General features: G+C 37.5%; 7 protein-coding genes across 10 annotated transcripts; 4 read left to right on the top strand and 3 right to left on the bottom strand.

The window, feature by feature from the left end:
* The first annotated feature begins 1,744 nt into the window (after positions 1-1,744).
* Positions 1,745-11,048, top strand: LOC140136373 (uncharacterized). Its single transcript, XM_072158099.1, has 4 exons — positions 1,745-1,748; positions 5,067-5,213; positions 6,970-7,175; positions 8,242-11,048. The coding sequence occupies exons 1-4, from the start codon at positions 1,745-1,747 to the stop codon at positions 8,497-8,499; spliced, it is 615 nt and encodes a 204-aa protein (XP_072014200.1). The 3' UTR covers positions 8,500-11,048.
* A 16,305-nt stretch (positions 11,049-27,353) lies between these two features.
* Positions 27,354-54,473, bottom strand: LOC140135681 (RING finger and SPRY domain-containing protein 1-like). Its single transcript, XM_072157268.1, has 14 exons — positions 54,318-54,473; positions 49,593-50,236; positions 48,399-48,451; positions 45,160-45,272; positions 43,766-43,951; positions 40,851-40,917; positions 39,802-39,933; positions 38,909-39,024; positions 35,580-35,723; positions 34,622-34,733; positions 33,897-33,999; positions 33,107-33,259; positions 29,460-29,564; positions 27,354-27,748 (listed from the first exon to the last, which is right to left on the bottom strand). Exons 2-14 carry the CDS (start codon positions 50,150-50,152, stop codon positions 27,565-27,567), a joined length of 2,028 nt encoding a protein of 675 aa, XP_072013369.1. The 5' UTR covers positions 50,153-50,236; positions 54,318-54,473; the 3' UTR covers positions 27,354-27,564.
* Positions 54,474-57,951: 3,478 nt separating this feature from the next.
* On the top strand, positions 57,952-60,527 carry LOC140136519 (cilia- and flagella-associated protein 90-like). The gene is made up of 3 exons (XM_072158227.1): positions 57,952-58,194; positions 59,501-59,617; positions 60,126-60,527. The coding sequence occupies exons 1-3, from the start codon at positions 58,042-58,044 to the stop codon at positions 60,282-60,284; spliced, it is 429 nt and encodes a 142-aa protein (XP_072014328.1). The 5' UTR covers positions 57,952-58,041; the 3' UTR covers positions 60,285-60,527.
* Positions 60,528-69,172: 8,645 nt separating this feature from the next.
* LOC140172480 (uncharacterized) lies at positions 69,173-102,227 on the bottom strand. Its single transcript, XM_072195627.1, has 4 exons — positions 102,185-102,227; positions 82,625-82,720; positions 75,988-81,550; positions 69,173-74,013 (listed from the first exon to the last, which is right to left on the bottom strand). The coding sequence occupies exons 3-4, from the start codon at positions 81,542-81,544 to the stop codon at positions 73,082-73,084; spliced, it is 6,489 nt and encodes a 2,162-aa protein (XP_072051728.1). The 5' UTR covers positions 81,545-81,550; positions 82,625-82,720; positions 102,185-102,227; the 3' UTR covers positions 69,173-73,081.
* Positions 102,228-105,575: 3,348 nt separating this feature from the next.
* LOC140135679 (F-box only protein 31-like) lies at positions 105,576-120,582 on the top strand. The gene is made up of 9 exons (XM_072157266.1): positions 105,576-105,842; positions 108,261-108,329; positions 110,558-110,634; positions 111,591-111,761; positions 113,099-113,185; positions 114,427-114,557; positions 115,717-115,870; positions 117,416-117,663; positions 118,871-120,582. Exons 1-9 carry the CDS (start codon positions 105,692-105,694, stop codon positions 119,022-119,024), a joined length of 1,242 nt encoding a protein of 413 aa, XP_072013367.1. The 5' UTR covers positions 105,576-105,691; the 3' UTR covers positions 119,025-120,582.
* Positions 120,583-132,710: 12,128 nt separating this feature from the next.
* LOC140135680 (uncharacterized) lies at positions 132,711-181,153 on the bottom strand. Its single transcript, XM_072157267.1, has 5 exons — positions 180,734-181,153; positions 139,066-139,264; positions 137,125-137,371; positions 135,441-135,555; positions 132,711-132,941 (listed from the first exon to the last, which is right to left on the bottom strand). Exons 2-5 carry the CDS (start codon positions 139,241-139,243, stop codon positions 132,726-132,728), a joined length of 756 nt encoding a protein of 251 aa, XP_072013368.1. The 5' UTR covers positions 139,244-139,264; positions 180,734-181,153; the 3' UTR covers positions 132,711-132,725.
* On the top strand, positions 144,839-270,109 carry LOC140135678 (serine/threonine-protein phosphatase 4 regulatory subunit 1-like). 4 transcript variants are annotated; one of them, XM_072157263.1, is made up of 19 exons: positions 144,839-144,887; positions 144,975-145,019; positions 196,838-196,952; positions 224,292-224,398; positions 225,936-226,078; positions 230,741-230,887; positions 238,529-238,633; positions 250,675-250,740; positions 253,948-254,106; positions 254,909-255,868; positions 256,578-256,763; positions 258,055-258,216; positions 259,112-259,212; positions 261,287-261,407; positions 262,400-262,515; positions 263,613-263,773; positions 265,534-265,667; positions 266,425-266,496; positions 267,139-270,109. In XM_072157263.1, the coding sequence occupies exons 1-19, from the start codon at positions 144,881-144,883 to the stop codon at positions 267,151-267,153; spliced, it is 2,922 nt and encodes a 973-aa protein (XP_072013364.1). In that variant the 5' UTR covers positions 144,839-144,880; the 3' UTR covers positions 267,154-270,109. The 4 variants fall into 4 exon arrangements, with proteins under 4 accessions (XP_072013364.1, XP_072013363.1, XP_072013365.1 ...); XM_072157262.1 differs by lacking the exons at positions 144,839-144,887; positions 144,975-145,019 and adding an exon at positions 181,426-181,803; XM_072157264.1 differs by lacking the exons at positions 144,839-144,887; positions 144,975-145,019; positions 266,425-266,496 and adding an exon at positions 181,426-181,803.
* The last annotated feature ends 18,249 nt before the right edge of the window (positions 270,110-288,358 follow it).

Below are 288,358 nucleotides of genomic sequence, written 5' to 3'. Positions count from 1 at the left end.
TACATAAGTTTAGTCATGGATAATGAAGCTCACTGTGATTCACTGACCCCGTGCCTAATTCTCACTATGCTATCGCTTCTATTCGTCTCGGCAGAAATTAATGACTTGGGTAAAAATTGAAAATTAATGAAATAGTAAAGAAATGAGTCTACTGTTCATTTCAAATATGTTTACAGTCCATCACGAAGTTTATACAACAATTAAATCGACCACAATGCAATGTGACAGGTAACCTGGTCTCCACACGAGAAGGAATCACTCGGAGGTAATTCAGGGGATCAGAACCCTGGAAGGGCATTGGGCTATTCTATTTAATATCCACACCACCCCTGTGGAAGATTTTGGAAATATCTTCCACAGGGGGCGTAAGGATTTCAAATGCAACTGGCACATTAGGCGGTTCCATTTGAATTTTATACACCACTGAGAAAGATTCAACATGAATCTTCCACTGATGGGAGAGTGAGTTTCAAATGGAGCTGCTAATGTGTTAATTCCATTTGAAATCCATACTCCCCCTGTGGAAGATATATTCAAAATCTTCCACAGGGGTGGTGTGGATTTGAAATGGAATAGCCCATTCCAGGGCTAGGGCCGGGCAGCGAACTATTTTACCGTAGTTAACATTTGAATAGGGAGCCCGTTTAAGCAACTGTATACGTGGTGTCCCGCCTATTAGGGTTAGGGTTAGGGTTAGGGTTAGGGTTAGGGTTAGGGTCTTAGGGTTAGGGTTAGGGTTCAATATTGATCGGAGATAGGGCCTATATACGTATTAACTAGTAATATAGTATATCGTGTATATACGCTTTATTCCGTAATCAACAAGTATGATAGAAAGACGGCTTTCTGGCAGAACTACTCGTAGCATAGTGGTATAGCGTCTGACTATGGATCGCTAGGTTGTTGGTTCGAACCCCGGTCAATCCTTGGTAGAATTTTAAATATAATATAGTTCGTTTCGGGCACATGCTAAAAATGGTTGACGGGGATGTGCAACCACATCGGACTGCCATTTATATTTTATTAGCTCCGTGTTTTACTGCCAACGTCACCAATATAAGCGCCCATTTTTCACGATTTTGAACAAATTTCTGACGAAAATGTTATTAGTTTTTCTGAATTTTGATCAGAATTTTTGAAAATGTTGTATAAAATTTTTTTAAATTTTGACCCAAATTTGTTCCGTATCTCACAGAAAGATGATTTTCTTTGGTAAAAAATTTCCGTCTTACGGAAGGGCACCCCGCTTTTTTGGGGCCGAACTTCTTGCCCAAGATGACCCTTTTTTTTGTGTGTCAAATTTCTCACCAAAAGAACCCTAGTTTTGAACTGGTCAGCACATCAATTCCAAAGTTGAATACCTCCGTCCCCTCCCGGGGGTTCAGTAAGGGGTTTCGCCAGTGTGGACACTTAAAGGGTTTTTTTTCGGATAGGGGGGGGGCTACTCTAGATGTTTGACCCACCTCAAATCCTAAAGATATATCTAGGGGTTTTGATGAACCTAGCAAACTTTGAATTTATCGTCTGCAAGCTGTATTATTTTGAGGATTTCATTCACAGATTCACTCTATATTAAGGTTCAACTCCTTGAGGGTTGGTACATATATGTCTGAACATACCTACTGTTTAAAAGATATCCATCCCGGGTCAAATTTTACGGTATGATAGTTCTTAAATAATCATTTTGGTAAAAAGTTGATAGTTTTCTATACAATTTTTGGTCCATTCATCATTTAATTCAAAAATGCGTATGTGGGAAGGTGTATTGTGTTTGGTAAATTCTTCGTGATCACACACCATGGCGTCTTCGTTTCACGCATGGTGCATGAACTTGAAAGTTGTAAACAAAAAAAATGTTATGAATAGGATTTTGGAGAGAAAAATTAGTTTTTAATGAAAAACATACTGAAAAAAGTGTGAAAATCTACATCAGGAACTAATGAAGCGATAGACTTGCTTGTATTCTCGCAATTTCATGTAGAAGTTTCAAGTATTTTCTTGAAAATTAATAAACTCTAAATTTGACAATTTGAGTGTCCGATTTAAGCACATGATGTGTAATACCTTAAAGCCATATACAATCTTATATAAATGTGAAATTGGTTATTTTTTTCGAACCTGGTTTTGTTTTTGGCATATTTGTAACAATTAAACATGTCCCAACTTACACCTAAATGGAATCAGCCAAATTTGTTGCGTTTGTAGGTCAACAGAGCAATTTTGACATAAAGTCATTATGACTTTACTGAAATCCACCATAGTTAAACAGTCACAATATATTCACTTGATCTTAAAATGGATAGAAATCATTCCCGGCAGTTATTACTAATATTATTTCAGCAGTTTGGGTAAAGAATATAACAAATTTGACGGAAATCGTATATTATGGCTTTAAACCAGGACCGTACATAGCAATGGAAGCTCACACCTCAAACATTCCTCCTATTTATGTTTGCACTTAAATGACTACATCAGCACTTTTGACTTAGAAGTAAAAAGTGTGTATAAAATTAAAGTTTTTCATATAATTGCAATGCTTATGTGTAGACTACATATTGTTGGTCGAAAATATATTGTTGAAACGCTTTGATTTTTTGCACTAAGTTCATTCTACAAATCATATACTAGTACTTTGAAAATGTGTTTGATTTATTGTGAGTTCTGTACGTTTTAAAAAAGTGTTGTTTCAGCACTCTCAACAACATAACTCAAGAACCACAGGAACTACAAAGGTATTTGAATTCTTCTACACACTCGCTTTGAACATGATGGAATGATCAATGCAATTTGCCAAAGCTCACTACCGGGGTACCATTTGCAACATGATGTGAACTAGCAAATGGCAACAGTTTAAAATAGCTGCTTACCTTAATGGCCATGCATGCATGTTTTGGTGGGAATGGGGAGAGGGGGTATACTTAAGCACCGTTTAGTGTTTATAAAGTCTATTCAGTTCACTAAACACATCTAAGTTCTTAGGAACATAATGAGCTCGAATTTTTCTGAAGCTTGATGGGGTAACCTTAACTCTCTTCACGCGGGTGTCGACTGCAGACGACAAGTTTTAAAAAATTCAAAATTCAAAATTTCAGAAATGTAAATTTTCATGACCATATTTGGAATCAGCATGAAAAATGCATTAAAATGAGTACAAACAAGCCTAGTATTGATTCAGTAGTTCTTAAGATAGCTCTTGATATTTTGAGAAAATATTTCAAAACTTGAATTTTTTCCATTGAAGCGCATTGCTAGCACGCAGAGCATTAAATTATGCATGTAGGCCTATGGAGTGAGACTGTCAATAGGATATCATACACAGCTCTGTGTAAAGTGTGGTGTGATCATCTGTGATGTGAGGGCAGGCTGTACTTCTGCCTTGAGTGATTTCAAATTTATCTCAATATAGGTAGGCCTACTTACGTTTTATCCTCCAGCTCATTTTGCCGAGCTGAAACAGTAATTGGTGGTTACGTGGTTTCTGGCAGACTGATAGTGATAGGCCTATTACTGCGGATAGTGATATCGCCTGATAGTGATAGTGATAGTGATAGTGATAGTGATAGGCTAGTGATAGACAAGTACTTTCATGTCATATTAGCTCATTAACTATATTGATTATTAAGAAAAACAAGAATACAAAGAATATAAGAATTATTAAGAAGTACTAATAAGCATATAGGCTATTTGCCGCCTTTTGTTTTCACGCGAAACACCCAGCAAACACAAAATGTTTTTAAAACGTTTTAAACAGGTTATATTTGGGGTTTGGGTTTGGTAAAAACGTTTTAATAACATTTAATGTCGTGTTATATAAAGGTCATGAAAATGAAAACACAGTACAAAAAATGTTTTTTAATGTTTTTAAAATTTTATTGACAAAAAATTTCTGCAAACGTTTCTGTCAAATATTTTGTCAACACTTAAATAACGATATGTTAGACTGTTTGCAGTAAGTTATCCAAAAATGTTTTTTAAGGTTATGAAAATGTTTTATAATCTTTATATAACCCGGCATTTAAACGTTTTCTGGCAACCTTTTCTAACCTTTTGCGAATGATATCGAAAACGTTTTGTGTTTGCTGCATGCTGGGCATGGAAACACTCAAGTTAAAATAATGCTATCTTCAAACTAGAAACGGCACCGTACAATGAACTGCAATAGCGCCCCAATATTAATGCTAATGTGCTAAAAATTGGGTATCATTGATTGATGATGAAAAATAACTTTTTGTGCAAAAATGTGCAAAATTTGGTGAAAAATTTTCATTTTAAAGCTAAAATTGCTTCAAACATGTAGACCTATACCGAAATCGCTGCAAAGGTACCCCTAAACCGTGGCACATCGCTGTATACCTTCAACCAAATTTATTCTTTTCTAAAATGCTGAAATAATATAATTAATATTAGTAATTTTTGGTAAAACAAACTGTTGATATTTTGTGACTAGTGCCTGGCAAATTTTCATTCATGTGACTGGCAACTGTAAAAAAATATATTTTTTACAATTTTCTTAGTATCATTTTTTTAAGATTTTGAGAAACTACCTGTCAAAGTTTACAAGGTTTTAACTGGCAATTTTAATATATCTTCACTATGGCTCAAGGACCACAATGGAAATAAGTGTACTTTTACTTTTTGTGATTTTATCCTTGGCATAATCCTGAATAAAGTGAAGTAAAATTAAATGAAATGAAATAAAACTAAACTACAAAATGGTGATAATAACGAGTTTTCGAGTTCGGACACACAAATATAGCCAAAGAATGTTTTATTAGCTTTAACATTAGTGTAAGTAAAGTGTATAAGAATAATTATAAGTAATAAGCATTTATTTGCCGCCTTATGTTTTCAAGCGAAACATGGAAGTACTGAAGTTAAAATACTGCTATCTTCAGAAGATAGCAACAAAAAATAAAGCTGGAAACTAGAAATGGCACCGTACGATGAACTGCAATAGCGCCCCCAATATTAATGCTAATGAAAACAATGCTGATGACACACCCAATGATAGATGTAGCCGAAAAATATAAGCTTATCAAGTTCAACACAATGCATACTCTCCTAAGAATCAACTTGGCTGTCTGTCTTTTTTGTAAGTCAGATCGTGGGTCTGGTCGGAAGCACAACCGTGTTAACACCAGAACGAGATGATGACTTTGAGGAGTGGCTACGTATACTTAACCTCAACGCTTCTGATGAAGTCAATCGACCAGGTAAAGTTGTCATGTTGTCTTGTGCAAGGTTGCCGAATTTGGCATCAACCTTGTTGTTTACATAATACATATTGCATGATTGTCAGAATTGGAGTCGAGTCACTAAACCAGACTGTCAACTGTCACGCATTGGGCGTGCCACTCACGCATTCGGACACTTTTTCACGCCAAGTTTATTAAAAGGTAGAATTGTGTCGGGCATTGCTCGAGAAACACTAGCAGTGACTAGCCACGAATTTGCGATAGAGACTATGCTCGAACAAGTCGGGCAAGCCCAAGCCTTGCCAATGCCAATTAATGAACTATCTATAAGAGTACAACTCCACCTTCACTTATTTATGAAATCAAATATTGTTATAAAATAATTAAATGCCCGCTCTAGTCAACGGTCAATAGTTCAAACTAAATTAAGAAAATAAAAGATAATTAATAATTAAAAGTCACCTCGTCCCTTTTTCAAAAACTTTAACAGGAAACTAATAATCAAGTGCGAAGGGCCTTATATACCTCATAGATTCCTGTCATCTGTCATGGTTGAATATGCAGTCATCAGTCTCTCCCGGCACTCACAGCAGTGACACATGGATGTGTTACTGGTGCAAGTGACATGTTTACATGATGTTACCTGCAGCAGTGACATCTGAACAGTCTCTGCAATTCACACCTATTGGAGCTAAATAACAATATGTATCATATCAGTAAGTGACTGTTGTGTGTCTGGATGAAGAGAATAGTATTTCCCCAAGTAAACATGGGACACTGACAAAGGTCAGATGGACTTGTGGTTTGTAAAGTGTTGAAATCAGTCATAATTGGGTGTGATAATGCTCCTCTTTGGGGGTCTATTACATCATTTAGAAATCAAATGATTGCAATTGTATCTGGATAATCTGTTACTTTGATACTTAAAGATCATGTTTACATAGTTAATTTCTATGCCCTCCCCCATGGCGCCGACACTGTTTATTGGATGCCTTCACTCTCATCCATATCTACTGTTTGGTGACCATCTCCGATCACTATCATTTGCAGTTTATCTGTAAGATGCCATCGCTCTCATACACCTCACTGTCTGCTAGTATTGTTAGTATGACCATCTCTCAAACACTAGTAGTATCGCTTGAGTTTGTCATCACTTGTTTGACCCATTTGGAGTTTGGAGCAAGGTTTTAGCCAGCCATGCATCTGCCGGTCTTAATGCCCGTCTTTAAGACGGGCTAATCTAATTTTAGTATATTTAATGGATTTAACAAATGTGATAGCTCAGATGATTTTAAGGGTATATGAATTTGGGACTAATTCAAAATGACATGTTAAGGCCAATAGACAAGTTGTTTTATATTAGATTGTCAAATTTTGGTATAGATTGGACGGGTGGTTTCTGATTTCTGGCTAAGACTCTGGTATGGTGCAGAGCTTTTTAATTCTGCTTTGGAAAGAGTCCAATGCCAGGCTGCGAGATTCTGTAAGAAGGATTACACCAGGGAACCTGGGTCTATGACCAAGATTTATAATGAACTTAACTGGAATACATTGGAAGAAAGAAAAACAGAGAAGTGGGCCATGGCTCACAACCTTTTACAAGATCGTCAATAAGCTCATCGATGTTCAGATGGATGAGGCCAAAAAAATGATTTGCTAACTTTGCTTGTCCTCCACAACTTTTTCAGAGTTGGGTTGATCTGTCGGGAAAACCAAGACTCTGAAAAAGGTAACTTTTTAAGCAAATGATAATTGTGTATTTTTTTAACTACAGCTATCCAGTACCCAGCAGCACTAGGAGCTATCATCGTATCTGTCCTCCTACCAGGCCTCGTCATCTTTACTCTCATTTTCATTGCTTGCTTCTTCTGTTGTTATTGGCGTAAAATTCCATTTCTAAGAAGACAGTTTTCCAAGTCTACACAAGGCAGAGCCAAACCTAAGAAAGTACCAGCATCAGCTTATCCTCATCAACAAATGGTAGGCTTATGTATTTATCGTATAGTGCGACAAAAAAAACACCCTGTTCTACGGGCGGACTGATCTCTCATGGAGGGTCAGTTTCTTTAAATCTGTGTCGGTCAAGCGCATAGGACAGAGTTGTTGTTTTTGTCACATAACCACCCTGAATACTAACAAAATACTGTACAACACAAAGCGAATGCAAGCTCAAGCATCCCATGTAATGCAGTTGCGCAATCATCTGAGCACACAGTACATACAATAAAAAATAGTGGTCAGGCCAGTGCAACTCTCATGGCTTGCTATCCCCAATCTTCTCCTCCGTACCAGAGGGGGTATGCTTCAAAATTGACCTGCAGCAAACAACTTTTCTTTCTTCTGTCTTTTCTTTCCCTTCGCCAAAAAGCAGAAAAGGCATTGGGATTAAGCTAGCAAAGCGTTATTCATTTGACATGATCAAGGAGTCTCAATGTCGCTGATATTGATTTTTGAGTTATTGATCAAAACATGTTATCCCATTTCAAATTCACACAGACTGTGTTTAAGATACAGGTCATGTCTTCCATAGGGGGTATATTGATTTCAACTGGATGGCTCAATTTGTGAGCTCCTTCCCTGGATCCATTTAGCCCAGATTTTGCATTTTGGGGAATTTATTTTTGGTAAATTATATGAGATGTAAATTCAACCATTTCTTGGCAAAAGTTAATTCATGTTGACTAAACAAATGTAAGCAATAGGAGTGATTTTTCAGTTCAATTTTTATTTGCAAGAGCAGGGTGTTTTTGTCACCTTAGTAGTGGTAATGGATTGGGCAGGAAAAACCTCATGTGTGTCATTGACCCCTGAACATAATTATTTAAAGCCAAACTGCCTATGTAACCTGTATGTTGTCATTGACCCCTTAACACGTTTAAAGCCAAACTGCCTATGTAACCTGTTGGCAGTTTTGTTTTAAACATGTTCAGGGGCCACAAGCACATTGGAGGTTTTTCCTGCCCAACATTCGGTCATGTACAATAAAGAATAAGATAAAAAGCTAACAACACTAATTTCTGCAAACTTCCTTTTTTTCATCCCCTAGGTTCAATACACACCAGGTCAACCAGGAGATAATCCAGATTCTGGTAAGATCCAACCACTGCAATCAGAAGTCAGGATTCACGTAGAACCAGCAACAGAGACGGATAACAAAGATGAGGAACCATCAGGAGATTCAAACTATGCTTCACAAGAAGCAGAAGATGCAGACTCAAAAGAAAAACAACCTGAACCAGATTCAAAAGAACCAGAACCGGATTCAAAAGAACCTGAACCTGATTCAGTATTATTAAACCAGTAGTAGTGTAATGTAGTCTTAATGCTCTGCTTGCTTGCCAAATATGCTTCGACATAAAAGTTTTGAGATATCTTTTCAAAATATCAAGAGCTATCTCAAGAACCACTGAACCAGTACTAGGCTTGTTTGTACTCATTTTAATGCATTTTTCATGCTGATTCCAAATATATGGTCATGAAAATTTACAATTTTAATTTTACAATTAAAATTGAAATTTGTCATCTGTAGTCAAGAGAGATAAGCTGAGATTATACTCAGTCTGTGAGCAATGAGGATAAATTTTTGTATAAGTGAGGTGCATACATGTAGCACACTTTCCGGCTGAGTTTTGAAATTAATCACTCAAATATCATGCTTGTTGCTCACTGATTGAGTGTAGATTCAGCTTGTCATCTGAATTACACAGAAAAAATATTGACTTCAAATTCAGACATTGTTACTAAAAATAGATGTATGGCTAATATTGTCCGATTTTGTGTCAGTGCATTGTGTGTGTGTCATGGCGTAAATATCACAAGTTTACCTAAGTGACGCAACTGATATGGAGAATTTACAGTGTAGTCATTTGGAAGCAGTTCAGTTGGCATATTTCGTACTGTAATTGTAACATTGGTATGATAAAAATTGTCAAGTTGCTGCTCTAGAGGCGGTGATGAAGCAAGGCTGAAAATGTGAGGTCTGCCACCAAAATCTGGGGTTCAGTCAAAACACAAAATTGGTATGATGATATACAGGAAAAATAAACAGCAAATTAGTCAAAAGGTGGCATGACTATGGCAGCCCCTGCTTGCTATAATCCTGGCTTTGGAAATATGCATCTGATGGTGTACAGGTTTAGGTTGGGTAGGACAGACCCTAGCAAGTGTTTGAACATTGTAAATTTGTTTCAAAGTTGTCTTCATCTGTAGTTCCCTGTTCACCCATGAAAAGGAATTTATGGGATTGGCAAAAATGATGAATCATTTTGAAAAGTGCAATATTGCTATTTGTTGTAAAAAGATAACGAAAATCATGTGTATAGATGCAAAGGGATTAGGTCTTCCAGTTGAAACCACACACCCACTATGGAAGACACATGACCTTAATGTCATGTTTTCCATAGGGTGTGTATGGGTTTCAATTGGAATTGCCCATTGTGGCATTGATACTTTCTAGAGAGATGATAAGCTGTAAATTGCCAAGAAATAACTTATGTACAAATGTACATACTATTATTATACAGGGTGTCATGAATTCAGTTGGTATTTATTATATGATAAGTCAACAGTGGACCATTGATTTTAAAGAAAGAGAAAGAATCATTAACATGCCAACAGCTAATTACAGAGGCCACATACATCTCATAATGCATCCAATATGAGGATTGACACTGTGTCATAAATTACATCAAGCATGCATATAAGAGGCCTTTTTTGAAACTCGGCAGATGATGGTGATGATTTTGTTTCGACAAAAATGGGAAATGGCCAGATATTAAAAAAATTAAATGAAAGTCCTTTGGATATATTGCGCAGTGAAATGCCCAGTGTGGTGCTTAATAGGTGCTGAGGTCATAACGCATGATTTAATTGCCACGTACGCTTTGCAAAAGCCTTCTGGCGCATTGCTAGAAAAACGGAGAAAAGCGAGAGAAACAAAAATGCACCTTTTGTGCATGCGTTTGCAGGAGAACCTCGTTTTGGTGGCAAGCTGACAGATCTGTGCAACAGGTCATGTTGCAATCCTTTCGCACTTGTCAAAAAGCAACCTCGCATAAAAGAACCAGGTTGTGATACGCTAATGATATGACATTTTAAGAACAGAGTCAACATTAGGTTTCACTGCCTGAATAGAGTTGATCATGTCTCACCCCCTTTTTCAACCAATTCGACGGTAATAACTCTATAGTGACTCAAGTAGTGAGGGATCAACATTTAACCACAAATTGCCTCAGGTAAAACTCACTTCCTGGGAACTAAATACCACACAAGATCATTTTTATGTAACTCATTGACCCATTTGTGTCATGCTGTGTCTAGCTGTAATGACAGCCTAGTGATCTGGTCAACTCATTGACAGATACCAACCTCAAGAGGGAATTCAATTTTTGATCAATTCTCTTCAGGTAGTGAAACCTAATGATCATCTGCCAATCAAGACTTGATGACTTTCCTATTGACATATTGCTTGGAGAGGAAAATACTTTGACAAAAATACCTACAGTATTTTTGTATCGGGTTCTGCTGAACTACAAGTGTGAAAGGATTATGACAGGAACGAGGCCTTGTCTTTTGAGGCGAGTGAGAGCGATCACCTGCCATCACTCGCCTAAAATCAAGCTAAGGAGAGCTTTTTATCACTCGCCTACATTTGGTGTAATACTAATACAAGTGAGATTAAAATCACTCGCCTACAGCTCACCTGACAAGTGATTTGTCACTCGCCAGCAATTTTCAAAAGACAAGGCCTGTTAATCATGTGCAAGTCCTACAAAAGGACCTTGATGTTACTTATTGTATTCTAACATTTTGCTGCTGCATCCATGTCGCTGACACTCATATATTAAAATATATTTTCATATAGTTATAATGTACATTGGAACTGTTTCATGTTGAAGTATTTTACTGTGATATGAATGGTGTATCATTTTAAAGATAGTTTTATCAGATGTACATATATGTTGTATTTAATGTATCAGGTCGGAGAAATTGTTGTACATACATATGACCAGTCACATCAAATGGGGGGAATACTATAGTATTCGGCAAGATCTTTCAGTGGTGTCTGACTGCTCCTGCTGATTATCGCGTAAAAAGAACTAGGTCACATGTTGCTACGCAGCTAATGAGGTGCCAATGTGATAATGACATGATTCAATTAGCCAATCAGAACCCCTCTTCCATGCCAAATTGGCAGACTGCTGAAGAACTTTGCTGAAAACTATAATAAAATCTGAATGCCTTGATCAATTTTGACAAGTGATATCTCCTAAAATTCTACTTTTACAAAAAAGTGTTATCTCATTTTCCTGCAAAGTCCGCCCTTATTTAATGTGATTGGTCAGAAGCATTGATTGAATTTGAGCGCCACGCATCACAGTTTCAGATCAAGCATTTACATTCTGTATAAGTTAGAAGTTACCCTGCTGAAGTATTTTTTGTAAAGTGTTGCTCCCACTTTGTTATTATCTTGTCTTATCAGATGCATTGGTATTAGTACTATTGAAATAATCAGTGATTTAAGGTGGTACTACACGCCCCTGGCCAATTTTGTGCATGTGCCTATATTTGCATTTTTCTCAACAATTATAGCACATTGGTGACAAGTAAGATATGTATATTATAGGGGCAAAGACTACAACTACTGCATTGAAAATTTTATTTCAGCACAGACAACAGTTGTGGAGTTACAGTAAAAAATGAGGGAAAACCAGTATTTGATCAATAAATCAATAACTACTTGTCTTGAGTCACTGAAATTCCAGTGTAGTAACTGGATTTCTTGCCCCTATAATATACATAACTTTTGTTACCAGTGTTTTATTAGTTTTTGAGAAAAATGCAAAAAAAGTCACAAATTTATCAAGGGGTGTAGTACCACCTTAACTGCATGGAGAAATAAAGAAATTAGGAGAGGGATCACGGAGCATGAAACCATGCATACATTATTATACATAATTGATAATTAACTTATTAAATATTGGGTACTAGTACCAGCCAGTTAATGAGTTTGAATTTGGACTATCCTGGATCTGCCAGTTATATATCGGTACTTCTGTGATACCAGCAACCAAAAAAGCTATCTATGTACTGTGCGTAATATATATTGTTGATTTGATCTAGTTTTATACTTATGATATACAAGTAGACCTATGGGTTAAACTTACAAGACAAATGTATGCTCTATTTATTTGACACTAACCAAATATTTTATGTTATTTAAATTATATTCAACATTATTTAAGAATTTTTGTACTAAGGGAACAAACCAAAAGATCGATGACATCCTATAAACGTAACTAGTTTTGTTTCTCCGCCGACCCCTCCCTCCCTGCCAGAAATGTAATAAAGAAATGTTGAAAATTTTGACATAATAATAATAACGACATATTCTTCAGACTGATGTTTTTGTACAAACGTAATCGAGTATTTTTACCCCCTCCCTCCTAAATGAAACTAGTTTCGTTTATATGACGTCATTGATCTTTTGGTTTGTTCCCTAATGTGTAAGTAGTTATTGTTAATATTTTTGTTTGTTATATTTACACTCTTTATAGTTAGTATAATGAAATATATTTTTTTATCAATTGCTGTTAAAGGCAATATTTGTTGGAAAAGTACTTTCCCATTTCCAACTTCCAAGATGGACGTTTTCAAGTCATCGTAGGAAACATTCAGAAAACCAGGTCACATGCTCCGGGTGTGTTTGCAACATAATACATTTATGCGAGTGTCCTTACTCTTGTGTTAATTCATATAAGCATCCGCAGCCTCAGGTGACCAGTATTACGCAAAGTACTATTTTTCACCCTGATGTGGCAGTGATGTCAGTGCGCATTTCATTGGGTGCAGCTTCAAATCGCTAGCATTTGCTCAAAGTAGCTAGCATTTGCTACACATGCATGAAAAACAGGTGCCCAAACGCATTGGTGTCGCTACCACATCAGGGCAAAAAATGTATGGCATAAAATGCTGTGCTCAACATCTTTGTGCTGACCTGCAAATATTATTATATAATGAAGTGGGTCATCATAAACCAACGGCAGCTGACTGCGACATGAAAACGTGTGTCCTGCAAAGAATGAGAATTATCACAGAGTTTTGTTGTAGAAATTAGTACTACTAGACATAGCCAATGTTTTATGAATTATATAATTAATATTTTCCTCCCTAAGTATCAGGGTAGAAGTTTGTATCTATTGTGCAATAGCATGCCAAAGTTGAAGAGCACCTTTTTTCAAAACTTACTCAGTCCACCAATACCATGTTCATCATATTTTCTAATGTGGAGTTGCAATTAAACAGCATTGCAAGTAATACTGAGTTGGTTGACCGAGCAAGGTTTGGAAATCACTCTTCAATTGTGGTCATGCGCAACTTTTATATAATTTGCAACTTTTATAAAATTAAGTTATCTAGTAAGTACTACCTAGCTATTCAATATGGCCAAAATTAATCAAAAGTACTAAGTTTTGCACCAAGTGCATTTTTTCAATTTTAATAGATATTTAAAAGAGTCTAACACTGGCTATAACAGTTGAAATCCATGTACCCCCTATGGAAGACATGACCTTAATCTCCCATACAGGGAGTGTGAATTTCAAATGGGTGTTACCTGAATGGGTGACTCCATTTAAAATACATGTATATCCCCCTATGTGGGAGATTAATATCATGTCTCCCATAGGTGGTGTATGTATTTTTAAAAACTAAAATAACACATTTGGCCATTATCAAGTAGTAAACCAAACAGTACAATGTTATGTACTAACAGAGTAAATTGCTTTAAACTTCCATCATCAATCAAGTACTAAATTTTCAAATTAACCAAAAATATACCAAAATTGGTAAAAATTAAGATAGGAACATTATTGTATGTTATGTATGTATATCAGATGTCAAGTCATTCATGAGGGGGTTTGCTCAAAGAAATCTTTTTATGGCTGAATCAAGTTTAGACAATCTTGTATTATATACTACATGTCACAGAATACAGTAAATCCATACACTCCCTATGGAAGACATGACTTTATCTCCCATGTCAAATGGGGATTTCAGCTGGATTAGCCCAATCATAGAGTCAAGCTGTATACTCTCATAACAATTTTGCTTATTCTATAAGCTTCACCTGTTACAGTTAGTCAAATATGAGATTGCCCAAATTTAAAATAAGTAAATACAAATTTATGTACTTGGTGTAGGGGTGTACGTGTAAATTAGTTTTACATCAATTTTCGTGAATGAAATCAGGAGAACTAAAATTCAAAAGAGATAAGTTGGACTGAATTTTTCTGTTATATGAAAATTCCACTGCCAACTGCAAAGTCAGTGATGACCTTATAACTTAAGAGCTACATTGTGGGAGTAAATAAATATCCATAAAAAGTTACATTGTGGGCATAAATGTACCTTAATTTGAATGATACAGCAGCCAACAGCTGTACAAGATCCAACTGTGATCGTATTTCAAAATACAATGCGAGTGCACAACCTTGCATACTTAATGAAAATACTGACCAATCACAAGTGAGTTGGATTCATTTTTGCATTACGCACACACGGGCTTTCATTACACAGTGTAAACTGACAATCTGCACGCTGTTGGCAGCTCTGTTCATTCATATGTGACACAATCTGGTCCATGGGGGAAAAGGCGGCAGATTTGAAACTGAGATAAAGGTCAAAATATGGAGTTAAAAAACGATAAAATACATAAGAAAATAGACATCAAAAAACTTCATAACTTTAGAACCAAGTATGCTAGACCTTTGGTGTTTACAGTTAATGATAGCTTATTGTATGTATGATGTAATAATTACAGTAACTCAATTTTCAAAAATGCCTCATTTTGGCCCACATGGACCAGATTGTGTCACATATGAAATTTTTACTATAGATAATATGTAGTGATATGCTTTCTTTGTTATGACAGGCTGTGCCCTTTTGAGGTCTTGCCCATCTTTTTCATGGTGTCAATATCATATTGAACATATCCCACATTATTGTATCTAAATTTGCCAAATAGGTCTACATTGTATCTACAGGTCCATATTCCAGGAAGAAAAAAAACATACACTTTTTCCTACCAAAACCATACATGGCATATATGGAAATTTGGATCAAAGATGTAAAACAAGCCCAGGGGCCACCTCATCAATTTTCCCCTTAAATCCAAGGTGGCAACCAAAATCCCATTAACCCTTAAAAAATCATCCTGGGATGGACCTATATGACTACCATGTCTTATAAGATTTTCATATATTTTTAGAAATTGTACAAGCCAAATTTGTGTTTCTCTGTTATGTATGTATTATTTAGATGCTTAGAATCTATGCATATATTTGCATATTTGATGCGATCAAGCAAACAGGAGTCTACTGTCAGCTCATATCAAATTCCACATTTTCACATTTCTATTAGAATATAGTTTGCTGTCACTAAAAACGCCCGTTTCTATCACCTTATATTTTCTTAATGTTTAGTCATCATAAAAAAGGTGGATTTACACATGCAGGTTTCGTAGAATTTGTGAATTTCCATTTGCCTTTCGGGTATGTCGACATCAAAATTCACTTGCCCGACTTAGCCTAATATTTTACCTGCCCTGCAAGGTATGAATTTCTTTTTTGGGGCACATTTACTGCCTGTTGCTGAAAGTTGGTGGTACATGTAACAGAGTGCTGTGGGTGATATAATAGTACTTTCACATGGTTTGTTTTACTAATGAAATTCTGCAATGGCAAAATGTTGGAATTTGCTTTTCTTCTTCTTGGAAGTTCTTGATTAGCATTAGTATTTATTGAAAATTGTGAAAGTGCATAATTCTAATTGTATCAGTCATTTTAAATCCAGTTGTCCACCGAGCACGTCTGTCTGTTTTGGTTACCTGGCTTCTAATTTAGGTTACAAGTCCTGTGCATTTTTTTTTGATTTGTTCGGGTTTTGACAACCCTGGATAACCCAAGAAAGCCTCTTTTGAAGCTTATTTCCATTGGGGTCCATTTGAACACCGGGACGGGTTGTGAACAGTCAGGGGTTAACACCCTACTCTTTTCTAAACTGGCTGCGAGATACATGTACAGGTATGGCTCTCTGTACACGGGACCGACGGCTTAACGTCCCCTCCGAAGGACTGAGTACTTTCATGATTCATTTACCCAATTCTAAATGAACCACGGGGAGAGCCGAAGTCTGAATTTAATCTACAGAAGTTGCCAATAAATTTCAGACTTTTTTTTTCCAAGTCAATATCCCAGCAAATCGCCACCATGAATCGAACCGGGACCTCATGCACTAAAGGCAAGTACCTAACCATTGCGCCACGCTCTGGGCATTCTGTGAGCTTTACATATCTGCAAACTAGAATCCAACTTGTTTTGCTTGATCACATCACATATAGTTTAATTACAGCATTATTTAGTTTGATATTTTTGTATTCAATATTTATGGAGTCAGGATGCCAATGTCATAAACACAAAATTATAGTCCACAAATCCCAAGTCTTATTTTGAGAAGTTATACATGTGTGGATTTTATTGAGAGTATGTATTTGTATTTATTGTACTGTATAAACCATTTCTATAACTGACACTTGTCTGCCACTGATGGGGTGCGCATCAATATCACATAAAGAAGGGTATCGCATGATTCAGACCTGCCAACCTACCGAGGTCAGAATGAGGGACATTGAGACCAAAACCTTGTACATGTACACAACCAGGTACCGACAAATTCAAAGACTTGGGGTGTGCAATACTTTCAGAATTCAGAGAAGGTTTTGCAGGTCTGAATTTATCATAAGAGACTAAAAAGAATGCTATAGCAAATTTTAAAGTGACATTTTCATCATTTTCTGCTGTTCTTACATTTAAATTTGCCATCACTGAAATTGTCAGAAAACAAGACTGTCCCTCATTTTCACTTTGGTAAACCCCAAATGAGGGACAGTCCCTCAAAATGAGGGACAGTTGGCAGGTCTGATGATTTATTAAATAATGAAAGCGAGGTCAAGAAGGGCATGATATCAATGATCACTCCATCAGTGACAGGAAAGTGCCAGTTATAGGAATGGTCTACAATTATTGCGTCATATTTGAAATGGTTTATTTTGTAATTGCATAATAAATTAACAGAACTGGCTGACATACCAGTTGAATGTGACATAATATGTGGTACAGAGATGTTGAATTTTGTTTTCTTTGTTCTTTTCAATGCCTCACAGTGTCATCGCCCCGATATCTTCATGGCAGAAATCGCCATGGTAGGTTGAATCCACAGCCACGCATGGCCATTTTGTTCCGACCTGTTTAAATTGTTTTGAGATGCATAATGAGCAAAGGGACATCTGACTAAGGCTACTGACAATTGCCTGGTAATTGACCTCTCTGTGTGAGTGAGCATGTATACGCCATGAGGTCATCTGCTTTTAGACTGCCTCCACGAGTGAGTGCAGCTAGCCTACGCTGCGCTATAGTTCGGCACATATAAAATCAGAATTTTTAATACGCACGCTTCTTTCTCAATACGCAAGCTAATGACTATCACATCCTTTCAACACATATGTTCAAATGCAAGGAAAAAAAATTGGCTTCTTTAGAATAAAAAAATTACGGGAGATATTCATAATTTTCTACCCCGATATCCAAAGATTTATCGTCTGAATATCAAATCGTGCATAGCACATTCACATGTATCAATCCCGTGTATTCATTTTAGTGTCTCTGCTGTACAATGTAATTATTAACCAGGCAATGTCGGTGTGTGCCTGTGTCAGGGATGTAAGTAGGCCTGAAGAAAAAAAAACCCTGAAAAAATCTGTAATTCCAGATTAATCTGCTGTGTGTCTTATTCAAACTAGGTGAACCAAGACGCAATTCTCCCATGATGCCCAGAGCTAGGTGCACTGATAGCCAGGTATTACCCTGATTGGAACTGACTGCAAAATGTTTGACTTGCTTGCAGTACCATTCATTGATTCACTGCACAAAATATTTGGCCAGAAGGCTCTATATATTGGGAACTTGGAAATAGTTCAGTTTTATCATAACTGACAGGTTGCAATTTCTTGCGTTGTGGTGTGTGCGTTATGTGGTGTGTACACATGACAGAGTATTCCAAATCACATCGCAAGAGAGTTATTTTGAATAGCATTGGTTAGATGGGCACAAGTACTATGCGGAGAGCCCGACTTATGTATACGTACTGTTTGTTCGGCTTTCATGTTTGGCATTTGTAGTTTATTGGCATACACAGGCTTGTTCCAAAAGAGCAAAAATCTGAAATTTACCTAGGGTGCTGTGGTCAAGTAATTCAATGATGGTACTTCACTTTGTGGACATATCCAGCTAAGGCAGAGAAGATCTTACCCTTCTCAGAATCCTTTGCAACATGACACTCCTATTACTTCAGTTTGTACCCCAGGCTTTGTACAGGTTGCCTTTGTTTTTCATTTTGAAAATATACTGCCTAAACATGGTTTGATAGACAAGAAGTAAAGATATTTTGCAAGACCTGGATGTGCTCTGTTCATTGAGGTACATTTTGTCATTATCAACCCATGTTGCACTAGATATCAAATTAGTACAGAAAATTGAAATGGGAGAAATGCATGATGGGAAGTGTAGTGCATGCAGATTTTTGAATAGAGAACAAGGGATCAATGCTTTGCCTATAGAGGGCAGCATATCAATTTTCTAATGATTATCACCGTCAACCGTATTGCAATGCACCGTTAGCTAACCCTGTATGCTGCCCTCTTTTTAATTACTTATTACGCTGTTATCATCCGATCTCCATTAAAAAATTTGATATGCTGCCCTCTATTATGTACAGCATCGTTCATCACTAGCACTTTTGTTCGCCTCGCCATGTTAATATTCAAGGTGCAGCAATACTCAATTCTGAGGGATGCACTATATCTAATGAAGATGAAGATGAAGATGAAGATCCCTTGTTCTCTAAATAAAAAATAATTCATGCGTAACATGAATTTACCGGATTCGGCCGTCTGCAGAATTCATGACGATTTAATAAACAACATTCAACAGCTTGTAGGCACAATAAAATAAATTTATTTATCATAATCTTATTCACCATCATACATACATCTGTATTATGTTGTCTTTCTCATTAAATATCTGGGCTTCATTAATACCGTCTTCGACCTAATAAGCACGGCGACGCTCAAAGTAAAACATTTCAAGGGGGCCCTTATTATTTACCACATTGAAACTTAACTTGAAAATTTCAAGAAAAAACAAAAACTATGTATATATATCACAATTATTGTTTCCCAATGCTGAAAAGATTTTCAATTTGCATTTTTGCCCATTTTATTGCTAAATATCCACTGAGTGAACGGTGCTTAAATACACTTGTAAGTCCACAAGGGTGTTAATTTATAGGGCCGTGCACTAATTAGGTCGAAAACGATAAATAGCTTGGTTTTACATTGGATTATGTTCTTAAAATAAAATGCAATTACTGTATAAGTGGTCATTTTCGTGTTCAGATATGTTCGCGATTTCCGACACAGAACACTTTGATGCGTGTTGATATTTTCGCAAAATTCACACCTTACCATGTTTACTCATATGACAAAATTCATATTTGTGTGATGTTAAATTTGCAATATAACCTCTATTTGTGCAATTTGCAAAACTAAAACCCTGCAAAAATGACCACTCATACAGTACTGTATCATTTTACTGTGGTTATGGGTGTTTACGATGTTCCAACAACTTGTATACCAATAGAGGCCTTGCATGTGACGTATCATCCCGTAAATATGGCGGACTACTCAAATGCATTCAACAAAAGCATGATTGCAATCTACTGTGACAGTTCGTCTCACACACATAACCCTGCACTACGATCAAATAGGTTGATGACATTTGATTGAATGGACTGCACTCCGCCATAACTACGGTGAAGGACACCGGTTCAAATCCTTTGTTTGGAGCCAATTGATAATTTGATGCAGGGCCTCTATAGGTTATTCCAGCTGAAATATATACACTCCATATGGCATACATGACCTTAATATTCCACACAGGGGGTGTGAATTTTAAATGGAGTTACCTGAATGGGTGACTACATTTGAAATCTACACCCCCTGTGTGGGAGATTTAAAGCCATGTCGTCCATGGGAGAATATGGATGTCAACTGGCATAGCCCAATCTTAAAATAAGTTTCAGTGTTGCAATAAATATCTCACCATTATATAAATATTGTACATAAACCTGGATATCATTGGATATAAACAGAGAGCTTACAAATTTGCATTCTGTGGATTGTTGGGAAGGATGATTAATAACAAAATTACCATTCTCAACAGAAGTGCAGAAATTTAAATTTAGATGGCATATGCCGGGGTAGTAGTGTACCACAGGGGGCATGGGGGGCCAAATGCACCCCCAGTCAAAGATATTACTCACCCACAGTTACCCTCCCAAATAAAAAATGTACAATTTTCACTCAATTTTGCAGAAATTTCATGATATTTGACCCCCTAAAATTAATCACCTCCCCTAATGCTGCCCCCCCCCACCTCAAAAATGTTTCTGATGCCACCACTAGTATTGCCAGTGGTGGTACTGGTGGTGACGGGGATTTCATAACCTCCCACAACCAGGTTTGCTTCACCCAGCTCAGTAAAATAACAAAATAGAATTCACTCACATTTCAAATGAATTAATGGATTTTTGACAACAGGTGCCTTTTGTGGTTGGAGTTTGTGGGGAAAAAACACCAGCCCATTTTTGTGATTATACTCAGACCATTCATTCACCATTCATTCACCCATTGCTTTAGGCTTAGGGTTTAGGTTAGGTTTATATGGTTAGGATTATATGTTTGTTTTTACAGCCAAACATATGTGGGGTTATCTCATATCCAAAATATATTACAACCATGACAGCGAACAAACATGTTTCACCCTCTTAGCCAAATACCCTTTTACAAGAATACCTCGTACAAATTTTTGTATCAAAATTTTAAAGCAAATATATGCAATTTTTTACTCAATTTCAAACATGATCAAAAGAGGAGCACCTTTTTCTCTTTAAAAAATCAGTATTTCTTCTTAACTCAAGTTACTTGTTTGGTCCAAAAAAACAATCCAATGTCACTCATATTCAAAACAAGTTTAAATTCTTCCAGTCACTGATATAAATATAAATAGATTTTTAATTTCAAAAAGCTCAAATGTTTAAGTGTGAAAGATGTGTACATGTACAGCATGTGTGGCAGATATGAGTAGCACTGCTAGGCTCTTAGGTTTAGATTTGGGTTGAAAAATGTCAGAAACCCGGTTTAGAGAAGGTCAGCTTTTTAATATTTTCTCCAAAAATCTTGAAAAGTGCTAAATTTTCATTCAAGTAGCAAAATTTGTGATTTTTTTTCAACAAAACTTTTACCTACTGTTTGAATAAATGTAATTTCAAGTCCAAAACAGTATACTTTGGTGTCCATTTTTTGCCCAGCTTTTTTGGGGTCAAATTTGTTATGATTCTCTGGGTAAATGATCAAATCTAAATCAAGAACCTAACAGGCACCTTAATAACTTGCCCAACACATCTACAACTTAGCCTATGGGCTCGTAATCGGTGTTAAAAGTGATATGGTTGACATATGATCTATATTTTGCATGTTAAAGAAAGTAGACAAAGTGTAGGACTTCTTGCAAGATAGCACAAGACAATCCTCAAAATCAAAAATATTGATATTATTCCACGATGTTATAAGGCCCGCCCTTTACGAGCTGATCAAAGTACAAGTAGATATAAATGCCCTTCCAAGTAAAAGAGCTATTGAATTTGAAATCCATACACCCCTATGGAAAACATGATTCCACACACGGAGTATATAGGTTTCAAATAAAGCACCCATTCAGGTAACCCAATTTGAAATCTACACCCCCTGTGTGGGAGATTAAGGTTATGTCTGCCATAGCGGGTGTATGGGTTTTAACTGGAATAGCCCAATAAGTCCTGATAATAAGTTAAAAGGCAGTATATGTTTCGTAATTTGCATACATGTACTATGTTTAACCTCCAGGGGTGGGTAGATATGCTGATGGCGTCACAAGCTATTTTCCCACTATCGATTGAGTGGATTTTTCACTTGCACGTTTACACGCATAGAATAAAGCCAGGCAATCATCCACGTATACGTTACAGCTCTTCACTGATAATATTGAGATTGTGACACACACATTATTTGCAAGTTGTGTTACTATGGTAACATGACAAGTCTACCATAAATATGTGAAAAAAACAAAAGAGTAAAAATATAATGCTACAAATAATTCCGATAATATTGAAAATATTTCTCTCTTTCTTGTCTGGGATACAAAGTTTTGTTTTGTAAAACATTACAAAGTTTTCTTTACATCAAAATTGTTTTGGACAGTTTCTCAAAACTAACTGTCAATCCCAAATTATTTCATCCCTGACACTATTAATCAATCTGAGGACGATGTTGCCAAAGTGATTTTGAGTCAAGACCTCATTTTACTGATTAAATTGTTGTTCTTTTTTATACATAATATATTCCATTTGTAAGTTCAAATTAACAGTTCTTTATCATGTTTTTATTTTAATTTACCGTATTCCTTCCATTAAATGCCCAGGCTGATTAACAAAGTCATTTTGGGTGGGCGCTACATAACTGCAGATGTAAAAATGGCCTAAACATTTGGATTTTATGTGTAGATGGTTCCGTGTTTGATACATGTGTGGTTGCATCCTGCACATAATGTTGGAGAATCATTATGTAGTTGGATCGTGTGTACGTAGTCAAGTCGCTGGGTGGGTGCTTATAGGAAAATGGGCGGTAAATGGAATGAACACGGTACTTTTCACAACATTGCCCTAATTATGATTGATTGAATTTTACTAAACATGTGACCCATCATAACTTAAGTAACCCATCTTAAAGTAAAGTACTTTGACAGCATACTTCTTTGTCACGACAACACTAGAACATGATAGTTGATTTTATGTCTCACAATTTTCAAACATGATTCAATTCCAGGGTTCAATATTACTTTTGTACAAGTGTTAATTTTGCAATGTTCCACACATTTTACCTATCCATAACCAACTATGCTTATTATTATGCATAATATTATGCATTGCATATAATAATTTAACAACTGAAAAATGTAAAATATATATGTTCAAGGTCGCTATAATATGTGACATTACAAATTAAAATAAATAATAGGCATGACCATTGTGTCAAACACTAGCATGAATGTGTGTCATTGAGTGATGACAATGATGGTGATGCACTTCTTAAATGTTGATATCAGTGAGTGTCCCAAGGATTTTGTTATCACATATCACAGACTTCGGATATAAACTGTGTACAGAAGATGTTATTACACTTTATAAATAGAGGCAATTTTATGAGGAAATTAAAGCTGTATTATACTCGATTGACGAGCGATTGCAATGTACCGCTTTTGGAAAGCGATTGGCAATTGCAGAATTTTGCGATGCATTGCCCGTCACTTTTGCATTTATACTTATCACGGCGATAGCGATTGCAGACGATTATAATATTTTAAATGCCGCAAAATACATTTTAGCACATCCATTTCTGTCAATAATTATTACCTTGAATTAATTCATTACCAAAAGTTAATAATCGAGAAAGGTAAATTAATTAGCAAAATAATATCCAGTTGGTTGGAAATGATTGGTTGATACATTCACGTGCCAAGCGTCATCGCTCTGAAGTTAAGATTTCTTCAACTCGCAAAAGCGACATCCTTTTGCCTCAGTAATTTGTATGAATTGATCAACTTGACGCTCTTAAAACGGAAGTAAACACTGAGCATGTGTGAGAATCAATTTCCTGCAAAATCGATCGAGTATATATTCAGCTTAACACTCATTAGTCATTACCAAAAAGTAAAAAGTTCTATTGATGGATAAATTCATTCTGTAAAATTTGACACCTTTATTTGTTACAAATCTTCTTCAAAGCTGTGTCCGTTGATTTGAATCACAACAGATAGAAATTTCGAAAATGACCAAAATTTACATTACTCTTTCCTCACAGCATGCTAACAGAGAATGCAATTCAAAACACTGTAATTGGCACATTGATGGCAAAAATGGCTGTATACATTTGTCATTTTCAAAAGCTTACCATTTATCCCAAAACTAGTCATAAATTGCCAAAATCAAGCTGTAATTTCAGTTTCTTATCGAGTGTAAACTTCCTTAAAGAGGAAGCCCCGCCAGAGCAGTTCTTCTGGGGTGAACCAAACCTGCCTGGTTATCGAATTAATAGTGACAAGGTTAACTCTGAATTTGACAGATGCTAATTGATGCAATAACATTAAAACATCAACTAGTAACTGTCCAGTTCATCGATAATCTTATCACTGATTTACCCCAGAAGAACTGCTCTGGTGGGGCTTCCTCTTTAAGAAATTGCCTCTGATTTAAGTATGACAATACCTTTTGTATGCAGTTTATCAAATGGGATTATTCCAGTTGAAATCCATACACCCCCTACGGAAGACATTACCTTAATCGTCCACACAGGTAGTGTGATTTTCAAATGGGATTACCTGAGTGGGTGACTGCAATTGAAATCTACACTCCCTGTGTGGGAGATAAAGGTCATGTGTTCCATGGTGGGTGTATGGATTTCAACTGGAATTCCCCAATGTGTACAATATATTGGTGATCCAATCTACTTCACATTAAAAGTGAAATTTACACCAAACATATTTACAAATGATGCATATATTTCTGTGTACATATTTAAATACATTGGGTGGAACATTTCTGTGTAGTTCCGTCTCCTCGGAATCCACTTTTTAAACAAACACGTTTATGAGTAAGGAGGACACAACATCCCATTTGTTATTTCAACTGGTGTTCCTCAGGGCAGCATTCTTGGCCCATTTTTATCACTTTTTAAACAGCATAATTCCATGGTGAAATTACACAACATATTATGACCTAATCATAGTATACTGTATACGCTGAAATTTTCGCGGTGGTTTTATTTTCGCGGATTAATATGTGCTCGCGAAAATAATAACCCGCAAATATGTTAAAATGAAGAAATTTCTTATGTATTTTATTATATAAGTTGCCAACAACCGCAAATTTAACACCTCGCGAAATTGTCAGTGATACTTGAAACCGTGAAAATATCTGTACGCGAAAATATTGGCGTATACAGTAGTTACATATTAATGAAAACATACTGGACTGGGAAGTTGCTGATTTTACTTTGAGGCATAACTTCAAAATACGTAAATCTCAATAAATAGTTAGAATTAGAAAGGAAACCGTTTTTGTGCCATTTCTGGTAAGTCCTGTACTAATTGTGCTCCCCCCTAAGACCTTAGCAGGAACACTGATCTGCATCTTATGATTCAGGGTTACCATTATGGTTTGAGAAAGTGCTTAATGAGAAAGCCCTGCCAGAGCAGTTCTTCTGGGGTGAACCAAACCTGCCTGGTTATCATATTAATCAGTGACAAGGTTATCTCTGAATTTGACAGTGCTATTAAATTGATGCAATAAGATTAAAACATCAATTAGCACCTGTCAAATTCAGAAGTAACCTTGCCACTGATTAATTTGATAACCAGGCCGGTCTGGTTTACCCGAGAAGACCTGCTTTGGTGGGGCTTCTTCTTTAAGGTTAGTGTTAGGATCCTGATCAGGATCAGGACATAGTTTGAACACCCAAACTCATTAGTTAACTTCCTACACCATTATTAGTTCCAAATGTCCGAAATGATATATAGAGAAAAACCAATATAAATCATTTACAAATTGGCAAACCATTTGCACCATTAAAAATTTGTAATTTAGGATTTTCAACTTTTGATCTCAACACAAATTGCATGTACCACAAATTTTTGGTCACACCATTGACCTTTAGTGACCTTTTGGACATTTGACCCCAACACTTTGTAGTACACTCATGGTGACTGGTATCGGCCTCCTCTTGGTGACTGGTATTGGCCTCCATCACGGTTAAGTGATGATTAGTTACTCTGATGTATATGGCATCCTTCACATCCCTTTGAGGTACGTCCAAATCTTGTATTGAGATCATAAGTTTAAAATCCTAACTTGCGATGTCTAACAACCAACACAGGTGAACTTTGATGCTAGTATCTCTCATTTGTTGAATTCAGACAGAAAGCTTCAAGAAAACCTTTATAGAATTGCAGGTTCATTCATATACAAATGTATAGTTCTAACAAACTAAGCATTAGCGGAGGTAATAATAGAACATGTGTATTGTGTTGTCCAGGGTCAGAATTTCGTTTCACAGTGCAAGAATCAATCTTGATTCTTGCAGAATAAAATAGCGGGAATCATTTGATTCTCGCAAATCAACTTCTGTGTAAACTACAAACGCTTATGGAATCAACTTTGATTCACGCAAATCTGTTTACGAGAATCTTTGCGAGAATCGATTCTCTGATTCACGCCAAAATTCTGACCCTGGTTGTCCTCCCATGCTCTGGCAAGGTGAATGTAATCAATGGTGAAACATAGATGTGACTGCAAAGATGTATTTATAAAATGTGCCATAATTATGTAATTGTCTTAAATAAAAAAAATTCTGCTAATCTTCATTCCAAACTTGATCCGTAACGTGACTTACAAAAATCACCATTTCATACTTACAATCTAGATCCTGTGTCATATACTGGGGTACCCAAAAAGGTGGTTTTGTTACATTTTGATGTGCAGCTTGGATTTCAAAACACTGTCTCTTGAGTATTCCTTCACTTAGAAGATTCAATTAGGTCTTAAATTGAGGCTAATTTATTCTATATTACTCATGTTTTTATCCGTTTTAAAATAATTTTTAATTATTTTCTTATGACGTTTGGCATGAAATGTGCCAAGGGTGGTTGAAGATTAGGGGGAGGAGGATTAGGAGGAGGGATTCATATCGTAAATTTGATCTAAAACCCCCATTAAAAATTTAAATCTAGTAAAAAATGTCTAAATGAACTCCATGACATCTAAACCAAGTAAATAGATACAGAAGTTCATTTAAAAGGCTAATACTTGCTCAGAATGATGGTAAATGTGGAAAAAAGAGGTGGGATTAAATCCCCCCTACTTTGTGATTGTTTTTGCATTTTTTAACCTATTTCCATAAAAAAAAAAGGTGTCAAAATGCTCAGGAGGATGAACCACTTCAAATGAGATGTGTAGGTAAAATGTTTGAAACATTTCATTTTTTTACTATGTAACACAAATGTATCCCAGGTTGTGACACAGGACCATTATTCAATTTATAAAAGTCTTTTGACCCATACACACTTGAATTCCGCAGGCTATGAACACGCACCGTGATGAGCCACTGTCAGTCGGGCGCCTCCCTCTCTGATGGCGCTATTCTTGCAGATGGTAATACAACTGCTTGGGTTGTTGCAGTTGCGTCGGGTGATCGAGGAGGTGCAGTGATTGAGATGCGATTGCGTGAACGTATCTGAGCTCTACATAATGGGCACTGGTCTATTTGTGCGAGGCATTCCATGCACATACCACTGAAAGTAGAAACAACACAATTGTATTATTATGACCATTAAGGTAATACACTATTTTAAAGTGTTGCGATTTGGTAGTTCACAACATCTTGCGAATGGTAATGAGCTTTGGCAAAAATTGCATTGCTCATTTCTTGGCGTGTAGAAGAATTCAAATATCACAGAAATAATTTTGTAGGTCCTGTGGTTCTTGAGTTATGTTGTAAAGAGGGCTGAAACAACAACACTTTTGTAAAATGTACATAACTCATTAACAACAATAAATTAAGCAAGTTTTCAAATTATATAATTTGTAGAATGAACCTTTGCAAAACATCAAGGTGTTATTTGTCAATAATTTATTGATCTAGAGAATAAAATCGATTTTTTTTGGTTGCTTCGACCAACAACTCCTCGTCTACCCTTAACAGCATCTATATTGTTTGGTAGTGACATCAGTACCATTTTGCAGTTGTGCTGCAAGTGTGCCTTGTATGGGTGTGTATATACGATGTGTGGAATATGGATAACGAACACGATTTGACACTGCGACCAGCAAAATATGCAGTTTCATCTCGACCACACTTGAGGTGAAACATTAATCACTCAATTTATTGGAATCAATCAATTTATTGGAAACAGCTTCAGTATGTGACACGATCAAGGGAAATGAGTCGGATGATGCTAATATTGTTTTTGAGATATTGGCAAAAACAGTGTTCAAATTCTTTTTTGTTTCATGTTTTTTTCAGCGATTGATAAATTGACGTAACTTCGCAAAGAAAAGTCGTATCAACATGGGGTTTTCAGTTTCTGAAAGCTCCTCTTTAAAAACATGTATAAAACTCATTTTCGACCAGGGCCGACATGTGACTCATTCCACTTGATCATGTCACATATGTGCATTTTTTTTTTTTATGTTTTGAAAAAGAACATTTTCAGTTTAATAACTTATCTCAATAGCAATATTTATCTTAATAATTAATTTGATTTTGAATACTTTTTAAGCAGGCACAAAAAAATACATAAAATGGATTACTCCAGTTGAAATTCCATACACCCCCTGCACAAGACATGATCATAATCTTCCACATAGGGAGTGTGAAGCTCAAATCGGATTACCTTAATGGGCGATTCGTTTAAAATCTACACCTTCCGTGTGGAAGATTATTGATCACGTCTTCCATAGGAGGATTTCAACTCAAATAGCCCAAGATGCCATCAGAAAGCAGAGTCATTATCACTAAAATCCGAGGTTGAAAGAGTTGAATTTCTACTGTATTTCATTCTTGCCTGCAGCATGATATTATTCATATCTTATAAATCAAACGTCTACATTAGTACTTTGTAGTCTGCTAAAAAGCACAAAAATATCAAATGAATAATAAAAATGAATATTATAATTGCATTGCAATGACACATTCAGCTTTATGCTGGTTTCATACTTTCTGCCGCTTGCTGCTGAGCAGTGTGACGCTTCATCATGCCGCTTGTACTTTTCTGCAAGCGGAGTGGCAGCGGCATGACTATGAAAGCCAATGTTGCCGCTCAGCATCGGCAAAAATTACATCATGTTGTGAAGTGGTGGAGTAACCGATATATCGGCTTGCCACTGGTCACCGCTGGCGTTTCGGGTGCAACTGCACATTGATGCAAATTCGTTGCCAGATTGGCAAAGCGGCAAGTGGCAGGAAAGTATGAAACCAGCATTATAACTATGGAAGTGACTTACCTATGTCCACATGGCATGATGACAGCATTAGCATCCCTATCATAACACAATGTACATGTACTCTCACTTATACTCAGATGAGTCAACATGGCTATTTTCTTGTGTCTGAAAGAAATGTAGAAAGAGGATGTCATGTATATAGCAAATAATGACCCAGTGTCCAGAGAGTCAAGGCCCGTGGGTATCATATGATATACGTGAACATTGACTTTAAAAAAGCACCCTAAACATGTATAAGATTAATCTGAAAATGCACCCCTAATCAAGTTTTTTGTTCAGTCAGATGATACCACTAGTCAATGGCCAGTAACCCCGGGGTTATAATTAAAGACAGAGATAAAAAGAATTTATCGCGTCTGATGTCACTGTCAATTACGGTCCTTAATTGGTTTACACAGGTTAATCAGCGTGTAAAAGGAAGACCGATCTATCTGGTGCTGATCGGAGAAATAGGCATTGTGGACATGGTGCCTTCAGTTAAGAAAGTTTCCTACTATAAAGACCTAAATTTTGAGATGGTTTGCATGTCGAAAGGTGCAACATTAACAATAAGGCGCCTGGTTATAAATCCGCGTTCAGCAAGCCATCATCACGACACTTGTAAACAAATCGTGCTCGAGTTTGATTGACAGATGACGTCAGACGCTATAAATTCTCTTTATCTTTGTCTTTAATTATAAGGCATTTGATAAAGGGTAGACACAATTGTGTTAAAAGATACAATTTTTCATCCTAGCGCATCAAGAACGTCAATGAGATGAGACAGCTGTTTTGTGTGCGCATTTTATACATGTTCGCCAACTCGTCAGCTTATTAATTGAAGATGCAGCCAATGATATGTACACAAACATCACCGACTTGCCAAGGTAAAAATAGTATAGTACTCAAGTGGTGCTTTGATAACAAAATCAATGGTCAATCTCTTGCTGTTCAAATGCTATGCATTGTATAATTTGATAACAAAATACACCTTTTTCATATTTTAAGCATTTGTGTACATCCATATCAAAACGATGCACTTGGCGGATGCTACATGTGTCTCATTTCACATAATAGCTAGGAATACAGAACAGACTCAATTCAAGTGGAGGTCACTTCAAATCATCCCCAAGTGACATGGTTAAGGAATGCACTCTGTATTCCTAAACCATGTGACTTGGGGATGATTTGAAGTGACCTCCACTTGAAATGAGTCTGGTATTTATTCCTAGCTATTATGTGAAATGAGGCACATGTAGCAGCCGACAAGTGCATCCTTTGATATGGATGTACACATTTAAAATTATGTGTACATCCATATCAGAAGGATGCACTTGTAGGCTGCTACATGTGTCTCCTTTAACATATTAACTAGGAATAAATACTAGACTCATCTCAAGTGGAGTTCACTTCAAATCATCCTCAAGTCATGTGGTTTAGGCTGTATATTCCTAAACCATGCGGCTTGGAGATGATTTGAAGTGACTTCCACTTGCAATGAGTCTGGTTTTAATTCCTAGCTATTATGTAAAAAGATACAAATTTAGCAGTGAGCCTACAAGTGCATGTTTTGATATGGATATACACATATTTGTTTTGCCGACATATTGCACCCTTGAAGGCTCCTAATCGAAATACATATGTGACCGTCCACGTCGAAACGCTCGTAAAGTCGACCCCTGTTCAATTTTGTTTTCTTCCGTGTTTAGAAAACATATATAATAAGCTTTACAATGATATATCATTTGACTTCAAACAATATCCAGAAGTGGAGTTATGGCTTGTTAAAATTTGCTCCTTCAGTAAAAGGGTACATTATTTTGGTCCTACATTATTTCTCCTTTTCCACATCGCTGGTATCTATCTATCTATCTATCTATCTAGGCTATGTCAATCCACTGTTGAATGTAGCCCTCCTCATGATCACTCCATACCTTTCTATCTAATGCTACTCTCGCCCATGTTGTACCAATATATGATGTTATATCATCTCTCCATCTCCTCTTCTGTCTACCTCTTCTTCTTTTTCCCATTCTTGGTTGCCATTCTAACAATCTCTTTGTCCATCTGTTATCATTTCTTCTGGCAACATGTCCAGCCCATCTCCATTTTGATTGTTTGATTTTTCTCAAAATGTCTGCAACACCGGTCAGCTGTCTGATGGTCGAGCACCTTACTTTGTCTCGCAGTGAGATGTTTAACATTTGCCGTTCCATTGCTCTTTGAGCGGATTGTAGTTTAGTTTCTAAGTATTTAGTTAATGACCATGTTTCAGAGCCATACGTCATTGTTGGAAGGACACATTGATTATATACTTTCCTTCTGAGTGACATGGGTATATTTTTGTTGCATAAGATTTCTTTATGTCTTCCAAAGCAACTCCATCCTGCTTTTATCCTTCTCAATATTTCTTCCTTCAAACAATCCTTTAACCTCAGTGTTTGGCCCAGATATTTATACTCCTCAACTCTTTCAATTTCCTGATCTTCAATAACAATATTTTTATCTGTTGCCATATTTGTCATATATTTTGTTTTTCCTTTGTGCATTTTCAATCCCACCTTCTTGCTTTCTTTGTTCAAGTCATTAAGTTGTATTTCCATATCCTCCACTGTTGAGGTAGTAAGGGCAACGTCATCTGCAAATCGGAGGTCTGTTAATTTTTCTCCATCAACATTGATTCCTCTTTCATCCAAAGGTAGTTTTTGAAGATAGCCTCCATAGCTGCAGTGAATATCTTTGGTGACAACGTATCTCCTTGTCTAACTCCTCTGGATATCTTAACAATTTTAGAAACGTCAGTATCCAGATGGATTCGAGATGTTGCATCTGTGTATATATCCTCCAGAATACAAACATACCCTTCATTTATTCCTATTTCTCTCAGTGCTTGGAAGAGATCCTGGTGTTCTACGGAATCAAATGCTTTCTCGTAATCAATGAATCCAACACATAAGTCAAGTTGGTATTCATTTGACTTTTCTATGAGTTGGTTTATTGCAAGTAGGTGGTCCATGGTTGAGAAACCTTCTCTAAAACCTGCCTGCTCTCATGGTTGATGTTCATCCAGTTCTTTCTTAAGTCTATTTTGAAGAATTTTTGTGAAAATTTTGTACAGATGTGAGAGAAGACTAATGGGTCTGTAATTCTTGATGTCTGCTTTGTCTCCCTTCTTGTGAAGAAGAATGATTTTTGCTTCCTCCCATCGCTGGTATTACATATCAAATTGTCATAATTGGTGGTCACTTCAAATCATCCCCAAGTCAACGAGGTTCAGGAATGTCCTCTCATTGTTGATTGTTAGTTAACCCACCACTTGAATAGGATTTGGCCAAAGCAAACAAAGACTAGAGCTATTTACTAACTCTATGCATAAGTAAAGAGATCACATTATTATTCAACAATAGGATTAAAGATTGGCATTTGACTGACACTAAAATGAGAAACATGTAGGACAAACATTAGGTAAATGTGAATACAACCTTTATGCACATTTTGCACTGTAGCTCGAAATACAATTTGCCGACTTTACGAGCGGTTTGAGATGGATGGTCACATATGCTGTTACCTTTTCGGGGTGAGAACAAAATGAAAACCAGCTTGGAGCTTTAGCCATCAGGTTTGTTCGGGTCTGAGAGTTTGAAACCTTGTAGATTGATTTGACCTACCTTGGCAGTATGACTTTCTGTTCTGATGAGAGTTGTGCATATTGGTTGAATGTCTTATAAGGCCTTGATGGCGGGTGTTTGAATGGACTCATACCAAAGTTGAACTGACATTGCTGGAAAGACATGAAACTAGCTGCTGCAAAAAAACCAGTCCTGGAAACAAGATGGAATACAAAAATATGTATCAACTGCAATAGAAGTTTACCATATTTTATATTACTAACACCCAATACAATTATTGACATACTTTGATATGTTAAAGGCTTGAAACTCACAGTGTATGGAAGAATAGTAAGTTCCAACTACCGTAAGATATAACCCTTAAATGCTAGTAGGTTTTTTGTTTGTTTGGTCATATGATGGTTTTTTATTAGTGTGCACTCCTTGTAAAAGGAGTTTTGCATGATATTGTGTATTTTTTGATAAACTAGGTTAGGGATAGCTTCAAAACACAACTCCCAGTTAATCGCTGACCCCATAGCTAGGGTTCTAGATATGCCAGCACTCACACTGTTCAACCTGCACCCAAGGCTAATGGAAGGAAGGCCAACCAGCACAAAAATTGATAGAATGTACAGATGTGTCAAAACAGAGCTCAAAAATGTCACAAGAATTTCAGGAAGCGCAATCCACTAAATTCTGACCGGAACTCAAATTAGGCTAGCTAGAACCCTGGCCATGGCGGTACCGGTGATTGGGCCTGATTTCTACCCGCCAGGTCTGTCAGTGTCTTTAAAGGCATCCCTTACAAAAATTGTTTGCTCAGAGTAAAATATATTAGAGAACTTACTTGGCTACCCTGAAGACATCTCGCTCAGGTGCAAGTGGGTCTCCATTGAGAGAGAATACCATTTCTTCCTCCTCCAGGTCCAGCATGAAACCTATCACATCACCTGCAATCAAGAAATTAAAACACATTCAAATACTTTGACTTAACTGTCTGATATTATTATAAAACAGTAGAAACAGGTGAATTACAATGAATGTAGAAATTTAGAAATATGTAAAATTAAAATATAATGCCGAAATTAATGATTCATAAGAGTTCTGAATATTGATGAACCATTTAATACCTGTACACCATTTTTCACCCTGATGTGGCAGTGACATCAGTGTGCATTTCATTGGATGCAGCATCAAATCGCTGGCGTCCGCTCAAAGCGCTGGTGTACACATGCCCGCGCTCAAAGACACCGGATAGATGTGTGAGCAAAACAGCTGCTTCAACGTGTTGACGTCACTGCCACATCAGGGTGAAAAATGGTAGAGCTACACTCAATGTAAGGTTTTGTAATGGAAGAATGTACAGAAAAAAATATTATCTTATCTTACACACACATTTACATATTCTACTATCTTCTTGCTTATTTTCACCTTTTTTCCTATTTTTCCTCTCTTTGTTCCCCCTCTTTTTTTTCTCCCAGTCTTTCTTTCTCCCTCCTTTATCTCTTTCCTCTCTTTTCCTTCAGCTTTTTACTACAGTTTCCCCCTTCCTTTTATTCGTACTAGTCTTACCAGGCTTCCACTGAGGATGAAAATGTGGCCTACTGCGTGCCTCATACCAGTATAATTGTCTGCAGCCATCATATGAAAATGAGTATTCATCATCACCTATGCCATAACCCTCCTGGAATGGGATAACAAACAACAATCAATCGAACAATCAATCAATCAATTGATCACAAAAATCATTCTAGCTTGTAGCTCTATGCACTGGGCCTTTTTTACTGGGCCTTTTTTTACTAGGCTTTTTTTTTTACAATTACAAGTTATTACAGAAAAAAGCAGGCTACGAATACAGTAAAAAAGCAGCTTATTTTATTTTTTAAAACACATTGCACATAGCTATTTTGCAAAATGTTTTAATAGAAGGAATTTTTTTTTTGGCCTAAGGGAAAGGTACGTTAACCATTACATTCCTGATATTTGAAAACACAAATATATCCAATATTTATCTATTGCTCACCAAGTGAACACTTATCAAAAGACTTTTGCTCCTGTGAGTTTTTGTGAAAATAAATAATATATCCTTGAATTGACATAGTGGAACATGATGCCTACTGGTACCAAGCTGCTGATTTAGATACCATTGTGAAGGTGCTATCAGTATATTAAATATAACAATAGGCAAAATATTTAATTCACAATCATAAGAGGATGTACCTTCTGCATCAGTGTACTTTTTATGGAATATGTAACATGATCACGCTACCAACATGACCGAACCTTGACTGAGCCTAGCGACAACTGTATTATGTGTTTGCGCCATAAGCGTCTTTGTGTAGTATGCTTGACGCAAATATCTTTGCATACCCAAGTTGATTCTCATGATCGAGAGTTAGATATTTTACTTATAGTATTGCAGTTTGACAGCAATATTTAACTTTTTTAAGCTCCTACTAGCAAATACATGCAACTTTTCCCACTTGCACTGTTTATTTTAACCTAACTTGTACACTTAGTAACAACTTACATGATTGAGGAATTTACTATCCTTGGTTGCCCATCCTATTTGCATAACGCCATCTGTGACGACAGTAACCTCATAATACCACACACCAGTGTCAACGCAGAATGTACAGCGCACACTTTCAAATGATGAAGCATCATTACGAGCCTACAAAGAACAGGTGTCAAAATATAAAATGTTACTGCTTTTCTATGATAAAGGTAACTAACTAAGCTACAAGTTACCTTCAAAACATTGCTAGATTTAGCATAAGTTTAAAAAAAGGAAAGTGTAGTGATTTATAGTTCTTAACGGGTTATGCCATTTTAAATCGACTTTCGAAAAGTTTTTTGATACATTCATTGATTTCTCAAAAAGTAAAAATCGCAGTTTAACAAATAACGGTTCAAATGAAAGCCATTATTGGGGGCTAATTGTTGTATCACTATGATAGGCCTGACACCAATATAAACACTTGTTTCGGTGACCCAAGTTCATGGTCATTTCTGCTCACGCACTTTTTACAGATGGCCTGGAATTTCATATTTCGGTTTCAGCGATTGTCCGAAAAAGGTGGTATGTTTTTGAAAAGCGTTTCCGCTTGGAATGTAGATAGTTATTGTTGCTATTACTCTTCGCGATTTTAATTTATGCCCCCTTTAGCCGACAATTTTCAATGCATTTTACACAATAGATACGCCGCTTGCATAAATACCGCTATTTTTAACAGTATCGCTTTTTGTTAACCAACATAACATCAAAAAGAGTTCTCAAGACTTTGATGAGACCATAGATACCAAATCGGACTACATGTGATGAACAGATTTTACACTAGAATCAAAAGAACCAGCGTAGGCCCTCTCAAAATGTACTTTTTTAAAATATCGCGTTGTGATAAAAATGACTGCCTTTTCCTTGTTTTTATAACAAGGAAAAGCTTTACTACCTCAAACTTCAAACGTAGTGCTGTCTCGGTGTCCGTTACTGGTTAGTATTATTCGATTAAGCGATTTTCATGATTTAGGCCTACTTAGCCTACATTTGAGCAACTATTTGCCCACACCGTACTGTAATATATTCCAAATATGGCGCTGCATTCAGTATCACGCTAACGACAAGGTTATACTAAGATGTGTAAGACTTTCTGACACTATATTCACGGTTGTTCTAATGGCTATTCAAACTTATGACAAATTTGGCTGGTTTGCGTTGTTCAATACCATTTCATTTAGTCTTGGTACCAGCGGTTTGTGCTCCTCCGTCACTAACGTTGGACGGAGGAGCACAAACCGGCTGGTACCGAGACTACATTTCACCCTGATGTGACAGTGACGTCACATCCGGGTCACGCCAGTATAAAGCTGGTTTCCACAGAGGAGTAAGATATCTTACTCCTCTGTGCTGGTTTCATACTACCATGCCGGTTGCAATGAGCGGCGTGGCGCACTCGCATTACAGACAAACGGACACAATCAAGACTTGTCATTGGTTGAAACGCTCTGCCGCTTGCCGGGTGTTCGTGATCGCGCGCCATTATCGTGATAATCGGGGATTCCTTTTTGTGATGAAGGCACCAGCCGAAATGTCCGCTTTTCCAGAATGCAATGAACATAACTCTGTACTCCCCGGGAGATGATGTATTTTATGACACTCATGGCGGGAAAGAGATATGAAACGAATTTTATTAGGTGCAGCATCACTCGCTGGAGTTCGATGGCGCTGGTGTACATACGCGACGCGCTTAAAGACACCGTGATAGATGCGCTTGAGCGAAACAGCTGTTCACAACGCGTTGACATCACTGCCACATCGGGGTGAAAAATGGTATAGGTAATAGATGACTATGAAACCTCAAACTCGCCCCTCGATAAAGATTGGCAATTGAAGCAGGCCTCAGTTTAGCGAACTTTGTCTAGTTTAATGCGATGCGAGTGCAAGCGCCGCTCAGACTGTGAAGGTTTCTGGATACCGAATATGTGTTTAGATTAGGCCTATATCATGTCCTCTAGGCCATATAATTTATTTTTGGAAAGGAAAGTCTAATCTCGGAGCCTATTCAATTGAGAAGGGACTGGATTTTGTCATAATAATATAAAAATTAATACTTAATGCCTCGCGATTTTTTTGATATCCAGCCATAGTATTTTAATTGATTAAACTGAACATAACGCTATATCTTTACTAGCTTCATGCACTAATTTGCAGACCCGCCCGGCCTTCTACAAGAAATAATAAGCGCTGCCTCCTCGAAATTTCTTATGCCATCAGCTTTGATGATTAAATATTATCTACAACTCGGCACCTGTGTTCAAGGCCTTTCTTTTATCTATTGACATCAAAAGAAAGGATTAGAATGATCAGAATGCCGTCCCTGACCCCTTTCCACACATTAATAATGAGTCGGTAAGGGAACGTGCTACCGTTATACTTCAATGAGTACGTATGGCTACTACGCAGTTCAATGGCCTTATTGTGATCTGGCGGGAGTTTTAAAAGCACGGTCCCTGACTGCGTGGGCATATTTCCGGACAAGGAACAATAAGAGACCAATTGCCTGGCAATGACGTCACATGTAATCCCAGTCTATAGTGTGATTAGAACATTATAGGCTGGTGGTCACTTATAGTACGATCAGTACGAAAAGTCCAATGCGATTATTAATGTATTTTCTAAAATTAAAAGAACCACTTTTTAGCGGGAATTTTTGTAAGTTACACAGCTGAAGTTGTGAAAGGGTTGAAAGACTACAATATTACGGCTTAAACAAGAATTTCTTTGTTTGGTCGTTATTCCTATAGACTCATCCCTTAAACACTTGAAAACGTTCCTGCTATCTTATTGGTTCCTGAGCTGTGTGATATGACACGGTATAACATGGTTCAGCGTGTTCGTGTCAACGCGATACCTGTACGGCGTACAGGTATAGCACTATTTGAACCATTTGAATTAATATTTGAACTATTTGCATTACTATGGCATTATGGCGTACACACTATTTGAACCAATCAGAGGTGCATAACAACATCGGTTCTAATTAAGCCCTGGGTAATTCGTTGTAAAATGTAGGATTTAATTTGATCAAAATTTGGGTCGATCCTTCATGTAATTATTTCGTGTAATCTAATCCTAACTCTAACCCTAATCCTAACCCTAACCCTAAGCCTAATCCTAATCATAACCCTAATCCTAACCCTAACCCTAATCCTAATCCTAACCCTAAACTAACCCTAACCTTAACCCTAACCCTAACCCTAATTTTGTGTAAAATTACATGAAGGAATAACCAAAATTTGGTATACTTATGATTAATATTTTTATTTGAATTTTTGAAGTGTTAAAGAATGAGTTCTTACCTCTAACCCAGTAGGTGATATTTTGAGGTACTCGCTCACATCATTATCATTTAGCATTGCATTACAGTTTGCCATAGACACTGACTCATACGTATAGGGTCTCCCATCCACCGGAACTGTGATTCAAACAATACAATTTTGATAAGTAATTTGAGTATGTAAGATGTAAATTCACCGATATCAATATTATTCAATGTTACTTATTGTTATTACGGGCTTGAATAACTCAGAATGAAGATAGAGTGCAACTTTACAATATACACAGTCGTCATCTACGCTTTCTGGCTATGTTGCCACTGTGCACGCTACTACTGCTCTCAGGCTTTTCTGTCTTTGGTCTGTGTCAGAGTTTATGTGTCTACTTCTTTCTCGATTTGCGCCACCCACGTTCGTTTTGGTCGCCCGACAGAGCGTTTAGCTTTTTGCTGTAATTCAGCTAGGGCCTGACATGCTGGAGTTTCTTCTAGGAGTCTGTATAGATGACCTACCCAGTTTAGACATTTTGTTTTAATGGTTTTGCTCCATGACACTTTTCCCTGTTTTTCAGTCTTAGATCAGGACTCGTCATATATTGTAACACATTTGAGATGTATACTTACATAAGTTATCAAGGCACCATTGGGCACAGAAACTAACTTCTCTCAGTCTTAAATCAGGACTCGTCATATATTGTAACACATTTGAGATGCATACTTACATAAGTTATCAAGGCACCATTGGGCACAAAAACTAACTTCTCTCAGTCTTAAATCAGGACTCGTCATATATTGTAACACATTTGAGATGCATATTTACATAAGTTATCAAGGCACCATTGGGCACAGAAACTAACTTCTCTCAGTCTTAAATCAGGACTCGTCATATATTGTAACACATTTGAGATGCATACTTACATAAGTTATCAAGGCACCATTGGGCACAGAAACTAACTTCTCTCAGTCTTAGATCAGGACTCGTCATATATTGTTCTAAGGGCAGCAGATAATCCATTACATTAGAATTGCGTATACTCAATTTATTCTCGGCTGAGGAGAGATAAAAATAGCAAGAATCATGCGGTTTCAAAATTCATGGACACACACTACTATAGGAACTATCATATTACTTGTAATAGTATGATGATAATATCATAATCACACCATTGGGCTATTCCAGTTGAAATCCACACTACCAAAATTTCCAAAATGGGGATTATGTTTTTCAAACATAATTGGTAAAGCTTAATCATTTTGAAACCAATACTCCCCCTGTATTATGGCTTTAATTATATCTTGCACAACTGGAATGAGTATTTCAAATGGAACTTACCCAATTGTTTATTCTATTCGTAACTCGTACTCCTCTGTGGAAGACTTCAGCTAAATCTTCTACAGGAGAAGTGTGGATTTTAAATGGAATATCCCATTGGGTGGACTGACAAGTTGTTATTGATTGAAATGGTTTCAAAATTCATTGACAAACTACAATGTAGTACTACAGGAACCATCATGTTACTTGCAATATCATTCAATTGGATGGGCAGTTTGCTCCTGGGACAAGCAAAATGAATGCTGTTGACAGATTCTAAATTCTAATGCTCATTCAAGTTCTGTGAACTCAAAATAAGACTAGACTAACAAATCATGGCTATACCAATAGCTATTTGAACTAATTTAAGGGTTAAAAAAAATTTTTAAATAAAAAAACAGTTCCAATATTTTTTTATCTAGTTTTTAAAAATTAATAAAAACAATTTTTGGCCCAAGAATTTTTTTTGTTACAATGGCCGAAAAATTTTGACAAAAAAAATGTTGTTTTTTTTAATTTTCTCCAAAAATGAGTATTTTGGCCCAAATTTGACCTCACAGATCAAAAAGCTTCCATAATTCCAGGGTTAAGACACTTGTCAAATCCTAGACTACATGTATAAGTAAGACAACTAACCATTTACTGTAATACTTACTTGTCTGTGCAAATTTTTCTAGAGCAATGAGTGAAAATAATATCACCCTTGGGTTCAGTTTCAAATTCTGAAAATAGAAAAAAAAAAAAACATGTTCAGTTAAATAATCGTAACAGAAATAACAAATACGTTTGATGAAATCACTCTTACAAAACTTCATTAAACACATTTCACATAAAACATGACAAATGGCGGAAAGTTTGAGGAATCAGTTACCCCAAACAACGCCCAGACAAAAAAAATTAAGTAAAAAAAAACATTCCGCATTAGGTTTTCAACTTGGGAAGGGCTTTCAGACAAACTATTAAATTAAAATGGCCGAACAGGCTGACAAAATAATAGGTATTTTTGACTTCATTTGCCAATCAAATGTGCCACAATCTGGTCCATGGGGGCCAAAGGCGGCAAATTTGAAACTGAGATAAAGGTAAAAATATGGAGTAAAAAAAACAACAAAATACATAAGAAAATAACTTCATAACTTTAGAACCAAGTAATGTATAGGCCTTCGGTGTTTTCAGTAAATATTGTATCTATAATGTAATAATTATAGTAATTCAATTTTCAAAAATGTCTCCTTTGGCCCCCATGGACCAGATCGTGTCATAAATAAGGTATTTAAGTCAAAAGGGTATTTCAACACAATTTTTTTATAGCAAAAAGACACCTAAACAAACAATATAATAATAGTGATAGGCTGTACAGCCCAAAAAAAAGGGTGATGTTTCAAAAAGCTTAGTTGAAGCAGAATTGAAGCAGATAATCCTCCTGAGCATTTTGACACCTTTTAAAAAAATATCGGTTGAAAAATGAGACAGTGCCGGCCAAAAAACTACGCATAAGGGGGATTTCTTGGGACCCCCCTATTTTTCACTATTTTGACAATTATGGGCATTTTCTTTGCCTGTTTGTTGGATTCTAATGATTATTTACATGATTTTGGGTCCCCTGGATATATTTATGCAATTTTTACACAAATCATATGTTTTAATGCAAGTTTATGAGCCAATTTAGGATGTGAGGGCGCTGTTCAGCCTAATAGCTGTTACGTATCCCCCCTACTAAAATTTTATCATTTCTTATTATCAAATCAAAGTTACTGATATATAACAGCATCTGTCCAAATTTGAACTCTCAACCTTATTTCACTTGTGCATGGTACCCATTTGAAAATGTGTAGCGACGCTTCCATTGACTTACATGTGATACAAAGTTCGTTGACCCCTGTATATTGCTATGGGCAGGTTACCCCTGTATTAAAAATTAGCGCCACGGCCACACCAAATGTGATAAATGGCTAAAAATTTCAGAATATGGATGATTGATGATTATCTCTAGTATGATTAACTTTAAAATAAAAAATGGTTGCGAAAGGTGTCGCTAAAAGGTAAAGCGCCCTCACAGCCTAATTTTACCCAAAACCGTTAATTTTAAGGACACTAAAAAGTTCCATTTGACACAAAGTGCATAAATGACCTTCCTGGACCTACAACTATGTAAGTAGATACTAAAAATGCATTAAATAATCCTTAATGTGATAACATTCCCTTAAAACTAGAAAATAGGGGTCAAATCTGCCCCCCCCCCCTTGTGTGTCGTTATTTGGCCGGCACTGTCTCAATTTTAGGCCGATTTCAATAAAATTGGTGTCAAATTACTCAGAACAACAAGCTGCATCAAATAAGCTGGTACCCTAAGCTGTTTGCAACTGCACCCTTATACAGCCTATCACTAATAATAAACAAAATGCATACTGCACCTTTTCCCCATTTCAATTTATCTATTATTTTCTTTGATCCATTTATTGATGCATTACTTCCTTGTTACTGACATCAATTATTTTGGGGGTGTAACACAACCTTCCCTAATTTTGTTTATTTGATTGTTTATTTGGGTGTGTTTTGCTATAAAATTGTGTTGAAATACCTTTTTGACTTAGTAAAGTGACACTTTAATCCACACTTATGTGACATTCACCCACAAAAAATTCACATCTGCATAGCCATCACAGAAGTTCTCTGAAGGCCTGTTCAGATGGTCACTAGCATCAAAACTATTGAAGCCTGTCCAGATAATAAGTTTTAACAACCGGCCTATCGCAGAGCTAGCAATAGACTTGTGACTAACTCAAGGCCAAATCCAGCCTCATTCGGCTGATCTTATATTACCTTATAAATGGTAGGACAACTATCTTGCTAATGTAGCATTCACACAACATACATGCTCTTGGCTAACTCATGGCTAGTCTTTCAGGACTAGTTAACCGCTAAATTTTTTAGGATTAACATTCCAGTTTCCGATTTGAGGTTAGCGAACCAAAAAACTGTTCAGACAGCTGTTAACAAAGAGTTTAACCTTGACGCTAGTCTTGTGGCTATGACCAGCGTCTGAGTGTTCCTAATGTCATTTATCTTCTACAATGAGGCAACACCATAAATAGGGCTGCTAAGAACATGCAATTGCATTATTTTTTTTTTTTTTTTTTTTTGCGATTTTTTATTTTTTTTCGCGGATTTGGAGAGTCCCTGGACCTAACATCAAGTGCTACTATCATTAAAAAAATTATATAAAAAAAAAAATTGAAAAATTAAACAAATTAAAAATTGCGTTTAAAAAAAAAATTTTTGCGGATTTGGAGAGTCCCTTGAGCTAGAGTGAAGTACTGCAATCAGTTGTGGTTGTTTTTAAAAAATTTGGAAAAAAATTACCAAAAAAGTTTGTATCCAAATGGGACCGATTTGTAACTTATGTTCACTTCAAAATCTTTTTAAGATATAGACTTGTGTACAAAACCAATGCATTTTTATATCTTCAATAGATTGGGGTGCGTTTTTGGCCTCCAAAATCGCGTATTCTTAGCAGCCCTAATCATAAAGAACCACTCATGCATTGCAGCTACTCTATCTTACACTCACCAAGTTTGCTAGTAGATATTTGAGGACATTACTCTTCATAATTTCTATGCTTTTAGGCCCAGCTAATTTCTCTGCTAAACACCCTAGAATGGTTGCTATGTTTCGATGTTTGGCGGGGTGTATCTCTGCATCGCTAGAATATTCTTCACACAGGTTGTACGTTGAGCACAGTTTTTCTACTGTGTCCTGGAAGTAATAAACAAGACAAAATGAATAAATAAACAAGAGAGAAAAAAGATAAATTTGTGACTATTTTTGCATTTTTCTCAAAAACTAATAACACACTGGTAAAAAAAGTTATGTATATTACAGGGGCAAGGAATCCAGTTACTACACTGAAATTGCAGTGACTCAAAACAAGTAGTTATTGATTTATTGATCAAATATTGGTTTCCCTCATATTTGACTGTAACTCCACAACTGTTGCTGTGCTGAAATAAAAATTTCCAGTGCAGTAGTTGTAGTCCTTGCCCCTATAATATACATATCTTACTTGTCACCAATGCGCTATAATTTGTGAGAAAAATGCAAAAATAGGCACAAAATTGGCAAGGGGTGTAGTACCACCTTAAGGCAAGTGGATTTAAGACAAGTGGATTGGCAGGAGCCATATGTTTCCAGTTTTAGCCATTTAGTAAATAAAAAACTGCATTATACTTCTTAATATTTTACACATTAAGGAAATGAGTCAAGGAAGCCAATAATCACATTGATATTTCTATAGGTTTTGCAGTTTTGAGTGAAGGTCAATATACATTAAAACAAAAGAGTTGGGCATTTTCCCCCTCCCAAAAGAATCATGCATATGGGGCAAAAATGACACCCCTTATATCAAGCCTTAGAATAGAACCCCATACCATTCCTCTTGTGTGCCAGCTTTATTTGGCTCAATAGTTAACTTCAATCTTGGGTGCCAGCTTTATTTATCTCAATATTTGACTTCAAACACTGCTAGGCATGCTCTCCTTTGATCAATTTGTAAGTGACATGACTCATAACATTGTGGGTTGATATAAAATGGTGCACACAGTTGGGTGTAGCAATGCATGACTGGCACACACTTATGTGAATTTACGCAAGCAGATAATTTTCATGTTGAACCATATAGTTAATAACATATAAATACTGGTCCTAACAGGCAAAGTTCAGCACCATCAGTTAATGATCCGAGTACTGATCGTTCCACAAAGTATAAGAGACCAAAATTCTATACCCATGTGCTTGTTACCGCATGGTTTTCAAAGCCCAGTCTTGGTATCTTTTGCATTAGCTAAAAGGAACACAACAACGTCCGTGATTTGTTAGACATGGGCGATAGCAAGATCGACCCTACAGTGTGGGTCACCTGTTTCTCTGTATTCTATGGGTTGAAGGCAACATTTCAGTGTACTTACAACAGTTGGGAGTGAGAATTCGTCTACTAAGAGAGTAACTACAGCTGCACCCAATGGGTCTTCTAATGGGATTGTCTTTATCATGGATTGCACTATCTCCAACCAGCCTTGCTCTGAAACAAAAAAATCAAAATCTCAAACTGAAAACGGCTTTGTGTTCTGTAGTATGGGAATTTACATTAGTCATGGGATCTCATCTTGCAAACATCGTTATTTATAAGATGATGATTTCCTAGGTGAGGTTTTTGCGGTTTTGAGAATTTTGATATTTTAAAAAGCTGTTGATTACCCCGTGGGCAATTGATGAATGTACCTTGCAACCTGTATCTTGCGCATAACATACATGTATGTCATATAAAGTATACATATTGTATTTTGCATACACAAAACCTGCACATTTCTGCCAAAAACTACAAAGTCACAACCTTTCTTGATACAAAATTTTGTGTTTTTTTCTAAATTTATAATCAAACATGAATGATCATAGCATTTTCCCTTAGGTCCGGCGACTCTTAAAGATTAAAAAGATTTGTTCCCAAATGTAAAAAAAAAACATATTTAAAGCCAAAATCCACGATCTGCATACAAATAATAATTTCGCATTTGCCAGAGCCCTACCATTATCCCAACTGCCCATCAAAAAAATCCTTCCACCCTATACTGGACAGTACCAATAAATCATCCCAAATTATTACTTTGTATTTCAGTAAGATCTTCTTATATTTCATTCATTATGGTAACTAATGATTTCGTTGTTTTTTGTTTTATCCAACTGTTTGGCAAATGCTGTATGTGTTTACTTTACATTACATCATACTGTATTAGCATTATCAGCTTTACAGATCATATCAAACTATAGAAAAAAATATCATAACCATGATACAACATTATCATGATTATATTCCTTACTAATAAGTTGGTTCATTGTACTAATGACACAGACGGAAGCTATTGGTATCTGTGCATGCAACATAAACATTAATAATGAGATTCCCACCATTCTTTCTCGCTTTGATTATCTTCGCATTATGTTTGCTGTTGGATGTCTGTGGAATAAATACAATATTAGCTGGGCTGACTATATCAAGCTGAATACTCTTTCCTCCAGACAAGCAGTCAACATAGATTTCCGGCATTTCCATCGCAGCCGAACTGACACTTTCCATAATTCCCTCTTTGTCGCATTTCCCAGGTTATATGGTCCACCTTACCAAATGATGACTCCAGTGAAATTGTTTTTAGTTTGTTTTCTTTTTCGCGCAAAACGCGCGTAGTTGTATGTACCTTTATCAGTAATGTATTTGTGTGCGTTTTTTTTTTAATCCCTTTTTTATATATCTTTCGTCAACGGGGTTATCGGAGATCCACTTCAAAGTGATTTAGTTCGCTATTAGGGAATCCGCCAGGGACCCCGTTGACTATTGTATTTGTGTTTATTGTTTTAAGGCTTTTTTTCTGCTATTGTATGTATGTTTGCCTGGATTATCAATAAATCAAATCAAATCAAATCAAAATCAATCAAATAATGTTCATAACTTCTGGGAATTATGTTCTAAATTAAGAAAATTAATGATGGCTCACTTTATAATATGACACGTTTGGCTTGCTCTGTTTATGTAAGCTGATCCATTATATAACGTCATTATACATAGTACAATGTAATAAAATAAATGTTCAGTTGTACATAATGGCATCAAATATTTGGCTCAGAAAAAGAAAATGAAAGTTATTTTTCAGCTAAGGCTATAGACCACTTGACATCATTCATTGTTTATCAGCAAAGGCGAGGGGCTGGTCTATCGATATGCTTGAACGAACCCCTACACTGTTCAATGGCTTTCTTGTACTATATGAAATGTGGTGGGCGATTTAAAATGTATGTGCCCTGAGCAAACTATGATGTGTACGCACACTGCAGGCCAATGAACAATGAAATTAACATAATTCGCTTGCATACTGCGGGCAATGACGTCACATGTCAAGTGGTCTATACACTATTTCATACATCATCACAAAGGAAATTATTTGGATTTGATCAGAATTTGATTTCTTTGTAGTGCACAAGAATCAATTTTGTTAATTGCAAACAGATTTTTAAGGAACTCATTTGACTGTTACAAATTGTCATTTACTTTGAAAATTTACAAGAATTGATGTTGATTCATGAAAATCTTTGTGAATCTTTGTGAAAATCAATTTGCAGAAACACATTTAATTCTTGTTGAGTTCCATAAAATTGTTGACTCCAATACCTGTATGAGATCATAAAATACATAAAACAGCGTAATTATGTTATAACAGTATGATTTATTACTCGGAGTTTCACGCTTAAAACTGCGATCATCAGATAAATAGCTGAACACTGAACTGTAACTCCAAAACAAAACAAATAAATTCACAGCTTTGAAAGCGTACGTGTCTTCACTAGAAAAGCATGACAGCGTGCATGTTTAAAAAAAACTCCGAGTAATAAATCATGCTGTTATAACATAATTACGCTGTTTTATGTATTTTATTACACGCTCTACTATCTAATAGTATCGAGCACTATCTTCAGCTGTTTTGATTAACTAGTATATATTATGTATGAGATCATATATGGTCCTGTGTCACAACCTGGGGTACCTTTGTGTTACATAGTAAAAAAATGAAATGGCTCAAACATTTTACCTACACATCTCATTTGAAGTGGTTTATCCTTCTGAGCATTTTGACACCTTTTTTATGGAAATCGGTTAAAAAATGAGAGAGTGAGGACAAAAACAATCACAAAGTAGGGAGGATGTAACCCCACATATTTTTTCCACATTTACAATCATTCTGAGCAAGTATTGGTCTTTTAAATGAACTTCTGTATTTATTTACTTGGTTTAGATGTCTGGGAGTTCATTTAGACATTTTTTACTAGATTCAAATTTTTAAAGGGGTTTTAAATCAAATTTACAATATGAATCCCTCCCCCTAATCCTCCTCCCCCTAATCCTCAGCCACCCTTGGCACATTTCATGCCAAACGTCATAAGAAAATAATTGAAATATATTTTTAAACAGGATAAAAACATGAGTAATATAGAATAAATTAGCCTCAATTTAAGACCTAATTGAATCTTCTAAGTGAAGGAATACTCGAGAGACAGTGTTTTGAAATCCAAACTGCACATCAAAATGTAACAAAGCCACCTTTTTGGGTACCCCAGTATATGGCACAGGATCATATATTATAACTGATCAAGTTCTTACCTGTATCTGCTATATATTGAAGCCGTATAAGGGCATAAGGTGGTTCTTGTTCACTGAAACAAATAATACAATTCTTGGTAAGGTGGGTGGTATTAATGTCAAGGCAGTGATTTTGAACATCTTGCACACATCCAATATACATACATGTAGCTGCCAATATCTGCTGCCCACAGACTATTCACAAGTGTAAATGATCAGCCCTCATGAATATGCGAGAATTCACAGCATACAAAGCACAGGAACTTTGGCAAATAGTATGTAGTTTGCGAATAGGCAGCTGCCAAATTCATCTGAGTGTACAAATGATGAATTCTCCCTCTGTGAAAATGTTACTTATTTTCCCATAAGCAGTAATTAACTCATTGTGCATGATATTGAAGGTGTAATTAAGGGGGTACTACACCCCTGGCCAATTTGGGGCTTATTTTTGCATTTTTCTCAAAAATTATAGCGCATTTGATACAAGTAAGATATGTATATTATAGGGGCAAGGACTACAACTACTGCACTGAAAATTCAACAACTCAAAGCAAGTATTTATTGATTTATTGATCAAATACTGGTTTTCCCTCATTTTTGACTGTAACTCCACAACTGTTGTCTGTGCTGAAATAAAATTTCCAGTGCAGAAGTTGCAGTCCTTGCCCCTATAATATACATATCTTACTTGTCACCAATGCACTATAATTTTTGAGAAAAATGCAAAAATAGGCACAAAATTGGGCAGGGGTATAGTACCCCTTAACACTAACAATTTTACTGGGTCTCCAAATTTCACAGCAACTAATTAAGATTCTTTTCTCAGTATAGGTGCAGGACTATAATTCTGAAGCGTTTTTGTTCTGAACAACTTTTTTTAATTCCAAAGGGTTCATAAAGGCCTATTTGGACAAACAACCCTTCCGAATAAAAAATGTTCAGAACAAAAAGCTTCGGCAATATTACCAGACTCCTCTTGATAATGGTATCATCATGTACACTGTACAGGGTTTTCTTTTTAAAATGTACAAAACTGAGACGCGCATTATCAAAAAAACAAGTCTTCCAAAATGAACAATTACTTCCTAGGCAAATGTGTTATCCCCTTCAGAGGAAAAATTCACAATTGAAAGGGTATAAAAAATTGAATATATCCCTTCAGCAAAATGCAAACCGGCTATTAAAAGCAAGTTGCTTAGTACGTATCACTCTTACTTGTCAACCAATCTTCTGATGGCCGTCAATGTTCTCATAACTAACGTATCTGTACTAGCATCATCATCATCCTCGTCATCATCGTCTTCCCCGTAAAAATCATCTGAACTAGCATCTAACTCCTGATATTGTGCCATAGTTCTAGATGCAACAGAGGCAACGGCTGATGCCGATGCCTCACTTAGAGAACTATCCGTCCCAGTACGGTAGTTTGAATTTCCCTCCGCTTCATTTGAGAACCTCTGAAGAGGTATGACCTCACGTTCTCTGTCACGGTCTCTGTCACGGTCTCTGTCACGGTCTCTCTCGCGATGGCGATGACTGGCGCCACCTTGAGTTCTCACAGGACCTGCTGTGTCCTGGTGGTGATGGTGGTGGCGGTTTGTCCTTTCATACGGCTCTGCGTATTGATTACGTTGTCTGTGGTTCTTACTAATGCATGAGTTGCCCATGTGTACTAGCCAGCGTATGACACCGTCAAAGCCTCTTGACAGAGATGATACCAGCGGCGGTAGGGTTTCTCTTGTGGCTATATAGGTGGTCCACACAGCTACAATCATCAAGAGATCCTGCTAGGACTCTTTCTACTATATAAACACTTCTACTCCTACTCTTCTGCTCATCTCTGATCCACAATAACAAATCTGAAAGTATAAGAGAACAAACAGAGAATAAGGAAATGTCTTCTAATGGATATTCTATAAAGTTAAGCATTTTGATCAATATCTTTTGTGAGAATCCCTAGAAATGAACATTTTTCTAGTCTTGTCTTTTGGCATTGTATGTAAATCTCAGAAAATTGAAGTGTAGATCATAGAGCTAGATCATTTAGGGATTCAATCATGTTTCACCGTTGTTCATCACCGATTAACAACAATGCGTCCGCGTCGTCTGAGTGGTATACTTCAAGAGGGCAGCTTTAGCTGCCCGAGTGAAGTAAACTACACAGACGCGTCGGACGCAAGTTGTTAATCGGTGATGAACAAAGGTGAAACATGATTGAATCCCTTTCAACAACGAAACAAGCTAAAGAGCGCGGGCATTCCGCTAATTCTAAATAAAGAATAATAGTAATGATCAAATAAGTATAATTCACTGCCATGGAATGGGCTAATCCATTTAAAGTTTGTGGAAGATTTTGGGAATATCTTCCACGGGGGAGTATGAATTTCATATCTTTGGAACAAAATGTTCAATTTCAATGGGGTTTCTGCAAAATGTAGCTTCACAAATGATTGATGCAGTTGCAATCATATTGAAAACTGAAAATTAAATATGCCCAGTTCTACAAACTGATTTTGCTTGATCACACCACATATTTGTCACATATTGTGCTGTATTATACATCATACAAGTATGTATGTGGCATTTGTGGCAAAATAGAACTGAAACTTAAAAGGATAATGCATTACCCTCTATTTTGTCTCTGTCATATGAATATTAAAACAATTTGAACAACATTTGGTTATGTAAAACAGTTTGTACAAATGTGGTGTAGTTATGTGTAAGTTGCAACTGAAGTAAATATTTACCTAATTACAGGCTGTATCAAAATCATTGGTACTCATCAGTTTCTAGTGATTTTGGACAAGACTAAGACTCCATTTTACAATCAAGGCATTAGCCAGAGGGGTGTTCAGGTGTCATTTGGATGCCCTGTTTCAATTTGGACACCCTAAAATTCTAATTTTTATAATGTAGTGAATAGAAAGTGGACACCCTGATTTTGTAGAATAAGGTATTTTGTACCATTTTGGACACCCTAAAGACACCCCTCTGGCTAATGCCTAGATCACAATGCAATATATGATCCACCTAGTTTGTAGATAAATGTTATAAAGCTATATGGATATTTCAATATGGTCCAATGTTACATGAATCAGAAGGCTTTTCAATAATCAATGACCAATCATTTTGATACATTTTGATACACTCAGTAGATATAAAGACTATCACTGGTTTAGGTCAAAGTCAAAGTCACAATTCCACACAAACAATCAAATAGGGATAGTCTTGTTCAAGACTCTCTCCTTTATACTACATACATTTACGACCAGCCAATAACCCCCGCCAAGCAGTGCATAGGCCTACTAATACGAATCGCTGTTAATTTATAACCGTGGTAACCTGGTTTTTTTTCTTAGTCACATACCATCTACTCAATTTCTGATCGCGCTAAAAAGACAAATCGCCCCACCTGAGTCTTGTTCAAGTTTCAAGCTCCTTGTCATCTTGGTATATATGATTGGATGACTACTCATTTATCTAGCACCATCTCACTCTTTCCTTCTTTGGTATTCTTAACCCAGCGCCTAATGGCCTTTATTAAAGCACCTTTTGATGACGGAATAAACTTATGGAAAAACTGTGATTGCGCGCGTAACTCGCAAAAATATTTTCCATATTGATGCTAAAATTGTGAGATATGGGGCAAAAAGTGAAACAAATTTGCCCGAAGTGTACAAAAATGTGCACTTTTGGGGCTAAAATGGCCAAATATGAGGTTAATTTAGTGAGGAACCCACATACAGGTGTTAACATGGGGCTACATGGACCACCCCCCAGATCAAAATATTGGGGGGATTTATCCTCCCAATCCCCTAGGATTTACGCCTAGACATGCCCTCTCCGAGCTCCGCTACTGTTAGCAATTATAGCAAATGACTCTAAAAATCACCAAAATCTGCAATGTACTAATTTTTTTGCTAATTTTTTTCAGTCAAAATATATACCTTTTGCCCAAAACAGCTCATTTTGCCACGGGAATATAATTTCTGTCAAATGGCCGATTCTAAATTCATACAGCAATCTCAAAAACAGAAAATCTGGGTCGGTCGCCCCCCTCAAATAAACGCCCCCACCACTTTTTTCAACCAAGATGTTTCAAAAATGCCGATATTTCCATGCTATCTTGTGTAGTAAGCTTACCAAGTTCCCCATATGGTTGATAATACCGTCACTTTTTGGCGAAAATCTGGATTGGAAACCCGGAAGTGAACCAGAAGTCAGTTCATAGTTCATCATTTTAGCGTGAGTTTTAAGTTTACCTAATGATTTCAACGGGAATTATCGTTCTAAAATTGACCTTGAATAAACGCCCCCCTTTGGGAAAATGTAACGCCCCCGGGGGCGTTTATTTGACGAAATACGGTATGTATGCTACAACTCAATAATAAGTTCCCTCACATTCGAGATGCCGTACAAAAAAATTAATACGAAGGCAATGGGTGTTTTTGCAAACATTGGCGTATCTAGGGGTTGTGGTGCCTGGGGCAAGGATATATGGTGCCCCTCCCCCTACCCAATTCTTGAAACAATTGTGCAAATTTGCGCAAATGTAATTTGGTCATATCATGTTGAATGATCGATCTTTCAAATGACTAATTTGGGTGAAATGTGTGTGATACGCACAATAATTTTGACTTTCAAAATAAATCTACCGGTACTTTTTTGCCCAAAACAGCTGATTTTACATGAATTTGTACAATATTTTGCAAAGACCTTTCACACTGGCCGACCGATCACGTAAAAAGTACATTTTGTACATTGTTTGCAATACTATAGTAGAAATATAAATTGAATGAACACAACCTGGCATAGCGTGATGATTTTCTGCGTACACTGCGCATCAATTTACGCTAGCGTGTGACTGTATGTGTGTAAGTGAATCCAACCGTGATCCATGCCAATGCACTTGTGATTGGTTAGTATTCAGGGTCGTGCGCTTGTGTTGTAGTTGAAATATATGCGATATATGATCACGTTTGGAATGTGTACAGCTGTTGAAAGCTGTGTTCATTCAATTGAAATAGTGTAGGTCATGCCTGCATCATCAATGATCATGTGATGCTAGCTCAGCCTCAAAGGGCTTTACAATTTACATGCACAAATGAATGTAGGTTTTCAGCTGTGCACATAATTTTGCTGAACATGCATATGTACTGATGTAGTTTAAAAGCTCACTTGTGCACGATTTAAAGTGTTATTCAGATTTCCTTTTACAAATTAAGCGTACCAGCGCATATTATTTTGCACATGGTCCAATGCACACGCTTGACGTCGCGCACATATACGCCATGGTTAATTTGTAAAAGGATATCTGAATAATACTTTAGATTTTACTTTCTAAATCGATCCCTGCTGAGTGCTGTGGCTGAAATTGATCAGCCTGCCCTGGGGCCTTGAATTGAAATAAGGCGCTGCCGACACAATTCAATTTATTAATAGCGTGACGAATTTTTGCGTACACTGCGTGATGTACGCCAGCGTGTGCGACTGTGCGTGAGTAACGCGAAAGTGAATCCAACCATGCCAACGCACTCATGATTGGTTAGCATTGTATCCAAGGTTGTGCGTTCGCGTTGTAGTTTGAAATACGCGATATACAATCGTGGTTGGATCGAGTGCAGCTGTTGAAAGCTGCGTTCATTCAATTGGAATTCTTACTATACATGCTCATGTGCTATAGCCAATCGGTACTAGACTTCATGTTCACACCATAATCGGTGACAAATCGGGCAGTGCAAAAGGTCTTAGCACATATGAGGTTTATGTATGTCATGTACACATGTACAGTGATGTATGTACCCGGTGTATGTACAACTGCACTGCACTGTCGTCGATGTACACGACTCACTTTTTAAGTTTTTTTAGTAAGCTTTTTTTATTTTAGTAAGCTTAAAATTCGAAGTTCATATTACTAGATTTACGCTTAAAAATATTTACCTTCCACTAATTTGACAGCTTTGATACCATATGTGTTATTAGCAGCTTCAGTTCTAGCGAAGTCACACAAACACAGTACCCGGAAGAATAGACAAATGTGAAACGTAAGGCTACGAAAATTTGTAAACATTTGTCATTGATTAGCGATATCATGGGAATTTTCGCAAACCGGGTATATAATTTATTACAAAGAGCAGCTATTGCATTGAGATTTTCGATTGTAGACGAAACGAACATTATAGCTGCGTACACAATAGCTGCCTTATTTTGAAATCCTGACTGACCACAAGACTGAAGTGGTAGTCTCTTTCGCGGCGCATGAAATAAATATGAACAGGAAAGCTCAGGAAATCTTTACCTCGGCCCTTTCTACACATGCCATATTGATTCTGTTAAACTTTAAACCGTGATGCAGGGTACCAAGCAAACACAAAAATGTTTTTAAAACGTTTATTCAAGAATGTTTTGCATCACGTTTTTAAAAATGATTTATGAATTTATTAAAACGTTTTTAGGCTAGAGCCTATACCCCTTTTAAACCAGTCTGTAAAACGTTGCGTGTTTTCTGGGTACAACATTGAGTAACACAGGTTTATAAGTTATAACGTTTTATTATCAACGTTTTTATACTTACTTTTTAGGGCGTAATATCGATGAAGGTGCCCAAAGATCTGTAGGCCTACCAAACCAAAATCTGTAGGCCTACCACTTCACCCCTCCCAGTTTCCCGAGACCTTCCCATTTTTGCCCCTGCCAAAAAATCTTTGCCCTCCCCCCACGTTAGAGGAGGTACACATAATTATTGCACGCAAGCATTTCTGGTGATCCACAGCCTCACCCCCCCAACACACACACACTTCACAAAGAAAGGTTGAACTACGGGTTTTAAACCACTGAAAATGAACCTCTCTGTGACCCCGGGCTCTGTGAGTAATCCCGGCAGATTAATTTGTTTGGTAAAAAATCATCGTCAAATTTGATACATTGTACACCAAAGCAACACAATGGATGTGGAGAATCAAACTCACAATATTATTATGGAAATAAGTTTTGGGTATCTACTGAAAAATGTCATGAAAGAAGATGCTCATTAGGCCTAAAGCTGAAAAACAAACAAGGGGTCATTGGGTGACTAGAGGGACAGTCGCAGTTCCCCCAAATGGAGTCTGATTAGGAGGAGTGACGGTGCGGGCGGTTTGCCGCGAAGCCCCTCACGGGTGGGATCCAGGGGGCCATCTTAGGGCCCCTGGTGGGGTCCAGGGACAAAGCCCCTGGCGGGGTCCACGGGGTTTTAGCGTTTTAAAAGGCCAAGGAATCCTATTTTGAGGGCTAGGGGAAAATTTCAGAGATTTTTCCTTCCACTTTCCCCCGAAAGACTGATTTCCCCCGATGACCAACAAAAGTGGAGGGGGCTGCTCCCCCCCCCCCCTTTGCGCACTGACGCCGTGACTGTAGAGGGAGTTCAGTAAAACAAAAAGCGGGTCATTGGGTGAGAGCGAGTTGAAAAATGGGGGTTAATGTGGCCGCACATCCTCGTCACCCATGTTTAGTGAGTGCCCCCCCCCCCTCCAGAACAGAGCTCACTAAGGGCGTATTACACTAAATCACTGCGCGAAAGGTGCAATGGTGATGAGTTCTGGTTAAACGTATGGCTACATGAGACAATGTGGTGTCCTTAGGGACCATGTTCTTCGTGAGGTTGGCATGTTCTGATTTAAATGAAAGATGCTAACCTATTAATGACTAAAATAGATATGAAATTATACAAATCGATTTCACAAGAAAAGTAGGCCCTGTCCGAATTACTGCTAACGGAACACGTTTTAATGCTAGTTTTGGCGTTGAAATAGCGGCGTCGCTTTTCAACATTTTTTAATAAAAAACTGAACCTGTAAAGTACCCCAAAATTGAAGCTTAAATAAAATTTCAGTCCTTAATTAATACATGGATGACGTTAAAAAGTGAAAAATATTGTCACGCCTGGTAGAAAACGCCGAAAAGGTGATTTTTACGTGCTTTTCAATGGAGAAGTTATTTGGTGGTTTACGCCCCTAAATCAGAAAGATCAATTTTGCCAAAAAGTAAATTTGAAAATGAACGCGAGGGAATCCAGAATTATTTGTTTTATTTTTGTTTTGTGTATTTGCTTTTGTTTTGTTTTGTTTTTCACTGAAGTGAAAACTGCACTTTTGATTATTTTAAGGGCGTACTACACCCATATATTGGTTTGATTGGTCTAAAAAAATATTTTTTCATTTATAGCAAGGCGATATATGCACGGATCATGTGAAATAAAAAAATAAAAAAATAAATAAATAAAAGGTGCTTTTAAACCATTGTATAGTAGGCCTAAGTCATTTTAGCCCTGTATATTTTTTGTTTACTGTATCCTGGTAACTCAGATGCGTGTTTCATAACAAACCATAATTTATTCTTTTCAACATGTTCAAGTAGGGTACATGAATAGAATACATTAAATCCTTTGTTATACTCTCTATAGAAAATCTAGTGGTGAATGCAAAATATATAACGCTGAATAAATTAAATAAACACTTACACGGCAATGGATGCATAGTCATTAGTCAATTTAATACTATATTGTGTTGTTAGGAGAAGAAAAGGCTATTAGGTCACCGTGTGTCAGGTTATAGGTCAATTGGTTCAGGTCAAATTTAAGCATCAATTTTGAATACGCATGTGAGAGTCTGTAATATCAAAATGAGGAATAATTTGGATATTCTGTCTTTAACTGGATATATATTGAGAAGTGCAAAGTGGATATACTAATATACCTTGGGATGTAAATGGTGAGTACAATTTAGAATGCCTAGTTGAGATGGATTTCACAAATAATTATAAAATATTTACCAAAATCACAAAAGTTAAGCTTACGGAAAACTACCGTACCCAATATGGTGGTAGGCCCTATAGGTGACAAGAAATACAATTTTTTTCAACATTGCTGTAGTATGGTTGTGGTAACCTGTTACCTGTGGCTTAATTAAGTTTCAGTGAAATAATGTCGCAAGTTAAAAATACAAAATATAGCTCAACATTGAAAATAGAAGCATTTTAACCAGTTCCTTTTTGATAGTTGTGGAACACCAAGTTCATGAAGTCATAAAAGAAATCAGGAACCATAGTATTCCCATTTTACATATCAACTTTATTTCCCTAACGTGTTAGCAACACATATCCAAAATTTTAACGAAATCCGTTGATAGCTTTCCAAAATGAAGTGAATTTAAATCATCAGTGATGTACCACCTTTTGGCTTCTACTTTTAAAAGCATGTAAGCTACGTTGATACCGATGCCCGGGTACCGATGCCACCAATAAAACGAGAAGATTTGCCCCTTCATTTTGCATACCACTTTGTCCAATTTTTTTTTTGTAATTTCTTCACAAAATGCAAAAAATGCAAACAAAAAAATCAATGGGTGTAGTACCCCTTAATAGTGTTTTTGTTGTGTTTTGTTTTGTGAACCCGGAAGTGCAAGTAGTAGTGCAAATAGTTTTTGGCGACTGGTAGAAAAGTCTAACCAATCAATTACTTTTTCAACCAATAGGACACGAGCAAGTCCTTAATGAATATTCATATACGCCAGATTTTGCGGGGTTTTACCATGTTTACTTGGATACGGCACAGCTGTTTTCGCTCAGTGTTTTGATCAGTAGCGAGGACATCGGCGTGCAGCAAGCAAGTGACAAAAAGGACAACAAAATGACTGAAAATATGTCGACAGGAAAGAATTTAAAAGATTATCCTGGTTTGTTTGCCAACAAAGAACCAATTGCTGCCAAATCGGCTTTTAGTTACATTCCTACTGTGCGAAATGATCCTAAAGAACAGAATGTTTTTAACAGTGATGGAAAGGTAAGGCCAAATAAAAAAATAAACATGTTTCACGTCCCCTCCCGCTTCCTTTTTTGAGGTTTTTCAAATATTTTTTATTTTTGAAATTCAGTTATAACTTTTCAAAAAATATGTCTAGGAAGTTGGGATGCTTTCTATAGCCTTGTTAAGATACAAGAAACATTTTAGGAAGGTTTTGTGATCATTAGAGGGGTGTAACTCTCAGAACAACAAATAAAAAAGGGCCTCCTCCTTTTTCCAGGCAATATTGTATGTACGGATTGTACGCTAAAACAGCTCTAAGTATGGGTATTTACACCAATTTTGCGATAAAAAATAGAAAATAAAAAGCCCCCTCTTCCTCCTTTTTTTCGAAAACCCGGACGTGAAACATGTTTTATTTTTTACTTAGCCTAAGTTTTTTTGAGTAAGCCAATTGCTAGCAATGCTAGTATTGGTAAGCTTAAAAACTGCATTTGGACGGTGTAAAAAAATGTACCCAGAGAAGATTTCATATGGAAACAGTTCAGACCCAGAACATGATCATGTCAGTAAAATAATATTTTGTTCTGGGTCTGATTATTCGGACTACCAGAGAAGATATGATTCATCTTCTCTAGTGTACCGGATACCGCTTAACGGACGCTTTACCTTTTTTTACAAGCGAGTTTCAATCTATATAAAAAAAAAAAAAAAACAAGGTACTGGAACAGTTTCAGAGTTCTTTTATACTGGGACGTTTATTATGATATACATTGTTTAGAAATTGCTGTTGCTGTGTATGACGGACTATTACAATTTTGGGCGCAACTGTTGAATCTAACAGTAACACATACTACACGGTTAGTTCCAGTAACTGTAACTCGTCAGGTCCGTAGATATCATTATGTTTATGAAAAAGACTGAAGTCTTGCTGGCAGGACTAACTACACGGTGACACACTTATACATATAGTGAGCTAATTAATGTTCACCGAGTCACAGTTTATTCCATGTTGTTCATCAGTTGCACCAAATTTTGCGATCAGTATCACTTCACTACTATCGCTAGTAATAGTTTGACACAGGTCGATGCATGCTCCCTGTTTATTGCGTAACAAGAACAGTTTACACCAAGATCATGCAATAACAAAAATGCCCGCATACAATGCTGCCTATGTGGTCTAGAATATAACGAATGAAGTGTTGATAATTTTGTAGCTTTTCATGATATGTTTTATTCATCCAATCGAGACGGTCATTTTGAATTTTGTCAGAGCCCGGTGTCGGAGACTATCCTATTAAACTTTCTATTTTCATTGATTTTTTATTTTGCTTTTTCATTTCAGGGTAAACCAGTGTGCACATATGATAGATTATTTAACTGGAAAGAGGGATATGATAACAAACTACACAGATGTGACAGAGAACATGCAAAGCTAAAAGGACTCTCAACAAATGATGAGGTAAATAAACATGACCTGGTATGTGACCTAACCAAATGAGGTCAACTGTCTGATTTTTTTTTGTATCTTGTAATTGACATGATAAGTAACTTTTAATGAGTTTCAATCGATAGCAGAAAAATGCAACATTGTCTTCATTTTGTAACAATTGTGTTGTCATGACCATATAACACAAGAAAAACTGGTAGAATTAAATATTACATACATTGTAGACCAATCAGGAATGTGCAAATTTCTGTATCACCCATGAAGCAATATTCAAATGAAATTAAAAATCATCCCCTAAACAGGATTTGAACTGGGACCTCTCCCCCATCCCACCCTACCCAAGCTGGGACATCCTGCATGTCTCATCTAAGAAACTCATTTATCAAGCTTGTAAGAAAATGACATCCCTTCTACCAGACCCAAGGGAAGTAAGTTTTATCTATAAACAAGTAATAATATTAATCCCTAGCAATTAAGCCTACATGTACTTACTGTAACAAATGTTTTCTCTTTCTTCCAGGAAAAGGAGAAAGTCATTCCTACATTAAACTCAACAGAATATGGACACCGATTAGATGAATTTAAAGACAATCCAGACCGTCTCCATGTGCGTGTTGGTCATGTTAACTCTGAATTCTTTAGAAGGACTGGTATCAATATATCTGCTGATACACACTAGTAGGCCTAGCTGTAACATTATTCAGTACATGTGTATCGTAAAATGGACTGTGAGAGTCTCACATCCCTTATCGTATGAATGTAGCCCATGGTGATTGACTGCAACAGCATCCATCCTGAAAATGATGTCAACATTACCAAGGTGACCTTCCGAAATGGTATAGATGTAAAGGAGACCATTAACCACCAGTAATTAGTTAATTGGCTAGCTCAGGTTGGTCAGTGATGCAGAGGGCACACTATATAGCAAGTGTTTTTTTCATGCAGCTGGTCTACATTACAAGACTTGTGATGATCATATTGAATTTACAATCAGGGTACAAAGCATTTGAGTAGGGGGGGGGGAAATAATTAGGGGCCGGGGGGGGGGGGAAAGGGGGGGGGGGGGGGTTAAAGAATTTTTGGCGAGCCGAGAGGGATGCAAGCAATTTTTGACAGGCCGAAATAATTTTTGGATGCCATTTGACAATTTTACCCCACCCCGACTCATAATTATTGCACAGCCCCTAATATATATTTAGAAAACACTGAATTTTACTAAATACTATACTGGTCTTTGTCTTAAAACTCAACCAATCATGTTGGCATATTATAATAGGTATAGGTGTGACCCATTCAAGCAAAAAAGGACAACAGGGAAAGTTCTTTATGGCAGCTCAACAGACCATCTGATATCATATTTTGATGTCATTTAGGAGAAGAAAAAAACCCTTGTTCTACGTGCCCAACCGACCCAAATTTTCTGTTTTGGGATTTTTTCTAAAAATTTGCTGTATGCATGTAAATTCATCCATCCTGGGCACAAAGTAGATTTATTTTGACTGAAAAAAATGTGAGTGAAGGGAGAGATAAAAATTGCAATTTATTTACAGATTTTGGTGATTTTTAGAGTCATCGGCTATAAAATAACGACCGACCTTACTCGAAAGATCTGTACGCCCGTAGAACAGGGTTTTTTTCGTCACCTTACATCAAATTTAAAAAGTTCTTCGTCAGGATGCACAAGGCTGATATTTGATTTTTCACAGCATTGTCCTCATTTTGGTTGGTTGGCTTTCTCTGGGAGGTTCTCTGGTCTTTTGTTGGGTTCCCATCAGGTGTGCTAAAACAGGATCATCCTGTAGATGTGGAACCAAGAGAAGAGATAAAGAACCCAATTGTATATGAACAATTTACTTTTTATATTCTCTGGAATATGGATTTCTCTTCAATGCTAATGCCCTTTGGGATTTCTTCAAAAGTGAACACCAAATTTGGCACCTTTTTGATATTTTATTTTTGTTACTAAATTTATTCTTTCAACCAAAATCCAAGAACCTCTACAGGGGATTTGATTTGCATTCATCTGTTTGTTAAAGATGCACAATTTTGTGATAGAAGATTCTTATTAAAGGGCATTTCGTGATCCACAGCCTCATCCCCCACTTTTCTCAAAAAAAGTTGAGATTTTTATATCACTGGAAACCTCTGGCTACATAATGTTTATGTACAAAATATTTCTTGCAGATTAATTCGTTTTGCAAAGATATCATGAAATTTGAATTTCGTTCTGGTGCACCAGAACGAAAGTACAACGCATTGTCTATGGAGCAGTGTGATACACTAAATCATGCATAACTCGCAAACGCAAAATCGGATTCAACTGAAATTTTGGGAATAGGCTTTTTTCGTGGATATCTACTGAAAAATGTCATAAAAAGAGATTGCTAGGATCACGAAACACTCCTTTAATATTTTTTATAACTTTAAAAAGTAACCATGTACGGTAATATGCATTAATACTTAACTTTACATGGCTGTCATCTTATATAGGAGCTTATAGGGGTAGTAGCATATTTACAGGGGAGGAGCATGGGATGGGATAAAGAAATTCATACAAAAACCAATATATTTTTTACGATTTTAAAGACGCAATAAAATACATGTATAGATACAGATATGATAATGGCAGATATTATAAAATCAATATCGGATTGGAAATTAATTTTGGGAACTTCAGTCTTAAAAAATACCAAATAGACGCTTAGTTTCTCATCATGTTTTGTACATGTATATGTCAGCTAGGCAACAGGCAACCACCACCAGGTGTCCAATCTACCCATTTGGACTTCGATATTTATTCTGCTACCCCAACCCTAAAATTGTAGAAATCGCTTTGCTATCATATCATTCCATTAAAATTTAACCTTTCATTTGGTGTATTAAATTACTCCAGTTGAATCCATACACCCCGTATGGAAGACATGACTCTAAATCTCCCACACAGGGAGTAGATTTCAAATGGAGTCACCCATTTAGGTTAGGTAACTCCATTTGAAATTCACACTCCCTGAAAGTCTTCAATAGGGGGCACTTGGATTTCTGGAATAGCCCAACATTGAGCAATGACAAGTTTATATTCAAAACTGCTTTAAATTTCAAGCAGATTGGACCTCAGAAAATCAGCCTGGACAATTTTTTAATTTTAAAACATTATAATAAGGCCAAAAAAAAAAAAGTGTTTGTTTGCCCAGACATGGGGTAGAAAGGAGTGGGTCGGTAGGTCGATTTCCTTTTTTTTTCTTTTTTTCTTTTTTAAATGTGTAGCCTACATGTGTTGCAGCAAGTGGTGTAAGAGAAAATATACGACATTCAGCCTTACATTTTGTACTTGTGTCAAACTTTAATTATAGGTTAATGAACGTGTAATTACTTGTTGGGAGAGAAATTAGACAAAAATACTGCATGCGCGCTGATGTTGATGCGTAGCGCAAGTGCATTATTTAGTCTAATTTCTCGAGCAACAAGTATTAAAAACGTGTTCATTAACCTATTTGAATAGTATTTCCTACACAAGAAGAAAAAACATGTGATTTTTGTTGTTTTTATAAGAAAACTATCACTAAAAATTTTGGAAAATAGGACCAAATAAAATGCATCAACCCGCCTAAAGAGCGCCTGAAAGCACTGCTGCGTTGTATGCGGATTGCACATTATATACAACCAATGTACTCCACATACTCTTCTAACCGCTTTTCTGATTGGCTGCTTTGATCTATGAATGTATATTTCAACCTTACCACCATATAAAGTTTAACCTCTTTGGTAACAAAATCGGGCTGGAGTACAAAATCCCAGACCATACCTGTACATGTACTTGTCGTGCTTGGTTCTCTATATTGATGTTGATTGATGGTAAAATATTGTTGGCATGGTTGGGAAGGGCTAAATGGGAAAAATGAATGCTGTGATTGCCAGGAATATTAACTTTCAAGTGTCATTTGGCATTTTTATGGGGAAAAACATCATTTTCTTTATTTTTATATCATTGTAAAAAAAAAAAAAAAAAAAAAAAAAAAAAGTGTATGATGTTTTTTTAATTTTTGGGTCGGTCGTGTCTGGGCAAACAAACACTTTTTTTTTTTTGGCCTAAGGTTAAATTTGCAAACAAACAAAACCAAGAGTGAGGGTTAAATTTTCTTGGAATTATAAATGTGACTACTAGTATAATGCACAACTTTTTCATAAAACGCAATTATTATCTGTGTATAATATTATGTACCTGTATGTATATAGTTATCTAAGGATGTAGTATTTTTATGTGAGATAGTACTGTAATATTCTTGTAACTTAATAAATAATAAATAATGCAAAATATTATGCAGAACAAGATTTTCCATGAATTTGTGTGCCTTAATCACCAGCCATTGTTTTCCAGGGATACACCTTCCCCAATCAAACACATTTCTCTTGCATTTTATCATCTTCTACTCTTCCCTAGAAAAAATCATTATGATACCAAATCCCCGGGACCAAATCTAAACACCATACCATGGAATTCACCATATCACGTCCAAGCTCACATAATTTGGGCGCCCCATTCCTTTTTTAAAGGAATTTTTATTTTTAATATGTGTGTATTAAGCATCCATGGTTTGCATCCCATGTGTATCCATGCTTAGTGTTTATAAATAATTTGGTGGTGGTGGGTGTTGGGCAAAATGGATGGGGTCAAAAAAGTTTTAGGTCTCCAAAAAGGGGAATTTGTTTTGCTCCTAAGGGGGGGGGTCAAAATGTTTAACAAGAAAAGAACAAGACTTACATTTTTGCGCACATTGTACCAATAAAGCCCTTTTTATCCGGATCATTTACAAAAATAGTGTAAAATTTTTTGCACGCTTGTATGTATGCACATTATCCCATTTAAAAAGCCTTTTTGGAATCTTAAATACTTCACATTAGAAAAGGGTATATGTGACCTAATTTAGTCCACTCATGTAGGTTAGGGTTATAGTTATAGTTAAAACTATGAACATGTAAAAATGTTTAACTTCACAACCAAATCAGCTATAAACATGGGGTTTACTTTGTCTTAAGCATTAAAAATCTTGAATATGTGCCCAGATAATACTCTTACTGCACAAATGAAGTTGTTTTTGGAAAGGGGGGATAAAAAGTTTTATATGTCTAAAGAGGTGGTCAAAAATAGTTTCTGGTTCTCTGGAGGGGGGTCAAAAGACATCACCAACTGTCACACTCTAAATAATGGACCTTACAGAGAGTCTGATCTTCTTTTATGTATTTCATCAGTTCTTTTTCTTTATTTACACTAGATGAAATTCAACAAAAACAAAATACAAATTAAGTTATAAATAAAGAAATAATTACATGTAGATGGTTTACAATGTAACATATTTACATTTTTTCTAAACAAAAATGGAATACTGAAAAAAAGTGTTTGGGAATTACCAGAGATGTGTTCTTACATATAAAATACATTCATAACAAAGCCAGTTTTTATAAGCACTTTGAAATTGTCAATACAAACTACCAGTCACTTAATGTATTCATATCACTACAATGACCATCCATAAATTACAAGTACATTGTACATTATTGTCCCAAAATAACATCAATATGATGTGATGGTACAATCCAACCTGCCTTATCCAGACCTACAAATGTACTATACAGATCTCTATGTTATGTGATACATGTGATCATCATAGGAAAACATTTAAGGGATGGGGTATGAACGTTTGGACAGTATTTATTGTGGGACATTAGAGCACATCAGACATATCGAATTGCATTCTGAATACAAAGAATGTCCTTCTGATGTCAAATATTTTTGATTATTTGAAATTCGCAATGTAATACACATTTATGGCAAATGATTAAAAATTGATATTTTGATATTTAACAGTACTCGAAGTAAACTTTATAAATCTGATGATTTAAACTCAAAGAGTATGTAGGTGGGATGAAAAGCCGACGATCAATTGAAAATTTTGACCTTTCAGTATTGAAGATATGGATTTTTTTCCCCAAAACACCAAAAAAACAGATCTTTTGGGAAAAAAATCCATATCTGCAATATGAAAGGTCAAAATTTTCCAATGGTTCGTCGGTTTTTCCTCCCAGCTACATACACTTTAAGAATATATCATTAGATTTATCAAATTAACTTCGATGACTGTTATATATCAAAAATTGCAAAAATATCAAATTTTTATAATTTGTCATGAAATTTGTATTATATCGTGAATTTCAAAAAATGAAAATTATTTGATATCAGAAAGACATTCTTCGTATTCAGAATGCAATTTGATATGCCCGATGTGCTCTAATGTCCCACAATAAATACTGTCCAAATGTTCATTCATACCCCATCCCTTAATTTCATGTTTTGAAGTATTTTGGACACTTCTGTTGCAAACTACATCACTCAAAATAACCATCTTTCATCATTATTACCCCATATCATTGGGCAGTAAAAACCTGAACATGTTTAAAGCAAAACCTCCCATATAACTGGTTGGCAGTTTTGTTTTAAACATATTCAGCAGCCACAAACACATATGAGGTTTTTCCTGCCCAACAACAATATTTTGAGTAGCTTTTGCTGTCCCAATTTGAGTGCAGAATATTATACACAAGTCACTTTTACGTGGCTGGATAAATGAGGTTGGACTGCATGTGATACACGTAATCACTGATATGACATGCACATTTGTATTACACTGGTTACTTGTTTTTCAGAAATGCTATGTTTTGATGCAAACCACAGTGAAACTGAACTTCTCTTTACCAAGTATACAATGTAGGCAATTTATAAGTTGCTGAAACAAAACACCTTGAGTTGACGGCACTTGTTTTTACCTATAGCAACATTTGCCTTGGTTGAGTCACACATATTTGTTTTTAATTTGACACAAAGGAACCAAGTTTCCCAACAATGATATATGCATGATGTTATGAATCCGAGTGGTTAAAATATTAGTCTTAATCCACAAATTAATTGAAACAATAATATTAACAAGCACATTGTGGTTACAATTAAAGCTGATTCATGCTTTTCTTAAAAGGGCATTTTGTGATCCATTGCCTCATCCCCCCACTTTTCTCAAAAAACGTTGAGATTTTTATACCACTGGAAACCTATGGCTGCATAATGTTTATGTACAAATTTTTTTTACAGATTAATTTGTTTAGCAAAAATATTGTGACATTTTAATTAGGTTCTGGTATACCAGAACGAAATTACAACACATTGTCTATAGAGCAGTGTAATACTCATAATCATGCATAACTCGCAAACACCAAATCAAAGCCAACTGAAATTTTGGGAATAAGCTTTTTTTCGTGTATATCTAATGAAAAAATCATGAAAAGAGAATGCTAGGATCACAAAATACTCTAAGTTTACACTTCAGAATAGGTTTTGGCAAATGAGACCTGTTCTCACAAATTGAGCTGAAAGTCACCAATGTTTGACGCGTAATCTGCCAATCAGATTATCAGTCTGTTGTTACCATTGTGAGACGATTGAATCAGCCAATCAGAACCCCACTTCTGTGTTTACGTTGTGCAAACAACTGCTATTCTTCTTTGCCAGAAATTGTAATTCACCCCATTCAATGGTGTGTATTTGGTGAAAATCATTGCTCTATTTCTCAGAACTGTATTGGTACTTACAAATAAGAACCCCTTGACAAATTGTACCATACCTAAGTAAGTAAATAGAATGTTCCAGGTTTAGTAGGAACAAGTCGCAAAAGACTTTGAAAGATATTACAAACACTTTACTACCCATTACTAAATTCAAAAGAATGGTACCATTACTCATCAGATGACAGACATGTTATGCATGGAGAGTATAGCGTATCTTCTGATAAAGAATTGAGGGAAATGTAAGTAATATGCATTGCAAAATGTTCCCCAAGTTTGGGTATCTTTCCTTGAGTTCTGCTGGTATTTAATGCAATTTCTTCAAAAATACGGAAATAGCTTAGGGGCTGGCATTTTCTTGGAAGGGGGGTCCCAAATATGTTGGTGACCGGAGTCAATTTTTTATGACCCCTATCGCGGGCAAATTTTTTTTACGACCCCCTATCGTGGGTCGAAAAAATTTTATGACCACCCCCTTCCAACTACACAGACTCAAGAAAAATTATTCAATGCCGGAACCAAGGCGCGGAGCGCGTCAAAACTCAAAAGTGAAGAAAGTGTGTGGAGCGCGTTAAAATTTTTATTGTACGTGTAAAGAAGGCGCGCGGAGTGTGTAAAAATTTTGCATAGATTGTATGCACATTTCGATTGCGAAGTTAAAGAATGCGCGCAGCGCGCGAACATTTTGAGTCACCAGCCCTGTATTTTTGGGACCCCCCTTCCGAAGAAAATGCTACCTCCCTTATTTGAACCAAATTTTGTAGTTTTTGCAGAGTAAGATCATATTTCATTATCTTGCATGTCAATCCAATCAGGCAGATACTGCAGTGTTACATGTGGGTCTTTATTAAAGCCTTAATGTACGATTTCTGTCAAATTTTGATTTTATTATTCTTTATTCAAAATGTTGAAATACTATTAGTTATAACTGACGAGAAGGGTTTCTGTTCATTTTGAGCTGAAAGGTAAAGTGAAAGAAACCCCACTGGTTATTTTGGACATTTAACACGCAGTTCTATGGGAGGACATACATGTAATAATCATAATTTTTAAATGATGATGATGACAACAGATTTGGCCGATTCCATTTAGGTACAAGTTGGGACATGTGTAAACATTACAAATATGCAAAAAAATCAGGTTTGAAAAAAATTAACCAATTTCATATTATAAGATCGTACATTATGGCCTTATAGATTATTGCCTCCTTTACCTATACTTTTTTCAACTCATAATATGCAATAGGTATTGTTACTGTGTGTAGTCCCAACTTCTCACATTATAAATTTGCAATAGCATGTCAGTCGTGCATTACATGAAGCGCACACAGCATAGGTACCACCTGTGTGTAGTACGCTATCTATCAATCCCATGTCTCACCTATTTCAAATTGATACATATTAACACAAACTCTACAATGTAGCTGTTAACAAAAAACTTTGATACATTAACAAATTATCGGCCCAAGCAACTTTTGTGTGATAGTTATGTGCTTACTATCGAGCACTTTTAAAACATGCAAACATGAAGAGCACCATCCACAAAAGTGTAAAGGGTTTTGAGCAAATCATCGATACACATAGTTATATACGAACAAGTAAACCGGCAAATGTGTGTCTCAACACCATTAGCTCTGTTGGTAAGTGCCGGACTTTGGTCAATTTCGAAAGCGCTCAATAGTAAGCACATATGCTAACTATCAAGGTTTTACGGTATAGTCCCAAGTTTATTATGTTTATAATTATACATTTAAAACAAATCATCAGCCCAAGCAACTTTGTGTTAACAAGTTTCACTATACAGATTATATGAAGCGAGTTGTTTTACTTTTGAAATGGCGACTACTGTACTATGATATTAAGTATTACAGGGAATTTGCATTGAATGCAAGAATTTGGCACATGTTTAGGTTATTGAATGCATTGGCGTATATGAAAACAAAATTGCATTTTAAAAAAAAAAAGAACTTGTGTGATCCTCAAAATGTGAATTCATTGTTGCGCAATTTATTTTTATTATTTCAGACGAGGGTCACTTTGCATAATATTACTACATTTACGCTGCAGCTGACATCCTGAAATAGCATAATATGTATTCCACTGGCTACCAGCATCCACTCCAATACAATGCTCATGAATGAAACAGAAATTCAAAATTCATCTTAAAATAAATAAGAAAATTTAAACAACTTTTTCAACATATTCTCAACAAAAATACAGAATGCAAATGACTGATTTTATTTTAGTGTTGCTTGAATGATCAAACCCAACACAGCCAATCAGTCGATTTCACTTGGCTATGCGCTGAGACTCGAGTCATATACATGTACCTAAACTTTGTCATACCTTGAGTTTGGTAGTGACGTCAATGCCTTCACACGATCGTGCAGCAAGCGTGTCGACAAAACGCCCTTGTATGTGTCTGTATATGCCCGGTGGAATTAAAATATTAAGCGTATATTCGATATTGCGACCAGCAAAATATGCTGCTTAGTCAGTGCCAAACTTGAGGTAAAACAAAGTATACATATTTTAGTTGTAGACTATCCATGTCCATGGATTTCTGAATCAAATCTTTACATAAATCTCTTGGTCTTAGGTCCCAACTACAAACACTACCATCAAAATACAGAACAACTGTATCCGACGATAAAAGTTTCAAATTTAGAATATAAATAAAACAAATGTAAATACATTTTTCAAGCACTGGTATTTGCCAGATCTCTAACAGAACAATAATAACTTACACAGATATGTCCAATAAAATAATGTAATAGAAACAATCAAATGAGAATTGAAAACTGATGACAACATCATTTGTATTTTTGATCCAGATATTTCAGAGAAATCATTCCCATCATCAGAAGTGTAATACTGTAGATGTAATAACATGTAGGTCGACTGACTAATAATCCTCTACTTCAAGACATATTGGCAATGTCATTTTTTCTTTGGGAACAGTGTTTCTATTCGCCCTAGAAGTGATGATGTAAGAGGATTAACTATAACAATAACAATAGGTTAAAACAATTTTTGAATATATCACACTGCACTACCGGTAGTTTCATAAGGTACCTCTCTGTATTGAACCATAGATGTCATCGAACAGGGATAAAGACCTGGATCGTAATTCTATAAAATATTCATATCATGCTCGCACTGTAAGTTTAGTATCTTTGAAAAGAGGGGCATTGTATTCAATCTATTGCAGACATACACATGTGATGAGTTCAACCCGATAAGTAATAGTGCAGGGCAATCTATTCAAAAATTGTTTTAAACTATTGCTATGGTAGTTAATCCTGTTACATCACTTCTACAGCAAATAGTCCATTTGACTTCCACGAGACGGGAGCGTCGATGTGTTATACAAGTGCCATCAAAGGTGGTGCATCTGTAGCTCACAATGATGTGTGAAGTGACTGTGCCCTACAGATACACCACCTTTGTTCGTGCGTGCATCACACACGGACACTTCTGTCGCGATCGTGGAAGCCAAATGAACTGTAGTTAAGAATTAGGAAGTTCATAGTCCCTGTGTCAAGGGTAAAAACAGCAGAGTGTGATGCGGTCTCTACGTATGTGAAGCCCAAATGAGGTAGATTTTGTGTGAAACTGGAAGTAATAAACTTGCAACCAAACAAGAGTTAAAATACTGACTGCATGTTTTCTGCCAGGCCAATAAGAGATACAGAGACCCTTTGCCCGAGAAAGTTCTTGTTAAAAGCAGCTCCAGGTCAGGTTACACACGAGGCTAACAGGGAGCTATTGCAGGGTAACCGGTAGGAAAACCAGTTTGGTTATTTTTACCCTTGTGTGTGATTGCTGTTAACCAGTTTTAAATTCTCATCTGTATTTATAAATCCATTCATTCACAACAATGTTTTTGTCACAACTGAAAATCAAAACCACTTCTTGTACATAACATCAAATTATGTAAATTTAAACAAAATAATGCAAGACTTTGCACAAACAAAATAATAAGAAAATAAATAAACATACTTTTTGTGTCAGTTTAACTGAACATTAAAAATGACACAGAATACAATACATCTTTACTAAATCGGTAATAACTGCCAATTTCCTTAATTGGTCAGGGAAATAAACAAACTGATTTGCTTTACATTTATAGACATGCATTCATTTTTGGATCACTTGACATTGTACAGATTGCTGTAAGGACTGTTGATATATTGATAATAATCATGGAGCTTCATGATAATAATCAATAAATCGACTATCCTTATAATAATATTGATATCGCAGATATCACTTTCGATATATCCAAGTGGCTAATAAATGAAAAAAAGTATTGAAAAATAGACTGAAATTGAGCAATTGTCCTAGGTTATATGTGATGTGATCAAGCAAAATCAGTCGGAAGTTGGATATATTGATTTTCAGATATAACAAAACAAAGACTATAGTTTCTTTTGCTGCATATTATTTTGGAAACACTTCAACTGTTCATATCTTTGGAACTAAATGTTTGATTTCAACAGGGTTTTCTGCAAAGTATAGCTTTGCAAATGCTTTATACAATCATGTATAAAAACTGAAAATTGAATATGCCTGACTTCAGACTGATTTTGCTTGATCCCACCACATGATGATATCGTACTACTGAGGTTCCAAGGAGAAAGCCTTTCCATGCCAGCAACAAATGATGGTTATCATGTATGAACGAATGTAGAAGATATGAGGAAAATTGGTAGGAAAATTGATTTATCGATATTGAGTGGCTAATATATATATCGATATGTTGCAGCTAGATAAACTGTCAAATCATATCCCTTGCACCCAAATCAAATAGTAAAATAGAATTCTTATTCAATTTGAATACTTCATTTTTTATATTTTAACATGATTTAGAACTTCTTGATATTCGCAATTATTTTTGGTTCTCAATAGGCAGCCACCGGCCTGTCAACCAACTGTGGTTAGCCCTTTTGAGCATTTTTAGGAAAGCCAAGGGCAAATTTGTTCAACAGTTTAAGTTTAGCTTAGTCTATTTACTGATGTTTCTGTCAACAACATACATGTAAAGAGACATCACTTTAAAAACATCATCGGGTACAAAATGGGTAGATATTTCAAATAATTGCAATAAACTTTTCTTCAAACATATGCAGAAATGACAAAGGTAGTATAAAGAATAACAACATTTGTTTTTAAGGTATTTGGCTATACTAGGGCAGTGCTTCATAGATAAATTATCATTTATCCATCTTAATCTTCAGAATGACTTTATGCTTGATGTGCAACGCTACATGTTCAGGGACATCTAGCACAGTTAGAGTGGTGAAACTGCAACGTCTGCACTTATACTGGACAACGACAAAATTTATGTTGTTGCCATCAGGACCTTTTCGCGACCGTTGCTTTTCTTCTTTGGTGAAATGTTCCTTCAAGATATCTTCTATGGTCAAGAATAAATCATCTCCTTGTGATCCATCGTCACTGTCCACATTTGATTGTCCTTTTTGCATCATTTTACTTGTCTCCATGTCATCACTACCTACGCTCATGATGTCCGACGCTGTTTCGTCGACCAGATCAATCACTTCAGCAGTTTGGGAAGCATCGGATTTGGAATCGCAGCTTTCGCCGCTCGGCTGCTTTGGAGGGACTTGTTTCTCTCCCAAAGCAGCTTGGGATTGCTTGCCAATTTCAGCATCTTTGGTACTGGAAGACTGATGACCTTGTTTGACCTGAGAGAAAAGGTCATGTTCAAGATTTCTAATAGGTGTATTTCCGTAATGCATATTCCTTCCCAATGTTCTTGATCCATCAAGTGGGGATAGTCTCTTAACAGGACTTCTTGTAAATTTGCCCCACCGTATATTCCTCTCTCTGGTTAAAATTCGACTCAAAACCGAGTGAAATTTTGCTTCGCTCTTCGAACCCCTTGCCCGACTAGCCTAACCTGGTGCTTGGAGTTGTGGCGAAGATTTTTTCTTCCCTCCCATTTTCTACGACTAGGTTTCGTTCTGTGTGGCATGATGACCCTACTTGACGGTGATCTTTTCAACTTTGACACTGGTCTCAATTTGAGTGGAGACAAGTCTTGTTCTATCCCCGAATCTAAATCGGAGGGATTCTTTATGAGCGATTTCCATTTAATAGTCTTACCAATATGATTTTCTAAATGCTGTTTTAACGCCACACCTCTCAACCCTGTTACTCCACATTCAGGACACGAATAAGATGGCTTTCCAAAAGTGACCTTGTCCGACAATGGCGACACAATAGACGAGTACTTCACAATATGCTCACAAAAGTAAGCTTCAACATCGGGCATGCTGCACACAATCACATCATTGGGGTTGTGGCGCAACTCATCCATATTCCTAGAAGGATTATCTCTCGAGGGTTCGATTCCTGTCACAGCATTGCTGACTCCTCTGTTCGTAGTAGTCCATTCAGGCAAATCAGTACCAGTTGGTGGAGCACCATTATCATCACCTGTCACTGATACACCTGTTATGCTCTCTTGGCTATCCTCTTCTTGAGAGGCAATCTCAGGATGCTGACTTTCAGAGCACACTTGGCTTGATTCTTCCTGAGATGAATCCTCAATTAGTTCTATGATATCCCCATCACTTGACGCATCGTCCGCATCATCTTGATGCACATTGGATGTATCACCAGATAACTTTCTCTGTTTTGAAAGTGCTCCGTCGGCTTCTAGATTGGTCTCCTCGCTGGACAACGTTTTTCTTTTTCTGTTAGATGAATCGTCAGCAATGCATTGACTTGGTCCAGTACTTGGGTCTATGTGATGTTGCTGAGCAGGACCACCTATTAAATATGTAAAAAGAGAATTAAGAATTAATTTATTAAATGCTGTTAAATGTATTAGGCACAAAAAAGGGTTGTCTGAGAGATCTGCGCGCATTATAGATATGTGAAATTGGATTTGCAGCATAGCCCTATGTGATCACCTTTTTTTTATTTGTCAAAAAAAAAAAAAAAAATGGAAAAAAAAACACCAAAGAAAAAAGTGGCCAAAAGTGCAATAACAAAAGAAATCCAGCATAGCGCGCAGTTTATTTTCAAAATAAAAACAAACAAACTGCATAGCTTTCTGACCAAATGTTTCTGAGACAAACCCTTTTTTGGACTTAATTACAATTTAGGGGGATGTCATTTTCTTTGGTCATGAATATGTCGGTGACCAGAGTCAATTTTTTATGATGCCACCGCTTATCGTGGGCTAAAAAAAAATTATAACTCCCCTATCTCGGGCTGAAAATTTTCATGACCCCATTCCGCCCACACAGACTCAATCCGTTGTTGGAAGTGAGGCACGAAGCGTGTAAAAACTTTTGATTGTAAGTGAAAAGAAATAGTTTGGAGCGCGCCAATTTTTTTAAATTGTAAAAGAACTTGTACAGAGCGTGGGAAACGTTTGCATTATATAACCAAAGATTGCGCACAGATTTTGATTGTAAGTTATTAGAATGCACATATTTCGAGTCACCAGCCCTTAAAAATTTTATAACCCCCTATTTTTGGTGTAAAAAAGTTATGACCCCCTCTTTTGGGCATAAAAATTCTATGACCCCCCCCAGTACATTCATGACACCCCTCCCCATGTAAATGTGACACGATCTGGTCCATGGGGGCCAAAGGAGGCATTTTTGAAAATTGAGTTACTGTAATTATTACATTACACATACAATAGGCTATCATTTACTGAAAATACCAAAGGTCTTGCATACTTGGTTCTAAAGTTGTGAAGATTTTTGATGTCTATTTTCTTATGTATTTCATTGTTTTTTACTCCATATTTTTACATTTATCTCAGTTTCAAATTTGCCGCCTTTGGCCCCCATGGACCAGATCGTGTCACAAATGTGCTTGCATATCAGGCTCCTGACTGCATTTGGTGCTGTGGAAACAGTTAACATCAAGGCTTGAAATCGGCACCTGCTGTTAGCAATCCAGGTAAACAACAGCAACTAATGCAATCTGTGATAATGAGCAAATTTGCGTTCTATCTCTAGGGTCAAAAGTCAAAACGACTATGTGGTCGCAGGACTTACAGCACTGTTCATGTGGTTGTAGGACCACAGAACTTCTAGTTTCATATTGTGTTATTCTATCTTACATTGAGGCCTGCGATTAAAGGAGTGTGACCCCATCGACACCCTCTTCCCCCATTTTTCTTCATCAAAATTTTGGTATCAGAAGAAAGCTCATATTTTTCTCATTACTTTAACGGCCAAGATATGTCTCGTTTAGATTGTGTAAACAAAAACGTTGTGGTAACCACAATTGGAAGTATGGGGCATTGTTATACATGTATGTACACCATTTTTGCTTCTCATATCATAACTGCTGGAGCAATACAACTCAAACTTGGAAACATATTGTTTTAATGGTAGGCCTCAATGTAAGATAGATAATAGATAAATAAGATGAAAAAATCAGACCATGCCCCTTTAAACAAATCTGTTTCCAAATTGTGAGTTATCTGTTGCTCCAGTGGTTTTGATATTACAAGCAAAAATGTGTAGAACAATGCACCATGAAATATTCTTCCGAGTTCGGTTACCACTCTCCTACATTTTTGTTCACACCATCGAAACTAAACATATTTCGGGCATAAAATTGGGTAATGAGAATTAAATGATCTTTCTTTAGATATCGAAATCTGTTTTTTGATGATGTAACATATGGGGGAGGAGGGAGGCTGTCAAATCAGGTCACACAGCTATAATTATTTTGATTTTTGATTTTGACTTGATTAGAAATGTGCACATTTCCTACCTTTATTTGTTACATCTCTAACACCAAGGTTTGGTTTGTGATCTTTGATATGCTTTAGAAGAGCCATCTTCTGTTCCCCAACAACACCAATATGACAACCTGAGTATAGACATCTATACAGCAACCCATCTTTGTTCAGAATAGGAGCCTCAGCTCCAACGACGGCTAGCTCAACGACTTTCATCCTCAGCTTGTCGTAACATGATGCTATCATGCCTTCTGGAAGATCCTTGATGCTGTCCACATCTTGGCAAAAACTTGGAAGATGCGTGTTGATCTTGGTTGCATAAGCATCTGGTTGCAGGCTAGCCTTCATGGCTTTTGGTGTGATAAGACACGAATAACTCACTAGATTAGGAGGTAGATGTTGCTTTAGGTGACACGCCAGGATTTTCACAGTGGTCACGGCGCTGGCATTGGCATCGAGGTGGTGAGAATAGCTGCAGCAAAGACAACTGAATATTCCTCTCACATTTTTGGAAGGAGACTTCCCATATTTGTATCGGCTTAGAATCACATCCTCCGGTAAACACACAACTTCCTCCCCATCTAGTACTTTCGGTCTTACACATGGTTTCGGTCTGACGGGGATGTTTTGTAGGACAGCTTGAAAGTTCTTACTAGTATCTGATATCTGTCTTAGTTCACGCATCTTATGATATCTTTTATCATCAATTTGGGTGAAGCGGAGATGGGAACGTAGATGATGCGATAGCCGTCCATACTTTGTCCACACTCTCTGTAAACAACTTGCCCAACGACACTGCTTATATTGTTGCATGTACTCATCACATATTTCCATATCCTCCTTCACAGTGACATTGCTGAAATGAGCCCAGATCTGATGCCTGGTCAATTTCAGATACTGCGGAACCACTTTGCCCTTGAACAAAATCGTCTTTGAGCGTTTTTGCGGGTGTACTCTTTCCACGTGTATATGCTGCCTAAGATGTTCAAACAAGTCCGATTCTGCGACACAATCACAACTTGAGCACCCTCCAAGAGAGCACTCATAGATGGTTATACCTTGTTCTTCCCTTGTCATCTGGAAGTATGTCTTCACCTGATGTTTGTCCAATAATATCGGGTCGTAATCCTCACTATCCAAATCCGCATCATCTTCCTCTTCTTCTTCTTCAACATCACTGAGTAAAAGGATCTCTTCATCTACTTCTGGCTCCGGAACTTTCCTCTTCTTCACCTCCTCCACTTTTTCATCTGGTTTAAGCTTGGCAGCATTGGTGATATCAGTTGTTTTCTGTTTATTGTTATCTTGTGCAGCATTAGGTTGAACAGTTTTCTGCTTAAGACTTTTAGTACTGGTTTGTTGAGTGTTGGGCTTTGTAACCTCTTCATCTTTCTTCTTCGGACTTTCAGCCTCATCATTTGAATCCGACAAACAAATGATAGAACTTCTTGATGGAGGTCTGTCCTCATCTTCCTTATCTGCTGCTGATTTATTCAATTCCAAACCATCTTGGCTCTTGGCAGCACCTTCTGACACTGACGGGAAACTACTTCGACTACTATCGTCATCCACACTTCCTTGATTTGATAGAGTACCTCTAACTGGTTTTGATTTTCCCGCATTCTGACCAGCACTTTCTATTTCTTTGGATTGAACACCCTGTTGAGAATCTTCCTCCGATGACAACAGAATTATGTCATCATCGCTACCAGAACGTTTGCTTGGTGTTGCGAAATGTAGTCCTCTTGATTTCTTCTGTGGTAAGGATAAAAACACATCAACACCTTCTTTCCTTGGACTTCTTCTCCTATTGATATTGTCAACAAACAACTGTTTTGAAACATCTTTCTTTGACTTATCTTTCTTTTTCTTACTACCAGGTTTTTGGTTAGCCCCTTTCTTTCTTTCATCAGAAAGAGCTTTTGAAGGACTGTGTACTATGCTATGCTTCAAAGACCCAGATCTGTGGATATCGGGAAAGCCGATTTTGGAGTTCCAACCGGTAACTTCCACTACGTTGGTTTCCTCCTTTACAATAGCCAACTTCCAATTGCACACATAAGCACCAGTTTCATTTTTAGCACGCCTACCTCTTTTCTTCTTCTTCTCCTTCTGTTTTCTCTCTAGGTACATTTCCTCTTCAAGTTCATCAGAATCATACTCTAGCAGCAGGAGAGATTCCTGATGAAGCTTATTACTTGTACACAAGTAAGTGTCTAAAGTTCCCACTGGATGTGAAATTGGTTGGTTACTTAGAGTGAACGGTGGTACCATGTGATCGACCCATTCAATTGCCTTTTTGCTATGAACAGTCAATACATCAGCAAGTTCTTTAGTCTGGGAATGTTCGGTATAATTGACCACCCTCACAGCAGGAGATGTGTGCTTAGAAAAATGAGTGGCTAATAATGGATAGTACTTCCCCAATCTGTATCTTCTATATGTAAGAATCTCCTGGCAGCATAGACATTTGTAATTTTGCCGGTTTGGATGCGGTACTTTCTCAAAGAATTTCAACAAGATTTCCGTTGGGATTCTCATATGAAGAGATGGTGTTTGTGTAGGTGGATGATGACAGCAGTCTTCCATGTGCAACTGAACTAGTAACATGTGTGGAAACCCAACTTGACATTTCGGACATTCAAATATCACTTTGTCTATTTCTTCCAGTTCTTTGACATAAACTTTCTGAGTCTGTTTCGCAACCAAGACAGTTTTCCTAAGTTGCATCCTCTGTTGCGCGTCACTTTCAAAATCTGACAATTTATCCATCTGACCTGGCAACTTCGACATGTCTGATGATGTAGCTTCACTGCTTGTGTTCATGCTAGCTACATTGGTACTTGCAATTGTATTCATAGTTCTATCTCGTTGGGGTGATGTAACCGAATTAGTGCTTGCCGGGGAGGATTTCAGTCGAATCGCCTTTACGGGAGACGTCTCTCCGGTCGCAGGATTCGCTGGTGGGACAGTGATTAAGTACTTGCCAGCTGGGGTTTGACTGCTGTTATTTTCTGGAATGGTTATGATAAATTTAGCACCACTTTGAGCTGAAGAAACTGGAACTTGAAGCGTAAGTGAACCATTTTTATTTGACACAGTCCCTTGTTTATTGTCTGATGAGCCGGATGCAGATGTTACAAGTTTACAGGTGATGGCTTGAGCGTCCGACGGAGACTTTTCATCACTGGCCGTTTTCGGTGCAGCTTCTGTCGTCTCAGTTTTACCTACTTGTTGCTTCTTGTTTCTCATGCTTCTAGTAACTCTTACCCCTGTCTGTGTTGCATCTTGTAGGATCTCGACAACATCTTGGTCTAAAGTTTCATTCCCTGTTGTAAACCTCCTCTTCTTCACAGAGTCAGGCTTTGAAGCATCATCACCGGATTTGCTGTCACTTTCCGATCCTTCATCGGGTGTTGGATCTGATTTTGTTGTCTCTTTCGTCTCTTCTCCTTTGGGATCAACTTTTGCAGATGGGTCTTTCTTTTCTGAGGTACCCTGATCACTGTCAGAGTCAAGTATTTCAATGATTTCACCTTTCTTACTATCAGAAGGTTTTTGACAAGCATTAGGTTGCGGTGTTGTAGGCTTTGCAACATCACTATCTGTTTTGGGTGTTGGATCATCCAATTTATCTTTGGACTCTTCATCGTTTGTTAGCACCATTGTTGCCGTTGCCGGTATGGCAGCTACCGGTACTGGAATCTCTTCACTCTCCTCTACAAGATGTTCAGAACCGTCAGCTAATTCAGGTTCCTCTACTATCTCATTGCACATGATTTCAGGTGACTTCTCTGCTGTGCTCTCACAATCCTTGGTTTCAAACACTTGCTCCACAACAACTTTGACATCCTCCACCAATTCATGATCAACATCTTTTTCATCATCGTCATTGTTCTTTGGTGAAGACACAGACTCCTCGTTCTCTTCTGGTACAAGCAACTTATCACTAACATCCTCTTCATGTTTAGGTGAAGACACTATGTCCATCTCCTCAACAAAATCGGTTTCTCCCACTTCCTCTGCCTTTTCATCAACCTCACCCCTGTCTTTCTCATCCAACTCTGTTGATTCTTCTTGCTCATCTTCTATAACAGTATCTTCGTCCATTTGTGAGGACTCTTGTTCTTTTGAGTCACATTCCTCTAAGTCTTGAGCAAGCTGTTGCAATTCTTTATCACTGTCCTCCATCTCATCTACCACAGAGCCATCTAAGGTCAGCTCCTGATCCTTGTGGATCGACATTTTCACATGACCGTCTTGTCCTTTCTCATCCAACTTTGTTGATTCTTCTTGCTCATCTTCTATAACAGTATCTTCATCCATTGGTGATGACTCTTGTTCTTTTGAGTCACACTCCTCTAAGTCTTGAGCAAGCTGTTGCAATTCTTTATCACTGTCTTCTGTCTCATCTACAACAGAGCCATCTAAGGTCAGCTCCTGATCCTTGTGGATCGACATTTTCACACAACCGTCATTGTTATTGTCTCTTGTGACTTGCTCTCCATCATCATCAACAGCAGCAGCACTTGGTGACTTATTATCATCAACAGCAGCATCAGTTGGTAATTTTTCATCAGCAACAGCAGTTGTTGATTCTTTATCAGCATCAGATGCAGTTGGTACGTCTTTATCAATGACAGCAGCAGTCGGTAATTCGGTATCATCAACAGCAGCAGTTGATGTTATATCATCACCTGTGCCTGTTGGTAATTCTTTATCAGTAACATCAGTTGGTAATTCTTTATCAGCAACAGCATCATCAGTTGGTAATTCTTCATCTTCAACAGCAGCATCACTTTGTATATCTAGCTTTATCAAATTTTCTTCTGACACTTCATCATCTTTGGCAGAGATTCCATCACATGGTGACTTTTCCACATTTTTTCTACAACTTTCAGGAGACAGCAGATGGTCATCTAGTAACTCTGCTGATTCAAAAACCATGTTACACATTGGACATCTTTCCACATTTTTACAGGATACCTTTGAGACTGCTTCCTGATGGATGGCACTTTCAGATGAATATTCCTTGTGGCACTTGTCACACTGGAACCGGTCTGTTGAATCATTCAAATCACTAGCGTCTTCTCCATTTTCAGACACTTCTTGCGACAAGCATAATTTACAAGTTCTTAATCTTACTGGAGTTGTTTCATTGGAAAATGTACTGTCTCTATTTGAATGATCAATTGTATCAACCGCTTTATCCACCTCTGAGTCCGATTGTGGTTTAACATCTTTCCTTACTGGAGTTGTTTCATTGGACAGTGCACTGCATCTATTTGTTTGATCACTTGCATCAACAGCTTTATCCTTTTCGGAGTTTGATTGTGGTTCAACATCTTTACCATTACACCTGTCATCCGCATCATGTGGCACACCATTCTCAACAGCCCTATGTGCATCACTATCATCATGTTTTGAAGGCGAGGTAGTGGCCCCTAGAATGGCTCTTCTTGTACGTTTCTCTCCACAGGAGGAATTAGTTGTCTGTTTTGAAGCATCTTTTCTGGGAGACCGCCTTAATGCTCTAGGGGATGTTCTTGACTTTGGTGATGTACATAGACTACCAGCTTCTTGCTCCATGATTTCCTGCAATCAATAAGTCAGTAAATTGATTAGAAAAGGATTACACTAAATATACATAACACAAGACAAGAAAATTATAATAGGGCAAGAAAGCAAGAAACTTGTGAAAGCCAGCCAGAATGGAGGAAAAACTCCAGAAAAAAACCAGAAAGGTATGTTTTGTTTAGTGGCTGCAGGGCAGTGTACCACCGCCAAGAGCATGCAATGTTATATGATCAGGCTTGGAAATAAGTGGGGCCAGGGGCCATTTGGCTCCTGTAAAGCCCCAAAAGGCCCCTGGTTCTCAACTAAATAAATACCTGTGACCAGGGGCCACCAATTTTGTTCAAACTGGCCCCTGGCCCTAATGGTCATTTTGACTATTAATCAGAATTGTGCATTTTGTTCATAGAATTTAGGTTCTTTCTTGCATTCTCTGCCTGTTCATCTGGCATTTATCATAACAATGTCGAAAATCAGTAATTATATGCTTTCAAAATAGCACCTGGTTCCCTGTAAACCAGGGGATATATTTTTTTACAAAAGTTATTTCCCAGCCTAGTTTATGGGCTACGGCAATACACATGTATATATTTGCCTCTAACTAAACTAAGTTATGTGACTTATATACAGAAGCTGATGGGGAATACCAACAACAATTTACAAGCAGATGCTATATATTGCTTCACTAGCTATGCATCGTGGACTTGTGTGTGGTGCTTTATGAAACTTTGTAGTCGCCTGCTCCGTAGTTGATGAAATGAATGAATGAAATGGCTGGAATAATTGTTAAAACTCGAAACCTGTATTAAAATAAAATGTTTAGGGATGAAATCAAAACTCGACCAGCAGTTAACCGCCGGTTCCGTCCGGTTGCTATTGTTCTGAACAATGGGAACCGGACGGAACCAGGCGGAACCGCCGGTCGAGTTTTGATTTCATTCCTTAAGACTTACGTGATGGTTTTCGAAAAGAATAAAACAGTATGTACTAAAATCAGACAACCCCTCTCCAACATCTCTATAGATAATGAGAATGTAAAACATTGTAAAATATCTTCCTGTGACAGCTTCACAATATAGTGCCTTATTAATTTACCTTGTGACATTAAGATGAGACATGAATTCAGGTATGTCTGGGCTTGAAAGTAATTATCATCAATGCTCCACATACAGACAGGCGATCAATGATTACCTGAAAAATAATAACACAAAATACATTCAATTTAGTGAAATAGTAGTGTAAGATAAAAGCTGTGAGAGCTCCAGGTATTCTTGTATTGTTTGTAAATTGTGTCTTGAAATCAGGCCTGGAAATAAGTCGGTCTGAACCAGGAGCCAAACATTTGGAAAAGCGACTCCTGGTCCTGTTATTTTCTTGAACCAGGACTTGAAATTTTAATTTAAAAAAATGCAGCTTGAAAAAAAAAACACATTTGGCAAGACAATTAAGTCTTAAAAGAAAATACTATAACAACCTCAAAAGATTAGGATTTAGGATTAAGGAGTAGGATTAGTCCTACATGGATAGGAAAAAGATTAGGGCAACTGACTAATTATGATGGATAATTTTAAAGAATCTGCAAGTGTTTCATGTATTTTTTCATATTTAAAAAAAATAGAGAATTCCTTGAAGTCGCTCCCCTTCAAATAAACGCCCCCAGCTGTTTTTGTGATGAATAACCCTCAAACTAACGCCCCCCCTCAAAACAAAGGGCCCAATTTTGCATGTTTTTGACTGCAATACTATGAATTTCACCTGAAAGGTTCATGAAAACATTGCCTAAAATCTCATAACATTTTCATTTTTCAATGGCCGCGACTGAGTAGCCATCAGAGTCTGATTGTAAACCAAGAAGTGAACCGGAAGTCATTGATCCTAAGTTCATAGTTTCGAGTTTTAAGCTTACCTAATGATTTTTAACAGGAATTATTGTTCTCTAATAAACGCCCCCTTTTGGAAAATACAACGCCCCGGGACATTTAATTAAGGGAATACGGTATTGATAAATTAGTATCTAGGTTTGTTTTCTCAAAATAACCTTATTTTTTAATCCATTTGAATGTAATTTCACCTTCAGAAATGGTGTCTCCTGCAGTGTAAAATGTAACAGTCACCTTGACAAGCAAAAATTAAAAAAAAAACATTCCGCATTAGGTTTTCAGAAGCTGAAGAGCTTTGAGACAAAGGATTTTTTAATATATAGCCTTACAAATCTATTTTCAACTACACTGTATGTACTGTTATTAGTTTGCTTTTTAAAACGACAGTGAGGATCCAGTATGGATTGACAAATCAAAAAAAAAAATTTCAACTTAGTACTAGTATCTGTAATTCATGAATATACATTTGACTATGCAACAACGATTGGCCTACAATACATTTGCATACTAATATTCAAATGTCAATAGTGCCCTGGGTGCTTTCATTTATCCATGACATGACCTTGAACCTTGATAAATTTATAAAACTCAAGTTAATAAAATATAATTGATACTAATATAACGCCCTGATAACCGGGCTGATAACTACTCATCTTGATCAGAGTTACAATGTACATAATATTAACATCACTCAATTGCTAATCATCATAGTTATGTTTGGTAGACTCATAACCGGTGCGATCTTACCTTTCCGATGTTGATTAAGATACTTCTTGCATCGATCCCGAGATGCGGAAAAACCAATAGTCATTTTGTCCCACATAAATGAATAAATAACAAAACCCCGATCCCCGGTGGACTCACCCAAAAGGTGACGTCACACCATATGATCGTCCCTTATCCGACTTGGGATCCCCTACCGGACCAAACTTGTAGGGGTGGCGGGGTCGGGATAATCAACATCGGAAAGGTAAGATCGCACGGTTATGAGTCTACCAAACATTTCTGTTTGGGACTAGACTCAGTACACCGGTCGATCTTACCGTTCCGATGTTGATTAAGATACTTCTTGCATCAACATCTGAAAGATCGATCTAGCAAGTAACCGACGGATGGAGGTACAAGATTGGTCAGCATCTGATCAGGGATCGGGAGCGGTAACGATGGTTTTCGCGAGGTCAGAAAATATTTTCCCCAACGGTCGGGAAACAAAAAGACCACGCGATCACAGACATAAACCTCCTTACTTAATAAGTTTGGTGGTTAAGAATAGCGACACTGGTTCTTACCATGCTGAGTATTCTGTATAGTCTGAAAACCTGGTACCCGTACACCACCGTATTATGATCGCCGAACAATGTCCCGGTAAACCTCCGCCCGCCTCTGATTACTAACGTAAACGGAAGTATCGTAGAGAAGGGCGAAGGTGGCTTCCGGGACACCGCCTGCTAGATCTCCTCAAGGGACAACCGAACGGTATACCCAAGATGATGAGATAGCTCGTGTCGAGTGGGTCGTGGGACGCGAAACCTTCGCGAGCCCCCGGACCCCACCAACACCTGGACCAGCCATTGCGACAGCGGCTGGACCGAAAGGCTCTGTAAGGGTGATGAATGCGGTCGTGAGTCCTCGCAAGGCTTGTGTTCGGAAGAAATAGTGCTGCAGCGCCTTATCGGACACCCCAGCCTATCTTTGGCTTCAGCGAACCTTGCCCAACCCTGGGGATTGGAGAGGGGACGAATGTCGGTATGCACCGCGCCCGTTCGTAGTCACGAGAACAGAGCGCCGAAACAGTGTCGCTCCAGTGTTTGTGAACACGGAAGCTAACCTCGAGACCGTGTGCAACTCAGCACCGCCGCCCCGAAGCCAACGCCAAACCGGAAAGCCATCTTGAGAGTTACGTATTTAAGCGTCGCTTTTGACGGAAGGTCAAAAGGGTGACCCTTAAAGTAATCTAAGACTGTGTTGGGATCCCTTAGGAGGATCACTTTCCTTTTTGGTAGACACTCGTTGAACATACCGTCGAGGCGTAGACTAATAAGGTAACCATCGGCTATGATAGTCGACCCGTCTCGAAACCTCGGTGAATGGAGAGGACAGCTGACTTATAGCTGGCCCCAGTGGCCCGCTGAAGTCTTGCTTGGAACTTTTCTGTCAGAAACTCCGGAATTAGCAGCACAGAGGCTCTGAAGGGAGAGCTATTTGTCTCATTGCACCAAGCGTAGTATGGAGCCAGACTCTGGTTATACGTACGGAGGGTAGACTTCCGTCTAGCCCCGGCGATGAGAAAAACAGCTTCTGATGAAAAGTATCCCTCCGCTGCGTGTTCCCTGGTAAGGGCCATGCAGCTAACTGCAGGTGTTCTAGTGATAGACTGGGTACCTCCGCTCCGGGCATCCGGAGTAGATCTGGTACCTCGGGGAGTGCCAGCGGCCTTGCCGCTAGCAGAATGACAATGCAGTCTTCCCACCCGATCTTGGCCACCACCCTCATGAGTAGTGAGATCGGAGGGACTGCATAAGCTGTCATCCTCCCCAGTCTATGGACAGAGCGTCCACGGTGAATGCTTGGGGTCCGCGACCCTTGAGCAGTACACCGGCAGTGGATGATTGCGATGAGATGCGAACAGATCTTTCGAGGGTGGTACATCCCCTTGAAGATCGTCTGAGCGCCCTGCGGAGCAAGGGACCATTCTGCTGGTCCCGACACCCTTCCTCGTGACAGATTGTGCGCGAGGATGCTGGTGACGCCCGCGATGTGTATCGCTCTCTCATCGTAATCTGCCTGAACTTGCACCACCCTATCAGGTGTCGTGCATGCAGGCTCAATCGTGGTGGCCCGGAGTCCCCTTGTCTGTTGGGGTAGGCTACCACGGTTGTGTTATCCGTCAGGACAACGGTATGTGATTCCACGATCACCTCCTCGTAAGCGAGGGAGGTTGATGTGAAACTCTGTCTCTATGGCCCCCATAGGCCCGAGACGGAGTCTCCGTGGATGTGGACCCCCAGCCCCGTTTTGCGCTATGGTCGTCACTACGTGACATACCGGGGTGCAGGAAACCTGACACCCTGGGTCAAATTGGGCTGATGGGTCCACCACCAGAGTTCCTCTCGCGCGATCTCCGACAACGGAACCGCGAGGGATATTGGGTGACGACTGGGCCTGCAAGCAGGCTAGAAGGTGTAGTTGGGTAAGCCTAACGTAGAAACGGCAGTACAGTACGAGGTCTACCATACTGGCCATTAGGCCTACCACCTTCATCCATGCCACAGCGGGTTTTGCCCGAGACTCGCCAAGAGTCAGGCACACCGCACCATGTTCGTCACCCGCACGGGTGAGAGCACCGCGAACCCCTCCGTGAGGGTGATCTGGGCCCCTACAAATAGTGGTGTCTGCGTCGGGACCACGCTGGACTTTTTTGAGCTGATCAAAAATCCAGGGTCCCGCACCCTACGGACTATCAACCCCATGAGACCCGTAGTCTTCAGTGGAGTGCGTCCGTATATGAGCCAAACGTCCAGGTAGCAACTGATGTTGACACCCCTGTGCTTCAGGTGCGCTGCCACCGCTCTGACCAAGAGTGTTAAACACCCTGGGAGAGATGGACAGGCGGATGGCGGTATCAAAACTGGTAATTTTGATCCTGTACCTAGAAGCGCAGATGCCTCCGATCTTGAGAGGCGATTGGCATATGCAGATAGGCGTCCGAGAGATCTAGCGATGCTGTTCCCATGCCCCTGATGGGGCAGGCTAGCACCGAGGCGAGAGTCCCCATTCTGAACCTCTTGGGCCTGAAGAACGTGTTCAACAGCCTGCGGTTCCGGATGGGGCTCCCGTCGCCGGTCTTCCTTGGAGCCAATGGCTCCAAGATCACCGTAGAACGGGGGTAGACGGGGACAAGCGCCCGCTTCGGGAGAAGCTGTGTGATCCCTGTCAGTAGTGCCCGACGCTGGGGGCCGTCTGACGGCACTACTGTGGACCTCTGAAATGTGCAGACGAATGTGGGGAGACTGGGTTGCCAGTCTGTAACCCCCACTCACCACTGACCATACCCAGGCGCTCAAAGAGATGGTTTCCCACCTCTGGGTGAAAGCCATAAGCGGTCGATCCACTGGGAGATCCCCTGTGGAAAAACCGCTGAGCCCCCAGGAATGCTCTGCCTAGCTTCCCTTGGAAGAGCGCTTGCTCTTCTTCGGGCTTGCCAGCTGTTCCTGTGCTACCCTTGCGCCTCCCAGAAATGGGTGCTGCAGAGGTAGTGGGCTCGGGTACTGTTGGTGGTGCACGGCCTGCTGAAGTCGGAGCTCCTACCCATGGTAAGGGCAGTTTCCGACCTCTTCAGAGTGCTCCCGTTGGTAGCTTCTTTGCACGGTCCTCCACCGTAGCGCAGAAGCATCCAAAGAAAAAGGACCCTGCCTTTCCATCGCGTTGAGCGATTGGAGTGGCAGGCCCCTCCCCCCGGCGCTGAGTGGACACCCTATGGGCTAGGCCCATGGAGCTCTCGTTGAGGCTAGCTGTTAGCACCGCTAATAGGCTCACCTCGCGGAAGAGCTCAGATGTTGTCTGAGCGTGATACGCTTGACGACATCTGGGTCCCTCTCGGATCCCCTCAGGTAGGTCCCGTGGTCCTCCCGCGTTACACGCAGAGGAAGGCGTGCAAGCACGCGGCGCCATAGCTCTACTGAGCTCGACAGCCCCACGATATCTACCCGTGAGGTTTGCCGGGAATGAGAGTGCAGGCGCCCCTGTGAGGAAGCAGCAGCTGAGCATCCTACTGAAAGGATCCCTGGTCCTCCTCCTGGACTCCCCCTTAGGGGGTGTCCGGAGGAAGATCAGTGCTGTTGCTCCCCTCGCCAAGGGCAGCGGGGAAGGAGATTGTAGTGATGTCACTACGGACTCAGCTTCCGACTCCTTTTCCTCGCCCACAGTATCCGTATCATGCTCGATGATGACGGTAACTGAGGACGGGCATCTGAAAGCGGGTAAGAAGGCATAACCACTGTGTGGCTCGCCGACTACCTGCCAGCAGAAGAGGGAGTACTCCCGCAAGACCCTGAGGTATCCGCCATGGCACCACTGGGTCCGCATGCTCTCGCAGCCGTCGTCCTAGCGCTAGCAGCACGGGTCCTACCCTGATCAAGATCTGGGTTAGCCCCATGCCGGCTGGCCTGGTCAACAGCTGATGTTGGTACTGCGTGGCCATCGCTGGCGACACTTGCCACGGTGCTAGGCCGTGGAAGAAACACCCTGCGGCGGGTACCACGGGCATACCCAGCCGGCAGCTGACCCTGAAAGGATCCGCCACCAGGGTAACCCCATGGTACTGCAGTACCAGCACCGCCCCCCCTTGTTGCCACAGAGACTGTGGCGACTAAAGCGCGTGTGCTGCGGTACCGGTGCGGTATCAGCGTGGGTACCCGTGAGGGTTCCCAACTGTGGACCGCTGTACCCTCGCCACACTGCGTTCCCTGTTTGGAGGATCAAGCTGTGTGCTGGCGTGGTACCGGCGCGGTACTAGCATGGGTACCCGTGAGGGTTCCCGGTTGTGTACCGCTGTATGCGTGGTTCCAGCGTAGGTGCCCGTGAGGGCTCCCGGCTGTGTACCACTGTACCCATGCCTCGCTGGTGGTTACCGCTCTGCTGCCTGCTACTTTGCTCCGACGTATAGTCAGTGCTTTCGCTGGCTGCTGAGCCTTTGGACGCGCTAGCAGTCCCGAAGGAACCGCCTGCTTGTCCGGGGACCGGAGCCCCTTAAGCAGACCTGCCATGACCCATAGGGGCTGTCACAGCAGAATCTACCGTGATCGACTGGTATCCTCCTGCTGCAAAACCCGCTAGGGTTTTCGCTGGTGGTTACCGCTCTGCTGCCTGCTACTTTGCTCCGACGTATAGTCAGTGCTTTCGCTGGCTGCTGAGCCTTTGGACCGCTTAGCAGTCCCGAAGGAACCGCCTGCTTGTCCGGGGACCGGAGCCCCTTAAGCAGACCTGCCATGACCCATAGGGGCTGTCACAGCAGAATCCACCGTGTCGACCTTACCAGTGCCCTTGGTAGATTTCTTCTTCGTCTTATGGCGATGACGGAGCCTATCCCAATCGTCAAGCTGGAACTCGGAGAGTCCTAAGCAAAAGAAAGACATCTAGAAGATCGTGAGCACTCCTGTGGGTGAAACAGAGCGGGTGTGGGTCCCGCTCCGTCACCAGGGAAGGGCAAGCCCGACAGGGCCGAGGCTAAGCGAGGAGAAAGGGAGGGGGGCACTACCCCCCCAACACGCGACTCAAGCCCAGTAAGCAAACCTGAGCACGGAGGCTGGTCGCTAACGTTAGTGGTAAAGTAAGGACTGGCTAACTTTATTACTAAAATGTCAGGGGTCCCTACCAATCCCCACCGTATGAATATCTGATTAACTCGTCTTTATTGGACGGTAATGAAGACATAACGATAGAGTAATCACCCTAACATAGCAACAATAACCTACCGTACATGAAATACAATGTGTATGTACAAACATCTATTGTAACTTACAGGCTGCAATGGTTGTTTTACGTGGGAAACAAAATGAATGGCGTCAACGAGCGGCCATTTTGAATTGCTCGTGTGTCCCGTATACAAACGGAGGCACGATATGTAGCTAAGTTTTGGATCGTTTTTTGTCACTTTTTTCGCCAGAAAATGCCGTCAAAACTATCCTCAGCCGAACAATACCGGTTTGGTTTTACCTAAGGTGTGAAACTACAACCGTATATCTCGCCTTGGTCGAGAAATTGATACAGTGCTATGAACAATCAATAGGCACGTCTGTGTCAGTCGGAGACCAAGGAGGATAAGGGACGATCATATGGTGTGACGTCACCTTTTGGGTGAGTCCACCGGGGATCGGGGTTTTGTTATTTATTCATTTATGTGGGACAAAATGACTATTGGTTTTTCCGCATCTCGGGATCGATGCAAGAAGTATCTTAATCAACATCGGAAAGCGGTAAGATCGACCGGTGTACTGAGTCTTGGCATTTCATTATAAATTTTTTTTCACATTCAGTACCCCATTTTCATTTATGAAAATATACTTCAACCATAAATATTGTAAAAACATTGACAACATAATATGAAGAACACTTCCAAGATTATTTAACTTGAGATCACATCCCCTATTGAATCTGCACAGAATTCCAAAAATGCTCTGGCATAAAAAAATTTAAAAAAAGATTGGTCTCTCTCAACATGAAATACACACAGTCTTGCTTATAATTTGTAGGTGTTTATAATTACTATGTTAGTAAAAATATTACAAAATTTAAAAAAAAATGACATCCATATTGGGGAAAAGTGTAATTAGGGATTGACACTATCCTTAAAATCTAAAATATATCATACTCATAGAGACAAAAATCAAATTTTCAGTAACTTGTGCAGGAAAATGTTGTTCTATTCAATTAAATTTGTTCAAAACTTCCTGATTTTTTCCCTAAATAGTAACCTGCAAATGAACTTCCTGAATTCTACTCAATATGGCAACCCTAACAGTCAAACCCTAACGCTAGCAATCTAACATTACAAACTGCAGACAAGGGCAACCATTTCACTGACACTTCGCAAAAAATTCTAAAAATAGAAATGGCAGTAGCTGGCAACACCTTCTGACTTGGCTTCACAAGAGCCCAGCCAGTGGAGAATATAATTTCCCTTTAATAATGTACTGGATGAGTTAGGTACAGGGTTGGTAAAAAGTATTTTGGTATGTGATATCTCTCACTCCAACAAGGGCAGGGGATCTTTAAGTTGAAAGATAGACTAGAAAATCCTGGTGTGTTAGAATGATTGCATTTTCAGTATGGGAACTGTGGTAATTCTTCATTATTTTGTACTAAATGTTGAGAAAATGTAATCACAAACAATGTGAAGAAAATCAGTATGCATACAACGTTCATGCCATTGAATTTCCACATAATGATATCTTTAATTAAAGCCATTTTGGGCAGACCAGCCTCCCACATGCACATGATACGTGTAGTCGCGTAATGCACAACCCTTTTGCCATAAATGTACGTTTTTATTACAAGTATAAGAAATTGATCAATTTTATCAAAACCAATGTTTTGGTATTACCGTAATTGTAATGTTTTTTAAAAAACATACAATATACCAACCATACACCCATGGAATAAGCCAAATGTGTTGTTTTTGTCATGTCAACTGAGCAATTTGGATGAATATCATATTCAGGCAAACAGGCATTAAAATTTCCCCATCAACTCAATGTTTAACAGCCAAAACAGCCAGCGGGGTTTCTTTTACTTTACCTTGTTATTCCTGCTTATGGATAGATTCTTTTCTGACTGTTATTGTACCATAATAATATATTTGAGCATTTTCATTTTTGAGTAAAGAATAACATAAGTAAAATTTGACGGAAATCATACAATGGCTTTAATTTTTGCTAAAAAATGGAGTGGAGCCTGTAGAAGTGTATCTTACTTGCAGCTTTTGTACGAAATCACTCTAGTTTTTTTAACAACATTTACGGTGATCGGTGATTTACACAGTACAAATTACGAATTTGAACATTTCAATTTTTTTTAAACAAGGAAAATTATATCCTAAAATACTACTACAAATGTGTACATCATATCAGTGATATCACATCCAAGTGGATTTTAATGACAAATTATTCACAGGGGCCAACAGCTAGACAAAAATTAAGTAAAAATGTGATGTGGGCACACAAAATGACTCATTTGTCACTACATACAATATATACCATATTGAACCTAAATTATAATGCTTGACTGGCTTAGTCTGGTGTTTAATAATGACCTTTTTTCAAACTGGACAATTTTCATGATTCAGGAAAATGGAAATAATAAGCTGTGCAATAATTAGGGCCTATGATGTATAGGGGGCGAATTCTCAAAATGGTCTACCAAAAATACCTTCGCCTCACACCATGTACACCCTTTTGATGTCCCAAAAAAATCTTTGCCCCCTTTATTTCGATGTGACAAGAAATTGTTGGCTCCCCTAAGACCTCTTACACATGCCAGATTTTGGGGAACCCTATATACCGGTACTCAATTCTAAAATGAACCCATACAATGTAAATCACACAATTTGTGTCGCATGGTTTTGCCCACACACACAAAAATTAACAAAAATAATTAAAATCAAGATTGTCTAATTTTTAAATTGTGCTGTGCCATTTATGTCAAATTGGACTTTAAAAAAAACCACCTTTGTATAATTTGTCTCTGACCTTTCTATGATGAACTGACATCTTTGATCACTAATGTCACTCCTGCTAGTGCAAAGCTTTTTATTGCTTTTTCCATGCATTTTAAAATTATTTAACTTTGTTCTCCAAATAGACTCTATTCTGCACAATACATACATGTTCCAAGCATATTATATTGGTTCAGGTGCAATGTTTGTGCTGGTGGAGGGGAGAGGGAAGGGGAACAATTATTGAAAAGAAATCCACTCCAGTTCCCCAGGTACATATGTGACGTGTCATGTCAAAATCATACACTTTTGGGCAGGTTATAAATTTTGAGGTTTTTACATAATATCTTAAATATAGAGATATTTTGCTCCATAACGCCATTTTCCCCAATGAAATCGGACAATCCTAAGCGAAGATAATGAGTTCGTAAGTTATGGTATAAATATAAAATTGGAAATTGAGATATCGGCCTTTAAAAATATTATTGACAATGTTGAGAGTAGGAATTACCTTGAAAAATGTCTCAAAAATACAAGATGCCAGTTATATTCGGTCTGAAACTATCAGACAATATTTTTAACATTAATAACATCACAAATTCAAGAACAAACCCAAATTGTGAAAAAAAATCACCCTGGGCAGATTTTTGGCTATTGCTCCATTTACGATCCTGCCCAAAAGTGTCTGCTTTTGACATGACACGTCACATATATTCAGTGTACAGCCCTGGAGAGAAGATTTGCACATGACATTTTCCATGCAAATTAATTGCCTCTTTGTTTGCATGCAAGTGCTGGTCTATTTTCCCTTGCAATCATTAGGGGCATGCATCATTGCATGACACATACATATTTAAATTTTCTTCAAGGTTTACCCACCCACCCCCCCCCCCTCCAAAAAAATTCATGGAGCTGTCAAAGGCACTCAAAGCTTTACGCTCCATTTGTTTTTGTTTTTTGATTGGCCTCATCCATCCGGTCGACCCTATAAATCTGACCATAAGACTGACCATAAGACTGACCAGCCCTACCCATTGAAGGGGATTTATTCAATGGAAAATCAAGTATTTTTGATGGCATTGGCTTTCAAGGTTTTCTTTTTAGACAATACTGGCTGTCCAAGCTTTCCAAGGTGTTTTCTTTTCAGACAATATGGTGACAGTACATGTATACTGTATTCATGTATACCATGTATACCTGTATACATCTGGCCACATGATAATATTTTGTATAAAACTAACTTTTTAGATGGTCCAGCCCTGGGAAACAATTGATAACTGCTTTAAGAAATGCTTGATTACTTATTAATCTGAATTCCATGCAAATTATTAAGTTTAGTGTAAAGTTCATACAAAGGTCATCCTGACAAGCTTATCACAGATCACACTGCAGACTTTTTCTTTTGTGCCATACATCATGACATGTACATGTACATCATAGGCTTGCACTTCCCTAGCCTGTGCACACAACACAAAGATCAAAACATGTAAAAGCTATATAGCTCTGCATGTAATTATTATGGCAATTGCTGTTTTGAACTCATTTTAAAAGGACCAATAATTTATAGACACTAGGCTATTCTGTGGGCTGCCCGAGCTGGGCAGGGGGAGAGTAGATTGAGGGGGAGAGGGTCAAATGGGCTGGAAAGCCTCGGAGGCTGACATGTATGGAATTTGCCCATTGCACAGTTCGTCATATATGCGTAAAGAGCTTTGATCTGGCAGCATACATGAATGGGAATTGAACCAGTCTTTGTCTCCCCACTTTGCACATAATTATTCTAATGAATAGCTATATTATTGTTTAAAATTGTGTTTCTTCCATCATATCTATTCATTGCCAGTTCAAGGCCCTCGTTTCATACATGTAAGGAGGGCCGGCGGAACCCGGGGGCGGAACCATGCATGCAATTGAGCAATGCATGTGCGGGAAACAGAAAGAGCTCAACAAATCCTTGGGTGCCAACGCTTTGATCACCCTCAATGTCCAACACATGGCATTGTCTCGCATGTCAGGGGCTGTGCAATAATTACTTCTTCCCCAGGGTGGGTATGTTTTCTGCCAAAAACGCAACCTCCCCCCTTTTCCGCCTGCTCACCTCCCCCGAGTCTGCCAAAAGTAACTTGTCCCATTCCTTTCAGCCTGCCCATCTTTGTCTCCCCCACTTTGCACATAATTATTCTAAATTACGGTGAACCCAATTTGAAAACTGAGGACCAAGAAATTTTATTTGAATGTTCCCATGCATGTACAGAAAGTTTTCCCCAAGCCTTTTAGAGCATTTTATTGAAAAGGTGGGCTAATTATTGCACAGCCTCTAATAAACACACCCTTTCGAAATTGTTACACGGGGGGGGGGGGGGGTGTTTATTTATATTAACGAATATACGGTGCATATTTATGCAAAGAGGCTGTAAACTAAAAGGTCGCTTGGTTACTTTACAATTACAGTACACACAAAAATGAAAGGGGCCCAATAAATGTGTGCCAAAAATCTGTTGGCCCCTTTTTTTTTAATTGCAAAAAATCCCTTGCTACCCCTTCCTTTTCCACCTGCCAAAAATTGCTCCCTCCCTTTTGCTGTGACAAAAATTCCTAGCCCCTCAAACAATCCCTTTTGAAATTGTCTCTGGGTGCGTTAATGTTATTAGCTACAGTTTGATCAGCTCGTAATCAGCGGGCCTTATAAAATCGCGGATTAATATCAATATATTTTATTTGGAGAATTGATGTGTGATATCTCGCCAGAAGTATTACAAATTATTATTTAATTGAAGTCCTGTACTTTGTTTTAACTTCCTTTAACACAGAAACTATAGACCAGACGTATCAACTATATCACTCTTAACGTGGGTCTACTTTTCGGCGTAGTGATAAAAGCCTAATAATTCCCGCCGCTTACGAGCTGATCAAAGTATAAGTAATATATGGTCCTATACATATTTTTTTTATAAATGCAAAGGGGCTGCAAATTAAAAGGTCATGATGCATAACATGGTTGTAAGACACATAAATTGCTTTATTGAAAAGGTACCCCATAAATGTGTGCCAAAAATCTGTTGCCCCCCCTCTTGACTTTTAAAAAATCCCTTGCTGTCCCTTGCCTCCTGCAAAAAAATGCTCCCTCCCTTTTGCCCTACCAAAAAATGCTTGTCCATCCCGTTTTTGACCGGGTAGAGGGGTGGGATGGGGAGAGAGGAAGATAATCATCCCCCCATTGTTTCCAATCAAAATGGAGATTTTGGCATCAGAAGAAAAGTTAAGCTCATTATATTTTTCTTATAATCCCTGTGAATAGGACTAAAATATATTCTGTTTAGATGAACGAAAAAGTGACAGCCTCATCCCCAAATGGGGTATACCACACATCCCGTTCTATGGGCCATTAATTGTGAAACACATTTTTACTTCTAATATCAAAAAGGCTTATAAATGCTATTTACCTCAAAACTTGGGAATTAGATTATTTTGTACAGGCCTCAATGTGAGGTACATAACACAATACGAAAATATCTGACCTTTAATTTGCAACAATTAGTTTGAAAGTTGGTCTTAACTTTGGAATTACAGAAACCTTTGGGCCTCATAACTTCTAAATTGTTGGTCTAAAGTACCGGTTTATAAATATGAACTTTTGGGCCTCATAACTGTAACCCAGAAACAAATGACAGAGGCCTCAGACTGTTGGATTTTGCTACCTACAATAACCATGTGCTAGCAAACACCCTTGGACAACATTTGAGGCTACGTAGAAGATGGAAATGACACAGCCCTGATGGAAACCATCACAACCCGATCAATTACATCCGGGTCAAAAAGTGCTTTCGCTCTGATATTAATGTTGCAAGAACTTCTGATGATGACCTTCAAAGTTGAGACTGAAGAAAACCAAGAAACCCAAGCAAATCAGGGTTAAGTTTGACCTCGAAAACTAAAGGACTCAGACATGGCAAGAGAATTCGCAGCTAACATCGGAGGGAAATTTGCTCCGCTGATCTGCGGGGATCTGTCTGAATGATACACACCTGGATTTGGACTCCTTAACTGACACCTTTAATACAGCTCTCCTCTCACTGAGGCTACCTACGAGCTTTTGGGCAAACACCACCATGTAAAGAAGGTCAAATCTGTCTCGTTCGAAGGAACTCATCGTCTTATTTTCTCAAAAAAAGAGCCATTTTCATTGTCCTCAAAATATTAGCTTGCCAATGATATGATGTTGTCCGAGCAATATATATGACCTTTAAGAAAGTGAAGGAAAACAGGATTGGTCAATGAACAGCAGTGTGAAGAAGTGGAGTCCAGCCTGAACAAGAGTAACAGTAGAAAGGCATATCAACTGGTAAAAAAATTAACCACTGTAAAGAACAGCAGATCTGCCCCTATCCAGGACAAGAATGGGAAGTGTCTAGTCTAGTGGAAGCAAAAAAAGATCCTTAGCAGGTTGATGGTTGATGCTGTATTACTCTGACTTATTTATTTATTTATTTATTTATAACATTCGGCCGAAGCCAGGCTAAACCCAATAGTGCTCAGAGGCAACTAAATTCAAGGGATGCCATCCGGATATGACGGGACAGGGATATGGGAAGAGGTCCGATTTTAGATGCAGGAGGAAAACCGGAGCACCCGGAGAAAAACCTGCGAGGACGAGCATGGATCGGCAACCAATCTCACATGTGGCACCGCGGGGAATTGAACCCTGGCCACAGTGGTGAGAAGCGAGTGAGAAGACCACTACACTAACTAACCCGCCCTCCCTACTTGTACAACTATGAACTGCAAGGCGATCCATCTATCCTAGACTGCCCACAGTATTACCCAGATAATGAGGAAAGTCGGCCTATCTTGCAAGAAGAGGTGGAAGTTACTGTGAAAGCACTGAAAAAGGGCAAATCACCAGGCATCTCAACATTCCAGGTGAGCTTGTTCAAGCAGCAGGTGATGCAGCTATTGCTGTGCTTACTAAGATATATGTAACAACATTTGGAAGACAGGCAACTGGCCTACCTAGTACCTACACCTTGGACACAGTCAGTCAGTCACTAGTGATTACACTCCCCAAAAAAGGAAACGTCCAGCTTTGTCAAAACTACCGGACAATCAGCCGCATCAGCCCCCCCCCCCTAGCAAAATAATGTTCAGACTCATCTTGAACAGACTGGAAAAATTAAAGCCATGGATAAATTAAAGCCATTGTGGAATGACAAGAATATCTCTCTCGGATCAAAAATCAAACTAATGTGCACCCTCTCCATATCCATCTTCCTGTACAATGCTTGTGAATCGTGGACACTGACAGCAGACCTGGAAAGGAGAGTACAAGCACTGGAGTTGAGGTGTTTCCGTAAGATCCTCAACATCTAATATAAAGACCATGTGACCAACGAGAAGGTACGGACCAGGATGAAGCAAGCTATTGATCAGTCCATATGACGACCTACTAACAACAGTCAGGCAACGCACAGTGTCGACGCCCTATACGATAAATATAAATTTAATACTCCGTTGGTGAGCGACGGGCGAGTGGTATTTCACCGAACGCAAGAAAAGGAGTTCTATCTGATTGGCTAGCAATCGATCGCTTAGGTCGCTCAGTGGTCAACTACAAACTTAAAATGGAGCAATGTATTCAATTCGATTGAAATCGATATTCTATTATTGACGTAGATAAAGAGAGTGATAGTGTGTCAATAATGTACATTGTATTGCACCTGGATTTTACATGCACTCCTTTATATAATTATTTTCTCAAAGAGTTGAATATATCACAATTTTTAAAATTGCAGTTAAACATATCCACAGCAAAATACCGGTCCTCACTAATTAGTGTATTTAATTTCCAGTTAGTGCATTTAAAATAAAACCTGTGATTTTCCTGACAACATATAAAATTTTCTTGCAATAGAAATATCATATGGGATACTGATATGGTAGGCCGCAACCGCCACAACGTGAAGCTGCTACAGCGTAGCTGACTTTTTCCTCCGTGGAGCCAAATTGACCAATTATGTTAGAGTTTAATTTTCATTACTCGGAGGTAAAACTGACCAATCAAGTACGACTTACTCATTACGTGAAGCGAATTTATTCATTAAGAATTTGCCAGACGAGCTTCACGTAGTTGCAAGATATCCTCGGTCACGAAAGTTATGATTCAAAAAGTAGTTTATGAAAAGTACGAACCGACTTATTATTAAGATGGACATGCACTAATAAGAAACTCACACAGTATTGTACATAACTATATAGCTAGGCAGAGTGGTGGTAAACCATGCACACAATTCTGTGATCTGCCGGGAGCTAATAGTACAACTTATGTGGCGTGGCTCTGGAATTTGACCTTCAGCAAACCAGTTCGGATTTACTTTATATATACTAGTAGTAGGCCATACATACTGTAGTTACTGTCCGTTTTCCTATACACAATACTCAGTGCGCTCACCATTGACGCATGACCTCTACAAATAGTGTATGTAAGAAGTATAGGCCATTGCCTAGTTGACGTCACTGTGTAAAAAATAACCGGCCAAATATTTAAAGTATTCTCTGAAATTCTAGAAAATATAGTTTTGTAACATGTCCTATATTTTTAGCTAATTTAGGTGTTTGGAAATATTGGTACTTTTGTGTTTAAGGAAGGATATGTAAACGACAGATAACACCAAAAAATATGAAGAAATTATTTCTAAACCGTGTTAAGTCTGCAAACCATTATGCTTCTCATTTTCAAGATGATTATTTTAAAGTCAACAACATTCAACAATATGATCACCGTGATAGTATGACAGTATCAGTACCGTGGGTGTCAGTGATCCTGGCCTGACACAGTAGACAAACAAACACGCCACACACATGACACATGCATGCAAGGTAACATTGACTATAGGCCTACACTAATCAAACAATGGTATTAATCCTGTACAACTGGTCGTGGTTTATTTACATTCGATTCATTTAAAATCCCCATAGTAAATATTAATTTTGGCAAGAGTTTTCTCTCTCTGGAACGAGGATGCATCCACTGGCTCAGCGTAATGAAAAGATCTAACATGATTGGTCAATTTAGCTCATGAAGCGTTTAAAAGTAAGCTACGGCAGTAACAGCTCCACGTTGTGTGACGGTTACGGCCAGCCATATACTGATCATGCGAAAATCGTAAAAACATAGAATAGAATTAATGTGGCAGGCTCTCAAAATCTCAAATTGTATGCTTAGCCTGAGTCGCTCGGCCTATCTCGAACAAAATCACCATGCGTAGCTGTTGAAAAACGTGAGGATTCATCGTACTATCACGGCAATTTTTGACACGAAGATATAGGGACGATGACGGTGTGCAACGTTAACTACGTTGTCGTTGGTACGGCCACATCTCTTGCTCCACTGGATTAGCAAAGATGATCCTACAGGGTACAGTGAATGGTTCAAGAAAACGAGGAAGACAGAAAAAGAGATGGGAAGACAACATTAAAGAATGGACTGGCCTGAACTTCGCCACCTCACAGAGGACAGTGGAAGACAGGAACAGATGGAGAGAGATTGTTAAGATGTCATCAGTTATTCAGTTAGCAGTAGTGCCCCGACGACCAAAACAGTTAAGGGAGCAGTAAGCATTAAGTAGACTGCTAAATTGTTGGTCTCAAGTACGGTAATAGTAAAAGCAGGTGCGGATCCATGCATGGGCACATTGGGCCCGTGCCTCCCCTTTTTGAGGGTCCTAATTTTTTTTTTACAATTTTTTTGCTTTTCATTTTTACTGCTTACATAATTTATGGAAGCTGATATAAATGTTACTTCGCATTTTGATCATGATCAACAGCCTCCCATGCCAGTGGCTGATCCAGGCATCCAGAAATTTGGGTGAAAATCAGGATTTTGATTTTTACAATTTTTTTTGGTGCAAAATTCAACATTTTTCAAGCGTTTTAGGTGAAAAATTTTACAAAGTTGGTCAAAATTTAAAAAACTAAAAAATGGGTGCAGGGTGCTAGATTTAGACCTATCATAGACCCTGGAATTTACAGGGTCTATAATATAGATAGATCTTTTTTTACAAAATAATTAGAAGAAAAAAAATTTACATCTGAATTTTCTTATTTATGTTGCCCGAAATTTGATTTAAAACTGAGCATTTTCCCTAAATTTGACCTCACAGATGGGTTAGTCAAGTCTACCATTATATAAAATATAGTTTTATATACTTTGGACCAACAATTTTATAGCAGAACTAGTCCAAAGATAAAAAAAACCCAATTTAGCAGAACTTGAGGGCCAAAAATGTCCATAATTGCAGCATGTTACCTTCAAAAACTAATTTTTTAATTCAAGACATCGATTAAGGATGAACATTTTCAAATATTTTTATACCGCATCGGATTTATACATTGGAGATGAAATTATTTTAAAGTAAAATTTAAATTTGATAGTTAAATAGTTTTAATAACAGTTACAAGAATAATTTGATAAAGACTTTTAATTATTGGCAGCTAGGCAATTTTTAAAATCACAATTTAAACAAAAAATAACCATGGTAACACAAAATAGATAAATAACATGTGAACACATTAATTAATTATATATAATACAAAAACTAAATTTATACATTGATCAAAATGATGACTCATATTAAAGATAAGTAAGAATAATTTAATTTAAATTTTTTATCATCACAATCACATTTTCTCCAATTTAGTCCAACATGCTTTGTCTTTCTCTGAATAAACTTACTTCCTTTTATGGAGGTTGACCATACGGTATCCTGTTCCTTGAGGCCGTGGGTCACACTGTGAGCCTTTTGTTTGTTTTCACTATCAGCCTACTACTACTACACAACCCATACAATACAATGGCAATGCATATATCGACAACAAAAGATGGCACACATGGTCAATTGTCTTCAATCTTTGTTCAATCATCTCATTGGAATTTTGACTTGAAATGCTCAATTAAAATTGATAAGATTAAAATTTAATTCAGAAATTTAAAGCACCAAGTAATAGTGAAGTGAGTGTATTTTGGGGGTTGTACCCCATGAGATGGGAAAATTAAAAATAATGCAAGTGTTGCCTTCCCATTTCACTCTTTCAGATAATCAAAACAAAATTTTTTTTAAAGGTCTACTGCATTCTGATTTTATTCAAAGTTTCCAGAACTCAATAACTGAATGGTTGAAAAACAATCCCGATTAAAAACCTTCATCATTTTTTTCTGGCAACCCTGTATATAGCACACTCAAAATACGTTTCAATCTTCTATGTAGTCTCCTGCATAGCCTATCCAGTTTGTGTGTTATTAGCGCAGGCTAGCCAGGTCACACGTACACCACACTTCGTACGTCGCCCAACTCAGTGTACACAATTCTCGAGTCGGTATCCTGCGCATAAATTTGTACATGTTCACACACACAGACAGAAATAAAGGGTTGTGCATAGTGAACAAATAAACAGTAAACTTCTATACAGCGTATTATAATGATGAGAGGATATGTGCGGGCCTGTTGCTTTGCTCAAATCTACGTGCGGGAAATAAATTAAGGAAAAATATTGTAATAATAATTCACTCACCCATCGCCGTGAACAAAGTCCAACATGGCGACATATGTAATCTGATGCATTGTGGGATCGCAAAATCGAATGCAAATTTCCCATGATTCCCAAAATGATAGCTGAAAACTTTTTATTTGCGGCGATCCACCCTGTATAAATCATAATCGGTGGAAAACGAGTAGCATGCGCTGGGTTTCATGACAATAAAATACACTTGCTTTGTGGAGTGAAATAGCAGAGTTTGTCCATGATACTTGTGACATAATTAATGTTCTATTTCAACTATTTCATGACCAAAAGAAAAGTCAAGAGAGTCGTGAAAACCTTCAGTTGGGGGGGTGACGGGCGAACTAGAGCAGCGGGTGGACGGAATAGTATTAAAAAAATCTAGTTTAACATGTTTTCTTTGCAAAAAAAATTGGAAAAAATCGAGCCTGTTTTTGTTTTAAAAAAAAATGGGATAGGCCTAGCTCAGCTCGAGCCGGCTCAACAGGGAGGCCACTCAGGCCAGATATAAATTTAGTTTATATTATATTTACGTTGTTAACGTTTAGGCCTATATAGGCCTATGTATTTTATAATGAAAAGAAAAAAGATTTAAAATCATTAAATTTTAATCAGCTAAAATCCCAAAAATCATGATGACTGAGGCATGATGGGTTGATTCAATCCAATCAATCAGACTGCTGTTTCAGTTTTAACGCCCAAATTGGGCGCTTTCTTTACACACACCCAGAAGTGACCATTTCCCCCCAAATTTGAAATTTGCCAGGATTTTTATTTTGATGTAGAGGGGTGAAGGTCAGGAAGCAAATTCCACCAAGTTTAGGCCTATTTGTGTCCATCGTCTTCATGCACTGTCAAACATTTGCAACAAAAGGAAATCAGGTCCCCATCCATGATTTTTATTTAGGAGTGTTCATAAATACTTTGGTGGGGGGCTGGACATTTTTTTTCATGTCGAAATTTTTTAACCCCCTCTTCGTGAACCCAAAACCTTTTGACCCCCCCTCTTAATGGACCTAAAACTTTTTGACCCCCCCCTCATATTAGGTTCAAAACTATTTTGACCCCCCCCCCCCCTCATTTTAATGTACCATTCTACATCAGAGGATTTATATTAATGATACTAAAATTTGTATTGATGCAATGAAATTGTACGTCCATGTCATTGATATAAAATATGTGAAATTGTGGAAATGTTTTATCATTTTGTAGAGTAGCTCATATAAGTAGCCTATGTTTTAAAAGTACCGTATTAAAAAAACATCAATTGATGATTTGAATCAGTGGCAATGGAATCATTGAAATTTAGGGGGGTCGGGTGACGAGCAAACGTTTTGTATTGTACACTATTTTTGGTCCATGATCGGGGTGAATCATTGGGTGGAAAAGGGGCTCCTTGTCCCTTTTCTTTTCCTTTGCCTTCCAGATTTGATCTTTCATTTTTTGACAGGGGAACTTTTTCTTTCATCTTTGTCATGGGGGAACTTTCCCCCTTGCTCCCCTGGCTACGCTACTGCCGAAATGCCCGCCGAAATGGTGTGTTTTGCTATTTGATGGACCAGTTCGCGTGATCGCGAAGCGCAACATTGTGCAATTTTACCCTATTTGGGCCCAAAACACGGTGCTTTTCGATGTGCTAAAAAAGTTGCATAGGGCAATTATTGTTTTTTTTCTCTTACTAGGATTTTTAGGTGGATGTCCCCATGGAAACAATTAGGGGGATGTGTACCCCGGTTCTCAAAGCTTACTCTGCCTATATGATTATAATGCAACATGATTTAGTTGTGTATATCAGTGATAACAAATTAATAATCTGTACTGCATGAAACATTATTGTAAAAATTGTCAACACTAAAGAAGAACAAAGATATTGCACCTTTTTAGTGATTTAAAGAGCAGACCAGAAGGAACTGACACAAACTTCAAAATTAAGTTATAGACAACAAGACAATTTTTAACACTTTGACTATTGAATGACTTGTCATAATACTTATAGGACCTGATCAAATGTATACCCTTATCTGGAATGAACTTTTGTTGTGGTTGTATATGAACATTTGCGCGCTATGCGAGCGAAATTTTTTTAGGCTATTTTATATTTTTCGCTTCAGGACTAATGTTGCTAAAGTTTTTACCCCCCCCCTATACGTGCCCAAAAACTTTTTAACCCCCCCTGTTCATACACCCAAAACTTTTTAACCCCCCCCTATTCAGAACTCCTAAAATGTTATGACCCCCCCCCTACATATTTTCCAGCCCCCCTACCAAAGTATTTATGAACACTCCCTTAGTGGGTGTGGAATTTCCAAAAAGAGTGAAAATTTTCCCTATTATAAAAATATTACCGATATAGTCGCATACATGCAAAACGTGGATAACTCCGGCGGGGTCGGGAACCCTGTAATACGGTGTGCTGGGAATGTGTGCTGGTAGGGGGCCATATTTTTCTTTCCCCTCCCCGGTTTGCCCCCCCCCACCACTAGGCCTATTGGGGCAAAAAATTACGTAAATTTACACTGCTTGCGGCAATTTTGTGCACTTGCCCCACCCCCATGGCCCCATTTCCCCCCTCCCCCAAATTCCTGGTGCCGCCACTGCCCATGGCCGTTTTTTTTTTTTTTTGAATTTTGACCAACTTTGAGAAATTTGCACCAAAATGGTCAAAAAATGCAAAATTTTCAAAAAAATCATAAAAAAGCCCGATTTTCGCCCAAATTTCAAATATTTTTGGTGAAGTTGGTCAAAATTCAAAAAAATGAAAAAACGGTCCCTAGATATTTTTATCTAGTTTTTAAAAATTAATTAAAAAAAATTTTTGGCCAAACAATTTTTTTTGTTACGATGCACGAAAAATTTGGGCCAAAAAAAAAAACCGTTTTTTGGATTTTCTCCAAAATGAGCATTTTGGCCCAAATTGGACCTCACAGATGAATTCATCAAGTCATTTACATTCTAAAAATGTATACTTATATTCTTTAGACTAATAATTTAGCAGTTATGAGGCCCGAAAGTTTTCATAATTCTAGGGTTCAGACCAACCTTATGTACACTCCCTAAGCCTTTTTAGAGCTTTGATTGCGTGCCCCGCCCAATGTGTGCCAGAAATGCTCAGTGTGCCCCCCACCCTCCACACCCCTTGGCTTGCCAAAATTGCCCCCCGGCTGGCCAAAAATTCTTGCCCCCTCCCCCACCCTTATTTTGCCCTTCTCCAGGGCAGGTCGCATAATTACTGCATAGCCCCTCCTCCGACAGCCCCACCCCTGGACAGCCCCCCCCCTCTGATTTCCAGTCCAGGGTCATGTCATACGTCATACCTTTTAATTTTACACCCAATACGCCCAATCTAGCAACACTGACGTTACATTTTAGAGGTCAAAGTTGACATTTGTTGTGATCAGGATATTTCGCCGGTCGGTGTTGTGTTGTGGAGAAGTTGTGTAAATCCGTTCTCTATCCGCGTGAAAATAATGATATTTTCTCAGTTTGGGTGATATAAGTCATCAAATACAATTGTCCATTATGGTGTCCATATTATCACTACCACCAGAGCTTTTATCTAGTGTATTCTCTGAGCTTCCTGGTGTTGATTTAGCGCGAATTGCACTGGTCTGTCAACAGTTTCACGCAGCCACGAAAATCGAGTCTGTATGGCAAAGACGTTGTTTCGAAGGTGAGCATATATCGGAGAGCATATACAAATTCATACATGTATTTATGTGATACATTGGATATATGTGCATAAAATCATATTCATGATATTGTAGTAAATGCATCGTTTTTATGGGTGAAGGGTTGACCCATTCAGCCCATTCACCAAATGAATGAAATATTTTAAAATGGCTAAATGCCTCCGTCTCTTTCTGAATCCAAGATTTTATAAATGAAAAGTGAAAAGAGTAAATCGTCTCGATCGAGCTCGAGTCGAGAGAAGAATTAGACTCGCTTGCCAGTCCTATATATGCTGTGCCTATGCTATGTATAGGACTGGCTTGCGCCATTTTGGATGTCAACAGGAAATATACACACTTTGTTTGATTTGCGCAGGTTTATTTGTTAGAACTTTGAAAAAAATTCTTTAAAATGTCATCAATTCTGTAGAATGTCTTTCTGATATCAAATAATTTTCATTTTATAAAATTCACGATATAATACAAATTTTATGACAAATTATTAAAATTTGATATTTTTCACATTTTGGAGATATATATTAACAGTCCTCGAAGTAAATTTTATAAATTTAATGATATAGTCTTAAAGTGTATGTAGCTGGGAGGAAAAGCCGACGATCAATTGAAAATTTTGACCTTTCATATTGAAGATATGGATTTTTTCCCAAAAAGACCTAATTTTTTTGGTGTTTTGGGAAAAAAAATCCATATATCTTCAATACGAAAGGTGAAAATTTTCAATTGATCGTCGGCTTTTCATCTCACCTAGACATACACTTTAGGTAGAAATCATCAGATTTATAAAGTTTACTTCGAGTACTTTAAATATAAAAAATATCAATTTTTAATGATTTGCCATATGTGTAAAAATACTGTAATACATTGCGAATTTCAAAAAATCAAAATTATCAGAAGGCCATTCTTCGTATTCAGAATGCAATTCGATATGTCTGATGTGCTCTAATGTGTCACAATAAATACTGTCCAAACGTTCATACCCCTTCCCTTAAGGGGCTGTGCAATAATTATGAGCCCTCGGGGGTAAAATTTCCGAATGGTCCGCCAAAAATCGCTTTCCCCCCCTCTCGGCCTGCCAAAAATCGCCCCCCCCCCCCATCCCGCCAAAAAATCTCCGCCCCCCTTACACATGCCCAATTTTTGGGTTCCCAATTTTCAAACCTCAAATGGTCTAGATATATGTTGCGAGCGCAGCGAGCAGGAAAATTTGCATATATTAAAGCGTTTCCGTACTGTTTTCCTAAGCCTTTTTAGAGCGTTTTATTTTAAAGGCGCCCCATGAATGTGTGCCAAAAATCGCTTGCCCCCCCCTCTCGGCTCACCAAAAATTGCTTGCCCCCCCCCTTTCGGCTCGCCAAAAATTTCTTGCCCCCCCAATTTTACCCTCTCCCAGGGCTCATAATTATTGCACAACCCCTAACAACAAAATTCTTGGTGCAAAAAACTGTTTTATTAATTTTCAAAAACGAGCGACATACGTGGACAGTGTACATATTAAGTGGTCATCCATCCCATTCCTGAAGACCAGATTTGCTGGCGGATGACCAGAAATTCACTGACCTAGAGCTAATTGCTAGATCATTCATGGTCAGGGTTGTCACTAGACTGATTTTAGTGCCGGCTAAATTTCTATGATATTTGTCCGAAATACTCTCATGCGTCACTTTCCAGCTGTTTTTTTAGGGTAAAAAGTACAATTTCTCTACTTGAGTGCCGGTTGGCAAGTCCTCATATTCCCTTGAGTGCCGGTTGGTCTGCCTGAGTGCTGGTTACTACCGGCCGGCACCGACCAGTGTAGTGACAACCCTGTTCATGGTTGATTAATGAGTTTTAATATGTATACAAAGTTCTAATTTAACTTTTAAAAATTAATATTATTAATTTTAAATATATATACGGATGACCAAAAATTTTGGCGGATGACAAGATTTCATGACCTGGTCATCCAATGTACGCGGAGCTTTGTGTTCACGTCTTCAAGGGCGCTGACCAACGATTTGACGCACAATCGGCCAATCAGATTATCGGTCTGTTGCTACAATGTATGATTGTCAGAAGATTCAGCCAATCAGAAATTCAGAACCCCACTGCTGTTCTGTGTTTATGCTCTGCACGCTCTCAAAATGTAAACAAGTGCTGTAGGTGCAAGTTGTGACATGTGTAAACAGTACAAATGTGCCAACAAATCAGGTCTGAAAAAAAACCATACACCAGTCACCAAATCAATTTGTACAGGTGGTGCAAGGGGGAATAACCTCTACAGCAACAGTCCGCACCAGCGCACCTACTGGAATTTTTGAGAGGATATCTTGCGGAAATCACTGACACTGCAAGCATACCTGTAGCCACTAACCCAACAATTCACAGTCATTGTTTTCATTTCTTATTTCTTCTTTAAATAGAATACAATTTCACATCAGATCAACTCAAGGGATGGCCAGAAGAATCTTACAGAACAGTATACACAAAAGGTAAGTTGACTTTTAGGACATGCACTAACTATATAATAAATATGCCCTCCCCTCCCCTTATCCTAATGGGTTAACTTCTGTTATTTTATTGGAGAGGGTGGGGTCATGAGTATGACAGTGATCTAGGGTAGCGCTAGGTTGCTTTTTGGGGTCCCGGACCCACCAAAATAGAGTTTGAACCCCCTGTTTTTAAATTTACTGCAAGTTCAGGGGTCCCTGCAGACCCCCAGTTTTTCAACCTAGCGCTATTGCAGAAATACTATTTATACTGCATTTCTGCAACTCGGACTCGCCAAACTCTACTCCGGACCCCCTACTTTTTAGTTTTCTCCAAGTTCGGGGGTAGTTCCAGTAACTGTAACTCGTCATACCTAGAGTTACAGTTCACTCTATTGCTATCTTTTCCACAAATAAGAAACATCACAATATGTGGGCTCATTTTGGGCTCTAAGGATGTAGCTGAGGAACTCTCTCAAGGACAGTTTGGGCATGCACTGATGATTTTAATCCCATTGTACCAGGGTTTGGGCGTGCCTGGATGATTTTAATCCCACTGTACTAGTCTATACTCACAAAGTTGAGGTAATTGATCTACATTGATCTCATCTTTTGGGTGGGTTCAACCATGGAAGAAAGAGATAAGAAGGAACCACAACGAACGCATTCACTTTGTCCACTCCCTTTACCGACATTTAATTGACATTGTTATTCATGAGGATTTACTTTGATCAATACCCGCGTTAAATAGGTGATTGGTATTGTACTCCATGTATTTGCATGTCTTCTGGAGCGTGTCTGAAGGATGATTTGAACTAATGACCTTCCGTGCAAGCACTCTATAGGATTTTCTCTGGCGACGTGATCATCGGTCATTGATGGCCTACATCTTTTTCTTCCATTTCGCCCAATTTTCCGAACTTTGATGACTTTTTTTCTCAGAGTTGGCAGTCTTTGGCACTGAAACGAAGTTAGCTAGTTACGATTATACACATATAAACTATTAAATTAAACAGGTTTCATGTACCGGACTCAACCGGAACATTGTGCATTATTTAAGAACATTTTGCATCAATTTTTCATCGAAAAAGTCACCAAAATCTTACCTTATTTGCTAAAGATGAAACTCAGCAAAAAGCGGCCGATTTTGATGACCTTTTCGATGTGTTAAAGGACATTTTCTACACAACACGATCAAGAAAACAGTTTGACTGTAGATCCCAAAACAAAGCTACTATACATGTTCAGAGCATCAGTGAAATTCCATAATCTTACTTCTGGGTAGCGTTTGTTTGTTCTTGGATGGGTTTGTTATAGTTTTTTTCCAGTAATGATTTCGCCAAGCATCGATCGCGGTAAATGGATCATACATGAAAGTAAGTACCATTGGTAGCTTTTCTTTTCATGCGTCAATAGATAAGCGGATTAAAACTTGGTCGATCGAAGTCGTTGTGGTTCCTTCTCATCTCTTTCTTCCATGGTTCAACATTCCCTGAGTTGGAAAAACCTGCAATCTTCATGGGAGTAATTTACTTAGTGCAAAAGTGGTCAAAATATTGCTCTGCAAAATGTCTTGATTTTCATGATTTGGATTTATAATATTGAGCAGCATTCTACTTGTGATGTTTCTACACTGTGTAGAGAGGGTCTACAGCATCTCTGAGGTAAAACTGACAAATACAAGGTATATTTCTTGATGCTTGAAGTTTGGATTTCTTAAACGTACAGTGCATCCCTATGTACGCTGCATGACTTCAGGTCCGTAGATGTCATTATGATAAAGACTGAAGTCTTGCTGGCAGGACTAAGTTCGGGGGTCCCTGCGGACACCGGAGTGTTTAGTTCTAGCGCTACCCCTGACAGTGATCAGAGTCAACTTTTATGACGTCCCCTATCTTGGTTTGTAAATGTTTATGACCCCCTCCAAAACAAATGATTCCAATAAGAAATGGTCCCCTTGTTGGAAAGAATGTGCATGGAGCATGTACATTGTAACTGCAAAGAATGTTTGAAAATTTTGATAGTCGCAAGCCCTTGATAACTTGATAAATTATTACCCCCTTTTGGTGTAAAAAACTATGACCCCAGTATATTCATGTCCACCCTCCTAAGAAAATAACAATCTCCTGTGATGGTTTGCAGATATCCTCTTACAAAATAAGCATACCATCCACCATCAAAGTATTATTTGAACAAATAATCTACACCAAGATGTTATTTTGTTATTTCAGTGTTGCACCCGTATGGTCATATACTAGGTACTTGGCAGCCTCAGATGGGACCCTATGGTGGCTTAGTAAGCATTAGGGTAAGTCATCAGATTTGGTTTGAACAAGCAACATGTTAATTTGTTGATTTAAAACAGGCCTTCTCAACTGGCGGCGCGCGAGCCACTTGTGGGGCTTGGAGTCAGTCGAAGTGGCGCACAGTAATTTTAGGAATTTTTTCACATAAATCTTGAACAAAAAAGGGGTGAAAATACCCAATTTAGGCCTTTAAAAACCTTTAAATCCAGGAGCTGCCCCCTGGACCCCGATAAAGCATCACCACTGCACCATACCCGCTATGAGCCCGCTCTAACTCACAAAGTCCTCAGGCTCCCTTAACATGTTGGCACTTCATGATCACTGAAATTTACCAGTTGGCACTTCAAATAAACTAGTTGGGAAGGCCTGATTTAAAACTATTTTTACAAAGCAAGAAAGAAGAACAGTGGTTTATAGTGTGCTACACCATACTCAAAGGGTTTTGTAAAGTTTACAGACCATTGCTGACTTCTGTGGCCGCAAAACACACCGTAAACCAACAACATTTTCAGAGACGACTTGCATATATACCAAAATTAAATCCTTAGTATCCAGGATCAGAACCTTGATTGTAATCAGTAATGAGTATAATGCTCAAGCCAACCACTGAATAGTAGTATTTTCATGGTTTGTGATTATGTCCATTGCAGGCCTCAAATTTTAGGGGCACTCATTTTCAAGGCCACTGAGCAAAGACAAAGAAGGGAACCAAGGCGAACAAGTGATTAAGATTGCCTTGAAGTTGACAAAAGATCAAGGGCACCAAGGCCAAAACTGAAAAAGGACAGGCAAATGCCTCAGTGGTCTCTTTGAAATTCGAGTCCTGGTCCATTGGTCATTCTGGTAGTTATTCTGTAAACTTCAATGAGATTTGATAATTTGAATATGTTGTTATGCAGAATATGATTGTAAGCTGCAGCACTATTGATGCTCTTTGTTTGTTTTTTCCTTCTCCCAGGTCCAAGATGGCATGTTAGTTGCTATCCAGTACTTACCACCAGTAGATCCCAAGGTTTGCCTGCCTCTAAGGAGCAGACAGCTATTTCATATTCGTATCAATGAAGATAAACAGACAATAGTGGAGTGCCTTAAAGGTCCCAATGGACCACATAAATTACAAGTCCTTCCAGTAAGTATATAGAAATGGTAACATGGCATAATTCTTGACTGTTTGTTTGTGAAACGGTCGCTCCGTGTGGAGACATTATTATGTTTTGATGAATCCAAATGTATGAAAATATTGGATCCAATACATAATAATGATAAAATTGTATGCTTTTACACCCAATATTTATTGGTCTCGCTTTGAGTTTTAAAACATTGGACTCGACTATGTCTCGTCCAATATTTTAAAACTCATAGCTCAACCAATAAATATGGCCTCAATCAATCCAATTTTATATCACACTTGGGTCCTAATGGGACCAGGCTCAAACAAAATGCTCAAGCCAGGCTAAAAAACATATAAGCATGCTGGCCTGTATGGAAAGAGTCCTAATGGGACCAGGCTCAAACAAAATGCTCAAGCCAGGCTAAAAAGCCTATATAAGTATGGAAAGAGAGCAAAAAGCATTTTGGCCTGTATGGAAAGAGAGCAAAATACTCAAGCCAGGCTAAAAAGCCTATATAAGCATGCTGGCCTGTATGGAAAGAGAAGTGAGAAACAGATTTGAAGACAAAGAACAAGGAAAAGAAGGCCACTCCCAACAATCAAGTTAACAATTTTACTGTCAGCCTTTGGGTGAATGTATGTAGGTGGTGTACAAGTCTTGGAACTATTAGGCTATCTCATGCCTGATTGAGAAGAAGATTAACAATAATGTACAAGGCCAAGATTTTATATTTATAATTAAGATCACTTACCTGAAGGATTAGGCCTAAAAAAAAATTGTTTGATTGGCGTAACATAAAATTTTTTTTAGGGTAGGTAGGTCGGGATTCTAATTTTTTTTTTTTTTTTTTTTTTTTTACTTTTTAAGCTGTAAATTTCGTTTGATAAAAAGGCTTTGGAACTTTTTTTTTTTTTTTTTTAAAATTTATTTATTTAAATTTATTTTTTAATTTTAATTTTTTTTTTTGAAAAAAAAAAGAAAAAAGTTAGGGTCGGGCCTAATTTTAGGGTAGGTCGGGTTACGCCAGTCAAACAATTTTTTTTTAGGCCTTAGGGCTATAGTCTATCTCCTTTGCAGTTGAGAATCAGCAGGTGACTTAGGTCAGAATTGAGAGACCTTCCTGGTTAGATTAGCTTTAGTAATAAGGTTCAGATTTGGGCCGTGCGGGGCAACCCAAAAATCCTAAATACTCCAGTCCGACAGCGGATTGAATTAACAAATTTTCAAAATTTACAAGACTGGCCAGATTGGGGAATATATTAATGAGTTATAATGTTGTACACAAACTTGCTATTAGAATTTTCAGGAGTCGTTTGAAAAAGATTTGCATAATGCACATGTGCTTTTTTTGCAGGGCAATGGTGATGCCGAATCAGAAGATAATTTCTCAGTGTTATGCAGCAAACCAGATAAACACAGACTATTTGAAAGCAGACAAGAGGTATGTCCAATGCTCTCAATTATTGAAGAGTTTAGAGGTGGGTGCAGAGTAAAGAGTGGTTATTACCGTAAACATTCGCCTAATGGCGCACCTGGGCTCCTTGGCCTTGGGGTAAATTTCAAGTGCAAATAAAGAGCTCCCTCCTCTGAAATCCCAACAAGAATTAAGGTTCCGTGTCCTTATTTCCTGGTGGGAATTTTTCCGGGAGGGCACTTTTAGATTGTGCCTAAAATTCCTCTTATGTCAAGAGAGCCTGTAGCGCCATTAGGCTAACGTTTACAGTATGTGCAGAGGGCAGTAGCCTTATTGAGATCATGAGCTGTAATTGAGTCCAATCGATGTACACAATCACACTCTGGGCACGATATCCACTCTGGGCTCGGCATAACACATAACTAAAACTTTTTATTATTAACCCTAACTCACTGTGGTTAGTTTTGTTGGAGGTGCCCTCTGTTTTGCAGCTTGCCACTCTCACATCCCCCCTGGCTACACCGCACTGCTCGCAAAATTTTAACATAACAACTGGGAAACTAACAGTAGTTAAACAACTTGCCTAAAACATGTGTAACTCTTCATTTGCCAACAGGCAAGTGCCAAATTGTGGCAAAGCTGAACTAATGAGGACAAAAGATCTTCCTCAGGGTCACAGACTTTGTGAAATTGAATAATATAGATACATGAAAGTTGCAGAAATGTAATTGAAGTACACATCAAATTAGGGCTGTTGTCAACAAGGCTGTTGTCAATAATATTGTTAACAAAGCCATTTTCCTGATTGTCGACAATCATAGAACAATTGGCGACAAAAAAAAATAGTCGCAAAAATATAAGAGATAAGCTTAAGAGATATGCTTAACATCACCATTTACCATAAAACAACTGCATCAGTCTTCTATTTCATTCGTATTAAAGTGGTGTAGATTATCTTTTCATTACAATCCCAATAGTCTGATAATGCATATATGGTAATATTTCTACGAAAATAAAAGATGCACCATTCGATTGTTGAACTTAATATTTTGTCTTTACTTGTGTAGTCAACAACTTGTCAACGTCAGGTCTTGAGATTTGACGATTGTCGACAATGAAAATTCTACTTGACAACAGTAGTCAACAACTTGTCAACGTCAGGTCTTGAGATTTGACGATTGTCGACAATGAAAATTCTACTTGACAACAGCCCTACATGAAATGGATGAGATTCATTCATTATTCTCTTCTTTTCATCTTCCTTCTAGGAGCTACAAAATTGGATAAGAGAAGAAGTTGGTTTAGAAGGTCATGCAAATCTGCAGCATAACTTTCCCAATATGCATGACCACCATATAGAGCTACTACGAATCAAATATATCATACTCAATCAATATGAGTAAGTATTGAGAGATATGGAAGTTGTTGGTGGTTTTGTTTCAGTGAGAAAGTAATACTATTAAGTTGAGGCAAAGTGCTTCTTTGTTTGATGGGGAGGGTTGGAAGGGCATCTTAAGTTTGGAAGTGGCAGGGATGTGTGTCCAGCAATTCAAAAGCAAGGAGGCAATTGGTTAGAGATTTGATACCAAAAGCAGGGGTTGTAATTATTATAAATATGAATCTCATACAAGGGTCATTCAGTGAGATCTGAAATATGTTTGATATTCTCTGTCCCTCGCTCAACTGGTACCTCCAACCTTCTCATTCAATTGCATTGGCTTCCAATCCAGGACCGAATTCTTTTTAAACTTCTGCTTTATGTTTTCAAGTGCTCTCAGGACCGTGCCCCTAATTATCTTTGTGAGCTTCTTTCAGCCTATGCTCCCGGAAGAGGAGGTTTGAGATCTTCTTCCGATAAGACTCTGCTTAGTCAGCCTAGGGCACATAGAGCATCTGGTTTAAATACCTTCCCTGTGTCTGGCCCGAGGGAATAGAACAAACTCCCTAAAGCCATCAGGGAATCTACATCAATTCCAGTTTTCAGAAAGAAACTGAAAACTCACCTTTTCAGTTAGCTTCTTTCTTGTTCCTTCTGTGTTTCTTTTTTCTTCCATCCTTTCTCTCCTTGTTCAGCGCTTGTAAGTTTCATGATCAGCTTAGCTCTGCTACTTTTTTGCATTGCTCAGAGCCTTTACAGAAATTTTTGTTTTATATCTTGCAATCAGGATGTAATTATTATTGTTTATTTTAGAATTGTTAGACTATTTCAGTGAAACTAAGAGAGTACTTGAATATGCTTAAATGATCTTGCAGTATTACTTGCTTTGGCTTATGTATTTTCAAATGCCTGTTTTCAAGATTTCATAATGGTTTTATTTTACTAAATGTAGCTTTTCGATGTGAATACATGTAATTTCAAGTTAAAACTATTTATTCATGTGCAGGATGGGTGGACACTTCAGCGTTTGGACATCAGTCCATTCACCCATCCTGGACTACTTGCTTTTGGTATGTGTAAGAAATGTAAAGTGTGTGTAACTGTACTGTTATTTTGTTACTTTCATATTTTGCAAGTAATTCAAATAAATATTACTATTATTATTTTCTTGATATTTTAGTTCTAGTTGCTTATTCAAACGTCTACCAACTCCTGTTGACAACTCAGATGTACCATTCAAAGCAGGCTTCTTTAAAGGCACATACGGAGGACACGGAATAGAGATTGTCAGTGTCACTTATCAGGATAATAAATTACTGGGAACAAAAATTACAGTGAGTACACATTTGTGACCCGCTCTGACAAAACCAGGAACAAGTCACATTTTTGACATTTCATGATTTCAATAAAAATGTAAGCACTCGACAGTAAGCTTTGAAATGATGCCAAAATAATATAAATAGCATCAATACTTTTCAAGATATGGATAATTTTATGAATGATACTTTGGAATTTTTTGCCAAATTGTTATTCTGGGTAATGGGCCAATTAGTTTCCTGTCTTATGCAAGATAGGGATTATCATAGTTCAACTGTTAATTATTGATTAAATAAACCTCTTTCAAGGATTTGAAAGTCCACTTCGTCCCACAGTCAAATACCATGAAATTCAGAATTCCAAAATTCGATTATTTTTTTACGGGAATGTCATCTTTAAAGTCCTATAACTCAAAATCATGTCTGGCAACTTGTTCCGGGGTTTGTTGGAGCTGGTCACATTTATCAATGTTTTCAATCAATATTATGAGTGACTCGTGATTTTTGTCTCAGCCGAGAATCGCCAAATTCATTTGCCTCTACCAAAAGTAATCGCAAAAGCAAGCGGCCGCGAAAGCAGGCGAGACTTGTGGTTCAAGAACCGCCTTGTTACTCATTAAAGTTAAAACCTTCCAAGGTAAAAAAAGGTTTGGGCAGGTTATCAATTTTGAGGTTTTTACATATCTTAAATATAGAGATATCTTGCTCCACAATGCTATTTTCCCCAATGAAATCAGACATTCCTAAGCGAAGATATTGACGTCGTAAGTTATTGAGATATCAGCCTTTAAAAATATTATTGACAATGTTGAGAGTAGGAATTACCTTGAAAAATGTCTCAAAAATACAAGATGCCAGTTACATTCGGTCTGAAACTATCAGACGATAGTTTAAACATTAATAACATCACAAATTCGCAACAAACCCAAATTGTGAAAAAATCGCCGGGCAGATTTTTGGCTATTTCTCCATTTACGATCCTGCCCAAAAGTGTCTCCTTTTGACATGACACGTCACATTTGTTGAACTTCAGAAGCCAGAAAAGAAAATATTTATTCAAAATGTATTGAAACTTCTGTGACTTCTCTCTAGTCCAAAGGGTCGCTAGTCCAAAGGTTCTCTATTCCGAAGGGTCACAAGTCCGAAAACCAATTAAGTTTGCTAATCCGAAGGTTCTCTAGTCTAAATATAGAATAAGGATTAGTGTTAGGCTTAGGGTTAGCGAACCTTATTCTATATTTAAAGTAGAGAACCTTATTTATTATTCGGATTAGCGAACTTTCGGACTAGAGAACCCGATATTCAGACTAGCGAATGGTAAATTACGTGTTTGGACTAGCGAACCTTCGGACTAAGGAGCCTTCGGACTAGGGAACCTTTGGACTAGAGAGTTGTCGCCGAAACTTCAAACTGTAAATTTAAACCAATATTAGCATTTAGAACCAAACTATCATGGACATCGCCATTCCATATATTATATCAGGATTTGTAGGATGTCTACAAACCTGTGTCAACAAAACCACTATTTGAAATTAATAATTATTTTCTTTTGCTTCGCTACAGGGTGATCCTAATGTCCCAGCACGACAGTTGAGTATCGAAGCACACCTAGATGAACCCATGATTCTAACTAAGACTCAACAGGAGACGTTAGGAAACATTGAGGGCTTACAGAAAGACGATGTTCTTGTGAAGGATCCAAAGCTACTTGCGCATTCCCAGTCTTTTGCTGTACCGTATGGAGTACATGATAGAGGGATGGGGGAAGTGGCATCACAGATTGGCTTACAGTTAGATCGCTGTAAAAGGAGGTGAGTGTGATTAAAGGAAACCAAAAGGCACACTAAAAGAAATGTTGGTATTACCTTTATGTAAGCATACTGGGATTTGGCCTTGTATTATAGGCTAATTCCATGTGTACTTGCATGAAAGATAGATAAGGCATGAGAATTTTCCCTTTTTAAAAGGATTTTTTTTTTTTTTTTTTTTTTTTTTTTGTTGCTCAAATTTCACCGTTTTTATTTTGTTTTAGCCTGTTTTGAGCAGTTTTTCCATATTTTACGTGCTTTTTCCTTTTTTTTCAGAATTTTTTTTTTCATTGAAATGTATCCTCATGCCTGATAGATTGGAATTGTCAGAATAAGGAGAGAACATTATTTGCTTCGTTGTAGACTTTTCCCCCAGACATTTGTGATCAATCATATTGTAACTGGTATGCAAGTCCTTCAGATGTGAATGCAAAATATTCTTGATTTTGGATTGGATAAGGATGTGCGGCTAGGATTCCGAAAACAAACCCAAAAAATATGTAAAAGTTTTGCGAAAATGAGACCCAAAAATATACATATTTGTTTATCATTTCGCCTGAAACGTATGGTAAATTTACCAAATGATGCACAGTTCTTGCAAATTGTGCTAAAAACAAAATAAGATTCTGCATGTTTTTTAGATTTTTGGAGAATATTTTGAAAAAACACCCCATCTCGAAACCAGTGTTCTGAAAATTGTGACCAAGGAAAAAAGTGTGAATATGCACCCCAAATCTGCTACACATCTCCATACCCACCTTTTTACTAAGCACCCCTGCTTTAATCATGCCATAACATTTGAAAACTTGAAAAAGACAAACCAAAAATACTTTCAAATAGCATCACATTTTGAAGTCTAATGTTTTCACTCTGACAATATGTTGGAATTCTTCATTGCTGCTCTGAGAGTTCAGTGAAATTAGTATAACAATGTTTGATGAGAAGTTCAAACCTTCACCTTTTCCCTTCCCTCTCCCATTCCCACTCAACCAATGTTGGGGAGACTGGAGAGCCCAATGGAAAAAGTGCTTTCATCAACATTGAACTGGGGGAGAGGGTTGACAATTTACATTTAGTATGCCAGAGTGTGCCAACATTAATTTCCTTGATTGTAGAGTCCTAGATGCTTATGTAATAAATGAAATTTTCAAAATATGCTGCAATTGTAACCTCAAAATGTTATCATTCTTTCCTCTTTCTTTACTTTCAGATATTTTGCCACAGGCCTGATTGCTATGCATGGTTTTCGTAACTCATCCAGGACACCATGTCATCTGGTAGTCTTCTCAGAAGACGTCTTTGCCTTGCTTTGGTTAGAACTACACTCAATAAGTTGGTTCCATAGAGTAACTGAGCTGCTATGACCCATGTGTGTGATCAGAGTTTATTGTAAAATAATGTATGATAAATATTGTAAGTGCAATTATACTGTGCAGGGGGACATGTGTAGGGATAAATATCATTGTTGTTCTGTTGGCTGTTAATATTTTAATCATGCAAACTTGTTTTAAAGTTAAAATGCAAACTTGTTTTAAACTTAAAAGTTTAAATTTCTTCTTGATTTAAAAATCATTTCACTCTTTCCAACTCTTAAAAAGTCACATGGCTAAGACAGGTGAAGTAAATTGGCGAGAAATATGAGTCAGGAATGCGGGAATGCGAAATAGTGCGATTACACACGCGATTCGTGTGGCGCGGCGCAATCTTGTGTGTATGTCCAATGCAGTCTCATTCGCTATGTTGATACCGTCAGCAAACATGTGTAAACAAAACAAAGCTTTGCTGTCAAACTGCTATCCAGATTTTCAAATTATTTTGGATTTAGGCACACTAAAAGCATACACTTTGGATTCATTAAGGCAAATTTTTATTGAAACAAAACCAAATAATTTACTCACTATTGACGGTTTTGCCTATCATGGTCGATAGGCATCATCAGAATGATGATGGATGATCCTTACTTCCGGTTGGACGTATCCCGACTGTAGAGAGTGTATTTACAGCCAGGAGAGGATTATCCATCATCATTGTGATGATGCCTATCGACGAAACAACGATAGGGCGAAACAATAGTGAGTAAATTATTTGGTTTTGTTTCAATGAAAATTTTCCTTAATGTATATCTACAAACCTGATGAATCCATTCAGTAATTTGGATTCATTAGTCTAAAAAGATGCAACTTAAGACCATGCACCAAATAAAGATTTCGCAAACATGAAAGTCTTACAGTTTTAAAATATAAGGACGGTTTGTGCATAATTTTGAAATTTTGCTACTAAAATGTTGATTTCTCAGAGTTCACTTTTGACAACATTGCACAAGTTTTGTGACAAGATAACTTGTAAAATATGCAAGCAAAAGGTACATTTTTTGCCCTATCATTTAGAGTACATCAAAGTCTAGAGAGAGGTTTTCTCACTTTATACACCATTCTTAGACACTTGAGAATGTTCTTGCAATCTCATTGGTTCTTACCCGTGTGATATGACACGATATCACACACCTTAGCGCGTGCGTGTTGACGCGATACTCGTACGCGTTATTTGAACCAATCGGAATGTGCATAGCAATAACAGGACTGATCGATTCTAAGCCCTAGGTAATTCCTTGTAAAATGTAGGATTTAATTTGATTACAATTTGGTATACTTATGATTAATCTATTTATTTTCATTGAAATGTTTAAGTTTTCTTAAACATTTCAATGAAAATAAATATATTAATCATATATTAATCATAAGGTATTGTTTTTAGCCGCTGTCGTGCATCTATCATCTCATATAACATGCGACATCATTATTTTTGGCGTAAAACAACTCGGCTTTGCCTCGTTGTTTTACTTAAAATAATGATGTTGCCCGTGTTATATGAGACGATAGATGCACTCCAGCGGCTAAAAACAATACCTTTATTCTCTAATTATATTACTTTTTGCAGATCAGAGTGAAAAAAATTGCTTTTTTCAAATTTTTTTAAATATTTTGAAAAATGTGGGGAATTTCAAAAAATAAAAAACCTTCCGTAATTTCTTGTTTCTACTTACGAAAAGCTAACTGAAATTTTTTTACTCCAGATTGATATTTTGGTATGTTGTCTCAACAAATTTGGGGCAAAAAAGTGAATTTTTGTCATTTTTTCAAAAACTGAACATTTTTGTTTAAATCAAAGGTTGCCATAAGATTCCTCAATTCATTTCCATTCCAAAAATGTATAGTTTTGAACTTAAATAATACAGTCGGAAAAGGTCCATGTTCTCTTTTCATTACTCCCTCCTTAAGCTGAGTTTGTACTTGATCGCTGAGTGAAAAGTGGCTCATTTTCAACCAAAAACAGAAAAAGGGCACTACATTTTGGTCGAAAATCAGTCGCTCAGTTATAGTGTATATTCAGCTTTGCTCTTATTACTCAATTGATACTAACTCAACCCTACCTCTTAACCTAACCCTAACTCTTAATTACCCAAACCCTAAACCTAACTCTAACATAATAACGTACACCCTGAATTCAGAAGTAAGCCTATATGTTTAGGAAAGATTTTCATAAAGAGTTATACTTTTGAGATTTACATTTGAGTTTATCTGAAACTTCATTGTGGGTAAATCTTAGCTGTTATAAATCCATTCATAGAAGTGTGGGCATGAAATACACTGTTTTTACATGCAATGGATATTTTACTTACATATAATGATGCATTTTTACATATGATGCATTTTAAGTTGTGAAGTTGACCCAGAGGTAAACTGCTTCTTTTTATTTTGTTTTATTTTTGTAGAGAGTGGACCTTGAAACATGTTATTATTACCTTTTACAAAATTATTGTTAACTAAAGCATTTTCCACCCTGATGTGGCAGTGACGTCAGTGCGCATTTCATTAGGCGCAGCTACAAATCGCTAGTGTTCGATCAAAGCGCTGGCGTACACACGCACGCACTTAAAGATGCCTTATAGACGTGCTCGCGAAACAGCTTCCTCAACGCTTTGACGTCACTGCCACATCAGGGTGGAAAATGCTATATAGCAAAGCCAAAAATAAGACCTTTGTGACCCAGAGTTCACAATGTGTATGTTCCATTGACATAATACACGCTTTGTAAACTGAGCAAGGTTTTACTGATATTTCAGCTACATGAGTGTCTACTGTATAGTACAATTGCACCATAATTATATATATGTATAAGATCAGGGATTGTTTACATATCACAGATATAAGACAGTAAATAGTAGAATTTTGTGAGTTTTGGATCTATTTACAACAATGGTATTGAACTCGTAACAAAACTGAGTAGCAGCATAGCGATGCTATTCATTATTATATATCGGGCTTACATGATTTGATTGATTTAACTGTTACACTTGCAGGGAAAAAAGTTTATTTTGGCAAATTTGCGAGGGCAGCCAGGCAATTCTACTAAGGCCTGATAGGGCACCAAGACAATCACATGCTAAAGATTACATCCAAAGTTACACAATTCGAGGGGTACCAAGGCAAAGGCATGGTGCACCCAAGGCAATTGCCTCAGTGCCTCTGGTTATTTTTCCCTGCACCTGTCAGCTCAAATTACATGGCTTAAGTTGTCATGGTGATGTAGATATGGTGGTTTCATTATCCATAGATAGCTGGTGCATACCCATGTCATATCTTGTGACGTATAATATATATGTGACCATCCACAACTAATCCAGTGTAAAGTCCCACTTTTGATTATCTGAGGTTATTAAACAGTTGAAAGCTCCAGAAAAAAGCTTTAAAATGATATATCACTTGTCATAACTGCTTTGGAAATAGGTGCTCAAAAATCAATTTTGCTCTTGAAATTCCTTTCTTTTCTATTGGTTTCTGTAATGCTTATTGGTCTTTATATCTCTGAATAAGGACTGGCGACTTTACACTGGGTTTGTGGTGGATGGTCACATATTTTAAAAGTTGCTTTTTTCAGAGTCTTAATTTGCAGCGACATGGCTGGCGACACCATCATGGCGTCTTCATTCAGCATAGCAATGTTATGTCGCTGCAAATCAAGACTCTGAAAAGGTAACTTTTTAAGCAAATGTCAAAAATGACAGAGCCCATGTCAGTACCCATGCTACTATTAGCATATATTCTTACCTTATTATTATTTGCCATGTGAGACAGAGAGGTGGAGAGATCAATGCTGTCTGAAACAAAAATTATAGACCCTCCCCCTTCATACAATTGCAGAATAAAGCCTATCAAATAATAATGAAAAGCAGTCTCTATATGAGATTGTACTTGGATTGCAGGCTTGCTAAATATTAGTAATAGGATGATAGTATTAAATAAACTAAGGTGAGTTTCTAACGTTACATCATTAGGCGGAGGCGCCCTATTTAATGTTAGCTTTGGACATTTAATCGTTTAATTGATTTTTCACCTGGGTAAGTCGGGTGGAAAATAAAGAAAATAATTATATCCAAAGGTAACGCTAAATAGGGTGCTTCCGCCTAATGTATAGAGTTTATGAGATGCATTTGATGACCCTCATAATTGAATGTACAGTCAATATGCAGACTTGGCATGTTATTCTATGTGTTTCATCCAGTGAGGTAAAACCAAAGAGTACTTACCAAGCCCCTGACAGTAAATTTCGCTGATGCATGCTGACTTTCCCCAATTCAATTTAAACAGCAATTCCTGCTGTTGTTTTGGTTCCACGCCAGCATCCCCGGTACATGCATAGAGGCCACCAACTTGGATTTTGGGGGTGCTGGTGACCGTTGATCGACTTGATTTGAGTCGGTACTCTTTGAGTATAATCTCTTTGGTTTCAGTACACATGGCATAATAGGTCAAGCATGTGTAATTTGCATACAGATGAAATTCTGGGAATATGTTGATTTTGTGATTATCTTCAAATCATCAGCTTGTTATTTTTCAGATGAGGATGTGTAAGACACTAAGCCCATGTAATGCATCTTGCATGCAAATTGCATGATGTGTGTGAATTATTATATGTGATGTGTCATGTCAAAAGGAGACACTTTTGGGCAGGTTATCAATTATGAGGTTTTTACATATTTTAAATACAGAGATAATTTGCTCTACAACGCCGTTTTCCCCAATGAAATCGGACATATTGAGTTCGCAAGTTATGGTATTATAAAATTGGAAATTGAGATATCAGCCTTTAAAAATATTGTTGACAATGTTGAGAATAGAAATTACCTTGAAAAATGTCTCAGAAAATACAAGATGCCAGTTAAATCCCGGTCTGAAACTATCAGACAATATTTTAAACATTAATATCATCACAAATTCGCAACAAACCCAAATTGTGAAAAATCACTCCCTGCCAGATTTTTGGCTATTTATCCATTTACGATCCTGCCCAAAAGTGTCTCCTTTTGACATGACATGTCACATATGTTCTAGCTACGGTGATACCTCATCACATCACACAGGACTAATTCCATTCACTGTGGGTTCGTGGGTGTAAAATCAATGGAGCCAATGAACATGTAATCAGTACAGCAGTGAATTGAACAGGGCACCTACATTGTAGCTGTCTCATCAAATCAATCTAATACCTAATTCATTCAAGCCAATACCTCTTTGAAAGTGACAGAGGTGTCATTGAAGATGGAACAGAACCTGCACTGGTAATAAACAATAGGAAATTTTGTTTTTACTACCCTCTGTCATGTCAAAGTGAATGAAACGTATATATATATTCGACTGCACATACTGCAGTTGTGTATTATGCACTAAGCATATGCTTACAACGCGCTTGGAAACCAATGAAATTAAGCGTTTGAAAGCTAACCCACACCGACTGACTACGAATGTAATATAAATATTACCTCTTGTATATTGGGAGTAATCAACACAAATTATATCACTCATACATAAATTCTAGACAGTTCATTGGTTGATTCCCTTACCAAAGTGTCAGGCCTGAATTAAACCTGAATTCAGCTAGAAATCAGGCCTGAAATAATGACTAAATTCAGGCCTGATTCTAACCTGAAAAAGGGCCGAAATATTTAAATGAGATAAGCCAGAAATTTAATGTCAGGCCTGAAATTTTAGCCAGAAAAATTTAACCAGAAATAATAAGCCAGAATTTTAGCTAGAATTATTAAACAGAATTATTAGCCAGAAATATTAACCAGAAATGAAATCAGGCCTGATTCTAACCTGAAAAAGGGCCGAAATATTTAAATGAGATTAGCCAGAAATGTTAGGGCTGAAATTTTAGCCAGAAAAATTTATACAGAAAAAATTAGCCAGAATTTTAGCTAGAATTATTAAACAGAATTATTAGCCAGAAATATTAACCAGAAATGAAATCAGGCCTGATTCTAACCTGAAAAAGGGCGAAATATTTAAATGAGATTAGCCAGAAATTTTATAAGGCCTGAAATTTTAGCCAGAACAAATTAGCCAGAATTTTAGCTAGAATTATTAAACAGAATATTAGCCAGAAATATTAACCAGACTTCACTCTTCTCAACTTCAGCCTCATACATGTGTAGATTGAAATTCCCACAATTGCCATGATCAGAATGCACCAGTGGCATAGGGGCATGGGGGGCATGTGCCCCCAATCGATTGCAAAATTTAGAAAATCCCATAGGAAAATTGCCAAAAAAGCTGTGTGCCCCCCCCAATCAGACCTGGTGCCCCCAATCATGGTTGGTGCCCCCCCAATCGGATGACCCATGCTTCGCCACTGGAATACACCTTTTATAGGATTGTGTTATCAGAACTTGCTGGATAACATCAGTTTATTTGAACTCCAAACCTGAAAGAAGTTTGATATTCATACTGTGCACTTGACCCTCTTTACAAATTAATGCTCTCCTTTCTCAAATGTTGGTCACAACCTTGTCAGTTTTGTTTTCAGTCTTTAACCCAGGTGAAAAGTGTTACTGATGTTCTTGGGGTGTTATGAAGTGGGGAAGGGTTATTTGGAGAGTTCAAATATGGTGAGTTGTCATTTGGAGAGTTCTGATATGGCAAGTTGTCAATTGCAGAGTTCAACTATGGTGAGTCGTCATTTGGAGAGTTCCAAAGTGGCAATTTGTCACCTTGAGCATATTGGAAAAGTTTTGTTTGTATAGTTGGGATGTGGTGTGCTATGTCAATGTAATGGGAAGTTTCTATTTTGAAGTGAGGAGGGTAATTTAGAGAGTTCAAATATTCAGAGCTATTTTTAGCATATTGGAAGAGTTTATGTTTACAAAGCACATCCTAACGGTACTACACAACTCTCCCAATATGCAGAAGGTGACAACTCACCATATTTGAACTCTCCAAATGACCCTTCCCCCACATTAAAGTACAAACATCCCCAAGACATCAACATGACGTACCACATTGCAACTTTTACAAAATATAACTCCCGGATATAACTCTTTCAATTCGGTGTAGGTGATAACTTGCTCATCCTGGTGCATTGAATTCTCCAAATGACCCTCCTCCCACTTCAAAGTACAAACACTCCCAATTTATGCATCAACAGAACACACCACACCCCAAGTTTACCAAATACAACACTTCAAATTTGGTGAAGGTGAAAACTCACCACATTTAAACTCTCCAATGACCCTCCCCCCACTTCAAAGTAGAAACATCCCCAATCAACATTGCTCACCAAATCATCCCAACTTTAAAACCAATTAATACAAACGTAATTGCCATTTATCATTTTTACCATCAGCCTCTCTGTGTGATAGTTTTTACCATCATAGTGCTGGGCCGTAGTGCGCCTGCCCCAGGCTGTGCACTAACTCTTAGACACGCCAATTTAGTTATGGGTGGACACCAAAATGTGGAGATGTCACGGTAAAACATGGTGTTATGTTGATGAACAATGCGTTCCCTATAGTATTTTTAAGTAATTGAATTAAGTAATTGAATTAATGTATGAGTGATATAAAACAAATATTAACTGTCTTAAATTTGTGTAATGGTCAAAATATAATCACTTGGTGAAAGATTATTGTTCCATTCCACTTGCCGTTCCGGCTCATGGAATGGAACAATCCATCTTTCATCTTGTGATTATATTTCGACCGTCACACTCATAGACAGTTAATATTTGTATAATATATGTTAAGGATTTTCTTCATAAAACTTGTACTTACCATCCCTTCACAGTAGATGCTAGGCTGTTTAAAATGCTGACATCATATTCTTGGAGGCTGGCAAATTTTTTGACTTGCAGACCTGAAACTTTTCCTCTTTCCAGCTGATTTCCTCTTTCATAATACTTGCTGTCAGAACTTGCACAAAAAGGCTTTTTCCTTTATATTTTTGCATTTCTGGGTGTTGAAAATTTGATTTGCCTATTGATAACCAAGCCTAATCTGAACTTCTTATATTGGATTTCTTCAAAGGGTCACTTTCAAATCACAAAAGTAATCCGGAGGGTATCAAATTTGCTGTAAAACGTAAGCACAGGTTTTAAGTCCCTTATAGGGTATCATCAATTCAATTTTTCCTCCAGAAATCACAGAAAGTGAAGGAAATTGAGTTCGCGTCTAAGTTCATTCCGGGGATTCTGGGCCAAATGGCATGACTTAACCTTTATATCTGGTTTGACCAAGATGTCCTGTTGGGTATCATTTTCAGCATCCATATGAGTAAATGAACCTATTGACCCATTACACGGATCTGTCATCTTGATATGAAAACAAAGTTTTCCATGCAAACATATGCGCTAAAAGCCATTCTTGTTTTTTCATGCTTTCCGTGCACACATTTACACAATGTGCCAGAATGTTTTCATGGCATGGTGTATATTCAATAAGCTATGCATTTCCTTGTCTGTTTTTTGTGAGTTCTATTATTTTGTAAAATCTGGAACTCCAAATTATACACATGTTTAAGCTATCGTCATCCTGCTAAAGCAACAAATGGTATTTTATAATTTGTAAAATGTATGGTCTATTTAGTGTTAGAAATAAGACAGATCCTCTAACCAAAAGCTGTGAAAATCACCAGAGGCTCTATGAAATTTTTCTACCAAATCATCAAGATGGACTCAATGCTGACTTCAACATAAATCCTTCCATGCTATTTCGCATTTACCTGGTGTTGATTTGCGAGTGTCACAAAATGTAGACCAGTATAACATTTTCTAAAGATTTATTGTGTATAATATATTAATTTTACACTTGAGTTAGGAAAATTAATGAAGGCCCATAGATTTTCAGAATAAAGGGCCTGAAAGTTCCTTGAAAACTGGCTTATTTCTAACACTGAGTCTTTAAATTTAAATGCAGTTTGTACCAGAGATAACTGATAGTGATTCATTTTTTTTTCCTTGGAGTTGACCAAGGAAGAATCATTTTTGTTCTAGACTAGGATTTGATCCTGGGACCCTGTGGTATCTATAGTTTGATCAGCTCGGAATCGGCGGGCCCTATAACATCACGGATTAATATCAAAATAATTAATTTTGAGAGAAATTTCTTGCGACAACTTGCCAGAAGCATCAAAAATTATTAATTCAAGTCTTATACTTTGTCTACTTTCTTTAACACACTAAGTATAGACCAGACAGGTCAACTAATAGCACTCTTAAAATCTACTTTTTGACGTAATGGTAAAGCCTAACATTTCCCGCCTATTACGAGCTGATCAAACTATAGCCAGTGATCTAACCAACTGAGCTATCAAGGAACCACGTAAACCTATGATCAGCATGTATTAAGCGGAACTTATACTATTGTGGATTCATATAGAATGGCATACCGGTACAGAAAACAGGGCGCAGCACTCATGCGAACTGCGCTTTGCACATTCCATGACTGATGCGTGCTTTATGAATTTATGAGACTTTGTTGATGTGCACAGTAACAAAACCAAAAAAAAAGTCTCACCTATTACGAGCTGATCATCATAGTATACTATACTTCCTTGATAGTTCAATTGGCTAAAGCACTGGCTACATACCCAGAGGTATACCCAGAGGTTCCAGGTTCAAAGCAAATGTAACGCCTTGATGTAAGGTGGTGAGAGGCAAAAGTTGCTGGGAACCAGCAAACATGCATCAAGAATCAAATTACCAATTATGTCAAGTAATTTTAAAAAGACAAATTTATATATTTAGCTATTGTCAGCTTTTTATTTGTTTAAAAAATAAAAAAGAGCTGTTCAAAGTGGAGACATCCATTTCAAGGGACTTATAGAGATCGGCCATAAGGACCAAAGAGATAACATTTCCTTAAAAGGGCATTTCGTGATCCACAGCCTCATCCCCCACTTTTCTCAAAAAAAGTTGAGATTTATGTACCCTGAAACCTCTGGGTACATAATGTTTATGTACCAAATATTTCTTGCAAATTAATTTGTTTCGCAAAAATATCGTGAAATTTGAATTTCGTTCTGGTATACCAGAACGAAATTACAACACATTGTCTATGGAGCAGTGTAATACATATAATCATGCTTAACTCGCATGGTTGATCAATTGTAAAAATACCCTAAACCATTCTCTATTGAGAAATATTGACAAAATATGAAGAACACTGACAGGTTATCCATATTTGAGATCGCATCCCCTATTGGATTTGCATAGTTTTTTATGGGAAAATATAGAGAATTTCTCCCTCTTGACAAGAAAATGCAGTTTCTAGCTTTTTCATCTAAAGGGGCTTGTAAGTATTCTATAAGTGCACAGAAATATGACTTGTGAGAATAGTGTATGATTATTAGTTACTTGGTTCAGCGTCGGTATGGTGCACGGGGAATTATCGTAGTATGAAGTGTCATACTGGGTGAAGCCAAGGCTGAACCCAGTATGACACTGAGCGCACTATAATTTCCCGCACTATACCGACGCTGAACCTAATAACTAATTTATCATACCACTAAGTCATTCTAAATATTGAAATAATTACGTTTTAAACATTTTACTTCCTGCTAAATAGGAAAAATATTACAAAAAATAGATGACTGTTCCGCGTATTACAGGTTGCGTGCATTTTACACGCCCGGTTTACGCGATTCGCCGTACACGCGTATCGGCCTTGCAAAATACGCTCTCACTGACTAGATATAAAGCGTAAAATACGCACTCACTGACTAGATACGAAAATATATCAGGTTAGCTGTGTTCTTTGATGTTTACCTTAGTGGTATGATAATGACCGATCTCTGAATGGCCCTTGATATGAATGTTCAGTTGTATAGACATGCAGATAAAGTAAAAGTATTAATTTACTTTAGACTAAATAAAAATCATGATCACATAGTTTTGTGATTTATACCGTAACACTGTAGTATCATGAATTCTATATCATCAACTCTTTACTATTTTAATATACATTCTTTGTATTGCAGTATTTATGTAAATTACTGTATCTTATTACAAATATTGTACTGTTTCATTTATATGACAATGTTTTATTTTATCATGGGTTTTTATTTATAGTACAATGTACTAAAAGTATCATGTCATTATGATATTATGTGAACTGTTCATAATAAAACGATGTAGGAAATATATTTGTGCATGTGTTGTTCTGATCCCTGCTTACTGTTATTCCACCACCGAAGGAACAGGGAATATGAAACCGTATTAATATTGGCCTTTTTTTGATGATTTCTCCCTGATCTATATGGGGTACAGTGGAATAACATGGTAGGGTGTAGCAGGGCCAGAGGTTCTCAACCTGATTAGATTTTCAGCACAAAATTTGCATAATTTATGCATATCAAGTAACATTTTTTTCTTCTTAGGAACCATGAAAGCCTCTTGAATATCTGTCTTCTGGTGAATTGAATAGAAATGATCTGGATAGAGTTGGTCCATTTCTGTATTCCAATCAATATTTGCATAGTTCAGAAATCTGCTACTCTGTCAGTAGTATAGCTTTGTATGTCATGCTTCAACTTTAGGCCTATGCCAAATACAATCCAAAGGTATACAATGACTATATCTCATACTGATATCATATTGGCAATATGTGACCGTTCACCACAAACCGCTCGTAAAGTCGGCAAATTGTATTCTGAGTTGCAGTGCAAAATGTGCATGAAGGTTATATTGATGTATTCATATGTACCTCAAGTTGGTGCGACATGTTTCTCATTTTACTAGTGCCAGTCAAACACCTTTTGAACCATGCAATCATTAATCCTATTGTTGAAGAGGATAATAAGCTGCTACCTGTAAATAGCGCTAGCCTTTGCTTGCTTTGGCTAAAACCTGTTCAAGTGGTGGGATAACCAACAATTAACAATGAGAGGACATTTCTGAACCTCGTTGACTTGGGGATGATTTAAAGTGACCGCCAATTATGTCTGTTTGATATTTATTAGCAGCAATGTGGAAAAATAGACATGTAGCACCGAAATACGGTGCCTTTTGCTGAAGGAGCAAAGTTTAACAAACCATAACTCCGCTTCTGGACATCTTTTGAAGTTAAATGATATATCATTTTAAACACGAAATAAAACAAAATTGACCAGAGGCCGACTTTACGAGCGTTTCGTGGTAATCGGTCACATATATGGTATCATTATACTTCATTAATATATTCTTGTTCATTGATTGGTTGAAAGTGGATCACATGACCAAATAATAGTTTTATCATCAGTACACCAATTTGTAAATAGTACCTCGAACCCGTAAAAAGTCTTTTCATTGTCTCGGATGAGCTGTACATGGGAGTCGCAAGCCATATTGATGTGATGTCACAATATCAGCCCAGTGCCGCATTGAAAGATAAAGGTTATACAGCAGACGATCGGGTCACAAAATCAAAAAGGATAGACCTGGTGAGTACAAATTTTGAATAAGTTTCTTTTAACAAATCAATTAGCAGGATTCAATCACGTTTAACCGATCATTACCGTTAACAACGATGCATCTACATGGTTTTCTCCACAAGCAGATACGCCAGATGCGAGTTGTTAAACAGTGGTGAACAACAGTGAAACATGATTGAATCCAAAACAACAAAAACAAGCTAAAGATCATCTAATTCATATGATTATTTCATGAGGAATGTCAGCTAGTTATTGCCACATAACATTACAAGAAGATCAATGATTTCTCTGTTGATATCAGCAAGAAAACTACCAAATTAAACAGCAATGTTTAGCCGCTTCCTCCAAGATAATGAATTAAAGCGGTTACACTTTTACACACAAATCCTAATTTTAAATATGTAATATAATATAATGTAATTTTGACCACCAGAACGAGATCCTGCATCTGCCCCTGTGAATATGTATCTTAATATGTGATGTGCAAGCAAAATTGGTCGGATCAAACAAATACTTTTCTTTCCTATTGGCGTGGAAACCATCGAACTGCTCATATCTTAGGAACAATTTGTCCAATTTCAATGGGGTTTTCTGCAAAATGTAGCTTTGTAAAATGCTTTATACACCGAAGTAGAAAAATGAAAATTGAATATGCCCGACTTCAGACTGATTTTGCTTGATCACATTTTCGGCATTTCCCAATATGTGATTCATTGTCTCTGCTGCTAGTTGTTGAGCCAGCATTCAATTGAATACCTGAGTGGAAGAAGGGCCCAACTCCATCAAAACTGTTTTTGAGATATCAAGAAAAAACTTAATATTTTAAAGTTTTATAGGCAGAATGTTTTCATCTTCAGGGAACCTTTACTACATGGCCATACATTATTACATACATTCGAAATTATATATGATGTTTCCATGGCAACGGTACAGGTCTTAATACTGAGCTGGAGTTGGGCCCTTCTTCCACTAATATACTGCAAGCGGTAGTTCCGTAAGCAGATGTGTTATAAATAGCTACAGAAATTTGATAATTATCCATTAATTGCACAAGTAGAAGCATGTAATATGTTAGCAAGAAAGTTTATTATAGTGAAAAGCAGATTTCATGGAGGAACAAAAATTCCTCTTTAACCCAATATTTATGGAGTTGGGCATTTCTTCCATGAAAACCATGATTAAGTGTACGTGGAAGACTATTTTAGAGAGTGGATTTTGGCTCATCTTTCACACACAAGGAAGAACAGTCTGTTGGCAATAACATGATGGGTCTAACTCGTTTTTGTTAAAAATTGGAGTTGGGCCCTTCTTCCACTCAGGTATTCAATTGTCTGCCACTTTGCTTCTCATTGTATCTCTTGCTGTCTCTTGGACTTCCATTTTGCCTCTTTCTCTAGCTAAATAGAGTTTTGTGAGAGTTGTCTTCATGATATCGGGTTGTTTTATGGTACTGTCTTGCTTCCATTTGGATACCTCATGTCGTAGCCTTGGTGGCAATTCATCTGCTGCTTTGGGTTTGGTGAGTTGTCGTTTGTTAGTCTGAAAGTTTGGAATAAAAACAAAAATATGATGAGGAGGAGATAGTATGGATGCTTTTCAATACTTAGTCTTTGAGTGACAGAAAGATGAACCAAAATAATAAGTCTTTCAGTAGCAGATGCCAGATATGGGTTGATCCTTCATGTAATTATTTCGTGTAAGCTAATCCTAACCCTAATCCTAACCCTAATCCTAACCCTAAACTAACCCTAATTTCGTATATAATTACATGAAGGAGTAACCTAGATATGGTCTGAAATTTAGAGGTCTTCAGTGCAGTGTCAATGGTATATACTTGCAAAAGTCTTAATTATAGTATTCCCGGGGGCACTCAACTTAAATGATGGCAGGGGTGTGCGGCGCTGAGCGCCAAACTTTGGGAAGTAAGAACTGATTTTCGGGCAAAATAGGGGCTTGAAGAACTGAAATTAGGGCCAAATTATAGGCTGTTGAGCTAAAAATTTCTTAATTATTTCCAAATTTGAGCTTAATGAGCTACAATAATTATTGTCAGAGTTTGAGGCTCAAAGAACTGGAGCAGATCCAAATGTGGGGCTTAAGGAACTGCCGGAGAGCCTGAAAAAGGGACCCTTGAGCGCCGCACATTCCCGTAACACCTTTACCTTAACATGTGAGTGCCCCCCCTGGAGTATTCCCCTTGAAGTAAAAAAAATCAGGCCAAAAGTCAGCAAGATGAACTCAATGCCGACTTCAAAATTATTGCTCCCAATAGAAGAATTATTGGGTTTTGTGATATCACAATAGTGAGTGGTTACCTTTTAGAGATTAAATTTCTATAGGTAGTATATTGTGTCGTCACTTGATTTTTTTGCTTAAAGACTTGTAGACTAATAAGGAGAGGGGTAACATGCTTTTGTGTTGCTTGAGTGAAGTTTGTTGCTTCCCAGTTATTAACGTTTTTGTTTGTCTTTCAGGCTCTTAGTTATGATAAAGAGAAAATATTATATACTTCATTAATGTATTCTTGTTCATTGATTGGTTAAAAGTGGATCACATGACCAAAAATAGTTCTACCATCAGTACTCCTATCCGTAAATAGTACCTCTAAGCCGTAAATAGTATTTGCAATGTCCCGGATGAGCCGTAAATAGTACCTCCAATCAGTAAATAGTACTTTTGACCATGCCTTCCGCGTGCGCGCATTCGATGCGATGGAACAGTTCACGCACACGAAACTGCCATAGCGTGATTTCGCGCTGCTGTAATTGGGTAGCCCGATTTTAGCCTATTCGATTTTTTTGAAGGGCAAAATATAGGTTGTGCTTAAATTGGTTGTGCTGTTCACTCAGGATAGAAGCTGGAGAGTCAAAACGTCAAATAATTTTCTTTTAACCAATCAATGAACAAAGAATATATTAATGAAGTATATAAAACAAATATATACTGCCTTTATTCGAAAGTTCTAGTTAAACTATGGTCCTCGCTGAGATCAATTAATACTATTGATCTCATCTCGGGCCCATAGTTTTAACCAGAACCTCTCATGGCAGTATATATTTTTATACTATATTCATGTTTGAGAATAATTCCTTCACATATTTTGGCATTGCTTCTTGTTGATTTGGGAGTCTAAGTTATAGTGTCACAATATGTGGACCAGTCTAACATGAATCTTGTTGGGTGCACGTGGCAATTTTACAATTTGGGTTCAGGCCGTAGATTTAAGACCTAAGGGCCCGTGAAAGTTGTCGCTCATTCTAAAGGTCATGCTTCACTGCATCTGCGTTGCATTACCAATGTATCAATCGTTTTCTGCTGCAACGCATTGCAAATCCCATGCAACTTAATTTAACTTTATTACTATACTGCAAGGCAGTATTTTGGGAAAATACTGCAATGTGGGTAACACATCTCACCACAAAGTAGATGCAGTGAAGCATGAACGGACCTTAAAGGTGGGTAACCTGATTGAAAATCTCATCCCCCACTTTACCTCATCAAAATGCTGATTTTGGTATCGGATGAAAGCTCATATTTTTCTCATAAACATATTGAAATTAGAAGTTCCAACACAGTGTATTTCCGAAGAAATCATCAAAAAACTGCCGAATTAGTCTCAACTATGGTATACCATAGTAGCTCATAGTTGAGACTAATTAGGCAGTTTTTTGATGATATCTTGGGAAATACACCGAGTTGGAACTTCTAATTTCAATATGTTTATGAGAAAAATAGGGCCTTTCACTTGAAATCAATATATGACATGATCATGATGATTATCATTTTAAATAAAAACACTGTAAACTACCACTGTATAAATGTAATTCCATTAGGAATTAGTCACATTTACCAAAAACATTTACATTTTCTTTTTGCATGAGTGCTTTAAAGGGATGACATTTTATGTTTTACGTAAGTTTTAAAGAATTTGATTTTCCAAATATATCAGGTCACCTTCCTTTAACTCTGCTTGTAATATTAGGAAAGATAAGATTCAAAATAATGTTTTGATTTGAAATACAAAGTTGCTTATTTTACCCCTATTTGTTTATGCGTTATTCTCCTGACCAATGTCTTCTTATTTGATATACTGCTGTCATTTGTAGATGATCTACCACAGATGCTCCTGCTATTTGTGTCCTGTTTGGAATTACTGAAACATGTGAAAAGAAGGAAGAAAATAAGTAAGATAAGAGTCAAACATTAACACGCAAAAAAAGATCATAAAACAAATTCTTGTTTAGACAGGGAATTTCCCATAGGCAGCAGAAGTGGGTAGGTACAGCGTTGCAACCAGATTTTGGTTGATCCTTCATAATCCTAACCCTAATCCTAACCCTTATCTTAAACTAACCCTAACCCTAATTTTGTGTAAAATTACATGAAGGAATAACCCAGCTTTTTTAGTGTGAGTGGGCAAACCCAAATCTTTGTCCCCATTTGTCAATTTCCCTCCACTTTACTCTGCCATCCTTTTTCATCCCTAAAAAATTCCAGCCCACTAAGAAAAGTTCTATCTACCAGGAAGAAATCTGCCAGAATTGCCCTGTGACCCTACTTGTTTAGCCAGATAAACACCATGTTTTTGGCCAAAAAACAGCAAAATTGCTCAATTTTGTGCGCTTTGCCTGCAAATGCCAAAATTAACTTTAATTTTGGGATAAAATTTTCTGAAATTCAAATTTTTTTTGAATTTTTGAATGCTTTGTGGGCAATTGACAAAGTAGAACCAGCTGACCCCCAACATCTTCATTTACAGGTAGATTTAAATAAGTGTGTGTGGGGGGAGGGGGTTGTAGCATGCATGTGCTCAGTTGGAGTGGGTGGGGTAGTGTTGAAGGTGTGTGAGTGTACACAAGTGATGATCATAACAATAACCAAATAGTGATTTTTTTAAAGGTTTTTTTCATTCATGCTCATTGCATATTTAGGGTGGTGGAATAAAACAATCTTTGCCCCTCCCCCTTCGATGTGCCGAAAACTTTGCCCCCACCCCTTTTAACATGCCAAAAGATCTTTGCCCCACCCTTTAGCATTATTATTTAGGAATATGAAGTAATGAATAATTAAGGGTTTCACCAAAGTATAAGTCATTAAAAAATGAATCCATCATCAAAGTGAGCTGGATGTGCCAACAAAATCCTTTGCCCCCTCCCCCCTTTTGATGTGACCTTTTGCCCCACCCCTTAGCATAATTAATTAGTCAGTAGGAATATGAAGTAATGAACGTTTCACCAAAGTGTAAGTTATTGAAAAAGGGATCCATCATCAAAGTGAGCTGGATTTTCCAAACATTTTGGAATGTGATCGACCCTGTCAAAATTGTGTCATTTATCCCATCTTATTCCTAGTCACTACCCATTTTGCGATCAATGAAGTTGTAACCACAGAGTCAATGAATGAATGAAGGAAAAACTAGTTTCATAAAGTGCAAAATACATTTAATTAAGTCCCTGGAATCAAATCAGTAGCATAGGCAGGGGCAGACCCTTAAGCAGAATTTTTTTTGGGGTGCTGATTTTGAAAAAGTGGACTTTCTTTCCAACATTTGCTCGAAAATTTGTACCTTTTTTGACCAAAAAATGTAAAAAACCTGATTGCTACGCTCACAAATTGGGATATTTTGGGACTTTTTGTATACTTTTGCAAATTGGGGGGGGGGATGAGACCAAACTCCCATGTGTCTGGGCCTGGGCAGGGGGGTTGGGAGCCCTAGACCTACCTGCATCTGGGAAGTCTGCAAGATGGATACATCTTATTCCCATAAATAGGAGGCCTCTTATCAGGAGGTTTCACTCTCTTTACATCTTTATACTTTGCCATCATTCCAAACCCTAAAGGAGCCTCAAAGTACCACCTTCCATTAAAAATTCCAGCATCTGATCCAAATGGCTCATCAAGTTTGATGCCTACATAGAGCTGTGGTACAAGTAAGTCATCATCCATTGGACCTACATACTTGACAATACCTGGAAATGAAAAATATGAAAATATTAATTGTTTGTTTATCAAATCTAATCATCTGTATTGTATTTAAAATGTTTTGTTTCCTTTTTGTTGCTCTTAAGGAAAAATTAACTGAATGAGGCTTCAAGTTAAAAAAAAAAAAAGACAAGCTTGTTTCCTTCTACGGGTCTGAAAACAAAAATGCAAAATACATTGTTTTAGTTCACTGCGTCCACACAAAATTATGGGAAATATGGGGCTTATGTTATCATCCAGATGGTTGGCTGCCTGCCTGGTTGGCTGTCCATCCGGGTGGAAGCAAAACCATTAATCCACTATGCAGCTTAAACGCAATAACTGATCAACTTGGTATGGAGATAGGATACGGTGGGCTGATGTGCTGTATAGTGTCATTTTATTTGCATATTTATGAATATCAATGAGCTTATTTGCATATTCCATATTACTTAAGTTCAAACCTTTGCTTTATTAAACCTTGTTATTTACACACCTTTGTGTGGGGCCCCCTTAATTACAAACCGCATAATTCGAGTGGTTTTTGTTTTAATTAGGATTTATGGTAACAATGTCAAATCAGTTGGATAAGAAAATAATTTTTATAGGTTTCAGGATTATTATAGATTGGTTTTCATAGTGTTTATGGATTTCATAATTATTGCTTATAAAACCAAAATTAATATGCAAAAAAAATCTTTTAAAAAAAATTGTTACTACTTTTTTACTTTAAAATACAATTTTTTCTGATTTCTCAAATAAAAACACAAAATCGGTAAAACTGCTCCAAAAATCGAAATGGGCAGTCTTAGAATCTTGTTTTTATCTGAACTTCTAACATGCGTAAGTTGAATATCACCATAGTCTGAAAAATAATCAGTAGCAGCACCACCTTCCCAGCAAACACACAATGTTTTACAAAAAAGGAAGGTTTAAAGATCGAGTTAAATGGTATAAAAATGTTTTAATAAAATTCATAAAACAGTTTTGAAAATGTGATGCAAAACATTCTAACAGATTTTAAACGGTTGACAAAATATTTTGTAAAAATATTTGCCCAAAATATTTTACAGTTTTTCTGAAAAACAATCACTTTGCACCCCCAGAATAAAGTTTCTGGTGCCACCACTGATTAAATTTATACATGGGTATCAATATCATACTCCATCTTCATCTTCATTATGTTACACGGCTACAGAACGTTTGGTTCCATGACGCCGTGGGGTGCAGGCGAGCAGCTAATTGCTTAATAAAAGGGACGCTTTAAATTTCTCCAAGGTTGGTTGCGTTGTGGAAGCAAGGGGCAGTCTATTCCAATCACGACTAGTTCTAGGAAGGAAGGAGTTCTGATATCTGACAGTTCTTGTTTCAATAACTTTATATGCATCTGCGGTGAAGTGCCTACTGGAATGATTGGTATCCCTCTGCTGAAGTTTGGTGAATGTGCTGGGGGATTCTCCCTTGTGGACGAAGTAAAATTGACATAGTCTGGCACTTTTTCTTCTCTCAACCAAACCTTCCCACTCCAGCTCTTGAATCATTTTGGTTACACTGGACTTCATGCGATTTAAAGTCGCCAACAACAAATCTAGCAGCTCTTCTTTGGACTCTATCTAACATCTGAATATATTTGGACTGGTATGGGTCGGTGACTGCCACCGCATATTCGAGGTGAGGTCGAACCAACTCCACGTCCACTTACCTTTAAATTTGTCTTTAACAATGACTCTATCCCCAATCTTGATCCAATGCTTTGAGTTGGCCTTTTTGAACAAGTTGCTATTGTTACTATGGAGATGGGTACCAATCTCTGGTTGCTCAATCACTAATTTGGTAAATTTTTCACAGCTACTACAGCTACAATTGAAGCTATTCATCATAGAATGTATGGTCGTTTTCCACTGTAATATAAAAGAGTTGAAAATATCATTAGGCCAAGTAAAATAAATAACATGTATATGTCACCGATTTTTGGGGATTTTCAAATATTTTTGTTTGCTTCCTTACTTTGTTTCTAAAATTGTTGTGATGAAAAGACATGTTAAAAAGATCTTGTTTATCATTTATAAACACATTGCAAACACTTTCTTCAAGCTAGGGCTGGGGTAGGCTTTGGGGAAATAACAAAAATATTAGGGGGCATCTTATGATAATTAGGCGGTACCAACATAAAAACACATAATTTTTATGTGTAATTCACAATTTTTCATCATTTTCTTTACAATTCTCCAATTTTTCCTGTCACCCTGGGTGAAAAATAGTCTATTGTTAACACAATTTTTTTTCAACAGGACTTCCGTCTACCCACGGCCTTACATGAACCGACGGCCATGAAAAGAGTGAAGTACTTCAATAATGGCACTTGAGTGTTAGGGCAGTCATGGGAATATTTTGATATCATAGCCTGCTATTGGCTGTGAACTTGTTTAAATAAGCTTCTATAGATCAAATAGAAAATAGAAATGAGTCTTTTAGTATAATAACGGGCTCCGGACCATGTTAAATATTGGGGGGCAATGGTACTTGGCTCAATGATTGGTAACCAAAGCCTGCCTCTTCCAAATACAACATTAGATACTCTTGAAATGTCCAGAATGTATAGTTTATGACTTGTTTCACAATACATTTAAATTATTATTAGGATCTTATGTTGAATTTTGATGTGTCAGTCAGGCTCATCCATATCAGTGAAAACTGATGGATACCAATCATTTTGATACAGCTTGTAGATGTTGAAAGGTGCAGTACATTTTGACACCTCTGTGTGTTTTTGACTAAATTAACTTCATTGACCATTTTAAAAGTTGCCAATTTTTACACTCTGTATGCACATTAATTTTTTGTTCCAATTTACATCTTATTAGACCACTTTGGCTAGTATATTGTTACAAAACGTCTTAAAATTCCTATTTTCCAAATTTAGGAAACTATGGGTTTTTTTTTATGGCAGTTAATTTGCACTAGTAAATATAAAAGTGAAAATATTCACGAGCTTAGCTTCGCACAGTGGTCATAAATTTTTAACAGATCAACATGACAACAACACAACAACAACAACAAACAGGTGTCAAAAAGAAATTTACACCACTGTGATGATGACTCCCCTAGTATAGTGTATTACTATTATATTATCAAACTTGAACAAGGTATAAAATGAATCTCATATTTTGGGTGTAAAAATCTATGACAGCTCCCCCATATATTCATGACCTAGTACAGGGATCTATACGATGATTTTTGGGTGGATCATAAAATTCAAATTGAGAAAATATTCTACAGGTTCTAGGCATGACTTGTTGTACTCGTCATGACCACTTCCACAAGACAAGCCCCCTTCCAGTTCCCAAGTTCCACCAGCCCCTTTCTGAAGTAAATGACAGCCCTAACTGAAGAGGTTCATACCGTACAATCCCGGGCGTACAATGACTTAAAGAAAAAAAATGACTAGCCATGCCATGATTTACTTGGAAAAAATTAATTTTATTTAAATTAATTTTATTTTTAAAGCTGAAATTTTAAAACTGAAAAAACGAGACTGAGACCTATACTTACACAGCCATGAGTGAATATGAACGAGGCAAAAGTAGAAAATAAATAGCACTCTTTGATTTGGAAATCTGAAAAAAATTATGTAAATGTGTAGGCTATGCAGGCACTGAAGTTGCTATGCACTTGTTTGTACCTGACCGCTCAGCGAACGCTTTGACAGGTGTTTTGGGTCAAAGGTTAATTGATTGATAATACACAGGGCTATTATTTTCATAAGTAGGCATTAGACTAAAATACCAGTCACTTAAACATACCATGCATTGAACATGTTGAAGGGAGAAGTGCATCAGTGTGGCAGCACCAAAAAAATTTTCAGGGGGGGGGGGGGGTGAATTTCAGGGGGAGGGCAAAATTGCCACAAAAAGCGGAAATTTACGCTTGGGGGTTTTGCCTTCAAAAGTAGGGGGGCAAACTGGGGTATTTTGGGGGAAATGCGCCCCTTGCCCCCCCCCCTAGTGCTGCCACTGGGGTGCGGGTGCACTCGAATAGAAAGTGATGTGCATACCAGAGTATGCCTACGGCTTTTGTCGAAAAAAAAATTAATAGGCCTAGATAGGGCCTATTTATCACCCTTGTCGACTGGTTGAATTTACACCTGCTTCACTTGTTTTGTTTTGTTGTTGTTTTGTTTCGTTTTTGATGGTGCAGTGTTTTTGATGGTAATTTTTGTCTATTAATTTTTTGTCAGTAGGCCTATCCTCAGTCATCCTGAAAAAAAACCGTCAGAAACTACTGCAACTGTGAGTTGCTTTCTTTTTCATATTGCTGGTTTATTGCTTTCTTTGCTTGTGTGCTTGTAATTGCACAATTTGCAAACCTCAAATGGTCTATACAGCGGCGGCGCCAGGAATTTGTTTTCGGGAGGTGGGGCCATGGGGGGGGGGGCAAAGTGAATTTCGGGGAGGGGGCAAAATTGGCAAATTTTGTGCAAAATTGCCGCAAAAAAGTAGGGGTTTGCCTCAAAAGTGGGGTGGGGGGCAAACTGGGAGGGGCAAGAAGTTTTTCAGAGCGTTTTATTTAAAGTCATAATGTACGATAATATGAATTTGGTTAATTTTTTTCAAACCTGATTTTTTGGCATATTTGTAATGTTTACACAATCATGTCAAAACTTGTACCTAAACGGAATCAGTCAAATTTCTTGCGTTTGTAGGTAAAACAGAGCAAAGTTCGACATAAAGTCATAATTCAAAGAATTATGACTTTATGTCCTCCCATAGAACTGCGCCAAAATAACAAGCAGTGTTTCTTTCACCGTTTACCTCGTTTTTCGGCTCAAAATTAACAGAAACCATTCCCGATAATTATTACTAGTATTATTTCAGAATTTTGAGTATATAGGGTAAATTGGGGTAAATGGAACGGTGGGGGTAAATGGAACGCTGAGAATACAATTCCCTCAATCAAGAAAAAAATTGGGCAACATCATACCGATTACCGACTGTCATGACTGTTTCATTTACCCCAACGCCACACGCTCTGCTTTCGTTTCCCAAGCGTGGGTTTACTCACGGTATTTGAGTGGAAGAAAATCTCAAATGTTGTCACTGACCTTGAAGTGGTGCTACGGTTCAGTGAACATTACTAATTTAAGGGTATTGATTCCTAAATATTTGAATTGCTGAGAGTTGTCTTACAATATTGGCAATATGTTTGTTTTCTACAATAACATAAATGTTTTAAACAATAAAATAGCAGATTTTAATGATGAAATTATGCAAATTAATATGCTACCGTAGCTAATTAATTACTTTGGTGTTCCATTTACCCCACAACAGATCCACTTGGGGGTAAATGGAACACAGTTGACTGACTTCAAATATATATAACATGTGAATATTTTTTTTACTAATTGGTTTAATTATTATGAAATTATATACTACAAATAACTAATTCATGGTAGATTAGGCCTCCTATTGATTTTTTAAAAATCTGAAAACCATTTTTTTTTCTGTTATGTACCTAGAGAAAGTGTTTTTTACGTGGTACCCCCCGGTATTTTACCATGTTTATAAAAAAACATGAAAACAAAATTATTTTTGTTAATCTTTTGTTTAGTCACAAAATATATGTTAAATAAAATATTCTGATGTGTTTTCAATGTAAATAGGCCTATAGCTATGAATGTAGGCTCCTTGCAAGTAATGCCCCTTGTTCCAATTACCCAACCCACTGTTCCATTTACCCCAATTTGTTGGGGTAACTGGAACACCATGACCATGCATGTATTTGGACCGATACAAGAAACAAAGCCATAAAATGGGAGTTTATCTGTTAAAACAAGTTGTAAAAACATATTATCTACTCATTGAAACAAACATGGATACCCTCCTGACCACAGAAAGTGATTTATTGCTTAAGCGTTCCATTTACCCCAATTTACCCTAATGACAAATTTAAAATTTGAAGGAAGGCGGCCCAAGAATGTGTGCCAAAAATCACTTGCCCCCCCCCCACCTCTCGGCTTGCCAAAATTGCCCCCCTTTCGGCTCGCCAAAAAATACTTGCCCGCCCCCCCCCCATTTTATCCTACCCCAGGGCTCATAATTATTGCATGCATAGGCCTAGCCCCTAATCATTTAAGGGTGGTCTTAACCCTGGAATTATGGAAACTTTCGGGCTTCATAACTGCTAAATTATTAGTCTAAAGAATATAAAAGTATACATTTTCAGACTGGAAATGACTTGCTGAATTCATCTGTGAGGTCCAATTTGGACCAAAATGCTAATTTTTGGAGAAAATCCCAAAAAACGGGTTTTTTTGCCCAAATTTTTTCGTGCAACATAACAAAAAAATTGTTTGGCCAAATTTTTTTTTTTATTAATTTTTAAAAACTAGATAAAAATATCTAGGGAAAGTTTTTTTATTTTTTTGAATTTTGACCAACTTTGAGAAATTTGCACCAAAAATGGTCAGAAAATGCAAAATTTTCAAAAAAATCATAAAAAAGCCTGATCTTCGCCCAAATTTCAAATATTTTTGGTGAATTTGGTCAAAATTCCAAAAAATGAAAAAACGGTCCCTAGATATTATTATCTAGTTTTTAAAAAATAATAAAAAAAAATGTTGGCCAAACAATTTTTTTTTGCGTTGTACTGAAAAAATTTGGGCCAAAAAACCCGTTTTTTGGTATATTCTCGAAAAATGAGCATTTTGGCCCAGATTGGACCTCACAGATGAATTCATCAAGTCATTTCCATTCTAAAAATGTATACTTTTATATTCTTTAGACTAATAATTTAGCAGTTATGAGGCCCGAAAGTTTTCATAATTCCAGGGTTCAGACCAACCTTAAGGGGGTACTACACCCCTCAATAAATTTGTGACTATTTTTGCATTTTTCTCAAAAACTAATACGGACCTGGTAACAAAAGTTATGTATATTATTGGTGCAAGGAATCCAATTACTACATTGAAATGTCAGTGCCCCAAGACAAGCAGTTCGATACATGTGATAGAAAATGAGGTACCGCTAGAATGTACCTCAAGTTCCTATCATAATTACTGAACCGTTTGTCTTGATTCACTGAAATTTCAGTGTAGTAATTGGATTCCATGCCCCAATAATATACATAACTTTTGTTACCAGTGTGTTATTAATTTTTGAGAAAAATGCAAAAATAGTCACAAATTAACCACAGGGGTGTTGTACCCCCTTAAATAGGCCTATTGTCTTAGGCCCCTAGAATAAAAGAAGATGTAGCCTACCGTATTAGACAAAATAGGGGCCTACTGCAACTAACAACGATTTTAACAATCCTGGCTCTATTTGGTATTTATAGTTTTTATCACAAATAAATAGTAATAAAACATGAAGAACAAAAATAATATCTTTTTTTTTTTAGCTTCTAATTCCATAGCTCTATTGATTTTATTAAAACTTTTTCAGCTGATGAAAACTTTGTATGACCTTTTCCCCTTTGACCAATCAGTGGCGCTGTTGATGACCTCGTGCTAATATTCCATCATGGCGGGTGAGTACAGGTGTTCCATATTGACTTTCTTCCGTTTATTTTATGTCAAAATTTCTTTTATTTATACAAGTATGTCATTCTTTACAGATCTGAGCCTCTTAGGAGACACCTTCGACGGGGATCTAGGAGAATGTAAGTACACGATTTAATGATTTGTATAATAGTTTTGGCCTGAAATTAAACGCCTCTTTTCGGTTCAATGATGATTTCGCATTTCATGATTTACATGTATCGCTATGCGAAGCCGCAAAACCACATACATGCATACCGGCATACAAAGGAAAGTCGACCATTGCAATTGAATAAAATACATAAATGTTGAAAAAAGTTTTATAAAGCTTTTTCTGTTTGACGAGTTTTTTTTAAGTTGAAGTTGTAAAGACTTGAAGTCCAGCCTGACTTATGGCTAAAAACAAGTCAATAACACATGAACAATACTACTGTTTCTGCCAGAAGAACAGCAGTTGTTTATAGTGATGTGGTCGACATGCCTTATGTCGACATAATTTCGACGTCGCACCGCTGTTTATTTTGCGTAAAATCCGCAACTTAGTTGTACCGAAGAGCTTAAAACGACTGGTAACGAGACTATGCCCTTGACACAATTAAAGATGGATGCTGGCGGTCTGCACGTAAACCATAGCCGTGGTGGAATAAAAATGCTCAAAAAGGTGTTAATATTGCAAGAGTAACTACATTTTCGAATCGAAGGTAATTATTTGATCTAAGATATTCTTAAAATGAATCCGGTTTCATCATCAGTGATAAATATTTCCTGAAATTGTACATTACTTTGCACCCAAATTCTGTACTTGTTTCCGGAGTTCTGCACCGTGCTGCAACAAGGCAGTAGCAGCGGTAGGATTTTCAAATCTTTTGTACTTTACCCATGATTTTGGGCACTTGGTACACCTTCTTTTATATCTGATCTTGTATGCAAGTGAATAAAAACGCTCTCAATAGGCTTAATTAATGAATGGCCCAAGGTTAAAAAATGTCCTTTAAAAAAAAAAAAAAAAAATAAACGATTTCAATATCATGCATGTATATGGCATGCATGTATTTCTGAGAGCTATGCCATGTAAATGGGCAATGATGGCTATGTGTATGTAAACATGTACGTTAGCAAGGCCGTGGATGTACCTAGAAGGATTATATTGCACAGAGATGAGCAACATTAAATATTATGACCGAGCAGCTGGCTTCTAGCTGTTGGGTTGAAGTAAGCTTACTGTCTGTGCGTCATTTGATCTAGAACTCGTATCTACTATCCACGATGACACAGTGAGTGTGAACACGGACAGAGATAGAGCATGGAACTATTTAACTACTTCAGTCACTTAATCGTCGCCAATTTTCAAACACATTAAAAAATTCTTTATTAAGTTTAATGTTACCGGGGTACCGACATTTATTTTGATGACATATCTGTATCTTCTGAGCAGCCAAAGTTTGCTCATTTTTATTTTATGAGATTAACCATGGCCCCATGCTCACAATTCGCTGATGATGTGTCATTTGAGCAGCTTTTTTGGGGTGCTGTACCCATCGTGATCTGCGTTGTTGTTTACTTCCGAATTTTCATTGCTAATGTGGTGTTATGCTTGACTGATTCTGACATGATTTGGAGATACATGTAGCTCCAAAGCTCAATCCATAATAATCAATCATTGGTTTCTATATCAGTGGCCTAGCTGTATTAAAGATAGACTTCTCGATCAAATGTGTTATGTGTGTGACATGCGTTAGGCCAAAAAAAATTATTGTTTTGTTCTCAACCGTCCGACCCTAAATCCTGAAAAATCAGGGTCTAATTTGGTTTTTTTGAATGATGAATTTTACAGATTTGTTCAAAAACTCAATGTTTTTCACTTAAAAGTAATATTTTATTGAAAGACTAGTCTTTAATTGATGTCTAACAGGTATCCAGAAGTCAAAATTGACAAATGTCCCTAATTGAAGAAGCATTATTTAATATTTGAGAATAAAAAAAAAAAAACCGACCGTCCGACCTAAATTTCCCATTTGAGGGCAACACAATAATATTTTTTTTGCCTAATCATGATATTATCATGCAATTCATTTCAAGTAGGCCTACTTCACCCCCATCATCCCAGATTCCCCCATCCTAGAAAATGTGGGGCTGTAAGCTGGGTTTACATACATTTTTAATTAACAGGAATTAACCTGTTGGTGCACTCTAGGGGTGGAACGTGTAGCATGTTGAAATATTTCCAACCCTATACAACCCACGGATTGGCAATGGTAGAATGCACCCTGGTAGTCTAGCTTCGATAAGCTTTTGAGGCTAGAAATTGATGAAGAACGACACCATAATAGCAAGGGTAGTTCGGAAATAATGATGGGGTCATCACATCAAAACTGTTGCTAAAATTGCACTTCAACTAAATTATAGACTGTTCAAAATAACCAAAAATTACAAGTGCCATCATTTTCCCACATGCCGCGGGATAGGTGGTGACGAAAGTACTCAAAACTCACTAAAAAACGGCGAGTTGGTGCTCATTGCTTTTTAATAGAAATGATGGACATCAAGATTGTGTTGTTGAAATTGGGAATAGGCAGGCTGCTTTTGCCTGTATGGTCTGTCATTTTGTTCACTTTTCCTCCACGATTCTTCAATTTGTACACTCAAATGCGACAGAAATAAACCCATGTAGGTTTGCCAGTTGAGCATTTTTCTTGTGCAAATGACCTTATACCTGAAAATTTTAAGATCTGTAAAAATTTTTCAATTTTTTTCACTTGCTCCATTCATAGTTTTTTTTTCCAAAAAAAGCACACCTGAGACACAAAAATCTAGGTCAGACAGGCCTGTAGAACAGGGTTTTTTGTCACCTAAACCTAGCTGTAATTTCAGCGTAAGTTATCAAGTTAATCAGTGATTCATATTTGTAATTGATATACACAATAACAACTTTCAGTTTAAGCTTATTTACTAATTTTTTTTATTTTCTTTTAATGTTTTATTGCTCTATTTTCACAGAAAAGAACATGGATGTTCAAGAGAAACTGGGCTAAGATATGTAGTTCCATTCATGAAGAGGGTTGGTGCTGGTGTACATTGTGACATTGTCATCGCGTGATAACGACACGTCTGGACAAGGATGTTATACAATGATGTGCAAATCATGTTATTATTTGCTTTATTGCTTGGACTTTCTTAAACACAAACAATTATGTTCCAGCTGGTGTTCCCGAGGTCAAAAGAATTCAGAGGATGCTCGAAGTTGAAATGGTCTCCAATTATATGTCCTATGATAAATCAGAAAAATAATAGTTTGCACTATGTACATGTATCCCTATTGTGGCCGCCAGGACAGGTTCATCATCCCCATGGTACCTGACTGGTACACACAGAGTACCTACACATTACAATGCTGTACTGCAAAAGTCAAGTACCGATGGTGAACCTGTGCAGTATAGGATGTTTTGTTACCTTGGTAACACATCAAAAATTCAAAAAAGGACAATACACATCGAGTCTTATTGAGAACTTTCTATAATTTGAAATTGATATCAAAAATAAGAAAGCACCCGAGATAATTAAAGAACTATTCTCTTTGTCTGATTTCTTGCAAGAAGACCAATAAGGGGCTGAGCAATAATTATCAGCTCCCGGGCGGGTAAAATATCGAACGGCTCGCCAAAAATCGCACCCCCCCTCGGCCCACCAAAAATCGCTTGCCCCCCCTTTCGCTCGCCAAAAATTTCTTGCCCCCAATTTTACCTCCCAGGGCTCATAATTATTGCACAGCCCCTAATTTGAGATCATTTTCATAAAAATCAGAACAATTTCATTTTCATTAGACCTATGACGTCACAATGTTACTCTTTTGCGCGTAACTCTATGAAGGTCTAAACAAATTGTTTGATTGGCATAACGTAAAAAATATTAGGGTAGGTCGGTCAGTAATTTTTATTTTGCACACATTTTAAGCTGTAAATTGCGTATGATAAAGGTTGTGGAATTTTTTTAATTAATTAAAATTTCTTTGCAAAAAAAGTAAGAAAAAAGTCTAGGGTCGGGCTTATTTCTAGGTCGGTCGGATTACGCCAATCAAACAATTTTTTAGGCCTAACCGTACATCATAGGTATGTCAAAGTATACTTTTTCTGAATCTTTATTGCCAGCAGAGGGGGATTACGATAGTGTAGGTTTTGAACAGGATTTGTGTAATTTTAAAATTGACCCTATGTGGAAAGTTCAACGACCTGTTTCTTTTCTTATGACAAAAGCTTTCACCATCCAAATATGCAGTTCAAATTGATGTAGAATACACTATGCATGAAGAAAATTAAATATGTTATGAAAGTGTAACAAACTTCTGGTGAATCCTTACTTTGTCACACTCTGATCAATCATAAACATACACAACCATATTCATATGGCCAGTTAGTGGGTAGACATGGATAGCCGAGTTCAATACTGCAGGACTATTCCAAGCTGGAGAAGCTGTGCAATAACTTAGAGTAATACAGTAGCTTGTGATGGAGTAGCTGTGGAGTAATTCTGAAGTTAGGGCATGGAAGTTACCAGCTTGCAGCCCTGCAGTAACTCTGCTATATATGGGCCACTAAAAAAACTTGGGTAGTACTACTGTCTGTTCAATTAGCTTAGATTCTTGTATTTTTAAGATATTTGAAAAAATAAAATTTGTGGTCAAAGTCATCAAAAAAAAAATGTGTTAGTATTGTTAGTGTGAGATGTATAGTTTCAGAGACATGTTTACTTTAAAGGGGCATTTCGTGCTCATCGCCCCACTTTTCTACGGTCCAACATCATTCCATAAACCATTTCACAATTCAGGGACTTTGCTACTTCATGAGACATTCCACAAATAAAGTTCGCAACCAGGATCAGCCCCAGAGTTTAGTACGTTTTTCCACAAGAGCATACTAGGCACCGCCAGGGTTCGAATCCGCAGCCTCTCGTACCATAGTCGAACATCTTATCGATTGAGCTAACTTGACTGCTCCAGACATATTAATTGATAATTAATTTTGGATTTTATAAAGCGCCTTTCTCCAGAACTTAGAGGACTCAAAGCGCTGTAATTTCGCTGCAATGGTGAATAATCACAATCAGATCGCATCAACTAGGTTGCTGACGAACGGCGCACACCAGGGTTCGAATTTGTTAAAAAAATTTGCATAGCAGTTTTTTGGTTAATTCATCATAATCAGGATAAAAAGTGCTATACAAATGCAAAATTGGGTAGCAGTTACTTCAAAATATGGAGCAAACTGCTATGCGATACAGCCGAATTCGAACCCTGGCGGACACCTATCCGCATTTAGATTGTAACATTAACCAATTATCTGTGCAGCTCCCCAAATTCCATTGGGTGAAGGAAGTTTTTGATAACCAAACAACTAATCACCGATTTTTGTGATACAGGAGGAAACCGGAGATCCCGGAGAAAACCTGCAAGTAGAGTGAGCATGGAACCGGATAAACCAAGTGCACATGAGTCCTGGGGCGCTGGGGCTTGAACCCGAGACCTCAGTGGTGCAAAGCGAGGGAACTACCGCTGCGCTAACTCGCCCTCCCTAGGTGAAGTGGGAAGTGATTTTGGCAGACCTTTTGACAATTGACCACCCTGGGGGTAGACATGATTATGGCACCACCCCTAAGCTTTATCAATATAAGCCTACTCAGTGCTGCCGACAAGGGGGTTATGGGGGTGCCTGTAAAAAATAAAGAAAACATACCTTAATGGGCAAGGTTATTAAATGGGGCCATAAGGGACTGTTCACAAACATTTGTTAGGGGGCCTGATGCAAAAAGGGGGCCCTGAAAATTTTTGACCCTCCTAAGGGGGGCCCTGAAAAAAATGACAAATTTTCCTAAAAATTGAGTTAAAATGCTTTTCTATGGGGTTGACCCATAATTTTAATGCCAAAAGGGGGGCCTGAAATTTTGAGGTCTGTATTAAAAGGTGGAGCCCCAAAATGTTTCTCGATAATTTTTTTTTTTGCATCAGGCCCCTTACAATTGCTTGTGAACGGTCCCTAAAAGCATAGAAATTGGCCCGGGCGTTCATTTTATCCCCCGCAGTGGCTCTCGGCAGCATGACTGGGCCTACTAGGCCTATCCCGCATGTAGGCCTACATCATGCATCATTCATGAAAATCATTTTCATGAAATTATGTTGATGAAGGCCTACATGAGGTTTATTCGCATGATAGGTTTACATCAACATCATTTCATGAAATTTATTTTCATGAAATGATGTTGATGTAGGCCTACATGGATAGGGCCTAGTAGGCCTAGTCATGCTGCCGAGAAATGCTTCAGTTTTCAGCAGGGGTCAGACAGTGTTTTCCTTAATCAATAAATCATTTTTAATATACTTTATTATTTATTTATTTATTAAAATTTAATTATGAAGGTTTTACGTATTCCCCATGTCCCTGCCATGCCGGGCTGCCATGAGATTCACAGCTAGCGCCCCGGCGCTGGCTAGCGTAGTAACGTGGCGGCCGTAGTTTCTTCGTGATTAAACAACAGCCTGCATTTTTAATGCTGTTCCGCCGTGTCGCTGGCGTGTATTTAAATGCCATAATAAACTGGATCTAGCTCTGTAATATTTAGAGTTCAGTATGTCATGCAGATATTTTTTTTAATAATACTCAATCTCTATTTTGGCATCTGAAAATGTACACATTTCTGTTCCATACACGACTCTGGTTCCATACTGCTCTTCCTCGATTAGCTAGCCAGTACGTGTCACATGTCATGTCATGCTGACTTGTTTGTAAACAAACCACCTCAGAAGGGGCTAGTTACAGATAGGCCGGCCTACCTGTGACGGATTTATAATATAATAGTATTAAAGTTCATACATTTCAATGAAATGATTTCATTTCAAATTTAATGGAGTGGATGAGGTTGAAATATATCAACATGGACTTATTAATATTGAATTCGAGAAGTTAGAGAAAATCATGGTAGAAAAAACCGGTAAATTCAATTTTCCTTTAAATAATCTAAATCGACCTATTGAGAAAGAAACTAAAGGTTCAGTGTATTTATCAAAGGCCGTTGTTTCATAATAAAATATTCCAATCAGTGGGATAACCTCAGAAGAAATGTAAAATTGTGATCAAAAAAGGTGATTTTTATCTTATAATCAGTGTTGACATGATAAAATGTTGCATATTTTGAACCCTTTTGAATGAAGTGAATTTAATATTTTGAAGAGCCTAAGCAAGGAAAAACCATTTCTAACTTCCTAGGAATAACGTTTGTAAACAAAAAATAATATCGGGTTCAAGTAATTGGACACAAGAAATTGAAGCTTTGGAAGGAACTGTGACCAGGTGCGTCTTGTACGGTATCGCTAAAATGGTTGAAATTTCCGCCATTTCCTGCTGTAAATGCCGTGCCCATGCGCGAGTGCGTACAACTAACATGTCATGCATAAACAGCGGTGGTCGGCACGTATGCCGACATGTCGACATCAAAAAATCATGTCGACAAAAATTTTTTTTTTTTTTTTTTTTTAATTTTCAAAAAATATTTTGGCCAGAAAAGCAAGTTATAGGCCCAAACTGACTTGTTATTCAAGGTTGAAACCAGAAATACTGCTACTAAAAAAAAAAAAAAATTTTTTTTACAAAGTTGGATGAACTTATACATTTTGATTACCTTTGCTTCTATTGAACAGTCAGGGACACATTGAATTAGTATGCATTGCTAGCTGTTCAATAGAAACAAAAGTAATTAAAATGTACAACTTTTTCCAACTTTGTAAAAAAAAATTGGCATTTTTTTTTTTTTTTTTTGAGTAGCAGTATTTCTCTGGTTTCAACCTTGAATAACAAGTCAGTTTGGGCCTATAACTTGATTTTCTGGCCAAAAATATTTTTGAAAATTAAAAAAAAATTTTTTTTTTTTTTTTTTTAGAATTTTTTTTATGTCGACACACTGTCGACGTCGGTATACGAATTATATCGACATGTCGACAATAAAAAACGGTGCCGACCACATCACTAGTTGTTTACATTTTGAGAGCGTGCACAGCGTAAACACGGACGTGGAGTTCTGATCGGCTGATTCAATCATCTGGCAATCATAACAACAGATACGGTAATCTGGCCGATTACGCGTCAAAACGAGCTGGCTGCTATGCACGCGCTTGTGCAAAGGGGACGAAGAGGACAATGTTCCCAGATGTCCGACCAAGTGAATTAACAGAGTGCTCGCGTCAATCTGAACAGCCAAGGACTGCTGTTCTGGAAGACAGAGATAAAAAGAATAGTTTGCGTCTGACGTCATCTGTCAATCAAACTCGAGCACGGTTTGTTTACAAGTGTCGTGATGATGTGAGTTGCTGAACAGGGAAAACTGGGCGCCTTATTGTTAATTTTGCACCTTCAAACATACAAACCATGTCAAAAGTTAGGTCTTTATAAGTAGGAAACTTTCTTTCGCGAAGGCACCATGTCAACAATGCCTAGAAAAGTTGCTTATAAATTGCTTTGTAAAATACGTAATTTTCGTCATTTTGTGCTACATTGTATTCCTTTTCTCTGATCGGCACTCAGATAAATCGACCTTCCTCTTAAGGTCTGTTCATACAACCACCGCATTTGCGATGCGTTGCTTTGCGATGCCGATATATCGATTACTTTTTACCGCAACTCAACGCAACTCGTCGCATTTCCAAGTTAAAATGTATTTAACTTCATTGCGATATCGCAATGCAGTAGTTTGCAGTACGATGCAGTGCGGCAACGCACCGCATCGCAAAGCAACGCATCGCAAATGCGGTGGTAGTATGAACGAACCTTTACGCGCTATTAACCAATCAAGGATCGTAGGGAATTTGATTGACAGCAGGGTAGCACTAGGTTTTAAATCCAGGGGTTCTCAGAACCCCTGAACCCCCTGAAAGTGTTAAAAATATGCGCTCAAATCCTAAAATGAGGGGTTCTCTACAAGTATTGAATGCCCGTTTCAATATATCAGTATCAGATTTTGTGATTTTGGTTATGTGTAAATAGTTTATGGCTTGATTTAGTGTTACGGACGTTACATTTTATCTCAAATGTAACGTCCGTAACATTTTTCATAATGAAAAAAAACTGTCAAGGTGCTTCCTCAGATTTTTTTCTTTATAGTCTGACATCAATCTATGGAGGCATGATTAGCAAATTTGAAATAAATGCTCCTGTTTTGAGCAATATAATGTTCCAAAATTTTGTTACGGACGACGGACGTTACAAAAGGCACTTTTAGCATGGAATTGGCCAAATGCACTACTACTAGAATGACTATCACATTGGTCACTTTTTGGTAGAATTTCATGAGAAAAACCATCATGAATATTACTTGCGAACATTGAAATGCACGACTGAATAATGTAAACAAGAGCATGACTGCATGAAACAAACTTCCATATTTACGCTAAACTAATTCCTTCTTTACCATAACAAAATTTTTAAATCAAGTTATGAAAGGATGAAATTTAAGCTTCTATGACACTCACAAATTTTGTGTGTTTTCATACATATAAAAGTCATTTTTCAAACAGCTATAAGTATAACTTGCATTCGATAGCATGAATTCCCATTCTGAAAACTGTAGTGACAGCCCGCCATCTTTAATTTTCCGAAAATCATCAATCTGCACTTTCCAGATTTTCATAGCTTGTTTAATGTTTTCATTCATAAAGTCACCTCAGCTTTTTCCGATGTCTGCCAATTCTGGTCATGTGCTGGCAGGGGATTGACAGTGATTCGCAGATTCTCCAAATTTGACCAAATTTGCACGCCACGGTATGCTGTACAGAAGCCGCCGTGAACCACAAAATTTGACACACGTATGGGGGCGGGGGCCGCCATGGGGTGCTAACAATCGCATCGGGGTGCTAACAAGCGCGTCCGTTAGCACCCTGTTACCATGGCTACACATACAGTTAAGCATTCCCAACTGTCAATCATCGGGGGTCAATCACCTCGAGCTTGACAACGATGATCTAAATAGACTATTGTCAAGTCTTAACGTGTAAGGCGTGTATTAAATGTAGGATTAATTTTTGTGTTTGAAACAGTATTTTCTTGTATTGGCCAGGATAGCGGGATTGTTGGTCGGTTGGATGTAATAATAAAAAAATAAAAAATGTCATCAAAATATTAACTAGACTTAGCTGTGGTCTAAGACCACGAACACAGCCGTGTTGTGATCCCTTACTGACCTTTGACACCAAAATATATGAAAACCCCATAGGCATTGGCTAATGTCAATGTATGCGTGCACGTGGCATTACTTTGCCATGTTATTTGTGGCAGAAGGACATTTTGAATGTTTTTCGTCTCAGACCGAAGTGACCCTTTAATGACCTTTGACCCCAAATATGTGTACACCCCATGGACACTGAGTAATAACAATGCATGTGTGTAAGTGGCATCACTGTCCTGCGTAATTTGTAGGAGAAGAATTTGTATTTCGTTTTATACCGGAAATGACCCCTTAATGACCTTTGACCCCAAATAAAAATACAACATATACATTGGTTAAAAACAATTCATGTGTGAACATACCATCACTGTCCTATGTTTTTCTTAGCTAATAAAATTTTTGAAGAAATTTGATTTATACGGAAGTGGTCCCTTAATGACCTTTGACCCCAAATCTGTGTACACCACATTGACACTGGGTAATAACAATGCATGTGTGCAAGTGCTGTCACTGTCCTACGTAATTTGTGGGAGAAGATGCATTTTAAAGGTATTTCGTTTTTATTCGAGTGACCCCTTAATGACCTTTGACCCCAAACAAAAAAATACAACATATACATTGGGTAACTGCAACTCATATGTGAACATACCGTTACTGTCCTATGTTTTCATTAGCAAATAAAATAATTTAAAAGTATTTACGTTTTATACGAAGTGACCCTTTAATGACCTTTGACCCCAAATCTGTGTACACCATATGGACACTGGATAATAACAATGGATGTGTGCAAGTGGCGTCACTGTCCACGTAGTTTGTAGGAGAAGATGCATTTTGAGTTGAAATCACGTTTTTGACCCCTATGACCCCTCGTGACCTTTGACCCCACAAGTTTCATGTGACATGTAGGGGCACAGTCAATGATCATTGTGACCAAGTTAGGTCAAAATCGATGTAAGCATGTGAGTGCTAGAGCAAATGTAATGGTTGACAGAAAGAAGAAAGAAGAAGAAGAACCTGTAAGAAAAAAGACACAGCCGTGACTAACGTCACGGCTGTGTAAAAATAGCTGTTCAACATGTAGCAGGCTTGAAAAAGTCTAACCGTGGATGCAGCAAGCCATGATTTTTAGGGGAAAATTTATTACTTGAGCGCGGAGCATATAGGCGCGATGTAGCAGGTAGAAGTCGCGGTAGTGTTCCAGGCCTACGCGATGGCTGGGTAATGGCGGCTCCCATACTTTATTACACAGCCGTGACGTTAGTCACGGCTGTGTCTTTTTTCTTACAGGTTCTTCTTTCTTTCTTCTTCTTTCTGTCAACCATTACATTTGCTCTAGCACTCACAAACTTACATTGATTTTGACCTAACTTGGTCACAATAATCACTGACCATGCCCCTACATGTCACATGAAACTTGTGGGGTAAAAGGTCACGCAGGGGTCATAGGGGTCAAAAACGTGATTTCAACTAAAAATGCATCTTCTCCCACAACTTACGTAGGACAGTGACGCCACTTGCACACATGCATTGTTATTACCCAGTGTATATGGGGTGTACACAGATTTGGGGTCAAAGGTCATTAAGGGGTCACTTCCGTATAAATCAAATATCTTCAAAATTTTTACAAGCTAAGGAAAACATAGGACAGTAACGGTATGTTCACATATATGTTTCAGTTACCCAGTGTATATGTGGTATTTTTTAATTTGGGGTCAAATGTCATTAAGGGGTCACTTCCGTTATAAAACGAAATACCTTTAAAATGCATCTTCTCCCACAAATTACATAGGACATTGACGCCACTTGCACACATGCATTGTTATTACCCAGTGTCAATGTGGTGTACACAGATTTGGGGTCAAAGGTCATTAAAGGGTCACTTCCGGTATAAATCGAAATATCTTCAAAAAATTTTATCAGCCAAGAAAAACATAGGAGAGTGATGGTATGTTCACACATGAATTGTTTTTTTCCAATCTATATGTGGTATTTTTTTAATTTCGGGTCAAAGGTCATTAAGGGGTCACTTCCGGTCTGAGACGAAAAACCTTCAAAATGCCTCTTCTGCACAAATAACATAGCAAAGTAATGCCACGTGCACCCATGCATTGACATTAGCCAATGTCTATGGGGCTTTCATATATTTTAAGGTCAAAGGTCATTAAGGGGTCACAACACGGCTGTGTTCGTGGTCTTAGACCACAGCTAAGTCTAGTTACTTTTATATTTACTTTTTATTATTTATCCCAATTTGTTTTATCTCTGGTGCTGGGTTCATGAATAATTTTATAAGATGGAGTGGCTGTTTTCAATTGGGGTTCTGCAGTGACACCATTGCCGGTCCATGTAATATGGTTCCCGGTAGCTTCTATTGCCAATTCCTGCAGCGGCAATGGGGCAAGTTTGTATGTGGAGTGTGGACGTCAGACGCAAACTAACTAGTCTTTTATCTCTGTCTTCAATTATAGTAGACTGCTGTGACTGCACTGGACAGTGTTGCCATAACTTTTTAGCCCAAGTCGCTGGTATTCATTAATTAGCCGTGAATGAAATGTCACTCAAATTTACCAAAAAATCACCCAAAAATTTTTAAGATTTAGGGGGGTTCTACACATTTTATTTTTGAAATTTTGAAGAAATTCTGATGAAGGGCTGTGCGTTAATGATGAGCTCTCCCGGGGGTAAAATTTCCGAACAGCCTGCCAAAAATCGATTGGCCTCCCCCCTCTCGGTTTGCCAAAAAATGCTCCCCCTTTGCCAAATTTTTGGGATCTCAGTTTGTAATTACCCGTAACAACCCGGGTATAAGCCCACCTTCAGGTATAAGCCCATCCCCTATTTTTCAGAACATTCTGGGAACAAGGGTGCACTCGGGTATAAGCCCAGTACTAAATTTTGGCCAAGTTCTTGAATCAACTCAATTCTTTTCTCTCACATTTAAGAACAAATAAAAAAAAATATCAGTTGATAATTAACATTCCACACTTAGAATTTTAAGAAATTGACATAGATGATAGAAATTACTGGTACATTGGGCGTTACAAATGGGGATGATTTTTCTTATTTCTAAATTCAAGTACTAGTCCCTCCCCGGTTATAAGCCCACCCCCATTTTTGAAGTGAAATCTGCCATCTAGGGGGGTGGGCTTATACCCGAGTGGTTACGGTACATCCCCAAAATGGTTTAGATATATACATGCCAGTACAGCGAACAGGAAAATTTGCATCATTTTTGTACTGTTTTCCTGTGTGTATCATGCATTTTTGAAATAAAAATGTGCAAAAACTTACCGCGCGTAGTTTCTTTTGAAACGGCGTGATGATCAAATATAAAGCAAACACAATAACAATTTTACAATTCATGTTGAACTTGCCAAAATGATTAAGAACCCACGATTAAATTCAACACCATTTTGTGCCTGTATTTTGAGTGATATTTTTGTTTTAACTTTCAAAAATGTATCCTGACCATGAAGGTGTTTTGGGTTCACTATGGCACATGACAGGGGAGGGGTGTGGCTGAAAAATGGAAATAGCTTAGTCTACATTACCAGTCGTTATCTATTTTCTTTTCTTCTTTTTTTTAAAATCAACTAAATTTACAAAAGTACCGCCAATGAGTGAACCTACACTACATGTAAAGAGAAACTTGCCCCCCCCCCCCGCTTGACACTAAGAAGCTACTTTCGGCGTCTTAAGGGGGGTCGATCTCTTGTGCGTAATTATGTGGGGCCATTGGATTCACTCTAACATTAAAAAAATTATTTGAAGAAGTCAAAGAGCCCTAGGAATAAAAACTGTAGTGTAATTCACGCCAGATACAATTTCTTTATACGATAAAAATTAATTTTTGTAATCGTTCAAAAAACAAACGTTTTATATCAATTTTAAAATTAGCCTGAATCCGTAAATATGGTACCTCTCGCCCTTTTTTAGGTCAAGGCTATTTTTACCATTATGCAGGGAACCATTGAAGCTATTTCACATACATGTACAAAACATTCTAGAGAAAGAATGAGGACATACAGTGTTGAAATATCTTTTGTTGATTTCGAATGATAATGTCATGAAGTCGTAAATTTTAAGGTCAAATTCCAAAAACCAAAACAAACCATTGCGACGCAGATAATTCCAGACTTACGCAATTTCATCATCACATCAGTGTCTTTATTATTTGTTTGAAACCTTTCCCAAACGTTCTTGCTATTTATGCATAAAACGGCTAATCTATCTTTACAAAACACGTCTTTTTTAGTAAACAAAAGGCTAAAGATGGCATTATGAGATTTATCTTTTATCATTACACTCATCCGCTCAACTGCCACGGTGGCCGAGTGGTAAAGTGCTAGACGCGTAATCGAAGGAAGTTTAGAATCGCTGGTTCGAGTCCCAACCCTCATGTCCTAACCTAAAAAAGTTTCAAAATAACAACAGCAACAGCAAAATATACCGCAAAATGGCAAACAACCCAGTGTTGAGGAAGCAGGGGTTCAAAATCGCAATCAATTGTGGGAACCTGTTTAGGTTCTCGTAAAGGGCTTTTGCCCGCAATTACAGTTCGATTTCCAGCTTTGCAATCACGGTTCGATTTCCAGCTTTTTTTTTTTTTTTTTTTTTTGGCAGAACAAAATTTTGCTCTGCTCTAAGCAATTCCCATATTTTAGTAGTCTTGCTATGCAATCAAATTAGTTAAATTACGGATTTCGTGAATGTTGATTAAATGGACTGAGTACTCAATACAAAGTGACGTGTCTGTGTCTTATCTTTTACTTGTCAATCAAAACTACACGTGAGTAACTAGATTAAGCCTGCTAAGAATACGCGATTTTGGAGGCCAAAAAATGCACCCCGAATTTTCAAAAAATTTAAAAATCTGCGTTTTCCCGCCCAAAACACAAAATCTAAAAAAAAAAAAATTTAAAATTTTTTTTTTTTTTTTTTGATTTTAATTTTTTCATGGATTTGGAGAGTCCCTGGGCCTAACATCAAGTGCTACCATCATTCAAAAAAATTTGAAAAAAAAAAAAAAAAAAAAAATAAAGAAAAAAATAAAAATAAAATAAAATAAAAATTGTGTTTTTTTTATAAATATTTTGCAGATTTTGAGAGTCCCTTGACCTAGAGTGAGGTACTGCAATCATTTGTGGTTGATTTTAAAAAATTGGAAAAAGATACAAAAAAATTACAAGTTTGTATCCAAATGGGACCGATTTGTAACTTATGCGTTCAGTGCATAGTCTATTGAAGATATAAAAATGCATTGGTTTTGTACCCGGTGTCGTCACTTAACATTCAAAGGCGTAACACATGATCGTTCCCCTAAGTCAAAAATACCCCCCTATTTTGCGCGGTTTCAAGAACATTTTCGTCATTTTTTACCCCTATTGTACACGAAAACGGGTACAAATTAGCCTTAAAAAATACCCCTATTTTTTGCATTTCAAGTACACTTTTACAAAAGTACCCCTTTTTTAACATTTCAAGAACACACACAAAAACACTTGTTCTGATCAGAGAAGATGAGAATAGATATTCTCATCTTCTCTGTTCTGATTCATTGTCTTTTCTGAGTAGAACTCTGTTGTCCTTTTAATATATAAATGATGAAAATAAAAGAAAAATATATACAAATACATCCAATAGGATGCATCATGTGTTTTTATGATACAGTTATCAACAATGTAATCTTTCCTCCCGGTTTTTTTTTCAAATAAAGCTTGAATGTGACCAATACATAAACTGACTGACAAAAATTACGAACTCGAATTCCCTCACTCAAACCACTATATCAGCCCCATCTTTAGATATTTTCAAGAACCTCTAGCTTGCCGTTCACCAAATAGTTAGCGATTTGCGGGTTTCGCCCTGCTGACTACAACTTCAGAAGGTTCAGAAGGAACAATTCCTTTATGATCAGGTGTCATTTGAAACTCATTTCAAAGAGTTTGTGGCCCGGTTTGTGGGTACCCAGTTTGTCAAGGCTCCGGAGGCCGGGCGCGTCATTAATAAAGCCGATGAAAAAAGTCCCATGGAATCAGCGGCCAAACTGGGTAAGTCCCCAGTGACGTAATCGGTGTAAACAAACCATGAAACAAATAAAACCGAGTCGAGCGTGTTGCTGAATATTTAGGCCGGGATATTAGGATGGCAAAAATGTTTCACAAAAGTGAAATCCGGGAGTAAATTGAGCGAGAAATTGTAAGATTTCTTGGGATTGCAACATTATCATGATTCACAAAAATATACCCTATTTTTTAATTTCGAGTACACCGTCGTCAAAAACAACCCTATTTTTTAAACATCGCGAACAACATAGTTTAAACACAGCCCCTTTTTTCGCGGAATTGGGAACGATCTTGCGTACACATAGTCAATATTAAGTGACGACACCGGGGTTTTGTACACAAGTCTATATCTTAGATAGATTTTGAAGTGAACACAAGTTACAAATTGGTCCCATTTGGATACAAACTTGTAATTTTTTTGTATCTTTTTTGCAATTTTTTTTTTTTTTTTAAATTTTTTTTTTCAATGATGGTAGCACTTGATGTTAGGTCCAGGGACTCTCCAAATCCGTGAATTGCGTATTCTTAGCAGCCCTAAACTAGATCAACAAAGTACCGTAATAAAGTAACGTACATATATGATAGTCTCGCCACTTTAGATGCATCCTCCTTGCTGACATCATATTTCAACCACTGGTCCTGTAATATCTAACTGGATCTTCCATTTTTTTTGACTGTGCTCAGATTCGCCACGAGTATCTTAAAAAATAAGTTTAAAAATTGCCTGTTAGGGCATGGATATACCGCACCTCAAGTTTACATTGCAGCATTCATCTGGCCCAATCGGGAATATTCCATTGAATCAAAAGGGTGGGAAATAATATCCAATATGGATCAATTACAAATTGTTTTAAAAGTACCATTTAATATCATAATAATCAACAATGAATGATCTCATTTAATAGAATCGGTGTAGAGTCTGAAGTTTTCCGTTTTACAGAAAACGGAAAAAATCACAGAATTTGAGGTATAACACAGAAAATGACATTTTTGTGTGATGTGACAAACATTGTTACAAGACAAGAGAAATAAATGTTAAAAATAATCATGAGTTGTGTGTGCAAATTTTTATGATAAAAATTCTGTTTTAATAATAGTTAATTAATACTGAAATTACTGAAGGTATTACCAAGGCATGAACCCCTTGTGCTATATCCCTCTAACATCGTAACAGTTGGCCTATTATCGTGAGAATATTTGAATCAGAGGATATTGAACACTTTATTGTGACATTAAGGGGGTACTACACCCCTGGCCAATTTTGTGCCTATTTTTTCACTCGGATCATAGCTGCACTATGTAAACCCTCATCAATTGAATTTGTATAGACCTTTTTCTCAGACGTCACCAATCAATCGATATTGGGTCCAGCATTCAAGTCATCAGCACCCAAACACAAATACCGCGCCGGCCCGCATGATCAACTTTGCGCCATGCTAGGCGTCCTGCGCGGGATTGCCAACTCGCAGTACGCATTTGGTCGCATGTCATGAATTGGTCATCTTTTGTGTAACATATTGTTTTATGATAAAAATATCACCAATCTTGATTCACTTCAACACAACTTTTAATGAATACATTTTAGACCATTAAAAGTATACATTTCTGGAAAGCTTATATTACAAGGATGCCAAATCAACAAAGTATAATATCATAATACAGGGTGGGTAAGAAATATACAGGGTGGAACATCAACAAAATCAGCATCTTTCGTGTCATGGTAAACCCCATAGTTTCTTTTTCTGAAAGCTATGTAGCTCAAAATAAATATGGATTCAGAAAGAGAATTGCATGGGCCCTTCCAACAAATTAGGAAGAAAGAGTTTGGTATCCCTTGCGTTAAACATACAGGGTGGTCAAAAATTGAAAAATAATTTTACAATTTGTATGACATTATCAATCAAAACTTTTTTCCTCCATGTCTGGCACTAAAACTAATAGCATAATTGAATTCCTCATCAAATTTCCTTAAAAATATGTGTACTTTTGAATAAGCAGGGTTACTCGGGCAAGAGATATGCCATTTAGAAATGTCGGAGCATTACGTACACACTTTGTACAGTAACATATAGGGAAAACTGTCTTAATTAGTATTTAATTAGGCAATTAATTAGTTACATCTTTTGTTACAGTTGATCTACTATGAGGTAGATTAACAATCTAGGATGATAAATGTGCAATTTGGTGTCCATGCTAGTTGTACTTTTTAAGATACAAAGGTTTGAAGTTTGCCATATTTTCACAATTTTGTGTACAACCCTATGGGGCTCACCCGCCCCGGCTCACCCGCCCCAGCTCCTCCATTGACACATCTTACATATTGAAGTATAAATCTCAAAGTAGTTGTCTAATTGACTTGGGGTTTTTTTGCATTTGACAAAGAACATAATTATCTACAAAATGACACCAAACTTTCTAAAATAGGTATCATACTTTTAGAATAAACTAAACTTGAAGTGGGAAGAAAGCATTTTCATGTTACGGCTCCTCCATTTTTGGGTGACCTATTTGTGACATGCGACCATTTAGTTCTTCACAGTGTAAAAAGTAAACAAAAATATGAAACAATACAAAGATTGATTTTCAAGTAGCATCGAGGTTTTTTCATACCTTATGTATTTTGTCGTATCAAAACAAGCTGATACAAAGGTAACCAGTATACAGTTTTCGTTTAAACAATTATGGAAGCTAAAGTGAAAGATGACAAAACAGGGGAGAAAATATGCAGTATTTGGTGTTTTCACACCGTGGGGATGTGGGAAACACACATGTTGTTTGTTTACATCTGAGGCCCCAATATCGATTAGGTGACATCATCAGAAAAAGGTCTATATTCCTTATAAGCTAATTTGCATATTTTTAACCTAATTTGCATAAAACTTTATCAATATGTCCGTCACATATTTGAGAAGGCTATTTCTCGGAAGTGGTACGGCATATTGGGATGTACTTTGGTGGATATGTGCATTGGTGGAATACAATTGTTATGCAGTAGATTTCGGCACAAAAAGTGCAAATGTTGTACTTAGCTAATTTGCATAATGTGCTAATTTGCATAATTTGGCTATATCTTGGCAGTGGTAAGGTGTATAGTGATGGGACATGATGAAAAGGTAAATTGGGGGCCAGGAAACTTTATGCTTTTTGAAAGGTCATCTAGGGGTCATCCAGGGGTCATCTGAGGTCAAATTTGTAATATTTGTTCTATAGGCATGAAACTTGGTGGGTATTGTCACCATGTAGAGGCAGATTGGTTGAAGGTAATTTTGGGGTCATTCAGAGGTCAATTTCGTAAAATATCTCCTATGGGCATGAAACTGGGTGGGTATTGTACCATTTAGAGCCAAATTCATTAAAGGTCATTGGGTCACTCAGGGTCACCCAGGAGTAATTGGAAGGTTGTTTTGGGGTCATCCAGGGGTCATCTGAAGTCAAATTCAGTCTGCCCTTGAGGCTTGAATCTTTGGGTGCCACATCGCTCCCTTTGGTGGAGGCATCACGGTCGACGTTGTGCGGCGAAACCGCCACATCCAAGAACCGCCGTCCATCTAGTTTTGATGTTTGTATTTTTAAGAATCTGAAATTTGTTAATTATGCATGGAATATAAAAGTATTCTTTAATATTAATCTTGAAACCAAGAACTCTGCTAAAACCAGTTGTAATTCATATTTTCAATTTCATTTCTTTTTTCCCTATCCATTCAAATTGATCTAGATATGTTCCACAAATTGATATGATAATTGCAATAAATAGTAAATGGTTTGAGCAAGGATGAGTTGCACAACTACGATTCAAGCGCCGTACAATGACCCAATAAAATGCAATGGGCCATCCAGCTTACCAAATAAATTGCGTAGGATTTGATTACATTTTACACTGCATTGCAAGTGTATGGGGAGGTTTACTAAGCTGTAAAACTCAAAAGATCAAATTTTAGTGCCACAATATTTTTGCGCTTTCTCCGACTTAAATTGGAGCAAAGTAAAATGTATGAAAAAATTTAATTTACATACTCTACTTCACTCTGAAGCAATGGGGCATTGCTAAATTTAATGGAGATTCTGTTGATGAATTTGTTTAAATTGTTTGAAATTTCTGGCTCGTAAATTACTGCTTACACAGGTTTTCAATAGATCTACAGGCCTCGCTGCCGAAGTGATGAGCTTTTTGTCAGCCAGTTTGTTATTTAGGGCATATAAATAATAGAAGCCATATTATGCTCATTAAACTTGATTACAAGTATACATGTATGGTGTATGTGAGATATTTTATTTTGCTTGTTGATTACTTAATTTGTTTGAAACTCGGGGAATGATGTCTAGATACATGTACTGTTATAAATGATGTATAATTTACGGAGGCAGTTGGAAAAATAGCAAATATGAACATAAAAAATCATAATCGTATAAAATAAAGTTTTTTTCTGAAGCCAAAATAAGAAATGTTTGACCAACGTATTCTTACATGTGCAACAATATTCCACTGTTACTACATGAATGCCTAGGATAAAAAACAATTCTTTAGTGTGAACATTAACCAAATTTCCCACATTTTCTTACATGTTTCTTACATGTAATATTTCAAGGGGGAAAAGATTTTTGGCAGCCGAGAGGGAGGGGGGCAAGCAATTTTGGCAGGCCGAGAGGGGGCAAGCGATTTATGGCGAGCTGTTCGGAAATTTTACCCCCCCCCCCCATAATTATAGCGCAGCCTCTTATGTAGCAGAAAAAGTACAATATAAGATGAGCACTTGGACGATATCTTAAAATCAATTTACCTACTCTATACTAATTGTGTTTGACCACATCATTAATATACCGAGATGACGGACGAGATTCTGTCACAACTGGAATCGATCTCATGTGAAGCCCAGCTCACATGCCAGTATAACATACAACATGTAGGGACTTGAAAATGTGAAGACTTGGTATGTGTAGTTAATATGTATTTGGTTTGTCTAAACAGTCAGATGGGTGAAGGGGGCAAGCTTGATGACCAACTGATGCTGTGAAAATACGAGTTTCATTTTTATCATACATACATACAGTCATTTTGATATTGAAGCTCTTGTAAATATGAAGATAGAGAAGGGGTACATATTATTTTGAGAAGGGATTAATTTTTTCCATACCTTAATTTTCAAGAAATTTTAATAATTATTTCCATCGCTGGACATGTTTTTCAATTGGTAGAAAAGGCTTCTTCCAAAAGTGCTCTGAAAACATTGTCTTACAAATTCAACAAATTTTGGCCAATTCCAATTAAGTGTAAGTAAACAATAACAATTTAAATGCGAAAGACTCAGGTTTGAAAAAATGTAACCAAATTCATTAAAAAAGATTGTACTATGGCTTTATATCTTCACTATATTTCAGGGAGGGAGGGGGGAAATGGAATCAGTAGCTATATGAACAGTTGGTTTCCCTGAAACAGTAATTTAACAATACAAACAAAGAAAACGTCATGCTTGTTTTTGCCATCTCATATGTTGATATTCCTTTCATCCATCTCATTATTGTGCTTGATCACCTTACATAAATACTATTTATAGCTTCAGAACCAAATGTGCACAGCGCTGTCACTTCATCACAAGGCATTCAACACCTCAATCGGATTAATTATGTTGAGACCTATCCTGCTCATTTCTGTGCAAATGCAATTTGTTTGCTTTTATGCCAGAATTAACGTCATATTAAATGTCATTGAATGCCGTGATGCATGTACATATACTTATGATCCATCATATTGTTATAGGAATACAAATGCTGCCATTAGTACCAGGTGGTTACGGAGCACTAAGGCTAAGGGGCTGTCATTTTCTCCAGGGGGGTCCCAAATATGTCTGTGACAAGAGTCAATTTTGTATGATCCTTCATATGTTGGGTAGAACAATATTATGATTACCCCTCCCCTTTTACACACACAGACCCAAAGGAAAAATAATTTTAAATGGCTAGGAAATGTGTTATGCGCTCCCTATACATGTAGTTTATTTGGAAAGAATGCATTCATGTACACAAATTTTGATTTTAAAAAGTAACAATGATTTGGCTGATATTTTTGAATGACCTTGGTCAGTCAAAAGCCATTTGGTAATTTATGATCCCCCTTATTTACAAAAAAATAATTATATCCCCCACAAATTTGAGAGCCTCTGTTTCAAAGAAAATGACAGCCCCTCCCCCCCCCAAAAAAAAACAGAAGCACTCGTCAGTTGTAGGAAGAAAACAGTGCAAGTGACTGGTAAGATCATTTTCTGTACAAGAGATGCACCACCAAATCATAAATAGGTCATAATATTTCATGTCTGTTTCATTAAAAAAATGTGTAAATTGCTATTCCAGTTGACCATGGTACTAGGACAAATGAGCACAGAAATATGTTATTTTAATGCTAAAATGGGGCCAAAATGAGGACAAATTGTGACCTAAAACCCGGGGTCACTGCCATTGTGGCTAAAACGATACCCTAAACAGGGATTTTATTCCTAACATCAAATTTCATACCCTAAATTTCATTTCCGCGTATTTAGCAATTGCAATTTTGCTGCCCTTTTTCCAATTTTTGATGTTTTTGACACCCTAAACACGATCGTAGCGTAGATCATGCCTTTCTCACTGAAAAACGACCCTTTTACGCGTTTTCATTATCGCGGATGGTGTACAGGCCACAATGGGAGTGACCCCTGGGCCTAAAACTGCGCCTTTGGCAGATGCTCATTACAACTTTCGGTCAATTGTCAATTATGGTGGGTTAGAAGGGACGCCATGTGATAAGATCAGTTGATTCAGGGCCCCTCCAAACTGAAAGTCATTACATGATGGAACCATTTAGGCCAGCCAAAATACACCATGATTATGACCAAATCAGTTATATTTGTGCAAAATTCTGCACACTCTGCATGGAATTAGTTCAGATAGTCATAGGAGGTGGTGTTCCTCTTCAAAGAGGAGGGGGTGCATCTATCCATGCTCCAGATGATAGCTACCCTGTGCTTCATGCCAAGGTGCTCGTTGTGTGCTTTCATTTCTCTGGTCAGTCGAGGAACATAGCCTAGACTTCCCTTCATGAAATTGATCCCGTGTAATGCGTCCATGCGTGAAGCTATGAGATGTTCCAGCAGAAGGACATTAGTGCATATTGAATACTGGCGCTAGAATGAAATTTTTGCGATTTTCATTGTTTTACCTCATTTGGTCGGCCCATAATTAAAAGATGATTTATCTGATCATGAAAATGAGCATTTTAATAGTGGGGAAAAATAAAAGATCTTTTATGCAAATCACACATTATTGCTTTTTGGGGCATTTTGTGATCCACAGCCTCATCCTCCAGTTTTCACAAAAAAGTTCAGATTTTTATACTACTGGAGCCCTAGCAAAAACATTGTCAAATTTGTAATTTCGTGGTGGCACACCAGAACGAAATTACAACATAGTGGCAGATCATGGAGCAGTGTAATACACATGATCATGCATACATGTAACTTGCAAAATCGGAATCAACTGAAATTTTGGGAATAAGCTTTTTGTGGATATCTACATAAAAATGACATAAAAAGAGAATGCTAGGATCACAAAATACTCCTTTTGAGAGAAACTCGTAAAGTTGTCTTAAAATCATTCTATACATTCTGCACTGCATCAGTTTGGTTGGATTAGGCACTGAAAGCTTTCTCTTCCTGTCTGACAACTTTGTTTCCTAAATTAAATCTATTAGAAGTCAAGGTTGGTTCAGTGTATTTATAAGCTTATGAAAAAGAAGTGCATCATACTTGACCTAATGACCCTTTAAGGCCAGTGGGATGGCAGTAGCTATATTTTTCTAGTTTTAGCCATTTAATGGGAGCATTTTTAATTTGGGAATTTAAAATAGAAGTTGTTAAGACAGAGATCATAACCATTGCAATTCAATACCCATATTTTTTTCTTGGGATTTAATTTAACTTATTTTAGTGTAGAACCTCTTTCTGCATCAGCCGATCTCTGATCCTTTTTGTTTTAGATCAGCTATTTCGATTCAGATTTCTGATTCATACATGGCCGTGGTACAGACGTCACTGGAACATAGTCGACAGCCAAGCTGTTGTGTTTTTTAACCTGAGAGAACAGTAAGAGATGAATTTGTCCATGTAGGGAGATTAAGAGATGAATTCATCTGTGGTGCAGCTGTGTGTAAGGAGGGAGAACACCATGCTACACCATGGACGGATTCATCTCTTAATCTTTCTACACAGGCAAATTCATCTCTTAGTCTCCCTGTTTGCACATGCTCGGCTACTAAAAATGAATGCTGAATATTGTTTTATTATCAAAGTGTTAGATAGGTTTGATAGATCGGTGACAAATTTCTATGATCAGATTCAGATCAGGTATTCGCCCATCAGAACCTCCCGGTCTGATTGGTTCTAGTACTTGAAGAGGTGTAAAGGTTTGCAAAGTAAATGAAGAAATGGGGCTAATTAGGTTGAATTTGTATCATGCCGAGCTCTCCAACTCCCCTCAACATATAAACTTGCACACCTTCAGCTGAGCACTGCACAAATTACAATTTTTATACTTGCAAAGTAAAACATAATTTAGGTGCAAGATATTTTATGAAAATGAAGTGGATTATTTCGTAGGATGTAAAATATTATGGCTGTGTAAACATTTGAAAAGCCTAGGGGAAGCAGTCTGCTGTGTGGGTTATATTGTACATCAGTTCAGTAGTTAAATGAATCAGTGATTTACCAAACTGAAACAACTCAAATATTCTGATTTTTTGCTTATTTTGGAACAAATGACAAGCATGAAAGTAGTCTCTATGAAGATAAAATCTGGCTTGCAAGATGTGCAAATACTGAGAGGATTGTGGGTAAGCTCTTGTGTGACTGACTGACCATGCCCCCAGCAGTGAGGTATTGGTAAATACATTGTTATACTGCCCTCTATTGATAGAATGGATACCTTCTTTACAAAAGCATGGGCGAAAATCCAAGCACATGGTTGGTTTTCAGACTGGGCTATGCCAATGATGGCTAGGCCACAGTGTGGTGCAAGGCGGAACGTATGGAATTAGAATAGAATGGAAGTTGCTGTGACTGAGCGAAGAACAGATTTGGCAACTTTAAATTATATGATGATGACATGATTAATTTTTATTTACATGCAGCAGATAATAAGATCACCTGATGTGTAAAACTATATCAGGATATTATATGCAAAGGTGACTTAAATCAAAGAACTTTAGTTATAGTTCCTCTGTGTCTAGTCGTCCAGATTTAATTTAAATCACTAGTCTAGTAAAACATCTTGGCTTCATTTCTGCCCCCACATTCATTGGCATTATCATTTTCAATTGAATTCAGACATCAGCAAGCATCACCACACAACCAGCACCATTTGGATATCCGTTCAATTCAAGTTGTGTGGTATGTGGCAGTACAAATTGGTATAGGATCCAGTAGAAATCTGGTTTTCCAATATGATCCCTGAAAGGTTAAAAGTTTCCCTCTGCCACCAGCTAGCTAGCTACCATAGCTGGTATCTACCCCCAGGTGTTGTCCTGTTTGCCTGGGTGGGGCCAGGGGAACAGCAAGTGGCATATGGGTTGGTGCCCTGAGTGTAGCAAGGATTATCCGCACACCAAGAGGATAGCTGCCATGTGCGCTATTCATTTTTTGATTGAAGTTCAAGGGAAGTTTTCTGATCTGGACTGTTCAAATACTTCCCAATGCTTCATACAAATCAGTCAAGAAGGGATTGTTGTACACAATTTTGAGCTGTGTTCTGGTAGTATCGTGGGACTTCTTTCTTGAATGCTTTGGTTTCTTGTATGTCTACTCGTCTTTGGGAAGCTCTGTAGACATACATTTGAAGCCTTCGCCCTTTCTACCACACGTAATTTAAAACTATAGTTTTGGATCTCTTCAGAGTCACCAAAATACAACTTCATATTACAAGTTCACAAGCATTGTTTAAAGACATTTGTGATCATTCAGTCATTCACCAGGAATGTTGGCAGAACTTGTGTAGTAATTTTTTACTACCTTGCAAGCAAGTTAAAGGGACATCATTGTAAAGCTTATTAAGGAAAATTTGCCTGTCCAATATCTCAAACAGTGAAAATGCAGACATTACAGCCCATTTGTGGTGGTCGGTCACATATTGTAGTTTCTGTAGTGTATAGACAGGGTTCGAATTCGGCTGTATCGCATAGCAGTTTGCTCCACATTTTGAAGTAACTGATACCCAATTTTGCATTTGTATAGCACTTTTCATAGTGCTTAATATATTGAAGTATCCTGATTATGATGAATTAGCCAAAAACTGCTACGCAAAATATTTAAACAAATTCGAACCCTGTGTATAGAGCCCTTTGCTCACATCGCTGCATGCTTGTGCTGGACTTGTGGCAGCTATCGTACTATTTTGCAGATATGCCCTTATTGCACTGCATATCAGGTTGGCCTTGAAACAGGACCAGGGGAGCTCTAGCTAAGCTACATGTGCTTGCCAGGTGGTAGGATTTCTGATCATGCCTGCCAACATAGCCAACCAGCATATGGGCTAATATAATGCAAAGTACAGGTAGTTGAGGTCAAAAAGATAAGCTATGAAATTTTGCAAGGGTTATCATCGAAGAAGATGTGTCACAAATTTGTTCCTTCCCCTTCACATATCGTTTTCTGTCCTGAAGAATGAATGAATTTTTATTTAAATTGTTTGGTCAATCACTTTGTTATCCTGAAAATAATATTACTGTAAAAGTGGAAATTTTTGTGGTACATTAATTTCTGCGCTTCTCACGCACAATACAGCTACCGCGAAAATAAAAACACACGAATATGTCCTTTTAATATAGGTCTATGTAAGAAAACTCAAGATCACAAAATTAAAAAAAAGCAATGTAGTTCAAAATCGTCAAAGTGCGAAAAATTACACATGCGAAAATTATGTGTTTCATCTTTAGTTGAGAGGAACGCCACGTTGGATTTCACAGTGATAGATTTAAGTCAATTGCGATAATCGAATCCCGCTAGGTGTATACACATGCATGCGATTTGTCCATACGCTGGCGACGTAGCGTAACCGCGTAAATGTAATGATTAGAATTTGCCACTGCAAAATCCAACATGGCGTTACTTTCAACTTGAGACGAAACAGAATATAGAGCCCGTCAGCCTTTTCTGCGGGATCTGCCATCTTGTGAGTACTGCCGTTCTGCATGTCATGAGTTAGACATTACGCCCCCGATTACGCGGAAGTCGCAGCATGTGACGCACCTCTTCAGTCAAGCATCAACTCAGTGATCTTAGCAACGAGGCACTCCGTACCCACAAGATGGCAGCGTTGACGTCACAATGACTACCTCTATAGACAGAATAATTTGTGTATTTGATGCGTAAAGTAGTTCATCTGTTCCTGTACATGTAGGTCCTACTCTACAGCATGATATAGCTTGTGCATAGGAGGTCACCAATAACATAACCTTCATTTTGATACTAACAACCAATCGGAAAGCTTACAGCACTGCAATATATCGCGAAGAAGTTGAACAAATTTAACTCACCGATGGCCAGAGACCATCGCACATAGAGAATTTTCTTCACAGAGGTCTTATAAATCTTTTGCCATACACCAGATTTAGGAGTGGAAGTTGTATGCTTTGAACAAGTTCTTTAGGAACATTTGTTACCCCAGCACTATGGATTTTGAACAATTCCTAAGAAAAAGGTGTTTCGCATGTTAGTGATGATTTACGAAGTGCTACAATACCAGGGTCAAAATTTTATTTTGCAGTGCGAGAATCAATTTTCTGATTCTCGCCGAAATTCTGACCCTGAATACCATTTTCTACCCTGATGTGGTAGTGACAGCAGTGTGCATTTCATTGTGCGCAGCTTCAAATCGCTAGTGTTCACTCAAAACGCTGGTGGATATCCGCTTGAAGATGCTGCATAGAATAGATGAGTGTGCGAAACAGCTATTTAATTGTGTTGACATCATTGCCACATCAGGGTGAAAAAAAGTTTAGTAGTGGTTTCTTCAGACTGGCAACCCATCACATCTGACTGTTTCCTTTTATAGGCGACAGGAACCACCATAGAGGGCGTATAAATGAGTTGGTTAAAGAAGGAGACAAAACAGTTAAAAACAAAGTCGATGTGTAGTGTTCAGTGCTACCCATATCTTCGGACGACCTATTTTTCCATGAACAAAATTTTTGTGCTTTTTGCACTCAACGCAAATACCACATAAATATTAATGTGAAGAAAATTCAAAATCAGGAATTTAAAAACAAGTGAATTAGTTCAAAATTGGCAAAGCGCAAAGTACACACACTCTGATTTTAACAGTACATAGTATAACCTGCAGCTTACTTGCACCTTGCATGACATGCCAAGGTGTCCAAATGTTCAATTGAGAGCCGACAAAATTTCACACTTCTTGAATTCTATTAGATTATTCATTAGGAAGCAATTAATTTCATCTTTTGTAATTACCTGAGCCTAATCAGTGTAAATTGTTTTCCCTATGGTCGGCAGGTCATGTGAAAAATATGTTCTTGTTTGCTGTATAATTCTGCATGAACAATGTAGAGAGGGGTTTGAGATGACTTATGTACACACCGATACAGATAAATTACGCAGGCAGGCTGCATGATGTACGAACATCTATGAACCTTTCTTCCATTCCATATGGACTTTTTAATAGATTTGGCTTTCTATGACCTTACTGGTCGATTCTTCATGTAATTATTTCGTGTATAAAGCTAATCCTAATCCTAACCCTCAACTAACCGTAACCCTAATTTCGTGTATAATTACATGAAGGAGTAACCCAGATCCATGGAGACTGGAGAGCATCGATAGTCCAGTATCCTAGCAAGGGGGGGGGGAGGACTAAAACAATGTGGACTTCTGAAACAAAATCAGCTTGCTTAAGTTATAAAAAGTAGACTTTTTCTTTTCACAGAAAGTGGATGGACCCTATGTGAATCGCCTTTCAAATGTAGTCCATTTATAGCACTCGATGCTGTAACACATGCCTACAGAGAAGTGGACATTTTGATTGGTTTTTGGGCGATTGGCAGGGGTAGCATTAAGGCCCAAAAGTCGGTGGTGGTTTTCCCGTGTTTTTCACTCCCGAGCTTGCAGAAAATCCAAATACATGGGGTGAAAATTAAATCTTGGGGGTGAAAAATATTTTGCAGTGTAGTCAGGGGTAGGAGTAAGGTCCAAAAGTAGAGGGTCAGAGTTCACCCCCGAGCTTGCACATATTCCCAAAGGTGAAAAATTAATATTTTTTTAATTTAGGGGGTCATTCACTCCTATCGGGGGTTAACGCTACCCCTGGCGATTGGGAACAATGTCAATGTTACCTGGTGTGCTTGTAGACATTGTCATTAATGACATTGTCTCTGGCATTTTGATCTCATAATTGAGACATCGCCCCATATGTTGATGATTTAATTGCTGCGGCATTCTTGATATCCAACCAACCATCTCTCCCCCATACCACCATTGTCCCCTCCCCTGAAGAAATATACCCACTTACATGAAAATAATAAGATATCTTTCAGGTACTCGGTGTAAATTTTTGCATTCCCAATTGCACATTTAGGCTAAAATTCTCAACAGATCTGTTTTGCCAATATGACATAATGGTGGCAAAGTTTATGCCAATGCCATTTCGGACATAACTAACATTAAAGGCAATTATTCCTGGACATTTGCCGCCATTTCAAATTATGAATAAATCAGTGTACAGAAAGTAAATTTACAACACTGAAGAATTTATATTAATGGTTATAACTACCATAACCCCGGATTGAAACTGTCAAAGCACCTCGTAAAGAAGTGACACCGTCTCCCTCGCTTGCAGCATCTCTATTTCATTTATAGAAAATGCCCTATAGATAAATGAGTAATGGCCAGAACAAAAATGTGTTTGCGGTGAAATAATTCACTTATATGCGCTGGCTTGCCATAGCCGATGTGGCAATTTTATCTAGTAATGTAATTTAGGATTCTAGGTGTTAAGTAGCATGGACTCCTAGGGGGATTAATCTACGAGATATCACTATGAACCACGATTGTCTCATCCAAGTGGCATAGTTCAATAACCTCTGCCTCAATTAAACAACCCTAGTGCAAAATTTGACCTGAAGTTGCAGAGTATGAGTTTTTGTACCCAAATTTTCAAAGGTCATTCAATGAATGACCTTATGTATTGGGGTTAAAGAACTGTGCCTTGATAGATGAGCATGTTGTGGATCCTAGTGTATGGACCAGACTCAAAAGAATCAAAATCTTTGAAAGTTTGTTCAGTGAAACTGTACAGTTAGAAATATTTCATAGCGTGAAAATTAAATATGGATAAGACGGTTAACACGGCAAGGATGCATTTATTTAGGTCAGACTGAGAGAGGTTTTCGCCAAAGGATACTGATTATCTAGTGTATAAGGTAAACCCATTGCAATATTTGCAATAAGTGGTAATATGAAATTTAGTGAACATATTGCCATTTTCAAAATGCTCAGTTCGCAGATTTTAGTTTCGGCATAGGCCTGCCCTATCTCCATTTAATCATGTTAAAGCAGTTCAGTTGATACCACAGAATTAGAGAAGGAGAACCTGGACTCCCTATACCGCCACGTACAATCGCGCCGTCAGTTATGGGGAGAAAATTGGGGGTATTCGGGTCCTTGCCGACGGTGAGCGGAGACGAACGAAAACAATTCTGCGTCTCATCTGAAGCGTTGTCGTACAGCGCGTGCTGGTCGCATCAAGTGCGTCTCTCAAATGCGCCCATCATCCATGTCGCGCTTGCATGACAACGAATGCCTCAAGCGCATTCCAAGAGAAACCGAATACCCCCAATTTTTGCCCCATGCCTTTATCAAGATGGCGGTCGAGTCCTGGTTCTCTGGTTTTAATTCTGTGGTTGATACAGATTGAACAAACCAAAAGATCCAAGTCCTAGTTTGATTTATTTATAAGCTGACAACCTTCCTCCCTATCTGTAACAAAACAAAGTGGGTCATAAAACATCAATGTTTTTAAGCGCATTTCAGAAAATGTGATCAACATTTGTAATCCCTTCCCTTGCAAACAAAACTACTGTAGTTTCAAACGTAGTACTTTAAATTATTTGACTGTCCACGTTGTGCTTCCAAGGATAGAATGCACATGCCTGGGGACATTGTGGAATCCAGGTTGGAATCTTGGAATTTGGTGGGGAAATTTGGCATTGGCATTAAGATAGAAATTTTGTTTTCCCATACTGTCTACTCATGATATGAAATACACAGAAATTGTGAAAATATTGCTACCATGTGAAATTTGGCTTGTCTATAGGACTGGAAAATAAATGCATGGATTTTTATAGAGCGCACATTACAAAAGCCTGTCCAATTCAGAGTAAGCACTGAAAGCCCCCATGTACAATTTGTACATAAGGCTGTCAGTGCTGATTGTAAGTAGAAAATAGTGCAATAGCAAAATTTGTACTGAATGGAAGGGGGGAATGTACATGTAGCATTCAGGGATTATTGCTACTGGTACATTAATTTTGTGTACATAACCACAACCATCTCAATATCATTATACAATCAGCGTGTTTCTACTTTTCTGAGCCGCTATTTTCTGGGTAAAAAATACCGATCATGATCTGATCCACCATTACCAGCTTGTTTCTACTGAGACCAGAAAGCGATGTCTCACACGATGCACTGCATTTGTTCGAGTAAACTGGAAGTACAGCAAACAGATTTTGTGCAAGGCATCACAGTTCTATCATGGACGAAGAATAGAGCACTTAATGTGATGGACTTGAGACTCCGTTCATCGGCGTGAGGACAGTGACAAAACTAAGTCTTGATATAAATACGCTGTTTACGTAGCCTATATCGCTGGTGGCAGCAGAGTCATTCCGTGTCAAATCAACCAATTTGCTGAAAATCTTGGCAGGTCACCCCCTCAGATTTTGCTGAAAATCATTTCTAGCATACCTCTATGGCAATAATGAACACACGGAAAAAATTAGCGCTGAACTCCAAGCGGTTTCGGAGATACGGCTTGTCAAAATTTCACCCAGACCCCCCTTTTTGCTCTCGCTAGTCGCGTCGTTGAATTTGTCGCGTTTTGGAACACTCATATTTTGACTTTAGGAAAAAAGATATTAAGCTGAAAATTGCTACCTAGAGTGACTTTCACCCAAATAAGCAGAATCTGGCCTTAAAAACAGTGTAGTGCTTCCACTTTAAAAGTTATGGGTCTCCCAAAACAGAGAATGTTCAAACTTCATAAAAATGCTTAATAGGCCAATATCTTTCCCCTGAAACATGAACAGACCACTGATACCTTTAATTAAATTGTGGCTTGGACCCAAAGTTTGCTCCATGAGAATGAAATCCTGAAAACACCGCCCCCACCAGTTGACCTTTGACCCCGCAGATGAATTCCGACAAACTTGAAACTTACAAAATGAATGCTTAAACACTTATTCTACATCCGTACCAAATCTTAGCTTTGTAACTCCACTTTTCAAAATTCACAAATTTCACACTTTTTTGCCAGCATCCTATATCAACGTGTGTAAAATTTGGCAAAATACCAAAATTTCATAATCCACTCTAACCAAGAAGGGGTGGAGTTACATAGTTAAGATTTGGTATAGGTAGATATCAAATGTATAAGTATGTGTTGTGTAAGTTTCAAGTGTGTCGGATTTCATCTGCAGGGTCAAAGGTCAACTGGTAGGCGCGGTGTTTTCAAGATTTCATTTTGCAGAGCAAACTTTGGGTCCATGCCAATACAAAATTAAAGGTGTCAATGGTCTGTTATTGTTTCAGAGGAGAGATATTGGCCTATTAAGCATAAATATGAAGTTTGAACATTGTCTGATATCTATTTAAGAGTACGAGTGGGCTCTGGAAACCGTACACGGCGAAATATGACAAAACGAAAAGGGGTTTTGGGAGACCCATAACTTTTAAAGTGGAAGTACTACACTGTTTTTAAGACCAGATTCTGCTTATTTTGGTGAAAGTCACTCTAGGTAGCAATTTTCAGCTTAATATCTTTTTCCTAAAGTCAAAATATGAGTGTTCCAAAACGCAACAAATTCATCGACGCGACTCGAGAGCAAAAAGGGGGGGTCTGGGTGAAATTTTGACAAGCCGTATCTCTGAAACCGCTTGGAGTTGAGCACTAATTTTTTCCATGTGTTCTTTATTGCCATAGAGGTATGCTAGAAATGATTTTCAGCAAAATCTGAGGGGGTGACCTGCCAACCCATTGGTTGATTTGACATGGAATGACTCGGCAGCATTTTTCTTTAATTATATATTCATATATTCATTATGTATCAAGATGGCGGTTGAGTCCCGGTTCTCTGTCTCTAATTCTGTGGTGGCAGCAGCATTTTTCTTCAGTCACGTGATAATGGCACCGGCGGATAATACACGGGGGAAGCCGACAGTGTCTGCCAACACCTTTTTGTATTGCGCTGGTATAGGAGTTGAAAGGGCCTGGTTCTATCCTAAATTTAAATGTCCAAACATGCTAAGCACAATTTAGTGTTTTTATGCCTCCACTGCAAGGCATACTGTTTTTGCAATGTCTGTGCTTCCATCGGGCTGCTGTATCTCGTGAATGGATGGGCAGATTGACTTCAGATTTTCAGGATTTTTTATGATCAGAAACTCTGGCTACTTTTTTGGGTCATTTGAGGTTAACAAGTTTAAAAATTAAAATGTGGTCTCATGAACAGTTCAAATCCTATTGCAACCATACATGGGTTATAGCTACACTATGGGAACTCTAATCTATTGGTGGTGTTCAAGGTCATATTCGGAGGTCAAAGGTCATTTGAGGTCAATTTGTAAAATACCAAATGTTATTTAAGACTTAAGATGTTTGCAATCTCAAATTGGATCTTGTGTTTTATGCAAAGATTGATCTTATGTTTTGCAAAATCAGGAAAAGATGGTACTGTTCATTTTGGGACACCCTGTATTACCAGTATATTTCAGGTAAATGCATTTGTTGTTGGAAGAAATCACAGATTTTTGTATTTTTTTGAAAGCAAATTTGCATTTTTTGGGCCTATACATTTTTTGGTCTCCAATACTGGTAATAAAAGTATGACTACAGCAATTCATTTGTACATTGGTGAATATACATTGATTGCATATATCCTTTGCAGCACTAATCCACTAGGATAAAGTCTGATGTATACTCCACTTCGTAAGACTTCCGCGAAGGAATTTCTTTCGCAGAGCAAGTGTCTTCGCTTCGCGGAGAGTTGGATTTGGTTCAACTATGGAGGGAGGGGGTAGGCCAGCGAAGTTTCTGTAAGAAGCACAGGGCGGGCAACAATTCTTCGCGATACTCTGCGATATTTTTGATGAAGTATTCATGAAAGCTGCCTTGTGAAGCTGCGAATTAATTTTTTAGCTAGATATCACCTATTGACAACATTTCTTGTTTAAAGGTTCTGTCATGTTTCATGGTTTGTCACCAAAATAATGAAAGCACACAGATTGTTGTATTCACGTTTTTTGTAAAATAAATAAATAAAAGTATTGAAACTTCATTGTAGAGGAAGTAACGGCATGAGGGCAACAAAAAGGAAATTTTTGGCTATTCTGATTGATGCCTTGCCAACAATGTGCTGGATATTTTGGGAAAAGCCATTTAGCCAGAAGGGTCATTAAGCTTCATTAGCCCAAAAAGGGTTAAAGTTAAGGGTTAGGGCATTTTATATTAGGGTTAGGAATAAGGTTAGGGTGAGCATTACGGTTTGGGTTAGGTTAGGTTTGGGTAAGAGCTAGGATTACGGATATGTTTTGAGTTAAGACTAGGATATGAGCTTAGGTTATTGGTTTACTTTAGGGTGATGGTTAAAGTAATGGTTGGGGTATGTAACCAAGTTAATAGGTTTTCGTACTAATTACCCTTCGGACTATCGACTTGTAACCAATATATTTTTAGTTTGCCTCTTCAAACCAGGCACAGAGCAAATGCCAGTCAATCAAGCCTTGAAATAAGCAGACTGGAACCAGGAGCAATTTGTTTAGAACATTGCTCCTGGTTCACTGGGATTTTACAAGACCCAGGAGCAATTTCTGAAGAAACAGGGGCAATTTTCAAATATTAAATTCTTTTCTGCATATATACAATACAGCATACCAGCACAACTGTATCAAGTGCAAAACTGTAACCAGGAGCAATTTATTTTAGAAAATTGCTCCTGGTTGATGTGAATTTTACAAGGACCAGGAGCAATTGGTGGCTTTACGAGAGCAAATTTGCTCCCCGCGCCCGCTTATTTCAAGGCTTGCAGTCAATCAGTCATACATGAAAAATTCTTGTAGCTTCAGCGTTCTACCCACACATGTTTCTATGAGAGAAGTCGAACATGCTTGATATATAAGCCTACCTTTAACTATGTACTTACCTTTCACTTAGAGTAAGAACAACATAGCGATACTCAAGTGGAATTGCAGTAAACAGAAGGTAGATCAGTTACATTAGGAAAAAAACCAACAACATGGGACTAATGAGAGAACATTCTTTACCTGTGGAAATAGGTTGGCATAGCAGTGTTAACAAGACATTGTTTTAGTCATCCATCGTGATTAGAAGCTGCGACGATGCTTAAAAACAGACTGGTATCCTGCAGACAAACGACGTTCTCCCTCCTCAAGTTTCTCCCAAACATGAAGGCACATCTCTTGCATCTAGGCCACGGGAAGATAATTGTGTTAGATAGCGATGTAAATATAGCATTTTGCTGGTATACATAATCTGTATTATAAAGTTGTCTGCCAGGGATAACCAGAAGTTATGGGGTATTTGTGGCTCCATTTTGCTGTTTTGACGCCAGTCAGATTCTGTCGTGTTAGATATGGATGGATGGTAGTGTACGAACACAAACATACGCGAGTTGAGGGTACATAGTAGTGAACGACGACGGTGGGAGTACGATGGTTATGTGACGCTCCTGATGACATCTAGACGTGGCATTTAAGCTGTTTGTCATATCAGATATCTGTTTGGCAAATTTAGATGCTATAGATCTGTCCAATGCCTAAGTACTGATGAGTATATGAGTAAGCCAGCAAGCAGATATGAAAACTATATGGTGGGATGCCTGACTCTGTCATATGAACTCTTCTGACCCAACTCATACTAACATTCCAACCATGCAAATGACCTTAAGGATGCTTCCTTGGTCCAGATTCCAGTTTTCCTTTTTTCTTTGCCAGCCTAACCGATGCTCTGCGTTACTGAATTGGCTATAGTAGTATCTCACGTACGTATTTTATAAATGGGATGTACGATTTAGCTCGACTGTGCAGCCATCATACCATGCTATAGATTTATATACAATCTATCATGCTTTGTAACTGTGTTGACAGGATTTTGATTTTTTGGACCATGTGATGTTGATTACATTAGCAATTGATGTGTCCTAGGAGGAGGGTATTAGCGTGACCACAGATGTCTATACACCAGGATGACGATTATAACGTTTACAGGCTAATGTAATTAGTGTGCGATGGTAAGACTAGCAAGATGGCGTTTATACAAGCATTTGGAAACCAGAGGATCCCCGTTCTGGCCAAAGTGTGCATCGAGGATATCAGTAAGTGCATCTTTAATGTGCCATGTTATTCATCGTAGCTATCAATAAAAAGAGATATATGATAATATTGATGGATAGATGCAGGGGATGTATATACAAAGCGCTTGTGGCAAGTTTCTAATTTGAGCCCATGTGTGTACATGAAAGTATGGTAAGTTTAGTTGATCCTCACTCATAACTCATATTGCATACCATGGTTACAGTCGCTATTTCAAGCCAAAGGGCTAGGCTAATATGTCACTGTAGGTATATGAGTGACTGCTAGCTTAAACTACTAAGTCTTGGTATTTTAAAACCACATCATGACATGATAAATGCAACGTAGAGAAGTAACCAGTTATAAAAGCGGTGAAAGAATATTACATGGAATGGGCATCGTTATATCTGCAGGATGACAATTGGAAATGAAATGACAGATCTGGATCTTTTCTATCGTGCTGTCAACAACTGGCGAAGTACTGGAATACTACGACAACGAAAGCTGCATATGTGGGGTAAAAACCTAATTACAGGAATTCACAAACTTACTTGAATCTCAAACAGCTGAATTTGTCTTTTGATTTTAATGTTTTCTGCAAGTTTTTGTTTTATTATATGAAATGAAAAGGGCAGATTATTACTTTGTTGTAAATGTGAAAATAATTATGTTCAACTTGTGAGTGTGTCGAAATCACACAAAATGGATAATGTCTTGAAAAATGAATTTAATTTGACAAGAATCTGGAAAAGCCACGAAATCCATATAAACCGTATTAGTACAGTTTTGTACTAGTAATTTGAGTGTGTCTTAATTGGGTCTATATAGCTTTGTTTTGCTTCAGTGCCAGGTTTCCGAATTCAGCAATCTCACTGGGCTAATTTTGTTGGTGTTATTGTGTACAGTTGCTATAAATCATAGAAGAACAACTCTGGTCAATGCGCCCTGTTTATCAGGTACCCCAGGATCACGCAATGCTTCCTTGTTTGGTTTCCCGGGGGGTTCACTCCCATTGTGGCCTGTACACCATCCGCGATAATAAAAACGCGGAAAAAGGGCAGTTTTTCGTGGGTAGACACGATACGCGCTTATCGTGTTTAGGGTGTCAAAAACATGAAAAATTGGGAAAAAAGGGTAGCAAAATTGCAATTGCTAATACGCGGAAATTAAATTTTTGATTAGGGTGTGAAAATAGGTGTGTGTTACCTGTTTAGGGTATCGTTTTAGCCAAGGGTTAAATCCTTGTTTAGGGTGCTTTTCAAAAGTTAATTATCGGGGATGGTGTACAGGCCACAATGGGAGTGACCCCGGGTTTGGTTTTGAACTAATGATATGTCTATGTTTCAAAGGCAAAGCTTTTCATAACAACATCAATCGGAACCGCACTTCCATGTTTAATGTAGGGCTTCGTGCTTCATTGGCAAAAAGTGCTTCGCTGCAAGCAGTTGTAGTAGACAACCCTTTAAAATGTCTGTCAAACTCTGACTTCCGGTAGAGAAACCCAGAATCCATGAAGATTGAAGGAAGCACACTCACTAGGATCCACAACATACTCATCTATTAGGGTACTGTTCTTTAACCTCACTACATTTGTACATTCATTGAATGACCTTAGAAAATTTGGGTACAAAAACTCATACTCTCCAACTTGAGGTCAAATTTTGCACTATGAGTGTTAAATTGAGGTTATTAAACTATGCCATTTGGATGAGGCCATTGTGGTCCATAGTAACTGAAAACAGAAATGGCAATATTGGTTTGGCTAGACTCCATTACTCTTGTTAAATCATTTAATATCTGCCCTTTCACTATGGACCACAAGAGCCTCATCCCAATGTCAAAATCCAATAACCTCAATTACATAATCATAGTGCAAAATTTGACCTCAAGTTGCAGAGTATGAGTTTTTGTACCCAAATCTTCAAAGGTCATTCAATGGATGTACAAATGTATGGGGTTTAAGAACTGTTCCCCTGATATATGAGCATGTTGTGGATCCTAGTGTTTCTAAGATATGCAAGTAATGTATCTAGATCTTGCATCTTGGAAGAAGGTTAACAGTTGAGAGAAATTGATGGTTTATTAAAGACATAGTTCATTGAACCATAGACAACCCCTATGGTGTTGGTATCCATGACAACAAAAAACACAGTCTCCAATTATTGTCTTCAAGAGGGATTCAATTCTTCAGGAGGAATTTATGTTAAAAATTACTTCTGACCATCTGGAAATCTGAAACAATGGAAAAAGGGCAGTTTTTCGTGGGTAGACACGATACGCGCTTATCGTGTTTAGGGTGTCAAAAACATGAAAAATTGGGAAAAAGGGTAGCAAAATTGCAATTGCTAATACGCTGAAATTAAATTTTTGATTAGGGTGTGAAAATAGGTGTGTGTTACCTGTTTAGGGTATCGTTTTAGCCAAGGGTTAAATCCTTGTTTAGGGTGCTTTTCAAAAGTTAATTATCGGGGATGGTGTACAGGCCACAATGGGAGTGACCCCCGGGTTTGGTTTTAACTAATGATATGTCTATGTTTCAAAGGCAAAGCTTTTCATAACAACATCAATCGGAACCGCACTTCCATGTTTAATGTAGGGCTTCGTGCTTCATTGGCAAAAAGTGCTTCGCTGCAAGCAGTTGTAGTAGACAACCCTTTAAAATGTCTGTCAAACTCTGACTTCCGGTAGAGAAACCCAGAATCCATGAAGATTGAAGGGAAGCACACTCACTAGGATCCACAACATACTCATCTATTAGGGTACTGTTCTTTAACCTCACTACATTTGTACATTCATTGAATGACCTTAGAAAATTTGGGTACAAAAACTCATACTCTCCAACTTGAGGTCAAATTTTGCACTATGAGTGTTAAATTGAGGTTATTAAACTATGCCATTTGGATGAGGCCATTGTGGTCCATAGTAACTGAAAACAGAAATGGCAATATTGGTTTGGCTAGACTCCATTACTCTTGTTAAATCATTTAATATCTGCCCTTTCACTATGGACCACAAGAGCCTCATCCCAATGTCAAAATCCAATAACCTCAATTACATAATCATAGTGCAAAATTTGACCTCAAGTTGCAGAGTATGAGTTTTTGTACCCAAATCTTCAAAGGTCATTCAATGGATGTACAAATGTATGGGGTTTAAGAACTGTTCCCCTGATATATGAGCATGTTGTGGATCCTAGTGTTTCTAAGATATGCAAGTAATGTATCTAGATCTTGCATCTTGGAAGAAGGTTAACAGTTGAGAGAAATTGATGGTTTATTAAAGACATAGTTCATTGAACCATAGACAACCCCTATGGTGTTGGTATCCATGACAACAAAAAACACAGTCTCCAATTATTGTCTTCAAGAGGGATTCAATTCTTCAGGAGGAATTTATGTTAAAAATTACTTCTGACCATCTGGAAATCTGAAACAATGGTGAACTGTTTTGCAGAGTTTTAATTACTTTGTGGTTGATCACCATCACCATCAACTGCAGGCAGTAGCTACAAATGTCCATTATCAAAATTGACATCAATCTGTGGGACATTGCCCATTTACTCTGGAACCAGTCGTACTTGTAGTGTCTTAAGGTCTGTTCATACTACGCTGCAATTGCTTTGCGATGGCGGTGCGTTGCCGCACTGCAAAATACTGCATTGCGGTATCGCAATAAAGTTAAATACATTTTAACTTGGAAATGTGACCGGGGAACCGAGGATGGTCCCCTTCTCTTTTCGAATAGCTCTGACACTTAACGTGCACAGGGTTTCACTCTTCCTGTACACAGGACCAACGGCTTTACGAGACTTCCGAATCACGGACGTCGCACATACACCACCTATATCTGCACGTGCTAAGCAGTGTATGGGGGCGAGAAGAAATTCTACAATTAAATTCATTCTGTGATGGAACTAACTTAATTGAAGGATTCCTGACCATTTAGGAACTTTTGGGGAGGAAAGAGAATTTTCACCTAAGGCAAGCCCAAGGCTCGAACCCTCGCTGATCGTATCTCCCGGCCGACAGCACAACGCCTTAAACCACTCGGCCATCTCGCCCTCTCAATCTCGCCTGTTTAATGGTTTATGGAATGATGTGGGGCCGTAGTGGTCAGTGACAACCTGTAACGTGTGCTGAGGCTTGTGGATCAACGTGTAGGCGTTGTGCCTGTGCGTAGTGCACTATAAATCACTGCGCTTTAAAATTTTTTTATTTAAAACTGCATCTTTTCTTTCCTGGTGTTTAGAACAGTCTTTTTGGGTCAAGCTGGCAGAAAAAATGCTCGGTTAACCCAAAAAATGTGTATCGTTAATATTGATACTGGATAGACCACTAAGTTATCGTAAATCTGTTTCGCCATGTCAACCATAAAATTTGGGTGTTGCCGCATTTGGCCTGCAAGCTACCAGATTTTTAGCCAGGTCGACCACAAAAGGCGTTCACACTGTATTCCACACCCGGGAACCCACAAGCATGCCAATTTATATGTTGAATCTTCTGGCCAGCTTAAACCCTATCTTTGGCGATACTGTATGTGTGTACTGTATTATTAAATTAGTACATCTCAATGTGAGCATAAAAAATATGACTCTATGCCTGGATTTGTATGTTCGCACACAAGCCATTGGTAGGCGGCCCGCTGTCTTGACATGCAGGTCTTTCGAGGCTGGCGAGTGGCCCAGGGGGGCCACTCAAATATAATGATGTAAGCATGCGTGACCAAAAAAACGCGTGAAAAGGGGTGTTTTTTCTTGGTTGAGCACGCGTTACGCTGCGTGACGCGTTAAGGGGTAAAAAACGCTGATTTTCATGAAAAGGGGTAGTTTTAAAATCGTTTTGTAACGCATTTAGGGTACCATTTTAATCCGCTTTTCAAATCTGCTGACACTCCGATTCCGGAAAGTTTATTCACTCGCCGGAATTCCCCGTTTGTAGAAATGTTTACAGTATACTCCAAATCTAAAGTGTCACAGCGTTATTCAAATATTTCATGACGTGTTACATGTGATTTAATCATGGCCTCGTACTTCTATGTAAAATACCGTTTAGAATAAAAAATGTGCATATTCATTAATGACGTCATATAAAATTTGATGGGTATATAATTCAGTGGACAGACGGATCGACGATCGTGTGTTGGCCTACTCGCCGACAATTGAATCCTTAATTTCAAAAATAAATTTTCAGGACTTTATAGATTTCTCATGTATTATTTATTTACTACTGTAGTAGATTTGTGAGTTTTCTCCACTGAAAAATGTAAAGCTTCTCTGGATTACTTAATGAAAATTTGCGGTAGAAAGCATGGAAAGGGCACTCGATACGGGACTCGATACCGGGACACGGGATAATCAACTTTAGGTGCGAAATCGAATCAAATACAACGTGAATACTGAGTATTTAAATGTTGCCTCTGTATAAATTACGCTGTATATTGGTATTTTATATTCTCACAAAACTACTTTATACGAGAATCCAGCAGATTCACGTAACAAGCTACGAATCTGAAGGCCTCATATCCCGGCCCCCCCAACCCAACTCAACACAAAAGTTGACAACTATGCCGAGAGTTACCAAATTGCGCGGAAAAGGGGTCATTTTTTTACCAGTAGCAAGGACCGCGAAATTTACAAAATAGGGGTATTTAATTTGCACTGTCCGTGATATTTGACACTGAAATCAGCAAAATAGGGGTATTTAACTTGCACTGTCAGTGAAATTTGGATAAAAGGGGTAGGCCTACTTGAGAAAATCCAGAAATTTTATGTCAATATTTAGTGTCATTGATAGGGGTGTTTGAAATTCTAAACATTGAAAAGGGGTGTTTGAAATTCTGGTCATTGAACACCACAAAAAAGAAGCTGTTTTTGGCCAAATTTTGTCCTCGATTTTGCATGAAAAAGGGAGGTAAAAATCATTGCAAACGGGGCCTTTGAAAGATTTGGTAACTCTCATGGTTGTCAACTTTTGTGTTGAGTTGGGCCGGGCCTCATATACACTCTGTTCATCATGTCATTATTTATGTATTAAAGTGGTATGGGTATACCTCCTGGGGTCATATCCAAGAGGGGTAGACTTAATTGTTCAATGACATGTTAGTCCAAAAAATTGTTCTCAGGTTGTCAAAATCCATCAAATTTATATACAAACTTGTTCAGGGGGTCAAAATTACACAAAAACTTGTTTAGGGGGTCAAAATTAGACAAAAAAAAGTTTCTAAATTAGCTAATCACTCACAATTCACTCAACTAATTAAGGATTACACTCGTATTACGGAGAAGAGTAAAACAACTATTGATCTTGCTTTTGTAACAAGACCAGAAACTATTATTGCATCTGGTGTTCATAGTCTGGGACTTAGTGACCACAATCTTATTTATGTTGTTCGCAAAATGAAACAAATTAAGTCTTCTCCTAAAATTACTAAAACCAGATCCTATAGGAATTTTAATGAGCAAGAGTTTGTGAATACAATCAGTAAGACTAATTGGAACTGTGTACAAAGTATTAATGATGTAAATATAGTCTTAGACACATGGAAATCAATGTTTAATGATGCCTGTAATATCCATGCACCTATCAGAGAGAAGCGCATAAAAGGTTCTCAACCTGAATGGATCACCAGTGAATTTCTCTCTGTTTGTAAAGATCGCGATTTCTATTATGGTAAGGCTCATAAGACAAATGATTTGCATGATTGGCAAATGGCAAAAATGTATCGTAATAAAGCAAATAACTTGCGTTACACTCTTAAAAAGAAATTTTATACTGATTCCATCACAAGTAATGTAGGTAACTCTAAAAAGCTCTGGTCTACAATTAAGAAATTATTGCCTTCAAAATCTTCTTCAACAATCAAAACTGTGAAGAGTGATAATGATGGTAGGTTGACATCTTCTCTTAAAGAAACTGCCAATGTATTCAATGATTATTTTACCTCAATAGGGACTACACTTGCTAAAGATTTTGATGATGTAAATGTTGGTAGCAACAGTTTTAATACATGTACTAGTACTTTTAAGTTTAGTTATATTACCCCAGAGTTTGTATATAAGCATATTTGCGATATTCCAAACAATAAGTCACCTGGCATGGATGATTTTAGTGTCAAGTTGTTGAAGCTAGCTGCACCATACATTTGTCATTCTATAGCATATATTTGTAATCTTTCTTTAAATACATCTGTTTATCCAACAGACTGGAAGTTGGCTAAAGTCACCCCAATTTTTAAGGCAGGTGATAAATTGGATGTTGGAAATTACAGGCCTATTTCTGTCCTGCCTCTCATTTCCAAAATTATCGAAAGAGCTGTTCATAATCAATTATATTCTTATTTAACTTCTATGGGTATTCTGTCAGAGAACCAATCTGGTTTCCGTAGCAATCACTCAACAGCAACTACCCTGAATGATGTTCAAGATTTCATTTTAAAAACATGGATAATGGACAAGCCACTGGTGCAATATTTCTTGATCTCAAAAAGGCTTTTGATTGTGTTAACCATTCTCTTTTAATTGAAAAACTTAGCAACTATGGTATTAAAGGTACGACACTTGAGTGGTTTGAATCTTATCTTGGTAATAGAGCTCAAGCTGTTAACATTAATGCCACATTATCTGATTTTAAGAACATTAATATTGGCATTCCTCAAGGCTCTATTTTAGGCCCACTTCTTTTTATAATATTTGTTAATAGTCTTTCTAATAGTGTTGATTGTAAATGTACTATGTATGCCGATGACACCACATTACTATGTACTGCTAATGACTCTTCTACTCTTCAATCAAAGCTTCAATGTAATTTATCTAAAATTGTTGACTGGTTCAAGAATAATAATCTTACATTAAACATTCAGAAAACTAAGTTCATGGTGTTTGGCACTAGCAGGGTGTTAAAAACTTTACAGATGTTAGTTTATATTACAATAATGATACTATTGAGCGTGTAGATGTATTTAAGTATCTTGGTGTTACATTTGATCCTACCATGGCTTGGTCTGATCATATTAATGCAATGTCTTCCTGTATTTCTAAGCGATGTGGTGTAATTAAACGTGTCAAACCTTATATTCCAAAAGATACCCTCATCATGCTTGCTAATGCAATTGTTATGCCTAATTTTGATTATTGTAATACTGTTTGGTCTAACTGTTCTGTTGAGCTCTACAACTCCCTTCAAATTCTTCACAATAGGCTTGCTCGTATTATTCTTTCTGCTGATATCAGAACACCAATTGATGACATGATGAGTACTCTTCACTGGAATAAATTAAATGATAGGTGGTTCAACTATATGGCAACACTCACCTTCAAATGCCTGAAAGGAATGGCTCCTGATTACCTTTCCTCTCAGTTCACTTTTATGCATGATATGCACTCTAAAGGAACCAGGAGTCAAACCAACTTTGCTCTTTTTGAACCACCATATAATATTAATGCAGGTAAAAGAACTTTTCATTCACGTGCTACTAAATTGTGGAATAGCCTTCCAAATGATAGTAGATGTAATTTTAAGTCAATGAGTATTGCTCAATTTAAGCAGTTGTTTTTGATAAAACCAGTGTAATATGCCTTTTATCTGAATTTACATGTTTTCCCAATTGTTCACATTTTCATGTGGCATTTATAATTATGTATTTTCTGATTTATTACTGTATATATATGCTTCTTGTTCACATTGTAAATGCAGGGCCTCCTTGGAAATCAGTGTTTTGACATTGAAGGAGCTACCCTGGGTAAAGAAAGTTTAAATAAATTAGGGGGTCAAATTTTGGGGGAAGCGCGCTAAAAACTTGCTTAGGGGGTCATTTTGCTCACAGAGGAAAACTTGTTTAGGGGGTGTTCAAAAAATTTGTACACTGTCATATTTGAGTGCCCCCCCCCCGGGCGAGTGGCAACACAGTCATGCAAAGACTTGTGAGAAAAAGAAAAAAATAAATTATGAGAAGAGATCACAAATAAGACCAAATAATCCTTCAAAGAATCACCCCTGCCGGAGTGCCGTGCATTATACATACCGTATTGTTTGTAATAAACGCCCCGGGGGCGTTGCATTTTTCCAAAAGGGGGGCGTTTATTGGAAGTGAATTGTCAGTGAAAAAAGCTTAAAATCGTGTTCAATTTCCCGATGGTGCTCCTATTAAAAGGAGGGATTTACACTATACATGATGGCGGCGCCCACGGAAAATGATATTTTCGTGGGGAATACAACAAAATTACACCTGTAAGTGCATGGAATTAGTGAAATTCTACCATAATTAGGCAATGAAATGGATGGGAGTTGAGTCATAATAGGTTTTGTCCATTCAATTTAGCGATCGTGACTGACATGACTGATGCAAGTTTTAAGCTTACCTACACGATATCTGTCATGGAAATGTTCGCATTTTTGTCAATTTTTCACAGAAAAATTGGAGGGGGGCGTTTATTAGAGGGGGAGCGTTTATTACAAACAATACGGTATGTTTTACGGATACCTTATATTATTTTATATTTACTAATAATTTGGTCCACAACAACAACCACAATTAGCCTAGGCTGTTTTTGATCAACAAACACTACACGTCAATGAGGGCGCTGGGAGTAAATTCAAAATCTGCATTATGTAGCCTTAGTGGGGAATGGGTTATTTGTAGCTCAAAGAAAAGCTTTAAACTACAAGTCGCATCTCAGAAAGCATACAAGGTGAGCAGACCACAAACTGGTGGTCAAGAACATTCTAACATTAGCAATATAATCCAGAGCTATGCTACCATTTCCTTCCATGATTGACATGTAAAAATGGCGGAATCATCCTTCTCCAGGTTAAATCAATGATAAGGATGTAACATGTATCATTGTTAGCAGTAAAGAGAGTTTAAGAAAAATAAATATTTGTAAGAGAGCAAAAACAACTTGTCAAACTGCCAGTCCACAACAACAACCACAATTAGCCTAGGCTGTTTTTTGATCAACAAACACTACACATCAATGAGGGCGCTGTGAGTAAATTCAAAATCTGGGTTATTTGTAGCTCCAAGAAAAACTTCAAGTCGCATCTCAGAAAGCATACAAGGTGAGCAGACCACAAACTGGTGGTCAAGAACATGTTAAAACAAAGGTAAAACTTAGCAATATAATCCAGAGCTACGCTACCATTTCCCTCCATGATTGACATGTCAAAATGGCGGAATCATCCTTCTCCAGGTTAAATCAATGATAAGGATGTATCATTGTTAGCAGTAAAGAGAGTTTAAGAAAAATAAATATTTGTAAGAGAGGAAAAAACAAGTTGTCAAACTGTCAGTGATTCTGACTGATTTTGATCTCAAATCAGTTTTTCAACTCCATAGATCAGACATATAATACTTGCAGGACATAATCCTGAATTCCATCTTGATGGCTGCCGGCAAATTTGCTAGTTATTTTTTGCTCCGAGGTAGGATACCAGGCTATTTATAAATCGGCAGCAAAAATATGTCTGCACATGTGAGCTGTGATGATGATGATGATGTCAATTGATGCGGCTATAAAAGTGTTGTATGCAAGATTGCAACTGAATGCAAATAGTTACGGAGTTCATGTAACAATGTTTATGTTTGTAAGTCTTAAGGTTAGCAACTATTTTAAACTGTTGCAATTTGGTAGTTCACAGCATCTTGTGAATGGTAGTGAGCTTTGGCAAAAAATGCATTGATCATTTCTTAGCGAGCGTGTAGAAGAATATACTTTTTTAGGTCCTGTTGTTCTTGAGTTATGTTGTAAAGAGGGCTGAAACAACAACACTTTTGTAAAGCGTACATCTCATATAAAATAACAATAAATAACAAATTTTCAAAGCAAGTGATTTGTAGAATCAACTTTCGAAAAACATCAGTGTTATTTTTCAATAATGTATTGATTTAGATAATGAAAATTAATTTTTTGGCTGCTTCGACCAACAATACCTCGTATTTCCAAAAGATGAAACTTTTTGGAGGGTTGGGGCCCGGGGGGTTCACTTCCATTGTGGCCTGTACATCTTCCGCGATAATCAACTTTTGAAAAGCACCCTAAACAAGGATTTAACCCTTGGCTAAAACGATACCCTAAACAGGGATTTTATTCCTTGCATCAAATTTCATACCCTAAATTTCATTTCCGCGTATTAGCAATTGCAATTTTGATACCCTTTTTTCCAATTTTTCATGTTTTTGACACCCTAAACACGTTACGCTCGTATCGTGCCTACCCACGAAAAACTACCCTTTTTACGCGTTTTCATTATCGCGGATGGTGTACAGGCCACAATGGGAGTGACCCCGGGGTTGGGGGTATCAGTTCTATGTATAAAGTGGGCCTGTGCCCTAATGTTTTTGAAGACTGGTTGAGAAAGTACAAGAACCATGATGTCTGAGGGGGTCATCCTAGCTGGAACTTGTCCTACAACTTAGTACATGAGTTGCGGATCTATACTTACATTGTACAGGCCTACGGTGAGAGCAAAGGAGGGGGTGTGAGTGTATAGATCTCGGCTTACTACATGTTGTGCTCAATTTTCAGATATCAGGCAAAATATACATTTGGCAGGGGTTTTTCCTGATTTCAGGATTTTTTGTGGCCAAAATTAATGAAATATTATTGATTTTTAGGTTGTTAGGGGTATTATAGGCTAATTTCACACTGTTTTTCAGGATTTTCTACTAAGTTTTTGAATCACACACCTGATTTTGATTTAACATGCTGAGATTTATTTTGAATAGCGTAAAGTCCCCTTTGTTAGAATATCATGGATTTTCTTGGAATTTTACCTTGTACCATTTACCATTGAATTTATTGGTTCTACTGTACTACTGGATAGCTTTTTTCCCCAACAGTTACTTTCATGTGTAATATCATTATTATACTGTTGATAGAGCATAATAAAATTCCATCATTGTGATCATTATATTTTGCTTCATCATAATAAACTAACGATTGATTCTTCTCTGGGATTCTTCTCCATCTCTCTGCAGCTGTAAGGTATTAACACTGGCTATGCAAACAGTAAAATCACATACGTATACATGTACATTTGCCAGTTAACTGCATGTATGAGTTCCTATATTACACTTGGGTTCAGTTACCGTACTATGAAAAAAATAATAGCATTAAACTGAAAAGGCGATATGTGTATTTGTGTGTACTGAAGGAACAAAACACATACAAATTAATTTTAGATGACCAGTGCATCAAAACGATTTCAGAGAATAATCTTTTTGCTCACTGACAGCGGTGTAGCGTGGTTCATCATATTGGGGGGGGGGGGCACCAACCAAGCCATTTTTCGGCAATTTCTCACTGGACTGAGGAATTTCCTGGTAGTGATAAAGGGACATAGCAAAATGAATTCACAATTTTACCTGAAAGAATACAATGGCTGCTTGGCAATTTATTAGTACCAGTATTTTGATCTCTTGCGCTAGTGAACAATGTGTGGGCACTAATTAAAATGCAAGAAATACACCATGTTCATTTGTGATTTACTTAGCTTGTTCATGTGCAATAGGCCCAGTACAAATGACCATACAGGGATGTGCCACAAACATTTATAAGGATTGATTTGAGTACCTAGCCTATTTGTGCCATGAAAATTAAACTTTGTCACCAGCTTTCAAGAAATATGGAGTGTTACTATCCAAACATTGACCCATCTCATACTGAGCTGTGATTATTAAAGTGATTTCATAGAGCATACTCGGTTTTCTCATGCTTGAGATAGTAGATGTGCATGGTCAATTAGTTTTAGCTATCCACTCACTAGAGGGCGCTGTTAACAGGAGTTGACATTAAGTTGTACACTGTACATGTGCAATGGGGTTGCACTACAAGTCAAGTATACTATAAAGTAACCATGAGATAAAACAAGCCTGCATGTACACTAAGCTAAAGTATGTACATGTACTTCAAAATAAATGATATTGATAAAGAACAACTTCAATTTTGTTTACAAAACAATTTGGGGATTACTTCCACATTGAGCACAAAACCTTGTAGATAAAACAGATTTTACCGTATTTCCTGAATTAACAATATGCAACAATAAAAGGACACATTATAAAACAGAAGGAAAGAACTTCATGTTAACCTTTACTTGAAAAGAGAGTCCAGATGGTTGTCAATAAGGAGAAATAATGCCATGGCGTTTAAGCTACAGCAACATTTTCCTTACATTTGCATACAAGTTGTGTTAGAACTACAAGAAACACATTGTATTACAACGTTGTGTTGCAACGTGTTACTCTGTGGTGCTTGATTGTCCAAATTAACCATTTTGGCGGGGTGCGCAGTTTCATAATTTTACACTTGCTGATAAAGAAAATAAAACGACATTCTTGACTCAAGTAGGGGGTCGTTGGCTTGTACAGTGTTGTCGGGGGCGTAGGCACGAATGGCATGTTAACGAAGAGTGTCTTTTTCTGAGGTTTCTCGCTAGGCTGGCCACTTTAAATAGAATTGATGCACTTCAGAATCAGCCAAGGGATTTGATGAAATTATTTCTGAAGCAAGTAGTGGTTGAATTTTTGTGTCCATAATTTTACAATAAAAATGAGACAGGTAGGGGAATATAAGTGCTACTCAATGTTTTTGCAAGATAATATTTTTATGTTGCATGGAAAAGAAAGAATGAATTATACTCTAAAACATCGCTAATAAATCCTCCATATAAACAGTAAAGTTAGTCCAATGAGTTTTCTTTCATTTTACCTCATTATTTCAGCTTTAAATGGACATGTACCTTCCTGATTTTTACTGATATTATTTCGCCATTTGTGTGGAAAATGAAAAAAAAAATGTGTGGAAATAATACATAAAAATAGCTTTGAATAAAACTGGAGGAAAGTGTGCTCATCACTGGCTAGTAAAGATGTTCACTTCTTAGCCCTTTGTGTTAGGTGGTTGATATTATTAATGTAATTGGTTGATTGACAGGTGATGATATCAGCGCTATCAAGCGGTCAAGATTCACCCTTTTCATTTCTCCATTTGTAAAGGTAAAGGAATGGCAGTCCTGTTGAAATCGGGAGAGGCTGCATCATTTGATTTTGTAGGGACCCAGAAAAATAAAACAGGTCCCTTTCTTTCAAGTTGCATAATGCAAGAGACTGTAACCATAATAGCCAATTGAAACAGATAGTGTATTTGGTGTGATGAGTGATGAAGAAGTTTGTTTAGCATCCAGGGAACAAACTGTGTATACTTTCAGGGGTGCGCTCACAATAATAAATCAGAGATCTTGTAAATAGAATGAAAGAACACTCACCATGTGACATGCTTGATTTTCCAATTGTAAACGAGCAGATCATGCCCATCTATTTGATCAATATATTTTAAATTGTGTATTTTGAAACTTGCAGATTGGACTTGATATTTGAGCATGATTTTACTGAGCATTGCTGCGCTTTTGTTCCAGGGCTACATTAAAAAAAAAATCACTTTCACCATCAACCAGGTCATTTCTGATGCGCTGCAAATGCAGGGTAATGATTCAGTACCCACTTAAGCCGTGTTCAGACGTGGGGTATTTAACTTGAGTAAAAGGCTATTTACCTCGAGTAAAGTGCCCAGTTGGGGTAAGCTCATGGTAAAGGTCGATTTTGTGCCCGCCTGGACAGGAGTCGGGGAAATTAACCCTGGGTACAAAATGGTTGTGGTACATTCACGTCTGCGGGTCGTACTAAAAGGTCAGGGTAAGCTATAGCGACTAGTTTTAGCCAATGAGTGCTGTCTTATTGGTCAAATACCAATGGCTTGTCGCTCAGTATAAATTCAGCTTTACCCGTCAATAACACTGTTTGTCTTCAGAGCCAGATTATTATTTTACTTCCTGAGATTATAAGTAGTGAGATATCTTCTCAGATCAGCGAAATCATATGCTTACATTATGTACATGCATATATGAAACTTATATTGTCCATGCAGGTATGCAGCCTGCATATTCACTGTACAATGATAATCTGCATCAGGTGGTACGCCATCAACACAATAGGTGAATTATTAATTAGCCTGATTAGAAATCACCACTAAATCATCATTTTCTTGTGATTGTTTATTTACAGTTGAAGATGAAGGCGAGGAAGGAGGAATGGGCCTCGACTCACAGACTTCCGACGATCTGCTCAGTCCGCTTCAGAAACTGCAAAAGTATGTCGACAACGACAACACATTCAATAGGTGAGTAATGTACCATTTCAATTTTATAAGTTTTATTAGATGGATTTTGACACCTAGGTGATGATGAAGAGGATAGTCCAACCGGTAGCTTTTTTTTTTTTTTTCTTCTTCACCTTCAGTTAAAAAGCAGAAAGAGAAAATGTTGTGATGTGTTTAAAAGCAATATGTGTTACACTCTATGGATAAGAGATCTGATGTTTTTCCCATTGTTTGCTCATCATCTTGCACTCTTGTGTGGATATATGGACCTTTGACAAGAGCGTCAAAGCATCCAGAACCACTCTGTGTAGCAGCAAAGCTCTGAAGTAGCCCTCATTAAGAGCTCGGACTGAGTAAAGGTGCAGGTATGGACAAGGCAAAATTACACTAACCTGACCCTAAACATCTAGGTCCCTATGATTTTCTGGACAGAGCCAAATTCAAAACCTGCATTTGGGATCAAATCAAAACTGAGCCGCCCGGTTCTGGGCAGTTCCGTCCATTTGGAACCAATTTTCATTGTTTTTTCATTGGTCAAGTTTTGATTTCATCCCTTACCCGAATATTCTACCACCATCAATTAAGGTTCGTCTTTGTCAATACAAGGTTAATGAAAGTAGAAGTTGGAGGAACCTGCTTGTACCTGCAAGAATCACACCACCTTGGAATATTGATGCCTTTCTTAGTCCAAGCTCCATCACATTCTGTGGTTTTATGCAGATGTAGGAAAGTGAAGAAGAATAGCCCCTTCCAATTAGACTAGGTGAGAATGAGGAGATAGGGAGCAGGTTAGTGAAAACAGTAGTGTTTACAATGCACTTGACAACGATCAAGACATGTGAGCTTCAACATCATCATAGTCTAACTCAAGGGACTTAATTTTTCCAGTTTTTTTTCCATGGATAAACATCCGTAGAACTGGGAAGAGGTAGAATAGAACTGCACACCTTATGTCACAATGCTGAACTATGTGGATGTTCAGTGACAATGCTGCTCCTCTCATTTTCTGTGGTCTGAAGAATTGGTTCCTGGTGATGAGACTTTGTGGTTGCGGTACTTCATCCATATCCTTTTGTCAGTTTGTGGCACCACGTCACATGACTAGTGTTGATTCAGGAGATATTTGCCCAGACATTTTAAATGTTCTAGATGGTCTATGATTTTTGGGAAGACATTTTGTTATAACCATTGCTGTATGGTATTTATGTATGCAAAAGCTGGTGACCTTTGACATGCAGATCTATCGATCATTGCAGCTGGATCCTGACATGCAGCTAAGTCAACTAAGAATAAAGTGTTGGAAATCATAATTTGCCTCATTTATAATTGTGCATTTATTGATACATCTATCAGCATTTATGAAAGGTAAATTTGTAACAACTAATCCTCCAAGATGATGATTTCATGAAACTACTGCAATTTCAAGTAAATGCTGGTGGTAATGCTAATAAGGCAACTAGATGGCAAGCTACTTGAAGTCAAAATATACCCACAATGTTGAACAACATTGGATTTGGGATCATTAGCTGAGATGTACAAATTTCACATATTTTTCCATGTGAAATGGTGTCATAACAATAATAACTGTTGCCATGGCAATGACCTGTGAGGTTGCAAAGGTTGAGATTAAATCAACATGCACTGTCGTGATGTCCATGAAGCTCCTGCTACATTCTGGGTCTCTAGTATAGAAACCAGTATGTGGGAGATGTGTAAACTGGAAAATGGCGATTGGGAGCTATTCGAAGTAGATCTTCATTGACACTGATCTTGTACTTCAGCAGTTATACATAATACATCAACTACATTTTCAAAGCTAATCAAAACATCACAGCACATCAAAATTTTTCATACCATGTGCATGTAGCTATGTAGACAACCTCTGGTTAACTTAAACATGCTACAGTCAGTCTACTCTGAAGTACAAAGTACCAAAGCGGACACACACATTGTGCCGACTTTGAAGGCACGCATACCTGCAGCAGAGACGCAGCACTTCGCACTGTATATGCGCGCGTTGTCACTTTGTACTTCAGAGTGGACAAACTGTAGGTAGGATTGCTAGGCCACTGCACCAAAAGGTTGAATGCACCTGATCAGTGGGAACTTGTATACCATGTCAACACAAAGTGGCACAGGTTGATAGTCTTAGTTTGTGTTATCAGGAGGTTTTGTTATTAGGATTAATTGTTAATGTACAAACATAAACTTAGGACTTTAAAATCACTTGTTTTCAGACCCAGGGCCGTAGCAAGCGGGGCGGCCGGGGATGCCATGGCCGCCCCACTTTTTGAGAAATTTGTTATGTTTTTCTTTATATCTTTATTTCAATTTGGGCATAAATTTGTAACTTGGCCGCCCCACATTTGTGATGGCCGCCCCACATTTTTCAACCTTGCTACGGCCCTGTTCAGACCTCTATGTTGTCCTAGAGTTTATAAAACAAGTTTCCAGTGCTGTAAAAAGGTCTGTTCAGTTAGTAACTGTTCAAATTATTCCGTCTTCATAATTTACAGTAATAGGACAGGTTTATTCAAACAGATCATGCTAATATAATTTCATAACATAAATGCTGAACATGTTGAGAATGGTTGAAATCCTAATATGAAAGGCCTGCTCAATGCGCATTTTTGTAAAATCAAAGTCTGCCAGATTTTGTTAAGATTTGATTGCTTGGACACGCATTTGCAATTTGGTTTACAAAATCACTACCACATGTATGTTTGTTCCAAAAATGCCAAGATATGAATAATGATGAATTGTGTGGTGTACTGGTCAGGTGAATCATTCAACCACACTGCAATGTTACACATACAAGGGGGTATTAAAATGTTTTTGAAATCACCCAGAAGTGAAGGAGCTATATCAATGAAATTTGTACATTATGGTCAAAAAATTGGTTCATGTAAGTATGTTTACTTTCTTTACAGGTGGGGCTAGATGGGCAGTAAGTGCATAACCTGCAAGATAGAGACAATTGAGGCATGCAGCATGATTAAGTTCATGCATTTGAAAGGTTTGGACTACAATGCCCAGAAAATCTATAATAATTTCCAAACTGGCCACATGTCCCACAGATGCCAAAAATGGACGTCCATCACTATTCACTTAGGGATGATGCGGCCACAGTGAAGAAAGTGGAGGATCTTATCATTAAAAGGTTATGCGCTTACTGCCTATCTAGCGCCACCTGTAAAGAAAGTAAACATACTAAATGAGATCATTTTGGACCATAATAATGACCAGTGATTACAACACTAACAACATTTCATCGATATAGCTCCTTCATTTCTGGGTGATTTCAAAAACTTTTTGATACCCCCTTGTACTACTATACCAGTGTTCTATATTGAGCTAGATAGATAGCATTATCTCTTGTTTATAGGGCAAGCTGATTTTGAGATTTGCATTTTGTCCAGCCGCTTTAGCTTTTCCCGATAACCTTATTACAAAGGTGTAGTGTACATAGGACTGACTGATATATTTAGGGGCCTAGATATCGAAGTTAAAATGTACAACCTGAATTGAATTTGAATGTATAGGCATCTATTAAAACGATGCAGACATTGATCTAAACGATGCAGACATTTACAGAAAGACAATTACGAGCAAATGGTTGTTCAAAATTAGCGATTTAGGTGTGTGTAAGACATTTCCAGTGGATTTGAATTTCGCTTTGATCATGAACCCCTGTCAACCCCGCCATTTCAACCATGATGGTGGCTGTCACAAATGAGTGAAAAACAGATTGAAGTACCTGTAGTACTTTATGTGTAAAACCATCACTGGCAATAACCACAATTGCACTTCACTTTGGCAGGGACTGTCTTTTGGAATTTGCAGGAAAGCATTACATAGCTCTTCTGGAGCCTTCAATTCAAGGAGAGCTGGTTAGAGCATTTACAATAGAATGTAAGGAGAGAATGGTCAACTATTAAAGGAGAGCTAAATATCACTCTCCTATATCAGATTAAAGAAGAGCAGTCGCGTGCAATTGCTCTCGCTCTCCTTGCTAGTCCCTGCTTTGGCTGGCTCGGTGGCTGCTTTGCAACCATGTTCGAGGGCTATCACGATTGACGATGATGATATCACAATTTTCAATATCACGATGCAATTTTTTTTAAGCCTCCAATGATGTGCCTGCGATATAGCAATATCTCCCAGTGACGTACAATACATTACTGGGAGATTTCCCTCAATTAATGCAATGTGACCCCGCAATTAATGAATTAAAGTTGGTACTTATGTACTTCTGCAAATTTCAAAGCAAAATTTTAGTTCTTGAGTTATAGGCATGAAGGTCAAATGGCAAATTTTGGTCTCCATCATTATGTACAGGGGTAAAAAAAAATCAAAAATGCTCAGATTTTCGCTCAAAGTGGTCTCAAATTGTTCTGCTTGGAACAGCATTATATAAAGAATAGTTTGCTATATCTCAGGTATTATGTTACCTGGGTAACATCACAAAATAAATAAAGATTGACATGATTCAATTAGCTTTGAATTTGTTTCCCTGTTACCCAGATAACAAAACACCGGAGACATTGCTAATTTGCAAAGTAATCTTTGGTTAAAAAAATTTTCCAAGCGGAACAATATGAGCCCACCTTGAGGGAAATCAGAGCATTTTAATTTTTTTACCCCTGTACATAATCATGGAGACCAAAATTTGACATTTGACCTTTATACCTATAACTCAAGAACTATACATCTGAGATAGGTCAAACTATACTTTTTATGAATCCTAATGAGAGGAATACAATTAGATGATTTTTATCCTTACTCCCCCAATTTTGAAATTTGAAGCCTGCATTAGCAGCCATTTTGGAAATATGCCAATTAACATTTCTCCCTTGTGCCCTTTTTTGCCCTTTTTGGATATGTTGTTCAGGAGGGTGTTTAGAGTCACTAGCAAACAAAAACATTGGTGTTCCATTTTTGTCTAGTAGCGTGTTTCTATTGAGTCCCCTGCATTTTACCGGTAAAACTGTTCGCCGTCAAATAGCGGCGAAAGGCGGATAACGGTCAGTTTCCATTGCACGTTGTTTACCGGTAAACACTCGATGAACAGCATCAATTGACACACATTAAAAGTTTGCCGGCGAAAGGTCGTGCACTGGGGTCAATCCCCGGGTCAATCGCAAAGCATTGTGGATTTTAATATTGTAGTATTTTCCTAATTGTTTAGCTAAAAATGAGGTAGCAAACACGATAAAATAAGACTGAAGAATAATGTTTGTTTATTAGCTTTTTCATTCGTTCTCGTACATCAAATTACGCCATTGGGAAATCCCCCTCAGTGATATCGACGTGAGTACTCAGTATTGTTGCACGCAAAAAAAATAGGTCTTAGAATTTAATCTTTCACGGTTTAATTTCAGTTAATATTCTTTTTAGCGAATAGTAATTTAACATCAACAACATAATATTAAATTCATGAAATCTTTCTAATTTTCTGAAGCACACACCGCTGCGGATCCGAGTTGATTTCTATTTATTTCGCATGCACAGCTGGATTCATCCGCTGATGTTGTTGTTGTTGTTTTATTTCATGGCTTTTACTAGCCTAGGGTCATAAATCATAACTCATGTTAAATATTTAGCATAATATGTATAATGCAAGGATAATGCATTATGAATATTTCTTCCATTTACTTTATTTATAGCAAGTGAGTCAAATATTTGTATGTCATTAGGCCTAGGAATTTTGGCGAACGGAATGGTATAATCATGGTATAATACATAAACGAGCTAGCTCATTGATGATGCAGAGGTCAATTTCGCGACTCAAATTCCGTTTTCTTCCCTGTATGCGCATTCAATCGGAACGGAGTGAGTTTCTATTGACGTTTACCGGTAAGCTTCCCCGCTCTGTTCCTTCCTCCAGAAGGAAAGCGTTACCGGTAAAAACTCGCCTCTGTTTACCGGTAAATAGCGGGGAAGGTCAGTTTCTATTGAGCAGAATTAATCCCTTTACCGTCTTTTTACCGGTGAATGGTCCCAATAGAAACACGCCTTAGGTGTGGCCATTTTGATACTTAAATTGACTTGTCTAAAATCTATGCCTACGATCAGCTCTTAATAGGCGGGAATTATTCGATTTTTGTTACTGCACGAGTCAATAAAGTTCCAACTTACGCACGCGTAAATTCACAAAAGCACACGTAAATCACGCGAAGTGCAGTTGGCGTAGGTGCTGCGCCTAGCTGTGTGTACGCCATTCTGTATAAATCCACGATGTTATGAGTCCCGCCTATGCTGATCAGAGTATGTGTGTGTTGGTGGGATTTGTGTTACATTTCAGGAGGCTTTCATTTTGTCAAAAACCAATCTAATATTTTCCCATAAAGAATAACAGATGTGATGGAATTTTGTCTTCATTTAATATTAATTAGCAGGTGGAAATGACCCACACTATCACAGTTTGTTAGTTAGAGCCCAGGGCATTCCATATTATAGGGCACTTCTATTGTTGACATTATACATTCATTGAAGTAGTCTAGGATTTTCATTTATTATTTCATCATCGTACACCTTGTGACATTGTACACCATTATTAATTCATTCATTGTCATGCAGCCAGATGAAATTTACAGTAGCAAATAGAGACCCCGGGGGGGGGGGGGTACTCAGTACAAATGACCATACGGGGACGTGCCGCAAACATGGGTAGCATTTTCAGCCTTCTGGTATATCAATGACCCCTTTTTCAACGCTTATTTTGGTATATGAATGGGTCCTTTTTTTTAAATTTTCTCAATTTTTTCGGAAAACAGCCCAATTTTTCCTTAATCTAGCCAAATTTTTCAAAATTTTCCCAAAATTTTGGGAAAATGTAAAAACTAAGACAATTTTGGGTAAATTCGGCCGAAAATTTTGACTTTTGGTATATAAATGGGTCCAAATTTCTTGAAAAATTGGTATATTTATGGGTCTACTTCCAAAATCTCAGCGCACGTCCCTACCAAAACCAAACTTGAGTACCCCCGGGATAGAGACATGGTTTGTGAAATGAGATCAAGTACTTGTGTGAAGTAGATGACATTGGTTTTAAACAAATTAAGGTTTTTTCAGGTGTCTGAACAGGAAACTGTCACTAGTACTGTGTATGTTAAATCCAAGTGGTGTTAATTTGCTAATTGTCAAATTTGTGATTTTGAATGCAAATTCTTTGTAGATCCCTAAACCCAGACAGTTCCACAGCCAGGACCTCTAGGTGGCCTTGGGCAACTGTACTAAGATTGCCCAATATAAGGTGCAAGGTCAAGTAAGGGCAGATTGAGCCAAAAGACTCCTACATTGTTTGAAATAGGGATGATTGTATCCGTATGTTATAATGATGAAAATTAATTTGATTGCAAAATGTGTAAATTTTGCAAAAATTACGTTCTGTTGCTTGTTGGCATACTATTTTCATATGTGGTAAACAATCTGATATTTTGAATAGCGTATAAGTTGAGCCTCTAATCTTGCACTTAGCATCAGTCACCCCTACAACAAAGTGCATGGGTCCAAGTGCCATTGTAAAATTCCCATGTGTTAGTGTGCAGTTTCTCACAGCAGCCACATTGCACTGATTGCATCTAGCCGCTGTGGATGCTGCTACTGCCACACTACTGCTCCTAGCTAGTTGAGCTGTATAGAGGATGTTGCAACGTGTGTGTGGGTGAAAAATGTGCTGATGCTGTATGGTGATTTGGTTCATACATGTGTGCTTTGGAGAACAACTTAAAATGAACGCTAACATGTGGAATCATCTTGAAGATGAAAACTCGATTGGCTTGCCGGACATCCCGCCGTGGCCCGATGCCTGTAAGTGTCAATATCATATCTTTCAATTGCAGGTTCCATGATCTGTTTTTTGTGTGTGTGTTTTTCAAGAATCTTGATGCGCAAATAAGAGTCGATAGCATGACAAGTCAGTGGCACGCCACTTCACCGACTGACTGCCATATGTGCATGCTACGAATGTTAAACCACCGCTCAATCCGGCCTAATTTGTGATGAAATTTTTGTTTGAATATCATTAATATTGAATACTAGAATTGTGCTGGTAATTTTATCTGGTGATGTTTATCAGCAAGTGTTATCAGGAGTAGCCAGGCATTTTGGTGAAGTGATGAACTTGTGCATGTATGGCAGTGGATTTTGGCCTTTAAGAACAAGATGGAAGTAAAGCATATCTTAATATAAAAAGCCGGCACCAGCTTGGCAGGCAGTTGAGGTAATATTTTGGGGCCCGTCAGGTATCATTTTTTTTAATGGTGGTACGTGTGTATTTGCAATATGGTGTCAATAAGCAATGTAAGTGTTAAAGAATAAAGATACAGTAAGCTCATTAATTCACAGACCAGTAAAATGTGTTAAATAATTTTAGTGTTTGGCTTTCTTGGGATCAGTTTGTGAGTTCATACAAAAAATCAATGAAAACCTAACCTTGGTAGTAAATGAAATTAAACAATGTTGTGGGGTGGAATTGCAATTAATGAATATATTCATGAGCAACCATTTCATGGGTGATTAAAGTAAGCATTGCGTGAGAATAAATTATGATTCCATGTCTTTTCATGATGTTTTCAATGAAATATTCATCTGATGATCAGAGAATGTGTTTTGGAAAAGGGGGAACTGACATTTATTTCAAATGAACAGAATTTCAGTTTCAAAGGAAAATGCCTCCATTTACTTGAAATCAGCCAATAGATGCAGTTTTCAGATCACACAGTACAGCCATTTCTGTTTTGTTATCAGTACTAGCCTATCCTGACCGGCCTTCCATCCAGAATTCAATCAAGCTGAATTTGCAACAATTCAGCTGGCTGGGGCTTGAGATGATTTTGCATCAAATTTGCCAGTAAACACTATGCACACCTGCAAGCCATTTCAATCTCTGTAGTTTCCAGCCCAGGGATAATGAAATAAATGTGTTAGCTGGTTGAAAATGGCTTTGTTTTTCCCCACAATATATTTGTATTAAAGTTATTAAAACATGGCTAGCTTGTCCACACATGTATGCGATCACTGTGGACTTATGTGTAGGAAGAAGAGAGCCAATAGACTGACCTTTGAACCTAAAATGAGACCCAGACCTAAAGATGAGAGCATGTTATTTGCATTGGAAGTGACCTTTGAGATGAAATTGATTATGGTTATCATTTTTGTGTGATATTACACATCTGATTATCATGATATAACACAGTATCTGTTTGATTATGACTCAGAGAACCCATCTTTAATCTTTTTTGTTCTCAGTTGTTTGATTGCCTTTGTTTTTCCCCATTCCAGGCTCAATACATTTCAATTTCGAGTTCAGGAAGCAGTGTTATGACTGAGTTCAGTAAAAACTGTTTGAGCTAAAAGGTGCTAAAAAATTCTGAAATTGAACACAAATTTGGCGGTACAACTGCAAACGAAGTTAATGCATTTTATTACGCAGTTCAACTGCCGTTTTTGCATAATTGTCATATATGCATCTTGTCCATTCATCAACTTACCCCATGCAGATTATACTGTAATCTGGGTATATCTATCAAATTATGCAAATTGCAGTAAATGTGGCAGGATTTTGTTCAGGTGGTCCCTAACAGATGGTGACATCTGAAGATGGTGTGACCAGCAAAATTGCATACTATTCCCAGCATGTGCTTGATATAAAGCCCTGCTTGCTTGGCTCACAGGCTGGCTGACATCATGGCTGGCCTATGTTGGGATACATTCATGCATTTAGCTACCTACCTACCCCTGTGTTCATGAACTATGACATGGCTACCTCTGCTGTGCCCATGCTTCTGCCCAACATTCCAACACCCCTGAATCACTAAATATTATTATAATGGCCATTTTCTTTTCATGCACTGCCTGTACCCCAGTGTTGGCCACAAGCAAGCGCTCGCTGAAAGTATGTAAAAGTATGTTTCATACTTTACTATAGACCCTACACAAGTAACCTGCCTGTGACCTATTATGCTCCTGCACAATAACTTATACAAACTGAAAAGAAGACCTTTTTTCCCCTTTGGAGGTCAGGTTTCCAAGTATGAGAAGTTTGCCAGAAGTTGTTTTGTGTCTGCATATTACAGAGTTGATGGGATCATACAAAATTTAGATCTAGGGATCTATGATGGAATGAAACAAAATTCTTACAGTGTGGACTACAAAAACTGGTTTGTACTACCATACTGCCCATGTGGCTTGATAGAAGTATTTACTGATTATCAATGTCTGAAGAACGAAGATGGGCATTTACATGCATTGAAAATCAGCCATGTGTATGTATGTATGATGTACCATTGCAGTAGTGGCTTAGTGGGTGTGGTCACAGATACTGGAAAAGTGGTGTGGTTCAATTCCACAGTGCATCTAAAAAAATGTACATGGCCTGTATTCTACTATACTATACTGGATCTATGGTTGCCCAATACTTCATAATCTTAAAAGAGCCTACCCCCCCCCATATGTTCGTTGATATTTTATCGGGATTTTACGGTATACGGTTCCACACTCCACACTTGTACTCCAGGGTAGATATTGCATGCACTAGTCTCAGTTGTCAACAGGAAATGGTTGTCCCTCTATCCCTGTGTGCTACGTCATGTAGTTCTCCCCGCAGGATCATATTATTTTGTGCTGTGAGGATGGACATTCTTGGGAGATAACTCAAGGAACAACCTGCTGGGACTGACCACTCTCCAAAATAATGGATGTTTAGCTAAAAATCCCAATGCGGGAACTAATCATTGTCCAATTTTCAGTTGGTGTCCCTGTGATCTGCCAGTAATTCCATATAATTTGCAAATTGAACATGTGGTATTGAAATCTGTTGCTAGGAGGAGTGGGTGCATCTCCAGGGATTTGCATCCCATCAGTGCCTCCTCATCAAACCATCATCATCATCATCCTCCTCCTCCTCCTCTCATCCTCATCCCATCTCTCACTCTGGCCTTTATGTGATAGATGCTCTTACTTGAAGATGCCATTTTGCTGCATCAGTGCTGTCTCTCCTAATCAGACACTAGAATCCACAACATGCTCATCTATCAGGCACAGTACTTTAACTCCAATACATTTGAAAATTCATTGAACGACCTTTGAAAATTTGGGTACAAAAACTCATACTCTACAACTTGAGGTCAAATTTTGCACTATGATTGTTTAATGGAGGTTATTGAACGATGTCATTGGGATGAGGCCATTGTGGTTCATTGTGGAGAGGGAGCGTTTACAAGTAATCTACATGATCGGTTTGAATACGGTCAGTGGGAAAGTATGAAATATTTAGTGGAACTTGATACATTGCTATCACCTCAGTCCAACTCTTTGAATATATTCAAACTCGTACTAAGCTATTTCAAGCCATTCACCTGACCTGGGTCATCAGGTGTATAGTGTCTTGAATCTCTCTCCATCTCCCAAGGGTAAGCCGTTCTTGTTGTAAACCCAGCTCTTATTTTCGTAAGGTCATGAAGACTAAAGCATTTTTGTTTTGTCAGGGAAACAATAACACCTTTACCTGGTACCAGACTACATTGTATGACAATAGTGTTCCATGCACAATGACCCAAACTCGGTGCAGCACTTGCAAATTGAGCAGTGCATTGGAAGAATCCAGTTAATCTTTTCTTGTCATGTTTAGCCGTTTTCGAAAAGATCAGTAGTTCAATGAGCTTTTCCCATGAAACTCATAATTGGCATAAATTAGGCCTATATATTTACAGACCAAAAAATATAAGTGTGTAATGGGTGTGTCAGGCATTCACATGTGTATGTGTGCTGGCATGTTCACAGGTACACCCAAACATGAGTTGTCACACAGGCACATGCACCCCCATCTACACCCCCTCACCCCAACACACATGTCAAGTGCATGTACATGCCTTGCAGGTATGACAGTGTCAGACAGGTGTTTTGATGTCAGTGTCTTCAATATGCCACACCAGCATCACAAATTTGTCTTTTCCCATCACAGATCATCACCCCAGCTCCGCATGCAACAGCAGCAGTGCAAATTCCACACCAATTTTCCCTGTTAACCCTGGGTAGGGAGCGTTCCAGCACGATGTGGAGAAATCAGCGAGATCATTTTGTTAGATATGAAACTTGTTGTTACCGGTACTGATTGTCAAGTTATGATTCAAGTAGTTGAAAATACGAGTGTTTTGTTTCAGTTTTAACACTGGTAATGGAAAACTACTCGTATTGGACACTTCTACTCGTTTTCAAAATCTCCAAACAATGAGGAATTAACCATTGTTCCTCCTTTGTTATGTTACCCAATCCACTTTAATACGAGTAGCAAAAGCGAGCATCGCCACTTGAAAAACGAGCATCGCCACTTGAGAAACGAGCAGCAAAAAGCGAGTAGCAAATCAGCAAAAAGCACCCAATGCACAGCTTGGGTGTATTGGTTATTTTGGGAGCTCCAAACCCACTTGAAACTACATACTTCAGCGTCGCCGAGTGATAAAAGGTTCGATCGATCGTAGCAAATTGTTGGATGTCAAATCAGTAATATAAATAACCTAATTTTATCAACATTACTTTTAGCATGACCATCTTCTTGTCTCTAGAGTTTGCCGTTTAATATTTCTGTCACTGATTGCAACACAACAGCAACACGTGTTGATCACCAAGTTAAAATATAAATCACTCAAAATTTACATTATACTTGGAATAGGCCTACGAGCTCATCACGTATTTTTTATTCATACTTTTTTTGAACTACTGAAGGAGAAAATCATGTGTCAATTAAAATTAGATTGCTTGCGTCTTTAATTATAATAATATTTGTTTGGCTGGCGATAAATTGTGTTGTCCCGCTCTGCCATGGATCCGGAGTAGGCCTACTAATTAATAACCAATGGATCAAGAATATCTATAAATGAGAACTAAGATCATGACAAAGTCTTTTATATCCGTTGTTTTGAAAGTTTATAAATCGGCACGGACGTGACGCTTAGCGTGAAAAAAAAAAACCCAACCTCGTATGTAGTTTTATATGCCTACCGTAAATGTATTTTTGGCTTGTAACTTCTTTCATCTCGGGTTTCATCTTAATTTATATTCCTTGTAAGTTCATGAGTTGTATTGTTTGACAGACGTGTTCTGCTCCTTTCCAATTTTTTAGAACCAAAGCACTGCACATAATTAAAAAATCACGTACATAAGTCCGGATCAAGTGCAAGCCCATAAGTTATGAAGGCGGGACAGTCCGGGATGATAACCCACACCGCACCGAGACCCACTGCCACCCAGCCCGGCAGTTCCGGCCGGTGAAATAACCAAATTTATGCAACATGCCGAGCATTTGTGAATTCAAAGTTGAAAGTCGATAAACCACCAACAAAACTGAACTGAGTCCTGAATTGAAAGAGTCGATCCTGCAGTATCGGGCAGTACTCGTAGTCGCTAGTCGTACTCTGTCGTCCACGAATCTGAAGAAAGCCCGGCCAAGCACCAACGTGATCTTCATCTCCGGTCTTCATCTTGTTTTTACTGATATGATAATGCAAATGCACCGGACTCGTGAATGTCTCTCGGGAATGTCCATCAAGCAATTTAAAATTAGGCCAGCGCCGCCGGATCAGTTGACTCGATTTCAGCCCAGCTGAACATGCTGAATTTATCATTTTCATTGCGATACATTTGATTTGTTTATATTCAAAGTTGAATTCCCTCATCCATGTGTATTAACTGACTTTGATGAGCCGAACCTCATTGATGTTATTTCTGGGAAGCGGTCGTGACCGCCCTAGTTATTTAAATGAGGGTATCCATGCCCAGGGAACACATGGTACATGCATGGACGTACTTTTTAGAACCACATTTCGTCAGAGAGTACATGATTTACCGCGTGCACATAAAATGTAAACAAACGGCGTGTAATTTGGGGAAATTATATTTTCAATTTCATCAGAATCTGTATAATTCTGTGCTTGTAATTTTACGAACTTGTTTAACTGATTTTCAATTTTTTTTTAATCAAACCATTACAATAGTCAGTATTTAATTTACACAAATACTGAGACCATATAAGGGGTGGTGCAATAATTATGTGTACCCCGGAGGGGGTGAATTATAGGGGGGGGGCAAAGATTTTTTGGCAGGCCAGAAGGGGGGGGGGCAAACATTTTTTGGCAGGTCAAAAGGGGGGTCAAGCGATTTTTTTTGGCAGGTCGAAAGGGGGGAAAGCAATTTTTGGCACAGATATTTTGGGTACCGTTTCTACATAATTACGCCCTAAAAAGCATAGGAAAGCGTTAGGAACACATTCAAATATGCAAAATTTCCTGCTCACTGCGCTCGCATATATGATAAGACAATTTAAGGTTTTAAATTTGGGTTCCCCAAAATCTTGCATGTGTAAGGGGGTGGCAAAGATTTTTTGGCACGTCAAAGGGGGGGCAAAGGTTTTTGGCACGTCGAAAGGGGGGCAAAGATTTTTTGGCATCAAAGGGGGGGGGGGCAAGCGTTTTTTGGCAGACCATTTTGAGAATTCACCCCCAGCAGGGGTACACATAATTATTGCACCACCCCTAATAATGAATATAAATAAAAATCATGCGCTAAAAGGATCTGTAGGAAACCTGGAAGAAACATCAAATAGAACACCCTAATAAAATCTCCGACTCCCAAGTCATTATTTATTGTTGTTTCTATAGGTTTTTAGGTGGCGACAACATGGGAAAATCCCTAGCTAGTACCATAGCTGCAGAGTGCATGTACATACCAATTGATGATTTTTTTTATAGTTTTTGAGGAGTGTTTTTTTTTTATACCCGACGAAATGGCGCCTACACAGGTGTGCGTGTGTGCGGTCACAATTTTTGGTCCATGCTCTGATCCAAACATTTAAGGGACGCACCATTTGATACTCGGGGGGGGGGGGGTAGGAAGTTGGGGTCGGGGAATTTTTTTTTTAATTTCATGCATTTATACACAGTTAGGTGGGGAAGTTTTTATTATTTTTTTAGTGTTGGTGGGGAAAGGTTTTTTTTTACTCATGTTGAAGTTTTTTTCCAAAAACTTCCTACCCCCACCCTGAGAATCTAATGGTGCGTCCCTAAATAGACCACAGACCTTGTATTAAAATGCGCAGTGGCGGCATGGGGAATTTTTAGTGGGAGGGTGGGAGGGGGTGCTTTTCGAGGTGAGCATGGTGAGGGTGCAGGGCCCATGTGCATGTTTACCGGCTGGGAGGGGGGGCAGAGTTAATGCAGGCGGTGGTGGGTCCGACTGGGTCGGTAAATGTGGAATGTTTTCTGCAACGATTTTTGGTTCAAGGGGGTGGGTGGGTGCCCCATGGGCCCCGACTCTTCCCCGAGAGCGTTAAAAAAACACACGATGGGTGGGTGTAGTTCTGTCCTGGCAAGAAGGTTATGTTCGTAAATCATCTGACCTCGGGGCCCCCTTCCAGGGGTCATCTGAGGTCAAATTACTAAAAACTGTCATATGGGCATGAAACTTCGTAGGTACAGTCAACATTTAGAGCTTAAATTTTGGAAGATCATTTTGGGGTCATCCGAGGTCACTTAGGGGTCATCTGAGGTCAAAATACTAAAACCTGTCATATGTGCATGAAACTTGGTGGGTACAGACAACATTTAGAGCCAAAATTTTGCAAGGTCATTTGGGGTCATCCATGAGTCATCTGAGGTCAAATTAGTAAAAACTGTTGTATGGGCATGAAACTTGGTGGGTACAGTCAACATTTAGAGCCAAATTTTTGGAAGGTCATTTTGGGGTCACCAGGGGTTATCTGAGGTCAAATTAGTAAAAACTATCATATGGGCATGACACTTGGTGGCTTCAGTTACCATCAGCCAAGTAATCGCGTCCAGCCGAGAACCGCCAAATATGGGTAACCGCCTAGTAATATTATATTTCAATGTTTTGGGGTTGTTTTTTTTCATTTTATGCCAAGGGGGAGTAGATTTTGTTTGGGGTCAGCAGGTCCCCCCACGTTCATCCCATTCTACACACGTACAACAAAAAGTACAAGCACATAATTATAGAATTCTTAGATCATGCTTGTATTGAGCGCATAATTTGGAAACGAGACTTCCAAGTTTTGCGCTCATGCATAATACCGTGTAGGCCTATTTTCATTCCGTCATTACGGGATCAAAAATTCTAATAAAAAAATGGATAGTACAAAATTAGAGCGTTCATCCGACCCACACTTACACACGAACACCCCTCCCAGCACCCCCCACACACACACACCCCTACACTCAAGCACCTAAAACATTAGGCCAAATAAAAAAAAATAAACATGTTTCACGTCCCCTCCCGCTTCCTTTTTTGAGGTTTTCTCAAATAAATTTTTATTTTTTGAAATTCAGTTGTAACTTTTCAAAAAATATGTCTAGGAAGTTGGGATGCTTTCTATAGCCTTGTTAAGATACAAGAAACATTTTAGGAGGGTTTTGTGATCATTAGAGGGGTGTAACTCTCAGAACAACAAATAAAAAAGGGCCTCCTCCTTTATCCAGGCATTATTGTATGTACGGATTGTACGCTAAAACAGCTCTAAGTATGGGTATTTACACCAATTTTGCAATAAAAAATAGAAAATAAAAAGCCCCTCTTCCTCCTTTTTTGAAAACCGGACGTGAAACATGTTTTTATTTTTACTTAGCCTTATTGAGCGCAGAATTCGGAAACGAGACTTTAGCGCTCATGCATAAATAAACTGGGCGATTTTCATTCGGTCATTACGGGATCAGAAACAAATGAGTAGGAATTCATTTTAAATTGAATGGTATACGAAATTACAGTGTATACCGACCCCAAACCCCATCATACACACGCCCAAATACACCTAAGCATTATGACAAAACATTTAATATTGAGCGCACAATTCGGAAATGAGACTTTTGCGCTCATGCATGAAACCGGGTGATTGTCATTCGATCATCAGAAACAAAATGAGTAGGGTTTCAATTAAAAGAGAATAGTGCGATATTAGAGTGTAGGCCTACACCCGACCCATACACACCAGCTGACACACACCTAAATACACCCCAGCACATGATAAACATTAATGAGCGCAGAATTCGGGAACAAGACTTTTGCGCTCATGCATGAAACAAATCAAACCGTAACGGGTGATTTTCATTCAGTCATTACGTACCGTATGCGTCCGGGATCAAAAACAAATGAGTAGGGAGAACCTACAAAGTACATTCGTCGGTCTCCGACCCACACAAACCATGGTCTATGCACAAACACACCCCCTACACTCGCCTAAATACCCCCAAGCTCATGTGATTTATAGGTTAATAATTTTAGATGCAATTACATGCAAACACAAACACAAATTCGGATTTAGGTGCGCAAAACTAACATTTTACATTTCCGGGCTCAATTCTTTGAATTGGTTCGTGAAGGTGTGCGTGTCATGGGGGGGGGGTAATGCAGAGTTTCGAGGGGGGCAAGGTGAAACCCTACATACCACCAAGACTATATAACATAAAACATAGCATGAGTAGGCCTAAGCAGGTGATAAAACATTATCGAGCGCAGAATTCGGAAACAAAATTTTTGCGCTCATGCATAAAACCAGTTGATTTTTTCATTCGGTCATTACGGGATCAGAAACAAAATGAGTACCGGTATAGGAATTCATTTAAAAAAACCTCACCCACAACATGAGCAAAAAAAAAAACTTTCCCCACCAAAACACTAAAAAAAAAAAAAAATATTTTCCCCACCTATGCATGGAATTAAAAAAAATTCTTTCCTGACCCCAACTTCCAACCCCCCCAGTATCAAATGGTGCGTCCCATCTTGAAAGATTCGTAGATATGATAATTAGCAAAACATTTATTATTACAAACAGCCTGGGACAAATTATCAATTGTTTACAACTTCAAAACTTGGCGTATATCGTATCTCTTCCGATGATTTATGAAGACAAGCAAGCACACACGTGTTTATGGTATCATCCGTCTTAACTGTGAGTTACCATGGTGACGGTGGATGGACCTAGTACAATGGAATGCGGCGCAGCACATATACCCTAGGCGGCGACCCTGTGTATTCTACAAAACCCTGGATTTGCATCTGGAGCCGTGGGAATGTTTTGAATTGTGCTTGTGCGACAACAGGTGCGTTTCAAATGAGGACGGACGACTGGTGAAATGTTTTGAATGATTTGGTTGATCCGGGATCTTCTCCAGGGAATCTTTGATCTTCTCTTCCATCAACCCTTTTTCTTGTGCCTTTCTTGATCACTCTCTCTCATACACACATACCTGGAATAAATAAATAAGGAAGTATCAAAATAGGAATGAACTGCTCTTCAGGAAAATGAAAATCGTGAATACATCCCAGGATTTTATCGCCTCAAAGAAGAAGACGGAAAGGCATTCGATGTCGGGCCATTTCTATTTAATGGAACATCTATGGACATTATTTCTGGAATATATAATTGCAGCTTTTATATTTTCGATGATAGGATTTTATCGCCTCAAAGAAGAAGACGGAAAGGCATTCGATGTCAGGCCATTTCTATTTAATGGAACATCTATGGACATTATTTCTGGAATATATAATTGCAGCTTTCATATTTTCGATGATAGATTTAATATAGGCCTAAAGGTAAGATATTTAAGCCAAAAAAAGGCCGGGTCCTCAAGCTCCCACAGGCGCTTGCGGGCCACGCCCGAGGCCACGGCACTTGTCGACTCGGCGAGAAACATCAATGGTGCCCGGTAATGGTGATGATGATTTTGTGGTGAAGAACGTAGAGCGTGAAGAAAAAGCTTCATAAGTAGCCCGAAACTCATGACCTTCTTTTTCCTATCCTCACATGAAGACTGATGAGTGTTTCGGGCTATCGACGTTGTTTTTACATGTAGATAATCTGAGTGATACCGGCGATGGGACGGAGCTCGGGAAGTCATTTGGTTTGGTTTCATGCTTCTTTGTTTCTCTCTTCAACTCTGGTAGCAGAATAATCTGGGTATGACCAAGCACAGCAGAGAAATCCTACTTTCTACGGTGACATTTTGTAACGAACCGAAGTGAATAAATTTAAGCCCAATGATCTAGGGCCTAGGCCTACTGTATATTTTCATCATGTTCTTCCATCGATACATGTTATTTATTTTTCGGTGGTTCTTCATATCTATTTCTTTTTTTACAATTTAGATATTGAGTAATGGTATGATGATACACACCCAGGATACGATCTTTCTCAACTTTTAAATTTCCTGGATACACACATTTGTACAAATTGTTAGCTACTCTATTACAATACATCTTTATGAAAAATACATTAGAAACTAAATGAATACAAATGTAATTTTAAACATGTAACTAATCGCCCTATAGTATAATACATAACATTTTAATCATGCCCGGTATGAAATTTCATACGACCGGTTTAGACCATGTTTCAGATTTTTTGTGAATAATCAGCACGTTGTTTTATACTTGAACACGGTTAAGAAAGGAGTTTTAAACGACTGTATTTGATTGGATTGGTGAAGTACCTCTCTCAAATGTGTTTGTACTTATCAAGTGCTCGACAAAGAAGAGCAAATTGGATAATAGGCTTTATATGCGGCGCAACAACCCGCTCATAAATGATAAATCGCTGGGCAGTCGTGGCTGAGTAGAATAACTTTCGACGGTATTTATGTCTTACGGATTTTTATCAATTGATAAATCCTCTTGTACTTGCGGTGATTTGTATGTTTATGTTTGCTTTTTCTATAAAAACAAAATGACCAAAAAACAAACGTTTAGTATTTTGTATAAACCGTGGACAAAGGCTCAAGACTAGAAGAAGACAAGGAAACTTGCCGTTATTAACATGAATGAATATGCGCGACAGGTTATGTTCTTCAATCATGCATGTGTGATCCATCGGTAAACTTTTTTTTGATAAAAAAAATGCTGATCCTGCATGACCTGACATCGCGAATTTACATCATTAGATGATCCTGACATCACGATTTATAATAATATTAAAATATGATAAACGCGAATTGTAGCCTACTGTTTGATTTTTATCTCGATGGTTTGATGCTATAAATAAATAAACAAAGTACCCGGCTGTCGGCGTGCGGTATCGATCGCGAGGGTGTTGAATACTGCATTCATTTTGGATGGTCTTGACTGTCGACTGCATTGGGTGGAAATCATATCGATTAGGGTGCTCTGTACTACTCGTATTTGCTACTCGTTTCTTTGCCATCACAATGGTTTATGGCCCATTGTTAGCTAGAGATTGAATACGAGTAGATTTGTCCAAAACGAGTACTTATGGTTTCACAGTGTAAAGTGCTTTGCCTTTTGTATTGGTGGAACCAGTGTATGCATTTGTTTTCAGAGTTCTACTAGTTCCAGAAGTTGCTAGTTCCAAAGGGCTCTGTTGCTCTGGACCCTGAAGATGGTAGCATTGGTCCTAAACATGCATTGTGTGGATCTATTACATTGGGTTTAGTCTTTTGGGGCCAAAAAAATAGTTTTTTGCTTCTCATTTCTGAACCCTCAGATGTGAGAGTTGAAAACTCAATCATTGAACGTAATTAAAGAATCTATGCAAAATTGATGGTGTTTTAAAGGAATTTTATGTGAGAATTGATGTGTGTGCATGCTACGTTATCAACAGCAAATGGTTGGCAGGGCCTCAGATTTGACGAGAATCATTGAATTGATTCTTGTAATGATTCTCGTAACATTTATTGCGATAATCAATTTCTTTCATTGAATCATGCAGTACGTGAAGCGATTCAGATGGATTTTGATTCTGGCAAACTGGCACGAAATCTAGGCCCTAAATACTCATCAGTTCTTTAGCATCAGTATTGCATTAGATTCCAAATTTGTGAATAATATGCATGAAGAACTAAGTGACTTTAAATGAAATAGGCATGTATGATAGACCATACTATCTGGATAAATTTGACTGTATAAAACATGACATTGTGCATTCAGTTCTGTACATGTGCCACAGGTATTTTGCATTCTTGTGTAGATGTATTGATTTGATACCATGACCTAGGATGGATATTTGACCTATGTGACCTTTTCAACTCTGTGACAGGTTGATCTCCATGATCAGCTGAAGATTTCAATCAGTACTGGAGCCATGTTTTATCAGAGAAGAAAACCACATAGTTCAGGGTGTTTAAGCTTCATCGCTATGCACATGCAAGCAGCCTCAAGCGTAGGCCTACATAAGGAGAACTTTTAGGTGAAATTATGAGGATTTCAAACATAATGTCAAGACACATCTCTATAACCATGCTAATTCTTGTACAGTGATAGAGTGGACCTTTGAATTCTTGTATTCTCTGTAAGTAATGTCCATGGGCTTTTGCATTTTCCAAAAATGGGAGGGGCATTAATTATTTTTTTTTTACAAAATTCACATTAAAAACATTGCTGCTATCATCTGGCAATGCGGCGGTGCTCCACAAACAATAAGGAATTTCTACAAATTCGGGCCTAAAGATAGTGTAAACATGAACGTATTGATAGCCTGAAATCCGCAATCGCATGGTCGAAAATAATGCGTGTTTCTACTGGGGAAACATTGGCAGGTAATGCAGTTTTATAGTTAAAAGTGTTACCGGTTAATGTGCGCAGTGGAAACAGATCGGATCAGAGTGATGCGGTATGAAAACCCAGCAACAACACTAATTTTAAGCATCAGTAGAAACGTGCTAGTTGTTGATGAATCGGAGTGCTCGGTAGAAACGCACAGATTAAGTTTAGTCGGGGAAAAAGGTGGGGCATTTATTATTAGAGGGGGCTCATTTTTGTCAGAGGATAGTAAAAATGGTAACAAAACTTGACTGTCAAACTTTCGATCAATTGTGAGTGTTGAATTGATGTTATTGTACATTAGCCACTGCAATTGAGACCATTCTGGCTCTCTGCAGTGAATGGGAGGTGATGGGATTGTAAATGACTGACCCTGTTAGATTGTTGAACTCTGAACCTTATTAAACTTGATCAGATTCAGAATCTACCAGTTGTAGAAATAACTGTGTAGTAAGTAACATATGAAACCTGTGCAATGTTTTCAATTTGGCTTTAAAACTCCCCTGTCTTCCCGGGAGAAGTACACTTGTCATTTTAAATGAAGAAAATGCTCATCCAAATGTAAGTGGGGTTCCTTAATTTTCAGACCTAAAAAAATATATTAAAAAACAAATGTCAGCGCAGGTGAAATACTGTTTTTATTATATCATGAATGTTTTCATAACATATTTTCAAAATTCATTAAAATATATCCTGGATGCATAATATAAATTAAATGCAATTAAAACAAGCCATTTATGATTTAGTATCTAGATGATCTATCGTATACAATCCAGGATATCCAGCAAATTTTGATGTAAATTTAGCAGTATGAACACTCACACAGAAGTCATCGTAATATATCTGCAATACATTGGTCGCCTTTGTTTTACCAGCTGGCTCGTTTTTGTCAGAGAAGTTGGCAAAATAACAAGTGACAAGGCGGTCATGTAATAGTAAAGGATAGCATAATAGGATGGCTCGGTACGAGCACTGGTAGTGGTGGGAAAAGGATATAGAACTGCATTACTGGCGCAGCAGTAGGGCCAAACCCGAATGAGAAAGCGCAGCATCGCCAAGGCATGATGGAATTTAATATTAGCTCGAATCATAAAGAGAGAAAGAAAGCGGCACAATTCCCCAAAGATGTTTTTCTTCATAATAAGCAGCACCACAGTGTTGGAGTGAATTAACTAAGGGATAGGCTGTGTTTTTCTAAGATGAACCTTTGATTAGTATTACACATGGGCTTATAATTGTGTCTAAATTATTCAAAAGTGATCTTGCTCGTTAAGACTCCAAGTACGTCGTTAAGAAAATCTGGTAATATCTTCAAGCTATTTGCCTACTCCATTACAGAGAAAATCAGAGTCTGTTTATTTTAAACAAATTTAAAAATTGAGAAGAGACAATCTTGTTAGTTTTCGGGTGTGGAAGTGCAAAATTGTGCCTGTCTGAGTTGTTTTTCATGCAGACTTATCAGGGACATGTTTAAAAGAGGAAACAGCGGGGTACTTCTGGTGTATTTTTCCATTTGGTCGGCGCTGCTTGCGGCCATATTGGATTTCATATCAAAGGGTGTTTTCCATTGGTAAGAAAGTTACTCATAATTTGCGAAACTGATGAAAATCATACGATGTTACAGAATGGTGAAAAGACAAATCTGATTGGCAACCATCAAGGCTACTTCAGGCTACAGACTGAGTCCTTACTTTTGGCATCATATTAGTTTATTTTTGTTTATGATTGGGAACATTTTGAAATGGAAGCTGACAAGGTAGACCAAATTCCATTAGAAGGGACCGCCTCCACAATTTCAACTTTAATAGGCTCCATAGAAAACCTGTTCCTATTATTTTCTCAAGTCTCAAACTTGAAATGTGTATTTTGTGCAGCAAAGTAGGTCAGAATATAACATTGATGCCTCAATTCAAGATGTAATTTATTGGAGTAGAGAGAGAACACAAGGGCTGGCCTCTCAAAATCATGCCTCAATCCTGTCTGCATGTGTGAAGAGATGTCAGGGAACCCATCAGATAGCTTTTTAGTCGAATTTCTCTAGCCTTCTCCACTCACTGTGAAGGCTAGAGCAGTGATACATTGAAAAATCTGGGGTTTTCCCCCAAAACTTTTGGTCGGCAATAAGACCAGAGAAGAAAGCTTAATAAGTTACTAATTATGGTATCTACTGATTTTGTTTGGTATGCATCAGTTCCATAAATTATAGAGATTAATAATTTCATGACTGATTTAAAAAAATTTCACAGGTTTTCCATGTTGGATGATTTTCTATGGTACACCAAGTTCTAATTTTGCCAAAAATTGCCATCTTGTCTTCACTCCTGTGTTACGTGTTGGGAATGTTTTTCTTGTTATTTTGTGATTTATGAAAGACCAAAGATGTGCCAAATCATATTGCACAGTTTAGAATGTGTACCGGTACTTTATTATCTATAAATTTATATTTGAAAGATGAAATCATAGAAAACATTGAAAAAAGTGCAGTAGTGTGGGCTCCAAAAACCCTACATTTTCAAGTGTAAATCTTCTCAGACCTGATATCGACATCCCAGTATATTTCAGAATATCAGTCTGAGCAACCTCTAATTAATAGCTATAGTACACTACACAAGTTAATATGGTGTAGGCCCTATCCTTATAACACTCTCTTCTCCTTCACCTCCATGATCCTCATTAGCATAGTGCATGCTGGGTAACTAAGCACCCCCAGAAAAGGAATAGTTCACTAAAGAACATCTTGAGGCCTGACCCAAAATAATCTGATTCCCAAGTTTTGAAGTTGAAATTCCAGATATTTGGGATGGCCTTTAAATTGCACTAGCAGGTTTTGATATTACGGTAGAAGCAAAATGTTTCACGATGGACGGCCCATGTGGGCCATGACTGAGAGCTGTATAATGGCAATGTGTGGGAAGAAATCATGTTTTGCAATTTATTGCACATACTTGGCTAGTTACTTGCATGTGAATGTTTTCAGAGGGGTCTATTTTGATGGACATGAATATTTTGTTCCAGTTACCTTGTGACCATTTAGCTGCAGGTGGAATATTTCTTGAAATAAAAACATTGTTAAATTTTATTAAATACTGCCAAATTAAATTACTGTGACCAGTAATGGCATATTTTCAGTGATAGATTTTAAAGATTTAGTTGACTGGAAGCCAGTGTACTTTCAGGAGGAATTTGTTTAAATTAGCAACTTGTCTTACAATAATTAGGCTTTTCTTGTTGAAATCTGCACGCCCCATATGGAAGACACAGGGGGTGAAGATTTCAAATAAAGGGAATAAAAACCAAATGATGCTTGCAAGCACTATAGGACTATAGGCCTAAATACTACTTTTGCTACAAAGATGACGCCCTCATCCCTGTCATTAGTACTAGTAGTGAACCCAGAATTGGGTCAAAATAGCCTGTTTTTAGAGCAGGATGCTATCGATTGTATACCCTTCCCTTTTTCACAAAACAAGTTTCATTCATGGTTTGCTCCGTACATTGACTTGATAGCACACTGTTATTGTTCGGAGAAGATCATCATGATGTGCAGAGACCCATTATGTGATGATTATATTCAAAATCATCCATACAGATCTCTTGTGTCCTAAGCTACAGTGAATCTGGGTATCCAGGTCAACTCCAAGCAAAAGCTTGACACAGCACACTGTTATTGTTCGGAGAAGATCATCATGATGTGCAGAGACCCATTATGTGATGATTATATTCAAAATCATCCATACAGATCTCTTGTGTCCTAAGCTACAGTGAATCTGGGTATCCAGGTCAACGCCACACTATTAGCAAAAGCTTGACACAGCTATCATTCCTCCTCCTGTAATAGTGAGTTAACGAGATGCTGTCTTAACACCTCCCTCCCATCGTATACCTAGGGATCACACATGTAATAAATGTAAATGATATCCCACTTGCATTATGTCTGTATTATAGCATCCAGGCTCTGAACAGACAGGAAGACAAAAATTATGAAAGATAATAAGAATACGGCAAATCCATTCCTGAGTTGCGGTTATTTTTATGGCAAATAATTAAATATGGAATTATTATGAAAGAGAGCACAAAAATGTCCTCATGTTCAAAATTGAATGTGTTGGAGCCTGCGGTTACCATAGTTACTGCCTCCAGAAAAATCACTGGTTCCCAATTGCACTTTTGTAGCAGAGGTCATTTGGGGTCATTGAATTGTGGTCAGGGAGGATGTGTTTATGTCTGGAATTCCTAGATGTCTTCAGTCTTCTGTGTGGATTGGAGTCGTAATAACATCACCTCTCTGACTAAGTTCAATGCGCTGTAGTGGTTATAAATCTACATTCATCAATGGAATTTGGAGAATTGTAGTCTGTAGAACTGTCCCAGTTCCTCCCATTGATGAGCTGTTTGTGAACTTTAATAATAGTGTATATTGCTCTACCTCCACTTCTCATGATGTGGATTTGTGTAGGTTAACCATGGATGTAATTCATTATAATGGACATGGTCATTGCATGAATGTGCATTCACATTAAGGTTAAAGAACTGTGCCTTTGACTATGATTTTTGAATTCTGGCACAAATACTGACTTACTGTGATGGTTGAAAAATTAACTTTTAGCAGTTCAATGAACCTCAACGCCCTTTTTTCATGAAAAGAACTTGACTCAAGTGTAAAGGGCTATAATCAGGCATTCTTGCAACCTTGACAAATTATTAAGAGCTATAATAATTCACACAATATACTGCACTTGCCAGCTTAATTAGTTTGTCATTAGGTTGCAGCATTTGAATTGTTCTATTGCTTAGTTTGAAAGTTGACCTGCCTTTGTAATCCAATGCTATCGTTGCTATGGAGCAGAGATTACTTATATTGTGGTACCTGAAAACACAATTCTGTTCATTGTATGCTATGTAGCCTATAAATTTTCTCCCTGCTGTTGTGATCCTGCCTGAAAAATGGAGACCACCAGAACTATTAGTCCAGTAACAAAATGCCTAAAATAAAGATCTGCATCAGAAATGGTTTAAAATTTTGGAGGGAAAAATGGTGTTATGTTCCGATAAAATAAACATATTTTCCAGACATACTGCAAGTTGTCATGACTTTTGAGCAGCACTATAAAATGTTGACAAATATGCACAAAAGAAATATTTGATATGTATACCCACATAGTGCTTTGTAAATAATGCTGATCCAGTTTGATCTCTATCAACTCTCTGGTGCTCAACTATAGAGTGTTGCTGGCCTGTTTGTGTTGATAACATAGAAGTGCATAAAAGAATGTTAAGAAAGATTCATGTAAATACTGAATTCATTTATATTGTTTGAAAATGTATGCAGTTGTGTCATGACCCAGAAATGCAGGAAGTTTCATGACTGCCTGAAGTTGAATATCAACGTACATGGATTTTGAATAGAATACTGCGAATAGAGTATTGTCATCAGTCATCTATCTTCAAGCTGAATTTATACTGGATCACTTATATGCAAAAAAAGGAATATTTGCTTGTTTATATGCTCTTTTTTAAAGAGCCGTTAGCCTATATGCCCTTCGCTTAATTGCAGCATTGATGTCGCTTTTCCAAGTTGAAATTTTTTCCCAATTTGAGAGCGAAATTGCATGGAATATGAACAACAGTGTAATGTAAATTTGGAAGGACTAGAGGCAGCTATTCCAATTTCCAAGATGATTTATTTAGTCTTACAGCTATCATGTTTAAGCTTTGAATGTCCATTGCAAAACAAATTAAACCACCTACATGTATCGTATTTTGCTGATCACATTTTGTCTTTTCTAACTTGTGTAATTACAGGCAAATGGTGGCACGGAACCTCCTGGACACAATTCGGTCGGTGTGCGATAACCCAGAGGAAAGGGATGCCGGCTTGGAATGTATGGCCAGGCTATCCGATGATATTGGTAAGGAAATGCTACGCTATGCTAAAAATCAATTGCATAAATCCAGTATGTGTAATATATGGCAATGTGTAATGAGGTAAAGTCACCTATACAATGATATTGCTGAAGGCCTTAAGTTTTTAATAAGCCTACTATTTACTGTTCTCGATGTCACGTTGGCCGTAGGCGAGTGTGTGTTTTTGAAATAAAGGGAGCATTTCATTTTTTTTGCGGTGTGATTTCAGCAATAAAAGTGATTTGAATATGGGTTTTGTTGGAAGAAATATGGCAGGGAAGTACATGTAGGAGTATGGGAAAAATGCCCCATAAAATATATATGATTATGGTTCAGGATTATTTTGTTTTCCAACATTTTCCAGGTGATACATTGTTTCCATTTTAAATTGTGATTTAATTGTGAAAAGGATTTTAATATTTCTTTTTAAAAAAACTTAAAACGGTATCCAAAATATTATCCATGATTTACATGAAATAATACAGTTTGATACAAACCTCTATAATAAAGCTGCAGATAGAACAAATTATTTTAATAAATTACACTAGTGTCCAAAATGGTTATTCAAATGAAAACGTTTCAGCAATGCCAATTCAAAGGTTTAGATTTTGTATCAGGCATTGACTATACTGATAAGCATGTCTGTCGCTTTTACTTCAGATTAACAAAGATTGATACATGTTAAGGTGGTATTGGATGCATTTTCTAGAAATTAGAAAATGCTTTGAGTATATTTTAAACAGATTAATTGAGTAGGGTAAAAGTACACTGATCAATATGCCTTTTGTTTGAGCAAATCGGACATACGGTTTCCAAAATACATCAATTTATATTTGTATCCTATTGTTTTTGTCAATAATCAATATAGTTAATGAGCTAAAAGGACTGGAAAGGCTTATTAATATGTAATTTTTTGCCAATATTTTGCTAAAATCAATGCATAAATGTTCAGGTACTTTTATTTTGCATACTTTTGCCCTGAAACTTGGTCAAAGTGTTTCTAATATGTTCTAATGTATTATATAGTGAAGCCGCCCTCTAATTTGCATATTTGCATAATTAATGAGCTAATTTGCATAAATGCTAATTAATTATGCAAATATGCAAATTAGGGGGCGACTTCACTATATAATACATGAGAACATATTAGAAACACTTTGACCAAGTTTCAGGGCAAAATTATGCAAAATAAAAGTACCCTGAACATTTATGCATGGATTTTTAGCAAAATATTGGCAAAAATTATGTAAATGAGCTTCTCCAGTCATTTTAGCTCATTAACTTGATTGATTATTGATAAAAACAATAAGATACAAAGAAAATATAAATTGATATATTTTGGAAACCGTATGTCCGATTGACTCCAAACAAAAGGTATATTGATCAGTGTACTTTGCTCTACTCAATTAATCTGTTTAAAACATGTTTAGAGCACTTTTATAATGCCTCCATAACCACCTTAAATGTACCATTTTTAAAGAATTAACATATCCACATTTATTCAAAAGTCATAACCAATCTTAATTTTCCCATTCAATACAGAACCCCTGGTGCGAGCCGAGGTAATGGAGCAAATCCCCCACATAGCCATGCTATGCCAGGAAAATAAGATGTTCTTTCCGGATACCATCCAGGAATACATACTGCCCACAGTGGTACGCTACCTCACAGACAACCACAACCAGGTAAGCAATGGAATTGAAACAACAAGAACTATATAGACAATGTGTTACAAAGTAACGTACAGGATACAGGGCAGCCAAGAACCTCTCAAGGCCCAAGATGTATATAATTCATGTTCAGCATGTTATAGAGACATACTTGTTTGATTAAAGGTATATTTGGCCAAGATGCAGGTAATTCATGTTCAAAATAATATATCTATAGAGACATTTACTTTCGATAAAGCGCATGAAAATAATACGGATTAAACAAACACCAAAATGATACGCAAAAATGCACATTTTGTTTGAAATGAGTTTACTTTGGCTCGCTTTGCATTGCTTTACTCCACCCCTTTCTTTTGGGCCTGGTAACATAGGATAGAAGCTGTACTACTTGCGGTATTATATGGACCACTTGAGATGTGACGTCATTGCGCGGCAGTATGCACATGAATTATGGCAATTTCCATTGTTCTTTGCCCTCCCTGCAGTGTGCGTACACATCATACATGTAGTTCAAGGCACGTGCATTTTAAATCGCCCACCACATTTCATATAGTACAAGAAAGCCATTGAACAGTGTAGCGGTTCGTTCAAGCATATCGATAAACCAGTCCCTCACCTTTGCTGATGAACAATAATTTCAAGTGGTCTATAGTTAGCAGTGCTGAAAATGTGTGAAAATCATCAGCATTATGATCAGTCTGGTATACATCCCAATTTCTCAAACTGCTATAATGGTCAATGGTACATGTGCATAGTTGAACCTTGACCTGTACCCCTTGTGTTGGATTGAAAGAGTGGTTTTCCATACATGAGCTGGCAATTTTGAAGTTCTGAAATTGCATTCAGCTCAATGAATTAGGCAAGAGTGCTTGGGCTACCGTGTTGGCAAGTCACCAACAGAATGGAAGGAGAAAAATAGTGTATGTACATCACTGACTTTGTCATGTGCCTGGTGAACTGCTATTGTGATTATTAGTGTATTCATATCTTGGCAATGCTACATTGAAATCAATAAAGAAAACTCTCATTCGTACCTTACATCTATGGCTCCTCTGCAACAGCTAGGCATACACCTTGGTCTGGTAAGGACATTTTAAAAATAGAAGAGTGTAAAAGACACTTGAATTACATTCCAGATCAGATCTTGAATCTACATCAAAAGTGTGGCAAAAAAGAAACATGTATGCCTTTCTATGTCAGGACAGTCTTTTTATTATTTTTATGCCTTCCACCGGAGGTATTATGTTTCCTGGTTGTCTGTCCGTCCGTCCGAGCTTGCGAGTACAATTTCTCGGAACTGGTAAGGCGTATTGTGATGCAATTTGGTGGAGGGGTGGCAATTGGTGGTCTCCAAATTTTAGCAGGTTTTCGTCTCAAAATATGGTAATTATGTACCTAATTTGCATAATTTATGCATATCAAGAAAAATAACCTTGTGCACAGATTATCTGGAGATCTGTACGAGTTGCAGTGATGAAACTTGGCGGAGAGTAGCACAGCCAGAGGTTCTTGATCTGATTTGCTTTTCAGCGCAAAATTTGCGTAATCGCAAGGTCATTGTGAGGTCATTTGGGGTCATGCGGGGTCAAATCAGCATATTGTTGCAGGTTCATGAAATTTGGTGGGAACGACTACTGTAGGAAGAAAAAATGTCAAGGTCATTTTGGGGTCATCCAAGGTCATCCACCATAGATTGTCGCAGGTTCATGAAATTTTGTGGGGACGACCACTGAAACAAGGCAAAAATGTCAAGGTCATTTTAGGTCATCTGGAGTCAAATCGCCATAGACTGCTGCAGGTTCATGAAATTTGGTGGGAACGGCCACCTTAGTGAGGCAAATAATGTTAAGGTCATTTTGGGGTCAAGTGAAATTGCACCGGTTAAAATGATGGCGTCAAAGTGGAGGCATTGCGGCCGACTCTTTGCGTCGAGAACCGCGCAGGTCGAGAACCGCAAAATTCTAGTTATTATTTTTTATACTTCTTTAAGCAGGGTAATCCCATCAATGAAAACACTGATCTTCCTGGGGGCCCTGCAAGAGCTGTACATTTACAAATTAAAAATACAACTAAAATGTTTTTCATTTTAAACTGATGTTTACATTTGGTCCTATGGAGAGAGCCTGTTGATGGTACGACATGTATCTGCATTTTTATGGCTATAAAGAAATGCCAATATCTTTCAAATGCATGTTCCAATTTTTCTATAAAAATTCACAGCATTCATTATTCACAGAAAAAAAATCACAGCATTCATTATGACCATGTAGAAATATAATAAAACAGAAGCCCTGTGCATTTTCTTCTCATTCGGGAGTCCTGTATCTGCATAATAATGAAGACTACTCACTATTACAGAAAAATCAGCCCTTATTACTTTGGATTTTAGAAATATAATCCTGTTTAGCCAAATGCAACATAGCTAAATCCTAATCCTTTACTTATCATTAATAATATTTGGCCAAATTTTGGAAAAAAGGACCAAAAATGTGCATTTTTAAGGTGTTTTTATGTGTGACAATCAAGCCCAACGACATTTCAGGATATGCATTCTAATTTTTCATGTTATATCTTTTATAAGTATATATAACCAATTATCAAAATTAACATAAAAAATACATTTTTGAGCAAACTCAGAGTCTATACTTTTAACTTTGATTGCTTAGAATTGTGCAAGTAGACCTATGAATTTTGTGACTGCAAGAAATCATGCAAAATTGCATGTTTTTGGCCCATTTCCCTTAAACTTGGAAAACTATACAAAATTTTAACTTTAATTGCCAGTTAAACTAACTAAGAATCAGATGTGTTTCATTTGGCAAAATAGAATAATATTTTGTTAATAAAAAAAATTGGTTCCATATATTTCTTGAATTGGGAGTAGGTGCTTTGCATTCATGGAGTACAATGTTAGCGGCATCAGGTCAATTAAAACCAAATAAGATACACTATGGGCTTCACTCACAAGGTGTCCTGTGGGATGCGGACATTACTCATCCTGCTAACATGGTGGGTGCTATTAAAGTGAAAGAACATAGCTTCACCTCTGGTCACTGGTACATTTGTAAGGTGATCGCTATGGATTTTTAATGCAGTTGGCATAATTATGGTTGGTTAGGGTGAGTGATATTTCGTGGTCTGTTTCACCGTGGTTTCACACAATGACTTATCATAGTGGTATGATATAAATGTCAATGTCATAATGGTGGACTATTTTTAGCAGATGTTATGTGATAGGAGAGTAATTACAATTACAATAAATACAATTTCAGAATAAATTAGCTACTTCATCAAATTCAAACTTGAAATGTTCTAACTCTAGATATTTATCAGTAAGGTGACGAAAAAAGAAAACCCTGTTCTATGGGCCTAACCGACCCAGATTTCGAACAAATTGGGGGAAAATTTTTCCTGTACAAATGAATGCCGACCCAAATTTTGGACATTTCAGGAATTTTTTTTCTCTCAAATTGCAAATTATTTACAGATTTTGGTGATTTTTGGGTCATCTAAAAAAAAAAAAGGCCAACCGACCGACACGACTTGAAAGGTCCATCCGCCCGTAGAACAGGGTTTCTTTTTTTCGTCGCCTAATCGCTGTGAATTTCAAACTCTTCCTATGCCTTTGTACAGGACAGGGGCCAAATCTTATCAGTTCTCAGCGCAAAGCTTCGGCTGCTATGTGGTGGAGGGGAAAAAAGGCAAAAAAAGATTTCCTATTCCAAAAAAAATAAAGATAAATGAATTAATCAAATTTATGCAAATGAGCTACCAAATTAGCATATTTTGCAACAAAAACCTAGTGGAATTTGAAGACCGCCAATTGTCACCCCTCTGCCACGTAACATCAATATTTGCCTTTCTTGTTCCTAGAATTTTGGACTGAATGAAATTCATGTAAATGAGTTACCAAGTTAACATAGTTTATGATGAAAACCTACTGGACTTTGGAACACCGCTAATTGCTACCCCTTTACCAAATCACATGTGACGTGTCCTGTCAAAAGGAGACACTTTTGGGCAGGTTATCAAGTTTGAGGTTTTACATCTTAAATAAAGAGATATTTTGCTCCACAACGCCGTTTTCCACAATGAAATCGGACATTCCCAAGCAAAGATATTGAGTTCATTAGTTATGATATTATAAAATTGTCAATTGAGATATCGGCCTTTAAAAATAATATTGCCAATCTTGAAAGTAGGAATTACCCTGAAAAATGTCTCAAAAAATACAAGATCCAGTTATATTTCGGTCTGAAACCACTAGACAATATTTTTAACATTGACATCACAAATTCGCAACAAACCCAAATTGTGACAAAATCACCACCGGGCAGATCCTGCCCAAAAGTGTCTCCTTTTGACATGACATGTCACATATACACCTGTACACCTTATCAGTTCTCAGAAATTTTCATTCTTGACGGACGGACCAAATGACGGACGGACAACTAGAAAAAATCATATCTCCGGCGGAGTCATAAAAATTAAGTTAGAATCTCATTAACAAAACTAAGATTGATGGTATATGGTACTAAAAACGTTTTGTTTGATTCTTAACACTTTTTCCAGGAAAATGTTTTCTAAAAGGAAAAGACACAAAAATATTGCTTTCAGGCAGTTTTTACGATTTCTAGAGGCACTTACATCTAGTCTCTTCCTCTCTGTCTCATCTAGGTACGGAAGACAAGCCAAGCTGCTCTACTAGTGTTATTAGAACAGGACTTGATAGAGCGCGCTGACATGGAGGAACACGTCTGTCCCGTCATTATTCAGCTTTCCTGTGAGGACAGCTCTGATGATTACAGAACAGAAGCAGTAGCTGTAAGTATTATATCAATTGTCTTTGATTCTTACGAAAATGTGTGACTCTTGTGAGTGTTTTGAAATGAACCTTGCTCACATTTTGACTTGGGTACTTGTGGGCTGGTCTACAATCCAACACAGAAATGTTAGATTAATTTTCATATAGCCATGTTTCTGAAAATCGGTGGTGACAGGTGTCATCCAAAATTCTTACACCCTGACATTGTGTAGTGTTTGAAAGAATACTTAATAAGAAGCGGAAAAAAACATTAAAGCTGAAGAACTTCAATATGTCTCGGCTGTTATACATAAAAATGTGAGGCAGTGAGAAAATGTGTAAGAGCTTTTTTATGTCTCTTCGAAAGCAGAATTCATATGCTAACACTCACAGAACAAAATACCACTGTGGTTAATTAACATTGCACAAAAAGAAAGTGCCACACTTGTTTTCAGTGGTCATAATTCTCAGCATGATTGATTTTAAGAATATTGAAATTGATATAAATGTGTCAAGAATTTTGTCAGGATGATTTTGATGACCTCACTTGTGTAAAAATTATCCCATATCATACAGAATTTTAAAAATTTTTGAAAATTGGTGCAACTTGAAACGGTGCAAATTCAATCCTGTAGAAATGTTAAAAGTAGTTTCAGGAAATTATGTCAATGCTTGTTTTCATCCCTGGTCAATTTGGAGAGCATTTTGCATGGTTGATACCCATGAAAGTGTATCTTTCTAAACACAGTAGTACAGAGATGCCATATTTTAGATTTTAGCCTGAATTCAGGTTTTTTGTGAGTACAAATTCCCATGTTTTATTTATATTATATATTTTTAGCCTGTTTGAGGGCTTTTTTTTTTCAAATTGCACCAACTTTCACAAAATCCGTTAAAATCTTGAAATTTTGGAATTCTTTTTATGCAAATGAGGTATCGCACTGCAGCTAACAAAATTTTGTGGAATTTCAATTTTCTTTTAAATCAATCATGGTACGAATTATGACCACTCAAATGTGTGGACTTTTTTTTTAGTGCACAGTATTTTACAAATTTCCATTAGTGAATAACATTTCAGTTATAGTCTTGAAATCTTAATGAGTTCTTGAAAGATTTTTTTTGTGTGTATTTTAAATAACAGAATTCATAAATGATCACTTTGGAGCAAAATATTCTTGTGGAAAAGAAATTTTGAATACATTTTCATAAATGAATAATAGTCAATCATTGTAATAGTAGAATTCATAAATGACCAGGTAGCAACAAAATATTCTTGAAAATCATAAAATGTTACAAATTTTCATAAATTGATAAGTCAATTACAGCCCCAAATCTTTTAAATGGAAGATGTTGTCAAGTGTAGCCAGTCAACTTGACCCCAAATAGTGAGCAAGGTTTACTTCATAAATTTGTGAGTGGACTTCTTGATTGAAATCAGTTTGAAAGTAAGTATTATGAGTGACACGTGGTATTATACTGAACATGATGGTGGAGAAACGGACAACAACTGCATGACTCAGCAGATCACCGATAGATACTTGGGTGTGTCTTACAACGGACCACAGTGTAGATGTCAGCGAAGTCTTGGCGTGTATCTTATGAAAGACATGGGTAGTGAGATTGTAATTAGAGACTATCTCACTACTCTGTTTTTCGTTAAGGTGCATTTGCCTATTATCAGCCAGTAACCCCTGCTGCATTTACCTATTATCAGCCAGTAACCCCTGCTGATGGAACGCCTGCTACTTCGGGAGGTTAGATTGGGACGTCTTGCTAGGTATGTATGTGGTAATGGGATGGGCCTTGATTGGGGCTGTTTGTAGATACGAATAGAATATACCTTGCTAAGCATGTCAGGTAACTACTGTATAAGAAATTGAACAAAGACATGTAGGCCTATATTTTGTTCATTAGTTAAGGTTTTTAAAAAAACTTTCAGAGATCAGACTAGGACATAAAACATTTTCAGTCAGAAGTCACATAAAAGTGGCTGATAAGCAGGGAAATGCCCTGAAAGCTTAGTTCAAGAAATGTTCACAAAACGTGAAATAAATTGAAAGGTTACTTCATTCTATGAGTGACACAAAAGCGCATTGCCTCGCTTATTTATTGAGGGGTTATTTACTATTTCAAAAGTGCAACAGAACTACTCCCCATTCCAGAAAAATACAGCATTATTTTTTTTGGATTAAAAAATATTATCTTGTTTTGCCAAATGAAACATAACCAAATCCTAATCCTTTAATTAGTTCTAACTGGCAATGAAAGTCAAATTTTAACTTTTGATCAAATTTTGGAAATAAGGGCCAAAAACATGCGTTTTTATGGCATTTTTGGCATGCTGTGCAATCAAGCTCAAAGACAAGTATAAAGACTAATAATTATTTCAAGTTTATAAATGTAGGCCTATTTTAATTTGTGGAAAATGATTTTCCTAATCTTTTTCAAAACAAATTATCAAAAGTAACATAAAATTATGAGTTACTCTAAGTCAAGATTTTGAATGCAATTATATTTCACACTGATATTATTCTCTTTTGGAGAATTTATAGGCCTACTTTGATACAAATTTATAAACCAATTTCAAGTCCAAAGTCATTATTTAGGGTTCATCTTAACCGGCATAGTTACACAAGTTTAAGCGTAACCTTTGTACTATTACTATCGCAATCTTATCCATACTTGATTAATCAGTGATTCTTGATATGAAGATGTGTGCAAAGTTGTATCCAATTTTAGAATACTAGCAGTAGATATGCTTACACTATAATGTGGATAACAAGTCCCTTTGGTCCTTACTGTGATAGTAAAATGTCAGCAAAGGGAAGTCATTTGTGAAATGGTGCCTTGTGTGGGACTCTATTCATTGAACAAATAAGGAGATTTTGGATTCCTCACAGAGAGTAACTTTAATTCAGATTCGTTTGGGATATTGTGCCTTCATAATTTAAAATAATATTATGATAAAAATGTAAATTATGTAATAAATGTAAATTATATAATGTAAATGTAAATTATATAATATAATATAAAAATGATAATACTTTTTCGCTCAAGGCTGATGAAAGTCAATTTTGAGTTTCCCATCACCTGCCCTCACTTCATGTTCCGACCCTCACTTGAATTCATTATTGTGATTTTCCAAAAATAACAATGAAAACTAGTTGCATTTGCAAAAAAACAATGAATTTCTGTGAATTTTTAAAGTCAAAACTGGACATTTGCATTCTCTTTTTAGTAAAATCTCACTTACGCTAAACATCCATCTTTGATTGAGTGAGTGGTTAAATAATGCGCTTTTACACTCGTGCATGGTCATAATGAAAGTCAGAAAAATAATAATAATAATAATAATAAAAAAACTTGTTTTCAGAAATTATGTGACTGGGAAACTCAAGATTAATGGTCAGTAGCTCAATCTGTAATGTTTCACTCAATTTTCTTGTCATTCTGATGAATAAAATGTTTTATCGTTCTTGGGAAAGTGCTCAGTTTCCTTTAAAAATGCACTAAAAATTTTAAGGGCATGACTCGGCATTGATTTTCAGAATCTAAAAAACTGTGTGATGTATGTGCTAGTCCATTGAATAAGAGTTTGATTTTCTGAATACTCCCTGCAAGTATAGAAGACATCCAATATTCATTCATGTAGTGATAACTACAGAAATCTGCATGAAAATGCATCCTATGGTTCAAGTTCATTGAAAGATATGTCAAAAGCAATCAGAATATTACCCATTTCATTATTATACAATTGCTATTTGATTAATAAAATTGATGTTTCCAATTTGGAGGCCACCTGTTTTCATTTGATAGAGGTCAAAAGCAAAGGTGAGCTTGAATGGGATGTCATTGGCAGGCCATGGTGGGGTGCAATGCATTCCAATGAGCTTTTATTTTACCATTTACTACATTTTATCTATAGGCTTTGTTCGGAATTTGTGTACGGGATGGGTAGGACAAGAAAAACATGAAAACTGAGCTGGATAAACAGCGGAAGTCATGTTGGTAGTGAGTGAATTTAATTCATTCTTGTCAACTAATACAAAACCTTTTGCAGATATTTTTAGTAAACGGAACCAATTTTGGGGGAGTAGGCAAAGAATCAATTTGGAGAATTTTGACAAAGAATCAATTTTGTGAGATTCGGCAAGCAACCAAATTTGTTAAATGAACCAATTTTGGCAAATCTGTTCAAGGAGCCATCCATATTTTACAACTGCTACAGGTACAAAATTTCTGTGAAAATCACATTAATTTAAATTAACCGATAACTTGATTCAGGGGACTGGGTAAGTTATTTTAGCCCTGTGTAGAACTGGGAAGGGGTAAATGTATATTGGAGAGCATTTAACACCATTTAAACATAGCCAATTTTAAGACATTTTCATTGAGAAATGATTGAGATATTCTTGCAGACCCAAGCTATCCTGTGTGCAATTTACAGTGGCTTCCCATAGGTACCACACCTTTATTAGGAACTTAGATTGTTTCATCAATATTTCATTCTCTCTCTCTCTCAGGTCATTGCCATCTTATGTATTACCACTTGGGTTGGATGGTTTATTAGACACTCTAGTGGTCTAATTATGGTGCAATACCACTTGTGCTAGATCTATGCAAAAAGCCACTAGTTGTATACCACTTGTGCTGCTAGATGCAGGGTATGACAAGCCACAAGTTCTTCTCTCTTAATGTGTTCTTCACATTAACGCAAAAATACAGAATGGGACTCTTTGTAATCAGCAACCACATCTCCCACCAACTTACCTGGAAGGAGGGAGGGGGGCTGAAGAAGGAATGTTTTTGTGAATGTCGGGTAGACCGACATGAAAACCACCCTAGCTTTCACTGATGTTGACCTGTGCTCTTTGGGAATTCATACAAGATTAAACAAAATAAAACAAGAACCCAAAATGGTGAACAAAATGAAACTAGAATCTGCAACCACATCTCCCACCAACTTACCTGAAAGGAGGGAGGGGGGCTGAAGAAGGAATGTTTTTGTGAATGTCGCGTAGACCGACATGAAAACCACCCTAGCTTTCACTGATGTTGACCTGTGTTCTTTCGGAATTCATACAAGATTAAACAAAATAAAACCAAGAGCCCAAAATGGTGAACAAAATGAAACTAGAGCCCAAAACGGTGAACAAAATGAAAATCAAGAGCCCAAAATGTGTGGGGTTTTGGAAAATGCTGACCCGAACAAAAACTGACGAAGGCTAATCGGACGTACTACAGATCCTCGAGCTGGACAAACTGACCATAGGTCATTTCCTATAAATCTACGCAATGACCAATGAGCCAAGTTATAAAAGGTGTTAGCTGCCAACATTGAATATTGTGCAGAAACAGGCAACAAAATGTTTCAATATCTGCTGAATATTCTCATTTACACAAATGTTTTAATATTTCTCATTTACACAAATTTTTGAATATAAAAGTCATTCAAATAGCATCAAGAAACAAAATATATCAAATGGTAATGGGTAGGCTGCCACATTAGTGGTGGTTCCTAAATTGACAGATATTCTTAATATTTGGAAATCATTTAAACATTGTGATCAAATTGAAGAGATACTAGAAGTGGGATTTCCTGCTTTTTCAGTTGGTTAATATGCATCGCATGCTAATTCTAATATTGTGTAGAATGGATGTTCCCAGAGGGTGCTAAAACTGGCTACCTCCAAAAGGTGTTAAAACCCCACAAAATCAAAAAAATACAAAAACAGTTCAAATTGAAATTTGTAACTTAAAACCAAACCCATTTTAGGTTTCCACACATTGATACTTTTATCAAACTAAAAGGACGTTGTAGCATCAAGCAACTGCACTGTTGTCATTAAAAAATGTAATTTTCTCAAAGTTTGCGCAGTTTTTTGAAACAAACACTTCATCATACTGACTAATCACGTCATTCGGTGTGCTATAGCCATTATTTCCTTCCCCCGATAGATAAGCTCACCCATTAATTCGTACACCATCAATATTTCAGGGCGCTCGTTTCTGCAGATCTCTGCATGCGACGGTGCTGTATAATGCGATGTATGCGTAAGATAAAACCACCATGTGTTACCTTTGTAAATGCTGTATCATAGGGCCTATGCCTACAGTATGCGTAAAATAAGAACTCAGTGTAATGGTTTATATGGGCGATTCCAGTTGAAATCCATACCCCCTATGGAAGATATGGCCTTAATTAGCCACACAAGGGGTATAGATTTTAAATAGAGTCACCTATTTAGGTAATCCTATGTGAAATTCACACCCCCTCTGTAGATTAAGGTTGTGTCTTCCATACAGAGGGGGGAGGATTTCAACTGGAATAACCCAAATGGTTTAAATGGTGGCCTGGATGAATGGTCATGATATGTGTAGGTGATGTCTAATTGCATCTTGATAACAAAGTGATGGGTTTGTTGATTGAGAAGGCAGCTCAAGTAGGTGATAGGGATATTGTGTGATAATTAGCAATAAGGACTGAGCTATTTTGTTGTCAAGTTTATTTGTGTGTACGTATATTATTGATGTTTATTTCTGGATATGATAACCATCCAATCAATAATCAGTCATAATTTTTTGTATAGCTACCTACAATATGTATCTAAGAAACTATGATTTAAAATCAGCAAAATGCATTGTAATAATTGCATGTGTACAAAAATTCAGTATGATGTTCACACAGAAGGTGATGATAAGCATGACACAATTCTGTCTATAACAATGTCAATCGTAAGCCGCTGCATGAACAAAAGAGTTTCATGCTCTAGTATATTTTAAAGTGACATGTTATAGAATTGAATGAAAGATTCCATCCGTCAAACATTTACTTACTGTATAAATAATGTTTGCATAAAATTGTGACTATTTATTTTCTTACCTATGTTTGTTTTTATTATCATATATGTTATGCTAGAGCAAAGACTTCTCACTGTCATGTACTGTACATAATGTGGAAATTATTAATTATGTGAATTGTCTTTCATAAACATTTTGTATTATAATTTTGTTACTTGAATCATCATTATTTTCAAATGTTAGCAATCTATATCAATTTCTTGAGTAATGACTATTTTGCAGTATTGTTTGTTCAAGATATTCTCTGCCTATACAATGCCCTCCATACCCGAACACTAACCTAATCCCTGTATAAACCTATGTCCTGGCAAAAACGCAATTGCGCTTTTCACAGCGCAAATCATGCATTTGGGTTCCAAGTTCCCTTTTGGACATTTTCTTTTTGTGGATTCGGAGAGTCCCTGGAACTAGAGCCAATTGCTAGGATCATTCATGGTTAATTTTTTTCATGCAAAAGCAAAAAATTACAATTAGGTATCAAAAAAGTTATAATTTGTGTTCACTTCATAATCTATTTAAGAGTATTGGTTTGAATGTATTTTGAATTCTTTTCAATCAAACATGAATGATCTAGCAATCTTAATTTACATTTTGCATTTTTGGTGAGAAAAAGTTTTGAAGAATCAAACTTATTCTTGTGTAATGCCAAAATTTGAATCTGGTTTAGGAGAGAAATACCAAACTATATCAGAACTTTTAAAGCCTAGCCCCCTTTGTGCTGATCAAATATCTGAGAAAATGAATTTGTTTGAAAGCAAATTTACTAATTATTATTCTTTCTTCTTTTATATTTTCTACAGTTGATGAGTAAAGTAGCCCCATTGGTTGGCAAAGAGATCACATGGCGTCTGTTTCTCCCGCAATTCACCGAATTATGCTCAGATAGTCTCTTCCATATACGCAAGGTAGGTAGAAAATGCAGTACACACCCCACACACACACCCCTACCATCTGGCGCCGGCAATCGCATGCAGTACACACCCCACGCCCCCCCTACCATCTGGCGCCGGCAATCGCATGCAGTACACACCCCACACACACCCCTACCATCTGGCGCCGGCAATCGCATTCAGTACACACCCCACACACACCCCTACCATCTGGCGCCGGCAATCGCAGACCTTTGTGTATTGCTATCGAAAGGAGGATGTCGGAAATGATGTTTAATCGACATACCGAAGACCAAAATGGCTGATTTTTACGTGTTTATTAATAGCTGTGTATGATACACAATATGAAATGTGCCTACCATCCACAGTTATTTTTTGCATAATTAATATCAGACGTACATCTCTTCTGCATTTGGAATGCAATTGTGACTAGTCCTCTATGGACGGTGCTCATAGGTCCATGGTTGAAATATGAAAAGTTGTTGTGAATGTCCTCGTTCACAGGCAATCACTGATGCACCCCACACACATGCAGACACACAAGCTTCAAAAGTACCTCCAGTCCACGTGTCCTTAGCTCATTTTGTACCCTGCGCACACATTCATACACCTTTGATGTTTACCTCTCATTACATTTAACCCCCCTTTCGCAGTTGCTGTCCTAATTTAATTACACAGCGCATGTGAAATGTATCATCCCCAAGATGGACTTGTTTGATGTTCTGCTGCTCCCAAGTTGGTTTAATTAAAACGACCCCAAAAGTTCACACAGAGGTGAGGCGATGGAGAGTAGCCGTGTTCAGACATAGGGTATTTAACTCGAGTAAAGGGGTATTTACCTCGAGTAAAGTGCCCAGTCGGGGTAAGCTCGTGATAAAGGTCGAGTTTGTGCCCGTCTGGACAGGAGTCGGGGCAGCTTATCCCGACCTTAACCCGACTAATTTACCTCTGAAAAAGTCAGAGGTAAATCCTTAACCCGACCGGAGCAGTCGAGGTAGATGCACGTGTGGATAGAGGTAACAGTTGAGGTAAACATGACCTTACTACAAATTAACCATCGGCATTCAATCAGTTCTTGCTCTATAACTACTAGATGAAGTATAAGCAAGGCATAAAATGCGTTTTTTTCTTCGCTGATAATGAGTGTAGGACAGTAAACCCAGCAAACACAAAAATGTTCTTGAAACGTCTATACAAAACTTTTTAATAACAAAAAGATCATGAATACGTTTTTAAAACGTTATTTTTGGGCAAACAATTTTGACAAAATATTTTGTCAACTGTTAAATAAAATTCTTTTAGAATGTTTTGCCTCACGTTTTCAAAAGAGCTTCAATTTTACATCCATTTTCCGTTGCGATTTTTACTCAAATGAAATTGGGTTACAATCGGACTGCATATTTTCTTTTAGAACCTGCACGCAACTTCCGGAAATTATCCCTGGGTACAAAATGGTCGTGGTAAATTCACGTCAGCGAGTCGTGCTAAAGGTCGGGGTAAGCTACGTATGGAAAATCAGTCGAGTTAACGAAAATCACGGGTTGTAAAAAATTTAACTCAAGTAATAATTCGGGTCTGAACGTGCCTAGTGTGTGATAGCTCAAGGGGTAATGGAGTCTAGGCATGGATTGGTGTGTCACTAGGCTAGCCAGCTATCATGGTAGCATGGTGTTAACGCCCGTGCATTATCTTCTCATCTCGTTCTTCTGTTTCAACCTTTTAATTCTCTTTAACAAATCGCTAGATGAAGTCAAATTGCTGTGAGGCTTTATTTATCCTTGTATCCCTGCTGTTATTAGTATATTTGTGGAAGGACCTTCAGTGTTTTTAACTTTTGAAGTACCATATTTAAATAAATGCCTGAACATGTTCACTCCCATATATCCTGATTTGGTCCTATGGGAGTTTTAAAAAGACTCAGTGATTTGTGTGATTGTGCACATTATGGACCACAATGGCCTCATCCCAAAGGCATAGTTCAATAACCTCAATTAGACAATCATAGTGTAAAATTTGACGTCAAGTTGCAGAGTATGAGTTTTTGTACCCAAATTTTCAAAGGTCATTCAATGAATATGCAAATGTATTGGGGTTAAAGAACTGTGCCCTGATAGATGAGCATGTTGTGGATCCTAGTGGCATGCATGAGCTTATCTATTGAGTTCACCAATTTTAAACTCCTCTCACTTTTCCAAAGGACCTTTTTTTTTTTGTGGGAGTAAAAATATTGTAATTGAAAGGTACAGATTTCGCGCATGAAAAAGTGGTGGCAAGTGTTGTATTACTCTGTGGATAGGGTACTATTACACGCTGTGGGATTGCAAAATTTCCTATTGGAATTGTTGTAAGGAGTACCAGTTACAATGGAGGCTTATGGTAGAGTGTTGCCTTCGGGGCTATAGAAACAGCAAAGGGAAAGGCACACTGGTGCTAGTAGTATGTCCTAGTTATGTGCACAAACTTAGAAATCATGCCAAAAATTAAGATTTTGATGGGAGGGACTACGTTCAAACAAATATGAAATTACAAAGATTTATGTAGTGCACAGAACTACTACAGCACAATATTAAGATCTTTTCTTTAGACTTGTGGTTCCAGAGATATATCCATTTAGTGTCCACCCAACTGTGATATATTTTTTTGCATCTAATATCCAAACTTTTGGTGCAATTTTTTTGTAATCTGTGATGCAATCAAGTAAAATGAGTCTGATGTCAGGAATATTAATTTTGAGATGTACCACCATGGAGGAATGAGGCTATCACTTAAAATTTTACTGTGAGGAGAAAAATACAAGCTTCCTTCGTTTATGTGATGGAAAGTTGAAGGGAAGCTGACTTGCCTTTAAACATAAGGGACCGATCAATCTTATCCATTTTACAAACTTTCCCTAATTTGAAGCCGGAGAAGGTGATCTTGCACTTCCCATAATGCATTTCTCCCACTTCAATTTTCTGTAAGATTTACTATCTAGTACAACATGAGTGATGAAAATGTACTATGAACAGAGCACATCCAGATCTTGCAAACTATGTTTATTTCTTCACTATTGACCCATGTTTAGCCAGTCTATTCTCAAAACGAAATACAGGGAACCTACAAAGTAATGGGAGTGTTTGATGAAATGAGGGGATATGTCATGGTGCAAAGGATTCTGGGTAAGACATCTTCTCTGATTTAACGCAGTAGGACAAATAAACCTGTGGTAGGCCTAAAATTGCACAATTGCTACCTTGTGATGCTTTAGATTTATCCTGGTTTGCAAGTATTTTAGCGGTGCGACATTGTCACCATGGGTGTGACCTCATTATTTTGTTAGGCTCTAGGCTATTGTTTTTATTGGCTATCAGTATTTGAATTGAGTCTGGGGCATCGACCTTTGCCGCTCTTTTTAACCGGAATGACACTTCACACATGCTTCTTGGTTTAAATGATCACTTCTGTAAGTGTAAATCCATGTGGGTGAAATGCATCTCAAAGTTAGAGATTTGTAGAAATGGAAGCGTCAGATTTACAGAATCCTGGAGTAAAGAAGCAACAAATCTGACCATTTGTTTCAATATCAATTATTATTTTATAAATAAACATGTATTATCAATATATTGCAATTGTTTGTTGTAAATTTATTTTTCATTCACTCATTCCCCTTGGAGAGAAAGGAGTTAGGTGCATAAAATAGATTTTACAAAAATTAAAATTAAATTAAAATTAAAAGTTACAAGTTCCAAATATTTTCAACTAACTTGCTGTTAAGTTTAGATTAGGGATAAGATATGGGAATGGAGGGCTGAAGGTAGCTCAAATGACATAGTTAGGTGCATAAAATAGATTTTACAAAAATTAATTAAAGTTACAAGTTCCAAATATTTTCAACTAACTTGCTGTTAAGTTTAGATTAGGGATAAGATATGGGAATGGAGGGCTGAAGGTAGCTCAAATGACGCAATTAAGGTGGCATTTAAGTTATTTTCTGAAAACTAGAAAATGCTCTGACTATTTATTCTGTTGAATGAAAATTTTATGAACAATGTATTGTTTTTAATCAAAATATTGGCAAAAATAACATAATATTAATGAACACTTTCAAGTCATATTAAGCTCATTAATAATTGATTATTGATAATAAAAAAAGCTACAATTAGAAGAAATTTGAAATGTATATATTATGAAAACCATGTCTGATAAGCTTCAAACAAAAGATGTTTTGATCAGTGTATTTGGCAAACTAAATTTACCTGTTTAGACCATGCTTAGAGAATTTCCAAAAGGTTTGAGAAATAAAATGCAATTGATTGTAGGGGTAAGTCTAAATGTCACAAATATTGATTTTAAGTTATTGGCAAAAATATGATCAAATTGTATTGTTATTGTTTTCAGCATAAAATAAATAGCCTACAACTTGATCACCAGAATTTCAATTTCTATGCATCAGACTTTAAGAGCTCTTTTAAAATGCTACTGATGCAAAAAACTTAAAATTGAATATTTTGCGACATTCAACTCATTCCGTGATCATTTCAAGTATAATATGAAGAGATTTCACTGCATTTTCATCTCAAAGTAAATAGTTTACCAAAATGATAATTTTTCCTGGCATGTTCTTAAATTTGATTGCATATTATCAAGATTCAATTACAATTGCTTGTCTAAATAATAAAAGTGATGATATTTCTATGCACACAATAATTTACCGATAAAAATAAGAGCCTGAGAATTTCTATATTGAACACATAGTAAAAGTAAATAGCATTAACACAGTGTGTACATGTAAATAGCAAGTATTGCCAATTGATTGCGAATGTCGGATGAGAAAGAAATGCAAATTTGTCCTAGCTCATGCATATAAACCGTCAATTCTCGTGGGAAGGCAATATGCGTGGCTTTTGATACCGACTTGCATATTAAATATGTATGTTGATTATTGAATGAGGATGGTAAAACATTATCAAGTCGTTTTCTTTTTCCTGTCTTTGTATTGTATGATGATGTTTCTGCATATTTGCAAGTTTATAAATTGGCGTCAGCTATATAGTACTACAATATTCTGATGTATATTTTTTGGGTAAAAATAAAAAATTTATAAATATGAGCAAGATGTTTCCGGCAGATGATGAAATAGTAATGAACACTTGGATTAAGCACAGATTAAACCTCCAGATTCAAATAGCAGTCTTGCAACACTGGCTTAAAAAAAATTAAGAATGCAGAAGAAGTAGTTTTTGTAAAATAATAATGATATTATGAATAATAATAAAAATATAAGAAAGAAGATGCAATTTAAGCGATTGGTATATGTAGGCCCCTATATATTAACTTGGACATATCGGAGGAGAGATAATTATTTTCAGTTAAATCTGTGGGGATTTTGTAAGTAAAACACAATAGAATTCTTTGTCTTTACATTTAAATCTTCACTGCTGAAAGCTCTCAAAACACAAGTGTTTGTATAAAATAAAATATTGGTCGTCTGAAAATGAAGTAAAACTGAACTACTGTAATAAAGCATGTGCGTAGTAAGAATTAACACAATTCTCATGCTGGCAAATATTTCCATTTTCCTATGCATTCCACAGTGGGTAATCAAAGGACTTAAATACAAGATAATTTTGCTGATGCTGCAAAAATATTGTGCTTTACAGTAATCCATTGGATAAAAGCATTTAAACTGTAAATCTACTTTATTTATTGCTAAACCAGTGACCAGCTTTTTAGCGGAAATTCATTCTTACAATTTCAGAAATTTAAATTTTACTTAAAACTAGCCAATATGCAAACAAACAAAAAATGGATTTGGCGCATATTATAGTGGACAGCTTCTGCATTTAGATAATTTGAAGCCAGTGAATTGCAAATCATTTCCCTAAAGAAACTATTTGAAGTGGGTGAAATTGCTTGATTTCTTCTAATTAATGACCTTACCTAATCAAAAAAGACTCAAGGGTGTTAGATCATAGAGGACCATTTTACATCTGTGTGACTCACAGGGAGATGTAGCAATCTGGTTATCAAAGTTGTAGCAAATTATGGCAGGGTCCATGACAAATATATTGTTCAGTAAATATAAAATGATAAATGTGGCATGATGTTGAACATGCAATTTCATGTTTTGTACACCCATTACTAGCTCTTCAAAAATGCTACATTTTGATGCAAACCCCGTTAAAATTTAACTGCTGGTTGCGAAGGTATAGGCAAACCAAATCAATTTATCAATTACTGAAAACAATAAGAAACAAAAGAATTTAAACGCCATTTTGCCAATAAATCAAAATCAATATTAACAACATAGGGGCATTCATTCCCCTTGATCGTATCGCATGATGTATTCAGTTGTTGAAAGGCATTACCTGGATAAAGGGTTCATAAGTTGCAAGTCCCCACTCCCCCTCCCCCAAGACTTAAAGAATATGTGACGTGGTATATAGAACAGAGACACTTTTGGGCAGGATCGTAAATGGAGAAATAGCAACAAATCTGCCCAGGGTGATCTGATCCTTCATCTTTTCCTATCTGCTAATCCTAAGGTATTGAGATGGTATCGAGTAATGGTCAGTTCTTATAAAAAAGGAAGTAACAGAATTTGGAACTTAAAAGCAATATTTCATATTTTATTTTATCTTCCATTTCATCTTACAAATTTATTTGGTTGACTTTCTTTACCTTGATAAATATCTATGCTATCTCTGATCTCAGAAATTATCAATGAAAATAGCTCTAGTTACTGTCCTTCAGTTTATTAATTTCAATTCAAAGTGAAATTGTGAAACCATTGAGTAGATTAAACTCGCAAGCAAACTGACTGAGGTAGTTTGTTTGAAAATGTCAGCCAGAGGAGACCCGATACGCCGTGGATATGCCCCATGCGTGGAAACTTGTAGATCGGGGAGGTCTAATCATGTGAAACCCTGCGGCGTGCCAGGGACTGACCTACCGATTCAAGTAGGCGTTTGACGCGATTGGAAACCTCGCCACTGCAGAGGTACTTTTCGTTGTCCTTTGCTTCTAGGTCGTTTGGTAGTAGTCAAACTAACAAGGTTGGACGTCTTGGTTTTTCCCGCCTAAAGTAAATGAGGTTCATCTCATTGGCTCGACTTGTGTTATATTATAAGGGATAGTTGACTTTGTAGATGGTAGCAATGATAGGAAACCTCGCCACCGCTGCCAAAGGTTGTACATGTCCTCAAGTCACCAAGTCATATTTTTGTAGTCATGCTAACGAGGTTGGACAGCTTAGTTTTCCCGCCAAAAATGTGGATGAGTTCCTTAACGGTGTTTTTGGAAGAGTAATTATCAAACTTGAGGTGATTTTCAAGGTTGTGTTGTTTCAAATGATATTTGAGCATCAAACCATATGGTATGTTGAAGAAAAATTATTTTTGCTATGATTATAATGTCCATCGTAAGTGAAAAATTTAGTAATTTGAAGAGGGATGGAGTGAAAACAAAAGCAGGAAATTACACACAGAGTTTCATCCGCTATTGAACAGGTGCAAAGGTGGTTAGGAAGATGGAAACAAAAACGGAATTGCAAAATCAGAGCAAAGGACCTGGGAAAATAAATCAACTTTGGTTGTGCGTAACAATTCTATAAACAAGAAGAAGAATTCGGGGATTGCATACTAATCAGAATGAAATAAAACGCTTGGATGTTTTTGTGGTTGAAAACACACATTCAAGTAGCATACGCAGCAAAGCACACAGTGCTAGAGGTGTCGATTTTATGATGATTAAATCCAATTAACAGCAGACGTGCGAGTCAGCTAGAAAATCCCCCGATTGTCTCGCTATCCCCAGCCAACCGTTGGCCGCGATTCCCAACGTGGCCCGCTGATAGAGACCGCCCTCTCAATAATACATGGCATCTCCTGTAGCTAGTGCGCTAACCTGGAGTAATTGAGTTAAAGCACCCCTAATAACCTAATAAAGCCCGATTAGGGTCGGTTAGGAAGAATCGTAATTTAATAACCAGGTTAAAATTGACCATGTCTGTAGCGGGCTGCTGGCAGCAAAAAAAGGAGTCAGAAAAACAACAGCTGCCACGTTATTGGTGCGATTGTGGTATCTATGGTCCCCACTGTGAATATTATGTCAGTAATATATCTGTTGTTAGGCTAAGGTGAATTTCTGCCATGTATACAAATTTCTAAACTAACCAGACTGTGTTTTAAAGTTTTAAATGATAGCTTTAAATAGCTAATGTTATAATGCGGCAGTTTGAATTGTGCGCTCATACCGTAGTTGAAATAAAATGGTTAAAGAATACTTTAAAACAGATGCTTGGATAAAATAAAGCAAGATGTAAACCAAATTGTTGTTTTAAGTTTTTCAATCAAATTAACTTGCCTCATCATCATGTAATTGTTTCAATGAACTCTTGTTTATAATACAGGCATGAGATTCAGCTTTTCTTACAATTCAAATTTACACATTTTTATTTATTTTCAGCCAAATTTTGGGTCTTTTTGCCAATTTCACACTGTTTTTCAGCTTTTTTGTTCTACTTCAGGTTTCTTCAAGCAAACCCAATCTCATGCCTGAAAATAGTCTTGTTATGGTGCCCATCCCATTTTGAATGTGACTAATTGTGTTTCCTAAAGTAGCAAAAGAAAATATTTTTGCAAAAATAAAGGTAGCATACCTCGTGCCCGTTCTCATGAATGTTCTGATGCCTGCACAAAATCCCTCAAGCTTATGAGAGTGCATAATTATTTTAATAACATAAATTCGGGTTTTGCAAATGTTACCGATTGAAGTACTGTATTCATTCCAATAAGCGCACAGGGCGCTTTACAAAGTCATTTTGGGTGGGTGGGGGCTTATTCGTAAGGGCCGTTTATTAAACAAATTTATCTACGTTATAATAGGGTCCCGAGACAATCTAGCTTTTCTGATGCAGTAAATGTATTGCAAGTTTACACATGACTTCAAATCCTCAAGCTATTTTACTGTATCAACGTCTATATCAGTCACTTCAACATTTATAATGGTACCCTCTTTAGCAACTTGAAAATACCTTGGGTGGGCGCTTATTGGGGTATGGGCGCTTATTGGAATCAATAGGGTACAAGAAAACAAATAAGTATATAACAAAACAAATGTTGTTTACTGTATTCAATCTAATAAGCGCCTTCTGTCTGTTCAAGTGCACCACAATGGCCTCATCCCAATCAATAACCTCAATTAAACAATCATAGTGCAAAATTTGACCTCAAGTTTCAGAGTATGAATTTTTGTACCCAAATTTTCAAAAGTCATTCAATGCATGTGCAAATGTATTGGGGTTAAAGAACTGTGCCTTGATTGATATATGAGCATGTTGTGGATCCTAGTGACTTGCAGTGTGAAATTGGGTCAAAAAATATCAGTTGAAACACAGCAACGTTATCTTGACATTTTGGTTGCATTGAGGTGATGTTCTGTATCGGTATCCTGAAATTCAATTTCGTAGGGACATTAGGAAAATATCCAGTTTGACAAGACAACAAGAAATGTCTTTAAAAAAGACAACGCCATGGATGAAGTTCATGTTCAGTTTCATTATTTTACATTGACAAGTACTTGGAATGCTAGTAATTTTTTGTGTGTGAAAAACATAGTGAATTGCCAGCTTAAGCTAGATGACTTGCTTAAGCGCCCCCTCCAGATTATTCAACCGCCCAGAGCATAAATTCTGTAGAATATGGTAGATTCTTTCTTCTCCCGGATAAATTAGGTAGAAATTAGTATTTTTTCTTACTCCTTCTCATCATGGATAGATATCATTATTTGATGGTTATAGAATCACTCTTCAGCCTTACTGCAGCAAAATGATGCATCTTGTGTTGTTTTGGCTTAAAGATGCATCCTTATGGCGATAGACCACACTATGGACCACAATGGCCTCATCCCAATGGCATAGTTCAATAACCTCAATTAAACACTCATATTGCAAATTTTGACCTCAAGTTGCAGAGTATGAGTTTTTGTACCCAAATTTTCTAAGGTCATTCAAAGAATATAAAAATGTATGGGGGTTAAAGAACTTTGCCTGATAGATGAACATGATGTGGGTCCTAGTGCCATCTTAGATTGATCAAAACATCTGGGAAGTACATAATCAGCCCATGGAGCAGTCAGCTTATGGCTCATTGAATCCTGCTTAATTGGCTATGAAAAATTAATATGCATGCATAGGAAATGGGGGCAGGCAGGCACTGGTTGGTTTGCTGCAGCCCTGATAGATATGTTCGCTTTGTTACCCCCTTGGAATAGTAATTGCAGGTTGCAAGAGCCACTATGGACCACAATGGCCTCATCCCAATGGCATAGTTCAATAACCGTAATTTAACTTTCATAGTGCAAAATTTGACCTCAAGTTGCAGAGTATGAGGTTTTGTACGCAAATTTCTAAGGTCATTCAATGAATGTACAAATGTATTGGTGTTAAAGAACTGTGCCTTGATAGATGAACATGTGAGTCCTAGTGTTTGTTACCCCCTTGGAATAGTTGCCGGTTGCAAGAGCTCAAATCAATTTGCAAAATAGAATTATTTAAGGGATCCAAAATGAGCGTTTATTGCGTTTCGACAGTATTTTTTGTGGGACATGAGAGCACCTCAGACCTATCGAATTGCATTCTGAATACGAAGCATGTCTTTCTGATATCAAATTATTTTCATTTTTTAAAAATCACAATATAATACAAATTTTATGACAAATTATAAAAATTTGATATTTTTCAAATTTTTGATATATAGCAGTCCTCGAAGTAAATTATATAAATCTAATGATATATTCTTAAAGTGTATGTAGCAGGGGAAATGCCGGACGGTCAATTGAAAATTTTGACCTTTCATATTGAAGATATGGATTTTTTTTCCCAAAAGACCTACTTTTTTTGGTGTTTTGGGGAAAAATCCATATCTTCAATCTAATACGAAAGGTCAATAGTTTCAATTGAACGTCGGCTTTTTATCCCACCTACATACACTTTAAGTATAAATCATCAGATTTATAAAGTTTACTTCAAGTACTGTTAAATATCAAAAATATCAATTTTTAATGATTTGCCATAAAATGTGTATTAAATTGCTAATTTCAAAAATCAAAATTATTTGATATCAGAATGACATTCTTCAGTATTCAGAATGCAATTCGATATGTCTGATGTGCTCCAATGTCCCAAAATAAATACTGCCCAAACGTTCATACCCCAGCCCTTAAGCAATTTGGAAGGGGTAGGGGATATGATAATCACTGCAGTAGAAGGGTTTGTTAGCAGCAATTAAAATCTTACGTATTTGGATTATTTTGTGATTATCCTCATAGTGTTATTTGATGCATTCGTGTATCACTTGCTTTGTCTGTGAATTGAATTAGGAACGAATTCAATTTCAGTCTGTTTCAGTTTCAATATGTGTGGGAAATCAGACTTGTTCACAAATTGCTGCAAAATGTGTTCTTTAGAAATATGTATGGTTATGCTATAAAACATTTCGTGCATTTTGTCTCATATTAACAGCAACAAAATTCACGACTAATTAGATTTTCTTCAGTCTTGTTAAATAATATCAAAATATGCGATACATGTAATTTATAATTCGTCAAATAGGTTGATATCAAGAAGGAAACCATATAACTAAATGCTGTGACATCAAGAAAATGTTCAAGAGAGGTTTTTGATACAAACAAACAAATGTCAGATTGAAAGAATCTTTTTACACTGATACTATTGTTATGTGGCAATGTCATTCCTTACTGAAAAAACACTTATTTATGCATGCCTATGGATCATTGTGGTAGAATTCATAGTTGTCAGTAGAAGCTTATACCGCCTTTTGCATTTTCCAAATTTATACAAATTTCATTTAATGATGTAATGAAATAAAAGTACAATATATCATTTTTTACGGAATACATTGAATATGTTTCAAATAAGAAAAGTGGTAAAAAAATCTACGCAGCTGGTTGGACTCTATATGCATGAGTGAGTTTAAGTGTAGCAGTGACTAATTGATTGCCGTTCTTTATGGCATGGTATAATTTATGTGCTTTGTTTTGCTTTTTTTCTCCTGTAGGTTTGTGCAGCCAATTTTGGAGATATATGCAATGTGGTTGGAGAAGAAGCTACAGAAGAAATGTTGGTAGGTATCTTGGACCACAATGGCCTCATTCCAATGGCATATAACCTCAATGAAACAATCATAGTGCAAAATTTGACCTCAAGTTGCAGAATATGAGTTTTTGTACCCGAATTGTCAAAGGTCATTCAATGAGTGTGCAAATGTATTGGGGTTAAAGAACTGTGCCCTGATAGATGAGCATGTCGTGGATCCTAGTGTATATGGATGAATTATCTAGTATACTGTAAAAGTGGAAATTGCACGATTAATTTTTTGCGTTTTACCAATTTTGAACGGTTTCCCTCGTTTTTAAATTTGTGATTCTAAGGGACGCACCATTAGATTCTCAGGGGGGGGCATGGGAGTTTGGGTCAGGCAGAATTTTTTTTTTACTTACTTGAAATGGAATTTTTTTTTTTTTTTGCCTCCAAGAGCACCAAATTTTTTTTTCGCCGCCTTTGGCGGCGAAGTTATTTTTTTCAATTTTAATGTACATTTTATACAAAGTTGGGGGGGAAATTTATTTTTTTACTCATCAGTGAGGCAAAGTTTTTGTTTTTTTTTCTCACTAGTGGGCAAAGTTTTTTTTTTTTTTTTTCAAAAACTCCCATGCCCCCCCCTGGAAATCTAATGGTGCGCCCCTAAGTTTCCTTATATTGGCCTATACACAAAAGAAATATATTTTCGCGTTTGTTATTTTCGTGGTAGCAGCTTGGAACGCGAAAATAAATGTAGCGTGAAAATTTCCATTTTTACAGTAGTTCTTTATCAGAGACGATATCTTACACTTCCCATAATGCATTTCTTCCCTGTTCTGATTTCCTATTCAGTGCAACATGGGTCGATAGTGACAAAAAATACCTCAATTAACAAAGCTCATCCAGATCTTGGAATTAGGGATTAGAGGTACTTTTTGTCACTACTGACATGTTGCAGGAAGAAATGCATTGTAGGATGTGTAAGATATCTTATGGTTCTTAAAGGAATTCTCCGGCAATCACAACATTATTCCTTATATGTTAGAAAAATAATTATCAAGCACAAATCACATGGTTTTATTTAAAACAAACCCATAGTGACCATAAAAACGAATAAAAACATCCGTTTCTCAACACGCGATATTCAAAATTCCCGGCGCCGAGTGCAATGGCGTCCCAGTAATACAATGAAGGCTGACGACAATTGAACACAAATAACCATTACGTCATTGCACTTAGACAATTTCGGGGCGGGAATTTTGAATATCGCGTGTTGAGAGCCGACTGTTTTTATTCGTTTTTATGGTCAATATGAGTTTGTTTTAAATAAAACAATGTGATTCGTGCTTGATAATTATTTTTCTAACATATAAGGCATAATGTTATGATTGCCAGAGTCCCCCTTTAATGAAGGACCAACATTTTCCCAAAATTCTCCTTTTATAAAGACTGTTAAACTTTGTTGACTAGATTGATTCCACTGGTTAATTACTTTCCATTTTCAACAGAGAAAAATAATAATAAATGCTCAGCTGCCCCCTCTAACAAGAAGTATGTCATCAATTTTCTAGCTCACTGTGATCGCCCTATGGTGAATTAAATAGGCAGACTGAACAACAACAACAACCAAATGTAGGGATTTAGGTTGGTCATGTTTTGATGGCCTTGTATTAGGAATAACTAAGTCAAGTGAGCCAATGAATGCATCAGTACGCAGATGGGCAAAGATGCCAGTGTTGTCACTGTATCAGCCCAAAAGGTGTGACAAGAGCTGCACTAAGACTGTGTCATAAGCTTTTTCGCAGCCCAATATTTGCAATAGCTGGGAATAATGTGTATGTGATTAGTATACACAGATGGGCATGGGAGCCGGTGCTGTGTTTATACCTAAAGGTGTGGCTAGAGCTGCACTGCATTGTAAGGCCGTGTCATTGGTAGCTTTCTATGCCATTTTGCACCCTGACGTGGAAGTGACGTCAACGCGTTGAAGCATCTGTTTCGCTCGCGCATCTATGCGGGGTCTTAAAGTGTGTGCACCAGTGCTTTGAGTCAACGCTACCGATTTGAGGCTGCGCCACAGAATTAAAACCAGAGAACCAGGACTCGACCGCCATCTTCATACAGACATGGAGCAAAAATTGGGGTTATTCGGTTTCCCTCGGAATGCGCTCGAGGCTTTCGTTGTCATGCAAGCGCATTTGAGAGACGCACTTGATGCAACCTCCACGCGAGTACCAAGACGCTTCAGATGAGACACAGAATTGTTTTCGTTCGTCTCCGCGCACCGTCAGCAAGGATCCGAATACCCCCAATTTTCACCCCATAGCTGATGGCGCGACTGTACGTGGCGGTATAGGGAGTCCCGGTTCTCCTTCTCTAATTCTGTGGGCTGCGCTCAACAGGGTTCGAATTCGGCTGTATCGCATAGCAGTTTGCTCCACATTTTGAAGTAACTGCTACCCAATTTTGCATTTGTATAGCACTTTTTATAGTGCTTTAGTATATGGAAGTATCCTGATTTTTTAAACGAATTCGAACCCTGGCGCTCAATGAAATGCGCAGTTTGCGCACTGACGTCACTGCAACATCGGGGTGAAAAATGGTATAGCAGTGAGAATGAGATCCAGTATGTGATCAATGCACAGATTGGCTGATAAAGCCAGTGTTGTCACACTGTATCAGGCAGCCCAAAATGTGGCATGTATCCCACCCACCAAAATGTTAAGTGCACTGATGTATGTGATTACAGTGAAAAAAGCCAGAGTTGTCACTGTATCAGCCCAAAGAGTGGCCAAGAAGCATGTAAGGCAACAGCAAACAGCTTTCTTGTGGCTCCATGTCCACGGTGCCAAACGTTCAAGGTACAGAACACCTTTGCTGAACCAGTAGTCTACATGTTGATAACAGATGGCTTAATAAGCTAGCTAAGTGATGTTATGGCAACTCAAGATGATAGTTGGCATTATTGAATGCACTGCAGTACTTGTGTATATTTTATTGATAGTTTCTTGCTCTTGACAATATTAAAGATACACATAAATCAAAGAATAGTTGTAATTACTTGCCCAGTACAGAGCTAATAAATCACCATTAATAGCATGCTGCAGATCCTCTTGTCTTGATGTTCCTCATTGCCATATAAAAATAATCAGCATTCCAGGATTTCAACTTGCCCAAAATATTAACTTACAGCTTTCCGAGATCTAGGCATAGATGTCAACTGTTTACAATTTACTTCTTTTTCCAACAGTTACCTAAATTTGAAGCCTTATGTGAAGACAGTGTGTGGGGTGTACGTAAAGCATGTGCAGAGTGCTTCATGGCCGTCTCGTGGGCAGTCACACGAGATGTACGCAAAATACGACTTTCACCGCTTTTCGTTAAACTTTTATGTGACCAGTCAAGATGGGTAAGTATTGTTATTATTAAGAAATGGGAATTCACCTTTGAAGTATTTTGCAAATTAAGCCCTGACTATGCTCGTGCAAACATCACCACTGCTCATGTGGAACTATGTGACCTATTTTAAGTAAATTTTTAGTACTTTGTAGTCTGTGCTGTGCGTCAAGCTTATATGTGCGTGCATGTAAACACATGAGTAATAAACAATCAAACCAATTGGCCGATAAGAGGTCTTGACAACAAGATTTTTTGGCCCATTGGTCATTGGCGTGTAGTAGGGGAGGAAATATCGCTTCTACACAATCGCTGATCACCTAAAAAATTTTTAGGGGGGTTTAAATTGCAACTTACGCTTTTTGGATTTACGGAAATGGTCTTATAATAAACACTTGAGTCACTGGTAGAGTTGCTTAACTTTGAGGATGGAATTAAATTGGAACTCATTACATGTATTACATTTGCATGTAAAGGGGTCAGTCATCTACAAATTGATCAAAATTGTAAGAGTCTTGTTTGGAAGTTTAATAGATGGTGAGAAAAAGATTGAGTGCTGAAAATTCTTGTTAAAGATGTAATGCAGCTTCCTGTTAAAGAGATACTAGATAATATGAAAAAGATTGATTATGAAAACCCATATGTGTAAGCAAGTGTGTATGCTTGTTATGCAAGTTTTGATCTTCACTATGTTCTGTAAATATTTTAAAAATAAAATGAACGTGATTTAAACCATGCTGTCAAAGCAGTAAATATAGCTGGTAACATTGTCAAACAATTAATGTAATTGCCATCTTGTTTTCTTTCGTGTGCAGGTACGAATGGCTGCCTTTCAAGCTTTAGGTCCTTTCATCTCCACGTTTGCCGATCCAGCCATCTCTGGAATCCAAGTAATCTACAATGCAGACGGGACTGTGCAAATAGCTAGCGTGGAAGACATGGAAGTAGACGAAAGCGCTAGGACTAGTGCAGAGGTACATCTAAGTCAGGATGTACCAGCAAACGAAGAAGATGTGATCATGGAGAGCGGTGTCACTAGACTGAAAAGAGAGTTTGAGGAGAAAGAATATGAAGCTGTGGGCAAACTGGAAGTGTCTTTAGGAAAAGAAGAGGAATCGGAATTTAATTCCTTTGTGTTTTGGAGGAACCCAGTGCCTGTTATAGCGGTAGATGGCAGTAGCTCGGAAGGATCGGACTCTGAAGGAGAACAGCGTCCATCAGATGCTGCAGCAAATGAAAGCAATACACAACTCTCTCTTCCAACAGGTCCTGGCGGGGGCACGCAACAAGAAGGTACCCTGCCGGATTCAGGGATAAGTAGTCCTGTTGCGGACTCTGCTGATGCCAAGCCGGAAGAGGCATCACAAAACACTGATAGCAATCAAGTTAATGGGGGTGGTGGTGATGCCACTGCTGTAGAGCAAAATTTGAATGAAGACATCAAAGATTTAGTGACTACCATATCTAGTATAAATTTAGATGAAAAACAAGAAGGTGTCACGCCCCCAGAGAAACCGGAAAGGTCCGAACTTGCCAACGACGATGCCGCCAGTGAGAACGGAAACGGGAAAGTGCTCAAGGCGGCCGTCAATGAGGCAAATGACTTAACAGAGACTGCCCCACAAATTGGCAGCACACAGGTCATTGGTCAGCGGCTAGATGAGAAAACGCTGACTTTTGTGAATGGTATCGTTGAGGAGGAGTGGTCTGGGAATGGTGCGAATCGGCCACCGCAGGAGGAAGATTCAGATGAGGATGAACAGTCATTATTTCAGGTAGGTGGGAATTTGATACATGTATCAGTAGTTGAAAGACTCAAATCGAGAGGAAGGTCCAGTTTAATTCATTTGCATCAGGGGTTTTCCTAAATAGTAAGATCTCATCTATCAGTAGAATTATCTGCTATAATTTGACAGGCAAAAATGTTTTACAATCTTAGATTGGGATAATCATCGGACCTAAAACTTTGCAGCTTTTTAGCAGATTTCAGCTTTATCAAATTTGCATGTTTTCTTTATTTTCAGTCCAATTTGAAGTATTTTATCACAATTTCACTTTGTTTTTCAGCTTTATTCACAAAAAGTCAGTTTCAGGTCTGAATCATGGCCAAGACAAAGTTGCTCCATCATTTTAGTGCCCTGCAGGGTATAAGTATTTTGCTGAAGGGGTATTTTCAAATTTGTTGGACCCTTTCAATTGTGAATTTTTACTCTGAAGGGGTCCAAAACATTGCCCAAGGGGTGTTTTTTTATTTTGGAAAACCGTTTTTAACAATATTGGGTGTTTCTATATTCAAATCTTGTAATATTTGAGCGCGACGTTTTCAAGATTTTATACGTGTTGGACTTTGAACTCCGGGATTTGAAGGGTCTGCAAAGTGCGTGAAGCGCGTAAATATGCGTGTTTTGTGCGTTAAAGTAAACCCTGGTGCCCTGTAAAAATGAACATCGACTAACTTTTTCTGTTGCTCCCTTCCATTTCCAGGATGTTATCCCGGTGGAATTGTTAGACCTGTACCTATCAATGACCGATCCCAGCCGAGCGACGACAGTGGATTCCGAGATTGCCTGTCATTGTGCCTTCAGTCTTCCCGGTGTGGCCCTGACGCTGGGCAGACACAACTGGAAATGTCTTAAACTAGTGTATGACACATTAGCATCAGATATGCAGGTAAGGAAAAAAACTAGGACTCAACCGATAATCGGTTTCGTATCGGTATCAATCCGATATTTGCGATATAGGTATCGGATCGGATATTGGTAAAAAAAAGGTTCAGTGATTTGGGGGGGGGGATCAAATTTTATTATTTATTTTTTTACCGATATTGCAACATCGATATTGGATCGGTAGTCAAATGCCATATCGGTTGAGCCCTAAAAAAACTTGCATGGGTCTCAAAAGCTTACCCTTGTATCGGCACGCTGAAATGTTTTGCCAGATCCTTTTTAAGCTTAGTCCTACCGTAGTTGCATGCGACATCAAGCGTGCGCAAAATAGTATGTGCTGGACAGTTAGTAGTACACTTTTAAGGATTCCGCAAAACATTTTAATGTGGCACCTGTCCATGGGCAGTAATAAATGCTCCCCCCTCTAATAAATGCCCCCTCGTAATTTGTTTCATGGAAAAGTAACCAAAATGTATCAATGTCCGTGCCATAAGTGAGTAACTTTTAACAAGTAAATCACATTTTCAAGTGACAGCTGCTAAGCATGCCCTTTTCAATGCATCGGCATTTTGTAACAAAATTGCATCAAATATTTAAATAAAATTACCATTTAAACCCTCTGGCATACAATTGTGATTTTGACTTCAGATAAAATAAATCTAGGTCGAATTTTTAAAATGTGCTGTTAGGAATATGTAATAATTAGTTTTAGGCCCGTAGCAGACCATTATTTACTGATCTTAATCTCTTGAATGTGTATGAATGAATCAACTATATTTAATGAATTCTGTAAAAGACATTAAATTCATAGTCACAAATTTTATATAATTATATTTTTTTTTTGTTGATGACATGAAAACAAAGATATATTTGCTCAAAGATAAAGATATACTTACCCTGCCCTGAATGATTAATGTTGTTTATGTGTGTTAATCCCCAATTTTGACTTTAATTTCATTGTTTTAAATAAGCTGCACCGTGATCGACATAAGGGCCTGGATGCTAACTTGTTTGAAATTCATACACCCCCTATGGAAGATAAGATATAAATATTCCACACAGGGAGAGTGAATTTCAAATGGCGTTATCTGTATGGGTGATTCCATTCGAAATCTACACCACTTGTGTGGGAAAGGTTGTGTTTTCCATTGGGGTGTATGGATTTCAACTGGAATTGCCCTTTATTGATCACTACAAGGGCCCTGTTTCCCATGTTGTCGCTGAAAATAAAGATTTACTTTCTTGCACAGCTTAACAGGAAGTTTAAAACATTCGCTTTTGTTGTGTCTTAACAGTGGAAGGTCCGCCGTACTTTGGCGTTTTCTATCCACGAGATGGCGCTCATACTAGGGGACGAGATCACCACATTGGATCTAGTACCAATCTTTAATGGGTTTTTAAGAGATCTAGATGAAGTTAGAATAGGTGTATTGAAACACTTTGCTGATTTTACTAAGGTAAGTGCGTTTGTAAATGCCTCCAACTGTGGAGGTGTGTGTGTCTTGTCACATTCACACTGTGGAGTCTGCTAACAACCGTGGAGCTCCACAGTTGAAGATAAGCTCAAAAATGGGGTTTTTGGGCCATAGAGGGGGTATACCACCTGTCATTTTCTGATTAGAGCAACCTCCACAGTATGGCGGTTGCTGTGAGATTTGTGTAAAAAAATCTCCCCAGTTTGAATGTGGGTGTGTGAATCTCCCCAGTTGGAATATACACACACCTCCACACTTGGCGGCATTTACAAGAGGGGGTGTTATCATGTAAATAAAATCGCACAAAAGCATACATTTATACTCTTGCTGTGTTTGCACGTGGCTAAATTTTTTACGCTCAGTGCAGCTGCAGCGAGGAAAAAAAAGCATGTGTGAATGGATTCTTTTATGTTCAGATATGTATGTAAGAAACTCAATATCATAAACAAGCATAGTATTTAAAAATTGCACACAATAAAATAACCCTGGCTACAGTAGTACATCTCTGTATCATTTTGCCGTAGGCTGATATGACAAACTTTGTATTCAGTCTGTGTTTGTCTAGTCCGCATAAATTATGATATGATCTCTGTGCAATGTGATTTTCCCGATAAGGTAGAAAAAAAAGGTTTGTCTCTCATGTAAATTGTGCATCGGTTGAATACAAGAAAGCCGCAAGTGCATGATTAATAATACCAAGCTCATTTTTGACAACGGCAAGTTCTGCTATGGTAAAATACTGTGTGATACTCCAAAGCCTATTACCCGGACGAGCCCCCATAAATGTTTGATTATCAGGAATTGGACAAGTACCTATGTTACATCTCTGTTGAATGTGATTACTTATATTCACTCTCTCTCTCTCTCTTTTGTTCAGTTGTTGAAACCAGAGCTAAGAAGACAGTATCTAACCAGAATGACTGACTTCCTAACGACTGACAATCAACGCAACTGGAGGTTTAGGCTAGAACTTGCAGAGTAAGTAGCAGTTATTATTCATTAAGTAATAAGATACAGACAGCACCCCAACATGCGAAGTCCAGCATCATCTGGTAAAGACGGCCAATCATCCCATGAAGTGCAAGAGACAAAAACGCTACACCTATTCTGCGCATGTTACTGCATGTGTTTTATAGTGCAGTCTTTACATCATTTGCATAAACAGGAAGGCATGCAATGCTGTGCATAAGTTGTTGCGAGATGGACGACAGAATGATCTGCCCTCATGAATATGCAAGAGCCCTCATCCAATACAAAGCATTGGGACTTTGCCAGTTGGTGCACCATCTGTTTATTGTTAGTTTATGGATTTACTATAGTGCATTTGTCCGGTGCAGTCAGTAGCAGCGAGGCAGTTATGTGCGTCTATCTATGAGATGCCATTAATTGCACGCGTATGTAAGACGGTGCTTTTGAAACGAAAGAAATTTGCGCTGACATCACTGACTTCACTTGGCAAGGCACAGTACAGAAAACTTAAAAACAAGTACCATTTTGGTTCATTCCGCCAAGAGATATGAGGTGTTTATGGCATGATTTATCAAAAAAAGATATTATTGTCAAATGGAGATAGCTAGGTGGCTTGCTCGCCAAGGATCTGATGGGTAACAGCTTTGTAATTTAAACCCTTCTTCTTCCAAGTCTGATCAACAAAAACACAGCTATAGCATACTAACCAGTTGCTCTTGCAGCAATGTTTTGGTGACATTGACATCTGGTTGCACCATGAGGAAGGCAACTAAAGCATTTTCCACCTTGATGTGGCATCTTCAGGGGCATGCGTGTGTACGCCAGCGCTTTGAGTGAACACTAGCGATTTGTAGCTGTGCCCAATGAAATGCGCACTGACGTCACTGCCATATCAGGGTGGAAAATGCTTTAGCTGGTAAACAGTCAGCACGATAAATAAGGTAGCAGTTCCATGAATCATGCCCTTGAAGCCAAAGTGTGGGTCGAGGTGACCATAATGACCGCAGGGATGTTTTCTTTCATTTGAATGAAATATCTATGACAGCAAGTGATGCAGAAATGACAGTAACCTTATTCAACATGTTCAATCACGGTGACTGAGTGAGTGCCCCAGACAATGGAGCTTGTTGCGGTAAACGTTGACCATGTTGACGGAAAGTGAAAACTCATGACATGCATGATGTGTACATTTTGTACAAACACATCATGGGTTGCAACATTTGAATGCTTATCTGCCATTGGTGATTTCTGCATCATTTGCCATCATTGATATCTCAAATTAAAGAAAACATCATTGTGGCCATTGTTGTGTCAGTTAATCACAAGCATGCAGGCCATAGCAGGCAGTTGAATTTAGGTCAACTCGCAAAGAACCAGAGATGGATGGGTTTTCAGTTGATTTCTTGGTATATGATACTTTGAATATTAAAATATTGTAATATAGAGGCCGTAAGCATTTTCCGCGGGATCCGCCATCTTGTGGGTACTGCCGTTCTGCATTAGACATTACGCCCCCGATTACGCGGAAGTCGCAGCACGTGACACACCTCTTCAGTCAAGCGTCAACGCGGTGATCTTAGCAACAAGGCACTCCGTACCCACAAGATGGCGGTTTTGACGTCACAATGACAACCTCTATTGTTTGTGCAAGACTCCAGGGGTCCATTTCACTAAACTTGACAAAGCTTTGTAAGTCTTTAAATCATTTGTAACTTACAACCAGTCGTAAGTTCCATTTCACTAAACTTACTTACTTACGAATGGTATCCTTCGGGATTTTCTACAGGGACCCTTCGTAAAGTTACGTCTAGTATTGGGTATTCGTAACTTTACAAATGGTTATTTGATTTACGAAGGGTTAAAAGTTTAGTGAAATGGACCCCAGATGAATACTCTCTGTACAGGAGGGTGTCTGCTTGAAATATGCGTCATGCTTACTTATACTCTCAAACAATTTACTCCAAAGTTTGGTGTGAATGTACTAAAATGTCTAATGCTGATTTAGACCCTTGCAGCTTGTCAAAGATACAAAGCGGCTTGTCTTACTAATTCTCTGTGTTCGTTTTCTCGTTGGCTCTTACAGACAGCTTGTGTTACTATGTGACCTGTTTGACCCGAGTGATGTGTGTGAACATTTATTTCCCATTGCGCTAACTCTAGCTGGAGATAGAGTAGCAGATGTCAGATTTACTGCCTATAAATTGGTAAGTCAGAAATTAATCATTGCTTATGAAAATGCTTAAGTCCCGCTACTAATCAGTAGTCTACGCAGAGGGAAAGGGTGGGTTATGCCTCTTCTTGTTATCTCTCCAATTGGCAGAATTCAGGTTCCCTTTATTTTCATTTTGAGAATAGACTGGCCAAGCATGGGTTGATGATTAAGAAATCAACATATTTTACAAGATCTGGATGTGCCCTGTTCGTTGAGGTACATTCCGTCACTAACAACCCATGTAGTACTAGCTAGTATATCAGTTCAGAATATTGAAATGGCTCTGCAGGCATCTGCTACTAGTGCAATATTAACTTGGTGATGAGAAGATACATTTACTCAATCGGCGCAGCATGATGGACTTTTGTCAGTGTGTGCCCCACATCAGGATTTAGAAGTAATCATTACCTATTTAGCAAAGGATAAAATATGGTTGCTTTAGATTTGAAACCATAGTGTTAATGTTAAATCTTGCTTGTAACATATATTTAGGGTTTTTGGTAATTCTGCACTTTATTATTTCTCAAGTGCTTTAAAACTTGGGCTTATCAGAACTGGAAAAGGAGTAATTATACTATGATCAGCTCAAAATAGGCGAGAATTATTCAGTTTTTGTTACTGTGCGCATCAATAAAGTCATAACTACCCCTGCATAAGTTCACAAAAGCACGCGTCAGGCAAGCAAAGCGCAGTTCACGTAGGCGGTGCGCCAAGCAGGCTGTTTGTATGCTATTCTCATATCAATCCACGATGTTGTGAGTCCCGCATATTATAAGCTGATCAGAGTATAGGGCTATTTAAGCACTAAACTATGTGGCAAGTACATGAAAAATTGTTAACTCAAAATCATATCTCGCTCGCCATAATTATTCAAAGTTTTAATCTCGCTCGCCAGGATTTTTCAAAATTTTAAATCTTGATTTTGTACCTTATTGAGTTACAGGTCTAACATGATTTTCTTTTGTATATTTTTCTTATTCACAGCTTGGTGTTATATTTAAGAAAGTTAATGTTACTAACAATGCCACACTGCAAAGAGGTTTTGTCAACGATATCATCACCAAATTTGCTCACAGTCCTCGCTGGTTTGGCAGGCAAACGTAAGTTGTTATATTGCTATAATTGTAACTTCTTTTTATATACACTGTTTATGGTTTCAACAACCCTTCCCAAGAACTTTTTGACACATTCTTTTTAAAAAAAAGTGAACAAATCCATAACCAGTGGCACAGTTCTGAAACCTCCATTTAACTAGAATCATCAAATATTTGACCTCTAAGTTGCTGAGAATGAGTTTTTATGCCCAAGATATTCAAAGGTCAGTCTATGTAATATGTGACCTGCTCCCACAAAACCAGACATAAGTCACTAATTTTGAAAATTGAGTTTTTGATGTCATCATTTAGTATAGGTCTTGAGCTTTCATTTGATACCGAAAATTGTGTTTCTGGGACATATGGTCCTCATTCTACGGTCTTTCAATGGGAAGGGGGGAAGCAACACATAAAGAAAAGGCAAATGCAAGAAAAATGTAAAGGACTTGGTTTGGCTCAGAAAATGCTAGATTTGGGTGCTTTAGACGTAAAAGAAAATGTTGTTTTCAATGGTAGGTTAAAGTAAACATATTAAGGAATCAAAAAATAATAAAAACTGAAAAACAAAATCTGCAGGGTTTTTCACCCCTTTCCCAACTTTGACTCGCTGTATCTCGAAATGGCTGAGTGCGACTTGTGGCGGGTTTCGTCAGAGCGGGTCACATATGTAAAAATTTCTTGGGGAGTTAACTGTGTGCTGACAGATATGCATATTAATTGAGATCCTATAATTATCTCCTGAGATAAACTCTTAATACTGCATCTGGTAATCTTGTCAAACGGACAAAATATGCTGCACTGTGCAGGTCAGCAAACCAATCACTGTGCGCCTCTATCCTAACGTCAGACGCAACATTCCCTGTTGATCTCTGAAGGGGATTATAGTGCAGGCATGAGAATTTTAGGCTTTTGCATTGTCCAAATATATGCCTATCTAATTTTTTGTCAGCCTTATATTAGGCCAAATTCATGCACTTTTTCAGGCAGTTTTCAAAAAGCCATTCTCATGCCTGATAGCGCTTGCAGGGGTATCTTTATGCTCAAACCCATCTTGTTGTTATCTGATTCTTATTCAGTCTTTGCTATTTGTCTTCCTCATATAGGTATGTGCATCTTTGTCAGAAGCTTCTGGATGAGCAGTCAATGGATCCAGAGATGTTTGCCCAGCATTTCTTACCCAGTCTTCTAGAGTTAACAGACGACAGTATACCAAATGTGAAGATCACGTTATCGAAGACACTCACGCAATATGTCCTGCCTATAGGTAAGGATTTCTAAAGGGCTTAAATCCCAAATTTCATGTCTTAGAATTCTTAACAACTTGCCCTGTTAACATAGGATGGACCAGTTGCTGATGCATTAACATTCAAGTTTGTTTAAATGTCCAATTTTTGCACAGGATGGTTTTCCGCCGTTCATGGAGACCTACCACCAAAACAGTCTGGTTTCAATGTTTGAAAGCTCCAGTGGTTTGAATAGAAGCTACAATGTGCATCACAATGTCCACAGAACAGTATGGGTGGTATACCACCATGGGGGGATGAGGCTGCAGAGTCTGTGAGAATCCAAGAATCGTTTCTCGCAAATATTCTTGTGAACAGATTTGCAAGAATCAAATGATTCTCACTAAGTTATTCTGCAAGAATCAAGATTGATTCTCGCACTGTGAAACAAAATTCTGACCATGAGGCTACCAGTACCATATGTTTGTTCATACCCCACAAAGGAAAAGCGTCAGTCCTGAAATTTTATTAGGGTTATGAGAATAATAAAAGCCTCCTTCAGATTTTCTCAGTTTTGATATGGTGAAGTGGTTGGACAATGCTGTCAGTCAGGTCACCCACCTTTAAAAAATAAATAAATAAATGTAGATATTTATATAGCGCTTTATGCCGTAAACAGCCTCAAAGTGCTTCACATTTATTCCGCCGTCATTAGAATATGTCGGAACCACGTTTGCAGCCTACAAGTGGCGCAGGGTCCATCAGTACAAGGACTGTGACTACCCCTAACAGCTTCCCATTGCACCTGGGTGGGGTGAGGCAAGCGAGGCAAAGCGCCTTGCCCAAGGGCACAACACGGTGATGGGAGGGGGAATCGAACCCACGCACGTCGAGCAAGCTCTCAGATTATGAGTCCAAGGCCGTAACCACTGAGCCACCGTACCATTTTCATATCAGTTCACTTATCATTGAGAGCAGCTTCAAATCATTGGCATGCACCCTCATGCCTCAATGCATTGACGTCACTACCTCGCCAAGATAAAACAAAAATAGTATGGACATAGTGGGGTGCTGCATTATGACTTGGTCCAATGTATTTCCAACTTCTATTTGGCTTTATCGAGACAGTGACATCAGTGCATGCTCGGGGGAAATGGTATTAAATCAGACATGTTGACTCTAATAACTAGCATGTTTACATGCAGAGGAGGCTTAAAGGCATTCCTACAATGCACTATGATTGGGAAATTTGATCAATATAACCTAATCTTAAAGGCAAAGTCCCCATTAGCACACACACACAAAATGGTGATTTTAAAATTGCAGCCAATAAGTTAATAGTCGAGACTTATCAAATTAAATTTGATTTTCTTATAGATAACATTCATATTGCCACACTGCATTAATTTTATTCTCAATGTTTTGAATGTTAAATAGAAGGATGAAAAAACCACATATTTGCACACAATCCCAATGCAAGGTATGGCCAACTTTGCCACATGTGTACAATTTCAGACATACGAAGGTCAGAAACCTCATTGGGTTATGGGAATGTCTTTAAACATCCTATAGTTTACATGCAAGATCAAAGACGGTGCATCTGTACACTCGCGAAGTAACTGCAACAAAGTACTGCTGCCACTGTCTCAAGAAATCCAAATAGTCTATAATGGGCTAGTACTGAAAGCTGCGATTTGCCCATCTTTTATTCTAACCAGCTTGCCCAATACCATACAGGATGTTAACTATACAGGATGTTGAATCTTACCATGTCCACTTTAAATTCCCGTTGTTTTGACAGAATATTTTCGGTGTAGAGATAATGCATACCATGAGCAGCTGATGCAAGCCTTGCAACAACTACAGAACGATGAGGACAGAGATGTACGATACTTTGCAAGTTTATCACCTTATGCTGCAGGTTACACAGAACTGGTACGTACTGATTTCTTGAAGAGATAATCGTCTTTTAAAGTTCACCATTTCAGATAAGATAGTGATTACGATCTGTTCAACACATGGTTTCGGAATTTGTAGAAAGATAACGTTAAACAGCAATAATGTGTATGCCCGAATTTCAGACACGTATGTGATAGGATCTTTTCAACACATGGTTTCAGAATATGAAAATAGATTAGATTAAACAGCTATAATGTGAATGCCGGAAGGGTCATTGGGATGTGACAAACAATACAATCTAACAATCAACTCTGTTGTAAACTCACTGGCGACACCAGAATTTACCTCTGCTTTTTTGCGGAGGGAAGTGGTATGGGGAGCAAAGTGAATGGGGGGGGGGCGCAAAATCATTTAAAAAGATTGCAGATTTTTGGGTTCTTATTGGGTGGCATTTGCCATGCCCCCAGCAGTGTCAAACTAGACAATTGTTTACAAGTGTGTTAAACTGTTTAGGTTGTTGTGAATCAACAAAATTTCTGTGACATAATTTGTCAACTTCACAAAAATGGCAGAAGCATATTTATTTTTATCATATGGTTTACATCATGCCTGCCAACTGTTCATATTTAATCTGTTTTTGAAAGTTCCAGTCAATCATTTCTTTCAAAAGAACACACAATTTAGGTTAAAGAAAAATGACTAAATGCTTGAAATTTTTGTAACATGTGAAAAATAATTACAGTTTCTGATGTTAAAATAACATTTATTTGTTCTTTTCCAAATTGATAACCAGGGGTTCTTTGGACAATACCCCTGGACCATGATGGGGCTCTTGGGTGTTCAGATTTCGGACTTTCAATTGTTGGTAGGTATGGGTTCAATGTCATTAACTTAGTTACATTAAGGTGGTACAAAACCCCTTGATAAATTTGTGACTATTTTTGCATTTTTCTCCAAAAATAATAACACACTGGTAACAAAAGTTATGTATATTATAGTGCAAGGAATCCAGTTACTGCACTGGAATTTCATGGACTCGAGACAAGCGGTATGTTATTTATGATAAGAAAAGAGGTACAGATTGAATGTAACACATTTGTTAACATATATAATGAACCACTTGTCTTGAATCACTGAAATTTCAGTGAAGTAATTGGATTCCTTGCCCCTATAATATACATAACTTTTGTTACCAGTGTGTAGTTATTTTTTGAGAAAAATGCAAAATTAGTCACAAAATTTATCAGGGGGTGTAGTACCACCTTAATGGTATCCCAAAGAGAATCCAAACTATTTGGGAAATTCAGATTATTCCTTAGTGTAATTTTACACAAAATTAGGGGTAGGGAATGGGTCAGGGTTAGGATTAGCTTACACACAATTTATTTACATGAAGGATCATCCAAAATACTCTCAGGCGTGGACTAACCAAAATATGCCAGTACAATATTTGAATAAGAAATACATGCACATTGCTAAAGATAGAGTTTTTCTTTTTGTTTTGCAGGAGCCTCCAGTTTGACTAAGTCAGATCCTGTATAATTCCCACATCGACAGAAGCAGCATCGCTGACACCGCCACCAAGCAGTTGTTATAAAGGGAGACAAATAGGTGGCGAGATACGTGCTTTTACGACGGGGGCAACAGACAGCAACACAAGAGATCAAGATTCAGAATTGAACATCATCAGAGGGATGGCTACCAGTTCTTTCCCATAACCCACCAATAGTTTCTACCAAAAAGAAATCAAATTACAAATTTGTCTTTGCTTTGACTTCAACTTCTTGCAATGTACATACACTTAACGGAATGTTTTTTTCTTCTCTTTTTTTCACACTTGATTTAGTTTGTTGAACTGCCAGTGTCATAAGACCTACATCTGAATTTTAATTTTTTTTTTTTTTTTTTTTTAAATTGTTATTCCTGCTCAATCTTGCGGGCGATCCATCACAGTGTGCAATCCACCTGAATGCCGTCACACATAGCGTCGTTGGGCAGGAAAAACATCCTGTGTGTCATTGGCCCCTGAACATGTTTACAGTAAAATCTCCTATGCAATCTCTTGGGCCGTTTTATTTTAAACATGTTCAAGGGCCACAAGCACAATGGAGGTTTTTCTTACCCAACGATGATAGGCTTGAAGGTTATATTTATTTTGTGCATTTCTGTCAATTGTTTCACACCAAAACACACCAAATCTTTATAGAGAGACCACTGCAAAATACGGCTATATTTCCATGTTAAGCAAAATTAGCCTTGTGTGAAGACTCCTGCGAAAGCTCCCAGAATATGGCTGTATGACACTCTCATTGAAGTCTTCAGACAAGGCTAATTTGCTCTCACTTAAATGATGATTGGATATACGCCTTATAAACTAAAAAAATATAAAGCTGTTTGAATTTAATTGATAAGTTAATATATGATGACATTGGCAAAATGATGCAAGGATCAGGGCTAGGATGCTGTACGAGACAATGAAATGGACTACAGTTAAAATCCATACACCCCTTCTGGAAGACATGACCTTAATCTTCCACAGAAAAAATGTGAATTTCAAATGGGTTTACCTGAATAGGCGACTCCTATTGAAAATACACACTCTCTGAGTGGAAGATTAATGCCACATGTGTCTTCCATAGGGGGTGTAAGGATTTCAACTGGAATAGCCTAATGCATGGGCACCAATCTTGTCTTTTAAATTCGATTTTAAACGCTTAACATCCAGAGTAACATCTTAGCTCCTTAGGTTTGATTGCAAAGTTGACTTCTTGGGTTTGTACCCGCGGTTTGCACCCTGAGTACAGTCTGAATTCGACAACCACACATGCAAGGATAAAATCAATTGTTTCACTGACCACTGCATTGCGGGGAGATTTGTAGCTTTAAGTTTAGCGCTTATCACTGTTAATTTCAGAATCGCACATTTGAAAGCCCAAGAAAATGTATTTGATCCATAGGCTTTAATGTGTAGTTTAAAACCACGAGCATGCGAACTGTTCAGGACTTGTTTCGTCGCGAAACTTCACACCGCCAAAATATTGCACCATATTTTAATTACCAAATTTCCCCGGCTTCTTAGTTTGCTTTCTACACTCCTGCTCTACTTATTATTTGTAAGAATTGTAACATGAGTGGGCTATTCCATGTACAATCCACAATGCCCCTGTGGAAGATGCTAAAAATAACTTCCACAGGGGGAGTATGTATTTCAAATAGAATGAACACATAAATCAGCTTCATTTGAGAAAGATTCAATCTGATTCTACTACAAAGGTAGTTCGAGTTGCAAATAGAGTTGGTTAATGTGCTAATTCCATTGGGAATCCATACTCCCCCTGTGGAAGATATTAAATCGTCCACTGGGTGATTGTGGTCTTGAAATGGATGAGTCCATTTCACACAGTTCATGGGTTGTATAAATCTAGCATTTGTGTTGATTATTACCAGATATGCAGCATAATATGACTCCATTGGGATAACATGTGTGTTGGACTTGTCAAGTGCTTTCCAATCTATTTTTTCATGTAAATTTGTAACTTGAAACGAAAAACCACAAAAGCCTTTTATATCACATGAAATGCTAGCACGAAGAAGACATGAAACTACAGTTGCTACCACAGACGATCGCCTTGTGGGTCCTGTTTGTTGCGTTAAAAACTTGGGGTCACACATGGCTTGGTTAGCGAATGAAGCATCAATGTTTCAAGCTTTTCCATGTTGTGATTCGATCAGAACCCCACTTCCCAGTTTACGCAGGGTACACACTAAAAAGGCAAACAAGTGCTGTTCTCTGTGCCCAGCAATTGTAGTGATTGATTCAAATAATGTACTTAATTGAGTTCTGATTTAAAAGTCTCCTGAAAATGATGTATTTTTTGTTGATTTTGTAAATTCTGTCTTATTGTATATGCCATGTGTTAAACGCAGTCAGACTCAGTGGGTTGCAGTCCTTAGTACTTATCCATGTTGACAACATTATACTTTCAGCCAGTTTCATAAACTAGGGTTCTTTCTCAGTCAGTCCTTAATAGCTACCTCAAGTGAAATCATGGAGAAAATAAATTGCTGATATCCACTCGTCACTGTGTGCTTCAAAATCAGGGATTCCCAACTTTATTGTGAAATGCCAATCCATTGGGCTATTCCCGTTGAAGTCCATACACCTCTCTAAGTCAGCCATTCAGGTAACCCCATTTGAAATTTACACTCCCTGTATGGAAGATCAATGTCATGTCTTTTACAGGGGGTGTGTGGATTTCAACTGGAATAGGCCATTTCTGGAAAATCTGATCACTTGTCAAAATTTTGTCCAATGTCACAACCCACTGATCCCTCTCAACTGGTAATGAGAGCCAATTGCTGCATGTGAGGGATGATATTTCTACACCCACTCTACATCTGTTTCGTCATATTTTCAAAGCACAGTAGCGACATATATCGCATAAAAACCAAGGCGCACAGCGCAGTGCATGATTTGTTATACAGTATACACAGGTGATAGAACAATCGGCCTTTATGAATATGCAAGAATTTTTCCTCATTGCATTCAAAGCATTAGGAGTTTGTCTGTTTGCGTTGGATTTTTACTTAAATACTTTGTTTGTCTCACCACCCCACATTTGAAGCTCACTGCCATAAATGTATAGAAAACCCAATCATACTCTAGCTCTGTCATGGTGCTCTATTGTGGTGTCCTCCTAAAGGCTAGTATATAGTCTGATGTTGTGCTGGTGTTTTTCCGTTGAAACCAATGGACGCAGTGATAAATTTTCTGTAGCTGTAAAAAGTCGCAACATAGAACGGAAAATGTGACATCTGAGGCAGCAGAAAAACACCTGAAAATGCCATATAAAGTCCCAATAATTAGGGTCTGGCTGTGTTTTAGCCACTAAGTTATCGATAAATTTGTACGACTGCATGGAAGTATTGTATACTAGAAGTTGCAAGACTAGGTTTCGACTTGCTGATGATTTTGTCATTCTATGGACATTTTACCTGAAAATATAATAAAACTGTGATATAAGAAGTGGTACAAAGAAGTTTATTGAAATAACTGAGCTATTGGGATATACCATTTAAAATCCACACTCCCCTGTGGAAGATTTTGGAAATATCTTCCACAGAGGGAATATGAATTTCAAATGGAATGAACACATTTGCAGCCTCCATTTGAAACTAATCGTCCCTCAGGGGAAGATTCATGTTGAATCTTTCTGAGAGGGTGTATAAAATTCAACTGGAGCTACCTCCTAATGTGCTCATTCCATTTGAAATTCATACTCCCTCTGTGGAAGATATTTCCAAAATCTTCCACAGGGGTAATGTGGGTTTTAAAGGGAACAGCCCATTATCATGCAATTTGATGTAGTATTTTCTGCACACCAGCCAAAGTTAAAAAACTCTTTAATAATTGTGTAAATAAAACTCTTGTAATGTGTAAGTATATGGTTTGTTATTTTATTTTATAACTATTTTTTTGTTCTTGTATAGAGTATGAATTGTGAAATATAAAAGAAAACATCCTCAAGACACGGTATTTGCTGTTTTAAGCATAAGGGCTTCCAGGTACGGTTTGAGCGGTAATGAAAGAATGTTAAAAACTGTATTACAATCATGTGGACTTGCGTTTAAGAAGGGAAAGGGCATTGATCAATTTGACTCTGTGATTACAGAATAGTTATGTGTATCACTTAAAAAGTGTGTGCAAATGTAAAATTTGATTTTTAAGATAAGAATGAAATTCAGCGGTAAACAGGGGTTGCCTTGTAGTCTTCAGACATTATCTCTCCCTGCATTGTTTAGAGGAATCATGCAGCCCATGTTAAAAACAACTATGATCACTCTGTAGAAGTGTGCCGAATCTCATTTTTTAATTGCAACATTTGACCTAGAGTGAAATGCTCCCACAGTGTCATATATTTGCACTCAATAAACTTGAATTTGGGATAAAATTATATAGGCAGCACCCTTGTCAAGGGCTATACTTTTTTGATACCAACTAGAAGCAGAGATGTCTGAAGAGTTGTGGCAACAATCGTATAAGAAAACTTATTTAGAGGCTTTGAAGGACGTTGCAAATGTTCTACAATGCACCGGTTTCAAATTCTTTGTAATGTATCAAGCAAAATTTGTTGTCAGGCTTTGTTGCATACTTGCTATCCAATTATGACTAAAGCCATGCCTTTCTGCATATATTCAATGGGCAATATCAAATTAACCATGTTATTACAAAGAATTTTGAAACAGGATTTTAGACTTAACTGTGAATTGGAAGGTAAGTTGTTAATGGTATATCTTCATATGGGCCTTGTCATTGCTGGGATTTGTCAAGTCGAGCAACCTTGGGTAATAAAAGAAGTGATCTAAATGTTGCGTCATCATCACAGATATATTATCAGAGAATCAAAACACAACCCTGATTAATAATGGGAGTTTTCAATTTCCACGACGGATGGTTCTGCGACGGTAAAACACCAAACATTGTCATTGTCGCAAGTCATTACAAAGTCGACGACGACAACGTTTGGTGTTTTACCGTCGCAGAGCCATCGGTCATGGAAATCGAAGACTCCCTAATATCGGTCGGCATTTTTTTTTTTTTTATTATTTTTTTTTTTTACACACATTTTAAGCTGAAAATCATGAATTTTTTCTTTTTTTTAAATTTTAATCTTTTTTTGATTTTTTTATTCATTTTTTGCAAAAAAAAAATAAGAAAAAAAGTCTAGGGTCGGGCCTATTTTTAGGGTCGGTCGGGTTACGCCAATCAAACATTTTTTTAGGCCTTAGTGTGGTAGTGTAGTGGACAATTGGCAATTCCATATTTTCTCCCTGAACAAATATGGCAGGAAACCTTGATTTTGCTTCATTTATTTCTGTGGTGAACTTGATCCAAAGGCTAGTTTGACTTGACATAACCTGGTGGAATTGAAACCGTATGAAAAGAATGTTACTTGTTAGTCAAAAAACTGTAATCAGCGATAACTTGTAACAACAGTATTATTTATATTGAACATGCCATCTTATTCTATGCACATCATGCTGTAGTTTTTGATGTAGTTATTATATTGTATCATGGTGTAAAATTATATTACACAGTCAGATTCTTCCTTAAGGCACCTCCAATGTACATAGGCTACTTATGAACCACAAGTTCACCCTGTGGAGATTGTGAGGGAGTAAGTCATTCTAGCAGTCTCCCATCGTGAACCTGTGGAGTATTTTCTGTCATTGCCAAAGTATTAAAGCTATTCCAGTTTAAAGCCATACTCCCTATGGAGACATGACTTAATCTCCCACACAGGGGGTGTATATTTCAAAAAGAGGCACCCTTTCAGGTAACCCCATTTGAAATTTACACTCCCTGTGTGGAAGATTACAGATCTTCCATAGGGGGTGTTTGGAATTCAAATGGAATAGCACATTTCTCAATTTCTTGTATGATAATCTGTAGGTGTGACCTGCATTATCAAGCACCTGTGACAAAGAACAAAGGCTTATTTGAGATGTCATCAACATTATTTTTGCTAGAATCCAACCTTAACTTGCCCAAAATGGTAGATGTTAATGTTAAAGACTCTTGAGCATAACATGTTGAAGATGTCTCAGATTTGCACTATATCATTAAGCCTCATATTAAGCAAACAGTTTATTATGTCAGGAGTTCAAGATTTACGTGAAGTGAATCTCAGAGTGTGTATGGCACAGTGATTTACTATTGAGGGAGGGATAGCTCATTTATAGTACACCACTTCAAGGAGGAATCTGACTGTGTATGTTATATAGTAAGTCACTTTTTTCACGTCAAAACAAAATTGCCTCAGTGGAGTTTCCATACCGATATTATCAAGTTACAACGTTCTAGCTTGATTTGCCTCGACTGAACCGATTATAAGAATAGATAAATGAATAAATAAATTGATTCGGAAATATTTGTGTGTTTCTAATAAAATAAATGGATATATTTCATAGCATCTTGTACAACATTGGTCCTGTTTTGTGATGTCCCTTTTCTTGACTGACCCATGTATAATATTAAACATGCCATCAAATATAAGAAAAACAGCTTCAATGTCGACTGCTTGGAACACAAAAAGGGTAAATGCATGGGCTACTTGGTGCACAAAAGGCTGGTTAACCCCATGAGAACTACCTGCCGATTGGCCAAAAAGAAGTTTTCATTATCAATTGGACCAATCAGCAACATTGTTAGAAAAATTTCACCACACAAAAAATTGAGGTGAATTATTTGCAAAGCTCCATTCTGATTAGTGATTTAAGTGAAGATATCATTTTGATTGACCAATCAGAGGCAATGTTAGATCAGCAGGTGGGTTAAGGTTAGATAAAGGCACCCCCATACAATTAGCTTTTTTTTGTACTCCAAGCAGTGTAGTTGTGGGCCGCCATGTCAAACTTATCAGATTTGCCGGTTTTTGGTGCAAATATGCATTTTGCATATTTCATATCCATTGGCAATAATGCCCTTTACTACAATAATGTTAGATACATTTGTATACTCATCCAATTATCGTGCCAGGTGAAACCATATAGGACAATATGAATATTGCTGCAGTACATATCTATTGATTAACAGCTTAAAATAGTATATGCTATCAGTCAACATAGGAATGGACAGGCACAAATTTTGAACATAGGGATGGACAGCCATATTAGGGTACATCCTTCAAGTTTCTTATTGGCATAAAGGCTATAAACAAATGTTTAAAAAAGACTTGCTGGAAAGGGGCTGTTGCTTACCCTAATGGTGTTAGCCAAAGTAAGAGCAAATTAGGGGGAAAGACTGCTCACAGGGCCCATCTATCTCCTTGGCAGTGCCACTGTTAGATCCACAAGCAAGCTGTGCACTCGGATCTCGTATATGATAAACTCTAGGACACAGTTCCAAAACTCCAATATACTTCTACACTCAAAAATAACCTTTGGATGAGTTCCACAACTTCCAGGTCAAAATTTAAGCTTCACTTGTTTAAGGGATCATTGAGCTATGCCATTGGGATATATGGATCCAAGGCAACTGAGCAATGTCAATGACAGTGTATTTGTCACACACCCATCTCTAGGGAGGCACCCACAATCGGGGAAGAATGTTGGCACACTTCGGGCGAATCTCTGCCCCCACTCGCCAGATTCATTGTCATCAGGTCCGAGAGACCCTCCAACATCGAAAGATGGGGAGTGGGAAGTGTGTGATACAGGGCCGATTCTCTACTTCAAATTCATGTAAGACCTGTATCACTTGCCTTCATACTAATTGTTATGACATGCATTTGAATTGTTTTGAGCAAGTGTGCCAAATATTTTTTTGCTGATAACCTTTCTCCCCATCATATTTAATGTTGCCGAAATTGATTCTACATCATCGGTTAACTGTCCTCAGTTGCGTTCATTATTAATACAAGATATAAGCCCAGATTTCAATTTGCAATGTCAGAAGCTTCCTAAATGCAGCTAGTTAATCATATCAGTCAATTTCATAAATCAATTTCCAGACCATGAAAAGTCATGGAAAAAATGAACTATCCAATCAACTATGGTTATGACATGAAATATTTCTTTTATTTTCCTCAAGAACCCTGTACAATGCAGCTGCTTCCATTCATTCTATTTTAACCCATAGATAGCGATTTTGCAAGCACAATACCATAAAAACTTGATAGTTGGCATATAAATTATGTGCTTACTATCGAGCACTTTTGAAAACATGAAATTGTACCAATGTCCGGCGCTTTACCAACTTGAGGGGTTGAGACACAAATTTGCAGGTTTATTTGTTCGTATATAATTATGTGTATCGATGATTTGCTCAAAACCCTTTACACTTTAGTGGATGGGGCTCTTGTTTGCATGTTTCAAAAGCGTTCGATAGTAAGCACATTTGCTAATATTGAGTTCACGGTATGATGTTCAGCTTTATTTGTATCCTTACAAGTGTACCTCACACTGAAATGTTAAGCCCAAATATGACATGATCTGATCAAAGCAGGCCAAAGGCAGCAATTTTCCAGAGATGCAGAAAGGCAAATTTCAACAGGAAAAACTAGTACAAAAATTGTCAGAAATGGACTAAAAAGGACTAAAAACCTTAAATATTAGAGTGGCCAACATCTCACAGGCTACATCACTGAGTAATAAGTAATCATGTGTACATCAATAAATAACAATGCAACAGCATGTAATTGCAAGCAAGTATGCTATTGATGTGAAGGCTTTGTTTCTGAGCAAGGTGTTATGATAATAAATGCATTTGTCAAAAGTGGCTTCTTAGGCCTGGTTGGTTCAGATACTAGTAAGTGTGTCAGATATTATTAGGGCCATTCCAATTGAAATCTATGCATCATGTATGGAAGAAATGTCCTTAATCTTCCACACAGTGGGATTAGCTTAGCTGATTGGGCGACTCTATTTGAGTTATACACTCTGGTGTCGGAGATTAAGGTAATGTCTTCCATAGGGGGTGTATGGGTGTCAACTGAAATAGCACATTGCCATGAAATTTTGTGTTCGGAAAGGAAAATCACACCCAATGTCCCAATTTGAATTTTATTTTGGAACTAAATTTCCTATTTGTTCAGAGTTCTCGGCAGAGAGTTCTGGGTACAGGATGGTGATCATCAGTGACCAATGCCGGATCAACTGTCTTGTGAAGATAGTTGCTCCGAGTGATTGGTTATTGCTTCTGCATTCACACTCAATGCACAGCACCCTGAACAATTAGGAAATTAACTTTATATCTGCAATTGTGCCTTGTCAATTGTACCATGATCGCAGAATATCTTTAAAATCAACATGAATTGGTAGTCGTAAAGTGATAGTTGCAAAATGTGTTATTTCCTGATTATGTGCTTATACTGCATTCTTTTAAGCCATGTGATATCTGTTCTGTATATTATATGTTAATATTTGCTAAAGCTTTACTGGATTGATCACTGTATAGAACTATTACTTTGTTTCACCTTGACTTGGGTAGTGACATCAGTGCATATTTTGCTGGGCGCAGTATCGAATAATGTGTGCTAACATGTTCCTGCAGAGCATATAGACACATACAAGGGCAGTTTATTGGCATGCATGCGGCCCAACAGCATAAAAGCACTGATGTCACTATGAATCTCGAGGTGAAATAAAGTAGTCAGCACCATAGGCTTTTCACCTTTTTAAGTAGCACTGCAATTTTAGTTTGTTTGAATCTTCCTTATGTAGATTTTGCTTGAAGCAAGGTGTTTGGTAGTGATTACCTGGTTTCAGGGCGTGAGTAACTAAGCATTGGTGTGATATGAAACCAAGGCAGCCATTCAAACCATATCTGTGATGCTATCAAAGCAAAATGGACAAGAATGTTCAATTAAAATGTAAAGCTGAATTTATACTCAATCGCTTTTCTGCATGCATGCTCAGTGTTTACGTCTGTTTTCAGAACTTCAAGCCGATCAATCGATACAAATCGTCAAGGCAAAAATGATGTCGCTTTTGTGGGTTGAAGAAATCTCAATTCCTGAGTGATGTCGTTTGACACATGTATGCATCAATCAATCATTTCCTATCAACTGGATCTATTATTTTGCTAATTAGTTTACCTTTCTCGATTATTAACTTTCGGAGATGAATTAATTCAAGGCAATAATTATTGTCAGTAATGAATGTTCTAAAAATGTATTTTGTGGCATTTAGAATATTTTAATTGTCGTTTGCAATCTCTATCGCCCTGATAAGTATAAATGCAAAAGTAAGAAGCGATTAATCACAACATTCGGTGATTGCCCATTGCTATCCAAAAGCGGTATGTACATATACATTGCAATCCCTCAGCGATCGAGTATAAATTCAACTTAAACCATCTTCTTCTTTTGACAAATTTCCTGTACACACCACTTAATTGGTTGTTAAAATGGCGCTATAATTTTAAGTAAATGCAAGCGCATGCAGTCAAAATTAGTGTCTTGAAAAATGTTGAATGTAAATGAATTGTACTGTGTGCGCCAATCAAGCTGCTTGCTTCCTTTCCTGCTTTCCCTCCCACCTGCTCAACCTCCTTACTGCCTCCCCCACCAAACATGTCATGTCTGCACGGAATATGATATGTGGTAGTGTGATCAAAAAATAACAAAGACCAAATTAGAGTGGCTCATTGAAATTGGGCTTGGACAGTTTTACAAAAACAACCTAGTAGGCCATGTCCAAAAACATAACGTTGAGGGGTGCAGAGTGGCTGATTCACATGTATACCCAAAATAAGCTGATTTTGCAGAGAGAGTGAGGTGTTGGAGCACCCAAGGCTTCCCTTAAGCATGCTACAGAAAACAACACCCAAATTACCCACATGACTGAAGGGTGTGGATGGCCAGAACATGGCTGTGTGTGGACATCTCATACACAGTTGAATTCAGGCGTGAGAATTTTCAGGCTTTTGCCCGAATTCAAGCAGTTTTGTTGTCCAAATTTATGCATTTTAAATTTTTTTCAGCATGTTTTGGGCCTTTTAAGGCCGAATTCACATGATTTTTCAGGCAGTTTTCAAAAAAGCCATTCTCATGCCTGAGTTGATAAAGTTGTATATTTTATCACCAGTTGTTTGAAATAGTTTTAAGTAATAAGTATAGGTAGAAACTTACTCATTATGATTCTTCTGAAATCAGACATGCATTTTACAGTTTTCAAATATATTATTTGCAATATCGTTCCTAGGAATTTGGTCATCATATTAGCAAACTATTTGCTGCAAATTTGTCATTTTACTTTCCCATCTAAATCGTATGACAAGACGCTCCCATGTTTATCAATGGCCAGTAAATACTTAAAAAACAATGCATTGAAACAGGATTATTTATTTTGTGTAATAATTATTGTATTAAATCCCCCGGGATTAAATCTGTTCAAATTTGGTCTCAATTTTATGAGATGTATATTAATTAAGCTATTCCAGTTGAAATCCATACACCTGCTGTGAATGATGACATTAATCTCCCACACAGGGGGTGTATGGATTTCAAGTGGAATAACCCTATGTGTGAAGTTTTCTTTTCATATTTCCATCCAAGACTAAAGAAAACTATGTGTTTTCTTCATTTTAATATATTTGTTTAAAAAAAATTGTTATCATGGGGAAATGTTATAATTATTGTATTTCACCATTTTGATGTACCCATTAAGAGAACGTGTTAAATAAAAATATTATCTTTGATAAACATTATAAAAGTGTAAGTGTGCTTCTTATCATTTCAATGGTGTTAAATATGTTCCGTATTAAATAATAAGAAATGGAGGTACTGACAATGCCATCCTGCTGATCTGCTCCTGTGACTCATTCTGAATACTAATTTGGTCATAATCAATAGCTACCAAGGTGAATTTTAGTCTCAAATACAGGCTTTCACAAACCTTTTTTAGTCAAATTGCGCACAGAAATGTTTGACTTTCACCATAGGCTAGTCAAATTAAAAAATTACCCACAACTAATTGCAACAAAATCCATTTCGCATGCGTCCATCTCCCAACAGCTCACACAAAAACATATCAAATAAAAAGTCCCAAAAATCCAAGCAGTGGAACAGTGCCTAATTTGCATAAATCCAAAATGTCTGCTTATGCAGGGGGGAAATTTCAAATTTGGTCAAATCTTGCTAAAAACCATATCAATGTATTGCTCTTGTCGTAAGGATTCAGAAAAAGTATAGTTTAACCTATCTCCGATGTACATTTCTTGAGTTAAAGGAGCAAATGTCAGAATTTGGACTCCGCAGGGACAAAAATTCTCTGATTTTGGTAAAAATGGTCTCGTGTTGTTCTGTTTGAAAAAGCATTTAATAAAAAGAATAGTTTGCCTTATCTCAGGTTGCTTGTTTCCTTGGTAAAATGGCAAAGAAGATCAAATCATGACCTTGACCCATTTTGTGGTGTTACCTATGTAACAAAACGTCTAAAACAATGCAACTTTTATCATTTTGACGGCCAAAGGAACAATTTGAGACCAGTTGGCTTAAAATTGAACCATATTTCAATTGTAAACGCCTGTGGGCCCAAAATTAGTTGGAAACTGGTCAAACTACTTTTTCTGAATCCTTATGATTGCAATAATTATATTGGTAATTTTGGTATGGTTGTTAACAAGATTGGACTAACTTTGAAATTTCACCCCTGCATAAGCGGTCATTTTGGATTTATGCAAAATAGGCACTGTTCCACTGCTTGGATTTTTTGGGGACTTTTGATATGTTATTAATACTAGGCGGTTACCCGTATTTCGCGGTTTTTGGCTATCATGGTTATTGGCTTTTGCAGATCTCAAAATCAGGGTGTGTCCTTTGTATGGGATCACTTTCCTCACAGCTGAGCACAATTGCAGATTTTGCAATTTGACCCGACTTTTGCCCTCAATTTGAAATTATAGTAAGATGCTTATCTGAAATGAATGGTGATTAAATGGATTCTGTTGCAATTAGTGGTGGGTTAACCCCTTTTTTTCTTAATTTGACTAGCCTACCAGCCCTCTGCCTATTTTCTATTTATTTTGACATTCCATGATGTAAAGTTAATTATAACAAAAATCAAGCTTTAGCAGCCACTCTATACTGTATGGCTTTTCAAGGGGGTTAAAATGACACATCCAGCCACAATGAAAAAAAAACCTATAAGCTACTATACAAACCATGGATTAGGCCTATACAGGCCATTTTGGGAAACAATGCATGCACAGGGTTCAATCTTCTTTATTCTTAACATGGAAAGTCAGAATAAATGGAAACAATTGTAAAACAAACAAAAAACACAGAAAGAGAGCATACTGGAACTTAAAACTTGGAACTGTGCATTTAGTACACATAGACCTGGACTTTGCATGTATGCGAATAGTAGCCGGAAGTACCATTTTGACCCCCTTGAAAATCCATACAGAGGATTTCAAATTAGTTTGTTCTCACTGTTTGACTCAAGAGCACCTGCAATGTCAGGATAAGTAAAGAAATTCCAATCAAATTTAAAAACCTAGAAAAAATAGCACAGTGAAATGGGTACTTTGTACCATACCTGTACTTTGCATGATCGTTGCCAGAAAGCACCTTTGACCCCCTTGAAAATCTGTACAGAGAATTAGAAATTAGTTTTTTCTTATTATTTGACTCAAAGCAACTTGAAATAACAGGATAAATAAGACAATTTGCTATAAAATGATCAAAAATAAGAAAAAAGGCATTTTTGGCATTTTGCACCCGTAACCGGTTAGTCAAATATTGCTATTTTTGAAAGGGTCAACTTAATATAAAAACACAAACTTTATATAACGTAAATCTTATGTTCCTAGTAACATGATATCACATTAGACTACATTCTTTCAGATGCAAAAGACTAGAAATTTATATCTGTTGTACACCTAAAGTCATTAGGGGTCAAAATTTGCAGATTTTATGGCTGAACCACTAAAAGGGGCCTTGGGCCCTACAATTCTGTATGGGGTCTAGAAATTTCTCCTTTTTGATTTGCTCATATAGACATTGGTAGGCCTACATGGTAAATCCATTCTGAACATAATTAGGACCTATAAGTCCTCTGTGATGACATTATCATGGGTCCATCAAAATCAAGTGATTGACCAGTACAAAGTGCCGATTTTGACCCCCCCCATCACAACAAAATTCCAAAATTAACTTTATATTAGGCCTATCTCATAAGTATTTGATTAACTTTAGAAATAACAATCTTAAAGAACATAAATACAATATATAGTCAAACTAAGCTAAGTTTTAGGTCATCAAAAGTGCAAAAAAATAAAATCTGCCCCCCCCCCAAAAAAAAACCACCCAAAAATTTTAAAATTTGAACACAACGCTTCAATATTAGGCCTAAGGTAGCTCATAATAAAGTGTATAAATTTTGGAATGATAACATAAAAGCCTTTAAATGCAATAGCCAATGGCTAAAATAAGTCAAGAATGGCTTTTAAAAAAATGACACTCATGATTTTTGAAATCCTAACAAAATTTTGATTCAGAAAAACTTAATTTGCAAGATTGTGTATTGTGTTAAAGTTTTGAAAAAACACAATCCCCTATAAAAAATTGTATTGAAATCAGTCTTTTTGACTCCCTGAGTCCCTACATTTTTCTTTCCAAAAATGTATGATCCCCCTACCCTATATTTGGGATCCCCCCCCCCCACCTTCCGAAGAAATTGATAGTCCTCTAAAAACACTATAAATTGACAAAATGGGAGCTCCGGGACTCCGGGAGTGAAACAATTAAACCAGTATAAACGACTGGCAGTCAAGAATATGAATTATGGCTAATGAGATATCCGCCCTGTGTGTGTCAAATAGATGTAAATACAGGAAAACTAAAATCAATAATTTACTGTCAAAATCAATGTTTTATCGGCATCTGTCAGTCATTTTATCAATGACATGTGTTTGTAATAATTTGAAAGGTGTAACGGGTTTGACGATATGTGTATGTGATTCAACGGGGGATAGGCGTTGACTCGATAGCTGAGCTGAGGTAAGCTTAAAATTTATATTTTACAGTTTTAGTGACAAACTTGGACAAGCGGCTAGGGGACGCAGGGGTAACCTTGTCAATAAAATACTTCATCTATTGTGTCCAATACTTAATCCGAAAAGTGATCGATGTATATCGATAAAAATAGGATCAAGATCATGCGGTGGATCATGAAATTTAGCTATATGATTATATGGCGGCACACTTTAACACTTTACGATTCAGCCAGGTACCCCGGCCAGTGACCTGGATTCGGCAGCAGGATCATGATGTCATGACTTAACTTATTTTACGATTAAAAAAGAAATAAAAAACAACGTAAATAACAATAATAAAATGATGATGGCCATGATGATAATATTATAATAAGACTATAAAAACATATTTTCATCATAGGCCTAATTTAACATGTTAAATATAGGCCTATGATTTCGTAACATCCTAGTAATATCCTCACAAACATCATGACTATTATAATATAGGCCTATAAACTTGTTATACATGTATCACTTGAAAACTTGAAAATTTACACAAATAGTAAGATTGCATCTTTTAGCTATTTATTAGTACTAGCGGGACACCCGTGCTACGCGCGGGTCCCCGCTAGGTGAGTAAATGGGAGAGCGTTCACTAAAACAGGAGGAATTACTGAACAGGTACATGTAGAATCATTGAAACGGTAAATTTTATTTATCTGAACCTGAACCTCCTTAAGCCTACGTTTCCATTTGAACTTCTTTCTTTCTTTTTAGTTTCTTCTACATGGGCCAATTTTGTTCCATTTAAAAAAAATTCTGCTGCTAAGCTTGCGATTTTCCGTTGACCATGTGTTTTTATTTATTCAATCCCGTTCCCGTTCTTTTCTAAATCTGTCCTTTCTTACATTTCCCTTTTAGCTTCTTTTTTTATTTGCTGCATAGCTTGTGATTTCCCATTTTCATGTTATTTATTTAATTCTGTCCTCAGTTCAATAGCCTTTTTATTTAAATTTCCTGATCTTATTATAGCTTTTTTTCTTACATTTCCTGAAGAACCCACATACTCGTACCTAGCCTGTTTGTCCTCATTTTGTTTTCTTTTTTATTTATAGTAGGCCTACCTCTTCATGTTGTGTGTACTTTTTAACACACATCTTTTTCCCGTATTTATTACGCTACGGTCGTTAATATCATTCATTACGTGTCTCTGCGTCGTTTACGCGTGCCATGGCGTAGTGCTGCGTTACCCGCGCGATATCGCTGCGATACACGAGCGGCTTGGCATTAGATACGCCCGTGCGACGCGCAGGGCTAGCTTAGTAACTGCCTCCTTTTTTTGTTTACCTAGTATAGCAACGGACCACATTTTCACTGATTTTGAGGCCAATTCTTGACCGTTTTCACCCAAATTTTCGTATTACCGTCTCCGTATATTCCTCGATCTCCCGTATGAATTTGGTGACATTTGGATCGAAACTGACGGAGCCTTTATGTGCATACATAGATAGATACATAGATACAACATTCCCCTATAATCCTATTTATAGTAAGATTATTTATTTTCATATAGGCCTATAGCATGTTGTTTCATTCAAGGAATTATGTTCAATTATGCTTTTTCAGACTTTCACATTAAAATGTTGACGATGTGGTATCTAGGCTATAAATAAATGGCCAATGATTTAACAAAAAAGTTCACGTGGGAATATTCATTTCTTTTCATTATTATTATTAATTTTTATTTCATTTCAAATTGTGATATTTTATATTTATTTATCTTTTATTCCATGTGTTTTATCAGGAAAGTTGAGAAAGATGCGCACGAGTTAAACTTGCTTGCTCAATTTCGCCACAGATATTGGAATACAAGTGGTCACTGCCATGCAGAATGATCTATTATTTTGCCGTTGGTGGGATAATTGCCTATCGATTGGATTGACCATGGATAAACGTATTGGTGATGTCATCGGCTTTAAACTTTGGTGGACAATAGAATAACCATTGATTGACAAGGTTACCCCTGCGTCCCCTAGCCGCTTGTAAACTTGGCATAAACTGAACTCATGAACTTGTATCATTCATCATGATACTTGAATTTTGAAAGCATGCCATGGCCATGCACATAAAGAGGAGGCTTGTTTAGTAAAATCTTTAATATTTAATATTTAATATTTGAATGGTTCTGACTTCTGAGGGGTTTTAATTTAAAAATTAAAAACCTGCTAGAAGCAAATCTAGTATTGTAGTCATGGACGGTACATTGTATTGCCTATCAATGTGATCAAGGAAACCTGCATTATATGTTGTCTATACTTCACTTATGCCCCTGTCAGACTTTCCTGCCACTTGTCGCTGCGGCAAGCGGAAAGACGTATCAACCAATGACAAGACTTGATTGTGTCCGTTTTTCTGCAATGCGCGTGCGCCTCGCCGCGCGACGGCATGGTAGTATGAAACGAGCATAAGTCCTAAACTAGGACTAATCATAATCATTTGGACGTTTAAATTAGCAGATAGTACCCAATGTAAATGTAAATGTCGTCGCGTCTCAGTTACTGGGACTCCGGGCTGGGACTAATACATTTTTTTGTACTTCACTTGTTACTCGAGAACTCTAGAGCGAATTTGCACACGATAGTTACACATTCGTTGCTAGACTAGAGTGCTTTGCTATGGTTTTTCGGTCTGACAGAGGTGCAAATTTTTGGTAATTTTTCTGGTATTTTGTTAAAATTTTGATGAGTCAACTTTGTCTTTTGACCAAGATTTGCAGCCTATTTTGGACAGTCTAAAATTTCCCTGTACAGTGTAATTTAGCAACATTTTTGATGAAATCGCCTGTCGTGATCGGCTGTGTTTACTTCTGAACCTCCTTTAAAGCCTTAATGTACGATCTTTTTAAATTTTTAGATTTTTCTTTTTTTCTTCTAAAATGATAACATGCAATCATTATGAAAGTTCCCAATACATTTGGACGCGAAAAACATTGGGAATTTGCAAAGAAACAACATCATAAACTTCACCTCTACACTCGAAACATCTCGCACTATTTGGACTAGGACAGCGAGTGCGGCCTCAGAGTTAGTCTCCTACGCGGCCAGTTTGGTTATGCTCCCTCCACATGTGGAGGAAGCGTAACCAAGCTAGTTTTGTAGGAGACTACGGTTTTGATCGTGGCCGACATAAAGTCATAATCTAAAAATTATGACTTTATGTCGGACCAACAGAAAAAATCGTCCCGTTTTACTACAAATAGGACGAATTTGACAGTTTGCTCATAGATTTAAGTTAGAACATGTGTAAGTATTACAAATATGCCAAAAAATCGGTTTTGAAAAAAATAAAGGTAAATTCTGAAAAAAAGATCGTACATTATGACTTTAACGCTGTGTCATGCTTTGAATTGAACAGCGAATCCGACTAGATTTTGAATGCAATGGTCTCTAGCCTAGAATGTGAAGCTATCAGTGAGCAAATTCTTGGCTAGACTTCTCGAACAATTCACTTGACATTTATTTCAGTGATGAGAGAATCGCATATCGTCAGCCTGCTACGCTAAATGCCTAAGTCATTTTTACATGTTTCTCATTTGCAATTTTGATTTTCTGAGTAATAAACCCATAATTCATCAAATTTCCAGCCGCATTTTTCATTAACTTGTGGAATACATCTCTGATGACTTAGGCATTTAGCGTAGCAGGCTGATGATATATGGAATTTTGGAGGGATTTTAATAGCAGTTCCAGAGGCGACATGCTGTTTTGTTTTGATGCATTTAAATGTTGGCTGAATGTTTTTGATGATTTTTAATCTTTGTAAAGTATGAAAAACACTATGATAAAATGGTTTTCAGTTTTGGTTTTCTTTAATCAAGGGCTTTAATTTGGTACGGTGGCTACATAAAATGATGTGGTTTGATGCCAAATTTGATTTTACCTTTTATACTGGTCTAAAGTCTGCACAAAAAGTAACGCAGCTGTTATAAATACATTTGAATAGGGATTCAATGTGCAGAACATTCAAAAGAGTGCTACGGACAAACGAAACATGATAAAAGGCTCAAATTTCTTAAGCAGACCTTGGTTGTGATCCTCTTTACTTCAGTAAACTAAAAACTAGTAAACATTTTCTATTGCGACAAATCTGAAAGAGCACCCTCACTCTCAATTTTGATTCAAAAAGTCCATTTTTACGAAAACACTTTGTTGAATTCTCTTTTAACTTTCAAAACTGGATTGTTGAGCTTATTTTACATTAGAGTTACATACCGTACCTCAATCTTGAAAATTTTAAGCCTTGAAATAAGTGGGCGCGGGGTGCAAATTTGCTCTCGTAAAGCCACCAATTGCTCCTGGTCCTTGTTAAATTAACATGAACCAGGAGCAATTTTCTGAAACAAATTGCTCCTGGTTCTAATTTTGCACTTGATGCAGTAGTGCTGTACATGCTGTATTGATATGCAGAAAAGGATTTACTATTTCAAAATTGCTCCTGTTTCTTTAGAAATTGCTCCTGGTTCTTGTAAAATCCCCGTGAACCAGAAGCAAAGTTCAAAACAAATTGCTCCTGGTTCCAGTTTGCTTATTTCAAGGCTTGGAAAATTTGCATCTCCAGTGCCAGATAAGCGTGTTTTGAAGAAATTTATATAAATATTGATAGATTTTTGATCACCCTGTATCTACATTGAAATTTGGTGCAAAAATGGAATAAATGCATGCAATGCACGCGAAAATGGGTAAATATGATGAGGTTCTAGTTTGGTCAGAGTGCCCCGGATGTTATGCAGTCATGATGCAGTGTACATGAGTAGGGACAATAATTTGTCTGAAACCAAGAGGGTGTAATTTTGACACCTTGAACTGCAAAATATGGAGCTAAAAAAAAAGTGGGTTGCAGTCCTATTCAATAAATTATAATCTAAAAATACTATAAAATTAGCCCCAAATTAAAAATGTGGTCCTTCTCTTTTTTCGCAAAATCCATGGTTGGTTCAAGGAAAGAGTGGAGTGCCAGTTCTTTTGATTTGTAATATTATTGATATTTTCATATTACTAAAAACACCATTGACCCATTTCTTGACGTCCGATTGGCTCCAAACTGACATGGTCATTTGCTTTTTCACAACATCCAGTCACCACTATGGTCGCATGTGAATATTTCACTCTTAGAATTATGAACCCTTTACTTTTTGGCCTTAATGCTACCCCTCACTGCTGATGGTGTTTCTAGATAGTATTTCTCATTTTAAATTCCCTAAAAACAGAGCTTTACTAAGGAAATTGTCTTGGTTCCATTTTATTAAATCCATTTTACCTTGGAGCCCTTTTGAAGCCATCAAAAATGTATGGGTGTTCTGCCTTTTTGAAAGCAACGGAAGGCATAACTACCTTGCCCCTTTGAGTACAAACTTTTTTCCCTGCACTTCGATCATAATATGAGTTAAATCTCGAGTCGAAAGAAGATTTTATTACAAATCTCGAGAGTTTGTCCCAAATACATCAACTGCAGCCTTGATTTTTACAGTGTATTTTAGCTCACCAGAATACATCAAATTAGTTGTGTAATTTTGGAAAGAAAAAAGAGCTTCCTCTTCACCAAATGTTACAAACAACTTACAATATTACAAAATAAGTTTGGCAATGATTTTGATGCACCATTTTGATTCTTGGGGGCATGGGAGTTTGGGTCAAATCAATTTTTTTCGCCGCAGAGGACAGTGGGATTTATTTTTTTTCGCTGCCTTTGAATTTATTTTTTAAAATAAGTGGGTGAATTTTTGTTTTTTTCATGTCAAAAAACTCCCATGCCACCCCCTGGAAATCTAATTGTGCACAGGGTTGATGCTTAGTTCAGCAATCAGATGATAGCATCGTTTGCACAGCATTTTTGTGGGACCTGAGAGCAAATCAGATTCAACCAAAATTGCATTCTGAATACGAGGAGCGTCCTGATGATACCAAATAATTTTGATTTTTGAAACTTGTGATTATAATACAAAATTCATGGCAAATTATTACAAATTGATATTTTTTGTATTTTTGATATTCAACAGTCCTCGAATTTAACTTTAAAGCTAATGATATGTATAAATCTATATAAATATGTAGCTGGGAGGAAAAACGGCCCGTCATTTAAAAATTTTGACCTTTCGTATTGAAGATATACATACATACATATGTACATTAATTTTTTTCCCCGAAAAAACTAACATTTTTAGGTGTTTGGGGGAAAATATATATCTTCA

This window comes from Amphiura filiformis, chromosome 16, assembly GCF_039555335.1.
Source record: "Amphiura filiformis chromosome 16, Afil_fr2py, whole genome shotgun sequence".
Classification (NCBI taxonomy): Eukaryota; Metazoa; Echinodermata; class Ophiuroidea; order Amphilepidida; family Amphiuridae; genus Amphiura; species Amphiura filiformis.
This window is presented reverse-complemented; position numbering and strand designations above follow the sequence as displayed.

What these genes read in the sequence shown, in the direction of transcription:
- LOC140136373 (XM_072158099.1), top strand. An exon ending in TGATGAAGTCAATCGACCAG is followed by an intron (nt 5,214 to 6,969) that starts GTAAAGTTGTCA and finishes TTTTAACTACAG; the next exon opens with CTATCCAGTACCCAGCAGCA. An exon ending in CTTATCCTCATCAACAAATG is followed by an intron (nt 7,176 to 8,241) that starts GTAGGCTTATGT and finishes TTCATCCCCTAG; the next exon opens with GTTCAATACACACCAGGTCA.
- LOC140135681 (XM_072157268.1), bottom strand. Translation starts at nt 50,152, where the DNA reads ATGATTGTAGCTGTGTGGACCACCTATATAGCCACAAGAGAAACCCTA. An exon ending in AATATCTACTAGCAAACTTG is followed by an intron (nt 40,918 to 43,765) that starts GTGAGTGTAAGA and finishes TTCTATTTTCAG; the next exon opens with AATTTGAAACTGAACCCAAG. An exon ending in TATCACCTACTGGGTTAGAG is followed by an intron (nt 35,724 to 38,908) that starts GTAAGAACTCAT and finishes TGTTCTTTGTAG; the next exon opens with GCTCGTAATGATGCTTCATC.
- LOC140136519 (XM_072158227.1), top strand. Translation starts at nt 58,042, where the DNA reads ATGACTGAAAATATGTCGACAGGAAAGAATTTAAAAGATTATCCTGGT. An exon ending in TTTTTAACAGTGATGGAAAG is followed by an intron (nt 58,195 to 59,500) that starts GTAAGGCCAAAT and finishes TTTTCATTTCAG; the next exon opens with GGTAAACCAGTGTGCACATA. An exon ending in GACTCTCAACAAATGATGAG is followed by an intron (nt 59,618 to 60,125) that starts GTAAATAAACAT and finishes TCTTTCTTCCAG; the next exon opens with GAAAAGGAGAAAGTCATTCC.
- LOC140172480 (XM_072195627.1), bottom strand. Translation starts at nt 81,544, where the DNA reads ATGGAGCAAGAAGCTGGTAGTCTATGTACATCACCAAAGTCAAGAACA. An exon ending in TAGAGATGTAACAAATAAAG is followed by an intron (nt 74,014 to 75,987) that starts GTAGGAAATGTG and finishes CATATTTAATAG; the next exon opens with GTGGTCCTGCTCAGCAACAT.
- LOC140135679 (XM_072157266.1), top strand. Translation starts at nt 105,692, where the DNA reads ATGGTGTCCATATTATCACTACCACCAGAGCTTTTATCTAGTGTATTC. An exon ending in TATTTGAAAGCAGACAAGAG is followed by an intron (nt 113,186 to 114,426) that starts GTATGTCCAATG and finishes TCTTCCTTCTAG; the next exon opens with GAGCTACAAAATTGGATAAG. An exon ending in ATCATACTCAATCAATATGA is followed by an intron (nt 114,558 to 115,716) that starts GTAAGTATTGAG and finishes TTGATATTTTAG; the next exon opens with TTCTAGTTGCTTATTCAAAC.
- LOC140135680 (XM_072157267.1), bottom strand. Translation starts at nt 139,243, where the DNA reads ATGATGAATAGCTTCAATTGTAGCTGTAGTAGCTGTGAAAAATTTACC. An exon ending in TGCAGACTTCCCAGATGCAG is followed by an intron (nt 135,556 to 137,124) that starts GTAGGTCTAGGG and finishes CACATGTTTCAG; the next exon opens with TAATTCCAAACAGGACACAA. An exon ending in TAACGCATAAACAAATAGGG is followed by an intron (nt 132,942 to 135,440) that starts GTAAAATAAGCA and finishes CCAAACTTTCAG; the next exon opens with ACTAACAAACGACAACTCAC.
- LOC140135678 (XM_072157262.1), top strand. Translation starts at nt 181,734, where the DNA reads ATGGCGTTTATACAAGCATTTGGAAACCAGAGGATCCCCGTTCTGGCC. An exon ending in AAGCTACAGAAGAAATGTTG is followed by an intron (nt 250,741 to 253,947) that starts GTAGGTATCTTG and finishes TTTTTCCAACAG; the next exon opens with TTACCTAAATTTGAAGCCTT. An exon ending in GATTTACTGCCTATAAATTG is followed by an intron (nt 261,408 to 262,399) that starts GTAAGTCAGAAA and finishes TCTTATTCACAG; the next exon opens with CTTGGTGTTATATTTAAGAA.